The following is a 204,057-nucleotide window of genomic DNA, read 5'->3' as shown; positions in this document are numbered from 1 at the left end:
AGTGCTAGTAAATCAAATTAAAATATCCGTCGGTAGCACCTCCGGGCACGTAAAGAGTGATCGACACTCAATTAGCTCACAAACAAACAACCAATCTCGTTCGGGTCCCTCCCTGTCTACTGGATGATATCCCTAATCAAAATAATTGTTTTATTCCGCCCTTTCATCCTCTCCCGTCCAGTTCACCGGTTTCGAACCGATGCGATGCGACTATGATGATGATACCACTGAAAAAGTCAATCGTTTAGGTCCCCACCGCTATGTCGTGGACATCAATTACATCGGGGGAACAATCGGAAGGGATTAAGTAGGTAGATCGAGAGAGGCGTGATGACGTAGCTGGATGAAAACCGTCAATCAACGCCCTCTCCTTCACATGCTATGTGCATCCACATTCACAACCCTTTTTTACTGCTGCTCTGGGCTGGGACTGGGATAGATTTCCGAGCTACTCCCATACTCTGTAATCATATCATTTCAAAGCGCTGTGCTCATCCAGCAAACTGAAGGCGTTTGCTCTCAAAAGGTACCACCTACAGACAGACCCGTGATTATCGGAAATTGGATCTAGGCAATAATGTGGGTTGGATGGGTGCCATAGTAGTGTGTAGTCATCCGGCTATGTGTACCCGGCGAATTTTTTGACCTGATTGTTCGAACTGGAACGAGGTGAGATGGTTCTCTCTATTGGAATATTTAAAATTCTGAAGGGTCAAGATGGTATGATGGACTCAATTAGATCCAATTGTAGTTTGTTTACATTTGTCAGAGAAGTCGGATAAGATATTGTATGGCTATCTGATGTATCCTGGAGATCAGATCATCGATATACATGCTGTGATTCAAGTTATGAGCTTGTCCAGTCACCCAAAACAATCTTGGAAGATAACATTTATAATCTTGATATGGTTATGTAAGATATACTCGGGACTTTAAAAATTCAAACAGTAATCGGTGAAATCTAAACAAATGTTCAAAAATTTTCAAATAAAAATGAAGAAGATTATATTCATTTCAAAAAAGTTTCTGCAAGATTTAGCTTATGGTAAATTATGGAGTAATTTTAGGGTTTTCAGAGCAGCACAAGCATTCTCTGCTGAATAAATCTTGCAGCCGTTTGACAAGAAAAATCTCAGTAAGCTTCAGGACAAACTGTGGAATATGAGATAGAGTATTGGAAGATAACATGAATAGTAATTTCAAAGTTTCATGGCAAATATTTGGAAAAAGTCACTTTTCTTTTGCAGAATAGACAGCTAGGACATTTGCATAATTTTTTCATAAGTCTTAAAAGATTATTTCTCAAAATAAAAATAAAAAAAACGGGAAGGATTCTCACCAGAATCCTGAAAGGATTCTCACCAGAATACTGAAAGGATTCTCACCAGAACCCTGGAAGGATTCTCACCAGAATCCTGGAAGGATTCTCACCAGAATCCTGGAAGGATTCTCACCAGAATCCTGGAAGGATTCTCACCAGAATCCTGGAAGGATTCTCACTAGAATCCTGGAAGGATTCTCACCAGAATCCTGAAAGGATTCTCACCAGAATCCTGAAAGGATTCTCACCAGAATCCTGAAAGGATTCTCACCAGAATCCTGAAAGAATTCTCACCAGAATCCTGGAAGGATTCTCACCAGAATCCTGGAAGGATTCTCACCAGAATCCTGGAAGGATTCTCACCAGAATCCTGGAAGGATTCTCACCAGAATCCTGGAAGGATTCTCACCAGAATCCTGGAAGGATTCTCACCAGAATCCTGGAAGGATTCTCACCAGAATCCTGGAAGGATTCTCACCAGAATCCTGGAAGGATTCTCACCAGAATCCTGGAAGGATTCTCACCAGAATCCTGGAAGGATTCTCACCAGAATCCTGGAAGGATTCTCACCAGAATCCTGGAAGGATTCTCACCAGAATCCTGAAAGGATTCTCACCAGAATCCTGAAAGAATTCTCACCAGAATCCTGGAAGGATTCTCACCAGAATCCTGGAAGGATTCTCACCAGAATCCTGAAAGGATTCTCACCAGAATCCTGAAAGGATTCTCACCAGAATCCTGAAAGGATTCTCACCAGAATCCTGAAAGGATTCTCACCAGAATCCTGAAAGGATTCTCACCAGAATCCTGAAAGGATTCGCACCAGAATCCTGGAAGGATTCTCACCAGAATCCTGGAAGGATTCTCACCAGAATCCTGGAAGGATTCTCACCAGAATCCTGAAAGGATTCTCACCAGAATCCTGAAAGGATTCTCACCAGAATCCTGAAAGGATTCTCACCAGAATCCTGAAAGAATTCTCACCAGAATCCTGGAAGGATTCTCACCAGAATCCTGGAAGGATTCTCACCAGAATCCTGGAAGGATTCTCACCAGAATCCTGGAAGGATTTCCACCAGAATCCTGGAAGGATTCTCACCAGAATCCTGGAAGGATTCTCACCAGAATCCTGGAAGGATTCTCACCAGAATCCGGGAAGGATTCTCACCAGAATCCGGGAAGGATTCTCACCAGAATCCTGGAAGGATTCTCACCAGAATCCTGGAAGGATTCTCACCAGAATCCTGAAAGGATTCTCACCAGAATCCTGAAAGAATTCTCACCAGAATCCTGGAAGGATTCTCACCAGAATCCTGGAAGGATTCTCACCAGAATCCTGAAAGGATTCTCACCAGAATCCTGAAAGGATTCTCACCAGAATCCTGAAAGGATTCTCACCAGAATCCTGGAAGGATTCTCACCAGAATCCTGAAAGGATTCTCACCAGAATCCTGAAAGGATTCTCACCAGAATCCTGAAAGAATTCTCACCAGAATCCTGGAAGGATTCTCACCAGAATCCTGGAAGGATTCTCACCAGAATCCTGGAAGGATTCTCACCAGAATCCTGGAAGGATTCTCACCAGAATCCTGGAAGGATTTCCACCAGAATCCTGGAAGGATTCTCACCAGAATCCTGGAAGGATTCTCACCAGAATCCTGGAAGGATTCTCACCAGAATCCTGGAAGGATTCTCACCAGAATCCTGGAAGGATTCTCACCAGAATCCGGGAAGGATTCTCACCAGAATCCGGGAAGGATTCTCACCAGAATCCGGGAAGGATTCTCACCAGAATCCGGGAAGGATTCTCACCAGAATCCGGGAAGGATTCTCACCAGAATCCGGGAAGGATTCTCACCAGAATCCGGGAAGGATTCTCACCAGAATCCGGGAAGGATTCTCACCAGAATCCGGGAAGGATTCTCACCAGGATCCGGGAAGGATTCTCACCAGAATCCGGGAAGGATTCTCACCAGAATCCGGGAAGGATTCTCACCAGAATCCGGGAAGGATTCTCACCAGAATCCGGGAAGGATTCTCACCAGAATCCGGGAAGGATTCTCACCAGAATCCGGGAAGGATTCTCACCAGAATCCGGGAAGGATTCTCACCAGAATCCGGGAAGGATTCTCACCAGAATCCGGGAAGGATTCTCACCAGAATCCGGGAAGGATTCTCACCAGAATCCGGGAAGGATTCTCACCAGAATCCGGGAAGGATTCTCACCAGAATCCGGGAAGGATTCTCACCAGAATCCGGGAAGGATTCTCACCAGAATCCGGGAAGGATTCTCACCAGAATCCGGGAAGGATTCTCACCAGAATCCGGGAAGGATTCTCACCAGAATCCGGGAAGGATTCTCACCAGAATCCGGGAAGGATTCTCACCAGAATCCGGGAAGGATTCTCACCAGAATCCTGGAAGGTTTCTCTCCAGAATCCTGGAAGGATTCTCTCCAGAATCCTGGAAGGATTCTCTCCAGAATCCTGGAAGGATTCTCTCCAGAATCCTGGAAGGATTCTCTCCAGAATCCTGGAAGGATTCTCTCCAGAATCCTGGATGGATTTTCTCCAGAATCCTGGATGGATTCTCTCCAGAATCCTGGAAGGATTCTCTCCAGAATCCGGAATTCTGACGAGAATCCTCTCAGGATTTGTTACCAGTTTTATTTTTCTGTTACATGTTCGAGTGTAGCTTGTGAATATTCTACTAATTTTAATGTGCATTTATAGGGTTCTTCCATCACTCAGGAGAAATATAGCCCTAGCAACCGGAGTGGTTGCATACATTAAGGTCATTTCTGGCGACAAATGACTGCAAGACAGACAAACCGCTCCCTAGCAGGGACATCAAAATGCAGCCGTCTTGCATTAAAACCCGATTCGGAAGGCCAATTAGGATTAGTTTTCCTAGACACAAATAAGCTATGAAAACAGAATAAATACTGTTAACAAAAATGGAATCAGCCAAACAAAACACTGTTCCAGGATTGACTGATGGACCAAAACCAATAAATGTAACCTCGTCATCCTGTGATCGTAAATTGTTATTCTTTTGAGGATAACTGGCCACTTTTATGTTTTGTGTTGTAAATGTGAATTCGTGTAGTTATATTTTAATGTGCATTTGAAATGTTCTATTTATTTTTCGTAATGAAAAATAAAATAGAGCATTTATAGGGTTCTATCATTGTTTGTCCGTATTTTGGCACCCAACGCGGGCCATTTATTATTATATTTTTTTTTATTTGTAACAGATTCTGACGAGAATCCTCTCAGGATTCTGACGAGAATCCTCTCAGGATTCTGACGAGAATCCTCTCAGGATTCTGACGAGAATCCTCTCAGGATTCTGACGAGAATCCTCTCAGGATTCTGACGAGAATCCACTCAGGATTCTGACGAGAATCCTCTCAGGATTCTGACGAGAATCCTCTCAGGATTCTGACGAGAATCCTCTCAGGATTCTGACGAGAATCTCCTCAGGATTCGGCCGAGAATGCTTCCAGGATTCTGTCGAGAATCCTCTCAGGATTCTGTCGAGAATCCTCTCAGGATTCTGTCGAGAATCCTCTCAGGATTCTGTCGAGAATCCTCTCAGGCTTCTGTCGAGAATCCTCTCAGGATTCTGTCGAGAATCCTCTCAGGATTCTGTCGAGAATCCTCTCAGGATTCTGTCGAGAATCCTCTCAGGATTCTGTCGAGAATCCTCTCAGGATTCTGTCGAGAATCCTCTCAGGATTCTGTCGAGAATCCTCTCAGGATTCTGTCGAGAATCCTCTCAGGATTCTGTCGAGAATCCTCTCAGGATTCTGTCGAGAATCCTCTCAGGATTCTGTCGAGAATCCTCTCTGGATTCTGTCGAGAATCCTCTCAGGATTCTTTCGAGAATCCTCTCAGGATTCTGTCGAGAATCCTCTCAGGATTCTGTCGAGAATCCTCACAGGATTCTAACTAGAATCCTCCCAGGATTCTGACGAGAATCCTGGAAGAATTCTGACGAGAATCATCCCAGGATTCTGACGAGGATCCTCCCAGGATTCTGACGAGGATCCTCCCGGGATTCTAACGAGAATCCTTTCAGGATTCTGTCCAGAATCCTCTCAGGATTCTGTCAAGAATCCTCTCAGGGTTCTGTCAAGAATCCTTTCAGCACATTGATGGGAATTTTAGAATTCGTAGAATTTCAGGACTAGAAGACTAGAAGTCTAGAAGACTAGAAGATTAGAATACTAGAAGACTAGAAGACTAGAAGTCTAGAAGACTAGAAGACTAGAAGACTAGAAGACTAGAAGACTAGAAGACTAGAAGACTAGAAGACTAGAAGACTAGAAGACTAGAAGACTAGAAGACTAGAAGACTAGAAGACTAGAAGACTAGAAGACTAGAAGACTAGAAGACTAGAAGACTAGAAGACTAGAAGACTAGAAGACTAGAAGACTAGAAGACTAGAAGACTAGAAGACTAGAAGACTAGAAGACTAGAAGACTAGAAGACTAGAAGACTAGAAGACTAGAAGACTAGAAGACTAGAAGACTAGAAGACTAGAAGACTAGAAGACTAGAAGACTAGAAGACTAGAAGACTAGAAGACTAGAAGACTAGAAGACTAGAAGACTAGAAGACTAGAAGACTAGAAGACTAGAAGACTAGAAGACTAGAAGACTAGAAGACTAGAAGACTAGAAGACTAGAAGACTAGAAGACTAGAAGACTAGAAGACTAGATGACTAGAAGACTAGAAGACTAGAAGACTAGAAGACTAGAAGACTAGAAGACTAGAAGACTAGAAGACTAGAAGACTAGAAGACTAGAAGACTAGGAGACTAGAAGACTAAAAGACTAGAAGACTAGAAGACTAGAAGACTAGAAGACTAGAAGACTAGAAGACTAGAAGACTAGAAGACTAGAAGACTAGAAGACTAGAAGACTAGAAGACTAGAAGACTGGAAGACTAGAAGACTAGAAGACTAAAGGACTAATCGACTAGATGGCTAGAAGTCTAGAAGAATAGAAGACTCGAAGACTAGAAGGCTTGAAGGTTAGAAAACTATTAGATGAGAATACGATAAGACTAGAATACTAGAAGACGAGAAGTCTGGAAAACTTGAAAACTAGAAGACTCGATGACTAGTAGACAAATCAGCGAGAAGTCTAGAAGACTAGAAGACTTAAAGCCAATAAAAGACTAGAAGACTAAAAGACGAGAAGACTACAAGATTAGACGACTCTCCGGTCAACCATAGGAAAATTGAGTTCTTTCCATCACCCATCCCGAATTCCGTCACGCCAATCGATTGGCGACGTGATTTGATGCATATTTGATTGCAGAAACACGCAAGCCAAAGGAAGAAGGGAGGTGTTTACAGTCTGTGCAGTGTTTAGGGTGACACCCTTTCTACCTCCTTCCAGGAACTTTCGAACGCGACTCGAGCGAAATTGCTCAATCAATAATTCAAGGCAGCTTAGAAACAAAGGAAATTGACCACATTGTGGCGATGCAATGGCTTGTCGCGGTGACCGCCGTGTCGTGAGTGTCGACAAGCGTTTGTCACATTACCCAGTCTCGTTTGACAAATCAACTCACTTGGCCGCGACATCGAAGGCTTGCAGTGAAGTTACCTTCCAATTTAATTGTTAACCGTGGACATAGTGAGCATCTCATTCTGATCCCGGAAAGAGATGGCGATGCAACGCGACTAGTACCACCTGGCTCGAGAATCGTAGATAAACTTATCAGTCAATTAAAAGTTCTTCCTTTTACTCGGAACTCGGTCGATTCCGCGCCGGGTATTTGGACCCTGATAGCCTAGGATCGAACGAAAGGGGAGCGATATCGCTTGGATGGAAACTATAGATATCTACTGCTAGTAGTCCTCTTAGAAACGGTCGGTCTCTCTAGGTTGAGCTCTAAATTAGGCGACCGGCTAAGGGCAGCAACCGACCATCGCCGCCGGTATGGAAGTCAATCTGTCTGTCTGGCTGGACGTATGTTGCACTTGTGGCAGTGGTTCCTAAACTTTCATGAATCTTCAGTCAGATAAGTCACAATTTTTGCAAGTACATCGTCGTTGGCATGAATGTTTTCCAAGTTTACCTCTTTTGAGAACCAGATCATTTCATTTGCTATGAAAAATTATACTTTAAAGAGCTTTTTTCTATTTTGGCCATTAGTGGCCATTGATTGGCCATCAGTGGCCATTGGTTGGCCATCAGTGGCCATCGATTGGCCATCAATGGCCATCAGTGGCCATTGATTAGAGATCAGTGGCCATTGATTTGAGATCTGTTGTACATCAACAGCTAACAAGTACCATTATTGGCATCGGCCACGTCCTTACAAGAGTTCCAAAGTACAACTTGAAAACCCCTGTCATCCATGGAATGGTTCAACAAAACGGTCCTGCAGACCTGACCTGCATGCAGCAGACGACGACTGCATCCTCGTGCACAGAGCGGGACGATGAACGATGGAAAATATGTGATAATGTAATAAACTTGGCCGGTGGTCCTACTTCTGTTCGGCTCTGCTCTGTTCTGTGTACTAGCCTAGGTGGTTAGGTTAGCCACCTTCACAAGCGGCCAAAGTGGAGTAGCGAAATCGATATCTACGTAGAAGAGGACGGCGATGCTGTAGTTGTTGAACTTTACTCATTTGCAAAGTTGTGCACTTGCACTCTTGTTCCGGAGGGTGCGATGCAACCACGGCCAGAAGGACGTCGAGAGCTAGAGGTGGTAGGAAAACCGTTTAATTTATTGGAAACTTTACCGTAGCTGATTAAAATTTTCCATCTTCTTCGGATGCTATTGCCTGACTGCTGTAAACGACGCGACGGAAAACCCAATACGGAAAAGTTTTCCGCCTGGGTTTTTGCCTCAGACAGCGATCGACGCCATCCGTAGTGTTGGAAGCTGGAAGCTGCTGCTACTGCTAGTGCCGGCAACAAATTGGCAATCAAAAGCTTGTTGATAATCCGGGGAGTATGTGTGTGTCTGGTTCGTTGAGTAAATTTGCGGTTAGGTGAAGTTGTTGCTGGGGTTTTTCGCTTGCACTTTTCAAGCATTAAATAAGTGCTAAATTATGTCCTCTAGGGAAAACTCAACTTAGAGGAGTGTTTAACTGTCGGTCTGTATGTGAGTGTATGTATGTGCATAAGGAAGCAGTCAGATTCAAGCTACTTAAAATGCCTTGCAATGTTTGATTTTCAAAACCCCTTTTCAATACTTCAATGGCATGTACCAGCCATGTAATTGTTATGAAAAATTCGGACAAGTAACGATTTTAGAACTTAAACAAAGTGATACAATGTATCACGCACGGACATACATACACACATACACACAAATTCGTGCAGGATAAAGTTTTTTTTAACGGAGTATAATTGGCAAATTTCCAAGATCGACTTTCAGTGTCAAACTTGGTTCAAATTTTAACAATATGTAAAATTACATTTCAAGCATGTAATTTTACCGTATAGTTGAGTTAAGCATGTTTTAAATTGAATCGACTAATTGATTTTTTCTACGCTTTCAAATGAGCCAGTATACTTTTGGAACTTCCTATAATACATATGGAATCAACCCAAAAAAAACTTGAATCAAGAAAGACGAATGCTCAATCGTTTAGAAAATTGTACCTTTTGATCAAAAACATTCTGTTCCCCACCTAAAACAGTGCAGCGCAACTTGAAATTTGCATAATAATATGTGTGACAAAATGCTTTTAGTTTCGTTTGCGCTTACATTGTACACGAGCAGCAGCAGCAGCAGCAGTACTGTAGTTCAGCAGCACGTTAATGGTGATGTGTTGTAATAATTATCATAATAATGGGGTAGCGCCACACCGCTAGCGCTGCGCTGGCTGCCACTACTGCCACTGGGTTGAAGTTTGTCATTTGTGTTCAGAACGCGGTAATGAAGGGTCGCTCTGATGAATGTTGAGAGCAATCAATTAGATGGCTATTAGTTGTCGGTTTGGTTGTAAAGTGGAATTGCAAAAAAAAAATATGTCATGAGGGATAAGGTCTAGTTTTTTTTAATCAAACTACCAAAATGATTATTTATCAATTAATTTTAGATGACATTCACTTGAACTTCGAGTGACAGTCACTGAAACCTCAAATAAGTCTCACTCTAATTTTGTGACATTTAAATGAGTATCAGTTTTGTTAAGCTGAAATTTACTTTATTTCTAAAAAACTTCATTTTAATTCAGTTAAACTTGAATGAAAATTCGTTTGAGATTCTGTTAAAAACTATTTGATCATCAGATGATAATCGTTTCAATATCAATTGTATCATCTCTCATCTGAAAAGCCTAAACATCAATTTAAATTCGCTTTCCCATTCAAGTGAACCCAATCTTCATCTTTCACTACGTTTTCAGTCAAAAAACGTTTTAACTTCAGCCGAAATCAGCTTGATTTTCATTAGAAGTTCACTTATCTCATGAATGTCATTTGAGATTTCAATTTAATTTCAGTTGAAATTCATTTCAATTCCAAACTAACTTCAGTTTGACCAGATTCTGGTCATCCTCACTTGAGCGTTATATGAAAATCGTTGGAATGTCAACACTTGAATGACAATTTTTAGAAACTTACTGAAAAAAAAGATTTGCATGAATTTCAGATGATGAACACTTAACTTTCAAATGACACATACTTGAATTTCGAGTGACATTCACTGAAACTTCAAATGAGTTTCATCCTAATATTGTAAAATCCAAATGAGTATCGGTTAAGTTCAGCTGAAATTCACATCATTTATAAATATACTTCCAAATTAATTCAGATAAACTAAAATTTCACTTAAAATCGTTCGAGATTCTGTCAAAATTACTTGACGATCAGATGAAAATCGTTTCAATATCAATTGAAAGCAATTTAACAGAAAGTCAGTTGAAATTACTAAATTACAAATTTGTGCATAAATTAAGTCAGGGATTTAGTGAGGAAACCTGGTTCGCAAGAACAGGTCCGACTCCTGCGCATTTGGGATGGGGCCAGGAGGGGTTTCTAGGAAGTTTTGAGAGAGCTTAAAAATTCCAAGTTTCTAGGGGCTGCAGGAGCGTTTCTAGGAGTTGTTTCGGAGGATTCTGTGGTGACGTGTGTCTTACTCAATACAATACACTCATGCGTGCGCACGCCTGTCCGACGGCAAGAGTGTATGCTCTGCCGCGCAGCAGAATGATTAGTCTATTATGCACCTTTGTACTCATCACACGCGGTTACCACAAGTGGCGACGAGGGTGAAAAAAAAAAGAAATTGAATGATTTGCAATTGAATTTAATTGAGTTAATTTCGTTTGGAAAAATCACTGGATGCGTTAGTGAATTGAAATTTTATTGTTGTGTTCTGTGTTTTAAGAATTATGTTAGAAGAAGTGGAAGAAAATATTGAAATGTTGAAAGGAAGAAATCCGTGTGCCGATCAAACATCAATGTGTTTCCTTTGGTTGATAATTTCAGAAAAAAATTAATGAAGCGTGAAAGAAATATGCAATTTTTGCTAATCAAATATGTGCTATTTGAAGAAGCCAAGGCTTTTATTTCATAGCGGGACTGCAGAGTGAAATGTGCATGAAAAGAAAGTGGAGACGCCGCTTGAAAAGCGAGCGCTTTGTGCGGAGATGATGACCTTGAATCATTGTGCTTTGGGTGCGGTGTCGAAGAGAAGCGTTTTATTGTTAGTGTGTGGCATTAAACGAACGGTGCTACTGCTATCATGTGTGTTTGCTAATCATTGCAAAATGATATTGATTCCGATGGGGCGGCGTGTATTGAGAGAGTGGCGAAGAGATTGCCGCGTTGGTTTGATTTATACACGCTGATGCGAAAAAAAAGCTTGTTAGCGTATACAGGAGGTATGAAGGCGACGTCATGTAAGTACTAATTGATGAATGTTTGACTGTAACTGCAGGCACTCCATAACAAATATTGCGTGTCATTTGGTAAGGCGTTTGGAATGAAAAAAGTTTTGGAAATGTGAGAGTGAGATGCTGAGCTTCGTACTGGTTAGGGCTGCAAAGTGGTTTCGTGAAAAGTACGCAAATACCTTAACATTGGTTGGAATGAGAAAATTGGTAGGAAGTGGACGCAATCAAAGCATAACAACGTGATTTAATTATCGTAAAAGTCCGATAGTATCGTGATTAAATTCACTCAAACCGGTTTTTTGTATATTATGATTATTATAAGCTTAATTTCGCTGGATCAATGTGATTAAATTCACTAAATAATAGTTGCTATCAGGCATACCCACAAAATACCCCAGCCGTTGTATTCTGCCAGCATCTGGATGCTGCATGCATAGTATAACGGCGGGACTTTTCCCAAACATAGCACAGATTTACGTGACATAGGTATTAGATGCTGGGGTATCTTAAAGCCTGTCTAGGCTCGCAGTTTCTTCTGAAGCCCATTGTACGCACAACTTCTTTTCGGAATAAGGGTTTGGAAAAAAAAAGATGATGTCAGAGATGCTTAAAAAATAATAATAATAAATAAATAAAGAATAATAATAAGTGGAAATCGCGAAAAAGACTATCATCTTATTTCATTAAACTGCGGTTCTTCAGGCAATGTGTACAAACAGAGTTACTTTATCTATGTAGGCCTTCTGGAGACGCCTATTACTCTGATAGATACTGTGTCGCGCAATGATACGTTATAATATGATTTATTTAAAATATTTTGTTGTACATCAAATTTCGTAAACTCTTTTGGGTCAACTATTTGCGCCCTATCACTCGATCTTAAGCTGCAGCTCTGTTTCGTCTGGGGTGGATTGTACTCCGGCAAACTTGTGACCTGCTGTGTACACCGTCCAGTTTCGGCCACTTTCATGATGTTTGATTCACCGTAGGGTACAGAGAACTCGTGATTTATTCGTTGCTGCCACACATCGTTCTCCTGCAAACCGCCGAAGACCACCTTAGTACGGCATGCGACAGAAACTTGCAGGCTCGTCTCGAACATGGTTTCTGTCCGGTGTCCGTAGAGACCGGACTAATTCATCTATTCGAAAGTATGTTATGATAGACGGCATAACATTGGTGCCAGGGCTTGTCCTACGTCATTCAGTTCCAGTTTACCAGCATATACTTTGTTTTGGCCGTATTCACCATCAGTTCGACGTTTGCTGCTTCGCGTTTCAGTCGGGTGTATAGCTCTGTCACTGTTCAGGCAACAACATTCATGTCATCCACAAAGCACACAAACTAACCGGACTTCGTAAGCATCATAACCAAGGCTCAGTTTATTACACCTTCCAGAGCGATGTTCAGTCAGAAAGGTCTCCGAAGCATTTACGGAATTGTGTACACCGTCTGTCTGTCGCTGATTTGGTCAGTCTGATTAATTTCCCGAGAAAGCCGTTCGCTTCCATCATTTTCCATAGCGACATGCGGTCGATGATGTCATATGCTAATTTGGAATCGAAGATATTCATGATATTTCAGTATGCTACTTTGCCGAATTCGCGCTGACGTTGCATTGGTGGAAAGGACATAAGAGATAGATGACGCAATGAAACATTTCATAATCAATCAATGGAAAATGTAGCTGTTCGATCCGCATCTTCTTAGTGATCTCCGGAATGTATCAGAAGATATGACCTTGGGTAGGATAACAGTGATTAGGCTGTACTATTGGCTAAGTATGCAGCTCTTTTTGCAGTCACTGCCATCGACTCACCATAGGCAGGGAGGACCTTGTGAGGACCACAAACACCAATTCTATGTTGGATGATCTTTCTTGGTTGTCGACTTCCGTTCTACAGCATTGTCCTCTATACATAGATCGCTTGCTCTGTGAATCAATGTGATGATTATCATTAGATTCTGAAACGTGATTAAATTCACTGGATGCAAAGACTGATGTGACTGCATTCATCGAACGAACATAGAGAGAATTGTGATTTAATTCACTGGTAAGCTACTGGAAAAGATATGATTCAATTCACTGGTAATGTGGAGATTCCTCTACAAGAAGATTTGTGATTCAATTCACTGATAGTGTGGTGAAAAGGATTTGGTTGAGTCAATGTAAGCGCGTGAAAGAAATTGTGATTTAATTCACTGACTAACTGACTGACTGATAGAGTACCTATATAGAAAGTTGTGATTAAATTCACTAACTTCAGAGAATGAATAAAAGTGTAGTAAAAAAAAAACCTGAATGTACTCACTGAAAGTATATAGACGAAACTGTGATTTACTTCATTAAGAAAATTGTGATCACTTGCATATACGAAAAGAGAAGTAATCGTCCAGGTATTCGAAATTTGCATTATATTTGTAGTCATGCTGCGGTGCATCACGTTGGCAACAGATCGCTGGCGTCGTTGCCTAATGCCAAAGGAGGGTTAGCATGCACTCGTTCCTTAACTATTTCATGGGGGTAATTCAGCTATATAAAGAAAAGTAAAATGTTTTAAGCAATCAAAAAAAAACAGAACAAAAATAGACATGATCAGCTAACATTGTGTAAAAACTTAAAAAAAAAAGTAATGATTGAGATAGCGCTGTGTTGTCTGTCATCTTGGGCTTGAGAGTATTACAACTGGCATTATCTAAACAAAACAAAAAAACACAGTTAAGAAATATAAAAAAAACACACACACAATTGGGTTTTTAAATTTTGAAAAATATATTGATTTTTCGATTTTATACGAAAGAGCACGTTTTTCTGAGCCACTATGATTTTTTCCAGATTTTTAGAACCTTATTTTGGTGCCTAAAATCAATTTCAAAGACATTTTTTGAAATTACCTTTTGACAGCTGGGCAACTGTTTGACAGCTCCGCCCAGTACAAACTGCGACGAGGGATGATTCGACAAATCGCTCCCATACAAACTTCAAAATGATTTTTAAATAGGTTCCCGGGCTCCAAAATTCATGAAAATTTGGATTTCGGCTCAGTTTGACATGCAGATTCAGAATATCGAATTATCTCAACACCGTTAAAGAAGCCAATTTGTAACATTTTCTAAGGTATTCGACAGAACTAAACGATTTCACGTAAGAATCAATAATAATAATAATAAAAATAGCTGTCACAATAGATCTATCAACTGGTCGCAGTGACTTAGATACCCAACAAGGAATAAAAAAAAAATAAAAATAGCTAACAACGCTTCATTCCAATCTGCCACATCCATGTTTGACACATGTAAAGCTTTAACCTTATAATTGTATAATGCCGTAAGAACAAACTCATCATAACTTTCAAACAACCGCAACAACCGTCTTACCAGCGAACAGAATCCATTCTTTGGGTAGTAAACAATTGTACTGCAACGAATAAATCCTGACTGTGTTGTAAGTAATGTCGTCAATCAAGTGATATAATGATAAAGGCTTGGCGGTACATCAACAGGCACTTTTGAAGAGGTAAAATCTTTGGGTGTTCATCCGTGAGAGTATTTAGGAGCTGTGATTAAATTCACTTAAATAGAGAGTATGCTGTGATTAGATTCACTGATACTGTAAAGGAAGGACTATGGGTGTTGGAAGAATGATGAAGAACCATGGAAAAATGCCGCAAAATGCCATGAACACGGTGTTTTTGGGTTGAAACGTATTTAAATGAGCCTTATGTTTCGGATAACTGAAAGCAGTTTGTCAACACTGATTCTGCATGGCAAATTAAAAGTTGAATGAACAAAATTATAAATTATCAGTAACGAACAACCTACCCGGTAAGATAGAATTTGCTGTTCATTGGAAATTGAAAATAATAACGAGAATCGAACAAAATGTTCATCAAACTTGTTACAATAGGTTCCTACCTACTAGGTAAAGTGATGGAGACCGATCAAGCGCAAGGTGTCATTTTCCAGAGCGGTAAAACTCGTGAAGGGTTTTCAACAGTTATCGAATCCCAACCTTTAAGTACTGTGCGGGAAACTTCATCCGTCCGACAATCATTGTTCGATAAAACAACACTGGACAAAAAAAATTGGCAATAATTGAGTCCAGGAGGAAGGTTCTAAATGAGACCGAAACGTCGGACAAGTTTAAACAGCTGTATTTGAATTTTGTGAAAACTGAAACAGCCGTTTTAAAGCTAAAATCTATCGCAGTCGAATTCGAAAATTGACCTACCTACTATCTACTCTGAGAAGCAAACGAACAGAAAAGTGAATAGTAATATTAGCTTAAACAAGTGACGTTCTATTATTTGTTGGTTAGAATTTGTGAGGTAACTCAACGATATGTGTATTATATGACTATCTACAAACTTAGAGGTGAATCTTCAGAACCTTTCGATTATTGTTCTCGTAATTGATTAGACCAGAGGATTTGTCGATTTTCAGACAATACGTAAAGAAGGAAGAGGCAGTAGTATTTAGTACAACGGAAAAAAAAGAAAAGTTACACCAACATGCTCATAAAATAATGCATATTTAACAAAAGTCCAGGAGCGTACTGTAGAGTGCTGAAAAATGCAAATATAAGAGATGCATGGAGTTCCAACATCTCTCGCTGTACTGATTTATTGTTGAAAAGCTTTATTAAGCCTCTGATTAATCGACATGCCGTTATGTTAATTAGAAGCTTGTTGATAGTACTCAATTATAGTGCATCTTGTATAGTATAGACACATTTCGAAACAGTTTAGCTTATTGACGAAAATTAGAATAAAGAAAGGGGGATGTGGTGACGTGTGTCTTACTCAATACAATACACTCATGCGTGCGCACGCCTGTCCGACGGCAAGAGTGTATGCTCTGCCGCGCAGCAGAATGATTAGTCTATTATGCACCTTTGTGCTCATCACACGCGGTTACCACAGATTCTACAGCAGTATTTTACGGGCGTTCCAACAGATTTCGTTGGCAATTCAATGGGATTATGAGGATTTCAGTGGTGTTTCAATAATATTACGGAGGTTTCAGGGACGTTCGAAGGGACTTTGAGGGGTTTTCAGGGAGAGGGGTATCAGGGGCATTACAAGGGGTTTCAGGGGTGTTTCAGGGCATTTCAGGAGGATTCAGGAACGTTTAAAGTGGTTTCGAGTGGTTTTTGGGGCGTTTGATAGCAATTCAGGGGCATTTCAATGGGATTTCAGGTGCGTTTAAGATGGTTTTTGGAGCTTTTGGGGTCGAATGCGATGAAATCAAGCATAACAAACGTGTTCGTGGTCTGCGAGGTCCCGACCGCATTGGCAAAACTGTCTGGCTCCAAAAGGTTAAAGGTATGCCACAACGGGCGTTTCAATGGGATTATGAAGATTCCAGGGCCGTTACAAGGCATTCTAGGGGCGTTGCAAGGAGTTTTAAGGATTTCTGAAGGGGTCTTTGGAGTTTAAGGGCGTTCAGGGGCATTTCAAAGCAATAACACGAATTTTCAGGAACGTTTCAATACTATGAACGTTCCAGAGACTCCCTTGAACCCTTCTGTAACCCCGTGAGACCTCCTGAAATACCTGTGAGTCCTCCTTAAACGTCCTTGTGACCTCTAGATGCCCGTTTGAAATCCCCTGGGACTGCCTGAAAACGCTTGGGATTTCCAGGAACGCCCCTGAGAATTCCTGAAGCGCTCATGAGACCCTCTGAAGCGCCCATAACACCAACCAGAAACCGCCTGGGATCCTTTGAAACACTCTTGAGACTCCCTAAAGCACCATTGTGAACCCCGAAGCGTCCCTGAGACTTCTTGGAACACTTTGGGACCTCCTGGTACCCCAGAAACTTCCTGTAACGCCTGAAGGTCTCAATTCAGGTACCTCCTGAAGCCCCCTTGTAACCCATGAAAAGCCACTGAAACACCCTGAAACCCCCTGCAACTACTAACCCTCCTGAAACGCTCCAGAGACCCCCTTGAGCCCTTCTGAAACCCCGTGAGACCACCCCCTGAAATGCATCTGAAACTTTCAGGTATCCCCTGAGTCCTCCTTAAACGTTCTTGAGACCATTAGATACTCCCCTTGAAATCCCTGGAGGTCCCTGAAATGCCTTTAGAATTTCCAGGAACGCCCCTGAAGCGCCCGTGAGACCCTCTGAACCAGTTCTGAGACCATCCAGAAATCGCCTGGGATCCTCTGAAACACCCCTAAGACTCCCTAAAACATCATTGAGAATCATCTTTCAGAGTCACAAATTGACAATTTTTTGCGTGATTTGGATGGAAATGTTCATTTTAGGATCACTTTAAGGGGGTGGCATGGGGAATTCAGGAACCTTTTAAGGGTGTACCAAATATTTTCAGAGGCATTTCATATTGATAACTTGGATTTCGAAGCCGTTCCAATGGAATTATGAAGGTTCCAGAGGTGTATTAAGCATTTCGTGGGGCGTTTCAAGGGGTTTTAGGAGTTTAAGAGCGTTCATGTTCATTTCAAAGGTATAACAGGGATTTCAGGAGTATTTAAAGAGTATGAAGCGCCCCAGATACCCCCTGTAGTCCCCTGAAACCTCTTGAGAGCCTCTGAGACCCCCTTGAACGCCTCTGAGACTTTCAGGTACCCTCTGAGACCTCCTGAAACGTTCTTGAGACTTCGACGTACCCCACTGAAAACCCCTGGAACCCCCTGAAATGCATTTGAGATCCCCTGGAGCACCCCATGAGACCTCTTGAAATGCCCCTGAAATCACCTGGACCCTCTGAAACTCCCCCGAGATTCCTTAAAAAGACTCTTGACATCCCTCAAAAGGCCCCTGAGACATCTGAAGCACACTGGAGATCCCCGAAGCGTCCCTGAGACTCTCTCAAACTCTTTGGGACCTCCTGGTACCCTCTGAAATTCCTCAGTAACACACCTGAGACGTTCATGTACACACTGCAGCCCTCTTTGAACCCCTGACACCCCCTGAAATGCCCTTGACGCCCACTAGAAACCCCCTGAAAATTCCTAAAACGCCCCTGAGACCCTCTGGAATCCCATGAGATTCCTTGAAGCGCCCCTGGAACCTCCCTGAGACCCGCAGAAGCACCCCTGAATGTTTTTCATTTAAATTTTCAAGGAAATTCAGTAGAACATGAGAGTCACTTGAAATTTCAGTGACTCTCATGTTCTACTGAATTTAAATAGCAGTCAATTGAATTTCAAAAGAAATTCTCATGAGCATCAGATAAAACTTTTCTCTTTTTTTTGTTTTTGTTTTCTAAGATTTAAACTCTTTTTTGAAAACTGCTACAATCAAAGTCATGACATGTCACTGACAAAATGTCATGACATTTTCCAGTTCTATCATTTCCAGAGAAAATTTCCGTCCATACCTTCAATAATGCTGGTTAGTTATAGTAAAATAACGATATCGTCGATGAACATTTCTAAACAGGAAATTGAAAATAACCACATACCACTGTTATGACATTTTCCAACCCTGGCTACAGTGTTTGAATATTTTCGCAAAAGTTTTCTTCAATGTCAGGTGAAGTTTGTTGTAGCTTAGGTTAAATTTTTACTTCAATTTCACTTGAATTGGATTTGACATCAACTTGAATTTCAGTTGACTTTCACTTGCATTTAAGTTGAAATTCTCTAGAATTTCAGTTGAAATTCACTTTAATTGTAGTTGAAATCCACTTGAATTTCAGTTGAAATTTTCTCGAATTTGTTGAAATTAACTTGAATTTCAACTTGAAATTCACTCAATTCTTACAAATAATCAGTAAAATCTAGTAACCGTATATGTTTTAATGTATGTAATGGCCACGTCCTGACAATGACAGGTATAAATAACCTAAACTCAGCAAAAATTAGCAATCATTGGTTTTCCGTAATTCTCAAAGCAAAACAAAATCCTCATCCTCCCCAATCGATGTCAATCACATCTACTCGGAAGATTGCCAGTTGATTGTCCCCTTCGGACGTCGTCGTCTTGTCATCACCGACAACGAAACGATTTCGCTTGTTGCCTTCGATTTCTGAGGAGTCAGCCTATTTCAAAGCACCACTACTCGAAAATCGGAAACCAGTAAAGAAACCAGGCCAACAAAGTGTCATCGATATTCTCCGTCTTCGTTGTCGTCGCCATCCTCGACGACGATGACGACAAGGATGATTTCAATTTTCCGCCAAACTGAAGCAACTGTGCTCTGCGCTCGCTGGCTGGCATTTCCTCTTATCTGTCAATCGCTGGTTTTTGTCACCTTCCTTTCTGGGAAGTTTGCACGCCGAAAAAATAGCGATACCCAAGCGATTCAGTCGCCGAACAAAGGGGGTGAGACACGAGGCGTACATAATCGAAACGAAATAGGGTGAATGGTCCATCATTTGGGTGAGTTTAGTGAAACATTGAATTTAGTTTGAATTGAGTCGTATTTTCTTTGAAATTTATTTGAACTTGAATGTCAGTTGAAATTCACTTGAATTTCAGTTAAAATTCACTTGAGTTTCAGTTGAAATTCTCTTGAATTTCAATTGACATTCAGTGGATTCTGAATTTCAATTAACATTCAGTGGATTCTGAATTTCAAGTGAATTTCAGTTGAAATTAAGTTAAAATTCAGTTAATTTTCAGTTGAAATTCAGTTGAATTTCAGTTGAAATTCACTCGAATTCCAGTTGAAATTCATTTGGTATTCGGTTGGCGTGCCTCAGAACGGGCACCATTGCCCTATCTAAACTTATTCGCGAGACATAGCAAGAGCAAGAGAGGAAACGGGAAGACCGGTCCCGGTAAATAATCGATTTCGTTCCGACGAGACTGTGCTTGTTGAGGTTAGGTGGATTAGAGCAGCAACGCTACCGTTCCGTTTCGTTCCGCGGCAAGTCGATTCAAGTGAGACACGAAGAGGAAGAGCCGCCTCGTCGCCGGAATGTGTACAATCTGATAAACATGTCAAACATATTTGCTTTCTGATTGGATTTAAATCACTGTTTTTTTCTGCTTCTCATGTATGCACTACTCGGAGGTTTAGGGGGGAAATAACCGGTATGTGTATGACACGTCGTAGACATTTGAATTCTTTCACTGAAAGGGGACTGTAACAATGTGGTTGCAATATTATTGCAAACAGTAGCGATTGTTTCAGATTACGAGACATTTAAGGGCCCATATTAAATTATGGCGCGGTAGTTTCTGTCTGTTATGCCGTTTTCAGTATATTTTGCAATTACCTACTTGTTTTGAATGCTATTTTGACGTAGTTGTTGTGAAGTACATAATTAATACCTGGATTGGTCACTAATGGCCCAGTAAAGACAAAAGGCCCAGGTAATGGTTTTGTGCATAATCTACTCCTATTCATGGTAGTTAAGACACTCAATATCTTTTATAATGACTATATCATGTCAATGCAAATGACCCAGTGGAAAGGCTTGTTAGAGAGCAAAATGACCTAGTAAAGTAGATTGAATAATTTGACCTAAAAAAGTTCAAGTAAGGTATATCATCAAGCAAAATAAGTTCACCGCAATCTCAACTAAGCCGTTTTGAATACAATCACTTCCTTTTACTAAGCCATTTATTGGATAAAATATTCTGAACCTATTCAAACGCTCATCAATTCCATCTATCTGAACCAAGTAGTCTCCCGGCATCAAGATGACAGCACTCGAAACAATCATCCTATTAAGATATCAATCTTGCATGATTACACCGGATTGCTGTTCTGAGCGGCACTTTACAGTGCAGTGTGTGTACAAGCCCGGTAGTAACTTCATCAAGAAATAACTTCTCTCCCCCGGTGCTGGCACTGGCTAGCCTGAGCTGAACTGATTGGGCCCGGAGATTTCCGGCGGGGCCGGAACTCGAGATCAAACCGCAAGCCAAACGACGGATAAAGCTCGATAAATTACTTGGCAAAGCATTCCAACAATTTACACCTCTCTCGCCTCGCCTAGGTCTCCTCGTTGCGTTCCATTCCATGTTGCCCCATTATCCACCCCCGGTTGCTCTAATCGATCTTCATTACACGCTCTCTCGGTACCTACCTACCGAGCGACCGACCGACTCTATATGCCCACGCGGCTTGGCTCCGCTTGGCAGGGTACGAATGCGCTCATACAAACATACAAACACCGCATCGCATCGCCTTAGTATAGAGGAGGTAGAGTCTTTGAAACGGCCAGATTAAACGGCCTTATGCAAACAGACGACCATTAAATTACTGCTACTCATCGGGCACAATGTTTGTGTTGCCGGGGATTTGCTCGAAGTCTAGCGTGACGATTGAAAAGGGGTTACAGCAGTTTTAGCTATGGGTGTCAGTTGAATTTCAGTTAATATTCACAAATTTCAGTTGCTCTACTAGGTCAATTCAATCTTAACTGGGTCACACGTTGCTTCTCTGATTTAGTAGTTTTATATCCATGAAATTATCACAATGCTTCGGATTTGATATGATTTGTTATTTGAGCTACTTTTCTTGCTCTACTTTACTTGGCCTTTTCTTTTACTTGACTGGGTCTTTGAAATCTTTTCTGGGCCTTATGCTTTTTGTTCTTGTTTTTTTGGCTTCCTACAATCGAACGTAGATTTAGTTCACTGTACTAGTTTGAGCGACCTCATCGAAATCAAATTTATTCAGAGAGGCTCAAATGCCATGTAGCATGACGGAGCCGATTACATTTATATCTTATTGCGACATAGCTGCAGACCTTTTCTAATTTCGATCATGAAGACGACCTACCGAAAAACTACAAACTCCATCCACAAGTTCAGCTAGAAAAGTAATTTCTGCAGAGCTGCTTGGCAAAAGGGGGTAAACACTGCTCTGAGTGCCTCACCAACTAGTTTCACAATCCCCTCACTTACTCGGTCGGAGTCAATTTCTTCAGCTTCTCGTATGAAGAAGAAGTGGTCACCAGACCATCCATGTGCGAGAGAGTGTGTACGACGAGGCAATAATAAAGTATGATTTATGCCAGTAAACCGGCAACTCTCTCGAATTGCTGGGACCATGTGGAAGAAGAAGGAGCAAAAGGACCGAGCAACAGAGGCAGGCAGTTCAGCAAGATCAAAAGTGACTAGCTTGACGATGGTCAAGCGAGCGCACTCTGAATGGAGCAGACCGGACCTGAAAGCTGAAACCCAACGCCAATATAATAATAATAATAATAATAATAGTTTTATGGGGACTTACCCTTCTGAGCGAGAGGCAGGGACCGAGGCCGAGCCGGAAAAGTAAAATTTCAATAATCTTTAATGTAGATCGGATATTACATGATGTATGGGCGTGTGTGTGCTTATACGAAAGCAGTGAAAACCGCAACATGTCAAAGTGGTCTCGGTCATCGGACGGTCAGTCGTTCAGAGTCGATGGAGAGCTTCCTTTCTGGACTGGAATGCTACTGGAACATGCACCAAAGCACCCTTTTCCTAGGGGACAACTCTTTCTCTGTCTCTTTCTGTTTCTCTGTGCAAACATATCAATTTCAAGCGTATGGTCGTCCCAAGACATATATGTTAGAGACGAACGAGTCGGTCGGGAAACTCTTTGTAACATTGAACTGGGCAATAATAAATTATGATATTACCAACAAGCATATCGTAAACAGACACTTTTGCCTAGCGACGCACGAACAGGGGCAGAGAAAAAGGCCTATCTAAGCTAATAAACTTATGATTTCGATTGGAATGTGTGCATGAATGATGATCAATATGAATGGGAATTGCGTTTACTGTCGCTGGAAGTTTTCGATTTAATGATGCAAGTTCATTCATTTGCTTGTTTGCCAATTTCAGTTGAGATTCAGTTGGGAAGTTTCTCTTCAGAATCCTGGAAGGATTCTCTCCTGAATCCTGGAAGGATTCTCTCCTGAATCCTGGAAGGATTCTCTCCTGAATCCTGGAAGTATTCTCTCCTGAATCCTGGAAGGATTCTCTCCTGAATCCTGGAAGGATTCTCTCCTGAATCCTGGAAGGATTCTCTCCTGAATCCTGGAAGGATTCTCTCCTGAATCCTGGAAGGATTCTCTCCTGAATCCTGGAAGGATTCTCTCCTGAATCCTGGAAGGATTCTCTCCTGAATCCTGGAAGGATTCTCTCCTGAATCCTGGAAGGATTCTCTCCTGAATCCTGGAAGGATTCTCTCCTGAATCCTGGAAGGATTCTCTCCTGAATCCTGGAAGGATTCTCTCCTGAATCCTGGAAGGATTCTCTCCTGAATCCTGGAAGGATTCTCTCCTGAATCCTGGAAGGATTCTCTCCTGAATCCTGGAAGGATTCTCTCCTGAATCCTGGAAGGATTCTCTCCTGAATCCTGGAAGGATTCTCTCCTGAATCCTGGAAGGATTCTCTCCTGAATCCTGGAAGGATTCTCTCCTGAATCCTGGAAGGATTCTCTCCTGAATCCTGGAAGGATTCTCTCCTGAATCCTGGAAGGATTCTCTCCTGAATCCTGGAAGGATTCTCTCCTGAATCCTGGAAGGATTCTCTCCTGAATCCTGGAAGGATTCTCTCCTGAATCCTGGAAGGATTCTCTCCTGAATCCTGGAAGGATTCTCTCCTGAATCCTGGAAGGATTCTCTCCTGAATCCTGGAAGGATTCTCTCCTGAATCCTGGAAGGATTCTCTCCTGAATCCTGGAAGGATTCTCTCCTGAATCCTGGAAGGATTCTCTCCTGAATCCTGGAAGGATTCTCTCCTGAATCCTGGAAGGATTCTCTCCTGAATCCTGGAAGGATTCTCTCCTGAATCCTGGAAGGATTCTCTCCTGAATCCTGGAAGGATTCTCTCCTGAATCCTGGAAGGATTCTCTCCTGAATCCTGAAAGGATTCTCTCCTGAATCCTGGAAGGATTCTCTCCTGAATCCTGGAAGGATTCTCTCCTGAATCCTGGAAGGATTCTCTCCTGAATCCTGGAAGGATTCTCTCCTGAATCCTGGAAGGATTCTCTCCTGAATCCTGGAAGGATTCTCTCCTGAATCCTGGAAGGATTCTCTCCTGAATCCTGGAAGGATTCTCTCCTGAATCCTGGAAGGATTCTCTCCTGAATCCTGGAAGGATTCTCTCCTGAATCCTGGAAGGATTCTCTTCTGAATCCTGGAAGGATTCTCTCCTGAATCCTGAAAGGATTCTCTCCTGAATCCTGGAAGGATTCTCTCCTGAATCCTGGAAGGATTCTCTCCTGAATCCTGGAAGGATTCTCTCCTGAATCCTGGAAGGATTCTCTCCTGAATCCTGGAAGGATTCTCTCCTGAATCCTGGAAGGATTCTCTCCTGAATCCTGGAAGGATTCTCTCCTGAATCCTGGAAGGATTCTCTCCTGAATCCTGGAAGGATTCTCTCCTGAATCCTGGAAGGTTTCTCTCCTGAATCCTGGAAGGATTCTCTCCTGAATCCTGGAAGGATTCTCTCCTGAATCCTGGAAGGATTCTCTCCTGAATCCTGGAAGGATTCTCTCCTGAATCCTGGGAGGATTCTCTCCAGAATCCTGGAAGGATTCTCTCCAGAATCCTGGAAGGATTCTCTCCAGAATCCTGGAAGGATTCTCTCCAGAATCCTGGAAGGATTCTCTCCAGAATCCTGGAAGGATTCTCTCCTGAATCCTGGAAGGATTCTCTTCTGAATCCTGGAAGGATTCTCTCCTGAATCCTGGAAGGATTCTCCTCCAGAATCCTGGAAGGATTCTCCTCCAGAATCCTGGAAGGATTCTCCTCCAGAATCCTGGAAGGATTCTCCTCCAGAATCCTGGAAGGATTCTCCTCCAGAATCCTGGAAGGATTCTCCTCCAGAATCCTGGAAGGATTCTCCTCCAGAATCCTGGAAGGATTCTCCTCCAGAATCCTGGAAGGATTCTCCTCCAGAATCCTGGAAGGATTCTCCTCCAGAATCCTGGAAGGATTCTCCTCCAGAATCCTGGAAGGATTCTCCTCCAGAATCCTGGAAGGATTCTCCTCCAGAATCCTGGAAGGATTCTCCTCCAGAATCCTGGAAGGATTCTCCTCCAGAATCCTGGAAGGATTCTCCACCAGAATCCTGGAAGGATTCTCCACCAGAATCCTGGAAGGATTCTCCTCCAGAATCCTGGAAGGATTCTCCTCCAGAATCCTGGAAGGATTCTCCTCCAGAATCCTGGAAGGATTCTCCTCCAGAATCCTGGAAGGATTCTCCTCCAGAATCCTGGAAGGATTCTCCTCCAGAATCCTGGAAGGATTCTCCTCCAGAATCCTGGAAGGATTCTCCTCCAGAATCCTGGAAGGATTCTCCTCCAGAATCCTGGAAGGATTCTCCTCCAGAATCCTGGAAGGATTTTCGCTCAGAATCCTGGAAGGATTCTCCTCAGAATTCTGGAAGGATTCTCCTGAATCCTGGAAGGATTCTCCTCAGAATCCTGGAAGGATTCTCCTCAGAATCCTGGAAGGATTCTCCTCAGAATCCAGGAAGGATTCTCCTCAGAATCCAGGAAGGATTCTCCTCAGAATCCTGGAAGGATTCTCCTCAGAATCCTGGAAGGATTCTCCTCAGAATCCTGGAAGGATTCTCCTCAGAATCCTGGAAGGATTCTCCTCAGAATCCTGGAAGGATTCTCCTCAGAATCCTGGAAGGATTCTCCTCAGAATCCTGGAAGGATTCTCCTCAGAATCCTGGAAGGATTCTCCTCAGAATCCTGGAAGGATTCTCCTCAGAATCCTGGAAGGATTCTCCTCAGAATCCTGGAAGGATTCTCCTCAGAATCCTGGAAGGATTCTCCTCAGAATCCTGGAAGGATTCTCCTCAGAATCCTGGAAGGATTCTCCTCAGAATCCTGGAAGGATTCTCCTCAGAATCCTGGAAGGATTCTCCTCAGAATCCTGGAAGGATTCTCCTCAGAATCCTGGAAGGATTCTCCTCAGAATCCTGGAAGGATTCTCCTCAGAATCCTGGAAGGATTCTCCTCAGAATCCTGGAAGGATTCTCCTCAGAATCCTGGAAGGATTCTCCTCAGAATCCTGGAAGGATTCTCCTCAGAATCCTGGAAGGATTCTCCTCAGAATCCTGGAAGGATTCTCCTCAGAATCCTGGAAGGATTCTCCTCAGAATCCTGGAAGGATTCTCCTCAGAATCCTGGAAGGATTCTCCTCAGAATCCTGGAAGGATTCTCCTCAGAATCCTGGAAGGATTCTCCTCAGAATCCTGGAAGGATTCTCCTCAGAATCCTGGAAGGATTCTCCTCAGAATTCTGGAAGGATTCTCCTCAGAATTCTGGAAGGATTCTCCTCAGAATCCTGGAAGGATTCTCCTCAGAATCCTGGAAGGATTCTCCTCAGAATCCAGGAAGGATTCTCCTCAGAATCCTGGAAGGATTCTCGCTCAGAATCCTGGAAGGATTCTCGCTCAGAATCCTGGAAGGATTCTCGCTCAGAATCCTGGAAGGATTCTCGCTCAGAATCCTGGAAGTATTCTCGCTCAGAATCCTGGAAGGATTCTCGCTCAGAATCCTGGAAGGATTCTCGCTCAGAATCCTGGAAGGATTCTCGCTCAGAATCCTGGAAGGATTCTCGCTCAGAATCCTGGAAGGATTCTCGCTCAGAATCCTGGAAGGATTCTCGCTCAGAATCCTGGAAGGATTCTCCTCAGAATTCTGGAAGGATTCTCCTGAATCCTGGAAGGATTCTCCTCAGAATCCTGGAAGGATTCTCCTCAGAATCCAGGAAGGATTCTCCTCAGAATCCTGGAAGGATTCTCCTCAGAATCCTGGAAGGATTCTTCTCAGAATCCTGGAAGGATTCTCCTCAGAATCCGGGAAGGATTCTCTCCAGAATCCGGGAAGGATTCTCTCCAGAATCCGGGAAGGATTCTCTCCAGAATCCGGGAAGGATTCTCTCCAGAATCCGGGAAGGATTCTCTCCAGAATCCGGGAAGGATTCTCTCCAGAATCCGGGAAGGATTCTCTCCAGAATCCGGGAAGGATTCTCTCCAGAATCCGGGAAGGATTCTCTCCAGAATCCGGGAAGGATTCTCTCCAGAATCCGGGAAGGATTCTCTCCAGAATCCGGGAAGGATTCTCTCCAGAATCCGGGAAGGATTCTCTCCAGAATCCGGGAAGGATTCTCTCCAGAATCCGGGAAGGATTCTCTCCAGAATCCGGGAAGGATTCTCTCCAGAATCCGGGAAGGATTCTCTCCAGAATCCGGGAAGGATTCTCTCCAGAATCCGGGAAGGATTCTCTCCAGAATCCGGGAAGGATTCTCTCCAGAATCCGGGAAGGATTCTCTCCAGAATCCGGGAAGGATTCTCTCCAGAATCCGGGAAGGATTCTCTCCAGAATCCGGGAAGGATTCTCTCCAGAATCCGGGAAGGATTCTCTCCAGAATCCGGGAAGGATTCTCTCCAGAATCCGGGAAGGATTCTCTCCAGAATCCGGGAAGGATTCTCTCCAGAATCCGGGAAGGATTCTCTCCAGAATCCGGGAAGGATTCTCTCCAGAATCCGGGAAGGATTCTCTCCAGAATCCGGGAAGGATTCTCTCCAGAATCCGGGAAGGATTCTCTCCAGAATCCGGGAAGGATTCTCCAGAATCCGGGAAGGATTCTCTCCAGAATCCGGGAAGGATTCTCTCCAGAATCCGGGAAGGATTCTCTCCAGAATCCGGGAAGGATTCTCTCCAGAATCCGGGAAGGATTCTCTCCAGAATCCGGGAAGGATTCTCTCCAGAATCCGGGAAGGATTCTCTCCAGAATCCGGGAAGGATTCTCTCCAGAATCCGGGAAGGATTCTCTCCAGAATCCGGGAAGGATTCTCTCCAGAATCCGGGAAGGATTCTCTCCAGAATCCGGGAAGGATTCTCTCCAGAATCCGGGAAGGATTCTCTCCAGAATCCGGGAAGGATTCTCTCCAGAATCCGGTAAGGATTCTCTCCAGAATCCGGGAAGGATTCTCTCCAGAATCCGGGAAGGATTCTCTCCAGAATCCGGGAAGGATTCTCTCCAGAATCCGGGAAGGATTCTCTCCAGAATCCGGGAAGGATTCTCTCCAGAATCCGGGAAGGATTCTCTCCAGAATCCGGGAAGGATTCTCTCCAGAATCCGGGAAGGATTCTCCAGAATCCGGGAAGGATTCTCTCCAGAATCCGGGAAGGATTCTCTCCAGAATCCGGGAAGGATTCTCTCCAGAATCCGGGAAGGATTCTCTCCAGAATCCGGGAAGGATTCTCTCCAGAATCCGGGAAGGATTCTCTCCAGAATCCGGGAAGGATTCTCTCCAGAATCCGGGAAGGATTCTCTCCAGAATCCGGGAAGGATTCTCCAGAATCCGGGAAGGATTCTCTCCAGAATCCGGGAAGGATTCTCTCCAGAATCCGGGAAGGATTCTCTCCAGAATCCGGGAAGGATTCTCTCCAGAATCCGGGAAGGATTCTCTCCAGAATCCGGGAAGGATTCTCTCCAGAATCCGGGAAGGATTCTCTCCAGAATCCGGTAAGGATTCTCTCCAGAATCCGGGAAGGATTCTCTCCAGAATCCGGGAAGGATTCTCTCCAGAATCCGGGAAGGATTCTCTCCAGAATCCGGGAAGGATTCTCTCCAGAATCCGGTAAGGATTCTCTCCAGAATCCGGGAAGGATTCTCTCCAGAATCCGGGAAGGATTCTCTCCAGAATCCGGGAAGGATTCTCTCCAGAATCCGGGAAGGATTCTCTCCAGAATCCGGGAAGGATTCTCTCCAGAATCCGGGAAGGATTCTCTCCAGAATCCGGGAAGGATTCTCTCCAGAATCCGGGAAGGATTCTCCAGAATCCGGGAAGGATTCTCTCCAGAATCCGGGAAGGATTCTCTCCAGAATCCGGGAAGGATTCTCTCCAGAATCCGGGAAGGATTCTCTCCAGAATCCGGGAAGGATTCTCTCCAGAATCCGGGAAGGATTCTCTCCAGAATCCGGGAAGGATTCTCCAGAATCCGGGAAGGATTCTCTCCAGAATCCGGGAAGGATTCTCTCCAGAATCCGGGAAGGATTCTCTCCAGAATCCGGGAAGGATTCTCTCCAGAATCCGGGAAGGATTCTCTCCAGAATCCGGGAAGGATTCTCTCCAGAATCCGGGAAGGATTCTCTCCAGAATCCGGGAAGGATTCTCTCCAGAATCCGGGAAGGATTCTCTCCAGAATCCGGGAAGGATTCTCTCCAGAATCCGGGAGGATTCTCTCCAGAATCCGGGAAGGATTCTCTCCAGAATCCGGTAAGGATTCTCTCCAGAATCCGGTAAGGATTCTCTCCAGAATCCGGGAAGGATTCTCTCCAGAATCCGGGAAGGATTCTCTCCAGAATCCGGGAAGGATTCTCTCCAGAATCCGGGAAGGATTCTCTCCAGAATCCGGGAAGGATTCTCTCCAGAATCCGGGAAAGATTCTCTCCAGAATCCGGTAAGGATTCTCTCCAGAATCCGGTAAGGATTCTCTCCAGAATCCGGTAAGGATTCTCTCCAGAATCCGGTAAGGATTCTCTCCAGAATCCGGGAAGGATTCTCTCCAGAATCCGGTAAGGATTCTCTCCAGAATCCGGTAAGGATTCTCTCCAGAATCCGGTAAAGATTCTCTCCAGAATCCGGTAAGGATTCTCTCCAGAATCCGGTAAGGATTCTCTCCAGAATCCGGTAAGGATTCTCTCCAGAATCCGGTAAGGATTCTCTCCAGAATCCGGTAAGGATTCTCTCCAGAATCCGGTAAGGATTCTCTCCAGAATCCGGTAAGGATTCTCTCCAGAATCCGGTAAGGATTCTCTCCAGAATCCGGTAAGGATTCTCTCCAGAATCCGGTAAGGATTCTCTCCAGAATCCGGTAAGGATTCTCTCCAGAATCCGGTAAGGATTCTCTCCAGAATCCGGGAAGGATTCTCTCCAGAATCCGGTAAGGATTCTCTCCAGAATCCGGTAAGGATTCTCTCCAGAATCCGGTAAAGATTCTCTCCAGAATCCGGTAAGGATTCTCTCCAGAATCCGGTAAGGATTCTCTCCAGAATCCGGTAAGGATTCTCTCCAGAATCCGGTAAGGATTCTCTCCAGAATCCGGTAAGGATTCTCTCCAGAATCCGGTAAGGATTCTCTCCAGAATCCGGTAAGGATTCTCTCCAGAATCCGGTAAGGATTCTCTCCAGAATCCGGGAAGGATTCTCTCCAGAATCCGGTAAGGATTCTCTCCAGAATCCGGTAAGGATTCTCTCCAGAATCCGGTAAAGATTCTCTCCAGAATCCGGTAAGGATTCTCTCCAGAATCCGGTAAGGATTCTCTCCAGAATCCGGTAAGGATTCTCTCCAGAATCCGGTAAGGATTCTCTCCAGAATCCGGTAAGGATTCTCTCCAGAATCCGGTAAGGATTCTCTCCAGAATCCGGTAAGGATTCTCTCCAGAATCCGGTAAGGATTCTCTCCAGAATCCGGTAAGGATTCTCTCCAGAATCCGGTAAGGATTCTCTCCAGAATCCGGTAAGGATTCTCTCCAGAATCCGGGAAGGATTCTCTCCAGAATCTGGGAAGGATTCTCTCCAGAATCTGGGAAGGATTCTCTCCAGAATCCGGGAAGGATGCTCACCAGAATCCTGAGAGAATTCCTGACAGAACTATGAGAGGATTCCCAACAGAATCCTGAGAGGACTCTCTCTTCCGATTCTCTCTGTTATTTAGATTTAGATGGTCAGTCAATTTCATGAAAGGTCTAGTAATATTTATTCTCATCTACCTAATGAAAAATGGTTTTCGAGAAGCAAACATGTCTGATTACTGGATTATAATGACTCAGTTGTTCATTCAAAATTTGATAAAATAATTAAATAAATCAGTTCGTATATGTCCTTTTGAAGGATTCAATTGGTTCTGTTCCAATAGGCTTGATTTCTGCTATTTTTCAAATAAAAGACCAAGTAGTTTCTTAAATCATAAAGGCCATTTTGTTTGTATAAAATTAGAATTCTTAACATCAAAATGAGCGTTAGAACATCTAGTAGTAGCTAAACAGCTTTCTTCTGTGATTGAAATATGCTATTTTTAAATCCATGATGGTTCGTTAAGGCATATTCGAAAATGGCCCAACAATTTAATAAAAGACTAGATTAAGATATATTTGCTGATCTTCTAAAAGTAAAATACTTTGCAAGTCAACTTATGAAATATCGCCGTGCCAAATTGACAAGATTATCATCGGAACTACTTAGCCATTATTGATTTCACAGAAAAAATAAAAGCCCCGGTAAACGCAGTTGACACTTCCTGACATTTCCAGCCGCTCAATTGCACCCTCGTGACCCGTTCTGGAATTTCTTTCCCGCAAGGCGAAAAAAAAAGGTGAAACAGCCGGAAAATTTATCGCCCAAATTAACAAACTGTCAATAAAAATTAAATCACCTCGGCATTTTTTATTGCCACTTTCCCCCCTTAGGGGCAGACTACTTCGATTCGATCGATCGAACGAATCCCCTTGCCCCATCCAAATCGCAGTAGGTGGATGGATGGATGGATGAAATCAATCACCTCTCGGCTTGAATGGGACAACAACAGTCTTCGTCATCGGCATCGCCATCACCGTCAGTGAGTGGGTATCGTTGTCGACAACTTGGTCGCCATTGCAAAATTCCCCGAGCGCAAAAAGGATCCGATTTTTTCTCCCCTGTTGGAGCGCCGAAGAGAACTTCCGAGGCAGGCAGTCGCAAATCACTGTCAGTTTGGGATTTGGAGTTCTTTTTTTGTTTGCGCTGCGCTGGCATGAGGGGATAGGACACTGCGTTTTTTTTGTTTCGCGTTATCCGTAGACCCCTCGGCCAAATCCGACCGTGTCGGCTGCCGAATTATTCATTCGAGATCCCGCTTTTTCCACTGAAAAAAAAAACAAAACTTTATTGGAAAATAAAACATACGCTTCGATGGGCTGGTGGATTGGATTTATCTCCCGGACTCGTTCGTTTGTTATCTCAGTGACCTACCCCTCGCGCCCCTTCGTCTGACAGTCTGAATTCAGTTCGCGGGTGAAAAATCTCGCTCTGACATGACCTGACGCGACGGTGCCCTCGGTTCATGCCCGTAGGCCCGGACTGCATTGCAATCCCGCGTTCGATATCCCCCGATAAATAAATCGAATCAGAGACTGGGAACGGTTGGCGCGAGCGAAGCAAAAAAAAGCACAAAACAGCACGATTCTGGTCCATCTGTCCGGGATCCGGGAAGTTCCCAGCGCTCACGGTGGTGAGAGAGATGTAGGGAAAATCAATTTGAAAAGCATTAAATTAATTTGTCCGTTTCGGATGGACGTTTTTTTTTCGGTGAGCTGCAAAAGTTGGTCCCAGAGACAGGGACGAAAAGAATCGTCCGGATAAATGCTTTTGACATTTAATGCCATTTTCCTTCTGCTGTTTTGTTTTCATTTCCGATAGGTGGTGGGGATGATTCTTTAAAGTTTCTTTAGAATACTTTAGAATTCATGTTTATACTGTGGCCAATCGTTTTGATTACTATATGAAGATTCCCTTTACTGAAATGACAAATCCATGTGGACAAGTGGCCATTCTGTTTTCAACAGTGGCCATTGCAATTTTAAATTATGTACGCCACAAAACATCACTTAGTGGCCACTTCACAAGGCCACTGTTTGGACCTTCACAATGCCACTGTTTTGACCTTCACAAGACCACTGTTTAGACCTTCACAAGGCCACTTTTTTACCTTCACAAGGCCAATGTTTTGACCTTCACAAGGCCACTGTTTGGACCTTCACAAGGCCACTGTTTGGACTTACACAAGGCCACTGTTTTGACCTACACAAGGCCACTGTTTGGACCTTCACCTTCACAAGGCCACTGTTTGGACCTTCACAAGGCCACTGTTTTGACATTCACAATGCCACTGTTTTGACCTTCACAAGACCACTGTTTTGACCTTCACAAGGCCACTTTTTTACCTTCACAAGGCCACTGTTTTGAGCTTCACAAGGCCACTTTTTTTACCTTCACAAGGCCACTGTTTGGACCTTCACAAGGCCACTGTTTGGACCTTCACAAGGCCACTGTTTGGACCTTCACAAGGCCACTGTTTTGACCTTCACAAGGCCACTGTTTTGACCTTCACAAGGCCACTGTTTTGACCTGCACAAGGCCACTGTTTTGACCTTCACAAGGCCACTGTTTTGACCTGCACAAGGCCACTTTTTTGAGCTTCACAAGGCCACTGTTTTGACCTTCACAAGGCCACTGTTTTGACCTTCACAAGGCCACTGTTTGGACCTTCACAAGGCCACTGTTTGGACCTTCACAAGGCCACTGTTTGGACCTTCACAAGGCCACTGTTTTGACCTTCACAAGGCCACTGTTTGGACCTTCACAAGGCCACTGTTTTGACCTTCACAAGACCACTGTTTTGACCTTCACAAGCCCACTGTTTTGACCTTCACAAGGCCACTGTTTGGACCTTCACAAGGCCACTATTTTGACCTTCACAAGGCCACTGTTTGGACCTTCACAAGGCCACTTTTTTACCTTAACAAGGCCACTGTTTTGACCTACACAAGGCCACTTTTTTACCTTAACAAGGCCACTGTTTTGACCTACACAAGGCCACTTTTTCGACCTTCACAAGGCCACTGTTTTGACCTACACAAGGCCACTGTTTTGACCTTCACAAGGCCACTTTTTCGACCTTCACAAGGCCACTGTTTTGACCTTCACAAAGCCACTGTTTTGACCTTCACAAGGCCACTGTTTTGACCTCCACAAGGCCACTGTTTTGTCCTTCACAAGGCCACTGTTTTGACCTTCACAAGGCCACTGTTTTGACCTTCACGAGGCCACTGTTTTGACCTTCACAAGGCCACTGTTTTGACCTTCACAAGGCCACTGTTTTGACCTACACAAGGCCACTATTTTGATCTTCACAAGGCCACTGTTTTGACCTTCACGAGGCCACTGTTTTGACCTTCACAAGGCCACTGTTTTGACCTTCACAAGGCCACTGTTTTGACCTTCACAAGGCCATTGTTTTGACATCCTTAAGGCCACTGTTTTGACATTCTTTAGGCCACTGTTTTGATCTTCACAAGGTCACTGTTTTGACCTTCACAAGGCCACTGTTTTGACTTTCACAAGCCCACTGTTTTGACCTTCACAAGGCCACTGTTTTGACCTTCACAAGGCCACTGTTTTGACCTTTACAGGGCCACTGTTTTGACCTTCACAAGGCTACTGTTTTGGCCTTCACAAGGCCACTGTTTTGACCTTCACAAGGCCACTGTTTTGACCTTCACAAGCCCACTGTTTTGACCTTCACAAGGCCACTGTTTTGACCTTCACAAGGCCACTGTTTTGACCTTCACAAGCCCACTGTTTTGATTTGACCTTCACAAGGCCACTGTTTTGACCTTCACAGGGCCACTGTTTTGACCTTCACAAAACCACTGTTTTGACCTACACAAGGCCACTGTTATAACCTTGGCAATTTTTTTTTTCATTTAAAAAAAATGGTATTTTGATTCCCACAAAGATTATTCAAATACTAACATATTCTCCTTTTTTCTCCATTTTCTTCCCCGCACAGTTCGCCGTCAAACTAGGCAACAAGCGCAACGAGAAGCGCCTGTCCACCCTGGTCGAGCTGACGACCCTGATGGTGGACGACAAGCCGCCGAAGATCATCGACACGACGGCGCAGAAGATCGACCAGCAGAAGGCGGCCGCGGCCGCAGCTGCCGCCGCCGCAGCAGCCGCCCAAGAGTGCTGGAACAATGCCACCAACGCCAACAACAATGGGAAACCCATGGACATGGGCGGCAGCGGTGATAATCCGGCGGCCATGGCGGCCAATGCGCTACCGCCAGTAGTGGCAGCCGCCATGAATGGCGGCGGTCCGGTGACGGCGCCGGCCGCTACCACCAACGGCAGCTGTAGCAATAGCAGCAGCAGTAGTAGTCTGAGCAGTGTTGCCAGCAGTGGCGGTCTGACCGTTGGCAGTAGCAATAGCAATGGCAGCACCAGCAGCAGCCTCAGTGCACTCACCGCGGTGAGTGGCGCTAGTGCTGGGGGTGTTGGCGGAAGTGGTGGTGGAGGAGGAGGCGGCGGCAGCAGTAGTAGTAGTAGCAGTAGCAGCAGCAGCAGTAGCAGTAGTGGTATCGGGAGCAGTATTATTAGCAGCAATGGCGGCAGCGGGGTCACCGGCGTTAGCAACGTTAACCATATTAATCATGTAAGTAGAATTATTTTTAAATCGTTGAAAGAAAAGTTATTTTCAAGAATCTTCCATACCGTAAAGAGCTTCACAGGAAACTTCACATCGACTTCTTAAAAAACTTCACAATCTTGTTAACAGAGCTTCACAGAAAATGTAGCATCCGCCGGAAATCACATGAAACTTCACATGAAGCTTCAGATGAAGCTTCACATTAAATTTCACAGAAGATGTTACTGACTTACCAGTATGCTTCACATTAGCGTAATCCTTGAGGCATTACTTAGTTTTTCGTTATCTTAAAAATATATTCACGTGAAACTTCACACAAACATTCTCAGAGATTCTACAGTCAAACATAGAACGTATCACAGCTTCATTGATTTTGGAGTACACTTTGACCTTAATGGTTGCTCAACAGTTTCGATTTCCATCCCCAATTGAGTGATGTTTAACATTTTAATCCATCACTCTTGGTCATCGTCGTCGCGCCTAGCTTCCCAAGGGTATAATATTTACGCAGTGCTCACATCGCACCTCGACGACGGTATCCAATAAATACATCTACTCGAAACGACCCCTTCGTTGATCCCTCTTGTGTTGGCAGCTCAGCTACGAGCGAGCAAAACGAGTGACGATGGCACCTCTCCTGTTATTCGACCAACAACGACGGCATCGTTTGTGATGGGGTACTTGGTTAATTAACATCGTCATCAGTCGCGTCAGCCACTGTTAGCCACTAGTCGCAGCATTTTGTACGATGCACTCATCTACGACGAAGGCGAGCTTCAGAGCTTTGACGAACGTAATTATTGGACACATAGTTGCACCTCGCACCTACTGTTTAGGTTGCCGTGTAGTAGACTGAATGAAGAGTCTCTAGACCGATGGTTCGATGAGCGAGCGTTTTGTGGTGGCTTCCCACCTTTGCTAATGAAAATGTATTCGCCCCGTTCGTCGCGCTTCGATGGCGTATGTCGTGGGGTTTCACCCTGCGGGGTGAAACAGGTTGCATTAGCGATCCGGCTGTCCAGATTGGACATGGGAAAATGCTTCGCTCTCCGGGGCCGGACGATGGATTAGTTTGGAGCCGACCGACCGTTACCAACGGGATTAGCGATGTAATTGAGTGGGATGAACATTTGGGTGGTTTTGCGTTAACTTTTGGCAGTTATTATGTTGAAAATGCATCGATTTGACCGACAAATTGATGGAAATTACCTTCACAAGGCCATTTTGGCCTTCACAAGGCCATTTTGGCCTTCACAAGGCCATTTTGGCCTTCACAAGGCCATTTTGGCCTTCACAAGGCCATTTTGGCCTTCACAAGGCCATTTTGGCCTTCACAAGGCCATTTTGGCCTTCACAAGGCCATTTTGGCCTTCACAAGGCCATTTTGGCCTTCACAAGGCCATTTTGGCCTTCACAAGGCCATTTTGGCCTTCACAAGGCCATTTTAACCCTTCTTTAAACCATTTTGGCCTTCACATGGCCATTTTAGCATTTACAAGGCCATTTTGACCCTTCATAAGACCATTTTGGCCTTCACAAGGCCGTTTTAGCCTCCACAAGGCCATTTTTGCCTTCCCACGGCAATTTTGGCCTTCTCATGGCCATTGTGGCCTTCACTGGGCCTTTGTGGCCTTTTCAAGGCTATTTTAGGCCTTCACAAGGGCAGTTTGGCTTTAACAAGGACAGTTTGGCCTTAAAAAGGCCAATTTGAGCCTGCACATGGCCATTTTGGGCCTTTTGGATTTCTTAAGGCCAATTAGGCCTTCCGATGATCACTCTGGCCTTCAGAAGGCCAGTTTCGCCTTCAGAAAGCCAATTTGGTCTTCACAGGACCATTCTAGCTTTTGTGCTCAGAACTATCAAGCAAACGGTTTCTATGTAGTACCGGAATCTATCGAAAAAAAAACTTGAGTACACCCTCGGGAACGACAACGAGGACGAAATCAAGCGAAACGAACAAATTGCTTCGTTCTGCTATGTGTTGTTGCACCATTTGATGGCATCGACGAGATTTTTCATCGGGGTAAGTGCAACTGCTGCAAGGGAAACCAGACGTACGTGGAACATGTGTTCTTCTGGGATTCTTTTCCTTGTCCTGTATTTTTCGGAAAGCACTCCACCTAGGATTGTAGCATTTTTCTTTTCTCTGGCTCTTATGTCGTCTGTCGGGCGAGCTTTCGTGGTGGTACGTCATCAAAGTTTCATAATGAAATTTACTATCAATCTAGAAGATGTCTTCCACCGACACGCGAGGAAGGCGATGGCGATTGTAACAAAAGTGATTTCTTCGAAAGAAAACGGCGTCTCAGTTGTGCAATGAATCGGTTGTTAACACTCTTGCATGGTGCTACTCAATGCTACTACTACCGAAGACGGCTAATAACAAGACAGACAGCTCCCACCCTGTCGCAGGCGACATGGTTGAAACGCCCTCAACGATTCACAGGAACATTAAAACATTATTGTGTGCGTGTACATGCTAATATGTACACAGAAATTGTAACATCTCACGCACACTGATTCATGATGTTGTTCCCTGAAGTCGTTCGCGGCGCTAGTGTGCTTGTAGCTACCAAGGTATATGGAGCAAGAGGGTAGATGTCTGTCTTGTTATTAGCCGTCTTCGCTACTACTCAACTTCAAGGATTATTCTGAAAAGAAGTAAAACTTCCACTTACCTCTTAGATTTGATGCGAATTTCTCTATTGCTTCGGTTTGGTTTTATGGAAGCTGTGAAACTATAAGAAAAAATTACAATGTCTTTGCGGAGAACCACAAGTATAATGAATAAGATTCTTATGGTTTTATAAAGGCCACGAAAAGAGTGGATCCAGGAGTGTCTTATAAAGACTATGTGTGCTTTGTTAAAACCTTTCAGTAGCTTATGAAAGGCATAGAAGGCCTTGTTAAAACGCACAAGTATCTAGTGGAGGATTACGCCCGCATAAAATTAAAACTGTCTGGTTTTATTAGGGCTATGAATAAGGTATAAAAGATCATGAGACATCTCCTTAGTTAGTTGCCTCGCCAAAACCCATGAGTATTATTTTGCGCTCGTGATGTTCGAGTATCCCACGGAAGACTACAAAGACTATAAATGAAGACCATTTGGTTTTATAGTGGCAATGAGAATATCAATGATACTGAGGTATTTGGCTTTCTTGTTAGAATGAAAAATTCAACATGCTCACAATGTTTTGTAAACGGCAACGAATTGCTTGTCAACTATTACAAGTGCAACGAGATAGAGCCTTTTGGTTTTTGAAAAGGCTTTTCAAGTTTTTTCAGAGCTTTTGATAGACCTAGGGTAGAAGATCACTACTATTTTTGGTTTTGTGGAAGCCACAAGTCGTTAAAATAAACTGAAGTGTTTTAGGAATGCCTTAGAGTTCTTCTAAAATACTTCTATGTTGTGTAAAATAACTATTGCAATAACGAGTTTAAAAGCATCAGAGCAACTAGAATCTGTTTAAGATTTGGAGCTCACGAAAATTTCAATTGGGTATTATTTTCCTATTAGACCAAGAAAAACACAGAAAAATACTGCTATTTGACTTTGTTAAGGCTACGGTTGAGCTCAATTAATCACAACATTCCATTGAAAGACGATGAACGCCTTCTCACGGCCGTTTTGGTCTTCACAAAGTCCTTTTGGCCTTCATAAGGTTATTTTAGGGTCTTCACTAGGCCCTTTTGGAGTCTTCACACAGCCACTTTTGGGCCTTGATGAAGCCACTGCAGCCTTCACAGGGCCAGTCTGAGGTATTTACAACACTATTTCGGAGCGTTCATAAAACCATTTTGGCCTTCGCAAGGCAATTTTTCTATTCACGAGGCTATACTTCATTCTGGCCACCACAAATTCGTTTTGGCCTTCACAAGACCGTTCCTGTTTTTACAAGACCATTTTGGTCTTCATAAGGCTGTTTTAGGGTCCTTCATAAGGCCACTTGGGACCTTCACAAGGCCATTTTGAGGCCATGAAGCCTTCAAAACGCCACTTTGGCTTCTTCACAAGGCAATTTTGTTCTAAAATACAACCAATTACTGCCGTTTGGCTTTATTAAGGCTACAAGTAGATCATTGGATTACAACAATCCAATAAAAGACCATGAACGTATTCACAAGGCCGTTTTGGCCTTCAAAAACTTATATTGGGACCTTCACAAGACCATTTCTGGCCTCAATAAGGCCAATTTGGGGCCTTCATGAAGCCACTCAGCCTTCACAAGGCCATTTTGGGGCGCTCATAAAACCCCTTTTTGATTTTACATACGATTAGCCACTTCTGGTTTTCACGAGGCCATTCTGGTCTCCACATACCCGTTTTAGCCTTCACAATGCCGTTCGGGCTTTTGCATGGCTATTTTGGTCTTTACAAAGTCGTTTTGGGGCCTTCATAAGGTCATTTTGGGGTCTTTACATGGCCGTTTTGGTCTTTACAAGGCCACTTGGGACCTTTTCAAAGTCATTTTGGGGCTTTGAAAGGCCATTTTTGGGCCTTGAAGCCAATGTAATCTTCAAAACGCCACTTTGGCGCCTTCACAAGGCCGTTTGTCTTTATTAAGGCTACGCGAGTAGCTCATTAGATTACAACAATCCAATAACAGATCACGATCGCCGTGACAAGGCCGTTTTGGCCTTCATAAGCTTATTTTGGGACCTTCTTGGGAGCTTATTTTGGGACCTTCAGTCGTTTTCTGGCCTTAATTAGGCCAATTCGGAGCCTTCATGAAGCCACGCAGCCTTCACAAAGCCATTTAGAGGCGCTCATAAGGCCCTTTTTGATTTTACATACGATTAGGCAATTCTAATTTTCTCGCCGCCATTCTGGCCTTCACAAACCCGATTTAGCCTGCACGAGGTCGTTCGGGGTTTTTGGTCTTCACAAAGCCGTTTGGGGCCTTCATAAGGACATTTTGGGGCTTTCAGAAGGCGATTTTGGTCTTTACAAGACCACTTTGGCCTACAAAAACCCGCCAGGTCATCTGCAAACCAGTTTTGGCCATTCAGGTTTATACAAGGCCATTTTGGTCATTACAAGACCAGTTTGGGACCTTTACAAGGCTATTTTGGGGCTTTTACAAAGTCATTGTGTTCTTGAAAAGGTCATGTAGACCTTTACATGGCTATTTTGGGTTTCACAAAACTATTTTGGCCTTCACATGCCAATTTTGAGCTTCACAAATCCATATTGGCCTTCACAAGGCCATTTTGGCCGTCACAAGGCCATTTTGGCCTTCACAATGCCAATTTTGAGCTTCACAAAGCCATATTGGCCTTCACAAGGCCTTTGTAGCTTCCACAAGGCCATTGCATTGTGGCCTTCACTAGACCAGTTATTTCTCGTTAAACCAAAAACACAACCAACTGCTGCTATTTGGTTTTATGAAGACTACAAGAAGCTAAATGATTGAACACCAGAATTCAATAAAAGTCGATGAACGCCTTAGTTTCGCCCTTTTCCAGAGCATAAGGCACTATTGAAAGAACAACAATACTTGCCAAAACAGCGTAAGTTTCATGTCCTTGAACACTTTGTATACGACAAATATTTTTGATTTTAGTTTTTGTGAAGGTCATGGGCAATGCAGTAGATCATGCGTTTTTATTCACCCTCGAATGACATGTGCAAATTTTTGGTACCTTGTGAACCCAAGTAACATTTCTCAGTCAAATAGACTAGAAGAGGTTGTTAGAACCGTCTTAAAACCAGAATAAAAAGTATCAGGTTTTATGACGGTTTTGAAACCACTACAAGACTAATTGGCCATCAAAATGTTACATGGAAAAAGACCACGACTGCTTGGTGCATGACTTGTACTTGCTGCTGAACGATCATAAGGGCTATAAATTATCACTTTCTGGTTTTATAGAAGCAACGGGAAATTGAATAGGTTGCAAGACCATATGTGTTCTCTGGAAGACAATGAACTAAATCAATTTTTTTGTAGGTTAATGAAGATCACGAATGGAATCAAGAACCTGGCGTTAAACTTGGAGTGAGAGAGAGAAGCTTCCATTTTTAATTCAAAAATTTCTATGAGGTCTTCAGAACTATCGTGAAACCTAACATAAATCAAAAACATAAACTAACTGGACTTCAAATTGTCAAACTTGAGAAACAGAAGCTATGAAAAGCCACAAATACATACATCAAGATTCGTTAGCCTTATGTAGTTTACGAGAAGCATAATAGGCTACTATCACCTATGGAACGACCATGAGATCATTGCTATTTGGTTTTATAAAGGCCTTGGGAAGATCTTGAAAGCCTAATGCAAAATCACGAATACCTTTCCTGTGCATAACCAGAAGTGCTTCAGAAAAAACGACTGATTCGTGGTGCAAAAACGTAAGAATCATGTGCGTGGTGTTCAATCGGCTTGCAACGTAACAAAACATTTTGGTTTTATGGAGGCCACGAACAAATCAGAAAATCACGAATATTTTTTGAAACACTCCTAGTGGCTTGGGCAAATCCACGAAAACTTTGCGAAACATCACAACTGCCTTGGTGCATGACATCAATTTTCTAGTCCAATAGGCCTTCATTGCCTCGTTAAGCCAAAAATGGCACTACATGGAAGCCACGAGAATTTTAATAAGTCACTGGTGCCTTGTACAATGCAAGCTATATATAGTGGAAGACGACAACTTCAATACAATAGAACATTTAAGTTTTATGAAGGCCACGAATCTGATCACCTGATGAAGGATTTGAGTTCTTTATGTAAGAATACGAGCACAAACCAAAGTATCATACGTTACCAGAAAAGACTCAAGAAGGTATTTACAATCATCATGAAACTAGAAGGAAATCATTTAGGTTCTATGAAGGTCCTCAAAACGCCATCGAAACAAAATAGACTTGAAATTGTTACTTGGCAAGCAAAAGACTTGCAAGAAGTAAGACTTTTTGTTTTATGAGTTGTCGTGCAGGTCCATACATACAGTAATGCGTGTATGCTATCTTCATTGGGGTTACAAGGGTATCTTCTCCTTTTAAATGACTGCGAGTGCAACAGAACACTTGTTGGTTTTATGAAGGCCACGAGAAGTTCCAACAGGCAACGAGAGCCTCATGCAAGATTACAAGGCACTCGACTGGGCAAGATCAGGAGTCAAAGAGCACTAATTCTTGGTTGGAAAAACGTAAGAATCGTGTGCTTGAGCATCCTGTGTGAGACAAATCAAAACAATTTGGTTTTATGAAGGTCACGAATCTGATCGCCTTATGAAGGATTCGAGTTCTTTATGTTAGAATACGAGTACTAACCAAAGTAACATTCATAACTAGAAACGACATAAGAAGGTCTTTGTATACATAATGAAACTAAAAAGAAATCATTTAGGTTCTATGAAGGTCCTCACAACGCCATCGAAACTAAATGGAGTTCAAATTGTTGCTTGGCAGTAAGAGTTTTTGGTTTACTAGCTTCATGAAGGATACAAGAAGCTTAATAGGCTACCTTCACCTTTTAAATGGCCACAAGTTCAACAGAACACTTCTGGTTTTATGAAGGCCACGAGAAGTTCTAACAGGCAATGATAGCCTAATGCAAGATTATAAGGCACTCGTCTGGGCAGTATCAGGAGTCAAAGAGCAGTAATTCTTGGAAGAAACACGTAGGAATCGTAAGGGTGTTCAACTGTGTGCGACAAATCAGATCAATTTGGTTTTATAAAGGCCACGAACAGTTCAGTAGAAAACGAATGCGTTTTGAGGCAGTACTAGTGGCTTGGGAAAACCCACGAATACTGCTGCGAAAGATCACATCTACCTTGTGCACGACCACAACTTCTTGGTCGAAAGCCACGTCTGTAACAAATAGTTGCTTTTTGGTTTTAAGGAAGCCTCGAGGCTTCCTAATTTCAATAGGCCGCTACTTCCTTGTGCAAGACCTTATGACCCTCGGTGCGATAGAATATTCATTTTTCGTTCTGTAGAAGTTTCGAGTAGTTCAATTAGCCGTCTTTACATTTCGAAGGATCACGGGTGTAACAAGTTAGTGCTATTTGGTTTTATAAAGGTCACAAGAACCTCAACACACCACAAAAGACTTGTGAATGATAACAAATGACTTGTCTTGTCATTATAAAAGAGTACCAGTTCATGGCGAAAACCATGAGTAGAGTGTTCTTGAACATCATGTGTAGGACAGGTTTTATGAAGGCCACGTGTAGCTCTGCAAAAACCATGCGGTCATTAGGATACTTCAACAGAGCATGGTTTGTGGTATACAACTGCTCGTTTTGCAAAAGACCCCGAGTGCTTCGTAGCTTCATCTGCCTGTTGAAAGGCCTTCAGCGTCTTATGCAATACATTAAAACTGTTTGGTTTTATGGAGGTTAAAAATAGCTAAAAGTGAATAAGTGCCTTAAGGAAGGCCTTCAATTGCTTTGATATAGTTCAAAAGAGATGTAATCAGTGTTAACAGCAGTTCCTGTCATTCGTTAAAAAGTTCGAGAAGTAGTTTTGATTACAATCACGAAACGCGACGCGAGATAAGACACGACACTTTTTGTTTTTGTTTTTTTGTTTTGATTGAAAGTTTATGCTAAAATCCCAAAATCAAAAAATTTCAACGACGAGTCCCCTACTTAATTCGCTTATAAATTCCACGAAAATTCAAAATCAACACGCAGTGGCGTCGACTCCAAATCCATTAATCATCCAATCCGAATGGCACTGTGTATACACAATTTCGTGATCCCATCAAATCGATAAGACGTAAACGGCGACGGCGATGATGAAGACTCAATGAAGGGAAGAGGAAGAGAGCCCACGAAAAAGCGAAACGAAAAGAGCACAGCCGTCACCCGGTAGCCGGAAAAGCCAACCATTACCGTTGTTACCGTTGTTGTTGGAGAGGCCAATGCGTAACACTCTCATAATAATCGTAATCATAATATTACGTATTCATATTAATTCAATCTGCCTAGCTAGCTAGCCAGATTCGAAATTCCAACCTGACTAACTGACAGCTGGTCTGGTTCGCACTCGTACGTACCTCGAATGGACGAGTGTTGTGCCTTCGTTCTGTTCGATGTGATTATTATTCAAATCGTTATGTGGTCGTCGTCGTGGTTCGTACGGTTGACGGAATGGGACCCCGTCCGTCCGGATGCGAACCTAACGCTCGTGCGATGTGCGATGCAATCAAAGTTAATCGATTTGGTTTCGATTTGAATACGGAGGTTTTGTGATTCTGTTTTGATGTAATTTTTTCCAGATTCTTTTTTAAATTTAAATTTTATGACAATAGATTAATGGCCCCGTAAAGCTTAAATGATCAATTGTGCCGAACTTTTTTATGACTTTACAACGACGTGAAAACCAGAACAGCCTTCTAAAGGTCGTAATAACTTTGTGAAGATCAAAATGGCCTTGTCAAGATCAAAATGGCCTTGTGAAGGCCAAAATGGCCTTGTGAAGGCCAAAATGGCCTTGTGAAGGCCAACATGGCCTTGTGAAGGCCAAAATGGCCTTGTGAAGGCAAAAATGGCCTTGTGAAGGCCAAAATGGTCTTGTGAAGGCCAAGATGGCCTTGTGAAGGCCAAAATGGCCTTGTGGAGGCCAAAATGGCCTTGTGAAGGCCAAAATGGCCTTGTGAAGGCCAAAATGGCCTTGTGAAGGCCAAAATGGCCTTGTGAAGGCCAAAATGGCCTTGTGAAGGCCAAAATGGCCTTGTGAAGGCCAAAATGGCCTTGTGAAGGCCAAAATGGCCTTGTGAAGGCCAAAATGGCCTTGTGAAGGCCAAAATGGCCTTGTGAAGGCCAAAATGGCCTTGTGAAGGCCAAAATGGCCTTGTGAAGGCCAAAATGGCCTTGTGAAGGCCAAAATGGCCTTGTGAAGGCCAAAATGGCCTTGTGAAGGCCAAGCTGACCTTGTGAAGACCAAACTAGCCTTGTGAAGACCAAACTGGCCTTGTTAAGGCTAAACTGGCCTTGTTAAGGCCAAACTGGCCTTTGTTAAGGTCAAACTGGCCTTTGTTAAGGCCAAACTGGCCTTGTTAAGGCCAAACTGGCCTTGTGAAGGCCAAACTGCTTTGTGGAGGCCAAACTGGCCTTGTGAAGGCTCAAAATGATCTTGTGAAGGCTTAAAACGGCCTTGATAATGCCAGAATGGCCTTATACTTAAAGCTTAAAATGACCTTCGTTAGAACAAATGGTCTTGAAAAGACTAAAATTCTTTGAGAAAGTAAGTGACGTACAGATGGCTATACTGACTTTAAGAAGGCGAACCTGGACTTGAGAAAAGCATTGTATAGGTCAAAATGAACTTATAAGAGGCAAATTGGCATTTTAATGGCCAAAGTGACGTAATGAAGATCAAAATAACACTTAGAGTACCAATATGACGTTATGTACGCCAGAGGTTGTTACAATGCGCCACGATAGTGCAGTGAACGAACAGATCAAAATGATTTCATCAAGGTAAGCAAAATCTTATTAAGGTCACTACAAAAAACTGGACGAAACTCAAAAATGTGGTTTATAGTAAGGTAAAACGCCTCAAGAATACCGTCCCAAGTAACATTTTACAGTCAAACAGAATAGAAGAGACTCTTAGAACCATCATAAAACCAAAATAAAAGTTTTTAGGTTTTATGACGGTTCTCATAACCTCTACGAGACTACCATCTAAATGTCATTTGAGATATGGGGTCGCCGATAGCCTCATGGTTGCCAAAATTGTAACATTCAAAAATTGTCCCATGAAGGCGAATCTCAGGAGTCTGGAATTATGATAGTCGTCACGTATGGTCAAAATTATGGCTTTCTGAAGACTAATGCTGAACAGCTAATGCTTAAATGCAGGTTATTTTTTACTTTAAAGGCTCAAAGTGATAGCCTTGTGATACCCAAAATAATGGCATTGCGAAGGATGATATGCCCCTACAAAGGTTATAGAAGATTATGTAGTTGACCATATGAAGACCAATATGATGGCTTTTCCTGACCAATGTGATGGTTCGCAATGTCGCCATTATAGACCTAATTACAGTTTGAAGTTTCAGAGGTTAACAGAATTTCAATAAAGACCACAAAGCCTTTATTTTGGTTTTAGGGTGGTTTTGAGGACTTCCACGAGTCTATTTGACTCATTCATGTTATTCATCTATATAAACTAACGCATGTTAATACTATATTTCTTTAACAAGGTCGACCTTGACCACAGAAGCTATGTTGATCTTACAAGCTCTAAGCTGTAAAAGAGTATCTGACGAAACTCTATCACACTTCAGGCGAAGTTCCAACAGAGCTCTTGATGAAGCTTTAAAAGAGCTGCAGAACAAGCTCTAACAGTACTTCAGCAGGTGCTCCAACAAAACTTCAAAAGAAAGTCCAACTGAGCTTAAGATGAAGTTCCGTCAGATCTACTGAAAAAGATCCAGAAGTGTTTCAGGGGAAGCTACAACAGAGCTTCAGCGGAAGCTCCATGAGAGCTGCAAATGAAGCTCCAACTGGAAGCTTCCGAGGAAGCTACAACAGAGCTTCAGCGAAAGCTCCGACAGAGCTTCCTAGGAAGCTTCAACAAAGCTTCATAGGGCGCTTCAACAGAGCTTCAGACGCAGTCCCAACAGAGCGGGAAGCTTTTGCGGAGACTCAGCGGAAGCTCCAACAGAGCTTCGAAGGAAGCTCCAAGAGAACTTCAGAAGAAGCTCTAACAGAGCTTCAGAGGAGGCTCCAACAGAGCTTCAGTGGAAGCTCCAACAGAGCTTCAGAGGAAGCTCCGACAGAGATTCAGAGAAAGGTCCTACAGAGCTTCAGAAGAAGTTCCAACAGAGCTTCAGTGGAAGCTCCAACAGAGCTTCAGTGGAAGCTCCAACAGAGCTTCAGTGGAAGCTCCAACAGAGCTTCAGTGGAAGCTCAAACAGAGCTTCAATGGAAGCTCCAACAGAGCTTCAGAGGAAGCTCCAAAAGAACTTCTGTGGAAGCTCCAACAGAGCTTCAGAGGAGGCTCCAACAGAGCTTCAGTGGAAGCTCCAACAGAGCTTCAGAGGAAGATCCAACAAAGCTTCAGAGGAAGCTCCAACAGAGCTTCAGAGGAAGCTCCAACAGAGCTTCAGAGGAAGCTCCAACAGAGCTTCAGAGGAAGCTCCAACAGAGCTTCAGAGGAAGTTCCAGCAGAGCTTCAGAGGAAGCTCCAACAAAGCTTCAGAGGAAGCTCCAACAGAGCTTCAGAGGAAGCTCCAACAGAGCTTCAACGCAAGCTCCAATAGAGCTTCAGAGGAAGCTCCAATAGAGCTTCAGAAGAAGCTCCAACAGAGCTTCAGAGTAAGCTCCAACAGAGCTTCAGAGTAAGCTCCAATAGAGCTTCAGAGGAAGCTCCAGCAGAGCTTCAGAGGAAGCTCGAACAGATCGTCAGAGGAAACTCCAACAGAACTTCAGAGGAAACTCCAACAGAGCTTCAGAGGAAGCTCTAACAGAGCTTCAAAGGAAACTCCACCAGATCCTCCAGGTAGTAAACGAACTTCACAAAGATTGACAGGAAACAACAACATCGCCAAGTGTGTGACCATCATCCAGATCCAATTTGAAGTGCCTCCAATTTGAATAGCTACTGGTTATGGCTTTCGCAGCAAGAGATAATAACTAGCAAATGTGGTGTTTTAATTATAAACGATGTGCTGGTACTTCGACTTTTCTTCCTCTGACGACTAGCTGGCTGCTAGCCGAGAACTAACTGGCTGGCGAACGTACGACGAGAGTCATGCATACGGACGGAGCCGTTAATGATGAACGAACTCAGCGACGACGATGCAGCGTGAAATTATTTAATTAGCTGGAAATGCTAATCAGTGGCGCCCCACCCCAGTATCAGGTGTGATGGTCAGTTGTGTAGCTTCTGAGGAGAATATGATTGATTAACTATCGTACGGTAGCGAATCACTTTTAGGTTGGAGCCCAAGTAACAATTTTTAAGTGAAATAGACTAGAAGAGGTCCTTAGAACCATCATAAAACTAATAGGGTATTGGGTTTTATGTGACGGTTCTGAAAGCTTCTACAAGACTAATTGGCCCTTAAAATGTTACTTGGGAGGTCTTCTGGACGAAATTTCTAAAATGCGACGTTTCGGCGCACTTGTCATCTTCTTCAGGGTCACAAAACCATGTTTTTTTTTAGTTTCCTATATTGACATCCGTTACCACTCTGTAACTTCACCTAATATTTCAAGCAAAGCCACCAAGTGGCAACACCTCAAGTCCCGGAACGCAATCTTGCACACCCCTAGCCCCCGCCCTAACATGCGCTTGTTTCAATCGCCGGCACCGGGTGCGTGGTCGGCCAACAAAACATCGAAGCGTGAAAAGAAACAACGTGTAAAATTAAATTCCAATTAAATCAATCAAAGTAATTTACGACCACCAACAGTAGTAGCGAAGTGGGTAGCAGTAGCAGTAGCCGACACGAACGACGGCGATAAGGGGCGACGCTGAAGACACGAGGGGTATGTGACGAGGACCAGGGCGAGAACCATGTTATTAATTATTGTTACGAATGGGCGCGAAAAAACTCGAGCAAGTCTCTCTGGTGTCGGAGCCGCCGGTTTACATGAAGACACAGAGACGCTGATAAGATTGAAGCGGCGAACGAACGAACGAACGTTATTGATTGGGAATGGTCTGCTTCTTGGCCAGTTTTGTGTTTTTACTCGTTTTGGATTTCGTGATGTCGTTGAAAGTGGGTGGGAAGGGCGGTGGTTCGGTGAAGTGATATGAGAGGGCTCTTTTCACGCCTGGGCGATATCATCATCGCTGCTATCGGCGGCATCATTCTTCATTCATTGCTGCTGGAGGAGCGGCCAAACGATCCGGTCGGCAAGCGAGAAACCATTCACGCGGATAATTGTAAGTTTCCGGCTATGGTGCGAAGCGAGTGATAAGCGCCACTGACGGAGGCGATAGCGATTAATGAGTGAAGATGGATTTTCTTTGGTGGAACGGCGAGAATAAGAAGTAAATCAAATGCAGAAGAAATTAAAGCTTTAAGATTGTAAAACAAATACTTCGAGAGCTTTACAAGGAATCTGCAGAAGGAAGCTCAGAAGACCTTCTGAATGAAGCTTTAGGAAAGCCCCAGAAAGATGCTCAGAAGAGCTTCAGAAGAAAGCTCAAAAGAGCTTCAGAAAGAGCTCAGAAGAGCTTCAGAAGGAAGCTCAGAAGAGCTTCAGAAGGAAGTTCAGAAGAGCTTCAGAAGGAAGCCCAGAAGAGCTTCAGAAGAGCTTCAGAAGGAAGCTCAGAAGAGTCTCAGCAGGAAACTCAGAAGAGTTTCAGAAGGAAACTCAGAAGAGCTTCAAGCGGAAGCTCAGAATAGCTTCAGAAGGAAGCTGAGAAGAGCTTCAGAAGAAAGCTCAGAAGAGCTTCAGAAGGAAGCTCAGAAGAGTCTCAGCAGGAAACTCAGAAGAGTTTCAGAAGGAAACTCAGAAGAGCTTCAAGTGGAAGCTCAGAGGAGCTTCAGTAGGAAACTCAGAAGAGCTTCAGAAAGAAGCTCAGAAGAGCTCAGAAGGAAGCTCAGAAGAGCTCAGAAGGAAGCTCAGAAGAGCTCAGAAGGAAGCTCAGAAGAAAGCTCAGAAGAGCTTCAGAAGGAAGCTCAGAAGAGCTTCAGAAGGAAGCTTAAAATAGTTTTAGACGGAAGCACAGAGCTGCAGATGAGGCTCAGAAGAGCTTCAGAAGGAAGATCAGAAGGGCTTTAAGAGGAAGGAGCTTCAGAAGGAAGCTCAGAAGAGCTTCAGAAGGAAGCTCAGAAGAGCTTCAGAAGGAAGCTCAGAAGAGCTTCAGAAGGAAGCTCAGAAGAGCTTCAGAAGGAAGCTCAGAAGAGCTTCAGAAGGAAGCTCAGAAGAGCTTCAGAAGGAAGCTCAGAAGAGCTTCAGAAGGAAGCTCAGAAGAGCTTCAGAAGGAAGCTCAGAAGAGCTTCAGAAGGAAGCTCAGAAGAAATTCAGAAGGAAGCTCAGAAGAGCTTCAGAACGAAGCTCAGAAGAGCTTCAGAAGGAAGCTCATAAGAGCTTCAAAAGGAAGCTCATAAGAGCTTCCAAAGGAAGCTCAGAAGAGCTTCTGAAGGATGTTCAGGAGAACTTCAGAAGAAAATTCTGGAGATCGTCAGAAAGAGCTCTAAAAGAACTCTTGAAGTACGCTTAGGATTGTTTAGGAATTCCAAAAAAGCCCTCAGATAATGATCAGGATTTCAAATGAATTTTTGATTAGTACAGCTTACTGAAGTACATAACTGGTAACCCTATCAAAGCATTCGCCAATTCTATCTGGTAACCCTGTCCTCCAATCCTCCGCACACAGATTCATCATTCCGCTTTCCATTCAACCGTGGGAAGATAAATCATTCTCCGGCCACTAGTGAAACGGCCTGTGCGCCTAGATGTCCATCCATTAGCGACGACGTCGACTATGGCAGCCCCACCACCACGAGACAAGTGGCCAAGCCACACAGTGCAGATCTTCTACAGCAACAAAGACGAGGACCAATGTTGTAAGACGGCGACAACGACGACGACGATCTTCCAAGAGCTTCTAAGCGCGCTCATCTGTCACGAGCTCAATCAAAGCAATTTATCAGCTGCGAGCGAGAGCTAGCTGTGAAATGCGCATCCCTCCTCCTATCCTCCTCCAAAAGAGGGTCCTCCTCTTCTTCCAAAGGCGACTTCAAAGATTCACACACAGAACCAGCGTGGATTTCGGGATGGTCCGTTGAAAGCAGCGCGACATGTGTGTTTCGAGGCAAGAGGAAGGGAATGCATAATTAATCTTTCGAAATCACTGCCAACGGCAGCGCAGGTTCGGGGCTAGCTCTGACTCGAGAGTAACATTTGGAAACGTCCTCAAAAGGAATTCATGAACAGGTGGAAGAGTTTAGAACTTTGGAAGAACCGATGTGAAGTCCAAATTCCCCAATTCTGAAGACCAAACATATAAATGGAATCATCAGAAGCGTTTACAGGAGGGAGCTTAGAAAGGTTTCCAGAAAGAACCCCGAAGGTTTTCAGGCGTTGTGACACCGGAGCTTTACGGTTTTCGGATGTAGAAAACATACACTGTAGAACTGTGGTCTAGAACTAACTTTATTACTAATGCTAAGCCTTATATATATGAATGAATGTACAATACATTCTACCTGATTTGACTCATTATCTTTTGGGTCCCTTTCTTATTATCTCTACTTTGTTATCGCCGCCACTATCGGTGCGTCACTATTTTCATTACAATTTATGGGTCTCTTTCTTGGTCCTTCGTAGAAGATTAGTTTATGACGTAATTGTCTTGGGTAGCAGAGAATTATCAACTATGCGCATATTGCAACTAACAATATGCCATGCGGTGCGCTGTATAACTTAAGGAAAATGACAACTTGAGTTTGAAATGCAAATTGATTGATTCGCGTTCGTTACATTCCGGACCCCGTAAATCTACTAGATTTACAATAATAATTGTCGATAAGCGATTTATTACTTATTATATGAAATGATATTAATATTGTCTTTTTACTTAGGACTAGACATTTGTGTTGAATTTTGGATACACATTTCCTCTATACAGGTTCATTTCTGTTTCTTCTGTTTCATTGTTTGGTTGTTGATTCTCTTCTGAACATCTATTATTTTCCATTTTGTTTACCGTCTCCCTTCTAATGTTTTTATGCGACAAAAAATTAGTTAATGAGTCCCAGAATGATGCTATTAGTTTCCAACTGAAACCATAGATGTCATATAATATCTGACTATGTATGATTGTATCAACAATAAATTTTAAACCTCGAGCGAATAGGTAAATACCGATGAATGTTGACGTAGTGTTTCCCAACCATGTGCTCCAAGACAACACTTTGTTCCAGTACTTATGTATTGCACCATCAATTATTTTCTCAGATAATAAAGCATCAAATCTAAAGCCTTGAGTATTAGGATTTTGTCCAGCTAAAATTTTATAAACTACAGAAGATGCTACACGTCTTTCGCCTTGTTCATATATCATGTTCCTCATTTTGACCAAACTGTTGGAATCATAAACCCCACTCTCCATTAAGTTTGGCAATGGCGTGTATGACCAGCTGGTAACAATATCAGTTGATAGTTTACTTGGCGCAGTGGTTTCTCGTAATCTTCCATCTGTGGTGTACCATCTGCTCCCAAATTTGAATTTGGCAGGAAGTAGAGGAGTACACTCTATTTCTGTTCCTAATGTTTGTAAAACGCGTGTAACTGGAGCTAAAAACATTGACACATTATTGTAAAAAACGGGAATTTCTTGATAACATTGCTCAGTAAATCTTGGTGTAATGTAAACAGGTTTACACTCCAAAACGTGCAAAACTTCGCCAGCGACTACTGCTGTGTAACCATTTCTCTTCATTATGCTGCTGACGAATTCATTCGGGTTAAGCCTAGCCAGTGTAAGCTTAGTTTCTAAAAGAACTTTATCTAACTTACACATTTCAGCCATAACCATATTGTAAATATCATTTAAAGATTGACCAATATAACTTTCTACAAGAGTAATTTTGGAATTAAAATAAGTAAACAAATCCAAATTTTTTCCACTGTTTGCTTTTCGTGTAAATGGAGATCTAATACTCTCTGTTTCAATTATTAAAATTCTAGGATGATCAGTAGTAAATCCGTTGTAACCACAAATGCGAGTATCTTCTCGTGTTTTGATCGAAAATACTTGCTTTTCTGAAATAGTGCTGTAAACCACTGAATGAGTTTGCTTTATATTACCCTCTAAACTTGTAGTTTTATTGACAAGTCCTTCATAAATTACTTCAAATTCAGTTGTTTCACAGGACTGATTCAAGTCTACATTCCAGGTCAAATAACCTTCTTCGGAATCTAGACATGTTCCAATTGAATACGAACACATTAAACCATTTTTCAAATATATCTGATCATTTTCAAGGTCAATATTTGCAATATAGTCGTATAGAGCAATCTCGTACTCATAATAAACTAGTGCCCCAGTCCATGTATAGAATGGTGTACTATATGTGCCTCCGTTGCATGAATTTCCAGTCACGCTACCTACAATAAGCGTTTCACCCCTTGTAGTGGAATTTAACTTCAGCTCATTAATTTGTCTGTCATGAGTCAGCGATACAATTCCTAAAGCGTGTACCTTTGTACATTCTTCTGAATTGAACTCTTTGACGATGTAAGAATATCCATACTGATAATCTGAAGTATGCGAAAATGCTCCACAATGTCTTATGGACCTTCGAATTATTACCTTACATTGAAGAACTTTAGTTAAACTTTTTACATTCCTTTGTAAAACCTGTATTGTTATTTCTGTTGAACTCAAATTACTTTTCTGAGGAATACAAGAAGCTACATCAAGAAGCGAGTAACTTGTCATGTTTACCTCTGGGTTGGCACAATCAAATGCTATTAATCCTCTAGTTTCGAAACCAAAGATTAATGTAAACATGTATACAAGCAACATAAACGATATGAAGTTACTAGGATTTTTTGTTCTTATGGTTTTATTCGAACGTAGATTGCACATTTCTTCATGATCATCTTGATTCGGGATTAAATCTGGTGAATCTAGTTTCTTCGGTTCTGAAAGTGGAATTGTGTCATGACTTCCTTGAAAGTTTTGAGTTTGTTGAAATAAATCATCATTTGTTTCTAAAGATGGCTTTGGCTTTTGAATTTTCCGAACATCTAAAACTGCCACTTTGACGGCTGGTCTTTCATAAATACCTTTAGATGTTTTAATTTCAGCAGATCTTACTTGTCCATCTTTAGCCATTCTAACACTGATTACTCGACCTTTCAACCATGTTCCAGGAGGTGCCTTATCATCAGTTATTACAACAATATCGTCAACTTTAATAGGTTCAATTTGATTAGTCCATTTATTTCGTTTCAACAATAATGGAAGGTACTCTTTCGTCCACCGATCCCAAAAATATTTCCCATAGTTTTGAACCTTTTTCCAATGATGTTTTTCTAAGTGAATTGCAGTTGGATCATAAGGTGGTACATATTCTCCAGCACGACCAATTAGAATATGAAATGGTGTCATTATTTCGTCGTCGATATCTTCTACTGGTATGTGTGTTAATGGACGAGAGTTTAGAATAAATTCTACTTGGATCAGAGCAGATCTTAAAATTGCTGGTCGTGGTAAACGACTACCATACTGCTTCAGCATTTTATATAGCGATAACTTTATGATTTTAATAAGCCTCTCCCATACTCCGCCGAAATGGGATGCCGCGGGAGGATTGAATGTCCATTTTAGGGCTAATGCTGCCGCATCACCGTTTCTCATTCTTTTATCAATATTCACAATTAGTTCTTTTAATTCATTGTCAGCTCCAACAAAGTTGGTGCCATTATCGCTGTAAAGGTGCTTAATTTTTCCTCTTCTGTTTTGAAAATTACGCAAACAGACAATAAAAGAATCTGTATCTAATTTCTCAGCCATTTCGATGTGAACTGCTCTACTAGACATACATGTAAAAATCACACCCCAACGTTTTTCTCTTGATCGTTTTACTGCAACTTCAAATGGACCAAAGTAATCCACTCCAGTATGCGTAAATGGATACAAGAAAGATTCGGTCCGATAATCTGGTAAGGGTGCCATCATGGGTGGTACTGGTTTTGCGTTAACAATAATGCATTCTTGGCAATATTTCTTGACCTTTTTCAAAAGTGACCTTTGTTTAATAATCCAAAACTTTTGAAGAATAGCTGCAATCACGACATTGTCATTCTGATGCAAATACCGTTCATGATATGTCTTTACAATTAAAAAAGAAATATTATGTTCATATGGTAATATAATTGGCTTTCTTGCTGATTCGGGTATGCTTCTTGCGTGTTCCAATCTTCCTCTTGCTCTGAGTACTCCATGATTATCAAGCATTGGACTCAATTTTCGTAAGTTGCTGGATTTTTCAATTTCTTTACCTTCTTTCAGTAATGTTACTTCCTCTGCGAAACAATCCCATTGAGCTTTTTTGAATATCGCGTTTTCAACCCATTTTACATCATCATAATTAGTGCTACGATCAAAATCTGTTTTATTTTTAATCCAATCGGTAAACTTTTTTATTATTAGAGTTCGCTTAACCAAACGCCACCAGTCCGAAAAATAATCGTCCTGAATAAAAGAGTAAGGATGTATTCTTTGATGAATGTTTACATAGTTTCTCAGCTCTTCATTAGTTTCCATACTTACTGTCCAGTTTGGCCAATAACTTTCTGATTTTCTTAAAAACGATGGTCCATTGAGCCATAATGATGCTCCCTTTTTAATTTTTGTACCTTCATCAGCAGGGTTTAATGATGATTTTATATATCTCCATTGATCCATTGAAGTTGTTTCTAAGATTTCAGCAACTCGATGAGTTACGAATTGCTTATACCGCCTATGCTGACTATTAATCCAGGCTAGGACAGTTTGACTGTCTGACCACATGACGCATTTTGAAATCGAAATTCTTAATTCTTTCTTTACGGTATTCAACAATCTTATCCCTAATATTGCTGCTTGCAACTCTAAACGTGGTATGGATAACATTTTATTCGGTGAAACTCTTGCCTTTGCTGATACTATATTCACATCAGTGCCATTTGCAGTAACACTTCTCAGATACACAACGGCAGCAAAAGCATTTTCCGAAGCATCTCCGAACATATGCAACTCATAAAACAATGCATTTTTCAAGGTCATACATCTTGGAATCTTAAAATGGGTGACAAGTTTAAGCATATCTATCCAAGAGTTCCAAAAATTTGATAAACTATCTGGTAACTGGCTATCCCAATCAGAAGATTCTTTATGCCATTTTTGTAAAAGAATTCTACCATGAATTGTGAAGTTCGAAATTAACCCTAAGGGATCGTAAATACTCATTACAAACGAGAGAGTTTCTCTCTTTGTAATCAACCTTGTGAATTCCAATCGATCAAGTTTTAATTGAAATTCGATCAAATCAGTTGTTGTATTCCAATAGATACCCAATACTTTATCAGTTGGTATTTCTTTATTCTCGAACCATTTTATTTCTGAAACATGAAGTCTTTCTGAAGGAATAACGTTGGCAAGCTGTTGCGAATTTGTAATAAAATTTCTTAGATGAAATCCAGCATACTGTTGAATATTTATAACACCCTGAACAACTTCAGATGCTTCTTTAATTTCATCAAAGCTATCCAAATAATCATCAACATAAAAGTTATTTTCAGAAGCCTCAGAAGCCTTTGGAAAATCATCCTTAAAAAGCTGTGCATTATAATTTTTCACTGCTTGAGCACAAGCAGGAGAACACGTTGATCCAAAAATCATTGATTCCATCACATATACGCTCGGATCCCTATCGGCCTCACATTGTCTCCAAAGGTATCTTTGTGCAGGCTGATCTTCCATAACAATTTTTATTTGCTGAAACATTTCTTGTATATCCCCTGTAACAGCGATTTTGAACTCTCTGAATCTTAGCAAAACACCGAACAAAGATTTTACTGTGTCAGGACCGGAAAGCAGTGCTGAGTTAAAAGATACTCCTTCTACTGCTGCAGCTGCATCAAAAACAATTCTTGATTTAGGTGGGACTTTGTTTTTATTTGTCACAATAAAATGAGGCAAATAATAGGTGTTTGGATGTTCCTGTAGTAGCTCACGTGGGCTAAGCTTACGGGCATAACCCTTTTTAACAAATCCTTCAAATGACTCAATTGCCCATTTTCTTAGCTCTGGTTTCCTAGCTAATGTCTTCTCCAATATTTCCAAACGTTTGAAAGCATTATTAAAACTTGGAGGGAAACTCATGCTTTCAGTTTTCCACAATAATCCTATTGAGTAATGTCCGTTTTCATATTTAATTGTATTTTTAATAATTGATTCAGCTCTTTCTACTTCTGCTGATTTTGGTAATTTATTAACGACGTTGACTCCAAAGTTTTCAGTAGAACAATAATTTTCAAAAATTGCTCTTAAATCTGTACTTTCATGCTCTCTAATGCAAAAAGAATATGAAGGCTCACCTCTATATACCTTACCGAAAATCAACCATCCTAGTTTGGTACGCGCTGCCATCGGCGAGTTCTCGTCACTTATCCTTCTGTCGGTCGTCAACAACAAATGAGCGTGCTCCATACCAATTAAAATCGTGGGCTTGGCGTTGACGTATCCCTGAACTGGAACATCAGCTAAATAAGTGAACTCCTTCTTCATGTGTTTAATATCCAATGTTTGCGTTGGAAGTTCAATGTCCTCGATGGTCCTGACATCCTTCATTGAATAAGTTTTTCCTCCATGTCCGCGTATCCACAGCTGTACTCTTCGGCTAGGTGATTCCTTTGAAACGTTCTGCGTCCAGGTTAATTCCAGTGGTTCTGACCGTCCATGGAGCCCAAGTTTATCCGCTACCGATTGATCCAAAAGGCTTAATGACGAGCCGGGATCAAGGAAAGCGAATGTTTCCAAAGAGAGGTTTCCATTCTGCAACGTTACTGGTACTATTTGATAATATACCGTTGATTTTCGACTTCCATGATGATTATTGTTAGTTTTGTCCTTCTCCAGATTTTGATTTTCCTTGGGTTTCTCGACGGCTGCTTTATGCAATAAACGATTGTGCATTCCCTTGCAACCGTCTATTTTGCATTCTCGCTTGCTTCTGCAAAACTTACTACCGTGTCCTTTGTTCAGGCAAGAAAAACACAGTTTCAATTGTTGAATTCGTTGTTGCCTTTGCTCAACATTGAGGTTTTTCAATATGTTGCACTTGAACGTTTGATGCTCATGCTTACAAATGTTGCACTGCATTTTTGAAGGATTGTTATGAATATTGATTCTGGGCTTTTGTTCCTTTCTTGTAGGTGGTGCTAATCTCCGTAATGTCGTTGCGTGAGTTTGCAGCCACTTATTCAAATCATGGAGAGTTGGCTGACTGACATTTCTTTGAAGCGCTTCTGTCCATGTTATCTGCATACTAAATGGTAGCTTTGATACTATGTCAGTAATTAACCGATAATCATGAAGGAATTCTGGCTTGGCCAATGTTTCCATTGTCACAACCAAATCGTCCAATGCGTTAGCAATATCGATAGTATGGAGTTTGGGTTGATTCAATGTTTTTATCAGCTCGTTCAATAATTGCTGATAAATAGCCTCCGGTCTCCCATAAATTTCTTCAAGCCGTTGCATTATTCTAGGAACATTAGCAGCCCCTATCATCAAATTTGACACGCTCTTGGCAGCTTGGCCATACAGAGCTTCTTCCAATCTTGATAAATTTTCGAGATTGGTAAATCTACCTTCGGCAGATGTGTCCTTAAAAATGCTTTTGAATTTCGGCCATTCACGAGCCTCTCCACTAAATTTTGGAAGCTTGATTAATGCTTGCCTCGTCGCATTTAAAGAACCTTCAGACTGACGTCTGTTTGCCACATCTTGTTGAATTTTCAGCGATTCATTTAGCTGGTTCGCTAAATCAAACTTCACTTTTACGTCCAATAATGTCGCTCGTTCGATTTCCAGATATTCGCATTTGGCGCAAAGGAATCGCTCTTCTTGTGACGGCGTATGCTTAAGGTGCACACAACTAAGGTGGAACCACCTATCACAATCGTCACAAGACACCATATTATCCTTGGTGTCAGCTTCCTTGCATAAACGGCAGTTTCCGTTCTTATTTTCCACGAATTGGAACATAGCTTTTGATTTTGCCATCGCAAATGTTCACTTTACTCTCACCTGGTTGTTTGCTGCTACTTTGCTTCTCTGTTTCCTTTTGCCGGATCTGCGCGTTCACTTCTGATGACAGCTTCTAAAGGTATTTCCAAACCTTTTTGTTAATTCACACACTGCAGTTTCACTATTTTCAAAAATGTCCAATGTCCTAGTTTCACTTGAATTACCACTCTGGGTTTTAATATTCAACACACAAGGTATTTTAGACACGATTCGTGAATATCTATTCACAACTTTCGAATGTTTGCCACTATTGGCTCAAGATTTGTAACAGTTAAATTTTGTGACAATGCACAACACTCAGACTGCACTCCTGGCGACAGTAAACCACGTTACAAAATCAATCACTGTAGCTATTTATTACGACAACTTTTTATATTGTCGGAGTCCTTTCCACTTATTCTAGTTGATCTCCGCGCGCCGGTATCACTGCACAATTTCAACACAACGTCGCGAGTACTTTCCTCTCTGGTAGTTCACCAAAATGTGACACCGGAGCTTTACGGTTTTCGGATGTAGAAAACATACACTGTAGAACTGTGGTCTAGAACTAACTTTATTACTAATGCTAAGCCTTATATATATGAATGAATGTACAATACATTCTACCTGATTTGACTCATTATCTTTTGGGTCCCTTTCTTATTATCTCTACTTTGTTATCGCCGCCACTATCGGTGCGTCACTATTTTCATTACAATTTATGGGTCTCTTTCTTGGTCCTTCGTAGAAGATTAGTTTATGACGTAATTGTCTTGGGTAGCAGAGAATTATCAACTATGCGCATATTGCAACTAACAATATGCCATGCGGTGCGCTGTATAACTTAAGGAAAATGACAACTTGAGTTTGAAATGCAAATTGATTGATTCGCGTTCGTTACAGGCGTAATCTTCCAAGGATTTCTAGGAGGAATCTCCAAAGAATTTTCAGGAGGAGTCCTTGAAGTATTTCCAGGAGGAATCTCCGAAGGACTCCGAAGGATTACCAGGAGGAGTTTGTGGCCTTCCAAAAGGAATCCCCGTATGAGTTCCTGATGGAATTCCAGTAGCACATGCGGGAGGATACCCTGAAAGAAATCATGGGGGAATTCTCGTAGAAACTCTGTGAGGGATCCTTCAAGGGAATCCTGGAGATATTCCTGATTATAGCCCTAAAGAAAGCTGTTAATGAACTCCTGCAAGAATTCTTGAAAGAACTTCTGTACAAATTCCTGATGTAACTTCTAAAGGCATCGCTTAAAACACAAAAAAACTCCTGGAGGAATTGTAGAAGGAACTCCTGGACTGATCCCTCAAGGATCTTCTGGGGAATACCTTAATTCTTCTAGAGTCATCCTTGAGTCCTGTTGCAAGAAACTCTTGAAGAGATCTCTGAAGGAATTCCTGGTGGAATCTCCGAAGAAACATCCACACGAATTTCTGAAACGCCTGGAGGAATTCCTGAAGGAACTTCAGCAGCAATTCCTGGAGGAACTCCTCTCAGGTAACAATTTGATGCTGTACAAACGTTACTCCAACTATTTTAAATCAGCCTTCATTTGAACAAAAGCTGAGCACAAGAGGTACAATCCTTTATTCAGCTCCTAAACATCTAATTTTGGTGATTTTATTCAACCTTTAGCTGATTTGAGGTTCATTGGACGGCTGATTTAAGGCTTAATATGCGCTTAATCAGTTTTCAATTAAATTTATTAATTGTGTAAAAATAAAATTAAAACACTTTCGTGAGCCTATTATTACCATTAGCTGCGTCAATTTCCAGAAAAGATGTTTAGGAATGTATAAATTTGATAATTGAACTTGGACCTCCTGATTTGTAGTCACTCACCTTAGCACCTACACCACACAAAATTGTATATATATCTTCGAAAACAAGACTAACAAGAGCATTACTTGTTGTGTCTGAATAGTCAGGAATATAAGTTGAACTAAGTCTGTATTGAGGCTGGAGAAGCGATGTGGACTTCACGAAAACCATGCTTTGGTCAGCTGTCAAAAATGAGTTGATTAAAGGTTGAACAACAGATGATTAATTCTGCATGTTGGCGTTTGTTATGAAGTTGGTTACCCAGATGAAAAATATTCTATTCAACTTGATATTCAGCCATCTTTGTAAGAGGTTGAACAAGTCATACTTCAGACCAATATTCAGCTGTCATTGTGTTCAGCCATTGACACCATTAACCAGCTATTGTACTTGTACAGCTTATACTCTCACTGTTCAGCGTTCATTTTTACTTGGGGCTTGATTTATCTCAAAAGAACCTCCTGATGGAACTTCCACATCCATCCCTGATGGATCTCCTGGAGGCATCCCTGAATCTTCCCAAAAGAATCTCTGAAGGAATTCTTGAAGCGATCTCCATAGAGACTCCTGTCGGAATTTCTGAGAGATCTTCTGAAGAAATCCCTGAGGAAATTCCTTAAGAATCCTCCTAGATGAATGTCTAATCTAAAGGAACTCCTGAAGCGATCTGCAAAGGAACTTCTAGAGAAATCCATTAGCGGAATTTTAGAAAATTCTTTGAAGAAATTTTAGGAGGCATCTTTCAAGGAACTCCTGTAAGTGTCTCCGAAGAAACTTCTAGATTAAACTCTGAAGAATCTCCTGTAGGAATCCTCGAAGAACTTTCTGGAGGAAACCTTAATGGATCTCCTGGAGGCCTCACGGAATCCTTCTGGAACTATCTCTGGCGTCGAGTATTTCCGTCGTGCCTGTCTGCGTCTGGCATCGTATTCAGTGTTCAAAATGTGTTCTATTCAGGTCACGATCAGCCACTGAAACGCTCCTGAGAAGATCAAAACTATTTCTGTGGTCACTTAAGTTCAAGAAATCTGCATGCGAATTATAAACAAGAAACGAAGATAGCTTCAAGTTCAAAACCTTTAGGTCAATGATGTCCAAAACTTGTCGAATCTATCATTTGTAGCCTAAATGTTTAATCAAGTATCACTTGAATATCTCTGTTACCCTGGGAGCGTAGTTTTTGAGAGTTCAATGTACAAATCATACAACAAAAGCCGGAGATGTGTTCAAATTTGTGGCACGAGAGATCTTCGTACAAAACGAATATTTCAAACGAAATAAACTAAACGAATACATCCAAGTCTACGCCTGGGACATGGTGTCCAAAGATGTCCAAATCTTCCCAATCTACAGGAATATAAAATAAGATTGCTAGTCCGATCACTTCAGGAAGTTATCCACACAAATTGTAGATAGATCCAAAGGTGCTTTTCGGACATGTTGTCCAAAAATGTCCAAATCTTCCTGATCTACAGGAATATACAATAAGATTGTTGGTCCGATCACTTCAGAAAGCTATCCACAAAAAAATGTAGATAGATCCAAAGGTGTTCTTGCTTGTGTTCTTGGGACATGTTGTCCGAAGATGTCGAAACATTGGACATCTGCTAACAGATGACGCTTGATGTGACATCTACTGTTCTTTAAATGTCTCAGTTATCGTGGAAACGAGATTTTCAAGACTTCAATGTCCAAAATGCGTCCGAAGCTCAGTTTAACCTCTGAGGAGGTGCTCTAGGATATCTAAACTTCTCTCCAAAGTTCGTCAATCCTTAGCTATAGAAAATAACATTGTAGGTCATATGACTCTCAGGGAGATCTATAGACTAGTTTGTAGATTGATCCAAATGAAATGAAAAAGGTTCGTAGTTTACGTGCACGACATATTGTCCAAAGATGTCCAAAACTTGATGTTTCCAACAGATGAACTTTGAACTGGTATTCCTCGAGATCGCAGATCCGCGTGTCTCCGGAACATTTTGTCCAAACATGTCCGAAACCTAATATTTCGGACAGCTAAAGCTTGAATTGATGTCAAGGTTCTCAAGATCATCTAAATTGCTCCAGAATGTGTTTTTTCAAAAGATCAATGTCAGCATGTCCAACAAGGCATAGCTCAACTATGGAAGTGCCCCACAGTACCTAGTGTATCATATTGAAACTCTCTTTCAATATCCTTAGCATCTGCAGCAATTGAAATCAACATTGTTATTCACATTACTCCAGGGAGATCCGTAAACTTGTTGTAGATTTATCCATAGGAAAGGATGTTGCATCGTCTGTACGCAGGACATATTGTCCAAAGATGTCCAAAGTTTGTTGTTTCCAACAGATGCATTTTGAACTGGTATCTCTCCAGAGAGTTAAACTTCGAGTCTACATTCAGAACATTACGTCCAAAGATGTCCAAGACCAAATGTTACGGACAGCTGAAGCCTTAAATAACTGATGTCAAGAACCTCTAGAGCATCTCAACTACACCGGAATGAGATTTCCAAAAGTGCAACATCCCAAGAAACATTGTGTGTGACCAATCAGTCTAGTACAGGTTTTTCATTCTGTTACACATGTTGACATGGACTACTTCGGAAATCCTTCAGATTTTTTTTTAATTCCACAAGTTATTTGTTCAGAATTTTCTCAATGGGTGCCATTAAAGAATCCTTAAGAGAGTGCTACCTATATTTCTTCAGAAATTCTTCCATAATTTCCTTAAGAAATTCCAGGGGATCTTTCGGAAATTCCAGGAACTGCTTCGGACATTTCTCGAAGGATTCCTCCAGAAAATACCGTAGAAATTCACGTACTTTCTCAAAACTTTCTTAAAAGATTGCTTCAGACATTCCTCCAGGGAGATTCTCCCAGAAATTTATCAAACAATTCGCTTAGAATATCCTTGGATTGCTTCAGAAATTCCTCCACAATTTTTTACATGCATTTCTCCAAAGTATCTTTACAAATTCTTCTGGAGTTTCCCCCCGAAATTTCTCGACGGCTTCCTTTAGAAAATCTTCAGAAATTCTTTCATGGATTCATTTAGAAAATTGCAAAGGGAATTCTTCGGAAATTCCTCCAGAAAGACTTTCAGGAAATTTTGAAGAAACTTTATCAAAAATTAGTCTAAAGATTCACCCAGAAATGTCTCCGAGTATTCCATAAGAAACTTTTTCCCGAAAAAAAAACGCGGGCTTCATCACAAATCCCTCTAAGGATTCATATTTTAGGGATTTCTTCGGAAATTTTCTCAAAAATTTCATCAAAAATTAGCTTGAAGATACCATCCGAAATTTTTCCGAATGTTCCATTAGAAATTCTCCCATGAAACCCTTGAGAATTTCCTCCAGGGTGCTATTTTTTTTCAAATATCTTCGAAAGATTCCGTCACAAATTCCTCCGAGAATCTTTCAGGGATTGCTTCAAAAACTTTCGCCAGGGATTTCTCAAAAATTCCATTAGAAAACCTTAAAAAAACCTTCAAGGATCCCTTCTGATTTTTTTTTCGAAAATCTTCCAATGATTCCTTCAGAAATTCAGCCACCGACTCCTACAGAAAATGACAAATTCAGAATGCCTTCCGAAATGTCGCCAAAGGTTTTTCTTTAGAAATTCCTCAAAGGATTCTTCCAGGAATTTCTAAATGGTTCCTTTAGTAAACTTTTTGAATTTTTTTCGGGAATTCCTTCAGCGGTTCCTTCGGGAGATTTCTTCAAGAATCAAGAAAAAGAAAAAGAAGGATTCTTCAGTTTTTTTTCAGGAATTCTTTCAGATTTTTTTCCAAGAATTCCTTTTAAGATTCTTCCGAGGATTCATCCGGAAATTCCTCCAGCGGCTTCTTCAGAAATTCTTCCAGAGATTCCTTCTGGTATTCATCCGGAGATTCCATTGAAAATTCACGAAGGAATTTCTTCAACATTTCCTCCAATGCTTACCTCCTCAACTTCAGAAATTGCCCTAGAAATATTTCCTTGAAATTTCTAAAGGAATTCCTTTGGAAATTTCATAGGAGCTTTTTCTGTGAACGTTTACAGAGCGGTTTATCCATTTGTTTCTCCAGATACTTTTTCCAGAACTATCTTCAGAAAATCGTCCAGGATTTCTCTAGAGAATTACTCTACGACTTCTTTCGGAAGCTTTTTCAGAAATTTACTAGAAATTTTTCAAGGACTTTTTTTTTAGAAATTCTCTATTTCTTTTTTTTATGAATATTTACAGAGGTTTATCCATTTGTTTGTCCAGATATTCCAGGTATTTCAATACCTCCTGAAAATGTCCAGGAATTTTATTACCGGATTTCTCCAGGGATTCCTCTAAAAATATCTCATTGTTCTAGAAATCCTACCAGGGGTCTCTCATGGATTCTTTTTATTTCCTCTAGGAGTTTCTTTAAAAAAATCTTCGAAAATGTTTTTTTTAGGATGTTCTCCTGGATTCTTTCAGATATTCCTCCAGGAAATCTTTTGAGAATTCCTCCAGGAATTTCTACAACAATTCAATTACAGATTTCTTGATAAATTTCCTCAGGAATTCATTTAGAAATTCCTTCAGAAAGCCATTTAGGAATTCCTTCAAAAATTTCTCCAGGAAATCCTTCTGCAATATTTGCAGAAACTACTTCAGTATACAAAGGACTTGTTTAGAAATTTCTGCATAGATATGTTTTCAGAAATTTCTGTAGGGATTCCTCTAAGAAATCTAAAAAAAAATTTTTGGAAATTCTTTCTGGAATTTCTTAAAATTACTCCATTGATTACTTCAGAAATTCATTCAGGGATTCCTTCTGGTTTCGTACAGAGATTCTAATAAAAATTCTCGAAGGAATTTCTTCAGAATTCCCACCTAGGATACCTCTAGGAAAGTTCTCCACGACTTATTTCAAGAATTCATCCAGAAATTTCCCCAGATCCACAGGAATTACTTCGGAAATTTCTCAATTTCTCTCTTTTTTGTGAATATTTACAGAGAACATCCAGAAATTTCATTACCGGATTTCTCCATCTCATTGTTTTAGGAGTCCCACCAGGGCAGGGGTCTCTCAAGGAGTTTCTTTATTTCTTCTAGGGGCTTCTTAAAAAAAATCCGTCAGAAAATGATTGTTTGAGGATTTTTCCTTGGATTCGTTCAGATATTCCTCCAGGAACTCTTTCTAGAACACCTGCAGAGATTTCTACAACAATACGATTACAGGTTTCTTCAGAAATTTCAACAAGTATTCATTTAGAAATTACTAAAAATTATTTCAGGATTCTCTAAAAATTACTACAGTGGTTTCTCTAGAAATTCTTCCAGAGATTCCTTCAGGTATTCATACAGAGATTCTATCGAAGATTCCCGAAGGAATTTCTACAGAATTTCTAAAGGAATTCATTTAGAAATTTCTCAAGATGATTTTTCTATGAATATTTGAAGAGGTCTATCCATTTGTGTTTTCCTGGTATTCCTTCTAGAAATACCTTCAGGAAATTGTCCGGAAGTTTCAATAACGGATTTCTACAGAAATTCTTCATAATATATCTCACTTTTTTAGGAATCCCACCAAGGATCCCTCAAGGAGTTTTTGCCTTTCTCGTACACTAAGTGTTCTGGAAAGGCTATATGTTCACTCAAAGAACGATTTTTCGAAAAAAAAAAGCTCGGAGAATCATGTCGCATATACCAATCAACTCAGTTCGACGAATTGAGATGATGTCTGTATGTGTGTATGTATGTATGTCTGTGCGCAAAATAAGTTCACTCATTTTCAAGGCACTTCCCATTGGCCGATTTTACGGATTATAGCTCGAATCGATTATAGCTCGAACCGGATTTTTGCCGCATTGTTTACTATTGAAAATGGTCCGGATCGGTCAAGGCGTTCCGGAGTTATGGCCATTTCAGTGATCCGGACCAGCACCGGTAGAACTGGTCGTATATAAAACTGAACCAAGCCCCATCATGCGACACATCAAACTGCGGTGAGTTTTGTAACTTTTATCATGGTTGACGAATTTTGTGCGAAAATCAACACTTGAGACCAGAAATTCCACGATGTCAGTCAGAAATTCAAGATAGCGGCTCAAAATTCAAAATGGCGTCGGTTTGATGGAGTTTTATGCTCTAAAACCGTGCAATTATTGGTACGGGGAAGATATCCGAAGTCCAAAAATGGCAATCAGAATATCCTAGATGGCGGTCTGAAATCAAAAATGGCGGCTCCAAAAATCAAGGTGGCAGTTGTTTAATGGGTTTTTAGACTCTAAAACCAAGCAATAAGGGTATATTTGGTATGGGAAATATTGCCGGACTTCAAAAATGGCGACCAGAATGCACAAGATGGTGGACTAAAATCAAAGATGGCGGCTTAAAATTCAGGATGGCGGTTGTTCAATTGAATTGTAGCCCCTAAAGCAACGCAATATGGGTATACATATTTAGTATGGGAAAGAAGTCCTGACTCCAAATTACAAAACTGCATCCAATATGTCCAAAGATGTCCGGTACTTGATGTTTCTAACACATGAATCTTTAGCGGGTGTCTTTATGGAGAGTTTGAGAAAGAGTCTGCTGATAAATGTCCCAAATTCTACATTCGGGCATGCTGTCCAAGGATGTCCAAACTTGTTTTTTTTTTCTGAGAGTTAAAACTTCAATTGGCAATGTCTTTGTTAGTTTTATTATTCCAGGGATTTTGACAGATGGGTTTGGAGATTAATCAAAAAGAAATGAAGCCTCCATCCAGGTAATTTTGTCCAAAGATGTCAAATTATTTTTATCAGATGTGTCTCTTGTGCTGGGATTCTACACAGAGAGTGTAAAAAAAAGTTTGCTGAAAAGTTATTCATGAAAATATTAATAGTATGCTGCATATGCAGGACATTTGGTCCGCAGATGTCCAAAGCGTGTTGTTTCTGATGTCCAAAACGTGTTAGTTCTGAAATTGATATATGTTCGACTTGTTACTCCACGGAGGTCTCTAGACCTCTAGTCTGGAAATTTATTCAAGAGAAATGAAGTTAGATCGAAGTCTGCATTAAGGACATTTTATCCAAAGATGTCCAAGTATTTTTAATTCATTAATCTTGAGCTGTAATCCTTCCGGAAAGTCTACAGAAGCGTCTATTAAAAAATTATCCATGAAGAAGGATGATTGATCATATTCTACATCCAGGACATAACGTCCAAAGATGTCCAAAAGATGTGGTTTTAAAAACAAGTTATTTCTGTCAATGCCATTGTTCGTCGTACTGCTCCAGGGAAGTCTACAGATGAGTCTAGAGATTTATTCATAAGAAATGAAGTTGGGTCGAAGTCTGCATCCATAAAGATTTGTCCAAAAATGTCCAAGTTTTTCTATTGGATGAACCTTGTGTTGGAATCTCTCCAGAGAGTCTATAGAAGGGTATGTGAAAAAGTTATCCATAAAGAAGGATGGAAAATGCTGCCTCCAGGACATTTTGTCCAAAGATGTCCTAAAAAAATAAGTTCTTATGTCCAAAGCATGTTAGTTGTGCCACTGATAATGTTCGTCCTATAACTCCTGGGAGATCTACAGATGGCCATGGAGATTTATTTAGAATAATGAAGATGGATCGAAGTCTGCATCCAGGATATTTTGTCCAAAAGTGTCCTAGTACTTCTAACAGATGAATCTTGAGCTGGGATACCTCCAGAGAGCCCATAGAAGAGTTTACTGAAAAGCAAACTAAAAGTATCCACGTGAAAAAAAATGATTGTCAATATTCTGCATTTCGGACATTTTGTCCAAAGATATCTAAAACATGGTAGTTCTAGTATCAACATAGTAGATCATTCGGGACATCATGACCAAGTGTTTCCGACAAATGAATCTTGAGCTGGAATTCCATCAATTTCATTAAACATTCATTACAATTATGAAAATTCTCAACTGTCCGGAAAATTGATATTCAAGGCGTGTTTGCCATCATATCTTTCGAGCATTTAAAACTTTAATTGGTAATCATTATAGCTGAATTGAATATCTAACTCCCAGCGAAAGTGAGATTGCAAAGAATTCAATGTCCAGAAATTGTTCAAAGTACAGTTCATCCAAAGAGTACACCGAGTTCACCTTGGATATTTTAATTGTACTGCTAGAGATCTTCCAAATTTTCAGGAATAGAAAATAGCATTGCATCTCGTAATACTCTATTTTGTCTCTAGAGAGCCTACAAAACAGTATATTTCCAAAAAGTAAAGCTTGATTCATGTGTACATTTTGGACATAATGTCCAAAGGTATGCAATGCTTGATATTTCCAGCAATTAGGGCTTATATTAGTAGCTTGTGGCATTCCCAAGTAACCACGAAGCACGATAATTCAACTGGAGGCAAATATAATGCCATTAAGGAGCTGATATGCTCCATATTGGCCGCCTAATAGACCTGTGAGCCAAAAGTGGCGAAATACAGTGCTAATGGTTACTAGGGTTTCAATATCTGAAAGACACCGGAAGTGATATTTGTTGGAGTTCAATGTCCAAAGGAACTCCGGAGTACCAGAAACCAAACCTAATTACAGTGTCTCACTAGACATTTTCAAATACTTCCGAGTTTTTCCGATTCTCTGATAATATAGAATTACATTGTCAAATGTAAAATCTTCATTCTGGCCATTTGTCCAAAGACAAAGTCCGCTGTTCAGCTCAATAACCGAGAGCTTCTTCTATCGATGACCATTTTTGAATCCATATATCGTGTGGCAGCCACGAAGATACTCTGTGGCCAAGGAATCAAGGACATTTTCATTACGGAAAAGTTCCTGAACCGACCGGGAATCGAACTGGTCATTCTCAGCAACTGTCTTGCTGAATATCCGTGCGTTTACCGCTTCGGTTGTTTGGGCCCAATCCAAAAAAGTTAAAAAGTTTTTGATTTTAAATCATCTTTTATCCAACTATTTTAATGAGGTGCACAGTTTGGGCACTTAGTCAAAAACTGTAAAAACGTAGCTGTTTTATATTCTGGAGATTTTATTGGCCTAATCTAGTATTCCTCATGTATATTATCGCTCAATGTTTATAATATTTTTGAGCTATATGAAGTATCAAAACAGTACCAAAAGTACTCTAAAAATAATTTAGTTCGATAATAGTGAAGGATTAACAAGTGTTTGTCACTGATTTTCTAAATTGAATGTTGTTTACAGAAGTGAAGACAAACCCGTATCTAAGATCGGGACATCTTGTTCAAAAAGGTCTAGATCTTGCCATTTCCGAAAGTAACAACAAGAACTCAATGTCTAAAATGTGTCAAAAATCTGAAGTTTACCCACTGAAATGCTTCAGAGTAAATCAAACATATTCCTACACATTTTATTAATGAACAACAAAAAAAAAACATTGGTTGTTGTTTGATTTTAGGAAGTCTACTTTGGAGCTACGAACAAGAGAAAAAGATAGTTCCAAGTTTACTTTCAGAACACTTTGCCAGAAGATGTCCAAAGTTGGCCAAATTTGTCAACTTAAACTTGAACATCTCCGGTACCTTGAGGGCGAGATTTCCAAGAGTTCAATGCAATGTCCAAAATGTGTCCAAATGTGATCTTTTCAGTTGGAGTTATGATAAATAAAAAAAGAACATATTCATGTCTACCCTTGGGACATTGTGTCCAATCATGTCCAAAACTAGATATTTATGAGAATTGGTACTAGATGGAGCTTACAGAAGAGCCTTCTGAAAAATTGTTGACAAAAAGTATATATGGATCCAAGTGTGCTTTCGGGACGTTTTGACCAAAGATGTCCAAACATTGGACACCTTCTAATAGATGACGCTTGATGGCATCTACTTTCTGTCCTTTGAATATCTCAGTTATCCTAGAAATGAGACTTCCAAGACTTGCCTAATGTCCAAAATGGGCCCACAGATCAGTTTAACCACGAATAAGATGCTCTAGTGTACCTAAGGTATCCAGAATGCCTACCGAAAAGAAGATCACAAAAAAATGAAAGAAAAAAACAATTGCGGGACATTTTGTCCGAAGATATCGAAAACCTAATGTCAGTTGGTATTGGTATCTGGTCTTACCTGGATATTTGAATCACTGCATATCCAAGAGTCTAATGTGCAAAATGTGTTTTTACCCACTGGAGTGCTTCCGAAAAACTCCCTAGATCAGTTTGAAGCTATCTCTTGAGATCTCCAACATCTACAGAAACGCAAGATGAAATTGTTAGTCGTCGCATTCCTCCGAAGATGGATTCGATTTGGATAGATTCAGAGCGGTTTGTCCAAATTCGTCCAAAATTTGATATTTCATTTGGCATCTCAAAATTTGACGCCGACAGCTTGAATAGTTGTCAAAGGTCACTGGAATACCTCCAATACAGAAGAATTAGAATTCCAATGTCGCAAGTTTTGGACAAATTTCGAAAATTTCTCGAATGAATCCTCCAGAAAACCGTCGCAGGAATCCCTTCACGTACTGTTTGAAAAGTTTCTTAAGGATTCATTTGAAAATTTTCATTAGAGATTGCAGCAGAAACTTCTCCAGAGAGTTTTCCCCAGAAATTTACCAAAGAGGTCGCTTAGAAAATCCTTGCATGTATTGCTTCAGAAATTCGCCCATAAATTTCTTAAGAAATTCCTCCAGAGTATCTTTAATAAATTCTTTCTAGAGATTCGTCCAGAAATTTCTCGAAGGATTCGTTTAGAAAACCTCTGATGGGTTTTTTTCAGAAACTCTTTCATGGATTCCTTTAGAAAATTGCACAGGCATTTCTTCAGAGATTTCTCCAGAGAGGCTTTCAGGAAGTTTTCTAGGAATTTCATCGGAAATTGCTCTAAAGCTTCTTTCCAGAATTTCCTCCAAGGATACCTTTGAAGAATTACTCTATGACTTCTTTCAGGAATTCATCCTGAAATTTCTCCAGAAATGTTAGCTAGGAATTTCTACAGGAACTCTCTTAGAAATTTCTAAATTTATTTATTTTTTGTAAATATTTACAGAGGTTCATCCACTTGTTTCTCCAGATATTCCTACCAGAATTACCTTCAGAAATCATCCAGGAATTTCGTTAATAGACTTCTTCAGGAATTCTTCTTAACATTTCTTCAGGAATATCACCAGGATGCTTTCAAGGAGTGTCTCCAGTTCCTCCAGAAAGATCTTCAGAAAATTCCCCTTTGATTTTTTGGGAATTTCCCGTGGATTTGTTCAGATAATGCTCCGGGAATTCTTTCAAACATTCCTCCAGAGATTTCTACAATAACTCGATTACAGATCCAAAACTCCATTTGGGAATTTTTCCAGCGATTCCTTCCGAAATTTCTTTAAGAATTTTTATTTTATATTTTCAAAAACACACTTTATTTTCATTGAGATTTCTTCAGGAATTATTCTTAAAAAAACTTTTTTTTTCAACTCCACCAGAGGTCTTTCAAGAAGTTCCTTGAGGTCCTCCAGCAAAGCTGCAGAAAATACTTTTTTGTGTTTTTTTAGGAATTTCCCTGGATGTTTCTCGAAGATTTTTTTTTCAAGAATTCCTCTAGAGATTTTTTCAATAATTCGATTACAAATTTCTCCGAAAATTTATTCAGGAGTTCATTTGAAAATTCAGGAATCCGTTATGAAATTCCTACAGCGATTCCTTTTGAAATTTATTCAGGAATTCCTCCAGTAATAAAGAGACGAACCAGCCAAGGGCTGAAAGTCTGTACAATATAGCTTAATCAATCAATCCAGTATTATTTCCACAGGTTACTTTAGTATACAAAGGATTTCCTTAGATTCTTAAGGATTCCTTTCAAAAATTCTCCACGATTCTTTCAAAAAATCTTTCAGGATTTTTTTTCTTCAGAAATTCCTTCAGGATCTTTGAAATTCCTTCGGGATTTTTTTTTCAGAAATTCCTATAATGATCTTTTTAAAAACTACTCCAATCAGTGGTTCCTTCGGAAATAACTCCGGAAATTCCTTAACCTCGCCAAGATGTAACGCTAGGCGCTTCACGTTGACGTAGTGCACGTTCAGCAATCCCGTCTCTGGGTCATATTGATCCCAACATCCTACTAGGCTTGAGAGACTACTCCTCGATTTTTTTTTTTAAATTCTTCCATTTCAATTTTGATTTGCAAGCTTTTGAATTGACATTGCCATTGTTTGGCGTATTATTCCATCGAGCTCGACAGATGAGTCTGGAGATTTATTCAGAAGAAATGAAGCAGGTTCAAAGTCTCCATCCGAGAAATTTTGTCCAAAAGTGTCCAATTATTTCTAACAGAAGTGTCTCTTGAGCTGAGATTCCAAACAGAGAGTGTGTGGAAGAGTTTGCTTAGAAGCAATTCAGGACATTTGGGACATCAAGATGTCCAAAACATGTACGTTCTGGCATTGACATTTGTTAACTTATTAATCTAGGGAGGTCTATTTACAGATGAGTCTGGAGATTCCATCCATAATTCGTAAGAAATGAAGATGAGTTGATGTCTGCATCCAGAATATTTTGTCTAAAGATTCCCAATTATTTCTTACAGATGAATCCTGAGCTGTTTTCTCTCTTGAGATTCTATAGAAGTGTCTTTTGAAGAAATATCAATGGAAAATAAGTATTGATCAAATGCTGCGTCCAGGACATTTTGTCCAAAGATGTCGTATTGCTCAAAATGAGTCTGGAGATGTATTCATAAGCAAGAAAGAGGGGTCCTGGTCCAGAACATCAGCATCCAGGGTGTCCAAAGAGGTCCAGTAATTTCTTCAAACAGCTAAATCTTGAACTGGTGTCCCTGCAGAGAGTCTAAGGAATTGTCTGCTGAAAAGTTGTCCAAGTTTTTTGAACGTTTGTAAAATGATGTCCAAATGTTGTCCAAACATGTCCAAAACATGTTATTTCTGACAGTTGAAGCTTGGGTTGACATTGACATTCAGCGTCGTATTACTCCAGTCCAGGGAGGTCTACAGATGAGTGTGGATTTATTCATTAGAAATGAAGATAAGTTAAAGTCTACATGTACATATTTTTTTCCAAAGACTTCTAGGAGGTTAAAAATGTATTCGTAAGAAATGAAGATAAGTTGAAGTTTACACGCAGGGAGTTTTGTCCAAAGATGTCCAAGTACTTCTAACAGATTTTATTTGATGAACTTATTTCTTATGTCCAAAACATATAAGGTCTGGAATTGGCATTGTTCCTCGTATTACTCCAGGGAGGTCTATAGATGATTTTGGAGATTTATTTATTAATTAGACCTGAAGATGGATCGAAGTCGGCACCCAGGATATTTTATTCCCAGATGTCCATTTCTAACAGATGAATCTTGAGCTGGGATCCCTCCAGAGAGTATAGATGAGTTTACTGAAAAGTTATCCATGAGGACAAAGGATAATTCAAGCTCTGCATTTCAGACATTTTGTCCAAAGATGTCGAAAACATGGTAGTTCTAGCATTGTCATTGTTCGTCGTATTACTCCAGGGTGGCCTTCAGTTGGGTCTGGAGATATATTCTTAAGAAATGGGTCGAAGTCTGCATCCATGATATTTTGTTCAAAGATGTTTTATTTCAGGGATGTAGGCCTGTAGGATTAGTCCGGAAATTTATAAAAAAAATGAAGAAGGTTTGTAGTCTACATGGGGGACATTTTTTCCAAAGATGTCCATAATTTGGTTTTTCCAACAGATGGCTTTTGAATAGTTATCCCTCCAGAAGAGTTAGCTGAAGAAAGTTATCCTTGAAAACATAAAGATTGATAAAATTCTTCATCCCGGACATAATGTCCAAAGATGTCCAAAACATATTATTCCTAACGATTGAGGCTGAATTGGCACCTCGTGTTCATTGATAGCCTCAATTAGAACTTGAAACAGATTTCCAAGACTTGAATGTCCGAAATGTAGTTCATTAGTAACTTCCGACCAATTCAAATGTTACGCCTGACCCGCGGATGACCCTCCTGCGCTACTTCACCATAGTCGAGTCGTGACGTCGTAGATCGATGATGCGATGCGCCACTAAACGAGCGCTCCCAGACAGCTACACAGTAGGACACGACTCCAAGTCAGAGCTAGAGCTAGGTTAACCTAGCGATGATGCGGTGCCGATGGGAAAGAGGACGACGATGGCGATAAATTAAAATAGCTAATTTAAAAGTCATGTTCTCTAATATCTTTATTACCATAGTCAAACATCGTCTCTCGACGTCGTATTCGAGCTTCTCGCTGATGTTGCTGCTGCTGATGCCGCCGAAAGGCGGTCGAAGGCGCGGAATTTTGAGTAAAGAGGGAATGACGAACGATGAACTAGCGGCGCGGCAGCGACGAGGGTGACTAGCGAGAAAATCAATAAAAGTACATAAAGATTGTTTTCGTGCTCATCGGGAGATAGATGGATGACGGCAGCAGCTTCCTACCCCCCATCTATTCGCGCGCGGTGGAACGACCAGAAAGGGGTGGCAGATGGCGTCTCCCGTTCCGCGCCGCGCGTAAAGACAATAAGGCAGTAATAATAAAGTTTTCACGCTGCTTCCTTTTGGGCTTGTGGAAGATCTGAAGTCGAAGTCGATGATGATGTAGAAGGCGAAGAGGTTCCCCGGGGTTTGAGGGGGACGTTTCTAGAAGGCATTGGTTTGTTGCTCGATGGGCTATAGGTGGATGGCTGTAGCTAGATGGATTGTGTGTGAATTGCAGTGTGAGATGGCATTACTCAGCAGAATTGCTATTGAGGTTATCGGTGATGGATGCCCCTTGAGCACTGCTTTCGGCAGATGTGATGGGAGATTTGACCGATGGAGTGGGAAATTGATGTAGTTGTAAGGGAAGTAGACAGATTGAAGATTGAATGGGAAGGGAAGTGCTGAAAGGCGACAGTCGGAAATTAGACGTGGTTATATCAACTGAATTCATATTAGAATCGTGTTAAAGTGTCCTGGAATTCGTCTGGACACCTTCTCAGAATTTGCTCGGACACCTTATCGAAATTCATCTCAAAACCTTCTTAATGTTAGTCTGGAAACCTCATCAGAGCTCATTTGAATATACCCTGAGGGTTTGCCAGAGAACATCTTCAAAATACGTTTGGAAACCTCCTTACAATTTATCAGGAAACTTGTTTTTAATCCGGAAAACCTCTTCAAGGTTCACCCGCAGACCTTCTGAAGTTGAGTCTGAAAACCTCAATAGAGTTAATCTGAAAGTCTTCAGAAGTTTCGTCTGAAATCCTCTTCAGGATTTGTCTAGAATGAATCCTCAATGTTCGTCTATTTCTAGACCAAATCTGGAGAGGTTCCAGGCTAAATCTTGAAGGATCTCTTCAAGATTTGGCCGGGAACCTCATCAGATTTGGTCTGGAAATCTCATCATGATTGGTCAGGACACCTTCTCACAAGCCATTTAGTAACCTTTTCAGGAACCTCCTCAAAGTTCATCTGAAAGCCTATCTTATCGTTCTTAGTCTGGAAACCTCGCCTCGATCTTGCCGGGAACCTTCGCAGGTTTAGTCTGGCTAGTACTGTCCTAAAAAATTGTTCGGACACCTCATTTAGTTCATCTGAAAATCTCTCGAAGTTTCTTCTGGAAACCTTCAAGATTTGTTTGAAACAAATTCTTAAGGTTCGTCAAGAACCTTCATGATTTGACTGGGAACCTCCTCTGGTTTGGTCTAGAAACTTTGCCATGATTCGTCACTGACCTTAACACTGACCTTCCAAAAACAGCTCCTTAGTTTGTGAGAATTCAAGAAGTTCCAGAGTTATCAGAATTTGTGTAGACACCTTCTTGGGATTCGAGAGGAAACCTCATCGAAGTTTATCTGATAGCCTTCTAAAAGTTCTTAGTCTGGAATTTTCCTCACGATTTCACCGGGAACCTCCTCAAGTTTAATCTGGGGTTCTCCTCAAGATTTGCCCGCCAGACACCTCATTTAGTTCATTTAAAAATTACGTATGGGATCCTCTTCAGAATTCTTCGAGAAACTTCAAGATTTGATTAGGAATCTCCTCAGGTTTGGCCAGGAAACCTCGTCATTACCCAGGACACCTTATCACAATCCATTTGAAACCATTCTCGAGGTACCACTTGAAAACCTTTTCAAGATTTGTCTGAAAAAATCAACTGAAAATTCTTTGAAGGTTCCCGAGGAAACCTCTTTAGTTCATGAGAGCTTGTCTAGAAATAGCCTCAGTGTATACCTGACAACCTTATCAGAGTTTTTGTACACCTTCTCATGAGTGCAAATCACATCGAAGTTTGTTTGAAAGCCTTCCGAAAGTTCTTAGTCTGGAACCTTCCTCACAATTAAGGCAGGAACCTACTTGGGTTTGGTCTGTGATTCTACTCAAGATATATCCCGACACCTCATTTAGTTCATCTGAAAAATCTTCTGAAATTTCGTCTGGGAACCCCTTCAGAACCTCTTCGAGAAGCTTGAAGATTTGACCAGGAACCTCCTCAGGTTTGGCCTGAAATCCTCGTCATGATTACCCAAGTAACAATGATAGCTGAATAACAGCTTATTCAGCTAGACTTTTCAAAATTAGGCTTAAGAGCGGTTTATTAATTCATTGTACAGTAATAATGTTTGTTGGGTAGTCAGGGCACCTTATCACAATCCATTTGAAAACCCTCTCAAAGTACAACTGGAAAACCTCTTCAAGATTTGCCTGCAAATCTCAATAAAATTAACCTGAAAATACCGTTATCATTTCCGAAGAAACCTCCTCAGTTCGTGAGAGTTTGAAAAGACCTGTCTAGAAATAAGCCCAGTGTATACCTGACAACCTCATCAGAATTTGTCAAGACACCTTCTTGAAATTCGAGTGGAAACTTCATCAAAGTATATCTGAAAGTCTTCTAAAAATTCTTAGTCTGGAACCTCCCTCGCGATTTAGCCGGCAACCTCCTTATGTTAAGTCTGGTATTCCCCACAAGATATGTCCGCCGGATACCTCATTTAGTTCGTCTCCTGAAATTTCGTCTGGGAACCTCTTCAGAACCACTTCGAGATGCTTCAAGATTCGAGCAGGAACCTCCTCAATTTTGGCCTGGAAACCTCGCCATGATTAGTCAGGACACCTTATCTCACAATCCATTTGAAAACCCTCTCAAGGTACACCAAGGTAAAACATCAAAATTAAACTGAAAATATCGTAAGGGTTCGCGAGGAAACCTTCTTAGTTTGTGAGATTTGAAGTAGACCTCTCTGTACGCCTGACAACTTCATCAAAGTTTATCTGAAAGCCTTCTTTTTACTCTTAGACTGAAAACTTTGTCACGATTCAGCGTGTAAGGTTTGTCCGGACACCTCGTTTAGTTCATCTGGAAATCTCCAGAAGTTTCGTTTGTATTTTCTTGCAATAAACCCCTAAAATTCGTCGAGAAGCCTCAAGAGTAGACCGGGCACCTCCTCAGGTTCAGTCTAGAGACCTCATTGTAATATGTCAGGAAACTTTATCACAGCTCCGAAAACCCTCTCAGGGTGAAAACGGAAAACCTCTTCAGAGTTTATCTGAAAACCTCGTTGAAATTCGACTGAAAATCCCTACAAGGAGACCTCATTCGGTTATAAAGGCTCAAGCAGACCTGTCTGGAGCCGGAGAGTGACAATCTTCTCAGAATTGGTTCAGATCCAGATACCTTCTTAAGGTTCAAGTTGAAACCTCGTCCAAGTTCATCTCAAAGTTTAATGGAGACTTCCCAGCGATTTAGTCGGGAACCTCCCAGATTTTCCTCATGATTTGTTCGCCGGACACATAATTTAGTTCTTCAATCTTCTGAAGTTTTGTCGGCAAGCCTCATCAGGATTTGTCTGGAATAAATCCTCCAGGATTAGTCGAAAAACCACAAGAGTGGACTGGGCATCTCCTCAGGTTCAGTCTGGAAACCTCGGTATAGTTTGTCAGGAAACCTTATCACAATCCATCTCTGAAAACCGTCTTAGGGTTCAAACGGAAAACCTCTTCAGGATTTCTCTTAAAATCTCGTTATAATTTGACTGAAAATACCGCCAAGGAGATCTCTTTAGTTTATAAAGACTCAAGCAGACCTGTCTGGAACCTCAATCTGGAGTGACAATCGTTTCAGATTGGTCCAGACATCCTCGTAAGGTTCGAGTGGAAACTTTATCCAAGTTTTTCTCAAAGTTTTCTGGAAACTTTCTAGTGATTTCTTGGATTCTTCTCAAGATGTGTCCACCATCATTTAGTTTATCTGAAAATCTTCTGAAGTTTCTGCGGAAAGCCTCTTTAGGATTTGTCTCGAATAAATCCTAAGGATTCGTCGAAAAGCTGCAAGATTTGACCGGGAACTTCCTCAATTTTGGTCTGTAAACTTCGTAATGATTTGTCTGGAAACCTTATCATAATCCACGTCCGAAAAATCTCTTTCATGGTGACAGTGAAAAACCTCTTGAGAATTTCTCTGAAAACCTTATCAAAATCAAATCCGTTAAGGTTTACGAGGAAACCTCTTTAACCCTCCTTGTGCATTAGGGTCATTTTTGACCCAAACCATAGACTAAGTCAGCGAGCTGTTCCCAACGTGATGCATTAGAAAGGTTAAGTCGTAAGAATTCAAGCAACTTCTCTAGAAATCTTTTTTATGGTTAACTTGGAAACCTCATCAGAGTTTATCTGAAAGCCTTTCTAGTGTTCGTCTAAAAAGTTCCTCAAGATTCGACTGGGAACCTCCTCGTGATTAGTCTGGCAACCTCCTCAAAATTTGATCGGGAACCTCATGAAACGTTAGTATTCGCGAGTGGAATTCTCCTCACTAGTTGTTTGGGGACATTTCCAGTACTCATTTGCATGTATCCTTCTGGAAACCTCCTCAAAGTTAGTCCGGAAACCTCATTACAATTTGGTTGAAAACGCTTTCAGAGCTTACCTGAAACCCTCCTCGGGCTTTATCGGGAAACCTCATCAAAGTTCATCTGAAGATTTCAACCAGATTTGCCTGCAAATATTTTCAGAATTTGGCTGGAAACATCCTCAGTATTTAGCATGGTACCTTCTTCTCAAGTTAACTCAGGAAACCTCACCAAGGTTTGACTCAAAATCTCTTCAAACTTCCTTTGGATTGATATGACGACCTTGTCGGCATTCATCTAAATGTATCCTTGAGTTATGTCTCGAATCGTCTTTAAAGTTAGTCTGGAAAACTTCATCACAATTCATCGGAAAACTATTCTAAGGTTTCCTCGGAAAACCTCCTCTGAATTCATGTGGACACCCCATTAGAGTTAACCTGGAAATCTTCTGAGGGTAAACTATTCAGTTTAACAAAATTTAACCGTTTCTTCCGAGATACCTTCTCAACGTTTATCTGGACATCTCCTGGAAGAGTGTAGAATTAGCTTAAAGTTAAAATACACAAAAATGAAAAAAATCTTCTGGAAATCTCTGGTTTGGCCTGAAAACCTTGTCAGGATTTGTCTCGCCGAGAAGTTTCAAGATTTGATCCCGTTTCTTAGGTTTACTATGGGAACCTCAAAAGAGTTTATGCAACCTCATGAAACCTTAGGATGGAAACCCCGTCGAAGTTTGTCTGAAAGCCTTCTAATAGTGCTGTGTAGTCGGCAAACCTCCATCAGGTTTGACTTGGAAACCTCATCAAAATTTATCTGAATGCCTTTCTAGTGCTCGTCCAGAAAGGTTTCTCAACATTCGACTGGGAACCTCCTCCGGATTAGTCCTGAAACCTCCTCGAGATTTGACTGGAAACCTCATGAAACGTTTGTATTTGCGGGTGGAGTTCCCACTAGTGGTTTGGGGACCTTGCCAGTACTCATTCGAATGCATCTTTTCGGGAACCTCATCAAAGTTAGCCCGGAAACCACGTTACAATTGGTTGAAAACGCTTGAAAACATCTGCAACTTTGTCTGGAAACCTCATCAGAGTTCATCTGAAGTTTTCAACCTGATTTGCCTTCAAATCTTTGCAGAATTTGTCAGGGCACCTCCTCGGGATTTGGCAGGGTACCTCCTTTTCAGGTTTACTCTGAAAACCTCCTTGAGGGTTGACTAAAAAATCTTTAAGCTTCAAAGTTTATGTGCAAAATCTCCTTCGGTTTTATATGAAGACTGAGGTTTCCCTGAAAAACCTCCTTATGCTTCTTAATTCTCAATTTATGTATATTAAGCCAGTCCTAACTGGAAACCTCCACGAGATTTATTCGGAAATCTGTTGAAAACCTCGGGTTTGGCCAGGAAACTTTGTCAGGATTACTCTGGAAACCTCATCAAGATTCGATGGAAAACCTCTTACGGATCCATCCAGTAACCTTGTAATGGATGATCTGAAATGCTTCTCATGATTCATCAGAAAACTTCCGAAGATTCACCAAGAAACCTCGAAACTTGTCCGGAAACCTCTGCCGGAGTCATATGGAAACTTTGTCAGGATGCTTCTGGGAACTTCAATTCAGAATTCGTCTGCTAGGCTCTCTAGAAATATTAGGAAATCACTTTAAGATTCGCCTACGAACGTCCTCCAGATTCAACTAGAAACCTCATCTGAGTTCATATGAAAGCCATATCGACAGCATGGTAACCTTCAGGATTCGCTTGGGATGCTTCTTAGGATTCATCTATGACTTTCATCGAGGAACCTCCTTTATATTCATCAGGAAACCTCTTCTGGATTCATGCAGAAGCCTTGTCTGGGATACTCCTCGGACGTTCTCAAGGCTCATTATGATGCATCTTCGAAACTTGTCCGGAAACCTCTTCCGGAGTAATCTAGAAAGCTCTCCAAGATTCGTCTGGTATGCTTCTTAGGATTCTTCAGTAATCTTCTGAAAATTCACCTCTAAACCTCCTCAAACTTCTTCTGAAAACATCCTCCTAATTCATCTAGCAGCGTGCCTGGAGTTTGTTTGGAAACATTATGGTAACACCATGGTAACCTCTTCAGGATTTATTTGGAAACATTTCCAGAACTTATCTTTGATGATTCTTAGAATTCGTCAGTGAACTTCTCAAACTTCATAGAGAAACCTCCACAAGGTTCATCTCAGAACTTACTCCGAATTCATCTGATAACCTTCTAAAAGTTTGTCTTGAAACCTCGTGGTAACATCCTCATGATTCGTCTGGGAACCTCCACCTGATCAATCTAGGTACCTTGTCAAGATTCGTCTGGGAACCTCCACCTGATCAATCTAGGTACCTTGTCAAGATTCGTCTGCAATGCCCCTTAGGATTCTTCTGTAAACGTCCTAAAATTCATCAAGTCACCTCTTAGATCCTACTCTGGATCTGGTAACCTCCTCAGAGCTTGTCTTGAAACCTCATGGTAACAGTGTCATATCCTCTTCACAGTTCATTAAGAAAACTTGTGAGATTACTCAAGATTCACCAAGAAACCTTCTCAAAATTCGTTGCAGAACACACTCTGGATTCATCGGGTAACCTCTTTTGAGTTTGTCTTGTATCCTTATGGTAATAGCATGGAAATCATCTCCAGATTCGTATGGGATCTTTCTCCGAATTTATCTAGATACCTTGTCAGAGTTCGTCTGGGATGCTCCTGAGGATTCTTCCGTAAACGTCCTCAAATTCACCAGGAAACCTCCTCAAGATTCGTCTCAGAATCTACTGCGGATCTGGTAACCTCCTTGGAGTTTGTCTGGAAACCTCATGGTAACATCGAGGTGACCTCTTCACAATTCGTTTAGAAACTTTGTGAGGATTCATCAAGATTCACCAAGAATCCTTCTCAAGATTCTTATCATAACCTACACCGGTTTCACGTGGTAACCTCTTCTGAGTCCTGCAACCTCTTGGCTACAGCATGCTAACCTCGTCATCGTTCGTTTGGCAACTTCCTCCGGATGAATCTAGATACATTGCCAGAATTCATTTGCAATGCTCCTCAGAATTCTTCGGTAAACGTTTTAAAATTCACCAAGAAACCACTTGCAAATTCTTCTGGGAACCTTCTTCAGATTCATCTAGCAACCTTGTTTGAAGTTGGTTTGGTAGCAACATGATAACCTCCACGAGGTTTGGCTCGGAACCTCCTTTGGATTTGTCTAGTAACCTCTTCAAAGTGTGTCTGGAAAACTTATAGGCATGGTAACCTCTTCACAATTCATTTAGTGACCTCGTCAAGTTTCGTACGTATCCTTCTCAAGATTCACCAAGAAACCTCCTCAAGATTCGTCTCAGAACTTAACCGGATTCACATCTGGTAACCTCCTTAGGGTTTGTCTGGAAACCTCATGGCAACAGCTTGGTAACCTCTTCATGAATCGTTTGGGAACCCCATCCAGATTAATCTAGATTCCTTGTCAGTATTCGTCTGGGATATTCCTCAGGATGCTTCTAAAAGCGTAGTCTTAAAATCACCAAGAATCATCCTCAAGATCTGTTCATCTGGATTATCTGGTAACCTCTATAAAATTTGTCAGGAAACCTCATTACAACGATATGGGAACCTCCTCATGATTAATTTAGGAACCATTTTCAGGATTTATCTCGGTAACAGCGTAGTTACCTCTTCATGGTTCATTAAGATACCTGTCCAGAACTCGTCCGGAAGCCTCCTCAGCAGGATTCTTCTGCGTACGTCTTCTGGGTTCGTTAAGAAATCTCCTTAGGACACCTCCTGAAAGGTCACCTGGATACGTCATAAATAGCTAGGACACCTCGTTAGAAACCTTCTCTGGACTAACTTAGAACCCTTCAAAGAGTCCGTTCGCAAAGTTGTTTCCCGGAAACCTCAGATATTGCTTGAAAATCTAGAGGTGTCCAAGATTTTCACTAAAAAACCTCTTCAAGATTCGCTACCGAAGCTACTCCAGATTTATCTGGTAACCTCTAAGTGTCGTCCCAAAACTAACAAGGAACCTCCTCAAGATCTGGTTATTTGGATCATGTGGTAACTTCTATAAAATGTGTGTAGAAACCTCATGGTAAATGCATTGTAACCTTATAATTTTGGAAGTCTCCTCAGGACATCTCTTCAGAGGTCACCTAAATACCTCATAAATAGCTAACAAACCTCTTTAGGAACCTTCTCCGGACTATCTTAGAGTTAACTTAAAAAAAACAGTTCGCTAATATTGAGACGGGAACCACAAATATTGAATGGAAACCTCGAGGTGTCCGGGTTTTTTTTTATTAAGGCGTTTACTCGGAAACCTTCTGAAACCCGGAAGAAAAAACTCAGAGCTGACATTTCTTCCTTCTATCGGTGCTCTTTTGTTTGCTTCCGATACGTTCTTCCTTTTAACTTCAATAAGTTTTTTCCTAGTCAGTGACACTCTCATACCCTGCAATATCCATCGCGAACAGTCGTAGAAAATTGATTATTCCACTTCTACCGCTGTCTCCATTCTGGAATTTTTTTCTTGTTTCCATGATCGCCTGAAGCTCACAAAAGAAAAGAGAAAAAAAACTCCAACAAACTGAAATTCAAATAAAATTTTCAATAGTTTTATTGAACCTGGGGATTTGGTGATTTGCTTCACTCGGAAGGACCTGCTCCTACTCCGAGAGTCCATTGGTACCCATTGAACGACTCCCTCCGAACTTAGTGTCGAACACGGGCGACTTAAAGTTGTCTCTAAGTTGTTACACCATTCTTTCCCTCTAGAGTCGTGGAAGGGAAAACTCAGGAAGGGGAGGCCGTGGCAGCAGCATTGAAGTGTGGAAAAATGGCAACAAACTGGAAAGAAGTGCTTCCCCCATCCCAGAGCCCAAAGTGTTTGAAATTTTTCTGCTACACCCTCGACTCTCGGTCGTTTGGCCCGTTTGGGTCTCGGATGGGTTTCCTCCTTGTGATGTTATCGTTCTTCTCCTTGGAAGGTTGAGAAAGGGCTGAGTTCTTTCGATATTACTGCGATTCACAGCAGTGAGAACCTCTTCGAGACTAATTGGTCCTCAAAATGTTTCTTGGATAAAGTTTGGACTTCATGGTCAATTGGTTCAAACTGTTGCCAATTTCTCTTGTTCTAATTCGTGCCTTACATGTGGCCAATTTAATTTACTTGTAGCCAGTTTATCTATGTGATCAGTTATTCATATTTATGTAGACTGATATGTGGCCAATTAGCTCGGCATATAGCCAATTAGTCTCACATGTAGCCAATTGCTCTGATTTGTGGCCAATTTGTCTCCATTGTTTTCCAACATTTTTGTGGCCAAATAACTGAATATCGAACGAAGTGGCGAATGTATTCAGTTTGTGGCCAAAAAGTCTTCCTTATAGCCAAACTGGGGCCAATCCATCTTCTTTGTGGCAAATTTGTCACATTCTTCACAAATTATACGATAAGTGACCAATTTGCTCTACTGATGGCCAACCTGTCTGACCTTGCGTTCAACTTGTTCGTATTTTGACTAATTAGTGGCCAATTGCTCTGATGTGTGGCCAATTTGCCTACAATGTTTGCTAACGCTTATTTTTGTGGCCAATTGCTCGTATATCGGCGTATATGGCAATCCCGTTTAGTTTGTGGCCAAACAGTCTCAGTAATTGCCATTTTTTGTGAGAATTCGTGTCCAATTTGTCGGATTCCTTAGCCATTATCCAATGAGTGGCCAACCTGTTCTGCTGATGGCTAATTTGTCTGGGTTGGCGACAGTTTGTTTATGTCCAATTTGTCTTCATTGTTTGCTAACGCGTTTATTTTTGTGACCAGTTAGTCGTATATCGGCTAATGTGGCCAGCATGTTCAGTTTGTGGTCAAAAAGTCTTACATATGGACAATTTGTCACCATTCGTTTGATCTGGTTTTGGTCAATCCGTTTTTTATGGAAATTCGCGGTCAATCTATTGGATTCCATAGCTCATATCCAATAAGTGACCAATCTGTTCTACTGATGGCCAATCTTCTTGATTTTGAGGCCAATCAGTTTGTATTCAGACTAATGTGTGTCGTATTTGCTCGGCATCTGGGCAATAAGTTTCACTTCTTGTAGCCATACATATGATAAGTGGCAAATGTTTTTTTTGCGGCGATTCGTGGCCAACTCGTCTGGATAATGGCCAACCAGACTAACTAAAGAAACGCACCAAATGCCCTTTAAGTGAGTTACTCCAGTTGCTGCTGAACAGACAAACCGATCATTTCCTATTACTTTTGACCAACTCATGTGATTTGTGGATAATCCCGAGTACTATTGATGGCTAATTCGATTTGCACAGGTTTTTAAATTCGTCACAAAAGCTTATACTTGTTATTTCGGTTTTATGATGGTTCTAATAACCTCTTCTAGTCTATTTGACTAAAAAATGTTACTTGGGTTTTGATCAACTTATCCGATTTGTGGCCAATTTGACTGGCTTGTGGCTAATCAATCGAATTTATGCTTGCATTGCATCTTACTTGCGGCCAGTTTATCTCCAGTGTGGACAAATGTGGCCATTGTATTGCCACATCATCTGACGTGTGGTCCTGTTTGTGTGTAACTCAGCATATGGGCTGTGGCCAATTAGTCTGCTTTGTTGCCGATCGTATCAGAATTACTGATTAATGTTTGACTACTCGTTCATTTCGTTGCTTGCTTTACAGTTACAGGTTCTGCCGAACCACAGTGGACGAGTACACTGTAACTATTGAGTCCCTGAAGAAGGTCCCGAACGGACCGAAACGTCGGACAAAATAAAATAACAGCGTTTTGGTTTTGTCAAGACTGAGAAGCCACAAAACATTAGTTCCCAACTACAATCGAATACACCAACGATAAAGATGTGGCCAATAAGTTTGCTTTTTGGCCAATCAGTCTCAAATTTGATAAGTTTGTCCGATCAGTATTTATCCACTTTGTCATATTTGTGGCCAACTTGTTTGTTTTGTGGCCAACCCATATGTTTTGTTGTCAACTTGACTCAACTGTATACAAATTCAATTGGTTTCTTTCGCTCTGTGATCTGTGATCTATAAGTCTAATAGGTCTTGTGGCCAATATTTCAAACTTGTGGCCTGTGTACTTGTGACTTGTGATGTAATATTTTTTGTGGCACGTTTGTCTACACTGTTGCCAGTTGTTTGCCACACAATCTGATATGTCATCAGTTGGTCTTATTGGTCTGAATCGTCCTCTAAGTTGTCGCCAATGAGTCAGCTTTGTGGCCAATCAGTCTCTAATGTGATAAATTTGCCTGCTCAGAGTTTGTCCACTTTGTCTGATTTGTGGCCAACTCATTCATTACATTGCCAACGGGTCTCAACTGTTGTCGGACATGTGGCCAATTTGTTGATACGTTCTATGGTCTGTGGCCAATACGGTCTGCCTTGTGGCCAATATTTCAAACGTGTGGCCAATCAGTCTAAAATATGAACAGTTTGTCTGATTTGTGTTTGGCCACTTTGTCCGGTTTGTGACAACTTGCCTAATTTGTTGCCAGTTTGTCTTAACTGTGGCCACGTTCATCTAGTCAACAATTATTCTGGTTTATGGTAAGTCCACCATACTTTGCCAATTTGTACAACTTTTCTCAAAATCGGCTAAACTTCTCGCTTTACGTCTCGAAACTCCCAAAAGGTGAATCAATCAGACCTACTTCTTCCAACCTCCTTTGATGTGAAAAGAGTGGTCGTCGTAGTCGTCGCCCGCCACCGATACGAGTCGAGATGGTCTCTTCCTAGTCGCATAGCTTTCCTTTGATGGCGTGTCGTTGTCGCGCCATTCCAGTCGTCGAGGACCAACTGAGACACTACTACTGCTTTCGTGTAAGAGGAGATTGCGTAAGTGTGACCGCCAGCCACTACCACCCGACCCACAGGAGAGCACCGGAACAACCGCAAGTTTTAAGCTTTTTTGCCATAATATAAGAAAAGAAAATGGAATGGAAAACTGTTGCAAAAGACCTAAAGAGAGGAGTGTAAGCGCACTTTTCATGGCTTTTTATCGCGCCAACCACTCTGGTCTGGAATGCAAACGAGTTCCCCGATGTTGGGATGGTTCTGTTTGTGTGCGGGAACGATTTTCCCACCTTCATTAGTGAGCTTGATTGGGGAGACGATTTCAAAACCGCCAATTTTCACATTCACAACAAACTCGTTTCTTTATGATTTGAAAATATCAGATTCCCACCTCTCCTAACAATCTTGGTTGAAAAAATGCTTCTAAACTTCGAGTCAACTATAAAGTAACATAATGTTAACTCATATATATATATATTGCGCGTTGCCCACCCTACTGCACCCCTTTCGTAGTTAGTACAAGTGCGGGATCATGAATAAAACTGCGATTTTGTATCGAATCGTTTCGGTGTCTTCTGCGCATTTATTCAGCACCTTGTAATGCATAAGTGCGTAGAAGACACCGACACGATTCAATGCAAAATCGCAGTTTTATTCACGATCCCACACTTGTACTAACTGCGAAAGGGGTCCAGTGGGGTGGGAAATGCGCAATATTCCAGTCAGTATTCTTGCTTGGTTCCTTCATTTTCAAGGACGTTGTCCCTCTTTTTATATTTACCTTGGCAAATAAAAAAAATCACAGCTTATTTCACGCTCGATTCTGCGTCGCCTGACTGTGATTGAGCCTTTTGAAGTTTTCATTTTTGGCATGAAGTTGCGCATTTCAAAATATCAATATTAAAAGATCTTTTTAAAAGGTGGGAATAATCTTAAAAATGTTTTTTTTTAAGTCGTTATGAAGGCCAGAAGTTACATTAACATTGGGACATTAACTTTTTTTATTTAGCTGGAAGACTTACAATACCTCCACATTTTAAATTCTGCTTTCCTTCCTTTTCTACATATCTTGGCGAACTGAAGTGTTATCGTTTGCTTCATTATTGTTTGACGATCAATGCTCCAAAATTGTTTCAATTTGCTCTGATATACTACAAAGCGTTTAGATGTATTGCTGTTATCATGTTATGAAACACCAAGACTTTTAGAAAGGTGGGAATAATTTAACGATGTCTCTAGCACTCCCACTCAACTTACATTTTTCGCCCACCTTTCAACCTCTTCCGCTGAAATCCACTTGACTCGTGTTTCTTCCACTTCCACTTAATTGCATCTGGCTGGGTGGTGAGCAGCACTGCTGCCACCATTCAAACTCGAACTTGTAACCATATTTCATCCTCGCCATGCCATTCCCCCATCCTCTCCACCGTAAGAGTAATAACCGCAAAGTTTTGAAGCAATTTTTACTCCATTATTGCCTCAATTAGGCCGAAACTTGGCCTTCTCCCGACAGAATGCCAAAGCTGTTCAAGAGTCGAACCATCGCCCTATCAGAACCATCGTCGTCCTCCCGATTCTCGCAATGATTGCTGGCAAATTGATTCTGCAAACTCTAATCAAAAAGTTTTCGCCTTTTCTTCACCCCCGGCTCACGCCGCCCACACCACACGGGTGTGACCAACCACCATTCATCGTTATCACCATCTCCCGTCACCGTTTGGTTGATCAAAGCAAAGGGCCGTGCCAGGACGGGAATGATGACCGGGTTTTTGTGTTTTGTGTTTTATGATGAGCATCGGATTCCGGCTCCGACTGGCCTGGCACGCCATCTGTTGGTGGCAGTTGTAAAAGTTTGACGTGCTCTTTTGGCCCATCTCTTCGGTTCAATGTTCGATGGGTTGCACGGTGGGCGAAAATTGTGGGAAAGTCGGTTAGATGGTGGTGAAAATTCAGTTCGTTTTGGAAGAAAGGAAAGTTCCTACCTTTGTGAAATAATCTTGACACATGGACAGTTCCAAAAGTTACAGGAAATACAGTGATACTTGCAGATCAGAATGCGAACTGACTTCAGAAATTTGCCCAATTGAATATTCATACCTTTCTCTAGTAATCTCGAAGATTTCAGAGAAATCCTGGCGAGGATGTCAGAGAATCACTGTTGATGATTACAGAGAAATCCTCTGTAGGATTCCAGAGAAATCTTGATGAAGATTTAAGAGAAAATCTGGCCAGGATTTCAGAGAAATCCTGACCAGAATTTCTGGAAAAGCTTTTTAGGACATCCTGACGACGATTTCAGGAAAATCCTCACGGATTTCAGGAAAAACCTTACGGATTTCAGGGAAAACTTTATGGATTTCAGGGAAATCCTGACGAGGATTTCAGGAAAATCCTGACGAAGATTTTAGGGAAATCCTGACGAGGATTTCAGGGAAATCCTGACGAGGGTTTCAGGAAAACCCTGACGAGCATTTCAGGGAAATCCTGACAAGTATTTCAGGGAAATCCTGACAAGGACTTCAGGGAAATCCTGACACGGATTTCTGAGAAATCCTGATAAGGATTTCAGAGAAATCCTGACAAGGATTTCAGAGAAATCCTGACAAGGATTTCAGGAAAATCCTGACAAGGATTTCAGGGAAATCCTGACAAGGACTTCAGGGAAATCCTGACACGGATTTCTGAGAAATCCTGATAAGGATTTCAGGGAAATCCTGACAAGGATTTCAGAGAAATCCTGACAATGATTTCAGAGAAATCCTGACAATGATTTCAGAGAAATCCTGACAAGGATTTCAGAGAAATCCTGACTTAGGATTTCAGAGAAATCCTGACTAAGGATTTCAGAGAAATCCTGACTAAGGATTTCAGAGAAATCCTGACTAAGGATTTCAGAGAAATCCTGACTAAGGATTTCAGAGAAATCCTGACTAAGGATTTCAGAGAAATCCTGACTAAGGATTTCAGAGAAATCCTAACCAGGATTTCAGAGAAATCCTAACCAGGATTTCAGAGAAAACCAAACCAGGTTTTCATAGAAATCCAAACCAGGATTTCAGAAAAATCAAAACCAGGATTTCAGAGAAATCCAAACCAGGATTTCCGAGAAATCCAAACCAGGATTTCAGAGAAATCCTAACCAGGATTTCAGAGAAATCCTAACCAGGATTTCAGAGAAATCCTAACTAGGATTTCAGAGAAATCCTGACAAGGATTTCAGGGAACTGCTGTCAAAAATCCTGGCGAGAAATGTGGAAGAGCATTGATGAAAATCATGTCGGGAATTTTGGAGAAATTTCTCTGAAATCCTCATCAGGATTTCTCTGAAATACTCGTCAGGATTTCCCTGGAATCCTCGTAAAGATTTACACCTCGTCAGGAATTCTTATCGATGAAAGAAATCCAAAGATCTTTCAATGCATTTCTTCGATTTAAGAGCATTTGGTCTTGGTCAAAACCTTTTTATCTTGTAGTTTATTGTCAGATCCAATTTGAAGAGCGGCCGAATAAGCACAGTATGATAATTACCAGTGGTGCCAAAGGCTATTTTTTTTTCGACCCAAGAGTATTTATTCTTGGATAAAACCATTTGGTCTTGGAGCTGACCGACTGCAGAGTCAATTTGGCCTTTTAGATGCCTTTTTTTAGACTATTAAGCATTTTTTAGACTATTCGATACCTACACTAACGACCATTCAGTCATCAACCATCTCATATTGGTATAACTGTTCCAAATACTCAAGAAATCAAGCAAATCGAGAAAGCTCAAGCAAAACAGCCAGTTACGGACACTTTTCCCTCCGTACAAACTCATCTTAATGATCTCTTCACCATTGCATCGCGGACCCCACCATCCACGAATGGACCGAACCCGCTCGAGAGGAGGTGTCGGATCGAAGCATGTGATAATTGAATAAATTGAAAATTAATACACTAACTAATAGGTAGGCTTCCAGTCCAGTGCAGTAGTGGTTGACCGAATGCGTTGCGATGTTGTCCTTCACCAACCAACCAAGCCCTGCTGGTAGCCGATTCGGTTGTGGAATCCGACTTTGGCTTCTCAATAGCGCGCGGCCGGTCAGTAGCCAGCCGAGGTTGAATCGTGCAGTTTCCTGAAATGGAAAAGACCACATCTTCCACGCCTGATGGCTTCGGTGGAGGCACGGCGATGGATTTCATCGCAGTGCTGCCCGATCGAGAAGAGTTAACAAATGAGCAGTTTAAAGTCTAACTGGTTTTAAAGATGCTTTAAAAACCGTCAGAAAACCAAACCATTTCTTCCACAAGTCTATTAACATAAAGGGGTAGTCCACTAATCAAACATTTTAGATTCGACTATATTTTTTTTGGAGAGAATTACTACTATCTGAGGAATTAAAGGTGATTAGTCATAATTTGGTTCGAACCAAGAGTATTTACTCTTGAAAAAAGCTAGTTAGTTGTGCAGAAATTCTGGCTAAGGAAAACATCCTTCGTCTGTAGATTTCTTTAAAATGGACAAAACTTTCATTTTTGTTTTAAGTCTGTTTGGTCTTCATAAAGTGCCTCTCAAAGACCATTCGGCTTTTTTTGGCTTTATCATGGTTTTCAAAGGTGCGTTTCAAGAGCTTTTGAAAATGCTTTTCCAATATTTGTCATTCTCCCCTGCTCGGGTACAAGCTCTAAGGTATGCTTGCATACCTGATGGTCAGCAGCTACTGCAGAACAGGTATGTGTAGGCATTTGCCAGCGTTGCGAATGTTGTGAACGGGCAGAGCTGCTACTAGTGAATATTAATGACAGTCGTTGATGCTGATGAGGATAGTTCGATGAGTTTGTGAAACAGAGAAAAAAAAAACACAGAAACTCGTGATCGTGGTCGAAGAATCGAACGAACGATTTCGCCCGTTCTCTTTCGGTCCATCTCTATCTGGCTTCGCATGGTCATCATTAACTAGGCTCAACGGCCACGGCAACAGCAGCACTCAGCCAGCAGTCTACACTAGAGCGGATGGATGAGTTGTTTCTTTTTAATTAAAACTAAATTGGTACGAGGTGTTAACGTTGTTGGTCGTCGTTGGGAAGTAGTGCTCCCATTAGGAATGGGCTATTTGTCGGAGTCGTTAGCTTGAATCGATTGACATGGACGTATCGACGACCGGTTTGAATGATGGATGTAGAGAGATGTGAGATTCAGTCAAAGATGAGTTCAAGAAAAAAATATATAAAATGAAAAAAGTGGTTTTCCTAAAGACTAAATACTCTTGGTTGAATCGAAATGATCTTCTTCCAGCTCTCATTCCAAAATGACTATCTTCGGTACAAAAAATGCTTCCTGACAACAAAATTGCAGAATATGGCATTGAAACTAGCTTATTTTAACACCAAATACACTTATTCAAGGCTTAATAGCCTTCTTAAGCCTTCTCTATCAATTCTTTGCCAATTTGAATGGTATAACTTCTCTTAGATGAAAAAATCAATTTCAAATCAATATGGTTTTATTCAGACTGCACATCCAGGACTTTTTTTCCCTGTTTTGATTTCAAAATTACTGGACATTGTTTCTATTTTAATACTAAATAGACTTATTCAAGACTAGTAGACATCTTAAGTCTCCTTCTTCAATTCTTTGTCTATTTTAACGGTATATCTTCTCAGATGGAAAGATCAATTTTAAGTCAATGTGATTTCATTCAGGCTGCAAATCCATGAGCGTTTTTTTTTCGATTTGAATTTCTCAAAATAGAATCTAATTAATCCCTAAACTGACTTTCCAAAGACCACTTCCTGGTTTTCAAAGTAGGACGATATAGAGACATTATTTTCAAAGGTACAACTGCTCTTTTTGAACCGATGGAACAACATCATGTGGTCTAGACCGTTAAGACTTGATTAAGGCAAAATGGCTTTTCCGAAGACTTAAACAAGGCGGATGGTATACTTGTCAGAGTCGTTTGCTTGAATCTAATGATTTGGAATGATGACCCGTTTAAATGAGGAATGTAGAGAGACCTCAGCTACGATAGAAGAAGAGTTCAAGAAACAATTTGATATAGTAACATAGTGGTCTTCCTTAAGACTAAATGATCTTGGTTGAATTTAAATGATCTTATTCAGGCTCGCATTCCAAAATCACTTTCCCCAGCATAAAAAAAAGCATCCTGAGTTCACATTTACTGGATATTGTTTATTCCAAAACCAAATAGACTTATCAAAGATCAGATAGCCTTTAAGCCAGAAACAGACTTACCAAAGACCAAATGGTGCTTCTTAGTTTTCAGAGTAACACAACATAGAGGCATATTTTTTTGAAAGGTAAATCATTCCTCTTCGGTTCTGTGGAACAACATCTTTGTACTGAAGACCGCAAAACCTTTATTAAGACCAAATGGCTTTTTCGAAGACTAAAACAAGACAAATAGTCACCTTATGGTACCCTGAACACTCATATAGTAACCAGAATCAACTTTAAACGATCATGGATATATGTATTTTTCGTAAATTTAACTTTAATTCAAATGAAGAAAGAATAAAAGCATTTCAATTCATCAACCCAAAGCCATCGATTGACTTGGCCATCAGATTAAAGCTTAGCACCACAACCCACACTCTTCACAGATCAAGAACCCGTTTTGCCCGAAAACTTTTCTAATCTGTAATTGACCCCAAGTTTAGGAATCGGGCAGAGGATGTGATTCTTCATAGCTAAAGCATCCTTTCCCCTCCCGGACAATAGTTCTTCACTTTTGGAACAAATCGACTCAGCCCTTACCTTGGCTTGTGCCAAAGAAAGAGCCCAAAACTTTTCGGACTAATCTGTCGGGTCGGGTGGTTTACGACTAGCTATAGCTGGTCGACCCGAAGAAAGTGAGAAACTTTAGGTTCTGGTCTTCTACGATGATGATAAATGGAGGAAGTGGTGTTCAACTTTTCAGGCAAACCGTCGTGGAACAAAAATTGTATTTCCCACCATATTTAAACATCTTGCAAAAGAATCGCAGTATCAGTTCAAATAAAACTTCTAGTTTGTGAGGCTTGCTAATGATTCCTATCTTTTTGAGAATTCTTATCAAAATATTGCGCAGTTCCCACCCAACTGGACCCCTTTCGCAGTTAGTATAAGTGCGGGATCGTGAATAAAACTGCGATTTTGCATCGAATCGTTTCGGTGTTTTCTGCGCACTAATTCAGCACTTTATAATGCATAAGTGCGCAGAAGACACCGACACGATTCGATGCAAAACCGCAGTTTTATTCACGATCCCGCACTTATACTAACTGCGAAAGCGGTCCAGTGGGGTGGGAAATGCGCAATATTTAGTTTATTCACTAAACACAGAGAAATATAAAGATTTATATAAAAGGTGTGAATCTTGCATAAAAACTTAAACTATTAGATTCTGTTGGAATTTGTAGACCAAATTTGAAAACAGGATTTTTTCTAAATCCTTGTCAGGCTTTCTCTGAAATCTTCGTCAGGATTTCTCTGAAATCCTGTCGAGAATTTCAGATATGTAAGAAATCTAGACGAAAGATTCAGAGAAATCCGGTGTAGTTTTTTAGGAAATTCGGACAATGGCAGTTCGAAATTCGAAGTCAATCAACGTCCAGCTGTAATTGTTGTGACAATCATCTGTTTTGTCTTCTCTTCATGATTCATCGAGGTCGTTTGATGTGGTAATATCTGGCTTCATTTGCAGTAGCTCTCACGGCAGGGGTCCACATCCATCAATGAGAATGTACGATGGAGTGGACGTTGATGACAACACAGCCCATACCACAGTTACTATCGCTTTTGGACCCATGCTGTGGGGATAGCCATTTAGTCAATCAGTCAGTCGGTTGCTGCACCGAGTATCGAATATGACTATGATGACGACGATAGTTAATGAAACAAACCTGACTCAGATGTATCGATTTGAAAGTCAGAGACTGGGAACGAATGCTTGTAGCTTGCTGCACTGAAAAATGCTTGTTTCAGTACAAAAATCATGTCAACTTACATTTTTAAGTCAAAAAGAGTCTTTGAAACCATAATAAAACCAAAATTAATTCCTTTAGGTTTTCTGACGATCTTTAGAACCTTCTTAAAACTGAAAGGACTTCAAATTGTTGCTTATAAAACTTGGTTCAATAATGAATAAAAAATTTAAACAAAGCATGGCATTCTTGGAGACACAGCTTGAATAACTGAACAAATGTTTGTCTGTATGTGCGTGTGTATGTGTGTGCGTATGTCTGTGCGAATTTCTGAAACTACAACATTTTCCTAGCTAATAGAAACCAATTGATGTGTGTTAAGCTAACAAACCTTATAGATTTTAATATTCATATTTGAAGTCGCGGAAAATAATAATAATGTTACAATAGAGCACCTCGGTTACCGTTACCGTTAACCATCCTTATCCTTAATGGATAGAACCTATTCTTTAAAACCGAACAACAGCTAGAATTTATCCCTATTCCATTCCCCTCTGCAATCTGCGACCGACCTGTCGCAATAATTAAAAGCAAATCAATCAAACCGAAACCCTTCCGGCTCTCCATCGATTACCCTTCGCTCAAAGAACACTTGAACACTTCCTCCTTACCCTTCCGGATCCTCAATCATCCCCACCGGTCGGTGGTAACGAGACAAATTCCGGACAAACACCGGACAAGTTGCGGTGGTCCTCCTCGCTTTTCTGTTTCCGATTCCATTAAAACGAAATCAATTATTCCAAAGTGGTGGTGGTGGTATGGTGGCCACGACGGATGTTGTTCCGAATGTGTTAGAAAGGAAAAATTTGCTTATCCCAGTCCTATTCCGTCGCCGCTTTCCCGTCTCCAAAGCTGAGTGTGTCCGTTCAGTTCAATTTGGCAGTGCCACCGGAATCGGATTGAAAAACTTTTTCGATCCGTTTCATTGAGGGACGAGGTGGGAAGAAAAATATTGAAAATGTCGTTCTTTCCGGAAATGGTTCCATTTTTTTGATGCTTAGAACAGCCCGCTAGACAGAGAAGGACTACACAAAACAAATGTTGAAACAGGATTGGCTTGTTGTGCTTATTGGCACTGAGCCATGTCCTCGTTTTCCGGATCCGGAAATAGAATGATTAAAGAGTCATCCTAGCACAGGACAGACATATTTGATCTGATTTATGAAAAAAATCTCTTTAGGGGAAGAAAATTGTTCGACTTTGAAGTCAAAATTGGTTCCTCGTCAGGATTTCTCTGAAATCGTCGTCAAGAATTCTCTGAAATGCTCGACAGGATTTCTCTGAAATCCTCGTCGGGATTTCTCTGAAATCCACGTCGGGATTTCTCGGAAATCTTCGTCAGGATTTCGCGGAAATCCTCGTCAGGATTTCTCGGAAATCCTCGTCAGGATTTCTCGGAAATCCTCGTCAGGATTGCCTTGAAATCCTCGTCAGGATTTCCTTGAAATCCTCGTCAGGATTTCCTTGAAATCCTCGTCAGGATTTCCTTGAAATCCTCGTCAGGATTTCTTCGAAATCCTCGTCAGGATTTCCTAGAAATCCTTGTCAGGATTTCCTTGAAATCCTTGTCAGGATTTCCTTGAAATCCTTGTCAGGATTTCCTTGAAATCCTTGTCAGGATTTCCTTGAAATCCTTGTCAGGATTTCCTTGAAATCCTTGTCAGGATTTCCTTGAAATCCTTGTCAGGATTTCCTTGAAATCCTTGTCAGGATTTCCTTGAAATCCTTGTCAGGATTTCCTTGAAATCCTTGTCAGGATTTCCTTGAAATCCTTGTCAGGATTTCCTTGAAATCCTTGTCAGGATTTCCTTGAAATCCTTGTCAGGATTTCCTTGAAATCCTTGTCAGGATTTCCTTGAAATCCTTGTCAGGATTTCCTTGAAATCCTTGTCAGGATTTCCTTGAAATCCTTGTCAGGATTTCCTTGAAATCCTTGTCAGGATTTCCTTGAAATCCTTGTCAGGATTTCATTGAAATCCTTGTCAGGATTTCCTTGAAATCCTTGTCAGGATTTCCTTGAAATCCTTGTCAGGATTTCCTTGAAATCCTTGTCAGGATTTCCTTGAAATCCTTGTCAGGATTTCCTTGAAATCCTTGTCAGGATTTCCTTGAAATCCTTGTCAGGATTTCCTTGAAATCCTTGTCAGGATTTCCTTGAAATCCTTGTCAGGATTTCCTTGAAATCCTTGTCAGGATTTCCTTGAAATCCTTGTCAGGATTTCCTTGAAATCCTTGTCAGGATTTCCTTGAAATCCTTGTCAGAATTTCCTTGAAATCCTTGTCAGGATTTCCTTGAAATCCTTGTCAGGATTTCCTTGAAATCCTTGTCAGGATTTCCTTGAAATCCTTGTCAGGATTTCCTTGAAATCCTTGTCAGGATTTCCTTGAAATCCTTGTCAGGATTTCCTTGAAATCCTTGTCAGGATTTCCTTGAAATCCTTGTCAGGATTTCCTTGAAATCCTTGTCAGGATTTCCTTGAAATCCTTGTCAGGATTTCCTTGAAATCCTTGTCAGGATTTCCTTGAAATCCTTGTCAGGATTTCCTTGAAATCCTTGTCAGGATTTCCTTGAAATCCTTGTCAGGATTTCCTTGAAATCCTTGTCAGGATTTCCTTGAAATCCTTGTCAGGATTTACTTGAAATCCTTGTCAGGATTTACTTGAAATCCTTGTCAGGATTTACTTGAAATCCTTGTCAGGATTTACTTGAAATCCTTGTCAGGATTTACTTGAAATCCTTGTCAGGATTTACTTGAAATCCTTGTCAGGATTTCCTTGAAATCCTTGTCAGGATTTCCTTGAAATCCTTGTCAGGATTTCCTTGAAATCCTTGTCAGGATTTCCTTGAAATCCTTGTCAGGATTTCCTTGAAATCCTCGTCAGGATTTCTCGGAAATCCTCGTCAGGATTTCTCGGAAATCCTCGTCAGGATTTCTCGGAAATCCTCGTCAGGATTTCTCGGAAATCCTCGTCAGGATTTCTCGGAAATCCTCGTCAGGATTTCTCGGAAATCCTCGTCAGGATTTCTCGGAAATCCTCGTCAGGATTTCTCGGAAATCCTCGTCAGGATTTCTCGGAAATCCTCGTCAGGATTTCTCGGAAATCCTCGTCAGGATTTCTCGGAAATCCTCGTCAGGATTTCTCGGAAATCCTCGTCAGGATTTCTCGGAAATCCTCGTCAGGATTTCTCGGAAATCCTCGTCAGGATTTCTCGGAAATCCTCGTCAGGATTTCTCGGAAATCCTCGTCAGGATTTCTCGGAAATCCTCGTCAGGATTTCTCGGAAATCCTCGTCAGGATTTCTCGGAAATCCTCGTCAGGATTTCTCGGAAATCCTCGTCAGGATTTCTCGGAAATTCTCGTCAGGATTTCTCTGAAATCCTCGTCAGGATTTCTCGGAAATCCTCGTCAGGATTTCTCGGAAATCCTCGTCAGGATTTCTCGGAAATCCTCGTCAGGATTGCTCGGAAATCCTCGTCAGGAATTCTCGGAAATCCTCGTCAGGATTTCTCGGAAATCCTCGTCAGGATTGCTCGGAAATCCTCGTCAGGATTTTTCTGAAATCCTTGAAAGGATTTCTCGGAAATCCTCGTCAGGATTTCTCTGAAATCGTCGTCAGGATTTCTCGGAAATCCTCGTCAGGATTTCTCGGAAATCCTCGTCAGGAATTCTCGGAAATCCTCGTCAGGAATTCTCGGAAATCCTCGTCAGGAATTCTCTAAAATCCTCGTCGGAAATTTTCGAAAATCCTCGTCAGGATTTCTCTGAAATCCTCGTCAGGATTTCTCGGAAATCCTCGTCAGGATTTCTCTGAAATCCTCGTCAGGATTTCTCTGAAATCGTCGTCAGGATTTCTCGGAAATCCTCGTCAGGATTTCTCGGAAATCCTCGTCAGGAATTCTCGGAAATCCTCGTCAGGAATTCTCGGAAATCCTCGTCAGGAATTCTCGGAAATCCTCGTCAGGAATTCTCTAAAATCCTCGTCGGGATTTCTCGAAAATCCTCGTCAGGATTTCTCTGAAATCCTCGTCAGGATTTCTCGGAAATCCTCGTCAGGATTTCTCGGAAATCCTCGTCAGGATTTCTCGGAAATCCTCGTCAGGATTTCTCGGAAATCCTCGTCAGGATTTCTCGGAAATCCTCGTCAGGATTTCTCTGAAATCCTCGTCAGGATTTCTCTGAAATCCTCGTCAGGATTTCCTTGAAATCCTCGTCAGGATTTCCTTGAAATCCTCGTCAGGATTTCCTTGAAATCCTCGTCAGGATTTCCTTGAAATCCTCGTCAGGATTTCCTTGAAATCCTCGTCAGGATTTCCTTGAAATCCTCGTCAGGATTTCCTTGAAATCCTCGTCAGGATTTCCTTGAAATCCTCGTCAGGATTTCCTTGAAATCCTCGTCAGGATTTCCTTGAAATCCTCGTCAGGATTTCCTCGAAATCCTCGTCAGGATTTTCTTGAAATCCTCGTCAGGATTTCCTTGAAATCCTCGTCAGGATTTCCTTGAAATCCTCGTCAGGATTTCCTTGAAATCCGCGTCAGGATTTCCTTGAAATCCTCGTCAGGATTTCCTTGAAATTCTCGTCAGGATTTCCTTGAAATTCTCGTCAGGATTTCCTTGAAATCCTCGTCAGGATTTCCTTGAAATCCTCGTCAGGATTTCCTTGAAATCCTCGTCAGGATTTCCTTGAAATCCTCGTCAGGATTTCCTTGAAATCCTCGTCAGGATTTCCTTGAAATCCTCGTCAGGATTTCCTTGAAATCCTCGTCAGGATTTCCTTGAAATCCTCGTCAGGATTTCCTTGAAATCCTCGTCAGGATTTCCTTGAAATTCTCGTCAGGATTTCCTTGAAATTCTCGTCAGGATTTTCTTGAAATCCTCGTCAGGATTTCCTTGAAATCCTCGTCAGGATTTCCTTGAAATCCTCGTCAGGATTTCCTTGAAATCCTCGTCAGGATTTCCTTGAAATCCTCGTCAGGATTTCCCCGAATTCCTCGTCAGGATTTCCCAGAAATCCTCGTCAGAATTTCCCCGAAATACTCGTCAGGATTTCTCCGAAATACTCGTCAGGATTTCTCCGAAATACTCGTCAGGATTTCTCCGAAATACTCGTCCGGATTTCTCCGAAATACTCGTCAGGATTTCCCGGAAATCCTCGTCAGGATTTCCCGGAAATCCTCGTCAGGATTTCCCGGAAATCCTCGTCAGGATTTCTCGGAAATCCTCGTCAGGATTTCCCGGAAATCCTCGTCAGGATTTCCCGGAAATCCTCGTCAGGATTTCCCGGAAATCCTCGTCAGGATTTCCCGGAAATCCTCGTCAGGATTTCCCGGAAATCCTCGTCAGGATTTCCCGGAAATCCTCGTCAGGATTTCCCGGAAATCCTCGTCAGGATTTCCCGGAAATCCTCGTCAGGATTTCCCGGAAATCCTCGTCAGGATTTCCCGGAAATCCTCGTCAGGATTTCCCGGAAATCTTCGTCAGGATTTCCCGAAAATCCTCATTAGGATTTCTATGTATTTCTAGTCAGAGTTTGTCTGAAATCCTCGTCAGGAATTTTCTAAAATCATCGTCAGGATTTCTCGGATATCCTCGTCAGGATTTCTCGGATATCCTCGTCAGAATTTCTCGGAAATCCTCGTCAGGATTTCTCTGAAATCCTCGTTGGGATTTCTCAAAATTCCTCGTCAGGATTTCCCTGAAATCCTCGTCAGGATTTCCCTGAAATCCTCGTCAGGATTTCCCTGAAATCCTCGTCAGGATTTCCCTGAAATCCTCGTCAGGATTTCCCTGAAATCCTCGTCAGGATTTCCCTGAAATCCTCGTCAGGATTTCCCTGAAATCCTCGTCAGGATTTCCCTGAAATCCTCGTCAGGATTTCCCTGAAATCCTCGTCAGGATTTCCCTGAAATCCTCGTTAGGATTTCCCTGAAATCCTCGTTAGGATTTCCCTGAAATCCTCGTCAGGATTTCCCTGAAATCCTCGTCAGGATTTCCCTGAAATCCTCGTCAGGATTTCCCTGAAATCCTCGTCAGGATTTCCCCGAAATCCTCGTCAGGATTTCTCTGAAATCCTCGTTGGGATTTCTCAAAATTCCTCGTCAGGATTTCCCTGAAATCCTCGTCAGGATTTCCCTGAAATCCTCGTCAGGATTTCCCCGAAATCCTCGTCAGGATTTCCCCGAAATCCTCGTCAGGATTTCCCCGAAATCCTCGTTTGATTTCGCTGAAATCCTCGTCCGGATTTCGCTGACATCCTCGTCCGGATTTCGCTGAAATCCTCGTCCGGATTTCGCTGAAATCCTCGCCCGGATTTCGCTGAAATCCTCGTCCGGATTTCGCTGAAATCATCGTTCGGATTTCGCTGAAATCCGTGTCCGGATTTCGCTGAAATCCTCGTCCGGATTTCGCTGAAATCCTCGTCCGGATTTCGCTGAAAATCCTCGTCAGGATTTCGCTGAAATCCTCGTCCGGATTTCTTTGAAATCCTTATTTATATTTCCCTGAAATCCTTGTCAAGATTTCCTTAAAATTCTCGTCAGGATTTTCTCCGAAATCCTCTATCTTCCCTCTTAATTTTATATTTATATTATCTTCATCTTAACTTCTCTTTAATCATTTGTGTATCCTATTTCTATCTTAACTTTATCTTATATATTTCTTATTTTTATCTTATCTTTGTCTGATGTTTATATTATCTTTTTATTTCCTCTTCTTATTTACATCTTATTTATATTTTATCTTAATCTTATCTTTATCGTATTGTTATAGTACCTTTATCGTATTCTTATTTTTTTATTATATCTTTATCTTATTTTTATCATACCTGTATCATGCCCTTATCATTAATGGTTTTTCTTTATTTTCGTATTTCTTTCCAGAACCTATCGTTGCCGCCGAACGTCGATCCGAGCACCTCGGATGACAGTGGGCGCGCCTCGGAGCGTTTGACCGCTTCGTCGGTGGCCCAGCGGGATCCGGACAGTTCGCGGGACCGGCTGAGCGACGCCAGCAGCCGGTGCAGCTCCGGCAAAGGATATATCTGTGATAGCGAGGGAGACGATGATAAGGTAAGTGAATCCTTAGTTTTTCACCACTGCGTCTGCCATCTGTTGGTGACTAGAGAATTTTGGGGTAGGGGAGTTATTGAAGAAGTACGTACTCCGGTACGCTTCATCATCATCATTATCGTCCTCCGAGTGAGTGGAATGAAGATCTCGGTAAATGTGTGAGAATTGACCACAAATGACCTGATACAGAGACGTGTCGGTGTCCGTCTGGACCGCATTGGACCGAAAAGAAGTGATGGTGGTCGGACGAAACCAATTCTGCAGTGGAATGCCTGCCTCATCGTTAGAGTCAGTTGCCTTTTGTGTTTGCTGGCTGGCTTTGAAAAGCTGTCTTCGTTCTAACGAACGGAGACGGGACGAGACTGCTCGTTTTGGGTTCGATATTTTTTTTTTTCTGTTGCCATGTACCTACCTACCTCTATACTGTTGAAGCGTAAGCGAGAGTATCAACAACCCAAGGAGGAGATCATAAAATCACTTTACGGCAGTCAGTGGTTCCCTTCGGTACGCTTCTCGGCTTCTCGTCGTTGCGGTTAATTTGATCGAATCTCCGGCCGGGAAAAGCTTTTCAATTTTCGGTGTGGAGCTCTCGTGGAGGACGGAGAACAATGCTGGATAGACGGTTTTTATTCTTTTTAGTGGTCTGTAGGGACAGTTTCGATGGTGGGGAAGTTCGGTTCCTTTTAAAAGACTTTTTGGGATCTCTTCTGTGTGATTTTTAAGAATTTAACAATGTTAAGAGCTGTTCGTTTCTTTAAATATGGAAACATCTGTTCATTTCTCGAAATTTTCAAAACAAAACATTTCCGTTCTTTGTTTTGAACTGTGAAGTCCTTGATACAGAACTAATCAGTTCTTGGTACAGAACTGATCAGTTCTTGGTACAGAACTGATCAGTTCTTGGTACAGAACTGTAAAGTTCTTGATACAGAACTGTGCAGTTCTTGATACAGAACTGTACAGTTCTTGATACAGGACTGTGCAGTTCTTGGCACAGAACTGTACAGTTCTTGATACAGAACTGTGCAGATTCTTGATACAGAACTGTGCAGTTCTTGATACTCAATCGTGCAGTTCTTGATACAGAACTTTGCAGTTCTTGATGCAGAACTAATCAGTTCTTGGTACAGAACTGATCAGTTCTTGGTACAGAACTGATCAGTTCTTGGTACAGAACTGATCAGTTCTTGGTACAAAACTGTACAGTTCTTGATACAGAACTGTACAGTTCTTGATATAGAACTGTGCAGTTCTTGATACAGAACTGTGCAGTTCTTAATACAGAACTGTACAGTTCTTGATACAGAACTGTGCAGTTCTTGGCACAGAACTGTACAGTTCTTGATACAGAACTGTGGAGATTATTGATACAGAACTGTGCAGTTCTTGATACACAACTGTGCAGTTCTTGATTCAGAACTGTGCAGTTCTTGATTCAGAACTGTGCAGTTCTTAGTTCAGGACTGTTCGAATTTTTTCTAGCATTATTATTTTCATGTCTGTTAGCAACTAATCCAAAATGAATCATAAATCAAATGTTTAGATAAACACTCTTTCGAAAATCGAAACACCTAAACCACAACCAGTCAAACAGATGCCGTCGAGTAAAAAATCTCACCCATTTCAAACTCATAACTCTTTACAAAAATTACCAACCCACCTGTCAGCAAACCAATTCTCAGTCTGAGCTCGAGTCAACACTTTCGGCAAATATTGACACGCCAGTGTTGCCAACCAACCAGTCAGCCAGCTCCGTTCAACCGCGTCGAATGTTTTTCTCCCGAAAACATTTTTTTGGGAAATATTTGTGTAAATTATACCGCCCGCTAATTATCGCGTCCATTCATTAACAAATTAACATCTTCGTTTCGTTACTTATGTGCGGCCGTTTCCAACTCCTCGCTGGTTCGTTTCCTGCTCCTGAGCTGAGCTGGGTTGTTGTTACACAGCAGCGATAGAGCCGAACAAAAATTAGCATGCCGGATCTGATTGCTTGGGCAAACAGAACGGTGGTCGGTATCTTGGCTTCGATTTTTTCTCGCCTTCTGGCAGCTCGTAAACAAACCTAACCTAATAAATAAATAGTTCACGTGTAAATGTGCGGAAAAGTTCTGAACGTTTGGATGGGGAAGTCGGACTCAGAGGAAAGCGAGGATGGTAATAAGGTTCAAGTGCTTTTCTCTTCGCTTGCCGGGATTTAATAATGGTGCTAATTTTAGCACGCTCATGATAAATGGTTTCACGAGGTATTTTGCACATTGTCAGATTGCGTGGAGCTCTCGGGGCAAATGTGGCACGAAGAAATTACGACCCGGGTGCGAAACTGCTGCTTCCCGACGTTAATGTGTTTATTTGTCTCAGTGTGCACACTAAGTGGGTCAACACAAGTGGTTCGTGTTTCTAAGATATGTTTATGGGTTTTGATTCCGAGGAAAGTATCGTGAAGTAATCTTCCATTGAAATGTTGTTCATTTATTGGAATTGTTCAGTTCTTCCTTCAGACCTGTGCAGGTCTGGGAACAAATTATTCAGTTCTTGCGACACAACAGTACTGTTGTTACAAAAAAGTTTCTCAATTCATGTAACTGAACAATATTTGCAATAGACCTGTGTAATTCATGCAACAGACCTGTGCAGTTTTTGCACAATACCTGTGCAGTTCCTGAAAATCCTCATCATTTCTTCGAAGTAATCGGCAGCACTTCTCTGAAATCCTTGTCAAGATTTCTCTAATATCTTCATTAGGATTTCTCTGAAATCCTCGTCAGGATTTCTCTGAAATCCTCGTCAGGATTTCTCTAAAATCCTCGTCAGGATTTCTCTGAAATCCTCGTCAGGATTTCTCTGAAATCCTCGTCAGGATTTCTCTGAAATCCTCGTCAGGATTTCCCAGACATCTTCGTCGGGATTTCTCAGAAATCCTCGTCAGGATTTCTCAGAAATCCTAGTCAGGATTTCTCTGAAATCCTCGTCAAGATTTCTCTGAAATCCTCGTCAGGATTTCTCGGAAATCCTCGTCAGGATTTCTCTGAAATCCTCGACAAGATTTCTCGGAAATCCTCATCGGGATTTCTCGGAAATCCTCGTCAGGATTTCTCGGAAATCCTCGTCTGGATTTCCCTGAAATTCTCGTCTAGATTTCTCTAAAATCCTCGTCAGAATTTCTCTGAAATCCTCGTCAGGATTTCACTGAAATCCTTGTCAGGAGTTCTCTGAAATCCTTGTCAGAGTTCTCTGAAATCCTCGTCAGGATTTCTCTGAAATCCTCGTCAGGATTTCTCTGAAATCCTCGTCAGGATTTCTCTGAAATCCTCGTCAGGATTTCTCTAAAATCCTCGTCAGGATTTCCCAGACATCTTCGTCGGGATTTCTCAGAAATCCTCGTCAGGATTTCTCAGAAATCCTAGTCAGGATTTCTCTGAAATCCTCGTCAAGATTTCTCTGAAATCCTCGTCAGGATTTCTCGGAAATCCTCGTCAGGATTTCTCGGAAATCCTCGTCAGGATTTCAGGGAAATCCTCGTCAGGATTTCTCTGAAATCCTCGTCAAGATTTCTCGGAAATCCTCATCAGGATTTCTCGGAAATCCTCGTCTGGATTTCCCTGAAATTCTCGTCTAGATTTCTCTAAAATCCTCGTCAGAATTTCTCTGAAATCCTCGTCAGGATTTCACTGAAATCCTTGTCAGGAGCTCTCTGAAATCCTTGTCAGAGTTCTCTGAAGTCTTCGTCAGCATTTCTCTGAAATCCTCGTCAGGATTTCTCTGAAATCCTCGTCAGGATTTCTCTGAAATCCTCGTCAGGATTTCTCTGAAATCCTCGTCAGGATTTCTCTGAAATCCTCGTCAGGATTTCTCTGAAATCCTCGTCAGGATTTCTCGGAAATCCTCGTTAGGATTTATCTGAAATCCTCGTCAGGATTTCTCTGAAATCCTCGTCAGGATTTCTCAGAAATCCTCGTCAGGATTTCTCGGAAATCCTCGTCAGGATTTCTCGGAAATCCTCGTCAGGATTTCTCGGAAATCCTCGTCAGGATTTCACGGAAATCCTCGTCAGGATTTCTCGGAAATCCTCGTCAGGATTTCTCGGAAATCCTCGTCAGGATTTCTCGGAAATCCTCGTCAGGATTTCTCGGAAATCCTCGTCAGGATTTCTCGGAAATCCTCGTCAGGATTTCTCGGAAATCCTCGTCAGGATTTCTCGGAAATCCTCGTCAGGATTTCTCTGAAATCTCCGTCAGGATTTCTCTGAAATCCCCGTGTCAGGATTTCTCTGAAATCCCCGTCAGGATTTCTCTGAAATATCCGTCAGGATTTCTCTGAAATCCCCGTCAGGATTTCTCTAAAATCCCCGTCAGGATTTCTCTAAAATCCCCGTCAGGGTTTCTCTAAAATCCCCGTCAGGATTTCTCTGAAATCCCCGTCAGGATTTCTCTGAAATCCTCGTCAGGATTTTCCTGAAATCCCCGTCAGGATTTCTCTGAAATCCCCGTCAGGATTTCTCTGAAATCCCCGTCAGGATTTCTCTGAAATCCCCGTCAGGATTTCTCTGAAATCCCCGTCAGAATTTCTCTGAAATCCCCGTCAGGATTTCTCTAAAATCCCCGTCAGGATTTCTCTAAAATCCCCGTCAGGATTTCTCTGAAATCCCCGTCAGGATTTTCCTGAAATCCCCGTCAGGATTTTCCTGAAATCCTCGTCAGGGTTTCCCTGACAAGATTTCTCTGGAATCTTCGACAAGGTTTCTCTGAAATCTTCGACAAGATTTCTCTGAAATCCTCGACAGGATTTCTGTGAAATCCTCGACAAGATTTCTGTGAAATCCTCGAACGGATTTCTGTGAAATCCTCGAACGGATTTCTGTGAAACCCTCGACAGGATTTCCCTGAAATCCTCGACAGGATTTCCCTGAAATCCTCGACAGGATTTCCCTGAAATCCTCGACAGGATTTCCCTGAAATCCTCGACAGGATTTCCCTGAAATCCTCGACAGGATTTCCCTGAAATCCTCGACAGGATTTCCCTGAAATCCTCGACAGGATTTCCCTGAAATCCTCGACAGGATTTCCCTGAAATCCTCGACAGGATTTCCCTGAAATCCTCGACAGGATTTCCCTGAAATCCTCGACAGGGTTTCCCTGAAATCCTCGACAGGATTTCCCTGAAATCCTCGACAGGATATCCCTGAAATCCTCGACAGGATTTCCCTGAAATCCTCGACAGGATATCCCTGAAATCCTCGACAGGATTTCCCTGAAATCCTCGACAGGATTTCCCTGAAATCCTCGACAGGATTTCCCTGAAATCCTCGACAGGATTTCCCTGAAATCCTCGACAGGATTTCCCTGAAATCCTCGACAGCATTTCCCTGAAATCCTCGACAGCATTTCCCTGAAATCCTCGACAGGATTTCCCTGAAATCCTCGACAGGATTTCCCTGAAATCCTCGACAGGATTTCCCTGAAATCCTCGACAGGATTTCCCTGAAATCCTCGACAGGATTTCCCTGAAATCCTCGACAGGATTTCCCTGAAATCCTCGATAGGATTTCCCTGAAATCCTCGACAGGGTTTCCCTGAAATCCTCGACAGGATTTCCCTGAAATCCTCGACAGGATATCCCTGAAATCCTCGACAGGATTTCCCTGAAATCCTCGACAGGATATCCCTGAAATCCTCGACAGGATTTCCCTGAAATCCTCGACAGGATTTCCCTGAAATCCTCGACAGGATTTCCCTGAAATCCTCGACAGGATTTCCCTGAAATCCTCGACAGCATTTCCCTGAAATCCTCGACAGCATTTCCCTGAAATCCTCGACAGGATTTCCCTGAAATCCTCGACAGGATTTCCCTGAAATCCTCGTCAGGATTTCCCGGAAATTCTCATCAGGATTTCCCAGAAATCCTCGTCAGGATTTCTCAGAAATCCTCGTCAGGATTTGCCAGAAATCCTCGTCAGGATTTCCCAGAAATCCTCGTCAGGATTTCCCAGAAATCCTCGTCAGGATTTCCCAGAAATCCTCGTCAGGATTTCCCAGAAACCCTCGTCAGGATTTCCCAGAAATCCTCGTCAGGATTTTCCAGAAATCCTCGACAGGATTTCTCTGAAATCCTCGACAGGATTTCTCTGAAATCCTCGACAGGATTTCTCTGAAATCCTCGACAGGATTTCTCTGAAATCCTCGACAGGATTTCTCTGAAATCCTCGACAGGATTTCTCTGAAATCCTCTACAGGATTTCTTTGAAATCCTCTACAGGATTTTTCTGAAATTCTCTACAGGATTTCTCTGAAATCCTCGACAGGATTTTTCTGAAATCCTCGTCTGGATTTTTCTGAAATCCTCGTCAGGATTTTCTTCGACTGGAAATCCTCGTCAGGATTTTCCGGAAATCCTCGTCAGGATTTCCCGGAAATCCTCGTCTGAATTTCTCTGAAATCCTCGTCTGGATTTCTTTGAATTACCTGTGCAGTTCTTGTAAAAGAACTGTGGAGTTGTTGATGCAGAACCGTGCAATCGTTGAACTGTTGAATTTGGCTCAAAAACTGAGCAGTATCAGCAAGAGATCTGTACGGTTCTTGTAGAAAACATGTGCAGTTGTTGCATCAGAACTCATCAGCTCTATTCTTTCAACAGGACTGTTGAATTCTTGCAACGAAATTGAGAAGTTCTTGTTGAAGAACGGATTAGTTGTTGCAACAGATCTCGTAAATTCATGCAATAAACTGACTGTTTTTGTAACAAGCCTGTGCAGTTGTAGCAACACAACTGTTTAGTTGTCACAACTTTTCAGTTCTTGCAGCACATTTTTTCAATTCGTGTTATGAATCTGAACAATGTGTACAGCAAAACTGAGCAGAGTCTGTAAAAGATCTGTGCAGTTCTTGCAACAGACCTGTGCAGTTGTTGCAACAACACTGTTCATTTCTTTTAACGAAACTGAGTAATTCCTGTAGAAGACCTGTGCAGTTGTAGAAGTGACACTGTTTACTTTAAGCAATAAAGCAGAGCAAGTCTTGTAACAAACCTGTGCAGTTATTGCTACAGACCTGCGCAGTTCTTACTACAGGACTGTGCATTTCTCCAATAGATTTGTTAAGTTGTTGCTACAGAACTGTTCAATTCTTATAACTGAACCGTTCTCCTTACAACAGAACTGTTCAGTTCTTTTAGCGTAACTGTTTGTTTGCTCTTGCCGTAGAACTGTGCAGTTGTTGCAACATAACTGCTCAGTTAAAGAAAACCAAAATTCTTGCATCATATTCTATATTTTTGTCAACCACTCGTTTTAATTCTTCTATTCCCCCAGTGGAGCTTCCAACAAATCCCACCCGTCAAAAAGGCATTACCTCTTCACCGACTCGCAACACGGTTTCACACTTTTCAAGTGTCTTCGCGTCAAAACTCACATATGTGCCCTGCCACTTGACACCTTTAGCCACTGCCACTGGCCCTCGAGTACAGAGAAAAAAAAACGAAGAAACGAACGTATGAAATTAAGCACCACCTATCAAGCTAGGAACGGCTTAACAATTCCACAGAATGAAACAGAGGCACAGACACGGAGAGAAAGACCACAACGTTGGAGAGCAAGTGGATAATTAAATTAACGCCCTTTGCCTGTTCCTCCCACCAGCCAAGAATCTAGAGTGCACTTGGTCGTGTGTTCTTTGAAAGATTCTTTACGGCGTCGTCGCCAGTGACGATGGCAATGCATTATTCATACCTACGACGTGGGGTCCCTTCTTCGGTTTAGCATAATTACTCGAAATATTTTTTGTTCGGGATAGCGGGTGGAACACCCGCCTAGTTGAAAATTCATGCACGGATTCATATGAATATTTCATTCAGTTCGACATCGACACATACACACACTCTCGCCGACTCACAATCGGAACTGCTATCCGATAGAACTCGTGTTTCCTGTTTCGGAGGGAGTCTATCGACTCTGTCGGTTTCCGCATATAAACATTATTACTTTTCCTCATGCCGCCGTACCAAGCCTGCCAAAAAACCGGGTTGCATTCACAATTCGATGGAATTCCCGAATGAAAATGCTCCATGAAGCATTGAAAAGCTTCATAACCCTTTAATATCGTTTACTTTGACTGTAAAACAGTAAAACCACACAATTACAATACAGCTTATGGTGTTGAACAATAATATATGTGGTAAATTCGACTTTCAACTCCTCTACTTGAAATGCTATACAATTTATTTCCATGTTACATCAAATTGAAGACAAACGATACAGTTATGATTCATCTTATGGTTCGAACTACAACGTGTATCGTAAATTTACATTCCATATTTCATTAAACAAATGGATTGTTGATCAATGTGTCATCAAAAAGAAACTGTTGAGTTCACAAAATAGGTGTAAACCGTAACCTTTATGGTTGAGATTAAGCTTACCAATTCGTTGGTAGCTTTTATTCGGGATCCCCCATCGCATCCTATTGCTCCCGGGCTGGTGGTTGTCGAATTCGGTCGGTCGTATCCATTTCAGTTTTTACGAATCGACCGGCATGCGAAAAGCTCAAAAACATATTCATCTTGTTTCCTTCCTGTATGATCCTGATGGTTGTGGTGGTAGTGGTGGTGCGACGAGGGGCGCTCCATCTGCATCTGTTCCGCCCCCATCTCCAATGTCCTCATCGTTGTCGTCGTCGCCACAAGAAGAAGCAGAACACACAGTTTGACTTTCCGGCGGCGGCTGCTGTTGTTGAATCTGCAAGCTCACTCAGCATGTGGATTTTGTGTGCGTTTTTTTTTCTGCCTGAGCTCGGTTCGCGCTTTCATATTCATAAAAATATAATACGATACACAATATTGTATCCTGGTGGCGGCGGTGGACCCCTTCCTCTCTTTTATGCGTTTGCTGCTTTTTTCGTGTATTTTTTTGCAACCGAGGCTAACGCGGATGTTTCGCAGAAAATTTTCAACTGAAATTGTGACTTGTTATTACTAAAATTCCTGATTTGCGACCATTAATGCAATTTCCAACTTCAAAATTGTTGAAAGTATTATTCCAACAGAAGCATTTGTTTCAGTGTAGTAATCCAAAAATTGTGTCGAACCACATTCAAGGACCCCTTGGACGACATTTTTCCAAACGGATCATTGCCAAAAACATTTCGTTCTCAAGCATGGAGATTTGCAGGAATCAGAACACAAGCAGGACGTCTCCTATTTCGTCTAGTGTCGTTCTGTATGAGAGCAGGAAAGCAATGACAAGATGAGAGTTTCGGTTATTTTCATATTTTTGTTGAAACAAAGAACCCAACCCAATACTGATAAGAGTTCCTGCTTGAAATGCTATTCAATTTGTTTCGATATGGCATTGAATTGGAAGCAAACGATACAGTTACTATTCATCTTATGGTACGAACAACAACGTGTATCACAATTTTACATTCCATGATTGGACAAATGAATTGTTTTGCAGTGTATCATCAATAAAGTTGTTTGGATCTTGAACTAGACTTAAACCATAACCCTTATGGTTAAGATTTAACATACTATATTGCGTTGTTGTACCATTCTAACGTATGGCAAACCTTTGGTGACTTTTTATCCTGGATACCGATAAGAGTCCCAACTGATGAAGCTAGTTTGTCTGAGAAAAAATGTTAAAATTCCTGCGGTAACCGACTCTATTACTTCCCCGTAGTCGTTTGGGAGATTTTTCTACTGACTGCAAGCAATATGCAAACACGACCCAGCAGCAACAGCAGCGATTCAAATTGAAATGCGAGATTGGATTTGTTGTTTTCCGAGTTTCCCGAGTGGGGATTTGTGCCGTTCTGCGGGTTTGTTTTTACTTTCTGTTTCGCTTGTGGTTCCAAATGACTAGAATTTATTTTAGTCCAAAAAGTGGGACTCCTGAAGGCGACATCCTGAGATTTCTGGTGAAATCCTGAGAAGATTTCCGGTGAAATCCTGTGAGGATTTCCGTTGAAATCCTGAGAGGATTTCCGGTGAAATCCTGAGAGGATTTCCGGTGAAATCCTGAGAGGATTTCCGGTGAAATCCTGAGAGGATTTCCGGTGAAATCCTGAGAGGATTTCCGGTGAAATCCTGAGAGGATTTCCGGTGAAATCCTGAGAGGATTTCCGGTGAAATCCTGAGAGGATTTCCGGTGAAATCCTGAGAGGATTTCCGGTGAAATCCTGAGAGGATTTCCGGTGAAATCCTGAGAGGATTTCCGGTGAAATCCTGAGAGGATTTCCGGTGAAATCCTGAGAGGATTTCCGGTGAAATCCTGAGAGGATTTCCGGTGAAATCCTGAGAGGATTTCCGGTGAAATCCTGAGAGGATTTCCGGTGAAATCCTGAGAGAATTTCCGGTGAAATCCTGAGAGGATTTCCGGTGAAATCCTGAGAGGATTTTCGGTGAAATCCTGAGAGGATTTCCGGTGAAATCCTGAGAGGATTTCCGGTAAAATCCTGAGAGGATTTCCGGTGAAATCCTGAGAGGATTTCCGGTAAAATCCTGAGAGGATTTCCGGTGAAATCCTGAGAGGATTTCCGGTGAAATCCTGAGAGGATTTCCGGTGAAATCCTGAGAGGATTTCCGGTGAAATCCTGAGAGGATTTCCGGTGAAATCCTGAGAGGATTTCCGGTAAAATCCTGAGAGGATTTCCGGTGAAATCCTGAGAGGATTTCCGGTAAAATCCTGAGAGGATTTCCGGTGAAATCCTGAGAGGATTTCCGGTGAAATCCTGAGAGGATTTCCGGTGAAATCCTAAAAGGATTTCCGGTGAAATCCTAAAAGGATTTCCGTTGAAATCCTAAAAGGATTTCCAGTGAAATCCTGGGAGGATTTCCAGTGAAATCCTGAGAGGATTTCCGGTGAAATCCTGAGAGGATTTCCGGTGAAATCCTGAGAGGATTTCCGGTGAAATCCTGAGAGGATTTCCGGTAAAATCCTGAGAGGATTTCCGGTGAAATCCTGAGAGGATTTCCGGTGAAATCCTAAAAGGATTTCCGGTGAAATCCTAAAAGGATTTCCGGTGAAATCCTAAAAGGATTTCCGTTGAAATCCTAAAAGGATTTCCAGTGAAATCCTGGGAGGATTTCCAGTGAAATCCTGGGAGGGTTTCCAGTGAAATCCTGGGAGGATTTCCAGTGAAATCCTGGGAGGATTTCCAGTGAAATCCTGAGAGGAATTCCAGTGAAATCCAGGGAGGATTTCCAGTGAAATCCTGGGAGGATTCCCAGTGAAATCCTGGGAGGATTTCCAGTGAAATCCTGGGAGGATTTCCAGTGAAATCCTGGGAGGATTTCCAGTGAAATCCTGGGAGGATTTCCAGTGAAATCCTGGGAGGATTTCCAGTGAAATCCTGGGAGGATTTCCAGTGAAATCCTGGGAGGATGTCCAGCGAAATCCTGGGAGGATTTCCAGTGAAATCCTGGGAGGATTTCCAGTGAAATCCTGGGAGGATTTCCAGTGAAATCCTGGGAGGATTTCCAGTGAAATCCTGGGAGGATTTCCAGTGAAATCCTGGGAGGATTTCCAGTGAAATCCTGGGAGGATTTCCATTGAAATCCTGGGAGGATTTCCATTGAAATCCTGGGAGGATTTCCAGTGAAATCCTGGGAGGATTTCCAGTGAAATCCTGGGAGGATTTCCAGTGAAATCCTGGGAGGATTTCCAGTGAAATCCTGGGAGGATTTCCAGTGAAATCCTGGGAGGATTTCCAGTGAAATCCTGGGAGGATTTCCAGTGAAATCCTGGGAGGATTTCCAGTGAAATCCTGGGAGGATTTCCAGTGAAATCCTGGGAGGATTTCCAGTGAAATCCTGGGAGGATTTCCAGTGAAATCCTGGGAGGATTTCCAGTGAAATCCTGGGAGGATTTCCAGTGAAATCCTGGGAGGATTTCCAGTGAAATCCTGGGAGGATTTCCAGTGAAATCCTGGGAGGATTTCCAGTGAAATCCTGGGAGAATTTCCAGTGAAATCCTGGGAGGATTTCCAGTGAAATCCTGGGAGGATTTCCAGTGAAATCCTGGGAGGATTTCCAGTGAAATCCTGGGAGGATTTCCAGTGAAATCCTGGGAGGATTTCCACCGAAATCCTGGGAGGATTTCTACCGAAATCCTGGGAGGATTTCCACCGAAATCCTGGGAGGATTTCCACCGAAATCCTGGAAGGATTTCCACCGAAATCCTGGAAGGATTTCCACCGAAATCCTGGAAGGATTTCCACCGAAATCCTGGAAGGATTTCCACCGAAATCCTGGAAGGATTTCCACCGAAATCCTGGAAGGATTTCCACCGAAATCCTGGAAGGATTTCCACCGAAATCCTGGAAGGATTTCCACCGAAATCCTGGAAGGATTTCCACCGAAATCCTGGAAGGATTTCCACCGAAATCCTGGAAGGATTTCCACCGAAATCCTGGAAGGATTTCCACCGAAATCCTGGAAGGATTTCCACCGAAATCCTGGAAGGATTTCCACCGAAATCCTGGAAGGATTTCCACCGAAATCCTGGAAGGATTTCCACCGAAATCCTGGAAGGATTTCCACCGAAATCCTGGAAGGATTTCCACCGAAATCCTGGAAGGATTTCCACCGAAATCCTGGAAGGATTTCCACCGAAATCCTGGAAGGATTTCCACCGAAATCCTGGAAGGATTTCCACCGAAATCCTGGAAGGATTTCCACCGAAATCCTGGAAGGATTTCCACCGAAATCCTGGAAGGATTTCCACCGAAATCCTGGAAGGATTTCCACCGAAATCCTGGAAGGATTTCCACCGAAATCCTGGAAAGATTTCCACCGAAATCCTGGAAGGATTTCCACCGAAATCCTGGAAGGATTTCCACCGAAATCCTGGAAGGATTTCCACCGAAATCCTGGAAGGATTTCCACCGAAATCCTGGAAGGATTTCCACCGAAATCCTGGAAGGATTTCCACCGAAATCCTGGAAGGATTTCCACCGAAATCCTGGAAGGATTTCCACCGAAATCCTGGAAGGATTTCCACCGAAATCCTGGAAGGATTTCCACCGAAATCCTGGAAGGATTTCCACCGAAATCCTGGAAGGATTTCCACCGAAATCCTGGAAGGATTTCCACCGAAATCCTGGAAGGATTTTCACCGAAATCCTGGAAGGATTTCCACCGAAATCCTGGAAGGATTTCCACCGAAATCCTGGAAGGACTTCCACCGAAATCCTGGAAGGACTTCAACCGAAATCCTGGAAGGATTTCCACCGAAATCCTGGAAGGATTTCCACCGAAATCCTGGAAGGATTTCCACCGAAATCCTGGAAGGATTTCCACCGAAATCCTGGAAGGATTTCCACCGAAATCCTGGAAGGATTTCCACCGAAATCCTGGAAGGATTTCCACCGAAATCCTGGAAGGATTTCCACCGAAATCCTGGAAGGATTTCCACCGAAATCCTGGAAGGATTTCCACCGAAATCCTGGAAGGATTTCCACCGAAATCCTGGAAGGATTTCCACCGAAATCCTGGAAGGATTTCCACCGAAATCCTGGAAGGATTTCCACCGAAATCCTGGAAGGATTTCCACCGAAATCCTGGAAGGATTTCCGCTGAAATCCTGGAAGGCTGAAATCCTGGTCAGGATTTCTCTGAAATCCGTGTCAGGATTTCTCTGAAAACCGTGTCAGGATTTCTCTTATTTCTTTGAAATCCCTGTAAGGATTTCTCTGAAATCCCTGCCAGAACTTCTCTGAAATCCCTGCCAGAACTTCTTTGAAATCCCTGCCAGAACTTCTTTGAAATCCCTGCCAGAATTTCTCTGAAATCCCTGCCAGAATTTCTCTGAAATCCCTGTCAGAATTTCACTGAAATCCCAGTCAGGATTTCTCTGAAATTCCTGTCAGGATTTCTCTGAAATCCTCGTCAGGATTTCCTCTGAAATCCTCGTCAGGATTTCTCTGGAATCCTCGTCTGGATTCCTCTGAAATCCTCAGGCAGGATTTCTCTGAAATCCTTGGTCAGGATTTTGCTGGTATCACCAGAATTTCGCTTCTATAATCAGGATTTCTTTAAAATCGTCAGGATTTTTCTGATATTCTCTCTTGATTTCTCTGAAATCCTCCCCAGGATTTCTTTATAATCCTCGTCCGGATTTCTCTGAAATCTTCATCAAGAGTAGATTGTATGGAAAAATTAAAAATTATTAAGAAAAAAAAACAAAATAAATAATTTAAAGGAAAAATTATAAAGAAAGCAATAAATAGAAAATTTACATAAGGACAAATAAAAACCCTGTGTAGACAAGAACAACCCTTTATAAGCTGCCAATCTTATAAGAAGCACAGAAACATCATTACCGTCAAATGGGGTAACTTGCAACACTTTTCGACTTTGAAGTAATATCATTAAAAATCTAAATATTTGAAACATCCTGTAAAGCATCTTGTACGCTAATTACCCCGAGTAGAATACTATGCAGCACTTGATTTGCCAAAATACGTTGCCACCTAATCACGAGATGCGAAATACGTGCTTGTTGCAAGTTTCCCCATCTGTGGGGTAACTTGCAACACAAGACATGAAGCTAAGTTAGCTATCATTATATAGCACTAACATTCTAGTGCTTAGTCGTATTATACATTTTTGATGTAATGCATGAAAAATGCATTGAAAAGATGTTCACTAACCAATTGACGTATATTTTTTTCATGAAAAGGTTGATAGCTATTGCAAGCGAGAATATATCGTTCAACAACATGTCTCATGTCCCTTAAATATAAAATATATATGGATCTCATGACTCAGTATTCGTTACAAAATGTCAACAATGATTATTGTCATTTTTTTGAAAAGGTAGAGTGAGACATCTTAAAGTAGCTTTCAGTTTGAAATGGTGTTTGGCAATTTTAGCTAAAATAACATGACTGATACACACCTAATTCAACTTTGTAAATATAAAAGTCGCTAATTTGGGTATTCAGTTGAAATAATTTACTCCATTTAGATTCAGAATTGATGTTGGTGATTGTTTTAAAGCGTCTATATACTGAATTGAACTTTTAACAAGATGAAACATGAATAAAACTTCAAAATATGGTATTACCTAACAATGTTAAACGGCCACGTGCAAAAAAATTGAAAAATTAGTAGTCATTTGTAAATGAACGCGTTACGTAATCGATAAATGATCCATTTCGGTTATTTATGTCAAAAATATCGTGAAATAAAGTTAAATAATTGAAGGTTCCGTCAAATTCAACTGTTGCAAGTTACCCCATAATGGTTGTCGAATATAATAATGATTTTTTACATTACTTAGTCGATAAGTTTATCAAACTTTTATCGTTTAGCTGAGCTTACTATTAGGTACCCTAACTGCAAGCTAGGTCATCAGACTTATCACACTTACCATAGGGGAGGGGTGAAGCACGATCTTCATACTTGTTTTTATGGCATAAAATAAGCAAATCGTTTTAACAGTGTAGCTAAACAATAAACAAAGAAATAAAACTAATTTTTCCACTAATTCGATCTTCGATACACATAATCTCTATAAACGAAATAGTAGGGCATACTAGTATTCATTATTATTAGAAAATACTTCACATTTAATGTATGTCATCGTGTTGCAAGTTACACCGCTGTTGCAAGTATCCCCGTTTGACGGTAATTGATAACTGTGCGGGCAACACTATCGCTCCAATCGGATCTCCGATATTCTTTCAAGGGGTTTTGATTGATTCCAATTTCGCAAAATAAATGATAAGAATGAAAAACGCAACATTAAGTGAAACCTGACAACCGACCGTCTCGTCGTAGTCTTCGGACTTCACCTGGACGACAGTCCACGCCAAACCTAACCTAAAAAGGACAGCAAAAAGCGATGCAACAGCTAGTACCTGCGGCCTGCCTGCATGTAATTTACATCTTTTTATGGAACACACAAAGTCAGTTCAGCAAACGCAGGAGGACACAGCCAGTTTGATTGATCGACCAGTTTCCCGATTTCGACAACCAACCACTCTGTAACAGAACAGACAAGAAGCAGAGGTTGTTGCAGCACGGTAATCGAATTTGCAACGGAGTATGATTTCTTTTCCCCCTTTTTAACTGCCACCACAGGTTTTGGGCACGTACGAACGAAGGTACAGGGAAGATCGACACGCTCATAAATATTAATATCTTGCGAAAGATTGGTTCGAGGGGTCTGTGCAGAGTTGATTGAAGTTCATGTCACATTCTGGAATGCTCAAGTTTACAATTCTTCGGTACATATTTTCACGATGAAATGCTAAATTTATATTTTTTTACCCCTTTTCACGGATGACTGGGAATTTTACGCATCATAACGATACAGTTTATTGTAGTTACCATACAAAAACAATAGAAAAACTACACAATTTATCGTTAGGTACCATACAACATATCGTTAATTGTTAGATCACAGTACAAACCATGTATTTAATTTTTTGAAATTTCTATGGCAGAGTAAATTGTTGGATCACCATACAATAACCATTTGTTCAATGGTTTTTTAATAAAATGTATTGTAGTAACACTGTTCTGCAACGTATTTGCATGGGAATTTCAATCCACGTAATGTTTTGAGTTCTTCCAAGCACTCTCAGCTCCATTGGCAAACCCCTCGCCATCTCTGCCGTAAGTTCGATCACCATTCCTGCTGTGGTAATGAGCATGGCCCTCCTCTGGCTCCAGTTCGGCCCATTCCGGGACGCGTTGACAGCGGGGTTTCGCGATTCATCACAACAGGCTCACTAGGTAGGTACACTGCACTGGCAGTCAGCTACCCTTTCCATCTTTTCTCTGTCCGGCTTATCAACGACAAGCCATCTTGCAAGATTGCGCTCGCTTCTCTGCCGCCGTGGCAAGACAAGACAGTCAACACCAAGGAATCCGACTGTGCTACTACTCGGTGGTGGAGCTTCAGGCAAATTTCCTACAAATTGGTTATAGTTTCGACCGTAGTCGTCGTGTTCGATCGCTCCGAGTGATCTCTCGATGTTCCACCAAGAGAAAAAAGATCGCCGTTTTTTATTGAAAATTAATTGGATGACGTCCGACTACTTACTGCTGCCTTCGCTGGTTGCCGTGAAACATGCGCTTTTATGCTGAATTTAATTGCCGATCGATTTCTTGGCCCCCCGTCTGTGCCCAGAGTGAGTTTATCGCTGCCTCCGGATCGATCGGTTTCTACGGCTATTGCGGACCACAGCGCTCTCTTATCGTGTCGAGGATCGTGCTCTCGATTTGTTGAACGAGACTTCGTCGATCGGACTCGGACCACCATCTCATCGGTCGGCCTAATTGGGTTCGATCTTCATGGAGGGAGGCAAACTCCAAAGGGGTAATGGCTTCATTTAAGGAGCGAATCGAATCGACGAGAATGGGGACGAGTAGCTCCCGTAAAGCCCATGCCCCGATCTTGTTGTTGATAGCCTCGATTAGCGGACTGGGATTCCTCAAAAGCCGTTGAAAGGTCGGTTGTTGTTCATCAATGATCGAGATGGTTTACCAGTTTCAGTGGAGGTTGTTTCCGGGATGAACTACAATTACTGGAAGGTTTAAGAAGCCACTCGAAAATGATCCAGGAATGCGTGAGTAATCTCGGGACTGAATCTTCTTAGGTTTGTCTGAAGACTTCCACACGCATTCTCTGAACTAAGAATCCCCCGTGATTTACCTGAAAACTGTCTCGGGATTGACCAGTGACTCGGCTTAGGCCCCAAGAGTCTCTCAGGATTATGTCGAAAATCCTCCACAGAGTTGGTCTCGTCAATACCACAGAGTTTCTCTCGCCAAGACCACAGAGTTAGTCTCGTCAAGACCACAGAGTTGGTCTCGTCAAGACCACAGAGTTGGTCACGTCCAGACCACAAAGTTGGTCTCGTCAAGACCACAGAGTTGGTCTCGTCAAGACCACAGAGTTGGACTCGTCAAGACCACAGAGTTGGTCTCGTCAAGACCACAGAGTTGGTCTCGTCAAGACCACAGAGTTGGTCTCGTCAAGACCACAGAGTTGGTCTCGTCAAGACCACAGAGTTGGTCTCGTCAAGACCACAGAGTTGGTCTCGTCAAGACCACAGAGTTGGTCTCGTCAAGACCACAGAGTTGGTCTCGTCAAGACCACAGAGTTGGTCTCGTCAAGACCACATAGTTGGTCTCGTCAAGACCACAAAGTTGGTCTCGTCAAGACCACAGAGTTGGTCTCGTCAAGACCACAGAGTTGGTCTCGTCAAGACCACAGAGTTGGTCTCGTCAAGACCACAGAGTTGGTCTCGTCAAGGCCACAAAGTTGGTCTCGCCAAGACCACAGAGTTGGTCTCGTCAAGACCACAGAGTTGGTCTCGTCAAGACCACAGAGTTGGTCTCGTCAAGACCACAGAGTTGGTCTCGTCAAGACCACAAAGTTGCTCTCGTCAAGACCACAGAGTTGGTCTCGTCAAGACCACAGAGTTGCTCTCGTCAAGACCACAGAGTTGGTCTCGTCAAAATCACAGAGTTAATCTCATCAAGACCAGAGAATCATCTTGAAATTGGTCCCAGAATCTTTTCAGGATTGTTCCAGGGATCCTATTGGGTCTGGCCCAAGAATCCTCTCAAGATTCTCTAGTAGAGAATCATTTCGGGATTGGACCCTGAATTCTCTAAAGATTGGCTCGAGAACTCTTCCGGGATTAACCTTAGAATCTCTTGGGTATTCCTCGAAAGTGCTCTCAGGATTGACCCGAAGATCCTCTTAGGATTGGCCCTAGTATCTTCTTAAGATTCGTCCGATAATCCTTTCAGGATTCGCCAGAGATTTATATCGGGATTGATCATCTAAGGGTTGGCCGAAGCATTGACTTGATATTGGCGCATAAATCTTCTCAGGATTTGCCAAAGAATCGTCCAGAGATTGGATCCAGAATCCTCTCATGACTGACCCGAGGATTCTCTCGGGATAGCCTGAAATCCTCTCGAGATTGACACGACGATACTTCTAGATTTGACCCGAGAATCCTCTCAGGATTTACCCGAAGATCCTCTTGCGATTGTCCCAAGAATGGTATTTTGATTTTTCAAAGAATTATCTCGGGTTTGGCCCCCAAAATCCTTTCTTGAAAATACTCCCAGAATTGACCCGAGGATCCTTTTGGAATTGGCATGAGGTCCTGTTCGGATTGGAATATGAACCCTCCCAGAATTCGCCAGACCATTATCTCGGAATTTGACCCAGAAACCTCTCAGTATTGACATTAGGAACCTTTTAGAATTGGGTCAAGAGTCTTCCCAGGGTTTGCCAGAAAATAATCTTCGGATTGACCTAGAATCCTCTCAGGATTGGCCCCAGAATTCTCTCAGGGTTGACTCGAGGATCCTCGTAGGATTGGCGAAGAATCCTCCCAGGATTCTCCAGAGAATCTTCTCGGGATTTGCTGGAAAATACTTTCATGATTGACCTGCACACTCAATCCTGAATTGCCTAAATGACCAAGTTTCATCAAATAATCTTGTGAGATTCGCCCAAAAACCCCGAGAATCCTCTAAAAATTGTGATTCCGAATATAGGATTTCTAATCATGTACCATATCCCATCACCTTTTATGAAATGAAATGTATCCTGAAATACCTCACGAGATTCCTATTTTGTTGGAAATATTTTCAACCATTTTCGAGCATTTTACTGCCATTATAGATCTCTTGAATCAGCATGCTCCAACAGACAGTCAATCGTATAGCACGGATGTCCCATTACACTACGACTAGAAATTCGTTTCAACCTCATTTGCAGCGCAATATTCAAGGCTACGGGCGTCCCATTACACCATGGATGGAATTTCGTTTTTTACCGTCCTCAATTCAACTTGTCTGTTGAATCCAAACGACTGAATACGATGGTTGTCCGTAATCATTATCTCCAATTATGATCAATGAGACAGTAATCAATTGGTGTGTCCCAAGACGTTTCAAAAGAAACCTTTTCACCACTTTTCATTACACATTTTTTAAAGATTGTCTTTCCATCAAAATAAGCATTTGCCAACATTCTGTGAGTGTCCCAGCTGAGCAATATTTGCTTGCCGAGTGTCCCATGGATGTACATTTGGTTCAACTTGAACTGTTATGGTTGCTGTCACTCAGTTAAAAAGGCCACGTGTGTTAAATCGATACGGTAGCGCATTTCCAACATTCTCTCGACTGTCCCACAGCTGACCGCTGACGCTTTCTTAAGAAACATTACTTTTCGTTTCTGAATTTGTAGGCGTCTTTCCATCCTACAGATGTACATTACTTGATTGTAAACTGGAACACGATTGGACCTCATTTTAGGTTATAATCTATAATTAAAAAGACATCTTAGATTTGATTTTTACATAAAATTGTCCTAAATCGTTACAGAAAAGCATTTCCAGGACTCTTTCGAACGTCCTACCCTGGGCCGTCTCACTTTCCAGCAAAAATTACTTCTGACACTTTCCTATGAAGCTTGGTTTTAGAGTTTTTTCGTCATCAAATCCATTTTCCGACATTCTGTGGGTGTCTCAACTAGGCAACATTTGTTGTGCGAGCGTCCCATCTCTACTAACTACAGACATATATAACTTCGACACCTGTGGATGTCTCACCTAATGAGCATTTGTTTTGCGAGCGTCCCACTATACGGATGTACATTATATGGTTTAACCCAACGATCCAGAGGCTGCTTTTCTTAGATTTAAAAGTCAAATATCAATTATGATGTCCCGAATTGCTTCGGAAGAGCATTCTTACTGCTGTCGCATCTCGATCTACCCGCGATGCTTCCTTATTAAACTTTAATTTGAAATTTTCTCTCCACGGAAGATTGTTTTTTAATATTCTCGAAACTCGTGGGTGTCTCACGGTCGTGCAAATAAACCTTACTCCAGATTCAACAAGGTTACGCCTAATTTTAGGATTTCAAGCCAATCTAAAGCGTTTCGTTACTGTTTTCCCAGTTCAAAAAGACATCTTAGATGTGATTGTCTAGTGAATGTTTTCTAGATTCACATAAAAGTTATCAATCGGAGTATCCTAATTCTGTAATGGAAAGAATTTTGGACACTATCTTGACTTTCACATCTAGTGTTGCCTCACTTTTGTACAAAAAATACTTCTGACGCGTTCTTATGGAATATGATTATTGAGTTTTTCATCGTCTCCATCATCTGACATTCTGTGGGTGTCCCACCTAGACAGATTTAGGACAATGGTAGTGTCCCACCACTTTCTGTACGTACATGTATATCGACGTATATCGACATTTTATTTTCAAATTGAGCCAAAAAAAAACACATTGATCACTAACTGCCTCTCAATTAAAAGAAAAGTTCTTCTTACGAGCAAGTGACTGTCTTCTAGACCAACTATCAAATCTTTTGGAAACGCATTGTCAACACTATCTCGAATGACTTTCATTCGTTTATTTTACTTTAAAACAGCAATTCTCTTAACACTTAAATAGGAAACTTGATTTTGTTCCTTACTCTGCGGGTGTCTCATCTATAAAACATTGATTTGACGAGTGTCCCGCCGTATGGATATACCTTCGATGCTTCCTTATGAAACTTGATTTTGAAGTTCCCTTTTCGTGCAAGATATTTTTCTAATATTTTCTAAATTTTTGGGTGTCTCATCATGGTAAAGATGAACTCTACTCCAGAATCAACATGATTTAGTCATACTTAAGGGTTCTAAGCCATTCTGATTACTGTCTTCCCAAGTCCAAAAGGCATTTTAGATCCGATTTTCCAGTAACTGTCTTCTACATCCATGAAAGTAATCAATTCAAGTGTCCCAAATCGAAACAAGAAAACATTTTCGACTCTCTCTCTCACATTCGACTATCCCACCTAGAACTGTCTTACTTTACAAAAAAAAACCTTGTGGTATTTTTGAGTGAAGTTTGAATTTTAAGTGTTTATTTTTTCATCGAATCCATTTTCTGACATACTTTGGGTGTACCATCTAGGTAACATTTGTTTTACGAGCGTCCCATCAATAAAAGCACTGATTACCTCGACACTTTTGCTTTTTAACTTGAATCAATCAGGACCTCAATGCAGGTAATGTCTTATAGCTTGACTGGTACTGTCTCCTAGTTCAAACAAGCATCTGATAGTAGAAGACTTAGTGACTGTCTTCTAGATCAACTGAAGTGTCTCAAAACGTTAAGAAAATGCATTGTCAATACTTTTTTCAGACATATTTTTAGTCTGCGGGTGTCTCGCCTGAAGAACATGGTATTGCGAGTGTCCCGCCACAGTACGGATCCGCATTAGTTGGTTTTCAACTTCAACAATAATGGGATTCAATTCAGGGAAAACCTCTCAGATCGATTACTGTCACTCAGTTCAAGAAAACTTAGGCTCAGCAATCCAATGGTAGTTCTCCATATTAACATTAAAATGAACAATTTGATTGTACCGGGGTTTTCCGACTGTCCCATTTAGAGAAGTATCACTTCTCAAAGACAAATACTTCAAATTCCTGGATGTCAATGAGACTTTATCATAAATTTTTATTCTATCGCAGCTGTTTTTCGGTATTTGCTAATTCTGCGGACGTCCCATTAAGGAAAAATTTGTTTAGCGAGCATCTCACTACTGTTCGTATGCATAATACCTGGTTAACAGTTTTTCTAGAGGTTAAGCCTCAGATCACTCAATTCAAAAGACATCTTTGATCTGCCAATTCAGTGAGATCCATAAGGAATGGTCAATTTGAGTATTCTGAATCGTAGCAGTTAAGAGCATTTCCGCCTGTCTCAGCTAGAATTGTCCCACTTTCCAACAACAAATACATTAGATTTCTAGATTTCTGTGACAATATATCGAAACGATTTCATTCCATCAAAGTTGTTTCTCCGTTTTTTTCTCCGTTTTTCTGATTCTGTGAGTATCCCACCTAGGCTATACTTGTTTTGTGAGCGTCTCATCATTTACTGTATGGACACATATTGATTGGAAACTTTATTTTCAACTAGAACCAATCGAGTTGATCGGATGACTATCTCCTAGGCCAACAAAAGTGTCCCAAATCTTGATGGAAATGCATTGTGAACACTATTTCGTTTGTCCCCTCTACGATTGATTCACTTTACAACAACTATTCTTTTGATACTTCGTTAGGAAATTATATTTTAAAATTTTATTTCAATTCTAGATCTTTTTCATACGTTTATTTTTTACTACGGGTGTCTCACCTAGAAAAACGTATATTTTGCGAGTGTCTGGTTTACAATTCAAACAAGAATACCTCTGGATTCTCAGATCGATCACTGTCTCTCAATTCTAAATCAGTTAGATTCGACGAACCAGTGTCGTCAGTCCTTTAGATCCATAATAATTTGTCAATTCGAGTGTCCCAAATTGTCGTTACGAAAAAGCATTTCTAACATTCCTCCGACTGTCTCATCGAGGATTGTCTCACTTTCCAACAACAAAAACTTCAGATTCTAGGAGGATTTTGTTAGAATTTTATCGTAAAGCTTCCGTTCCACCGAAGTTGTTCTCCCGTAATTTCCTATTCTACGGGTGTCCCACCTAGGCAATATTTGTTTTGTGAGCGTCTCACCACTGTTCGTATGAGTATTGCCAGATCTGCAGTTTTGTCTAGGTTAGGGCTCAAGTCAGGCCATGCATCTGCACTTTTAGATCGATTACTGTCTCACAATTCAAGAAGATTAAGATCCGACAATTTAGAGATAGTTATTTCAATTCGCAATAAAATGATAAATTTGAGTGTCCCGAATCGTTAACTAAAATCACTTACAATACTCTTCCGAACTTAAAAACTTCCGACCTTCCGACTCTTAAAAACCATTACCACATTACTAAAAAAACCTTTTTACACACTTGAGAAAGTTTCATGAACATGGCTTCATCTAAAGATTGTCTTCCCTTCGACAATCACATTTTCTTTAACTGCGAGTGTCCCAATCGAGTAACAGCGTCCCACTGTCGTTGAAAATGTTTTTCAGTCTGTTAACACAATTCCTACCGTCTAGTATCGCATCAGCTTTAATTTTTCCAGCAAGCTTAAACTTGACTATCCATAGAAAATCCGTTCCAAGCCGAGATTATCCCATTAGCGAAATAGGGTGGACCACCTTCGCTTCTTCGCAGAATGCTCTCACCCACTTTGGTCCAAGTGACAAATGTTTCTTTTTTCTTCAAGAAAAAATCTCCGTCTGTTTCCAACAAGCACGCGACACACGAATATTGCTCCTAGCAGCACAACATACTCTCGTTTCGCCAGAGATATATAGTTCCACCGTGCAACGACGACGACAAGTTTCTTATTCTAGAGAACTCGTAAGGCACTACTGGCCAAGAAGAGACCTCGGAAAGAGAAAAAAGCAAACGATACCCATTCCTAATTGAGATATGGTCCAGACGTGTTATTTATTAGCCAAAGGGATTGCTTCGTCCACTGACTGTGCTGTGGCGAAAGACACAGTGAAAAATTAGTTTTTTTGGGGGGAGAGTGGGATTAGGGTGACCAAAGCACGGGGAGAATTAGCTCCAGCCACCACAGAAAAGGAAGGATTTGTTGGTGCGACTCGAGTCGTAAAAACTATCATTAGCAAAGCGCTACAACAACAACATTATGAACAACAGCACAGAGACGTTAGAGCTTGGTACTCGACGAAGTGATGATGCTGTCACGAAACAGTAATCACGGGATTATCTTTTTCCTTTCACTCTCACCCTAAGGGGACGGCGTCGGCGACTAAGAGGACGACGACGGCAACGACGGTCGTTGTTCAAGTCGTTTGCTCGTTTGTTGCGACGGCTAAATAGAGGGTTAGACGAAACTGATTTTCGTACGGTTCTAACGGAGAAGAGGGGAAAATCCAACTCAAGAAGTTTTAGACATTGTTTGAGAAAGGCCGAATCCTGTTGAAGGTGGATCAACCCTAACTTTTCCTATCAATTCGACCAAGATGAGAGTGCGAATTTTCTCTGTTTTCTTACACCGCAATGGCGAAAGAATATACCGGATCATCCGTCGGTTGATAGACCCCTCGAAACGGTTTGTTTACGGTATATAACAACCCTACGGCGGCGGCAGCAGGGATTAGGGCGATAATGGTGATGATGATATGTGGCGAAAACGAAGTCATGGAAAGCTACGTCTACAAATCAGCAGCGTGCGATAATCGTGAAGGGTGATGCCGACGCCGGATGACGAGACATAAAAGGTGGTTTTCTAAGCTATTTGGGCCGTCTTTAGGGCGGTAAAAAGTGATGGGAGGAATGGGATAATAGTTTGCTATAAACATTATAGCAAACGTAGCAATTTATGTTCATACTCGAAAGTTAGGTCTCAGCTTGCTTGTGTAGAGACGCAAGTAATGTGTACCCGTGCAGCGATGAGACACTCGTTGCATTGTGGGACGCCCGCAGACTTTAAAAATGCTGAAAAAAAAACCCACGATGGTAAGAAAACTTCAAGATAAAATTTTATAGGCAAACCTCGAGAGGAACTTAGAATTTGTAGTGGTTGTTGTTGGGACACTTCTCGATGAGACACTCGGAAGAGTATTGAAAATGGGTTTTCATAACAATTCAGGACATTCGAAATTATCATTGTATTGTGACTGCGTTTGCATTGATGGATCTAATTCTTTTGAAATTTAAACTCGAATTGGCAATGTCTTATGGATCTAAATTACTGGCACAGGTTTGTCGAATCTAAATTATTATTTAAAATCGAGAGACAGTAATCGATCGGGGAATCCAGAGGTACCTTGTCAACTAGACAATGCGCATCGAGACAGTGGTGAGACATTCGCAAAACAATCGTTTTTTAGATGAGACACCCGCAGAAAAAAATATATGTAAAAATTATCTTGGATCCAAACAAAACTTCAAAACAAAGTTTCCTAACAAATAATATATGGCCATATAGTGAATGATGGGACGCTCGCGAAACAAATTTTGTCTAGGTGAGACACCCACGGAATCAGAAAATGTCGTGAAAGCAACTTTAATGAAATTGAAAACAGGAATCTGAAGTATTTGTTATAGAAAAGTAAGACAATTCTAGCCGGAACAGGCGAGAGAGTGGTGAAAATGCTTATCTCTTACGATTCAGAACACTCGAATAGACCATTTGTTTTGGATCTTAAGTGCTGTCACTGGATTGTCGGATCTGTAATGTCTTTTCAATTGAGTGACCTGAGGCTTAAGCTAGTTAAAACTGAAATCCACGTTATATGTATATGTGCAGTAGCGGGAAGCTCGCAAAACAAGTTTTTTATGAGTGGGACACTCGCAGAATTTGCATATACCTTAAAACAACTTCAATAAAGTGAAATTAAATTGATCATTTTATTGTGAATTTGAATGACTATTGCTGGAATATTATACCTAAGTTTTCTTGCATTGAGTGGCAGTAATCGATCTAAAAGATTTTACCTGAACTGAGTTCAATTATTGTTAGAGTTGAAAACTTGGTAATGTGGATCCGTACTGTGGTGGGACACTCACAAAACCAATGTTCTTTAGGCGAGACAGCCGCAGCAAAAATATGCCTAAAAAGGTGTTGACAATGCATTTCCATAACGGTTTAAGACATTTGAGCTGGAAATCCTTCCAGGATTTCGTTGGAAGTCCTTCCAGTATTACGCTGGAAATCCTCCCAGGATTTCGCTCGAAATCCTCCCAGGATTTCGCTGGAAATCCTCCCAGGAAATTCCTTCCAGGATTCCGGAGGAAATTCTTCCAGAATTTCACCGGAAATCCTGGAAGGGTTTTCTCCGGAATCCTGGAAGAATATCACTTGAAATCCTCCCAGGATTTCGCTGAAAATCCTCCCAGGATTTCGCTGGAAATCCTCCCAGAATTTTGCTGGAAATCCTCCCGGGATTTCACTGGAAATCCTCGCAGGATTTCACTGGAAATCCTCGCAGGATTTCACTAGAAATCCTCGCAGGATTTCACTGGAAATCCTCGCAGGATTTCACTGGAAATCCTCGCAGGATTTCACTGGAAATCCTCGCAGGATTTCACTGGAAATCCTCGCAGGATTTCACTGGAAATCCTCACAGGATTTCACTGGAAATCCTCACAGGATTTCGCCGGAAATCCTCGCAGGATTTCGCTGGAAATCCTCGCAGGATTTCACTGGAAATCCTCGCAGGATTTCACTGGAAATCCTCGCAGGATTTCACTGGAAATCCTCGCAGGATTTCGCTGGAAATCCTCCCAGGATTTCGCTGGAAATCCTCCCAGGATTTCGCTGGAAATCCTCCCAGGATTTCGCTGGAAATCCTCCCAGGATTTCGCTGGAAATCCTCCCAGGATTTCGCTGGAAATCCTCCCAGGATTTCGCTGGAAATCCTCCCAGGATTTCGCTGGAAATCCTCCCAGGATTTCGCTGGAAATCCTCCCAGGATTTCGCTGGAAATCCTCCCAGGATTTCGCTGGAAATCCTCCCAGGATTTCGCTGGAAATCCTCCCAGGATTTCGCTGGAAATCCTCCCAGGATTTCGCTGGAAATCCTCCCAGGATTTCGCTGGAAATCCTCCCAGGATTTCGCTGGAAATCCTCCCAGGATTTCGCTGGAAATCCTCCCAGGATTTCGCTGGAAATCCTCCCAGGATTTCGCTGGAAATCCTCCCAGGATTTCGCTGGAAATCCTCCCAGGATTTCGCTGGAAATCCTCCCAGGATTTCGCTGGAAATCCTCCCAGGATTTCGCTGGAAATCCTCCCAGGATTTCGCTGGAAATCCTCCCAGGATTTCGCTGGAAATCCTCCCAGGATTTCGCTGGAAATCCTCCCAGGATTTCGCTGGAAATCCTCCCAGGATTTCGCTGGAAATCCTCCCAGGATTTCGCTGGAAATCCTCCCAGGATTTCGCTGGAAATCCTCCCAGCATTTCGCTGGAAATCCTCCCAGCATTTCGCTGGAAATCCTCCCAGGATTTCGCTGGAAATCCTCCCAGGATTTCGCTGGAAATCCTCCCAGGATTTCGCTGGAAATCCTCCCAGGATTTCGCTGGAAATCCTCCCAGGATTTCGCTGGAAATCCTCCCAGGATTTCGCTGGAAATCCTCCCAGGATTTCGCTGGAAATCCTCCCAGGATTTCGCTGGAAATCCTCCCAGGATTTCGCTGGAAATCCTCCCAGGATTTCGCTGAAATCCTCCCAGGATTTCGCTGAAAATCCTCGCAGGATTTCGCTGGAAATCCTCCCAGGATTTTGCTGGAAATCCTCCCTGGATTTCGCTGGAAATCCTCCCAGGATTTCGCTGGAAATCATCCCAAGATTTCGCTGGAAATCCTCCAAGGATTTCGCTGGAAATCCTCCCAGGATATCACGGGAAATCCTCCCAGGATTTCGCTGGAAATCCCCCCAGGATTTCGCTGGAAATCCCCCCAGGATTTCGCTGGAAATCCCCCCAGGATTTCGCTGGAAATCCCCCCAGGATTTCGCTGGAAATCCTCCCAGGATTTCGCTGGAAATCCTCCCAGGATTTCGCTGGAAATCCTCCCAGGATTTCTCTTGAAATCCTCCCAGGATTTCTCTGGAAATCCTCCCAGGATTTCGCTAGAAATCCTTCCAGGATTTCGCTGGAAATCCTCCCAGGATTTCGCTGGAAATCCTCCCAGGATTTCGCTGGAAATCCTCCCAGGATTTCGCTGGAAATCCTCCCAGGATTTCGCTGGAAATCCTCCCAGGATTTCGCTGGAAATCCTCCCAGGATTTCGCTGGAAATCCTCCCAGAATTTCGCTGGAAATCCTCCCAGGATTTCGCTGGAAATCCTCCCAGGATTTCGCTGGAAATCCTCCCAGGATTTCGCTGGAAATCCTCCCAGGATTTCGCTGGAAATCCTCCCAGGATTTCGCTGGAAATCCTCCCAGGATTTCGCTGGAAATCCTCCCAGGATTTCGCTGGAAATCCTCCCAGGATTTCGCTGGAAATCCTCCCAGGATTTCGCTGGAAATCCTCCCAGGATTTCGCTGGAAATCCTCCCAGGATTTCGCTGGAAATCCTCCCAGGATTTCGCTGGAAATCCTCCCAGGATTTCGCTGGAAATCCTCCCAGGATTTCGCTGGAAATCCTCCCAGGATTTCGCTGGAAATCCTCCCAGGATTTCGCTGGAAATCCTCCCAGGATTTCGCTGGAAATCCTCCCAGGATTTTGCTGGAAATCCTCCCAGGATTTCGCTGGAAATCCTCCCAGGATTTCGCTGGAAATCCTCCCAGGATTTCGCTGGAAATCCTCCCAGGATTTCGCTGGAAATCCTCCCAGGATTTCGCTGGAAATCCTCCCAGGATTTCGCTGGAAATCCTTCCAGGATTTCGCTGGAAATCATCCCAGGATTTCGCTGGAAATCCTCCCAGGATTTCGCTGGAAATCCTCCCAGGATTTCGCTGGAAATCCTCCCAGGATTTCGCTGGAAATCCTCCCAGGATTTCGCTGGAAATCCTCCCAGGATTTCGCTGGAAATCCTCCCAGGATTTCGCTGGAAATCCTCCCAGGATTTCGCTGGAAATCCTCTCAGGATTTCGCTGGAAATCCTCCCAGGATTTCGCTGGAAATCCTCCCAGGATTTCGCTGGAAATCCTCCCAGGATTTCGCTGGAAATCCTCCCAGGATTTCGCTGGAAATCCTCCCAGGATTTCGCTGGAAATCCTCCCAGGATTTCGCTGGAAATCCTCCCAGGATTTCGCTGGAAATCCTCCCAGGATTTCGCTGGAAATCCTCCCAGGATTTCGCTGGAAATCCTCCCAGGATTTCGCTGGAAATCCTCCCAGGATTTCGCTGGAAATCCTCCTAGGATTTCGCTGGAAATCCTCCCAGGATTTCGCTGGAAATCCTCCCAGGATTTCGCTGGAAATCCTCCCAGGATTTCGCTGGAAATCCTCCCAGGATTTCGCTGGAAATCCTCCCAGGATTTCGCTGGAAATCCTCCCAGGATTTCGCTGGAAATTCTCCCAGGATTTCGCTGGAAATCCTCCCAGGATTTCGCTGGAAATCCTCCCAGGATTTCGCTGGAAATCCTCCCAGGATTTCGCTGGAAATCCTCCCAGGATTGCGCTGAGGTCCTTCCGGGAATTCGCTGGAAATCCTCCCAGGATTTCGCTGGAAATCCTCCCAGGATTTCGCTGGAAATCCTCCTAGGATTTCGCTGGAAATCCTCCCAGGATTTCGCTGGAAATCCTCCCAGGATTTCGCTGGAAATCCTCCCAGGATTTCGCTGGAAATCCTCCCAGGATTTCGCCGGAAATCCTTCCAGGATTTCGCTGGAAATCCTTCCAGGATTTCGCCGGAAATCCTTCCAGGATTTCGCCGGAAATCCTTCCAGGATTTCGCCGGAAATCCTTCCAGGATATCGCCGGAAATCCTTCCAGGATTTCGCCGGAAATCCTTCCAGGATTTCGCCGGAAATCCTTCCAGGATATCGCCGGAAATCCTTCCAGGATTTCGCCGGAAATCCTTCCAGGATTTCGCCGGAAATCCTTCCAGGATTTCGCCGGAAATCCTTCCAGGATTTCGCCGGAAATCCTTCCAGGATTTCGCTGGAAATCCTTCCAGGATTTCGCTGGAAATCCTTTCAGGATTTCGCTGGAACTCCTCCCAGGGTTTCGCTGAAAATCCTCCCAGGATTTCGCTGAAAATCCTCCCAGGATTTCGCTGGAACTCCTCCCAGGGTTTCGCTGAAAATCCTCCCAGGATTTCGCTGAAAATCCTCCCAGGATTTCGCTGGAAATCCTCCCAGGATTTCGCAGGAAATCCTCCCAGGATTTCGCTGGAAATCCTCCCAGGTTTTCGCTGGAAATCCTCCCAGGATTTCGCTGAAATTCCTCCCAGGATTTCGCTGGAAATCCTCCCAGGTTTTCGCTGGAAATCCTCCCAGGATTTCGCTGGAAATCCTCCCAGGATTTCGCTGGAAATCCTCCCAGGATTTCGCTGGAAATCCTCCCAGGATTTCGCTGGAAATCCTCCCAGGATTTCGCTGGAAATCCTCCCAGGATTTCGCTGGAAATCCTCCCAGGATTTCGCTGGAAATCCTCCCAGGATTTCGCAGGAAATCCTCCCAGGATTTCGCTGGAAATCCTCCCAGGATTTCGCTGGAAATCCTCCCAGGATTTCGCTGGAAATCCTCCCAGGATTTCGCTGGAAATCCTCCCAGGATTTCGCTGGAAATCCTCCCAGGATTTCGCTGGAAATCCTCCCAGGATTTCGCAGGAAATCCTCCCAGGATTTCGCTGGAAATCCTCCCAGGATTTCGCTGGAAATCCTCCCAGGATTTCGCAGGAAATCCTCCCAGGATTTCGCTGGAAATCCTCCCAGGATTTCGCCGGAAATCCTTCCAGGATTTCGCCGGAAATCCTTCCAGGATTTCGCTGGAAATCCTTCCAGGATTTCGCTGAAAATCCTCCCAGGATTTCGCTGGAAATCCTCCCAGGATTTCGCTGGAAATCCTCCCAGGATTTCGCTGGAAATCCTTCCAGGATTTCGCCGGAAATCCTTCCAGGATTTCGCCGGAAATCCTTCCAGGATTTCGCCGGAAATCCTTCCAGGATTTCGCCGGAAATCCTTCCAGGATTTCGCCGGAAATCCTTCCAGGATTTCGCTGGAAATCCTCCCAGGATTTCACTGGAAATCATCCCAGGATTTCGCTGGAAATCCTCCCAGGATTTCGCTGGAAATCCTCCCAGGATTTCGCTGGAAATCCTCCCAGGATTTTGCTGGAAATCCTCCCAGGATTTCGCTGGAAATCCTCCCAGGATTTCACTGGAAATCCTCCCAGGATTTCGCTGGAAATCCTTCCAGGATTTCACTGGAAATCCTTCCAGGATTTCGCTGGAAATCCTTCCAGGATTTCGCTGGAAATCCTTCCAGGATTTCGCTGGAAATCATTCCAGGATTTCGCTGGAAATCCTTCCAGGATTTCGCTGGAAATCCTTCCAGGATTTCGCTGGAAATCCTTCCAGGATTTCGCTGGAAATCCTTCCAGGATTTCGCTGGAAATCCTTCCAGGATTTCGCTGGAAATCCTTCCAGGATTTCGCCGGAAATCCTCTCAGGATTTTGCCGGAAATCCTCTCAGGATTTCGCCGGAAATCCTCTCAGGATTTCGCCGGAAATCCTCTCAGGATTTCGCCAGAAATCCTCTCAGGATTTCGTCGGAAATCCTTCTAGGATTTCGCTGGAGTCCTCACAGGATTTCGCTGGAAATTCTTCCAGGATTTCGCTGGAAATCCTTCCAGGCTTTCGCTGGAAATCCTTCCAGAATTTCGCTGGAAATCCATCCAGGATTTCGCTGTAGATTCTTCCAGGATTTCGCTGGAAGTCTATCCAGGATTTCGCTGTAGATTCTTCCAGGATTTCGATGGAAATCCTTACAGGATTTCGCTAGAAATCCTCGCAAAGAATGCTGAAAATGCTCTTCCATAGCAATTTGGGCACTGGAATAAGAAATTTACGTTATAATTCAAGAACACCAGTCGCTGAATCGTCCTGTTGAACTTCTCAGATCCTTTAATCAAGGCCTAATCATGCCCAAGTTAAAGTACAGTGAGACACTCGTCAAAAAAAATGTTACTCAAGTGGGACACTCGCAGATTGAGAAAATGTTGAAATTATATTTTTAATGGGAAGACAATCTTTAGATGAAATTTCATCTAAAAATAGTCAGTAAAAAGTGGAAAATGGTTTTTAAGTAATGACTTGGGACACTCGTATTCTAAAGTGTCTCACAAATCTAGAAGGCAATTAAACTTGAATTCTAACTTCTTCCACATTAACAAAAGTTATGATCATTGAAACGCCAACACTGAAAATTAAACTAAAAATCAAGCTTTATTAAAAAGTGTCAGAAGTGTTATTGTTGTGAAATGAGAATATGCTGAGCATGACACTCGTGAGAGTGCCGAAAATACTTCACTTTAACGGTTTGGGACACTTGAAATTATATTTTTTATTTAGTTTCAAGAATACCGTTAGCAGTACATAAGATCTACGATATATCTAAGATATTTGATTTGCCTATGAGCTAAAATAATGCCTAATCTAGTTTAAGTTGACAATGGAAAATGTGCTTTTGAATTATGGCGAGACACTCGCAAATTTTGAGAATGTCTTCAACGAAAAGTCACCGTTAAAATCAAGTTTTAGTAAAAGCATCAGAAGTAAATTGAACTGGGGCAGCCGAAATTGATGATTTACTTTCAAATCTAAGAAAACCAATCGCTGAATCGTTGGGTTTTTCAACTGACGGACAGCAACCGCAACAGTTGATTTGAGAACTAATCTTGTTCAAGTTCAGCCCTGTGATGTACAGTAAGACGCTCGCCAAACAAGTGTTGCTCAAATGGGACACTCGTTGCATGAGAAAATGTCGAAAAATTGCTTTCGATGCAAAGACAATGTTTAGATAATGTGTCATGAGGCAGTGTAGCAGTAGAGCGATGAGAAAGTTTGGTTTGAGACACTCAAATTGACAACTGTCCCATTGATATAGACAGAAGGCAAATCATTACGGACAATCTGTGGATCCAGTCGTTCTGATTGAATAGATATGTTGAATTGAGAGTTCCTTTATGCAAATTACCAAAATTCACTATTATTGAAATGCCAACGCTGAAAACCGAAATTCCATCCATGGTGTGATGGGACGCCCGATACCTTGAATTTTGACGTTAATTGGAAATCCTCTCATGATTTCGCTGGAAATCCTTCCGGATTTCGCTGGGCATCTTCTCAGGATTTCGCTGGAAATCTTTCCTGGGTTTTAGAGGAAATTCTTCCATGATTTTGGAGGAAATTCTCCCAATATTTTGGAGGAAATCCTTCCAGGATTTCATTGGAAATCTTTGGGTGATTGCATTGGTAATCCTTCCAGGATTTCAATGGAAATCCATTCAATCAATCCAAGCCTTATCCCGTCCTACCAACAATCTATCGAATCCTTCATCAAGCTTGCATCAAGCATTACGTCAACAAATTCCACCGATGCCAGTCCAATTAACATTATGGCACTGCTATCAGGCCCCAATGCATGACACCAATTTGTCCATCAGGTCAGGTTGTCCTCTGTCATATAATTCCAGTCACAGGGGTTACAAGCGCTGCCCGCGTGATAGTTCACACGCGGCAGATCTCCTCGCCTACTGCGCGCTTTCGCCGATCGATGACACACTTCTGCGAATCGCCCCGCTATAGCCTGATGTGCAGCAGGCCATAACCTCTCTCCGAATCTCGCCGTTTGCTGGCAACTGGCAACCACCCTTTTGACACAAATATGTCAAAAGGTTAATCGCTGTCGTCGTTCGTGGTCCCCGCCGCCATTTGTCACCGCTCCTCGCTGGCTCTCTTGATGGCAACGAGGTTGTTCACGGCTCGCGTGAAATAAATGAAGGAGAAAACCATCAGCCGACTATATGGTGGCGGCGCGAGCTCTAAAATGGACGGCGGTGTTTATTTACGGCGCACTTTATTTAAGCATTAAATTTTACGCCACTTTCAATTCAATTTCGAGAGCGAGGCCTCCCGTTTCGATTCGTTTAGCGTTTAGCTCGATGCAGAAACGGCAGAAACTGCCCTCGTAAAGTGTGCTGATCGTGCCTGGCCTGACGGTATTAGATGAGGGCGATGGGGCGGTTTTTGCTGTCACTTTGGCGATGGCAGTGCTGCCATCTGATGGATTTCTTGAGAGAAGGAGTTGCTATAACGTTTGCCATAAAATGTAGACTTGGATTTGTGACGATATTTCTAAAGAACTTCGTCACAAACTTCAATCAGATTACTGGCAACACTGCCACCGCATGAAGCATGTATGTTATGATTGCCATTAGTATTATTATTTCGCATATTTTGCGCGTCCCGTTTCATCCGTCCGACCCGCTCGAAATCTTTTTATAGCACATCGTCGAAACGCGAGTAGCAGTGGCATGCCGCACATGTCGCGGCTTGTATATCATCATCATTTTAATAAACTGACTGAATGACAAGCGACTGGCTGACTGGTTGTGCGATGTGGCGGCCACACCCTTTTCGAACCAACGCCGAGTTGAGCAGAGCTGAACTGAACTCGCTGATTTATGGGTTCGCAATCGGACGAGAGACCGGAGCCGGCTGAGCTGACTGACTGGCTACGCGATTCACATTTCACCGCCACGAGTGTGATTGTTATTCAAAAATAATAAAAAATGTTTCTGCCACAACACACAATACTGGCTGCCGCTCGATTGTGTGAAATATGAGAACCATGTTTTGATGTTGCTCCATTCATGTTTGTCATAACAACTGTCCGAGGGACAATTGTGAAATAACTCTTCGGTTGAGATTGATACAGGCAGCGGGACAGGGTTGCCAGATTCTATTAAGGTGGTTGTTTAAGAAGGTTTCTGGAATTATGTTTAGGATGCTTGAAATAGTATCACTTTTTATTGATTGCAAGCAAATATTTAGTAGATTTGCATATCATAGTAAAAATTCATAAAACGAGCTCACCAATTCCTGTAATGACATCTCCTCTGTGACAGTAGAATAAAACTCCATGCAAGCATAGTCTGTACAACCTTGGATGTCAATGATGGAGAACCAAATTAATTACAGAGTTTTCATAAGTTGACGATATGATGGAACGAGCTCACCAATTAATTCAACGAGATTACAGCCACCAATCTAAATCACACCACAGTCTAGACATGCCCAAAATTCCTCATCCCTCATTTGCCACTTTTATTACCCTGTTTAATTTTTACCGCAGTCATGCCAATTTTTCATCTCCCATCATTATCACCATCTCTCATCATCATTGTCTCTCATCTCTTTTGTCTTATTTCTCATCTCTCATCATCATCGTCTCTCATCTCTTCGTTCTTATCCCTCATCTATTTTCATTATCATCGCCATCATTCATCTATCATCCTCATTATCTCTCACCTCTTATCTCTCATCTCTCATCATCATCCGTCATATCTTATCTCTTATCTCTCATATTTCATCTCTCATCTTTCATCTCTCATTTTTCATCTCTCATCTTTCATCCACCAACTCTAAACTCTCATCTCTCATCTACCAACTCTCAATGCTCATCTCTCATCACTCATTTCTCATCTCTCATCTCTCATTATTATCAGCATCTCACATCTCTCATCTTTCATCTCTTATCTCTCATCCTTAATATTTCATCTGTCATCTGTCATTTCTCATTTATCATCTCTTGCCTGTTACCTCACATCTTCATCATCATCATGTTCATTACCATCACCATAGCTCATCAATCCTCTTTACTCTCACATCATCATCTCTTATCACCATCATCATCGTCAACAGTCTTTGCAACAGTCTTCCTTCTCGCTTTTCTATCGTCACCATTGTAATCATCATTATCATCATCATCATCATCATCAACAGCAACAACATCTTTAAAGTTGAAGGATTCGTAATTGATATCATCGTCATCATTGAAATTTCGAAAGCAGTTTTCTCTTGCAAGGCATAAATGTTTACAATGAAAATGTATCCACTGTATTCCATTCTCCATCTGGAATACAGTGAATACTTCTTAAGGACAAACTTCTTGAAATCCCGCTTCAACAATGCATCAGAACTTCAGACGCCCAAATCTCAAGAAGCAAGCTTCAAACAACAATTCTGTTCTTGCTCACTAATAATAAGCTTACAATAAGAAGCTCAGGTGCGCTGGTTTTGTTTACAATGAGATTTGTGCGCTTGAAATCGTGAGTAGGTGCCAAAGTCGACCATTGTGGCGGCCATTTTGGGAGTCTAACAAGTCTGTCCTTAACGAACATTTGTGTTTTAAACGAAAAAAATGCTTTCAAAATTTCAATGATGACGGTGATATCAATGACGAATTCTTCAACCTTAATCATCATCATCTGTCAGCTCTCATCACTCATTATCATCATCATCATCACCTATCATCTCCTATCTCTTATATCTTACCTCTTAAATCTCGTCGCGCACCTCTCATCTCGCATCACTCAGCTCTTATCTCTCAACTCTAATCTATCATCGCTTGGCTCACATTTCTTATCTCGCATTTCTCATCATCATTGTCTCTTAACTTTTATTTCTTATCTGTCATCTCTCATATCTGATCATCGTCACCATCATCTCGCATTAAGATCATCAGAATATTTCATCTCTCATCTCTTCTCTTCTCTCGCCTCTCTTCTTTCATCATTATCTCTCATCTTTCATCTATCATCTTTCAGCTCTCATCTCTCATATTTCATCTCGCATCTTTCATTTCGCATGTTTCATCTCGCATGTTTAATCTCGCATCTTTCATTCTCATATCTTATTCCATCTCTCATTATCATCATCATCATTTCGCATTTTTCATCTCTCAATTCACATCTATCACCTCTCATCTCTCATTTTTCATCTCTCATCATTCGTCTCTCATGACTCATCTATCATTTCTCATCTCTTACCTCTCATATCTCATCTTTCGTTTCTCAACTTTCAACTCTCATCGCTCATCTCTCATTATCATCTCGCATTAAGATCATCAACATATTTAATCTCTCATCTCTTCTTTCTTATCCCTAATCTCTCTTCATCATCATCGCCATATTTTTCCTCTCATCATCATCATCTCTCACCTCTTATCTCTTATCTCTCATAATCATCATCATCTCTTATCTCTTATCTATCATAGTTCATCTCTTATCTCTCATCTACCAACTTTGAACTCTCATCTCTCAGCTCAGCTTTCACCTCTTATCTCTCATATTTCATCTTTTAGCTCTCATCTCTCATATTTCATCTTTTAGCTCTCATCTCTCATTATCATCACCATCTCTCATCTTTCATCTTATATCTCTCACCACTGATCTCATCTCTCATCTGCCATCTGTCATATGTCATTTCTCATTTGTCATCTCTTGCCTGTCATCTCACATCTCACATTTTCATCATCATCATGATCATCATCATCACCATCTCTCATCAATCATCTCTCCTTTCTTACATCATCTCTCATCATCATCGTCAACAGTCCTTGCAACAGTCTACTTTCTCGTTTTCTTTCATCACTATTCATCATAACCATTATCATCATCATCATCATCATCACCAGCAACATCTTTTATCATCATCATCATCATCATCATCATCATCAACAACAACAACATCTTTTGTCATCATTATCTCTCATCCTTCATATCTCAGCTCCCATTTCTCATTATCATCACCATCTCGTATCTCTTATCATCTACATCTCTCATCTTTCCTCTCTCATCATCATCATTTATCATCTCCTATCTCTTATCTCTTACCTCTTAACTCTCGTCGCGCATCTCTCATCTCGCATCACTCATCTCTTATCTGTCATCTCTAATTTCTCATCGCTTGGCTCACATTTTTCATCTCGCATCTTTCGTCATCATTATCTGTTATCTCTTATGCCTTATCTGTTATCTCTCATATCTGATCATCGTCACCATCATCTCGCATTAAGATCATCAGCATATTTCACCTCTCATCTCTTCTTTTCTCACACCTCTCTTCTCTCATCATCATATTTTCTCATATTTCAGCTCTCATCTTTCATATTAATCTCGCATCTTTCATCTCGCATGTTTTATCTCTCATCTCTTTTTTTCATCTCTTTTTTCATCTCTCATCATCATCATCATCATTTTGCATTTTTCATCTCTCAACTCTCATCTATCACCTCTCATTTATCATTTTTCATCTCATTTAGCGCATCGCACCTGCTAATGCTATATGCCCTGTTAATCCGTTTCTCGATATCCCTCTCAATCCCTCCACTGAGTAACCTATTATGGTTTGGTAAATTGGTGAGCTCGTTCCATGGTATTGTTACTTAGCGCAGAATTTTCTCTTTGTTTGGATTTACATGAAATCCTGATAGGTATTGCTAGATAGCTGGCAATCAGACTAAGCAGTCAATGAAAACCCCTTATTCGCGCTGGCCACGTCCTTGCAAACCTATATAGGCAGACTGTTTTCGCAGCAAGTTTTCTGCAGACAATTGATCTTCCACTCCTGAATCGCTCATTATTCTCGAAGAATAACGACTCAACAGAGTCATTGTCTCTCGTTTCCAGACTGCGATCCTCCAGACTCAGACGCAAATATTACCTCAGCTGTCCTCGGCACGTACCATCGCCTAGCAAACGCAACCATACCGGCGATCCTTCAACAACCCCATCAATTGTTTATCAAAAGGTGGATAATTCCCACGCCGTTGTCTTGCCTTGCCGTTGTTGGCTCACATTGACTGACGAAAATAGAGACGATTACGGTGATGACGGTGCCGGGCATGTGCCGGGCATGTGCCGAGAGCGGAGATAATTATCATAAATTACAAACGGTGATCATTGTGCGGATCGCCAACGGCGACAACGACGTGGCGGTGGCGTTTTGTTGTCCCATCAATCCATCCACGATTGATGAAATAGAAAATTAACAAAACGGCAGAAGAAGAAGACGAACAAACAGTGCTGTGGCATGTGCGTCTTTCCTCCGCTTCTGTACTACTTTGCTTTGTGTCATTGTGCGTGCGTGTGCTGTGTGCGGTTTGCCGATTTCGGGTCTTTTGTTATGGTAATTATCTCCGTATGGTGTCTCGCCCCTTGCGGCGGTAATCTTCAAACCGGACTTTTTACTGAATTATGATGATTGCTTTTTTACTTCAGAAAGGAAGCAGCATTCGTTCGAAGGTGTCTGTGCGTATGTATGTGTGTATGTATGTGCGTGCGTGAAAGATCTTCATACAAAGTTCACTTGGTCTTCTCCTTTCCTCTCCTGAAATACCCCATTTCAATCTACAATAACACATTTTGGATGGGAATCTTGGATTTCATTTGGCTTATCATTGAAGAAACTGATAAATTGTAGGTATGTATGTGCGTGTGTATGTCTGTGCATTCAACACAAAAAAAACTGGTCAACTTCACATTCAGCTTATCTGGATTGATTTCAACGCAAAAATGTCTCCAAACAGACTACATTTTTTAGTCTTTTCCTGTGAAATTTAGGTTATTTGATTCAAGGAACTAAGATGGCTTCACCTGTTCGCTAAGTGAATTACTCAAAGTCTCATTTCGCTTTCAATAAACTAAGGTGTGACTTACGTACCTCACACGCACTCACCAAAACAATAAAAAACGCACTCGAAAACACCGCACCGGCGGAGCGGAGGGTGACAATTTGATGGATGAGTGCCTCGTTGTTCAGCAGCAGCTTGGAGAGGCATTCGAATAATAAATGCGACGATGCCCGTTGCCACCGTCTGTCACTACTGTACTCGCCGGCGCGTCTTCGCACCTCTACGAGCCGAATTGTGACAAATGGTGTTGCGCGAGCGTTGCCTCATCGCTCTACCACGCAGTCAGTGGAGAGTCTGTCTGTTAAACTGTTGTTGAAAATGTGCGAATTTACAAGGGGGTGATAAATTTGCGATAATCCGTATGAATAGTTACGATGGCAGATGAGTAATTTATGACGGCGTTAGAGATAGAGTTACCAAAGATGTTTTTCAGTGTTTTATCAACAATTTTTCGGAAAAATCCCGTCAGGATTTCCGGAGAAATCCCGTCAGGATTTCCGGAGAAATCCCGTCAGGATTTCCGGAGAAATCCTCCAAGGATTTCCGAAGAAATGATCCAAGGATTTCCGGAGAAATCCTCTAAAGATTTCTGGAGAAATCCTCCAAGGATTTCTGGAGAAATCCTCCAAGGATTTCTGGAGAAATCCTCCAAGGATTTCTGGAGAAATCCTCCAAGGATTTCTGGAGAAATCCTCCAAGGATTTCTGGAGAAATCCTCCAAGGATTTCTGGAGAAATCCTCCAAGGATTTCTGGAGAAATCCTCCAAGGATTTCTGGAGAAATCCTCCAAGGATTTCTGGAGAAATCCTCCAAGGATTTCTGGAGAAATCCTCCAAGGATTTCTGGAGAAATCCTCCAAGGATTTCTGGAGAAATCCTCCAAGGATTTCTGGAGAAATCCTCCAAGGATTTCTGGAGAAATCCTCCAAGGATTTCTGGAGAAATCCTCCAAGGATTTCTGGAGAAATCCTCCAAGGATTTCTGGAGAAATCCTCCAAGGATTTCTGGAGAAATCCTCCAAGGATTTCTGGAGAAATCCTCCAAGGATTTCCGAAGAAATCCTACAAGGATTTCCGAAGAAATCCTCCAAGGATTTCCGAAGAAATCCTCCAAGGATTTCCGGAGAAATCCTCCAAGGATTTCCGGAGAAATCCTCCAAGGATTTCCGGAGAAATCCTCCAAGGATTTCCGGAGAAATCCTCCAAGGATTTCCGGAGAAATCCTCCAAGGATTTCCGGAGAAATCCTCCAAGGATTTCCGGAGAAATCCTCCAAGGATTTCCGGAGAAATCCTCCAAGGATTTCCGGAGAAATCCTCCAAGGATTTCCGGAGAAATCCTCCAAGGATTTCCGGAGAAATCCTCCAAGGATTTCCGGAGAAATCCTCCAAGGATTTCCGGAGAAATCCTCCAAGGATTTCCGGAGAAATCCTCCAAGGATTTCCGGAGAAATCCTCCAAGGATTTCCGGAGAAATCCTCCAAGGATTTCCGGAGAAATCCTCCAAGGATTTCCGGAGAAATCCTCCAAGGATTTCCGGAGAAATCCTCCAAGGATTTCCGGAGAAATCCTCCAAGGATTTCCGGAGAAATCCTCCAAGGATTTCCGGAGAAATCCTCCAAGGATTTCCGGAGAAATCCTCCAAGGATTTCCGGAGAAATCCTCCAAGGATTTCCGGAGAAATCCTCCAAGGATTTCCGGAGAAATCCTCCAAGGATTTCCGGAGAAATCCTCCAAGGATTTCCGGAGAAATCCTCCAAGGATTTCCGGAGAAATCCTCCAAGGATTTCCGGAGAAATCCTCCAAGGATTTCCGGAGAAATCCTCCAAGGATTTCCGGAGAAATTCTCCAAGGATTTCCGGAGAAATCCTCCAAGGATTTCCGGAGAAATCCTCCAAGGATTTCCGGAGAAATCCTCCAAGGATTTCCGGAGAAATCCTCCAAGGATTTCCGGAGAAATCCTCCAAGGATTTCCGGAGAAATCCTCCAAGGATTTCCGGAGAAATCCTCCAAGGATTTCCGGAGAAATCCTCCAAGGATTTCCGGAGAAATCCTCCAAGGATTTCCGGAGAAATCCTCCAAGGATTTCCGGAGAAATCCTCCAAGGATTTCCGGAGAAATCCTCCAAGGATTTCCGGAGAAATCCTCCAAGGATTTCCGGAGAAATCCTCCAAGGATTTCCGGAGAAATCCTCCAAGGATTTCCGGAGAAATCCTCCAAGGATTTCCGGAGAAATCCTCCAAGGATTTCCGGAGAAATCCTCCAAGGATTTCCGGAGAAATCCTCCAAGGATTTCCGGAGAAATCCTCCAAGGATTTCCGGAGAAATCCTCCAAGGATTTCCGGAGAAATCCTCCAAGGATTTCCGGAGAAATCCTCCAAGGATTTCCGGAGAAATCCTCCAAGGATTTCCGGAGAAATCCTCCAAGGATTTCCGGAGAAATCCTCCAAGGATTTCCGGAGAAATCCTCCAAGGATTTCCGGAGAAATCCTCCAAGGATTTCCGGAGAAATCCTCCAAGGATTTCCGGAGAAATCCTCCAAGGATTTCCGGAGAAATCCTCCAAGGATTTCCGGAGAAATCCTCCAAGGATTTCCGGAGAAATCCTCCAAGGATTTCCGGAGAAATCCTCCAAGGATTTCCGGAGAAATCCTCCAAGGATTTCCGGAGAAATCCTCCAAGGATTTCCGGAGAAATCCTCCAAGGATTTCCGGAGAAATCCTCCAAGGATTTCCGGAGAAATCCTCCAAGGATTTCCGGAGAAATCCTCCAAGGATTTCCGGAGAAATCCTCCCAGGATTTCCGGAGAAATCCTCCAAGGATTTCCGGAGACATCCTCCAAGGATTTCCGGAGAAATCCTCCAAGGATTTCCGGAACAATCCTCCAAGGATTTCCGGAACAATCCTCCAAGGATTTCCGGAGAAATCCTCCAAGGGTCTACGAAGGAATCCTTCCAGGATTTCAGTGAAAATCCTTATAGAATTTTGGTGAAAATCCCTTCAGGATTTCCGTGGACCTTCTTCCAGGATTTCGATGGAAATCCTTTCAGGATTTCGTTTGAAGTACTTCGAGGATTTCAGTTGGAATCCTTCGAGAATTTCAGTGAAAATTCTTCCATGATTTCGGTTGAAATCTTTCCAGGATTTCGGTTGACATCCTTCCAGGATTGCGGTTGATATCTTTCCAGAATTTCGGTTGAATTTTTTTTCAGGATTTCGGTTGAAATCTTTTCAGGATTTCGGTTGACATCCTTCCAGGATTGCGGTTGAAATCTTTCCAGATTTTCGGTTGAATTTTTCTCAGGATTTCGGTGGAAATTCTTCCAGGATTTTGGGGGAAATCCTTCCAGGATTTCGGTGGAAATCCTTCCAGGATTTCGGTGGGAATCCTTCCAGGATTTCGGTGGACCTCCTTCCAGGATTTCGGTGGAAATACTTTCAAGATTTTGGTGGAAAACCATCAATGATTTAAGTGGAAGTCCTTTTAGGATTTTAGTGGACATCATTTTGGAATTTCAGTGGAAATCCTCTCAGGATTTTCTTCAAGGATTTCAGTGGAATTCCTTCCAGGATATACACCGAAATTGATCAGGATATTGACCTTAATCCTTGAAGGATTTCCACTTCAATCCTTGAAAGATTTTTACCGCAACTTTAGGATGACTTCCGTCGAAATCCTCGGATCTTCACGGAAATTTTCGGAGTATTTTTCCTTAAATGCTTGGAGGAGTTCCCCCGAAATCCTGGAGGATTTCCACTGAAATCTTTGGAGGATTTCTTCCAAAATCCTTGGAGGGTTTCCACCAAAATCCTTGAAAGATTTCCTCCTAAAATCTTGGGAGCGTTTCCGCTGAAATTCCGACAGGATTCGCGTTATAATAACAAGGCATTTTGGTTCAGTGGAAATAGTTTCCCGCATTTTATAGCAGCCATTTCCCGCCAATTATTCTTCCGCTTCATTACGATTGCATTGATTTTTAAGCTTCCCTTTGTTATCAACAAACAAAAGCTCACTCCCGGTCCGTTGTCGGCAGTGACAAGCGCCCTCATCGGAATTAATCCGCACCGTCCGGGTTCCATTTCCGATGGAAAAACTGCATTGGCGGTAGTGTGGTCATTGTTTGCCATAAACCATGCAATTTCCGCTCGTTCCCAGTGAATGTCCTTTTTTGCGAGCGTACCGAAAAAAAAAACTTTTGCCATCCTTTGATCCACAATGATTCAGCGAATGGTGTAATTTCCATTTTCCCGTTATTACTCTGGGTCCCTACAAAAAGAGTGGCAAGAGGAGGAGATCAAATGAAACTGAGATTGGTTTGTACCGGACTATGTCTGTCTGTCTGTGCGTGTGTATGTGCGTATGAATGTCTGTGCGTGCAAAACTTTATGATCTGTTTCGCCAGGAAATTATCACGGAGATTACGATTACGATTTCAACAACCGTTAAGCAGCAGTTGCGACCCGATTTAACAACTGAAACGCGGGCAATTATGGTTAAGTTTTATAGCAGAAGTACTGCCAGCGGTGAGATCTGTGACTACGTTGACGACGACGACGATGCGGCAAACAACCACCGTGTTTTCGAAAGTAAACAACTTAAAAATAAAAACACGAAAGCAATTATCCCGAGAGCCGAGAGCCCCTGACTTTTTACGAGGGGCCATAATTTTGCAACTCCTCTCTAAAACAATAATTGCAGGTCAATAAAAACGGCGCACAGCTCGTAAAACCACTTGATGCCTACGGCGACGAATGCGACGATGGCGACGACGACCAGGGTGCTAATTAACAACTGCCGGCGCGGTGTATAACAACAGCTAATTTTCGTCGCCCTCAAATGGTGCTTTACGGTGCGCGCAGAAAAAAATGCGAAGAGTGATTCACTTGAAGGAAGTCAGTGACTTTCCTTGAAGTTAGTCGTAAGTTCAATCGTTGCACATACACACATACAGACAGATATGTCATTCAATATCATTCCTATATCATTCTGTATCATACTATATCATTCGTTATATCTTTTTGTATCATTATACGTCATTCTGTATCATTCCTACATCATTCTTTATCATTCTGTATCATTCTGTGTCATTATGTATCATTCCGATATCATTCTGTATCGTTCCGTTTCATTCTATATCATTCTATATATCATTTTGTATCATTAGACGTCATTCTTTATTATTCTGTATCATTCTATATCATTCTATGTCATTCTGTACCGTTTTATATCATTCCTATATCAATCTCTATCATTCTGTATCATTTTCTTCCATTCTTTGGTATTTTTATATCATCCTGTATCATTCTATGTCATTCTGTATCATTCTGTATATTTCTTTATCCTTCTGTATCATTCTATGTCATTTCAATATCATTCTGTATCATTCTATGTCATTCTGTACCATTTTATATCATTCCTATATCATTCTAAATTATTCTGTATCATTTTATTTTGTTTGTTCTGTATCATTCTATATTTTTTCTGTATCATTTAATGACATTCCTACATCATTCTGTATCGTTCTGTATCGTTCTGTAGCAATCTTTATCATTCTGTATCATTTTCTATCATCCTTTGGCATCATTCTATGTCATCTTTCTAAATCTATCTGTATCATTCTATGTTATTTCAATATCATTCTGTATCATTCTATATCATTCTGTACCATTTTATATCATTCCTATATTATTCTGTATAGTTCTGTGTTATTCTACATCTATTTATATCATTCTGTATAACCTGTATCATTCAATATTATTCTGTATCATACTGTTATTCTTGTATCATTCTGTATCATTCTATGCCATTCCGTATCATTGTGCATCATTCTATGTCATTGTGTATCATTATGTATCATTCTGTATTATTCTGTATCATTCTGTATCATTCTGTATTATTCTGTATTATTTTGTATCATTCTTTGTCATTTCTATATCATTGTATATCATTATGTATAATTCTGTATTATTCTATGTCATTACTATATCATTCTTCTGTATCGTTCTGTAACATTCTACATCATTCTGTATCATTCTATTTCATTTTGTATCATTTTATGTCATTTTGTTATCATTGTACAGTCGGAACCCGCTCGTTGAGCCACAACCTCCACCCAACCAACGAATTCGATTCGCTAGTTGGGTGAAGCGACAGCAGCACAAGGGGCGTGCGCATTGTTTTTTTAAATCATGTTTAGGTTGGAAGCAAAAAGGAAAATTTTTCAATTTGTTTCACATTTCAGGCCAAACATTTCAATAGGTCCTATCTGCATTTGAGAGGCTCTCTTTGTTCACTTTCTCTTTAAATTATTGCAATGTAATGGTACACTTTTCAACTATTTTTGCAGTACAAATCAAAAGACGATTGTTTTAACCATCGTTCAATGCAAGGAGACAATCATAATACAAATAAACAGCTGAGATATTAACGAAAGAGAGGGAACCCAAAGAGAGCCTCTCTTTTGCAGATTGGACCTTTAGACATGTTTGGCCTGATTTAGAACAAAACTGATACGTTTTGCAAGATACATATATGGCCAATGCAGGAAATAATTATTTTCACCCATTTTTAGTCGGTGAAGTGAAAATATAGATGTTTATGAAACCACCCGGACCAAAAGCAAGCACAAAACGCTTTCAATGATCGACAAAATAAAGATTACCGATGTTTTGCATTTGTTTCGAAGTAATTGTACATATTCTTTTTTTTTAAAGAAATATGAAATAGAAATTCTTTTCGATTATTAGTAAAGTTTAAAAAACCAAAATCTCATTAGCTCACCCCTCGGAATTACAGATTGGTTGTCATTTTCAGTTTGACATTGAATTATGACATCCAGGTACTTTTTAGTTGGCTGACAGCCCAACTAACGGGGCCCCAACTAAAAAGTCACCCAACTATTAAGCCCCCAACCAGCGAGTCATGACTGTATATCATTCGGTATTGTTTATCATTCTGTATCTTTCTATATCGTACTGTATCATTCTGTATCAATCTATATCGTTCTGTATCATTCTGTCATTCCTATATCATTCTGTATCATTCTTTATCATTCCTATATCGTTCTGTATCATTCTATGTTATTCTTTATCATTCTGTTCCATTCTTGTCATTCTGTCAACCTGTCGTTTTGTCATTATAAAACTTTATCACTCCTGCATTTAACATTATATCATTTTAACATTCTGTCAGATAAAAAAATAATATCAAACCCTTTCAACACAATAAGTCCACCAACAAACGTTGAAAAGAAACATGCAAATCGCCTTCTTGGGCCAGTTTTGCATGCATGCGTGAACTTCTCTCTACCTCCGAGCCCGATCCGGTTCGGTCGACAACGACCAGCCAGCGCTCGTAAATTTTTATAGCACCTGCACCAAAGTGTCCTCCACTTTTCTGCCGGGTACCGGTATACCAACCAGGACCCAGGTAAGATATTGACATTCATCTCACACCGCACACCAAACGACCGAATGGGACGAATGGGCGACTGAACGAGGGCGGCCACACCGCACGGTTTGACGCGTTTTAATTTTTATGGCATCATTTACCTCGATTCCTTTAATGGGCGGCGGGTGTACACCAGTGCCGTAAACTGGAAAACTGCCCACGGGCATTTGAGACGCGGTTTTACGACACGGAGGAGTAACTGTTTCGCGCCTGCAAGTATGCTGCAACTAAGGTCGGACCTTTACAAGTAATTGGGAGTTGTGAGACAAATCATGTTGTGAAATTTTTGAGTGACCCCGAAGCTATTATAGCATTTTTTTAACAAAAATTTGGCCGGTGCGAAGGACGGATGAGCCATGCTGAAATGTTTGCTAAAAATGTTCGTTTTCTCCGAGCTAATCAGCCTAAAATATCATTCTACATTATTCTGTATCATTCTTATATCATTCCCTTATCATTCCTGTATCATTCTCATATCATTTCTTTATAATCCTGTATCATTCTGTACCATTTTAAAACATTATATCTCTAATATAAAAAAAAACTGTCTGTATGTGCGTATGTATGTGCGTGGTAAAGCCACAGATTCAACAATTTCAAGTCCTGAAAAACTTCCAGAAATCCAGTGGGTGAATTTATCGAGCGGGTTTCCAACCGATAACGACCCAAAATCGAAACAGACGACAACCTTCCACAAATTAAAACGCAATCAGAATTAATTTATGCTGCGCTGTTTGTGCAGTGTGTGTGTGTGTGTGTGTGTGTGTGTGTGTGTGTGTGTGTGTGTGTGTGTGTGTGTGTGTGTGTGTGTGTGTGTGTGTGTGTGTGTGTGTGTGTGTGTGTGTGTGTGTGTGTGCCGTGGATGCTAGGGTTTTTCCGGATCGATGCCGCCAGCAGGGCCCAACAAAATATGGAAGAGTGGAGTGAAAACTATTCGCAACCAGGCGACGGGACGAGGGTGGCCATTCAGGTCGAAACAAGCGAGACCAATCGGTATTTCAATTAGTTTTCCATTTGCGGTCAGATACGGAATGGATGCGATGAATTTCCCTACCCAGCATTGATTGATGGTGAGGTCAATTCATTCTGGGAGACTGGAATGCGATTAATAATTCGCAAGGATTACCACATTCACGTTGAACAGGAATATCCGGGAATATGTTCGGGATGTGCTATAAAGTTTATAGCAAACTTCTGTCAGGTTTTTTATCGCTGCGTCGGTTGTTCGTAGGATACAATCACTTATAACTATTACGAACATAGTGCTATAAAATTTTATAGCAGAATATTATAAGGGAATTCTATAAAAAAATCTCCGGAAGACCTAACAGAATTTTTCTCTAGAATTCCGGAAAGGATTTCTCCAGAAAGGATTTCCCTAGAATTCCAAAAAGGATTTCTCCAGAAACCCGGACAGCATTTCTCCAGAGATCCGGAAAGGATTTCTCCAGAAATACGGAAACGATTTCTCCAGAAATCCGGAAACGATTTCTCCAGAAATCCGGAAAGGTTTTCGTCGGAAATCCGGACGGAATTTCTCCGGAAATCCTGACGTGATTTCTCCGGAAATCCTGACGGAATTTCTTCAAAAATCCTTGCGGGATATCTCCAGAAAGTCTGACAAGATTTTTTTCGCAAATTCTGGCAGGATTCCTGCGGAAATCTCGTCGGTATTCTTTCGGAAATCCCGATGAGATTTCTTCGGAAAAACAGATAAGGTTCTACCGGAAATCCTTCCAAGATTTTGCTGGAAATTCTTCCAGGATTTCGGCGGAAATTTTTCAAGGATTTTGGTGGAAATCCTTCCAGAATTTCGGCGAAAATCCATCCAGGATTTCGACGGAAATTCTTCCAGGATTTCGACGGAAATCCTTCCAGGATTTCGGAGGAAATGCTTCCATGATTTCGACGGAAATCCTTCCAGGATTTCGGAGGAAATGCTTCCACGATTTCGAAGGAAATGCTTTCAGGATTTCGTTGGAAATCCTTCCAGGATTTCGTTGGAAATCCTTCCAGGATTTCGTTGGAAATCCTTCCAGGATTTCGTTGGAAATCCTTCCAGGATTTCGTTGGAAATCCTTCCAGGATTTCGTTGGAAATCCTTCCAGGATTTCGTTGGAAATCATTCCAGGATTTCGTTGGAAATCCTTCCAGGATTTCGTTGGAAATCCTTCCAGGATTTCGTTGGAAATCCTTCCAGGATTTCGTTGGAAATCCTTCCAGGATTTCGTTGGAAATCCTTCCAGGATTTCGTTGGAAATCCTTCCAGGATTTCGTTGGAAATCCTTCCAGGATTTCGTTGGAAATCCTTCCAGGATTTCGTTGGAAATCCTTCCAGGATTTCGTTGGAAATCCTTCCAGGATTTCGTTGGAAATCCTTCCAGGATTTCGTTGGAAATCCTTCCAGGATTTCGTTGGAAATCCTTCCAGGATTTCGTTGGAAATCCTTCCAGGATTTCGTTGGAAATCCTTCCAGGATTTCGTTGGAAATCCTTCCAGGATTTCGTTGGTAATCCTTCCAGGATTTCGTTGGTAATCCTTCCAGGATTTCTTTGGAAATCCTTCCAGGATTTCGTTGGAAATCCTTCCAGGATTTCGTTGGAAATCCTTCCAGGATTTCGTTGGAAATCCTTCCAGGATTTCGTTGGAAATCATTCCAGGATTTCGTTGGAAATCCTTCCAGGATTTCGTTGGAAATCCTTCCAGGATTTCGGAGGAAATCCTTCCAGGATTTCGTTGGAAATCCTTCCAGGATTTCGTTGGAAATCCTTCCAGGATTTCGTTGGAAATCCTTCCAGGATTTCGTTGGAAATCCTTCCAGGATTTCGTTGGAAATCCTTCCAGGATTTCGTTGGAAATCCTTCCAGGATTTCGTTGGAAATCCTTCCAGGATTTCGTTGGAAATCCTTCCAGGATTTCGTTGGAAATCCTTCCAGGATTTCGTTGGAAATCCTTCCAGGATTTCGTTGGAAATCCTTCCAGGATTTCGTTGGAAATCCTTCCAGGATTTCGTTGGAAATCCTTCCAGGATTTCGTTGGAAATCCTTCCAGGATTTCGTTGGAAATCCTTCCAGGATTTCGTTGGAAATCCTTCCAGGATTTCGTTGGAAATCCTTCCAGGATTTCGTTGGAAATCCTTCCAGGATTTCGTTGGAAATCCTTCCAGGATTTCGTTGGAAATCCTTCCAGGATTTCGTTGGAAATCCTTCCAGGATTTCGTTGGAAATCCTTCCAGGATTTCGTTGGAAATCCTTCCAGGATTTCGTTGGAAATCCTTCCAGGATTTCGTTGGAAATCCTTCCAGGATTTCGTTGGAAATCCTTCCAGGATTTCGTTGGAAATCCTTCCAGGATTTCGTTGGAAATCCTTCCAGGATTTCGTTGGAAATCCTTCCAGGATTTCGTTGGAAATCCTTCCAGGATTTCGTTGGAAATCCTTCCAGGATTTCGTTGGAAATCCTTCCAGGATTTCGTTGGAAATCCTTCCAGGATGTCGTTGGAAATCCTTCCAGGATTTCGTTGGAAATCCTTCCAGGATTTCGTTGGAAATCCTTCCAGGATTTCGTTGGAAATCCTTCCAGGATTTCGTTGGAAATCCTTCCAGGATTTCGTTGGAAATCCTTCCAGGATTTCGTTGGAAATCCTTCCAGGATTTTGTTGGAAATCCTTCCAGGATTTCGTTGGAAATCCTTCCAGGATTTCGTTGGAAATCCTTCCAGGATTTCGTTGGAAATCCTTCCAGGATTTCGTTGGAAATCCTTCCAGGATTTCGTTGGAAATCCTTCCAGGATTTCGTTGGAAATCCTTCCAGGATTTCGTTGGAAATCCTTCCAGGATTTCGTTGGAAATCCTTCCAGGATTTCGTTGGAAATCCTCCCAGGATTTCGTTGGAAATCCTTCCAGGATTTCGTTGGAAATCCTTCCAGGATTTCGTTGGTAATCCTTCCAGGATTTCGTTGGTAATCCTTCCAGGATTTCGTTGGTAATCCTTCCAGGATTTCGTTGGTAATCCTTCCAGGATTTCGTTGGTAATCCTTCCAGGATTTCTTTGGAAATCCTTCCAGGATTTCGTTGGAAATCCTTCCAGGATTTCGTTGGAAATCCTTCCAGGATTTCGTTGGAAATCCTTCCAGGATTTCGTTGGAAATCCTTCCAGGATTTCGTTGGAAATCCTTCCAAGATTTCGCTGAAAACCCTTCTAGAATTTTGCTGGAAATCCTACCAGGATTTCGCTGAAAATCCTGCCAGGATTTGGCTGAAAATCCTGCCAGGATTTGGCTGGAAATCCTGCCAAGATTTCGCTGGAAATCCTGCCAGGATTCCACCGGAAATCCTGCCAGGATTCCACCGGAAATCCTGCCAGGAAGATTTGACGGGAAATCCTTGGAGAATATGATTGGAAATTTTTGCTTGATTTAACTGGAAACCCTTGCATTTGCATTGCTAGATTTTTCATTTTGTTTTTTTAAGTGTTTTTTATATTTTTTGAGTATTTCTATCATTTTTTACTGTTCTCCCTCTCTTCCCTGTTCATATTGTCTTCATTGTTTTTACTTGTTTTCATGTTTCGTTTATTCTATCTTTTCCTGCTTGTGTATTTCATTGTCTTGTCTTTTTGTCTCTTCATGTTATTTCTGTTGATGTTATGTATGTTTGCTTGTGATTTCTTTTATTCTTCTTTGTATGTTTTTTTTTTTAGTTTTTGTTCTCTCGATTTTCTTGTGTTTGTTTTTGCTTTGCTTTTTGATTCCTGTTTCCTTTTTTTCGCATAACTCTTTTGTCACCTTTTGTTGACTTATCTGCTTGCGTTATCGTGCATTTATATTCACTCTGAACAATTCAGATTTTTCTGTGCATTTCATCTAATGCTCACAACCCCTCGTATCGAGCAACAGTCGTCGGTACCATCTCATTATGCAAATAATTACATATTCATTTTTATTGCCCCATTTGAATTCGCGTACACGCTTGAAATCCCTGCCTGTATCGCCCGTCCTAGCGCCACACAGCCGTACCACCACGCTCGTCAAGTAAACACACTCAGGAACAGGATTTTCGGTAATTTACCTTCCAGCTCCTTTCCTGATGCCTTCGTGTTTCCACCCCCTTCAAACCATTCGCACACACAAGTTGGATTCCGAGTTGAATTAGAAAACGAATGGCTCCCTTGGGACGACGGGAATTTAGAGAGAAACTTTTCCCTTACCAAACTGACACTGTGCACCGCACTGTGACGACGACGACTACCACGACCACCACGTCGACTACGACTATGAAGACTATGAGGGGAAGATTGTGTTTAATTAAACTTTCGTCGTCGTCGTCGTCACTGCTTCTGCTGCTAGGGCCAGGTCGTCCTCGTCAGCGAAAAATCAGAGTTTCCACAGCTCACAGTTTGAGCTCATCTCGTCTCGTCTCCCGAGGGGATCGGTAATTTGAGTTAATTGGAAATACTTGCTGCGTTCTGACTTTTTCAATGAACGGTGTTGGTGGTGCGGCGGGATGAACCCGAGTGGAAATTGAGGACTTGATGTGGATGAAGTTTCGTTAGAAATCACAGAACAGTTCGTCCTTTAAAAAGGACATTTTCACTTGTTTAGTCGAAGATTCTTTTGACCATCATCAGAAAACGTTATGGCCATAGCTGTATTTGTATTGGACAATTTTCACGATCACTTTGGACATCATGTCCGAAACTCATGTGAAGCCTAAAATCATTTTGGCCATGATCAAAAGATAGATTGGCCATGGCCAAATACAATTTGCCATGTCCAATGCCAATGCCTTGTCCAAAAACTAGCTTAGCATTGATGGAGGTTCCTCTAACCATGGCCATATGGTATTCGAGCTATGGGAAAACTGTGGCCATTTATGGCCAAACCTTAGCCATTTATGGCCAAACATTGGCCATCCATGGCCAAACATTGGTCATCCATGGCCAAACATTGGTCATCCATGGCCAAACATTGGCCATCCATGGCCAAACATTGGCCATCCATGGCCAAACATTGGCCATTTATGTCCAAACATTGGCCATCCATGGCCGAACATTGGCCATTCATGGCCTTACACTTATTTTACCACTTTTGATTAGTTTTGAACAGAAAAATGTGAAATCTACTTAAAAATACTGTTCTTCCGTAATTTTGCCACATTTCCTGTTCGGGACCTCCACCCCTTGACCCCTCTTAGTTAGAAAATTAAGATTTAATGAGTATGTTTTACGCTCGCACCAGTAACCGAACAACCAACAGATGGCAGCTCCGGTCGTGGAACTATGTTTACCTTTGCTCCGTTCTTTATTTTGTTTTTTTTTCAAACGAGTGCCATTACTAAATCGTCCACTTTTTTCTCACGTTTCTTCCCTACAGGTGAGCTGACCTTTCCGGCATTTATACCGGGGTGGATTTCGATAACATTCAGACCCAGAGGGGGCGAGACTCGGGTTGGTACAGGGACAGCGAGGTTAAGTCGTTTACCAGGGGTACAAAACATCGATTTCCTCGACTCCTTGCTCGTTTCTGGTACTCTGCTCTGGTTTTTCTTTCAAACAAGACGGTTTGTATGGGGTTGGGGGATATAATCACTGTCCTCAGATCAGACGGGGGGTGCGCGCAATTAAAATTAATTACCGACGGTGAATTAATTACGACCAAATTTGTTATCAAGTTGCGCCTTAGTTCGCGAGACACTAAGCCGGAGCCCAGTGTCCAATTTCAGACTCGAGAGGCCTGAAGAGAAGCCTGGTCTGGTCGAAAAGGAACGAAAACGGTAGAGATACCGCGCGAGCAAACAACTGCAGCAAAAATGGCCATCGGAAACATCGCAAATGGAGAAAATGAATAAATTTGCGGGCTTGAGCAGGGCTTTGCTGGAAGTGCGCTGTGTCAAATGGGAATTAGACTGGTTCATGTTTTTTTGACCTTTAAAAAGACTTGGAATAAATATATTTTTGCAATGGCAAAATAAATCAAAATCCTCCTCGGAGGAAATCCTTCAAAGATTTCGGAGGAAATTCTTAAAATATTGCGGTGAAAATCCTTCCAGGATTTCGGAGGAAATCCTCCAAGGATTACGAAAGGAAATCCTCCAAGGATTTCAGAGGAAATCCTCCAAGGATTTCGGAGGAAATCCTCCAAGGATTTCGGAGGAAATCCTCCAAGGATTTCGGAGGAAATCCTCCAAGGATTTCGGAGGAAATCCTCCAAGGATTTCGGAGGAAATCCTCCAAGGATTTCGGAGGAAATCCTCCAAGGATTTCGGAGGAAATCCTCCAAGGATTTCGGAGGAAATCCTCCAAGGATTTCGGAGGAAATCCTCCAAGGATTTCGGAGGAAATCCTCCAAGGATTTCGGAAGAAATCCTCCAAGGATTTCGGAGGAAATCCTCCAAGGATTTCGGAGGAAATCCTCCAAGGATTTCGGAGGAAATCCTCCAAAGATTTCGGAGGAAATCCTCCAAGGATTTCGGAGGAAATCCTCCAAGGATTTCGAAGGAAATCCTCCAAGGACTTCGGAGGAAATCCTCCAAGGATTTCGGAGGAAGTCCTCCAAGGATCTCGGAGGAAATCCTCCAAGGATTTCGGAGGAAATCCTCCAAGGACTTCGGAGGAAATCCTCCAAGGATTTCGGAGGAAATCCTCCAAGGATTTCGGAGGAAATCCTCCAAGGATTTCGGAGGAAATCCTCCAAGGATTTCGGAGGAAGTCCTCCAAGTATCTCGGAGGAAATCCTCCAAGGATTTCGGAGGAAATCCTCCAAGGACTTCGAAGGAAATCCTCCAAGGATTTCGGAGGAAATCCTCCAAGGATTTCGGAGGAAATCCTCCAAGGATTTTGGAGGAAATCCTCCAAGGATTTTGGAGGAAATCCTAAAAGGATTTCGGAGGAAATCCTCCAAGGATTTTGGAGGAAATCCTCCAAGGATTTCGGAGGAAATCCTCCAAGGATTTCGGAGGAAATCCTCCAAGGATTTCGGAGGATATCCTCCAAGGATTTCGGAGGAAATCCTCCAAGGATTTCGAAGAAAATCCTCCAAGGACTTCGGAGGAAATCCTCCAAGGATTTCGGAGGAAGTCCTCCAAGGATCTCGGAGGAAATCCTCCAAGGATTTCGGAGGAAATCCTCCAAGGACTTCGGAGGAAATCCTCCAAGGATTTCGGAGGAAATCCTCCAAGGATTTCGGAGGAAATCCTCCAAGGATTTCGGAGGAAATCCTCCAAGGATTTCGGAGGAAATCCTCCAAGGATTTCGGAGGAAGTCCTCCAAGTATCTCGGAGGAAATCCTCCAAGGATTTCGGAGGAAATCCTCCAAGGACTTCGAAGGAAATCCTCCAAGGATTTCGGAGGAAATCCTCCAAGGATTTCGGAGGAAATCCTCCAAGGATTTCGGAGGAAATCCTCCAAGGATTTCGGAGGAAATCCTCCAAGGATTTCGGAGGAAATCCTCCAAAGATTTCGGAGGAAATCCTCCAAGGATTTCGGAGGAAATCCTCCAAGGATTTCGGAGGAAATCCTCCAAGGATTTCGGAGGAAATCCTCCAAGGATTTCGGAGGAAATCCTCCAAGGATTTCGGAGGAAATCCTCCAAGGATTTCGAAGGAAATCCTCCAAGGATTTCGAAGGAAATCCTCCAAGGATTTCGAAGAAAATCCTCCAAGGATTTCGGAGGAAATCCTCCAAGGATTTCGGAGGAAATCCTCCAAGGATTTCGGAGGAAATCCTCCAAGGATTTCGAAGGAAATCCTCCAAGGACTTCGGAGGAAATCCTCCAAGGATTTCGGAGGAAATCCTCCAAGGATTTCGGAGGAAGTCCTCCAAGGATCTCGGAGGAAATCCTCCAAGGATTTCGGAGGAAATCCTCCAAGGACTTCGGAGGAAATCCTCCAAGGATTTCGGAGGAAATCCTCCAAGGATTTCGGAGGAAATCCTCCAAGGACTTCGGAGGAAATCCTCCAAGGATTTCGGAGGAAATCCTCCAAGGATTTCGGAGGAAGTCCTCCAAGGATTTCGGAGGAAATCCTCCAAGGATTTCGGAGGAAATCCTCCAAGGACTTCGAAGGAAATCCTCCAAGGATTTCGGAGGAAATCCTCCAAGGATTTCGGAGGAAATCCTCCAAGGATTTCGGAGGAAATCCTCCAAGGATTTCGGAGGAAATCCTCCAAGGATTTCGGAGGAAATCCTCCAAGGATTTCGGAGGAAATCCTCCAAGGATTTCGGAGGAAATCCTCCAAGGATTTCGGAGGAAATCCTCCAAGGATTTCGGAGGAAATCCTCCAAGGATTTCGGAGGAAATCCTCCAAGGATTTCGGAGGAAATCCTCCAAGGATTTCGGAGGAAATCCTCCAAGGATTTCGGAGGAAATCCTCCAAGGATTTCGGAGGAAATCCTCCAAGGATTTCGGAGGAAATCCTCCAAGGATTTCGGAGGAAATCCTCCAAGGATTTCGGAGGAAATCCTCCAAGGATTTCGGAGGAAGTCCTCCAAGGATCTCGGGGGAAATCCTCCAAGGATTTCGGAGGAAATCCTCCAAGGATTTCGGAGGAAATCCTCCAAGGATTTCGGAGGAAATCCTCCAAGGATTTCGGAGGAAATCCTCCAAGGATTTCGGAGGAAATCCTCCAAGGATTTCGGAGGAAATCCTCCAAGGATTTCGGAGGAAATCCTCCAAGGATTTCGGAGGAAATCCTCCAAGGATTTCGGAGGAAATCCTCCAAGGATTTCGGAGGAAATCCTCCAAGGATTTCGGAGGAAATCCTCCAAGGATTTCGGAGAAAATCCTTCAAGGATTTCGGAGGAAATCCTCCAAGGATTTCGGAGGAAATCCTCCAAGGATTTCGGAGGAAATCCTCCAAGGATTTCGGAGGAAATCCTCCAAGGATTTCGGAGGAAATCCTCCAAGGATTTCGGAGGAAATCCTTCAAGGATTTCGGAGGAAATCCTTCAAGGATTTCGGAGGAAATCCTCCATGGATTTCGGAGGGAATCCTCCATGGATTTCGGAGGAAATCCTCCATGGATTTCGGAGGAAATCCTCCAAGGATTTCGGAGGAAATCCTCCAAGGATTTCGGATGAAATCCTCCAAGGATTTCGGATGAAATCCTCCAAGGATTTCGGAGGAAATCCTCCAAGGATTTCGGAGGAAATCCTCCAAGGATTTCGGAGGAAATCCTCCAAGGATTTCGGAGGAAATCCTCCAAGGATTTCGGAGGAAATCCTCCAAGGATTTCGGAGGAAATCCTCCAAGGATTTCGGAGGAAATCCTCCAAGGATTTCGGAGGAAATCCTCCAAGGATTTCGGAGGAAATCCTCCAAGGATTTCGGAGGAAATCCTCCAAGGATTTCGGAGGAAATCCTCCAAGGATTTCGGAGGAAATCCTCCAAGGATTTCGGAGGAAATCCTCCAAGGATTTCGGAGGAAATCCTCCAAGGATTTCGGAGGAAATCCTCCAAGGATTTCGGAGGAAATCCTCCAAGGATTTCGGAGGAAATCCTCCAAGGATTTCGGAGGAAATCCTCCAAGGATTTCGGAGGAAATCCTCCAAGGATTTCGGAGGAAATCCTCCAAGGATTTCGGAGGAAATCCTCCAAGGATTTCGGAGGAAATCCTCCAAGGATTTCGGAGGAAATCCTCCAAGGATTTCGGAGGAAATCCTCCAAGGATTTCGGAGGAAATCCTCCAAGGATTTCGGAGGAAATCCTCCAAGGATTTCGGAGGAAATCCTCCAAGGATTTCGGAGGAAATCCTCCAAGGATTTCGGAGGAAATCCTCCAAGGATTTCGGAGGAAATCCTCCAAGGATTTCGGAGGAAATCCTCCAAGGATTTCGGAGGAAATCCTCCAAGGATTTCGGAGGAAATCCTCCAAGGATTTCGGAGGAAATCCTCCAAGGATTTCGGAGGAAATCCTCCAAGGATTTCGGAGGAAATCCTCCAAGGATTTCGGAGGAAATCCTCCAAGGATTTCGGAGGAAATCCTCCAAGGATTTCGGAGGAAATCCTCCAAGGATTTCGGAGGAAATCCTCCAAGGATTTCGGAGGAAATCCTCCAAGGATTTCGGAGGAAATCCTCCAAGGATTTCGGAGGAAATCCTCCAAGGATTTCGGAGGAAATCCTCCAAGGATTTCGGAGGAAATCCTCCAAGGATTTCGGAGGAAATCCTCCAAGGATTTCGGAGGAAATCCTCCAAGGATTTCGGAGGAAATCCTCCAAGGATTTCGGAGGAAATCCTCCAAGGATTTCGGAGGAAATCCTCCAAGGATTTCGGAGGAAATCCTCCAAGGATTTCGGAGGAAATCCTCCAAGGATTTCGGAGGAAATCCTCCAAGGTTTTCGGAGGAAATCCTCCAAGGATTTCGGAGGAAATCCTCCAAGGATTTCGGAGGAAATCCTCCAAGGATTTTGGAGGAAATCCTCCAAGGATTTCGGAGGAAATCCTCCAAGGATTTCGGAGGAAATCCTCCAAGGATTTCGGAGGAAATCCTCCAAGGATTTCGGAGGAAATCCTCCAAGGATTTCGGAGGAAATCCTCCAAGGATTTCGGAGGAAATCCTCCAAGGATTTCGGAGGAAATCCTCCAAGGATTTCGGAGGAAATCCTCCAAGGATTTCGGAGGAAATCCTCCAAGGATTTCGGAGGAAATCCTCCAAGGATTTCGGAGGAAATCCTCCAAGGATTTCGGAGGAAATCCTCCAAGGATTTCGGAGGAAATCCTCCAAGGATTTCGGAGGAAATCCTCCAAGGATTTCGGAGGAAATCCTCCAAGGATTTCGGAGCAAATCCTCCAAGGATTTCGGAGCAAATCCTCCAAGGATTTCGGAGCAAATCCTCCAAGGATTTCGGATGAAATCCTCCAAGGTTTTCGGAGGAAATCCTCCAAGGTTTTCGGAGGAAATCCTCCAAGGATTTCGGAGGAAATCCTCCAAGGATTTCGGAGGAAATCCTCCAAGGTTTTCGGAGGAAATCCTCCAAGGTTTTCGGAGGAAATCCTCCAAGGTTTTCGGAGGAAATCCTCCAAGGATTTCGGAGGAAATCCTCCAAGGATTTCGGAGGAAATCCTCCAAGGATTTCGGAGGAAATCCTCCAAGGATTTCGGAGGAAATCCTCCAAGGATTTCGGAGGAAATCCTCCAAGGTTTTCGGAGGAAATCCTCCAAGGATTTCGGAGGAAATCCTCCAAGGATTTCGGAGGAAATCCTCCAAGGATTTCGGAGGAAATCCTCCAAGGATTTCGGAGGAAATCCTCCAAGGATTTCGGAGGAAATCCTCCAAGGATTTCGGAGGAAATCCTCCAAGGATTTCGGAGGAAATCCTCCAAGGATTTTGGAGGAAATCCTCCAAGGATTTCGGAGGAAATCCTCCAAGGATTTCGGAGGAAATCCTCCAAGGATTTCGGAGGAAATCCTCCAAGGATTTCGGAGCAAATCCTCCAAGGTTTTCGGAGGAAATCCTCCAAGGATTTCGGAGGAAATCCTCCAAGGATTTCGGAGAGATTCCTCCAAGGATTTCGGAGAAATTCCTCCAAGGATTTTGGTGGACATCCTTCAAGGATTTCAATGGAAATATTTCAAGGGTTTCATTGGATATTCTATCAGGTATTTGGTGGAAATCCTCCAAGTATTTTGGAGGATCATCAATTGCCTGGGTCACTTTGCCTCCCATCTTGACTGAATTCGTTCTTGCCTTCCTTTTTTGCCAAAGATTTTAAACTTTTTACAAATGATGTTGCTTTTTTCTTAACCAGTCTAACAATCCTCCTTCTTCCAACAACCAGTACCGATCGTAGCCCGGCCAGCGATTCTTCCTCGTAAAACTTTTGACTTTTTAGTACTACAACGAACGCCCGATTGCCATTCTCGTGTCGTTCTCGCCAATCGTGTTGTATTGGCTTGATTCGAGCCATTTATTCTTCTTGTCCCTACTTCTGCGCAAAAGGTGCTGCATATGTACATTCAGGTCAGGTATGCATGTTTTTGTCCCGTCCTCCCTCGTGACCGTCCGTCCGACCGTCCGTCCCAAAAAGGCGTCGTGCGACTATCAATTTTACCTTTATTATCCACACAAATCACGTGCTACTTCTGTTTGGTTCTGTCGGTCTACAGTCCACAGTCGTCGTCGTTGTTGTGGTCGTTTTTCGCCCATTTGTATCTCGACCCGCCGCTTATTTATGGTTCGATGTGTCCGGTCCGAATCCGAGTGCCCGACCCCGTCCGTAGGCCTTGTGAGTTGTCAACCAGCAGCAAGCAGGCGAGCGAGTGTCGCAGGTAGTTGTTAACTGTGGACGAAGAAGAATGTGGCCTCAGCTGGAACTAAGTAATACAATTTAGCGGAATTTGCCAGCAGGGTATGCGGAGAATCTAGCGGAATGGGTGAAAAGAGCATAAGTTCTTCACTGAAACCACTGTGGGCTTCTGGAAATTAAATAGGATAATGTAATCGTTATTAAAACCGTGTTAAGGCCTTTCGAAAAAAATCTGGTCTTAAGAAGGTCTTCGCCTAAGTCGTGTCAAGAGTTTGGCTAAAACATAATCTAAACTTGGCCACGGCAAGCCTTGCCAAGGGCTTGGCCACTGACAAGCCTTGCCAAGGGCTTGGCCACTGACAAGCCTTGCCAAGGGATTGGCCACTGACAAGCCTTGCCAAGGGCTTGGCCACTGACAAGCCTTGCCAAGGGCTTGGCCACTGACAAGCCTTGCCAAGGGCTTGGCCACTGACAAGCCTTGCCAAGGGCTTGGCCACTGACAAGCCTTGCCAAGGGCTTGGCCACTGACAAGCCTTGCCAAGGGCTTGGCCACTGACAAGCCTTGCCAAGGGCTTGGCCACTGACAAGCCTTGCCAAGGGCTTGGCCACTGACAAGCCTTGCCAAGGGCTTGGCCACTGACAAGCCTTGCCAAGGGCTTGGCCACTGACAAGCCTTGCCAAGGGCTTGGCCACTGACAAGCCTTGCCAAGGGCTTGGCCACTGACAAGCCTTGCCAAGGGCTTGGCCACTGACAAGCCTTGCCAAGGGCTTGGCCACTGACAAGCCTTGCCAAGGGTTTGGCCACTGACAAGCCTTGCCAAGAGCTTGGCCACGACAAGCCTCTTGCCAAGGGCTTGGCCACGACAAGCCTCTTGCCAAGGGCTTGGCCACGACAAGCCTCTTGCCAAGGGCTTGGCCACGACAAGCCTCTTGCCAAGGGCTTGGCCACGACAAGCCTCTTGCCAAGGGCTTGGCCACGACAAGCCTCTTGCCAAGGGCTTGGCCACGACAAGCCTCTTGCCAAGGGCTTGGCCACGACAAGCCTCTTGCCAAGGGCTTGGCCACGACAAGCCTCTTGCCAAGGGCTTGGCCACGACAAGCCTCTTGCCAAGGGCTTGGCCACGACAAGCCTCTTGCCAAGGGCTTGGCCACGACAAGCCTCTTGCCAAGGGCTTGGCCACGACAAGCCTCTTGCCAAGGGCTTGGCCACTGACAAGCCTTGCCAAGGGCTTGATTTTAAGGGCATTGTCAACAGTTTTTTAAAGGTTCTGTCAACAGGTTTCGAAGGGCTTTTTCGGCAGATTTCTAAGAGCTTTCTCAACAGCTTCCTAAAGGCTGTTGATATAGTATGATTTCTGAAGGCTGTGTCAACAGCTTTCTAAGGGCTTTGTCAATGCCTTTCTAATAGCTTTGTCAACAGCGTTCTAAGTGCTTTGTCAATGGCTTTCTAAGGACTTTATCAACAGCTTTCTAAGGGCTTTGTCAACAGCTTTCTAAGGTTTTTATCAACTGTTTTCTAGAGGCTTTGTCAACAGCTGTCTAATGGCTTCGTAAACGGTTTGAATGGGCCAAAGCTTTTTCAAGGACTTTTTAAGTCTTGCTCAAAACTTTGTTTTCTCTAACTGATGACTTTTGAAACTTTGACTAGATGACATTCAGGAAGCAGTTATCCTCTTTCCAAAAGCTACACTTGAATTTCACAACCAACGAATTTGCTACAAATTTCCCGCTGTGATTTGACCTCACATCGATGCGCCAATAAGCGAGTGAGCGAGAGAAGCCCAAAGATATCCAAATGAGACGAGAAAATCTCACCTGAATCGTGACTTATGGTCAGTCAGTAGTGTCATTGTCCAAAGGTTGGAAATCGTGGCTACTGCTGCCTCCAAATACAATGGAAATCGCTTCACCGAAGATTCAGATCTGATGCCACTGACTGCGCGTGAAAACACATAAAACGGGAAGCGAGAACAGCGAACGGCACAAAAAAAAAGGACCAAAGGGAATCTGCCTCTTTGCTTCTAATCTGGATCTTGGTTGGACCTTTGGCTGAACGGTCCCCGTTTAGGGGTTAATTTCATGACAGCGTTTATGTTCTTTCTAAGGTTCCTTACGTTCATTGTTTTCATTTTTTAATCGGGAACTTAAAACTGATCTAAGACTTTGACCAGAAAAATCATCGTAATCATTTGAAGTTTTTTGTTAGTAATGTGGTGTAAAACATTGCATCTTATCCCTGGAAGTTAGGTCAAGTCAAATCTGCTTATTTGATTCATTGTATTAAACCACTTAAGTGAAATAGGCTAAATTTGACCATAACTTATCTAAGATTTTGACCAAGCTTTTTTACAGAATAACAAACACTTTTCGTTTAGTAAGATTATGGAAGAATTACTTACTGTTTAATGATGTTACATCATGGTTTCCCTCTAATTTTACTTGGAAGTTTCATTAATTTAAAGTGAAATATGGCATATTTGACCATAACTTCAGATTTCAGGTGTACGTACTGATAAAGTTTGTTTTTTTTTAAGAATTCCTTTGTTTTTTTTCATCACCGAACAATTTTACAGAAGTTTGACTATTTTTTACCTTATATTTCGACATCTCTAACTTTTTTTTAAATTTTTCCAAAAGTTAGTCTAAAGTTTTGACCATAATTTTCAACAAAATTTGATCAAGATTTCAACTTGTAAAATGGTGGAAGTCATCGCACATAACCCATTCAGAAAGTGCCCTGACCAGATCATTCTTTTTCAACAGCAATTACCCACAAATTCGCCAAAATACGGAAAATTTGACCATAACTTATCTAGAACTTTGACCAGACCCCGTTCCCACAGCATCGGACAATTTAATTAACTCCGATAGTGAAATGCATTGTATACGATCCGCCCGATCGGGGTCAACGCGTTCCGGCTCATTTGCTCGGTAATTTTCCTCGACTTAAGTGAGTTCGCGCTCGTCGTCGTCTTATCTGTCAATTTGACCACATGTGTCATAACACGCGATTACTCTAGCGCTGCTTCTCTAACCGTAGTCATCCGTAGAGAAAATATTTACACCAAGTCGAGTGAGTAGTGAGATCATGACCCCGACTGGCAATGGCTGATTGTCTTGCCGCCGAGAAAATGACGAAAGTCCAAACAAATTCTCGACTGTCGGATGTCGAGAGGTTATCATGGGTACTTAACCGCTTAGTACTCTTGACTGACTCGATTGCTCGATTGCTACCGAGAATAGCGTGTTTCGTTAAGCTGAGCTCTCAGAGAGTGTGAAGTGGGTCACATACTTATTGCTTGCGCATCATCGCCGTCGAAGCGAGGACGACTGCGTCTCTAATGACGGTCTCGTGGGTCATCAATTTCACACTGAAAGACTGGTGTTGTTCGTCGACTCAATTATTCCAGGGAACTCAAATCAAATGCTTTTGTAGAAGTCAAAATCAAAGAAACTCAGCCATTTTCATAGTTTTTGTTGGCATTCGTGATACCGTGGTGATTTTTAAAGACCGTAGTGACTCAAAGAGCTAGTAGTGCTCTTAAGGAGCCAGTAGTGCTCTCAGACAAGACAGCTCCTCTGGAGACCCCAAAAGCTCCTCCTCTGTAGACCATAGAGCTCTTTTGGAGACCAGAGAGCTCCTTTGGAGACCAGAGAGTTAATCTGGAGACCAGAGAGCTCCTCTGGAGACCAAACAGCTCCTCTGGAGACCAGAGTGCGCCTCTATAGACCAGAGTGTTCCTCTGAAGGCCAGAGTGTTCCACTGATAACCAGAGAACTCCCCTGGAGACCAAAGAGCTCCTCTGGAGAATAGAGAGCTAATCTGGAGACCAGAGAGCTTCTCTGGAGACCAGAGAACTCCTCTGGAAATCAGAGAGCTCCTCTGGAGACCAGAGAGCTCCTCTGGAAACCACAAAGCTCCTCTGGAGACTAGAGAGCTCCTCTGGAGATCAGAGAGCTCTTCTAGAAATCAGAGAGCTCCTCTGGAGACTAGAGAGCTCCTCTGGAGACCAGAGAGCTCCTCTGGAGACCAGAAAGCTTCTCTGAAGATCAGAGAGCTCCTCTGAAGACCAGAGAGTTGACCTGGAGACCAGAGAGCTCCTCTGAACACCAAACAGCTCCTCTGGAGACCAGAGTGTTCCTCTGATGACCAAAGTGTTCCACTGGAAACCAGAGAACTCTTCTGGAGACCGAAGAGCTCCTCTGAAGACTAGAGAGCTCCTCTGGATACCAGAGAGTTTCTCTTGAAACCAGATAGCTTCTCTGGAGACCAGGGAACTCCTCTGGAGATCAAAGAGCTCCTCTGGAGATCAAAGAGCTCCTCTGCAGACCAAATAGCTCCTCTCGAGACCAGAAAGCTCCTCTCGAGACCAGAGAGCTTCTCTGGAGACCATTGTCATGCTTATATGGCGACCGTAATGCTCTCATGGATCCGGCAGTTTAGTTTCATGGAGTAAACAGGCATACACTGAGAGCGAAGTCCTCGCTTGAAGACTTTGGAGCTCTCACGGAGACCGTGATAATCTCACGAAGACTGCTCCCATGAAGACCATATTGCTCTCATGGACTCCTCTTATGGATCCCCTGGAGACGACAGAGCTTCTTTGGAGACGACAGAGCTCCTCTGGAAACGACAAAGCTCCTCTGGAGATGACAGAACTCTTCTGGAGACGACAGAGTTCCTCTAGAGATGACAGAGTTACACTGGAGACGACAGAGCTCCTCTGGAGCCGACAGAGCTCTTCTGGAGATGACAAAGCTCCTCTGAAGATGACAGAGCTACATCGGAGACACCAGAGCTCCTCTGGAGACCACAGAGCTCCATGCAGGCGGTAGTGTTCCTTTGGAGACGACAGAACTCCTCTGGAGATGACAGAGCTATACTGGACACGCCAGGGCTCGTTTCTAAACGACCCTTCTGAAGACGATTGAGTTCATTTGGAGACGATAGAGTTCCCCTAAAGATGACAGAGCTCAGATAGAGGTGACATAAATCTGATGGAAGCGACAGAGCTCATTCCCATTTCTCATATGAAGACCTTAGTGTTCTTATGAGCACTGAAGTGTGCTCCTGGAGACTTTTGTGATCTAAAAGAACCGTAATGCTCGCGTAAAGGAGATCGCATTGTTCACATAAGAAAACATAGCATTCTCTCAAGGAGACATTATTACTTCAATGAATGACCGTAGTCGAATCGAAAAGCTCACATGTGGAGACTAAAGTGCTCTCTTGGGTATTGTAGCGCTCTCATGAAGCCTCAAGCTCTCTTATGGAGACCGTATTGCTCTCTTGAAGAACGTAGTGAAGAATGTAGAAGTTCTTACAGCTCTCATGGAGATCGTAGTGCTCCAATAATTCCTTTCTTTGAGAACGCAGTGCTCTCATGGAGATTGCAGTGCACAGTCTTCGTACGGAGACGTCGGTGCTTTCACGTAGACCGTAGTAATCTCGTATAATATCGTACAATTTTTAAGGAGACTAAAGTGATCTAATTGAGACCGACGTGTTGAATCTCTCACATGGAGCCCGCAATATTCTCATTCAGATCTTTGCATTCTTCTAGAGACTATAGAGACTTTAGAACTTTCATGGAGCTCGTGTTGCTCTTATGGAGCCCGTAATGCTCATATTTAGTTCAAAGTCTTCCTATCGAGCCCGCAGTACTCCTATGCAGCCCAAAGTGCTCGAATGGAGCCTGCAGTGCTCATATGGAGCCTGTAGTGCTTCTATTGATTCTGTAGTGCTCCTATGGAGCCTGCAGATCTCCTATGGAGCCCGCAGTGCTTCTATTAATGCTGCAGTGTTCCTATGGAGCCCACAGAGCTCCTATGGAGCCTACTGTGCTCTTATAGAGCCCGTAAAGCTCCTATGGAGCCCGCAGAGCTCCTATGGAGCCCGCAGAGCTCCTATGGAGCCCGCAGAGCTCCTATGGAGCCCGCAGAGCTCCTATGGAGCCCGCAGAGCTCCTATGGAGCCCGCAGAGCTCCTATGGAGCCCGCAGAGCTCCTATGGAGCCCGCAGAGCTCCTATGGAGCCCGCAGAGCTCCTATGGAGCCCGCAGAGCTCCTATGGAGCCCGCAGAGCTCCTATGGAGCCCGCAGAGCTCCTATGGAGCCCGCAGAGCTCCTATGGAGCCCGCAGAGCTCCTATGGAGCCCACAGTGCTCCTTTTGAGCCTGTAGTGCTCCTGATGAGCCCGTGGTGCTCATAAAGACCTCAACACTATCTTGACTCCCGAATTGTTGCCTAAGAAACCTAAGACAGCAAAGATTGCAGTCGTTCAGAGGCTTGTCACTCTAAAATCATCAAAATTCATGTACTTTCTACATTTCTCCGCGTTTATAACCTCATCAATCCGCAATATTCCCTCCGATGCGTCGAAACTCAGTTTATCCAATAAATTACCAATTATTCCACTTACATTCAGCGGCAGCCACCGATTTGCCAATGCATGGCATATTTCCCGAAAAACAAGGTGCTGCAATCGAATCAAATCAAATTTTGAAACACTCACCTCCTCCGTCACCGCATTTCTCGGAGCTATCGGCTCCTCTCTCGTCCAAAACGAGTACCATTCGCACTAAATTTATTTCGAGTGGAAATTGTTTTGTAAATATACGTCCAACAAACTCGTAGCTGTGTATCAATCAGCTTCCCACTTCCACTGAATTCCTCCCACCCGTACCTTCATCCGGGAGTTTTTGTTATTACGACTACCGACCTCGTCGTCGTATTTCTCCGGAATATAAAATGTTGCGGAAAACGTGGCGGTGTTTATGATTGGACGCGTAGGCCGAGGTAGTGAAATGTTTGAAACATTTCCTCCCCCACGAACCGTGTGTTACGGCTTTTGTGCGTGAACAGCAAATAAACACCAGTAACCACTGGCACTGAGATGAGGCAGCGAGGCAGTAAATTATGTTTTATTGGTTCGCGGAGTGAGCTGGAAAGAATGCCGCGATTTGTACGGTGGGAGAATAGGTGAAGTTTTTCGGAAGAAATTTGATGTGGGGTTTTTCACTTATGGAAATTTGCTTCTCTAGAGACGAGAAAGCTCCTGTGGAGACGGCAGAGCTCATCTGGAGAAGGCAGATCACCTCTGGAGACCAGAGAGCTCCTCTGGAGACCAGAAATCTCCTCTAGCGAGTAGAGAGCTCCTCTAAAGACCAAAGAGCTCCTCTGGACACCAGAGAGCTCCTCTGGAGGCCATAGAGCTCTTCTGGAGGCCATAGAGCTCCTCTGAAGACCATAGAGTTTTTTCTGGAGACCAGAGAGCTCATCTGGAGAACAGAGAGCTCGTCTGGAGACCAAAGCTCCTCTGGACCAGTGAGCTCTTCTGGAAGCCATAGAGCTCATCTGGAGACCATAGAGTTTTTCTGAAGACCAGAGAGCTCATCTGAAGAACAGAGAGCTCGCCTGGAGATCAGTGAGCTCCTCTGGAGACCAGAGAGCTCCTCTGGAGACCAGAGAGCTCCTCTGGAGACAAGAGAGCTCCTCTGGAGACCATGAAGTTCCTCTATAGACGATAATGCTCCTCTAGAGACCAGAGAGCTCCTCTGGAGACCAGAGAGCTCCTCTGCAGACCAGAGAGCTCCTCTGCAGACCAGTGAGCTCCTCTGGAGACCAGAGAGCTTCTCTGGAGACCAGAGAGTTCCTCTGGAGACCAGTAAGCTTCTCTGGAGACCAGAGAGCTTCTCTGGAGACCAGAGAGCTGCTCTGGAGACCAGAGAGCTCCTCTGGAGACCAGAGAGCTTCTCTGGAGACCAGAGAGCTCCTCTGGAGACCACAGAGCTCCTCTGAAGACCAGAAAACTCCTCTAGCGACCAAAGAGCTCCTCTAGAGACCAGAGAGCTCCTCTGGAGACCAGAGAGCTCCTCTGCAGACCAGAGAGCTCCTCTGCAGACCAGTGAGCTCCTCTGGAGACCAGAGAGCTTCTCTGGAGACCAGAGAGTTCCTCTGGAGACCAGTAAGCTTCTCTGGAGACCAGAGAGCTTCTCTGGAGACCAGAGAGCTGCTCTGGAGACCAGAGAGCTCCTCTGGAGACCAGAGAGCTTCTCTGGAGACCAGAGAGCTCCTCTGGAGACCACAGAGCTCCTCTGAAGACCAGAAAACTCCTCTAGCGACCAGAGAGCTCCTTTGGAGACCAGAGTGCTCTTTTTGAGACCAGAGAGATCCTCTGAAGACCAGAGAGCTTCTCTGGAGACCAGAGAGCTCCTCTGGAGACCAGAGAGCTTCTCTGGAGACCAGAGAGCTTCTCTGGAGACCAGAGAGCTTCTCTGGAGACCAAGGAGCTTCTCTGGAGACCACGAAGTTCTTCGCAGTTTTCAGATAAGCACGCTGGCATCTTGCGACGTACTTCACGCTGTTGAGTAAGTCTGTGGGTTTTGGACAAGCTTCGTGAGGCAAAGAAGAAGCTTTCTCGCACCAAATGAGATCCACGAGCTTCAGATTATCAGAGTGAGCTCCAAAAACGATCTGTGGGTAACACCTAACGATACAAGGTCTGAAGGTCCTGTGGGCCCTGGAGGAGTTCTGGTGCTCCAGAGTGGCTACGTAGGTCTTAGAGTAGTTACGTAGACTCCTGAAAAGCTAAATATGCTCCAGAGGAACTTTGGTGGCTCTAGAGGAGCTCTGTTGACTCCAGGAGAGCTCTGTTGGCTTCAGGAGAGCTCTGTGGACTACAACCGACTTTTTGGAGCTTTCGGAGCCCAGAAACGTTCTGAAATTAAGCCAGACGAACAGTAGCAAACACATTCTGCAACTTCTTGTTCTGTGATCTGCATAGGAGCACTGTGAATCCCCGCTTAACATACATTCTGGGAACAGTGGGCTCTGGAGGAGCTCTGGAGCTCCTGATAAGCAACGTGTGCTCCAGAGGAATTATGGTGGCTCTAGAGGAGCTCTGGAGCTCCTGATGAGCTACGTATGCTCTAGAGGAACTATGGTGGCTCTAGAGGAGCTCTTTTGGCTCCAATAGAGCTCTATGGGCTACAGAGGACTTCTTTGGAGCTTTCTGAACCCAGAAAAGTTCAGTTAGCTTCAGAAAAGATCTCTTAGTTCCGTTGAACCTATAACATGTGCATGTTTCTAGAACACAGCTCCAAGACGCTAATGAGTTTCGAGTAACCTTTCCAAAACACCATTCCAAACAGACCAACTCCGACAATCATTAGCCAAACTAATTCTGCAACTTCGTGACTCTGCTCCAAGCCCGAATGCGCTCTGCGGTAATTGGATTAACAAATTCATTTACACCGTACCTCGTTCCCTCGCCGCCAATCTGTCAGAGTCTTCGAAGTTACACAACCATGTCGTCCACGAGCGCAAAACATCCACCTCTTGCACACGGCGACGAGAAGGAGCTGCTAACTTATTAAAATTACACTCATCGTTACCTCCGCCGCACCGGTTCGATCCGAGCAAAGCAAGGGAACGACACAAACACACAACTCCGAATCAGTCGCCGTCTCGCTAGCTCCCCTACCAAACTTGATTAATGTAGTTTAATTAAGGCAGATTGATACGAAACTGGAAGCTGACACTGATGATGGCTACCAACGAGCGAGCACTCATCGTCTTGGTCGTCGCCATCGTTTTCGAATCTGGAGAGACTTCATTAAGCGTGTTTATTATGATTGAGCAATCGCCTTCGTCAGGCAGTCAGTCACTCAGTCCGTTCGTTCGTAAGTCAATCTCGTTTTAGGGAAAAGAAGCTCTACCTCTCTAGAAGGGAAGTGCACAACACGAGATAGCAACACTGCCTTCTTGGGAAAAACGTCAACGTCGACGTGACGTGACGAGGACCAAATCCGCCGAAGATCGTCCACAAAGGTAATTAAATTACCAATAAGGGCGCGTCCGAGCGAGATGATTATCACAATTTTCACATTTCTCGACCCTTGTAAGTTCCGATCGATGGAAAGGAAAACGAGGGAATGATTGATTAGGCCTTTTGTGGTCGGGTCTGGCAACCCTGCTTCTGTCCTGTCATTCACCTGCGTGCGTGCCTTCGTCATTGCTGAAAGGGGCGGTTGAAATCAAGTTAAATCAATTAACACAGTAATTAATTTTCGAGAAATTACAATTCCCGGACCCTAATGGGGATCTGCCGTCCATCATTATCGTCTTCCTTCATCGCCGGAGCATTGAGCGCGATCTCGCGCTTGGAATTCCCCCTTTTTGGACGACACGATGGTGTTTTTTCCGCCCTGTTGTCATTGTCGTCGTCGCCGTCATTAATTTTCATTCTCCGGCTGCCGCGGAATTCCAAAACCTTCGCCTTTTGCCCTTCTTGTCGATGAGGACGGCCGTAAAAGGGACAGGCCAGCGCAGCAGATCCTTATAGAAGCCTACGTCCGAGCCGAGCCGCGTCGAGTCTGATGCAGCGGAATGCGTGTCTGGTGGACCTTGTCCCGCACCGCGCACTGCTGCTGCTGCTACTGGCGAAGTCTTTGCATATTTCTGTGCTCACTTGCTCGCCCAAAGCCATTCCAACTCAGAAACGAGTCGCCTTGTCCGATGATGGCGATATTTAAGGAATTTTGATAATGAAATGCCGGTGGTTCCGCGAAAATGTGGTCCCACCGCGCGATCCATCCAATTGGGGGCCAATTCGAAAGCTTCAGTTGGTTCGGTAATTTCTTGATTTGCTGCGCGACATTCCGGGCATTGCATTGGCGGCGATTGACGCTGCCATAAACGCAGAAAGGCTGGTGAAAAAGAGTTAATTCGGGGGAATTTCGATGCGGATGCTCATGGGAAGTTGAGACGGGTCTAATTTAGGGTTGCTATAAAAAATATTTACCATAAAAAGTTTTATGGCAAACATTATATGCGGAAATCTACCGAGAATATGATGTGATATGTGAAATTGTGTTACTTTTACTAAGTCTCCATCTAATTAGACTAACATAACATTTTGCAGTGGTTTTATAGCAATTCTTCATTACATACCTTCGTGACAACAAATATAACCAACTGATTAGTACGCACTTCACTCGACGCAACTAAATTGTAAAAAATGACAACCCATTAAAGCGAGAACCGAGCTCATTGTCAGTCATCTGGTGACACCAACAGGACACACCTCGATTTAAGTGGACAGCAGCGGACGCTCATTGGCATTCTCCGCAGAGGAGCGAGCTCGCCGTCGTCGTCGCCGTCGAAGATGAATGTGTCTTTAAAAGGCTGGAGAATTTATTCACAGTCCGCTGTGGTCACCAAGCGACACGCATAATCGAAGTGTAAAGTGCGGACGTGAATCAATTAAAAATCGACTAGTTTCAATGGATAATAAAGAACATCTGCCATAATTGGGGTTTCCGTTCACGTACGTGGACGGCACGCATTTCTTATAGCGCAGTGGTTTTCAGACAAGCTTCTAATTTTTCGAAGGTGCTTACTAAAGAGCGCCCTGTACTATTTTGAGATAAGCTCTCCATAAATTCTCCAGAAATGATCCCTGGGCTCACCAGAGAAGAACTTCAAATTCCTCATAAATGACCCCTAGATTCTCTTGAAACGAGCCCCAGATTTACTAGAAAATAAGCTCTGGATTCTCGCGAAACGAGCTCAAGCCTCTCCAGAGTTATTCAGGGAAGAGCGTGGAAGTCACCAGAAATGAGCTCCGAATTCTCCAGAAATTAACCTTACAGGTGAATCCAAATTTCCCAGAAAGGTTGTCAAAAATCATTAGGTTCAGCGAGGCGGCTGGTATATCTTCTCTGAAGTCTACTGTTCCAAAAAGTTCACTAAAGCCTACAGAGCTCCTCTGGACCCAAAAGAGCTCCTCTAGAGCCACCATAGTTCCTGTGGAGCACACGAAGCTTATCAGGAGCCCCAGAACTCCTTTGAAGCCCACTGTTTTCCCAGAATGTATGTTAAGCTGGGACCCACCGGAGCTCTCCTCTGGGGACCGGAGCTCTCCTCTGGAGACCGGAGATCTCTTCTGGAGACCGGAGCTCTCCTCTGGAGACCGGAGCTCTCCTCTGAAGACCGGAGCTCTCCTCTGGAGACCGGAGCTCTCCTCTGGAGACCGGAGCTCTCCTCTGGAGACCGGAGCTCTCCTCTGGAGACCGGAGCTCTCCTCTGGAGACCGGAGCTCTCCTCTGGAGACCGGAGCTCTCCTCTGGAGACCGGAGCTCTCCTCTGGAGACCGGAGCTCTCCTCTGGAGACCGGAGCTCTCCTCTGGAGACCGGAGCTCTCCTCTGGAGACCGGAGCTCTCCTCTGGAGACCGGAGCTCTCCTTTGGAGACCGGAGCTCTCCTCTGGAGACCAGAGTTCTCCACCGGGGACCTCTTGTGCTTCTTTGGAGAATACTTCCTCGGAGACCAGCGAGTTTCTCTGGAGTCCAAAGAGCTTCTTCGGAAACAAGAGAGCTTCTTTGGAGACCAGAGAGCTTCTTTGGAGACCAGAGAGCTTCTCTGGAGACCAGGGAGCTTCTGTGGAGACCAGAGAGTTTCTCTGGAGACCAGAGAGTTTATCTGGAGACCAGAGAGTTTCTCTGGAGACCAGAGAGTTTCTCTGGTGACCAGAGAGTTTATCTGGTGACCAAAGAGCTTCTCTGGAGGCTTCTCTTGAGACCAGAGAGCTTCTCTGGAGACCAGAGAGCTTCTCTGGAGACCAGAGAGCATCTCTGGAGACCAGAGAGGTTCTCTGGAGACCAGAGAGTTTCTCTGGAGACCAGAGAGGTTCTCTGTAGACCAGAGAGGTTCTCTTGAGATCAGAGAGCTTCTGTGGAGACCGGAGAGCTTCTCCGGAGACCAGAGAGCTTCTCTGGAGAGCAGAGAGCTTCTCTGGAGACCAGAGAGCTTCTCTGCCCAAGTAACACACTTGTCACCGAAGAGTCACGGCGGCGCAGGTTTTTGTTGCGCAGAAGTCACTGTGACTTACTTCTAGCAAGTAAATGTTTATTTGTTAGAAGTATGTCACAGTGACTTCTGCGCAACAAAAATCTGCGCCGCCGTGACTCTTCGGTGACAAGTGTGTTACTTGGGTGGAGACCAGAGTGCTTCTCTGGAGACCAGAGAGCTTCTCTGGAGACCAGAGAGCTTCTCTGGAGACCAGAGAGCTTCTCTGGAGACCAGAGAGCTTCTCTGGAGACCAGAGAGCTTCTCTGGAGACCAGAGAACTTCTCTGGAGACCAGAGAGCTTCTCTGGAGACCAGAGAGCTTCTCTGGAGACCAGAGAGCTTCTCTGGAGACCAAAGAGCTTCTCTGGAGACCAGAGAGCTTCTCTGGAGAGCAGAGAGCTTCTTTAGAGACCAGAGAGCTCCTCTGGAGACCAAAGACCAGAGAGCTTCTCTGGAGACGAGACAGCTTCTCTGGAGACCAGAGAACTTCTCTGGAGGTCAAATAGATTCTTTGGAGACCAGAGAGCTTCTCTGGAGACCAGAGAGCTTCTCTGGAGACCAGAGAGCTTCTCTGGAGACCAGAGAGCTTCTGTGGAAACCAGAGAGCTTCTCTGCTAATCACAGAGCTTCTCTGCTAAGCAAAGAGCTTCTCTGGAGACCAGAGAGCTTCTCTAGAGACCAGAGAGCTTCTCTGGAAACCAGAGAGCTTCTCTGGAAACCAGAGAGCTTCTCTGGAAACCAGAGAGCTTCTCTGGAAACCAGAGAGCTTCTCTGGAAACCAGAGAGCTTCTCTGGAAACCAGAGAGCTTCTCTGAAAACCAGAGAGCTTCTCTGGAAACCAGAGAGCTTCTCTGGAAACCAGAGAGCTTCTCTGGAAACCAGAGAGCTTCTCTGGAAACCAGAGAGCTTCTCTGGAAACCAGAGAGCTTCTCTGGAAACCAGAGAGCTTCTCTGGAAACCAGAGAGCTTCTCTGGAAACCAGAGAGCTTCTCTGGAGACCAAAGAGCTTCTCTGGAGACCAGAGAGCTTCTCTGGAGACTAGAGAGCTTCTCTGGAGACCAGAGAGCTTTTCTGAAGACAAGAGAGCGATTCAGAAGACCAGAGAGCTTCGCTGGAGACCAGAGAGCTTTTCTTGGGACCACGAAGCTGGAGACCAGGGGTTTCCTTGGAGACCAGAGAGTTTCCTTGGAGACCAGAGAGCCTCTTTGGAGACAAAAGAGCTTCTTTGGAGACCAGAGAGTTTCTCTACAGATCATAGAACTTCTCTGCAGACCAGAGAGCTTCTATAGAGTTCAAAGAGGTTTTCTGGAAATCAAATAGCTTCTCTGGAGATCAGAGAGGTTCTCTGAAGATCAGAAAGCTTCTTTGGAGAGTAGAGAGCTTCTCTGGAGACCTGAGAGCTTCTCTGGATACCAGAGAGCTTCTCTTGGGACCACGAAGCTTTCCTTTGAAGACCTGAAAGCGTCTTTGGAGACCAGAGAGTTTCTTTGGAGACCAGAGAGTTTCATGTTTAATCACACATGGGATAATTGAGTCTAGAATGGCAGCGGCCACGTCCTTGCCACTTGTAATAACGTCAGTATAGTGAGTTGGTTTCATTACTAATGTTCTACGGTTTTTTTCTGCCATGGATTCCTCAATCGCTACTGCTTCGGTTGCTACCTTATAGATGATGAATATGCATCTTTCGACGATTTAGTTTGACCCAGATGAAAGTTTCCTCTCAAAATTGAATCATCGCTTCCTGCTAACAACCTTACACAAACTATCAGCTTTTACTCCATTAGCACCCTCGTTATCGCGCGATCACTAATATCCCACGCGTCCAGAAATAGATCCTCAATTTACCCGTCCAATTGACACCGGATCTATCGGCCCAGTTGCAATGGACTATTTTTAACCACCATCGTTTAAATTTATAGCATTTAAATTAGTCGATGTTCAAGCTGTCTTTGAATTAGTGCGAAGATTACCGTCAGAAGTCGTTAATTACAAAAATTGGTGAGGCCGTTCCATATTATCTTCAATTTGCTTTTGAGAGCAACAGATGTTTTGATCTGTCAGGTTCGTTACTATATTATTTGTTATCCAAGAGGAGATGAGGTTTCTTATGAGAACGGTCCAGATTTGCATCGGCCACGTCCTTGCCACTAGTAATGACATTTGAGCAACACATGTTTTAATTAGGCAGATTTGGTACTACCTCATTTGGTATTTATAATCTGATGGAGTTTCTGGTATTATCGGTCCAGAATTGTACCGGCCACGTCCTTGCCACTTTCAAACTCTTCAATCGTCTTGAAAATTTCCATTCAAAGTTGACCCATCGCTTTCCCTATCCGTCCCGTGCTCTCACTCCATTAGCACCCTCGTTATCGTTCGATCACTAACTCCCCACGCTTCCCGAAATAGATTCTCAATTTACCCGTCCAATTGACACCGAACCGGTCGGCCCTGTTGCAACGGACTATTTTTACCCAACATCGTTCAAATCGCCATCATTTCAATTAGCACGCAGATCGCAGATCATCATCATCATCGTCGTCATCAAACATCTCGGATTGAGGCCGTGGAAAAATCCTCTTCGAACCGCAACTCGACACATTCTAATCCTCATCGCTCCGATTCAGATCCGCGTGCGGAATCATCGACCACGGGAGATTAGTGTTTATCGCAGCTCGGTATCCTACTCGGGCATAAATTTCTCAATCCGCTCACTGACTGACTAAGGAGAAGAAGATAGACTTCATCGTCTTGACTGCCGCCAGCACCCCTAGCTATAGCAGCTAATTTGTTTAAGCTGCTAAAATATTTATTCAAAACTATAAAACCCCGCTCGCTTCTTTGCGTCTCGCATGTGCCACCATGGTCTTCTTCTTGTTCGGAGTCTTCAACTTAGACAGATATAGAAGAGTTCGTGTGTGTGTTATTCGGTCCAGGCAGAGGTGTCATTTTTCAAACCGCAACACACCGAAGACAGAGACATGGACGACACGGAAGGTCGCCGCCGTTTCTGAAGTTGTGAAAAACTTGTTACGATCGATGTTGAGCATCGTAAAATTTGCATAATGTATGGTTGCGCTGCGATTTGTTTTTTCTTTTTTGTTTCTCTGCGAGTCGAGTTTTGATTTTGGTTAATGGTTTTAGACAGACGAGGGGTCTGACGATGGACAAACACAGACCGAGTGGAATGAGAAGCTAGATTCACTGGGTGGACCCCTTCATCCCCTCAGGACAAGTGGCGTTATGGAAAATGGGTGGAATCAAGAGGTCAAGAGGTCTATGGCGCTGGCGATGGTAATAAGATTCCCACCGTCGTCGTTAGGAAAGTCATGATGATTTTTTTTTGTTTTTGGAAATGACTTTTACTGCCACATTAAATGTCACTAATGATGACAGCTAATGGCAGTGCTATTTCACTGAGTGATACGGAATTTACATCGTGCGGTGACTGAAGTCGTATCGGGTTTGGCTCGTGAGAATGAGGCATTAGGTGAAAAAAATTTAAATTTACATTCGACTATCAATGAGCTCTGGACTCTCTTGAGGAGAGGTCTGAATTCTCCAAATATGAGCTCTGTTTTTATCAGAGATGAGATTTGGATTCTCCAGAGATAAACTCTGAATTCTCCTGAAATGAGCTCTGGATTCTCCAGAGAAGCTCTCTGGTTCCCAGAGAAGCACTCTGGTTTCCAGAGAAGGTCTCTGGTTTCCAGAGAAGCTCTCTGGTTTCCAAAGAAGCTCTCTGGTTTCCAAAGAAGCTCTCTGGTTTCAAGAGAAGCTCTCTGATTTCCAGAGAAGCCCTCTGGTTTCCAGAGAAGCCCTCTGGTTTCCAGAGAAGCTCTCTGGTTTCCAGAGAAGCTCTCTGGTTTCCAGAGAAGCTCTCTAGTTTCCAGAGAAGCTCTCTGGTTTCCAGAGAAGCTCTCTGGTTTCCAGAGAAGCTCTCTGGTTTCCAGAGAAGCTCTCTGGTTTCCAGAGAAGCTCTCTGGTTTCCAGAGAAGCTCTCTGGTTTCCAGAGAAGCTCTCTGGTTTCCAGAGAAGCTCTCTGGTTTCCAGAGAAGCTCTCTGGTTTCCAGAGAAGCTCTCTGGTTTCCAGAGAAGCTCTCTGGTTTCCAGAGAAGCTCTCTGGTTTCCAGAGAAGCTCTCTGGTTTCCAGAGAAGCTCTCTGGTTTCCAGAGAAGCTCTCTGGTTTCCAGAGAAGCTCTCTGGTTTCCAGAGAAGCTCTCTGGTTTCCAGAGAAGCTCTCTGGTTTCCAGAGAAGCTCTCTGGTTTCCAGAGAAGCTCTCTGGTTTCCAGAGAAGCTCTCTGGTTTCCAGAGAAGCTCTCTGGTTTCCAGAGAAGCTCTCTGGTTTCCAGAGAAGCTCTCTGGTTTCCAGAGAAGCTCTCTGGTTTCCAGAGAAGCTCTCTGGTTTCCAGAGAAGCTCTCTGGTTTCCAGAGAAGCTCTCTGGTTTCCAGAGAAGCTCTCTGGTTTCCAGAGAAGCTCTCTGGTTTCCAGAGAAGCTCTCTGGTTTCCAGAGAAGCTCTCTGGTTTCCAGAGAAGCTCTCTGGTTTCCAGAGAAGCTCTCTGGTTTCCAGAGAAGCTCTCTGGTTTCCAGAGAAGCTCTCTGGTTTCCAGAGAAGCTCTCTGGTTTCCAGAGAAGCTCTCTGGTTTCCAGAGAAGCTCTCTGGTTTCCAGAGAAGCTCTCTGGTTTCCAGAGAAGCTCTCTGGTTTCCAGAGAAGCTCTCTGGTTTCCAGAGAAGCTCTCTGGTTTCCAGAGAAGCTCTCTGGTTTCCAGAGAAGCTCTCTGGTTTCCAGAGAAGCTCTCTGGTTTCCAGAGAAGCTCTCTGGTTTCCAGAGAAGCTCTCTGGTTTCCAGAGAAGCTCTCTGGTTTCCAGAGAAGCTCTCTGGTTTCCAGAGAAGCTCTCTGGTTTCCAGAGAAGCTCTCTGGTTTCCAGAGAAGCTCTCTGGTTTCCAGAGAAGCTCTCTGGTTTCCAGAGAAGCTCTCTGGTTTCCAGAGAAGCTCTCTGGTTTCCAGAGAAGCTCTCTGGTTTCCAGAGAAGCTCTCTGGTTTCCAGAGAAGCTCTCTGGTTTCCAGAGAAGCTCTCTGGTTTCCAGAGAAGCTCTCTGGTTTCCAGAGAAGCTCTCTGGTTTCCAGAGAAGCTCTCTGGTTTCCAGAGAAGCTCTATGGTTTCCAGAGAAGCTCTCTGGTTTCCAGAGAAGCTCTCTGGTTTCCAGAGAAGCTCTCTGGTTTCCAGAGAAACTCTCTGGTTTCCAGAGAAGCTCTCTGGTTTCCAGAGAAGCTCTCTGGTTTCCAGAGAAGCTCTCTGGTTTCCAGAGAAGCTCTCTGGTTTCCAGAGAAGCTCTCTGGTTTCCAGAGAAGCTCTCTGGTTTCCAGAGAAGCTCTCTGGTTTCCAGAGAAGCTCTCTGGTTTCCAGAGAAGCTCTCTGGTTTCCAGAGAAGCTCTCTGGTTTCCAGAGAAGCTCTCTGGTTTCCAGAGAAGCTCTATGGTTTCCAGAGAAGCTCTATGGTTTCCAGAGAAGCTCTCTGGTCTCCAGAGAAGCTCTCTGGGTTCCAGAGAAGCTCTTTGGTTTCCACAGAAGCTCTCTGGTTTCCAGAGAAGCTCTATGGTTTCCAGAGAAGCTCTATGGTTTCCAGAGAAGCTCTCTGGTTTCCAGAGCTCTTTGATTTACAGAGAAGCCCGCTGGTTTCCGGAGAAGCTCTCTGCTTTCCAGAGAAGCTCTCTGGTTTCCACAGAAGCTCAGAGAAGCTCTATGGTTTCCAGAGAAGCTCTCTGGATTCCAGAAAAGCTCTCTGGTTTCCAGAGAACCTCTCTGATTTCCAGAGAAGCTCTCTGGTTTCCAGAGAAGCTCTCTGATTTACAGAGAAGCCCTCTGGTTTCCGGAGAAGCTCTCTGCTTTCCAGAGAAGCTCTCTGGTTTCCCGAGAAGCTCTTTGGTTTCCCGAGAAGCTCTCTGGTTTCCCGAGAAGCTCTCTGATCTCGAGAGAAGTTCTCAAATCTCCAGAAAAGTTCTCTTATCTCCAGAGATGCTCTCTGGTCTCCAAAGAAGCTCTCTGGTCTCCAGAGAAGCTTCCTGGTCTTCAGAGAAGCTCTCTGGTTTCCAAAGAAGCTCTTTGGTCTACAGAGAAGCTCCCTGGTCTCCAGAAAAGCTCTTTGGTCTCCAGAGAAACTCCCTGGTCTCCACCGAAGCTCTCTGGCTTCCAAAAACTCTGCTCTCCAGAGAAACTCGCTGACCTTTCGAGAAGCTCTCTTGTCTCCAGAGAAGTTCTCTGGTCTTCAGAGAAGCTTTCTGGCCTCCAGACAAGCCTCGGAGAAGCTGTCTGGTCTTCAGAGAAGCTCTTTGGTTTCCAAAGCAGTTCTCTGGTCTCCAGAGAATAAGCTCTCTGGTCTCCGGAGAAGCTCTCCTGTCTCCAGAGAAGCACTTTACGAAGAAGCACAAGAGATGTCCAGAAGAGAGCTCCGGTCTCCAGAGGAGAGCTCTGGTCTCCAGAGGAGAGCTCCGGTCTCCAGAGGAGAGCTCCAGTTTCCAGAGGGGAGCTCCGGTCTCCAGAGGAGAGCTCCGGTCTCCAGAGGAGAGCTCCGGTCTCCAGAGGAGAGCTCCGGTCTCCAGAGGAGAGCTCCGGTCTCCAGAGGAGAGCTCCGGTCTCCAGAGGAGAGCTCCGGTCTCCAGAGGAGAGCTCCGGTCTCCAGAGGAGAGCTCCGGTCTCCAGAGGAGAGCTCCGGTCTCCAGAGGAGAGCTCCGGTCTCCAGAGGAGAGCTCCGGTCTCCAGAGGAGAGCTCCGGTCTCCAGAGGAGAGCTCCGGTCTCCAGAGGAGAGCTCCGGTCTCCAGAGGAGAGCTCCGGTCTCCAGGGGAGAGCTCCGGTCTCCAGAGGACAAGTCCGGTCTCCAGAGGACAGCTCCGGTCTCCAGAGGAGAGCTCTGGTCTCCAGAGCAATTATGGTGGCTCTAGAGGAGCTCTTTTGGCTCCATAGGCCGTCTCGCTGAACCTAATGAGTTTTGGGTAACGTTTCTGGGGAATTTGGATTCATCTCTAAAGGTTCATTTCTGGAGAATTCGGAGCTCATTTCTGATGACTTCCACGCTTTTCCCTGAATAATTCTAGAGAGGCTTGAGCTCGTTTCGCGAGAATCCAAAGCTTATTTTCTAGTACACCTGGGGCTCGTTTCAAGAGAATCAAGGGGTCATTTATGAGGAATTTGAAGTTCTTCTCTGGTGAGCCCAGGGATCATTTGTGGAGAATTCAGATTTTTATTTTTTTATAGCTTATCTCTTGAGAGTCCAGAGATCCTGTTCGGAGAGTCCAGAGCTCATTTTAGGCAAATTAAATGCTCATCCCTGAGGAATCCAGAGTTCAACTCGGAAGAGCCAAGAGCTCGTTTCAGAATAATCCAGTTGGGCTCTGAGGAATTCTGTGTTCAACTTTGGAAAGTCTAGACCTTATTTCAGAAAAATCCAGAGTATATTTCTGAGGAATTCAGAGTCCATCTTTAGTGAGCCCAAGGCTCCTTTCTGCAGAATTCAGAGCTCATTTATTGAAGATCCAGAGCTTTCTTCTGGAGGGTCCAGAGTTTGTTTTCGGAGCGCCCGGAGGGCTCATTTCTAGCGAATTCAAAGCTCATCTCTAAGCAAATTAGATTTCATCTCTGGTGAGCCTAGAGCTCAGGGAATATGATTTTGTTTCTCAGTAGAAAGTTCGCTCCCAAGATTTGTTTCAACCGCTCATATTCCTCATATTTCAGAAGGTATTCCTGGAGAAATTACTAGAGGAATTCTTGGAGGAATTTTGGGAGGACTTTGTGTTGAGGAAGAATTCTTGGACGAATTCCTGGAGGAATTCTTGGAGGAATTCCTGAAGGAATTCCAGTAGGAATTCGTGGAGGAATTCGTGGAGAAATTCCTGGTGAAATCATTGGAGAAACTCCTGCAGAAATCTTTGAAGAAATTCCTGGAGCAGTTCCACGAGAAATCTTTGGAGAAATTCTTGCAAAAATCTTCGGAGAAATTCCTGCAGAAATCTTTGGAGAAATTCCTGGAGGAGTTCCTGGAGAAATCTTTGGAGAAATTCTGGGAGGAACTCCTGGGGGAATACCTGGATAAATTCCTGGAGAAATCTTTGAAGAAATTCCTGGAGAAATATTTAGAGAAATTCCTGGAGAAATCTTTAGAGAAATTCCTGGAGAAATCTTTGGTGAAATTCTTGGAGGAATTTATGGAAGAATTCCTGGAAGAATTCCTGTAGATTTCTCTGGAGGAATTCCTGGAGGAATTCTTGGAGGAATTTTGGGAGGAATTTCTGGAAGAATTCTTGGACGAATTTCTGAAGGAATTCTTGGAGGAATTCCTGGAGAAATTCCTGGAGGAGTTCATGGAGCAACACCTGGAGGAATTGCAGTAGGAATTCGTGGAGGAATTCGTGGAGAATTTCCTGGAGATATTCCTGGATAGATCTTTGGAGAAACTCCTGCAGAAATGTTTGAAGAAATTTCTTGAGCATTTTTAAGGAATTCCTGCAGAAATTCCTGTAGAATTCCTGGAGCAGTTCCACGAGAAATCTTTGGAGAAATCTTTGGAGAAATTCTTGCAAAAATCTTCGGAGAAATTCCTGCAGAAATCTTTGGAGAAATTCCTGGAGGAACTTTAAGGAATTCTTAGAGGCATTCATAAAGGAATTCCTGGAATGGAGAAATCTTTGGAGAAATTCCGAGAGGAATTCTTGGAGAAATCTTTGGAGAAATTCCTGGAGATCTGTTATGAGAAATTCTTGGAGGAACTCCTGGGGGAATACCTGGATCAATTCCTGGAGAATTCTTTGGAGAAATTCTGGGAGGATTTCTTGGAGAAATCTTTGGAGAAATTCCTGGAGATTTTTTTGGAGAAATTTCTGCAAAAATCTTCGGAGAAGTTCCTGCAGAAATCTTTGGAGAAATTCCTGGAGGAACTTTAAGGAATTCATAGAGAAATTCCTGGAGTGGAGAAATCTCTGGAGAAACTCCTGGAGGAATTCCTGGAGAAATCTTTGGAGAAATTCTTGGAGGAACTCTTGGGGGAATACCTCGATAAATTCCTGGAAAAATCTTTGGAGAAATTCCAAGAGGATTTCTTGGAGAAATCTTTGGAGAAATTCCTGCAAAAATCTTCGGAAAAATTCCTGCAGAAATCTTTAAAGAAATTCCAGGAGGAACTTTAAGGAATTCATAGAGGTATTCCTGGAGTGGAGAAATTCCTGGAGGAGTTCCTGTAGAAATCTTTGGAGAAATTCCTGGAGATATTCTTGGAGAAATCTTTAGAGAAATTCCCAGAGAAATGTTTGGAGCAATTCCTGGAGGAATTCGGAGAAATTCCTGGAGGAATTCCTGGAGAAATCTTTGGTAAAATTCCTGGAGGAATTCATGGAAGAATTCCTGGAGGAATACCTGTAGAATTCTTTGGAGAAATTCTCTGGAGGTATTCAAGGAGAAATTCCTGGAGGAATCCCTGGAGCAATTCCTTAGGAATTCCTGGAGAAATCTTTAGGGAAATTCTCGGAGGAAATTCTGGAGGAACTAAATGGTAACTACATAGTTTTTTTTACTTTAGCAGAGTTCTTACATTACTTCAGTTTTATACAGGAGGCAGTGGCAAGGACGTAGCCAGGGGCACTTGAAATAGAGTTGAAACAAAAAAAGTCAGTTGTAAATCCCGAATAAAAAATACAGTAGAAAAACCGAATGTTGTATTGTAACAGTACTATTTAGAACTATATTATTACAATAAACACCACTGTAGAAATAAAAAATACAAAAACAATAAGATGTAATGTAAACACCATACAGTGAATTGTAAATAAGATTTTTACAATATACTATACGTATCTCGTCATGTTCCTTCGTTAATGGCAGTTCTAGCCAAACTAACCTGGACTCGTCTAAGTCTGAGTAGCCTCTGATTGCATTAACAGTTGAAGCTTAGGCTCCCATGTCCCACCAGCCAGATAACTGGGTTTTGCAAACTAATCATTATTTGTGGCAACACTTTGAGCGGCATGATGGAACTATGCCTAGACTTAGCGCGCTAGACCAGCGCAGATAGCTAGCGCTATTAGACCACTAATGTAGTTGCATGAAGTGGGTGACGAGGTACATAAGTATCATTACAGCGTGCTTAACCGTTATTGCAATATTGAGGCTCCAGTTTGACTGAACTATGAAATATGTACATAACAACTCATGAGAAAACTGTCAAGTTCGATTCAACTATAAGTTGGGTTAAAAAGCGAAGACGAACTTATATCAGAAGTCGTTTCAGTGTCCAGTCCAGTCCTTATGTTAAAAATGGCTTTACGTCAAAAATGAATCGCATTTAATTCGGTTGTTGCACAAGGCAAGTTCACATGAGAGAAGAAGAGAAAGAATAGTGTTGAACTCATCCACTGATTTACGGTAATCTGGCCTGCGTCTTTCCGGGTTGACCTACATTCGTATTCCCCTCATCACACTCTACATACCTAGCCCGCCATATCTCTTGGATATAGTCCTTAGGACACTTGGTTTACCACTATTTAAACATTTTATTGACTTTAAATAGATGTTTCAACTTATTCACTTTTTTCTCTTTCATTCCCTTTGCAACAAAAATGTCACGAACATCAACAAAATAAAGCACGGAAAAAATCATAAACTGAATAAATAATTAAAAATGCACGGAAAAAGATTGTTTCGGAATAGTGAATGATTCAAACGTAAGAAAAACAGTATAATATATTGTTACATAAAGATCGGATGTAAATGTATAGTAGCTACCAATGTGTACAGCTTTTAGCGAACCATTCCATTACAATACACTATATTGTAGCTGGTACACTGTATGGTACAGGAATGGTTTTCACCAAATACCCTATGGTTAGTTTTTATCCGGGATCACTTCAAGAAAATCGAACCTAAATGGAAGCCATCAAAAAACACACTCTTAAACATGAGAAAATGGAACCACCTCACCAATTTTAGGCATTTAGTTTTTGTTTCAAATCGGTTTAGAACGACTCCTTAGCTTAGACTAAAGTTGTCGAGCATAAAATTCGCCGTTAGAATCCCGGATAAAAACTAACCATAGGGTGTATGGTGAAAACCATTCCTGCACCATACAGTGTACCAGCTACAATAAAGTGTATTGTAATGAAATGGTTCGCTATACTATACATTTACATTGGATTTTTATGTAACAATATATTATACCGTTTTTCTTACGTTTGAACCATTCACTTTTCCGAAACATTATTTTTCCGTGAATTTTTAATTATTTATTCAGTTTAAGATTTTTTCCGTACTTTGTTTTGTTGATGTTTGTGACTTTTTGATGCAAAGGAAAGGAAAGAGAAAAAAGTGAATAAGTTGAAACATCAATTTAAAGTCAATAACATGTTTAAATCAGTGGTAAACCAGATGTCCTAAGAACTGCAGGTCCAAGCAGGGGTCCGAGAGATATGGCTGGCTAGGTGTGTAGAGTGCGATGAGAGAAATACGAATGTAGGCCAACCCGGAAAGATGCAGGTCAGATTACACAAGTTTACAAAATAAAACGAAAGTCGTGAACTTCTGTCAACGACCAAAATTTTTGAAGCACAATTTAGTGCTGATTTCGAAACCGACCTTCAAAAAATTTTAAGTAGAACAGTTTTTGAGTTTTAGCTCAATATCGAGTTTTACAACTTTTCAAAATATGTAATTTACTAAAATTCAAATATATTGCGTTTTGTTCAACCAATTTTAAATCTTTTTTTATCAATTGAGAGCTGAATACAATACCATTCAATCATCTGAATACAGGTTTTGCGTCAGATTGGTGAAATTCAAGATATTGGCGAGCTTTAGGGACGATCTTCTTAAATTTAAGCCAAATTTCCAAAATTTTTTGAAGAAATGTATTTTTTTCAATAGGAAAAAACCAACTTAAAAATTCTTTCTCGACGTTTATTTGACATATCATATGTAGGCGAGTTACAGTAAAAATTTCAGCTCAATCGAAGCATTGATTACGGAGAATGAGATGTTTGAAGTGAGCGACATTGCTTAAAAATAGAACAAACATCGATTTCGAATAATCAACCTTGTATGGAAAGTCGAAAAAAAATCCGCTCTACTGTAATATTTTTCTTTCGCGTTTTTGAACTCAGGGCATGATTCTACACCAAAAATGATCATCAGCTTACCGAGTTCAAAAATGCTGTAAACTAGTGTTACCGTAAATCATCAGTGGATGAGTTCAAAACTATTCTTTCTGTATTTGCATTTAGGGGAGTTTTATCCTCTTCTCTCATGTGAACTTGCGTTCGACCACAATCGAATCAAATGCGATTGACAAACTTTATCTTTGACGTAGAGCCATCTTGAACATATGGACGGGACTGAACACTGAAATGACTTCTAATATAGGTTCGTCTGCGGTTTCGCTTTTTAACCTAACTTATATTTGAATCAAACTTGACAGTTTTCTCATGAGTTGTTATGTTTTTCAAACTTTAGTCAAACTGGTGCCTCAATATTGCAATAACGGTTAAGCACGCTGTAATGATACTTATGTACCTCGTCACCCACTTCATGTAACTACATTAGTGGTCTAATAACACTTAGCGCGCTCGGCATAGTTCCATCATGCCGCTCAAAGTGTTGCCACAAATAATGCTTAGTTTGCAAAACCCGGTTATCTGGCTGGTGGGGCATGGGAGCCTAAGCTTCAACTGTTAATGCAAACAGAGACTACTCAGACTTAGACGTGGGCGAACCTATTAATGAAGGGTTATCCAAAACGCTCTGGAGAATTCCCAAAGCGCATTCTAATAAATCTAAAAAGCCCAAGATGCCACAACAGGAGGAAAATGACAAGATAATATAACAATATAAGGTTTATGTAATGTAAAACAATACAACATAACAAAAGAGAACCATTCCAAAACCATTTGATTAAATGTATAACCAGTAGTAGAATTACAATTAAAAACAATTTATTTACGGTACGTTGTATTGTTTGAAACCATTCATGTATTATACAATATACGGTATATTTAAACCCACGTATCAGTATTTAGAACAATTCATTAACAATAAAATGTATGGTTTTGCAAAAAAATATATATGGAGAAAAATATTTTTTTATATTGTTACGATACTTAACAACCCGTATAGTATATTGTAAAAATCTTATTTACAATTCACGGTATGGTGTCTACATATACATCTTATTGTTTTTGTATTTTTATTTTTACAGTGGTGTCTATTGTAAAAATATGGTTCTAAATAGTACTGTTACAATACAACGTTCGGTTTTTCTACTGTATTTTTTATTCGGGATCCTAGTGCGAAACTGGGCAGGACAGTTTTTACCAGCCGGATGATCAAAATTTAAAAATAAATGGAACGTCCTCACCAATTTACCACGTTAACGTACCTTGACCAATAACAATAGCAAGGACGTGGCCGAAACAATTTTGTAATAATAAAGGAGTACTTCATCAGTAAAGACAATTTTACGTAAGGAAAGCCGTCTTAAATGAGTAACTGCGAAGAATTTCTGGAAAAGATAATTGGAAAATAATGGAAAGGTCTCACCAAGTTTCAATGCATATATTCTGTAAGGACATGGCCACGACAGTTTGAAGTCGTGAGAGTTAGTAGTATCAGGATTCAAAAGATGACATTTCATGCAAAAGTGGCAGTACTCTCTTCTGTTCGACGCATGAAGAATTAATTAAAAATGGAACGATCTCACCAAGTTTTTACAGAATTCTAACCTTCTGTAAAAACTTGGTGAGATCGTTCCATTTTTGACTCTATTGATGAGAAGTTTTTACAGAAATTAGATCTACATTTTCATGAACTTCATTGATGAGTCGTCTCGGTTGTGATCTTCTCAAATAAGTATGACGAGTTTCTCAACCTGTCTCCAATCCTTCTGGGAGTTTCCGTTTCTTTAACTAGGTACACTGATCGAAAACCACTCCAGTAATCGCATAAAAACGACCATTGAAAAGTTATAAATCCGATCGTCGCGCTTCGCACGTGGTGCTGCTCCACTCTCGAACTGTTGAGGCAATAACGAACGATAGCAATAAAGGAAAAAACTTTTTCCACTTCATCCCACTGCACGGGTGGGAACGGAATAGCCTTTACCGTGCGCGCGCTCGCTCGTGTATAGTGAGTGGAGATGATATTGATGAAGAAATTTAAAACCCATCTCAAACGCACTCGCTTCGCCGCATCGTTCGCGTGGAAAAAACGGCCGCAAAAACACCGGAACGGAACGAAGAAACCAAAGCGTATCCAACCTGCGTTATCCACCCGGGCCCGAGAGATATCAGGGAGTGCGAGTGTGAGTGGATAAAAGTTTTACGACTTGAGACGTAGTCTTTCGCGCTTTCCCATCGTCGATGACGTTCCATACGGGATTACCCGGGAAAACGTTCCTGTGGAATCGAGATGAGAAGTACTGTACTGGAATGGTTACTTTTTATAGTACTTGACGATAACTTCATCGTCAGTTAAATTTTGTTTTGCATTTACGATTTTATATTAAGTAGTTCTTGAATAGTAACCACAAAGCTAGGTATTTTCTCAATGCGATTCAAAAGTGTTTAAATACGATACACTGTATCATTTCCATTAACTGTTACAGAACTAATAATTCCGTAAGTCCTTCAGACAAGAGTTGTAAAAATGATATTTGACCAGGTGTTACCTTCCATTCATTATTGATCTTGTGAGAAAACTATACGTCATATGGTAACACTATAGTTCCACAATAGTTTTACAATAATAAATATGCCATTTTGAAGCACATTGCCCATTAAGTTATGTTAATGTTACTTGACTAAGTAGATCCAAATAATCACAACTATTAGGGCATGGTTTCATCTGCAAGACCATGCTGAGGATGACGGGTGCGATTCCTGGTAGGTCAGAGACCTTTACCAATGGATAACTGTTGAAACTAACTCTGTTCCAGTAGGGACATTACCTCAGAAATAAGAAGAAGCTACTGAACGGAACAACAATAATGTAATCAAACAGAACAGTTTAATCTTGTTGCTAATTCAAAATGAAAACAGCAAACAGCTGCTGGACAGTAAACCGTTGAAGATTATAGGTTGTCAACCATTAGTCATATCGTTTTACTATATGAGCTAGTGTAAATAATAGTTGAGTAAATTATGCAATAATGCCTTTTTTACTCATACATTTTTATAGCCATACAACCATTAAAAATCATCATACACTACCATAGAACTACAATTAATGTTATTGTTCAACAATAAGCCTTATTGTGCGCGTATATTCCTTCTAAAATTGTTGTACTGACACCACGTAACTTATATGATTTACTGTATGGTGCTTGATGGTTTGATTATATGAATACGATATAATAAATGGTAGTTGTTCCAAATGATTAGGATTTTTTGTGTGATCATCACAATCATTTAAACTAATAGTAACTACAATTCATGTTATGGTTTTCTTCACAATAAATGTTGTTGTATTTCAATGATCGTTTTTACCTGAACCAACCGAACTCAACCATTCACTCTATTGTAGTTGTACCGTACCTCAATGGTCATACACTGCTCGGGCCGTTCCCCTAACGCTTCACTGTACATAATCCCGTGGCGAAGAAGTAGGGACGAAAAGAACCTCGAAAGAAACTCGTAGGCAGGTCTCGGGTCGGTCGGTCGGATCACGAAAGAATGGGTGGTGCAAAAAGGTATCTGATGTAAGGCTGTTTTTTTTCGTTCGTCCGTCCGTCGGCTTTAGAGATGGATGGATCGAGATAGACACACAGGGAGAGAGAGAGAGACAGCCAGCCCCCTGTAAGAAGATAATCGTTAAAAGCTAGTCAAATGAGGGGGAAGTGAGTCGTTAAATGAGATTATCGATAAGCTCCGACAGCCGGAGTAACAACATACAAGCAGACAGTAGACAGTCTGTGTGATCTCCTCCGAAGGTGGTGTTGCCGCAGTCGCTAGTAGTGGCGGGGTTCGGGGCTTGAACCCCGGGTTGGATCGGTTGACGCCTACAACGGCCCGGGTTTGGAATTGCTGTTTTTTTTTGTCGGTGAGAAGAAAAAAAAAACGCAAAAAGGTTGAAATCGATCGGATCATGCTTCCGCAAATGGTGGTGATGATGATGATGGAAGATGATGATAAGTAGAAAATGATGAAGGTATTAAATCCCAATGAATCGGTGATGATGATCGTTAGAATTATATCGAGGTCTTTTTATGAACATCTGGGCTACGGAGAGACTATTATAATGGAAGAAAAGCTCCGTGGCTTCTAGGAGAGCTCTGTAGATATCTGAAATGCTGCAAAAAGAGCTCTTTGGCTCGCAGATGAGCTCTTTGAGCTCCTTAGATGCTTTTTCGAAACCAAAAGAGCTTTCCGACTCCTCACATCCAAGCTTTTTAGGCTCGATTAGAACTCTCTTGTCTTTAAAGGAACACTCCAGAGGTTCCAGCATTGAACGTGACAAAGATACTTTGTTTAAAGTGATTTCGGCTCCTAATTTGAAACGAATCATATCCTGCTCATAACTTTGTGCGAATCTTGCGCAAAAAGTCTCTGTAATCTTCTGGCGTACACATGATCTGTCAGGCCTCCTTGAAACAGTTTTTGTCTACGAAAAGACCCTTTGAGCTCCATAGCTCCAAAAGAGCTCTCGTGCTCAAGATTCGTAATTCGCTGGATTCTAAACAATCATTCCCCTTGTTTTGTGCTAAATCGTCGCCTTTTCAGACTCACGATTTGAATGAGTCCTTAGAAACGAATTGGGAGCAAATTTTGCTCAGAATTTCGGCGCAGGTCCAAGGAAGAATGCTGCTCAGCACGGAATCAGTGCCATTTTGGATTATGAAGAGCAATCTTCTAGACATATGCTTTTCCAGGAAGGTCTTTGATCGCAGAGGCCTTCAGAAGCCCTCTGTAGACCCCTGAAATATTCCCTTTGGTTCAGAAAACTCTCTGGCCTCCGAAAGAGCTTCCCGGCTCACTGGTGAGCACTTTGAGCTCCGCAGACATTATTTTTTAACATGGTAAGCTTCCGACTCTCATACAAGCTGTTCGAGCTCCAGTAGAAATCCTCGTCTCCACCGTAACACTCTGGGAGCTATTCCGCTCACAGACGAGCTCTTCCTGTCTTTTAGAGGTTCCGGAGCTAAGTTTACCAACGCTACTATGTTCAGAATGAATCCGGTTGCTGATGTGAAACGAATCCTATTCAGCTCTTAATTCTGTGTGAATCTTGCTTGAAAAATCTCTTCCATCTTACACATGATCTCTCAGGTTTCAATAAAACAAGTTTTGCCTACGAAGAGTCACTCTGAGCATCTTAGCTCCAAAAGAGCTCTCGTGCTTAAGATTCGTAATTGGCTGGATTCAAATCAAATATCAAATCATGCCCTGGATTTGGGGCATCCTATTTTATATACCGTAGCCTTTTCAGACTCTGGATTTGAATGAGTCCTTAAAAACGAATTAGGAGCAAATTCAAGAGAGAATCCTGCTCAGGGTTCGTCATGATGGTATCAGTCCGTTTTTGGATTATGAAGAGCATTCTTTTAGACACATGCTTTCCCGGTAAGCTCTTTGTTTGTTAGAGGAGCTCTCTGGCTTCCAGAAGACCTTTGTAGACCACTGAAAAACTTTTGGCCTTTAAAAGAGCTTCCCGGCTCACATGTGAGCTCTTTAAGCTCCACAGACACTTTTCTAAAACATGGATAGTTTTCCGACTCTCATATACGCTGTTTGGCCTCCAGTCGCCACAAAAACACTCTGGGAGCTCTTCGGCTCACAAACGAGCTCTTCCTGTTCTCTAGAGGTTCCGGAGTTAAGTTTAGCAACGCTACTTTGTTCAGAGTGATTCTAGCTCTTGATGGCTTCTAAGCAATTAGCACTAAGAGAGCTCTTGTGTCTAGATTCGTTATTTGCAGCATTCGAAACAAAGCGATCTGAGCTAATTGTGCTCAGGATTGCGGAGCAAATTCAGATTACGATTCTGCGGAGAATCTCGCTCACTTTTTCGATTATGAAGAGTAAATTCTTCTAGATATGTGCTTTCCACGGAAGCTCTTTGATCACTAGAGAAGCTATTTGGCATCTAGAAACCCTCTGAAGAGCCCTGAAATGATCCATGAAGTTCTAAAAAAAACTCTGACATCTGAAAGAACTCTCCGGCTTACAAATGAGCTCTTTGGGCTTCCTTTGAATTTCTTTTGATTCAGAAAAACTTTCTGGCCTTTGAAAGAGCTTTCAGGCTCGTAGGTGAGCTCTTTGAGCTCCACAGACACTTTTTCTAAACAAGGATAGTTTTCCGACTTCTATACAAGCTGTTTGGACTCCAGTTGAAATCCCACTTCTCTTTAGAAACACTCTGGGAGCTCTTTGGCTCACAGACGAGCTCTTGTTGAGGTTCCGGAGCTAGCTCTTGTCGGCTCCGAAGAAATAGTCCAAATAGCTCCAAATAGCCAAATAGTCCAAATGAGCTCTCGAGTCTAGATCCGGTATTTGAAGCGTTCGAAACAATTTATTCTCTGAATTTAGAGCGAGCTCATCTCAGAAATCGAAGCATATCTTGTTTAGAATTTTAATGAGTCCTCATAAGTGTTCTGAGCAAAATGTTGCTCGGGATTGCGGAGCAAATCCAGCTCACGATTCTGCAGAGAAACCCGCTCAGGATCCGTCATGATGATATCAGTGACTGTTTTGGATTATGAAGAGTAAAATTTTCCATACATGTGCTTTCCAGGGAAGCTTTTTGGTCGTTAGAGGAGCTCTCTGGCTTCCAGAAGACCTCTGTAGACCTCTGAAACGATCCCTGTTGTTCTGAAAAATTCTCTGGCATCTTAAGGAGCTCTTCGGCTCACAAATGAGCTCTTTGGGTTCCACGGATGATTTTTTTTAAACCAGGAGATCTTTCCGGCTCCCACACAAGTTATTTGGGCTCCAGTAGAAATATCTCATTCCAATAGAAACACATTAGGAGCTTTTCGGCTCACAGACGAGCTCGTAGTTATCCAATGTTTCCAGAGGAAAACTTTCCTAAGATACATTTTCAGTGATTCCAGCTCCTAGTATAAAGTGAACTCCATACAGCTCATAATTCGGTGCGAATCTTGCTCAATGTTGGGATGAGACTGAACCCTACTCTGGATTTTTAGCATGATATCTAGAAGAGCTCTGATGTCCATGGGATCCAGAAAACTTCCAAGAAGAGGGGGTTTGTTCAAGACGGTTAAGTAGAACAAGTAATCCATTCCGAGCGAAACCATGGTGGTAAAATTCACTATACTAACGTTATCACAAGTGGCAAGGACGTGGCCGCTGCCATTTTAGACTTATTCATCCCATGACACTCTCTGGTCTGCAAAGAAGCCCTCTGATCTCCAGAGAACCTCTTTGGTCTCTGGAGAAGCTCTCTGGTCTGCAAAGTAGCTTTCTGGTCTCCAAAGAAGACCTCTGGTCTCCAGAGAAGCTCTCTGATCTCCAGAGAAGCTCTCTGATCTCCAGAGAAGCTCTCTGATCTCCAGAGAAGCTCTCTGATCTCCAGAGAAGCTCTCCGATCTCCAGAGAAGCTCACTGATCTCCAGAGAAGCTCTCTGGTCTCCAGACAAGCTATCTGGTCTCCAGAGAAGCTCTCTGGTCTCCAGAGAAGTCCTCTGGTCTCCAGAGAAGTCCTCTGGTCTCCAGAGAAGCGCTTTGGTCTCCAGATAAGCTCTCTGGTCTCCAGAGAAGGCATCTGATCTACAGCGAAGCTCTCTGGTCTCCAGAGAAGCTTTCTGGCCTCCAGAGAAGCTCTCTGGCCTCCAGAGAAGCTCTCTGGCCTCCAGAGAAGCTCTCTGGCCTCCAGAGAAGCTCTCTGCTCTCCAAAGAAATATTCTCCAAAGACACACAAGAGGTCTGCAGAGGTTAGCTCCGGTCTCCAGAGGAGAGCTCCGGTCTCCAGAGAAGCTCTCTGATCTGTAGAGAAGCTCTCCGATCTCCTGAGAAGTTCTCTGGTCTCCAGAGAAGCTCTCTGGTCTCCAGAGAAGCTGTCTGGACTTCAGAGAAGCTCTCTGGTTTCCAAAGAAGCTCTCTGGTCTACAGAGAAGCTCTCTCGTCGGCAGAGAAGCTCTCTGGTCTCTAGAGAAGCTCTCTCGTCGCCAGAGAAGCTCTCTGGCCTCCAGAGAAGTTCTCTGGTCGCCAGGCAAGCCTCGAGTCTCCGCAGAAGCTGCCTGGTCTCCAGAGAAGCTCTCTGGTCTCCAGAGAAGCTCTCTGGTCTCCGGAGAAGCTCTCTGGTCTCCGGAGAAGCTCTCTGGTCTCCAGAGAAGCTCTCTGGTCTCCAGAGAAGTTCTCTGGTCTTCAGAGAAGCGCTCTTGCCTCCAGAGAAGATCTCTGGTATCTAGAGAAGTCTGTCTGCTCTCCGGACATGCTCTCTGGTCTCCAGAGAAGCTCTCTGATCTCCAGAGAAGCGCTCTGGTTTCCCGAAAAGCTCTCTGGCCCCCAGAAAAGCTCTCTGGCCCCCAGAAAAGCTCTCTGGTCTCCAGACAAGCTATCTGGTCTCCAGAGAATCTCTCTGGTCTCCAGAGAAGCTGTCTGGTCTTCAGAGAAGCTCTCTGGTTTCCAAAGAAGCCTCTGGTCTACAGCGCTCTCTCGTCGCCAGAGAAGCTCCCTGGTCTCAAGAGAAGCTCTCTGGTCCAACCTCTAGGAGAGCTTTCCGGCTTACATATGCTCTCATTGGTTTCTATAGAAGCTTTGTTTGGCTCCGGAGAAGCACTCAAAGCAGCTCCAAGATAGCATATTTGCCCAGGATGTGATTCGCTGAATTGGAAACAAATGAGCTTTCCAGCTCACAAACGAGCTTTTAGGGCTCCAGATGAACTTTCTACTCTTAACACCATGGAAACTTTTCGGGAGCTCTTTGGCCTACAGACGTGCTCTTTGGTTTTCAGAGAACCCGAAGCGAAACTTTCCCAATATTCAGGATTCAGAGCAAATCCATTTCCCCAGATTAGTAACGAACCCTCTGAAGAAGCACTCTGAGCAGATCCAACAGAGCTTCCGTGCTCAAGTGATGCGTGATTCGTTGGATTGGAAACAAATGGGCTTTTCGGCTCTCAAACGAGCTCCTTGGTCTCCAGAAGAACTATTGACTCTTTACTCCATGGAAACTTTTCGGGAGCTCTATGGCTCACAGACGTGCTCTCTGGATTTCAGAGAATCCGGAGCGAAACTTTTCTAATATTCAGATTTCCGAGTGAATCCATTTCTCCAGATTAGTAACGAACTCTCCGACTCTAAGCAGCTCCAACAGAGCTTTCGTGCTCAAGTGATGCGTGATTCGCTGGATTGGAAACAAGTGAGCTTTCGGCTCACAAACGAGTTCTTGGGGCTCCAGAAGAGCTTTTCACTCTTTATTCCATGGATATTTTTCGGTAGGTCTTTGGCTTACAGACGTTCTTTATGGATTTCAGAGAATCCGAAGTGAAACTTGCCTAATATTCAGAATTCAGATCTCAGAATCCATTTCTCCAGATTAGTAACGAACCTTGTATCGCTTTTCAGGGAAGCTCCTTGGTTGATAGAAAAAATCCAAGTTTTTCCAGCTTTCATACGAGCTATTTAAGCTCCAGAAGAGCTCTTGTTACTTCATTGAAACTTTCTGGGAGCTTTTGGGCTCACAGACGTGCTCTTCGGTTTTCAGAGGATCCAGAGCGAAACCTGCCCAAGATTCAGATTTCGAAGTGAATCCAGCACCAGATTCGCAATAAACCCTGAATAGCTGTGATGGGAAGTTTCTTTATTGATAGGAATCCTCTCTGTGAGCACTTTTGAGCTCCATAAGAGCTTCGCGGCTCACATACGAGCAATTTGAGCTCCTTGGAAACCTTTGTGACTCCATAATACCTCAGAGAGCTTATGAATACTGTTCAGGATTCGTAACCATGGTATCCGGGTCTTTCGTACTGTGAAGAGTAGTCGTCTGAGCATCTCGGTTTCTAAAGAAGCTCGTTGACCTCTAGAGGAGCTTTCTGACGCCCCAAAACAGTTTTGTAGACTCCTTAACAGTTTCCTGGCATCCAGAAAAGCTCTGTGATCCTGGAGTGCTTTCAGGATTACATAAAAGTTCTTAGAACTCCATAAGAGTTCTATTGGCTCCGAAGAGATAATCTTAGCTTCAAGACGGCTCTCTATCTATCTCAAAATTCGGAGCGTATCTTGTTCAGGATTTGCATGCGTCCTGCTATGCGTTTTGAGCAAAATTTGCTCCGAATTTCGAAGGTAACGTCACCTTCTGTGAACTGGGCCGTAAATTCCAAACATCTGGTTTCAAAACAAGCTTGTTGATCTCTTGAGAAACTATCTGGTTTCCTGAAGAGCATCGTAAGCTCCAGCATCATAAACTGGAATCCAAAAAAGCTCTGTAATAGCTCCATTGGAAACACTTTGAAAATATGTGCCGGAGCCATCTCAGCTCACAACTCTGGAGAAAATCGTACTCAAGTATCAGAAAATGGATCTCAAAGCGCATCCTTTCTTGTATAAAATTTGAAACGAATTCACCTCAGATTATGATGTAAATTCCGCTCAGAATTTAAGAAGTAGTATGACTTCCAGAAGAGCTCTGTCGACTCCAAAAGTATATCACTGAGTTCTCGGGCCCCAAGAAGAGCTCTCTGGCTCACATTCGAGCTCTTTGAGCTCCGGTAAATCAAATAGGCTTCATGAAGAGCCTTGTAGACTCCAGTAATATTTACTGGAATTCAGTAAAAGCTCTGTGATCCCTAGAAGAGCTCTCCGGCTCCCGGACGAGCTCTTTCGGCTCCAGAGAAATTCCCTGGCCTTCAATTTCTCTAGTGGACTTTTCAAAATCATTGGAGATATTTTGAAAATATGCACCGGTACTATCTGAGCTCACTACTCAGGAGAAAATCGTACTCAACTGTCAGAGCGAATTTGAAAGCGCATCTTTTTTTTTGTATGGTATTTGGAACGAATTCTCTCGTTTTGGTGCGAATTACACTCAGAATTCGGGACGAACTATGACTTCTAGAAGAGCTCTCTGGACTCCAGAAATCTATCACTGGTATCCAGAAAAGCCCTTGGGTCCCAAGAAGACTTCTCTAGCTTACATATGAACTCGTTGAGCTCCGGCAACTCAAAGAGACTCTTTGGTCTCTTCGGAAGCTACCTGGCTTCGTGAAGAGCCTTGTACACTTCAGTAATATTTGCTGGAATTCAGAATAGCTTTATAGCACCAACAACAGCTCTCCAGCTTTCATATGAGATCTTTGGCTTCCGGACGAGCTTTCTCGGCTCCAAAGAAATGCCTTGGTCTTCAAATTCGCTAGTGAATTTAAAAATTGGAAATATTTTGGAAACATGTGCCGGAGCCAACTTAGCTCACCAAAGTTTAAACAAAGTCTCCTTACGCTTTGGTGATAATTCCGCTTATAATTTGAGACGAACTACAACTTTTAAAAGAGCTCTATGGAGTCTGAAAGCTCTCGGATCCCAAAAAGAGCTCTCTAGCTCACAAAAGTTCTCCAAATCCATTCCTAAATATTCGTAACATTAGAAACTTTTTGACAATATCAAAGACCACCCGAGCTAATAAGCTCAGTATTCAGAAGCAAGAGCGGGTCGTGCTCAAAGAGTCAGAAAAAATTCCGAAGGGAATACCTTTCAGGAGCGAATTGAGCTCCAAATCTCCTCAGGCTTTAATGAACACACCGCTTGGAGTTCGAAACGAACTTCGTCCTATGATTCAAAGCGATTTCGTGTCTTGGACTTGAAGCAAATCTTGCTCAAAGATTCAAGACAAACTCTGTTCAAGGTTTTGACGTGAATCTCCAGGGTTATGAGCAAAAGTGACTCCTTCCAATAATTTCTAACTAAACTAATGACATTTTTAACCCATACTTCATTCTCTTTCTCTCTTAGTTTCTACGATTCCACTACATCTTATTAATAGTATCGATTTTCTAATGTTTAACCTTTTGTTTTCCACTTACAGGTACGTACAAGGATTACAATACGAATTTTCTCATGTAAGTTTACCCTAAATTGGTTGTGCTATGTTTCTAGTAAAGAAGCAGCTCATCGAAAGTTATTCGGTAGCTTTCAAAGAAGCCCTTCTGTTCATACAGTGTATTGTACATGTATTGTACAGTTAAGGATGATTGAAATGTATTGGTTTAACATTAAGAACCATTTGCCATATCTTCCACAATCTGCATTGAGTTATTTTATGACAGACATTAGTTGAGATCTTGGTCAAGAGTGCATCTCATGTATTCGTTACGATAATTGGTTTTCGCTTTACCATATCAGGAATAGTAAAACTATAACGAAGCATATTTTATGAAGCTTTCACCGAATGATTGTGCTACGTTCTAAGTGATTGTGTTTCTATATATGGTTTTTTTTTTCGTTCTGTTTGATACGAACGAATGGAAGCAGCCTACCGAAAGTTATACTGTTCCTGGATTGTTTTGTACAATGAAGGATGATTAAAGTTTATTGGTTTACCATTAAGAACCATTCAGCATATCTTCCACGATCTTCTGTAAGTTGTTTTCTGGACAGACATGGGTTGAATCCTTGGTCAAGATTACATCTTAAATATTCATCACAATTATTAACTTTCATTTTACCATATCCTGTATGGTAAAACCCATTTAAAAGCATATTTTCCGAAGCTTTCGCCCAATATTATCCATGCAAACGCCAACTGCTTTGCCCACAGTTGTCTATTTCATCCCAACTATTTCCCTGGGTGCCTCGGAAGCAATCCCCACAAAATATACCATGACTCGACTGGTAGGCACACGAGCCATAATCTGATCTGGCCACTGAAGCAAACCGTCCACAGAAACGTCCACGTCCTTCTGCCAAGCCGTATTCATATTCGACGACGACGACGAAAGAAGGTGAGCAATCCCACCACCGGCCGCTATGTTGGCCATTATTGTTTGCCTAAAGGTTTTGCGCGCTATGGCCATAGCCTAGCCAGACGAGACACGTAGGAGAAGAAATCGCGTCGTCTAGCATCGGCATCGTCATCGTCAACCGTCGTCGCCGTCGGTTGACGGTTGTCGTCGCCGACGATAAGGCATCACAGTCAGAAGCAGCATCAGCAAAAGGACGAGGAGTGTCTGCCTGCAAGGCAATGCCTAAATAACGAGTAAAACCTCAACCAAACCATAGCTGATATGGTGTTCTTGTCGTCGTTGGCAGGTTTTGGTGCGAACCGTGCGGGATGGAATTGCGGACGGTTGTTGGATTCTAAAGTTTCGAAATTCATAACTCGAGTATTACCAGGTGGATTATACAAGAATGATAACGCATATGGTAGAATGGTTTGTGCTGCAATTTCGTGGAACCACATGACTGAGGATAATTCTACGAGTAGAAACTGGTTTGTGATTCGTATTTTCGAATTGTTCTACAAATTTGAGGTGAATTTAACAATTACGATTTCACAAATGGTTCATTATTGGATTTCGGATTTGTTCTGCAATTTTGTGGAGCCGCATGACGGTGGATGGTTCTACCAGTAGAGCCTGGTTTTAGATTCATATTTCCGAATTGTTCTACAAATTTGAGGTGGATTTAACAATTACGATTTCACAAATGGTTCATTATTGGAGTTCGGATGTACATTTTATCGCACATACTAGCACCACCTTACGGATAGATCTAGAATCCATCAGATCATCATCGGACAGCCCTGCATCGTGATCAACTTTACTGGAAGCGATCATATTCTATGTAGTGCAAATCCTGAGACACGGATTTTTTTTATCTAGTTCGTTTATTTGGGGCTCAATCGCGTATAACGCTTTACGGAGCCGAGGATCTTTCTTTGTACTTAATAGTATACATTATACAGAGTAATAACTTTTTAATGATATCTTTTAGTAATGGGTGGAAGCCAGGATAATCGTGGCAGCTCGAGGTTAGAAGGTCACATTTTGAGGGATGAACAGGGTAAGGATTGGGCCAAAGGTTTCACTGCTGCTCATCCGGGGGTGAATCGCATCTTACACACGGAAATTTCGCAGACTCACTAGCGCCACCGAGTGGATAAATCCAGAAACATTAAGTTAAGCAGCGGCTTAAAAGACTGTTCGAAGAGTCGGAAGTTGTGGGTTTCTGTATCTATAGAATTCTATTCCCAATGAGGTTGATCAGGACATCAAAGGTTGTCCGAGGATGAGCTGATTGATTCTGAATTCATCCACTTGGTGGTGATAGTTTTGAGATACGGAAGCTGTGGAGACTATGACTGAAGAGTTTCGTCTTCAACAAAGTTGATAAACAAGTCAAGTGCATTGAAGAGTGGGATTGAAAATTCAGTTCTTTTAACGAAATTGGGATAAACTATACAAAAACGATAACATATATAGTTAGTTGACATATTCTATAGTTTTGATATACAGAGGATTAATACTACGTAGAGTTTCGTCTGTGACAAAGTGGGACGCAGGACACTAAGACTGGTTAGTTCTGAATTCATTCGCTGGTTCTGTGGTTTCTATGGAGTCTTGGAAGTTTTGAGCTTTCGTAGCTCAGAATTTCGTCTAGCAAATCCAGGTATGCCCGAAGATGGTTCTGGTTGATTGTAGATCCAGACTGCATTGAATAGTAAGCTTCGAATCTCAGATTTTCTTTCGAAATTGAGGTGAACTATACAAAGACTATAACATATATAGTTAATTGATAAATTACAAAGTTCTGTATCTGAACATCAGTACTGAATTGAATAATTTCCTCTGCGGTAAAGTAGATCACGACTCCGAAGGCTGCGTAATTCCGGATTTACTCGCTAGGTGATTCTAGAGAGATTGGAATTTTTAAGCTTCAGTAGCTCAAGACTATGAAAAAATAGAAGAATTTCGTTTTCATCAAAGTTGATTAGTAAATCGAAGCATGTCCGACGATGGTTCTGGTTGATTGTAGATCTAGATTACATTTCATAAAGGAACCGGAATTCCAGATTTTCTACGAGATTGAGGTGAACTATACAAAGATGATAACATATACTGTTAATTGAAAATTCTATGTTATCAGAAGATAAGTACTACATTGAAGGATTTAAAATGTGGCAAAGTGGGTCAGGACTTCAAGGACTGTCCGATCCGATTATGAACTGAATGATTCCAGGTTCATTCGCTAGGTGTTTCTAGGGAGATTGGAAGGTTTAAGCTTTCATATCTGAAGACTCTGAATTTAGAGAAGAGCTTCGTCTTCGACAAAGTTGATTAGTAATTCAAGGCCTGCCCGACGATGGTCTTGGATAATTGTACATTAAGACAACATTAAAGATTGGTATGTAAAATTTCAAATTTTCAACGAAATAGAGGTGAACTTTAAAAAAACGATAACATATATAGTAAATTGACTTATTCTGTATTCTTGTATCTGTAGATTTACGATACATAGAAGAATTTTGTCTTCGGCGAAGTTAATCAGGACATCAAAGACTGCCCAATGATAAGCTGATTGATTTCGGATTCATCCATTAGGTGGTTCTAGAGAGTCTTGAAAGCTTTAAACTTCCGTATCTCGGATTTATAGAAGAATTTCGTCTTCCACAAAGTTGATTAACAAATCAAGGTCTGTCCACAAAGTTGATTAACAAATCAAGGTCTGTCCAATGATTGTATATTCAGACTGTATAGAAAAGTGGGGTTGGCAGGTTAACCATACAAAAACCATAGCGCATATGGTAAATTGATTTATTTTACAATGAATTGATGCATTTCATTCGATTCTCATTTAGTAAATTTATAAAAAATTTGGGAAATGTGCTTCCCTAAAATTTCAAATGAAATTTATTAACCATTCAAGGATTAGTCCCTGTACGGTATCCACAGCAAACAATCTCAGTTTGTTTGTTTGTATGTTACGTTTGTGTTGTCTTCGGAGCAGTTAGTCAGGACACCAAAGGCTGTTCGATGACGAACTGATTGGTTCTGGATTCATCCTGTGGAT

At 42.5% G+C, this 204,057-nt stretch overlaps 1 protein-coding gene across 1 annotated transcript; it reads left to right on the top strand.

Moving 5' to 3' along the window:
- Positions 1-31,661: 31,661 nt before the first annotated feature.
- On the top strand, positions 31,662-156,471 carry LOC134288076 (sericin-2-like). The gene is made up of 4 exons (XM_062851771.1): positions 31,662-31,706; positions 34,644-35,342; positions 102,295-102,483; positions 156,346-156,471. The coding sequence occupies exons 1-4, from the start codon at positions 31,662-31,664 to the stop codon at positions 156,352-156,354; spliced, it is 942 nt and encodes a 313-aa protein (XP_062707755.1). The 3' UTR covers positions 156,355-156,471.
- Positions 156,472-204,057: the final 47,586 nt, after the last annotated feature.

This window comes from Aedes albopictus, chromosome 1 (assembly GCF_035046485.1).
Source record: "Aedes albopictus strain Foshan chromosome 1, AalbF5, whole genome shotgun sequence".
Classification (NCBI taxonomy): domain Eukaryota; kingdom Metazoa; phylum Arthropoda; class Insecta; order Diptera; family Culicidae; genus Aedes; species Aedes albopictus.
This window is presented reverse-complemented; position numbering and strand designations above follow the sequence as displayed.

Coding starts and splice junctions, on each gene's coding strand:
- LOC134288076 (XM_062851771.1), top strand. CDS start 31,662: ATGGGACAACAACAGTCTTCGTCATCGGCATCGCCATCACCGTCA. Junction 31,707..34,643: donor CGGCATCGCCATCACCGTCA/GTGAGTGGGTAT, acceptor ATTCCCACAAAG/ATTATTCAAATACTAACATA. Junction 35,343..102,294: donor ACGTTAACCATATTAATCAT/GTAAGTAGAATT, acceptor ATTTCTTTCCAG/AACCTATCGTTGCCGCCGAA.